We start from the raw sequence: 249,230 nt of genomic DNA, 5'->3' as shown, positions 1-249,230 counted from the left end.
AGCAATCAGTTTTGTTGGTAGAACTTAGTTTTCTATAACTTTATGCCAGTTATCTATTTCTACTGTTTTCTGCTTATGTAAGCAGACTTCATAATGAATTGCATATCAAATGTGATGGGTTTTGAGCTTCTTTGGTTCTTTTTCCAGTAAGTACAGACTCCAGGAGTCTGTTTGTGAGATAGGCGACACAGGAGAAGTTTGCCATGTACTGTTAAGCACAGACCAAGAAGAATGTATGTAGTAACAATTAAGTTATATCTTAGGAAAGAACAATATGTGATTGCTGTTGCCAAGGGGTTTCAGCATAACTAGGGATAGCAGCTTCAAGATTGTTTTCGCTGTGTAGACTCAGTGCGTGACCTCGAGTAAATCACTCTTTAGCTCAATCTTTTAATCTTTTAAGATACGGTATCTCCCCGTCTCTTCAGAAGGCAGGAAGGATTAGTTAGTTCATACTGAAGTTCTCTTCTATAGGTCCGGGGTGTTCTATTAGGAATTAAGAACGGAGAAAGCCCTGGTTAGAGGTTTTTCAGTGGACGTTTCCGTGCCCTCACAAAAGCGGTCACTGGCGCAGATCGTGGCCAGTGGCAATTACGTAGTTGTTTTAAAAGCTATTCAAAAGCCATCCGTGCGATGCCAATTGTGTTGAAATTAGTTCACTGAAGAACATGGCCACCGAGAACTCGCTGTTTGTAAGGAGAGCAAACTTAGACCAACTACGATCCCGTGCTACGTCCTGTAGCCAGCGGTGACAGCGAGGCTGCGACAGGCCCTGCCACACGAGGTCATGGCATCCTCAGTTCTCGTTGCGGAGCTCCCTGCAAGAGCAGTAGCGTTTGAACACTGAATGGCTTTGGAGAAGCTAAAGCATGAAGACGTCACTTCCTTGCTTTGCCATTAAACTGATTAATAAATACTCCAGTGAATGAGGTAAATCTTGGTCTCTGGAGGGAGGGGAATGAAGTGAGCCTGGTTAGATTAAGTGGAAGACTAGAAAAGGCAGGGCTAATGGGAGGGATTTTGACACCAGAAGGTCTTCATGCAGCCACCAGCTGTTTCTGTTCCGTGAGCGAACATTAGCCTGTGGATGACGCTAATCCTGGTGTGGCTGGGTGACAGCGATATTCAAGCACTGAACTGTCAGGCCTGACTGCAGATAGTGAGAAGTACTAATGTATTTTGTGCTTTTCTCTCCAATTTCTAAGTTGTCGCAACTTGTCTTTCAATAGCTACTAAACCCATGATCCTGTACGAGTATTAACAGACTTGTTCAAGCCAAACTGTCAATAGTCTGCAGCCTACTGGAGGACGTGGCTTCCGCCTCTGCTGCAGCTGGGCGTCTTTGGTTTTCTAGTCCTCTTTTCTGAGCGGTTCTCCCATGTTAGCCAGCCTGATTGCTGGGACTGTTCCTGCTTCCTCCTGGCTTTAGCAGTGTCTGCGCGTGTGCCGACTGTGCTCTTTCGTTCCTAGTTCTGTTCAGGTTTGCCTCGGCTGGTCTCCTGAAAGGCCAGCTCTTGCTGTCTGGTGAGATCCCGCCGCACGGCTGGCTTTGTCCCCTGCGTGGGGCTGGCTGGTGGCCTTCACCCGGAGCCCCTGAGCTGTGGACCGTGGCCCCAGGTCATTGACTGTGTTGTCACGGCAGCGCGCTGGGCTGCCCGTGTCCTGCCTGTGCTGCGCTGGGAACACCCGCTGGCACAGAGAAACAGCGTTTTGCGTTTCAGATATCCGGTCCTGATCCGCTCCGCTGCTTGTCTCATGAGGATTGACTGCAATGGTCCAGCACAGTTGCGTAGGTGCTCCATGTGTCCTTGACCCTGTCAACAGTCTCTCTGCCAGCTCTGCGTTGTTGTCTCGGGGAAAGGCATCCTGTGGTTGAAGCGAGGCCCGTGTCAGCGGCGTCTCTTGCAGCGTGCTGTGGCCACAGTCTGACACCGCCTGGTAGGATGCTGGAGCTTTTAGGGCCTGTTTTGCCTGCCATTGGTGATGCAGTGCACTTGAAGCATTCTGGTTTCGGAGTGGTGGGCTTGCCGTGTGTTGTGACACAGGAACGCAACTGTTCTGTGGGGCTGAGCAGTTCTGTGCCTTGGAGAGGTTACTGAGATTCCTTGAGACTGGGAGCCCTCCTTTCCTCAGGCACTCTCTGTTTTCAGCTGGCCTTGCGCTACTGTACATTCACTCCAAATTGATTTCTTTAGTGTCTAGTTTGTGCCCCTCCTGTTCCTACACGTTCAGGTGTGGAGTACATTGATCTTGCAGTTTGAGGTCTTAGCTGCCAAGATACTCCATCCTTGGTGAACGTCAGCGTGACTTATGCACACGCCTGTTCCTCAGAGGATGCTTGTGGTGTGATGGATCACGGTCCTGCTGCGTGTGGCTTCCTGTCCTGTTCAGCCTGTCAGTATGGACACCACTGGCCTTTGGTGATGCTAAGATGCTTTGGCGTACACCCCACAAGTTCTTTGTATCTGCTAAGTGTTCCAATTATGTTGCACACTTAAACTTGTGTGGGACAGCCAGAATCTTGCTCATGTTTGTAGTTATTTAGCTCATGTAAGTATTGGGTTCTTGTGAGATCTTTTAATGACACATAGTTAGTCTGTGCATCCAGTGGGGCTGATAGAATTTGTCTGTGCCAGAGGTGAGTCATTACTCTTTCTGCCTTAAAACTGCCTTTTTTTCCCAGGGCAGTTCACGCAGGATACACTCCAAGTGATAATGCAGCTAAGTTTGATGTGTTATTGATCATGTGCACTTGCCCGTTGCTCTCGGAGGTGGACATCTCCAGCATCTGGGTGCACTTCTGACTCTAGATACTGCTGTTAAGGTTGCTCTGGGACTGCCTTTCCAGCGCGGCTGGAGTGTGCTGGCGGTGGGTCAGGAGGCATTGCTGAAAAGGCAGCGGCTCTGCGCCTGCTTGTTGCGGAGCATGGGCTGAACGTCTCCACGCCTGTTCTGTGTCTGTCCAAGTCCCTCTGCAGAACCATCCTTTGCTACTTCTTGTCAGTAATCTTCTCTGTCTGTGCAGTTGTTGTGCTGCCTTTGAGAGGTTTTTTTGGTTTTGCTTTAATCCGCTTGTCCATAGGACTGGAGTATAACCTGTTTATTCTTCTGCGTCTGTCGTGTTGCTACCTTTGGACTGAACCCTTTGCATTTCACTTAACAACAGCGTGTGTGTCGGATGGTGGTACCTGCGCCGCTCTGTCATCTCCCCTGCTGAGCTCCCGCGGTCCGAGCCCGTGTACTTACGCTAAATTACTGCCCGGTACCATACTGACCCGTCTTGGGTAGCTGGACTTTAGAATCTCGGGGGGCATTTCTGTGCAGGACGAGGTCACTGCGTCTGTCACACAGTGTTTCTTGCTGGCTGGCGCAGTATGTCCATTGAATGGTCTGGTCTTTGGCTAGGGAGTACTTAAAGTCTTGAAATTAGATGTAGATATCAGAATTCTCAGCCTCTTCATGTAAGTACCAATTTCCACTTCTGATTCTTGATTTCGGGGTGTTACGTTTTGGGGATTTTTGTTGGTTAGTATGTTCTACTCTAAATCTTCAGTCTGCCTGTAAGGGAGCATTGTGTTCATTGGATGAGGTCAGTCATTTGATGGTTTTTCAAGCATTACTCCATGCAGAAGTGTCTCATAGATGTATTTTTTTCCTTTTGTTTGCTTTGGAAGAAGGCTTTGTTTATTCTGTTCTTCCCTCCTGTGGCCGACTCGGCATATGGATTTCTAGGCAAGAAAGCCTAGCAGCTAATGTTACTGGCACGGTTTTGTTGCAACATCCTGCCTTCCTGCTGTATCGCTAGAAAACAGTTGTTACACATACCATTAACTTAATGAGCTGCCAGTGTATTTCACTTATAATACACTGGATAACGTGGTAGGACTCTATAAATGGAACCGGCTTTTCTTATTTACCAGAAAACCTCGACTGCAGCACACCCACACAAATGAAAAAGCTGGGCGTTAGACGATGTGCATCTTTCGTGTGCTTTTGCACGGACGCTGTCAGTTTGGGAGCTGGCGTGACCCCCAGCGGAACCCTCATCCTTGGTTTTTAGCGCTCTACCTGTGTTACCATTTGCGAGACCACAGTACTGTTTAAACGGTGGCTGTGCAGGTTTGGTTTTGTTTTCATCTTTCAGGGGACTGTGGACCGTTGGTAAGATCAGCCTTCGTCTGCAATGAGAGCAGAGCGTTAGCATTTGTTAGCATTTGGAAGTGTAGCTGTGGCTGCTGGCAGTGTGTGGTCTGCATTGCGTTGTGAGCTGACCCGGCAGCACCTGCAGGACTGCCCCACGGGGATTGTCTGGATTTGTAACCCTTTAACTGCTGTGTGATGGGCTGGGAGGATGGCAAGAGCTGCGGAGGATTTCTTAGCAGTTTTTTAAAGAGAGGGAGTTGAGACAGATGGTAAGGGAAAGAAATTTTGTTATGAACCTTGACATAATTAACGTGTAGGTATGCCTGAAATGAAAAGTAAGATGTAAACTGATAATGAATGGTGAGAGTGTAACTTCTTCCCTGAATGAGGCAGAACCCCAGCAGGAACCAGGAACCAGGATGCGGTCTCTGTAAAAAATGCTCGATGCTCCAAAAAGATGCACATCTCAGAAATGCAAAACGGGAAATAGTCGCATGGGAGTTATCAAATGATACGGAAAAAGGTGACTGCACTTAAGAGTTCTACTAATACGATTTCTCCAAGCTTTTCTCTCTGGCAATGGAGACAGAATACAAATGGAAGAGCCCTGGAAGAGGAGAAGCCACTTCAAAAGGCAGCGTAGTCAGCCCCGCTAGCAGGAGGTGCGGGTAGCACCCGTCGTCAGGTACTGTCCGTCTTACCCGCGAGTGAGCGGGAGCGGCCGGATGCCGTACGCATGGTGACAGTGCCTGCTGCTGCCTCGGGGAACGGGGAAGGTGGGCAGCCTGTGAGGTGAGGAATAACTTCTAGGTCGAGAGTTTTGGTGCAGCAGAAGCCGGGTGGGTGATGCGTAAAGACTGGTGACCGTGGAACAAGAAGGATGGAGCGAGGGAAATATTACAGCAAAGAAGAGGCAAACAAAGCCTTTAGTGTGTGTAATTGGCTATCGCTAAGGATAAATCAGAAAACAAATTAGCTCAGGCTGAAGATAAATAAGCTGGCAGGAGAAACATGGGAAGTTTAGAATATTTTGTGATTAATCCAATTTTGCCCTGATGCATTTTAAGTCTAGACACTTTCCATGGTATTCAGTGTATACTCTTTAATTGTGCTAGGCCAAGTATTTTATGTATTGATTTTGATGTAAAAATCCGTAGACGTAGGAAGATGAGTGGTGTACTGATATCACAGAGACCGACAAAGGAGGCTCGCTGAGGTGCTGCAGTTTGGTCCCCGAGCTGGGGAGGCAGACACGTGTTGGGAGGGATAGAGTCAGGTGGCAGAGCTGGTTCTCTGCTGATTGATACGGCTTCTGTCGTCGTGCTTGTCTGGCAGGCTGTGGGACAGAACGAGGTGCCCTGGACTAGATCTTTGGCTCGTGTTCATTATTGAAGCCTCATTTCAGAAAAGTTTCACAGGAATCCAAGTGACGAACAGGTCATAAATGGAGATGGAGAGGAGAGGCTTTCTATCCTTACAGAAATAAGTGTGTTCTGCTCCGGGGAGGTGGGGTATTTGTGGGCTGGCTTTGAGGTAGGCTGTTGCTCAGGGGAGCCCATTAAGATCCCTGTAGCACGCACAGTCCATCCAGAGCCTTGGGAGAAGAGACCGGCGGCTCGCGCACAGCGGTGGGGCTGGCGGGGCTGTGCCGTCAGCGTCAGACGCCGCGTTCGCCTCCGCGGCAGCCGCTGTGTTGTGGACATTGTTTGTGCCAAACGGCTGCGTTTCATCAGCTCGCCTCTGCTTTGCACAAGTGATGAGGCGGAGAATCGCATCCACAGGATGCTGGGGTTTTTGTCCTTCGGCGGCCAAAACGAAGGTTGTTAGCTTTTTAGAGAGGCCCGTGATGGCTGGCATATTCGCAGCTTGTGGACCGGCAGTTCTTAGCACCGATTTAGGCCACGTACAGCTTTTTACCAGTGCGATCTTACGCTTTTATGGAACAAATGTCAGCTTGCTTGTTCTGTTACTTTTGGAGATCCTTTGGCCCTTGGCCTCAGGAGTCTGCGCTCTGTGTCTTGGTGTTGCAGACCATTGTGACTGGGTTGGCTGTTTCGGGGGGGAGGAGCTAGTTGTGTCAGAAGTGACAGAATGCATAGATATTTTTATTGTGCATGTGGAAAATTGTATGACTCTTAAACTAGAAATGGGGAAAGTAAATAATTTAGGAACATGTTATTTTAGTGCACTGAAGGTGTTCTGAGGAGCAGTGAAGCGGTGCAGTCAAGTAAGCAAGTGTAGCATCTCCATACTACCTATACAAATCACCAGTCAAACTTGCATTATGCTAGTTAAGAGATGTTTCATATGTTTGTTAAGGGACTATGATATTTTATTACAGCAACAAAGCTGAGCTTGAAAAATGGTTTTTAAACCTACATCAAGTTTTTTTTGAAACTTAAATTCAGGAGTTACTAAGTTTGCCATTGCTAATGTGACAGTACATGACAAATAGCAGTAGTGCTGCCCCTTAGAGAGAACGGAGAGAGCATGGAGTGGATTGTTCATTGCTCGACCTTGGCCGTCGGAGAGGGGAACAGAATCCTTTTTGAACTTACTTGGACTGTTGCTTTGGACTGGGCTGAATTCCTCACTTGAAAGGACTGAGCGAGGAGTGGGAATGGGCAGTGACCTGAATAAAGCAGAGCACGTCACGTAACACGCTGAATGAGAGAGTCAAGCAGAGACTAAACTAAGTGGGTTTATAGATGTTAGAAGGAAATTGATGGAATTTTACTTCCAGGTTTGGAAGTCCAATTGTGAAAGGCCTGGTGAGTGGTGAGGTTCTTTGTTGTTGCTAAAGAAGAGGTGCATAAAAAATGAGCTGCTTTTCTGTACAAACAAGTGGGACGTGCCACTTAAAGACAGGCCTGAAGAGAGATTGCAGTGTTTGAGTTTACGTGCCGTACCCCACAGAAGGCACCGGGGACGGTGCGGTTTAGGTGGTCCCGGCCCTGCGCAGCTGGAACGACCGGTGCCGCCGGCCCGTCCCCGGAGCGACGGCCCGAGCGCGGGCACGCGCTGGGCGCAGCTCCGCATGGCCGGCACCGCGGAGCCGCCGGGGGAAGACGGCCCGAGCACGGGCACGCGCTGGGCGCAGCTCCGCATGGCCGGCACCGCGGAGCCGCCGGGGAGAATCAGGAGTGTGAATCCCCAGAGGAGCTGTAATACCCTTGCTCTGCTCCCTCCTCTCTCTGCCTGTGTACAAAGTTTGTGTGCCCTGGGCCGCTGACCAAGGGAGGTGTTGGGTGTTTTGCTCCTCGTGGGTGGCGGCCGATGGGGCTAAGGAGACCTGCTGTGGGTGTACGGTGGCGATGGTATCAGTTCCGTGTCTGGATGCTGGAGATGAGGGGACAACGCTGCCACTAAAGGGTTATGAAAGCAGGAAGAAGCAGTTTTAAAGGGACTGAATGCTCCAGTGGTGGTAGGGTCAGATGTGTACACCCTGGTACAGTTACAGAGTAAGAGCTGCCTTGGAGAGCATCTGCGGGTTAATTTTTTTTCCTCTGCCAAATAAACATAGATGACAGAATGCAGATGACCATTACAAAGCGGCAGGCCCTTTTGTCCCGTGTCTTTTGCTGGCACAGTTATTTTGGTTACAACAACGTGTGGGTTCAGGTTTTGCCTGGGGAGCCTGCAGTACCAGGGGCGCGTTTTTCCCAGGCGGGGCCGCGCTCGCCCGCCCGCGCGCTGGCGCCGCTCCGGGTGCCGATGGCTGCGCCGGGCTCAGCGCTGCGCAGAGCTGGCTGCTGGAGCTCTGTCTCAGCCGAAGCACGTGTGGGGTGAGGAGGAAGGTTGGGGTGTTTGTTGGCATGCAGCATGTTGTCAAAGAGGAACCCATCACGTTACTGTGTGTGTTTTGTTTGGTGGTGTGTTTAGTCTTGTTGTTGTTATTAATAGCATCTCTCAGTTAGGAGAACGAGCTCAGAAAGTACTCAGAGAAGTGTGATTTTGGGCGCCAAACCTGGTAGCTGTTGAGAGCCTCTCTCTGTCTCATGACTGCAGCTTGGTGGGATGGAAGGGGAACCGCTCTGCAGTCCAGCTGGACGCGTCTGACCGCAAACTTCACATGGTTTGCCTGGGATGCAGATAGGCGGATGAGCTGTCTGTAAATGTTTAATGACAGGGGTCACGGTGGAGGTTTGCTCTGACAGTCATACCATATGAGGTGTTTGTATCGTGCTTTGGGTACGAGCTCTGTGGTTTTTTCTTTTTTCCTTCTTTGTATTTTACTTGTCCCAGGTTTGAGAAGAAGTGTATTCGGTTTTTAAAAGCCCCTGGTGGTAGATGGAGGCATGAGATGTTTAACATAAAGCACAGCTTCTTGAAGAGAACATTTGTCCAAACTTCCCTTTAGTGAGAAAGTTGATTTTTGAGGTTTTTCTGTTTCTCAGCAGATTGTGTTCCAGCAGTGACCTCGTGAGGGGCAGAACCGGGCTATGGCTGCCTTTGAAAAAGGTTACTTTAGGATGGTAGAACCAGGATTTTTAAGATAATAAGATGAAAGATATACTGCAAATGTAAATAATGTGGAGACAAATGGCCTTTGTTTCTGAGAATGCATTGCTGCAGTGTTTGCAGATCCCTGTCCGTCAGAGCTCTTTGCTCAGACGCTCTGCGGCGAGGACTGGCTATGGACAGGCGGTACTGAGGTTGACGAGGCGGTTGTGACGGGTGACCAGCCCCTTCCAGCCGTTCGCAGCAATGCCGGCAGTAAATGGTTTATCGCTGTTCGTCTTTGTCTAAAGCTGAATGCTGTGCGAGTTAGGTAACAAGCTCAGAGGCAGTAGAGCTTGTAGTATATAAGGTTGTATTTTTTCTAGGAACTTAAAAGTAGCTTTGCTGAACTGTAGATTTCTTTTGATAGAACAGTCTCCATCGAAAGAGTCGCTAATTATATTTTGGCCTAATCAGAGAATGGCTTGAGTGAACTAATATGTGCTTGTAGCACAGAGTTTGCTATTTGCAAAGAATTGTATCATATCTGTTAGGAAGTTAACATTTTCCTTGTCTTTTTTGTTTTGAAGGGGACCTGCAGCCTTTGTGATCTTTTCTGCAACTCTATCCTCCTGAATCCTTCAGCTTTTTCTTCATTTTCTGTTACTTGATGGCTTTGCTTGACATCTTCATGGAATTTGGCCTTCTGGGATCAAGGTGGTTATGTCTCAGTATTTGACAGTCTCAGGTGGGAACTCTGCCAAGGGACACACCGAGCACTTCTTGATAAAGCTTTTTCTTCTTTTTGTTTGCCACAGATAACGTGGTGTAATCGTGACGGGGCAGTTCCCCATCAGCTCGAGTAGAGGTTGGGTACCAGCTCGGGCTGTAGCAAAAAGAGCTACATTCTCATTACGTTTACTTGAGATTTGGTGGCAGCTTGTGTTGGGTTTGTTTTCCAGAATGATTTGGGAAAGCTGGTGTTTTTTTTTTCTCCCGGTCCAGGAACAATTGCTCGTTCTTTCCCGTCAGTGCAGCTGCTGGTTGGATGTAGGCAAAGATTTCTCAGCCTTCAGAAGCCGACAGTATTCTTTCCTTGCTGAGAGCCCACTAGCACTCTCCTTACCATCTTAGAAGAAAAAATCAGCCTTTGTTAACGTGGTTCTTTTCATTGTTTTCTTGCCCTGCACCTAACCTAGTGCAGTCCAGGACCATCCTTTGCTCTTGCTGGAGGACTTTGTGTGATGGGATCTAACTCCGTGTGCCTTTGTCATCGGGGATGTCATCTATTTTGCCGAGTTCTGCGTGGGCTTTAGAAGGAGGTGTTGGGTGCTGAAGTGTTGCTGGGAGAAGTGCTCCTGCAGCGTCGAGCACAGCGTGCAGCCAGCCAGTGACTCCAGCGGGGTTATTGCTCTGTAACCACACACAACATAGTTACTGCTCGGTAATCGTAACACCTAATTATGGTTTCAGTTTTTGCGGTCGTATAGTTCCCTTTCCTGTAATGTCTTAGTACGTGGGCATTGGCTTTTGGTTTTGTTATGCAGAAGGATTCTCTGAATGTTCTGTGCTGTGAAAGTCTGGCCCGTCTGTGTGGGTCCTGGCCAGCTGAGGACCAGCGGGTGTCAGTGCACGCGTGCTGAGAGCCGCCCCGACGTCTGCGCTGCCGCTGCCACGTGTGCGGGCAGGTGCGCCCGCGGCTCTGCTGCCACTGCTGGGGAGAAAATACCTTCTATTGAGACAGCTTCACCTCGTCGCTTCGCAGCTGCAGTAACTGGGGTACCCACCTCGTAGCAAAGCATGGCTGTGCACCCAGGGCATTGCAGCACAGGAGGTGACTGAAGTGAAGAGCCGTTCCAAGGTTGTTCAGAGCTTTGGGGCTTACCAGGCAGAGTTTGAGCTGTCCCAAGGTGAGAAGGAAAGATGGAAAGAAGCGAGGCTGTTTATCCCAGCCCCGCGTGTTGAAAGCCTCAGAGCTCAGTGTCTGTTACAGGGTGGCTAACCGAGGGAACTGCGGAGGGGAAGGTTGTGCCCAGGGCTCTTCGCAGCTCACCTCCACTCCTGTTGGGGCTGCCAATTTCTTAATTTACTTGCTATGTGAATAGATTGCCAAGCTGCGGAGCTGCATATGTTCCTGTTTGGCCAGTCCTAACCTAAGATGAAAATCTTCCATGTGTTTTTGAATGCCAGGCTAGTTTGCTGCTAGTTTCCATGGTAGTGCTTTCCATTGTGGTTCTCCGGTGAGCTGCAGTGGTTTACGCGATCTCTTTGGTGCAAAGAGAGCACTGCAGTACTGGTTCAAGGCTCACCTCCTCCTTTCTCCCCTGCTGTGTACGCTGTAAGGCTTCCTGCACGGGACACGGAGCAGGCGAGGTGCCCGGAGCCTGCCAGGCCGCCCGCGCCGCTGTGGTGCAGGAGCAGGGAGCTGGGTAAGGCAGCGGCATGGGCAAGCCCGGCAGTAACTCCGAAGCCAGAAGATAGCTCTGTGTTTTGCTCGGTGTAAGCAAGCGTTGGAGACGCGTGGCAGACGGGCCCTACAGCCAGGCCCTGCGTGGCGAGGGTGCTGAGCAGGGGACAGGGTGCTGGCTCTACGGCCGGGGGCAGCGCGGTCATGGCGTGCTCCTGAAGATGGGTCTGATCCTTCCGAGAACTGTCCTTGCTCTGCAGCTCCTGGATTTCCCGGGTTTGGCCACAGGTTGAACAGTTTTGGTTGTGTGCATGTGTGTTGTGGTGGGTTTTGTTGTTCTAATTGGCTCCTGCAGCCTTAGGCCTCTATTGAGCATTCACTTTTCACTTTTTCCACTGAGTGTGGAATTTAGGGGTAGACTATTCTTTTTAGGAACAGACTGGCTAATCTGATGCCAAAATAATCTTGGTATCCCTGGTCACTGTTGAAGTTGTAGTGGCACAAAGCACCTGATACCTCCTTCTCCTTGAGAGTCCCTCACACCTTTCCTACTTGTGAAGAAAGGAGGGGAGAGCATTTGCTTTTTAAGCAAGGACAGGTAGGAGCAGAAGCCCTGTGCTGATCATAGAGTAACGAAATAATCACCTTAATTAAGTCCTACAGTTGCTTGTCTTGGCCACGCAGAGAACACGGCCGTGTTGTTGCTCTGTGGTAGGCTGGCCTGGTGTCCTGGTGGGAATCCACCTTCGGCAGAGCCCCGGGGCCTGCGCAGCTCATGGAGAGGGTTTGCAGCTGAAGCCTGGCTGGAACGGGCTGCTGACAGTATCGCCTGGCCACTAACAGTCCTTCTCTTTGCTGCAGTTCGGCCCTGGGCCCTTTCAGAGGCCCCTGGGCACAAGATAAATGATTTCTTTTGTTTGTCATAGGCACCTGTACAGCTCCTGCTATGGCTGGCAGTACCCGAGACTCTTGCAATCCTCCAGTGTATGGTGCTGTAAATCTGGAAGGTGACTTATTCCAGAAGTAACCAAGAGCAAGCAGGAAGGCGTCCAAGGTAAAGGAGGAAGCCTGCAGCCGTGGCTGTGGCGGTTTCTTTCTGAGCGGTCCGCAGCCAGATGTGTGCTTCAGCCGTGCACACAGCTTGATTCTGGGCTGGGCACTCGGGCTTGCGGTTATCTGACAGGAAGAGAGGAGAAACGAATTGGTTCACAGACGTCCTCCAGCGTGCCGAGGACGAGGCTGTGGGCTGAGCCAGCGTGCCCGGCGCTGCAGGCGGGTGGGAAGAGCTCGAGGAAAGACTCTGGGGCTGTGCCGTGCCCGAGTAATGCCACAGGACAAAAGGAAAAGGGCTTCCTGCAGAGTGTAAAATGTGGTGGTAACAGTGGGACACTGTCCATGCTACTGTTGAAAACAGGCTTTAGCTCAGAGACCTGTCAGCATTTGATTACAGCTGACTTGTAAAAGAACATTTTATTATTAAATCTGCGCTTACCTTTGCAGACTCAGGAATGCTGAGTGCTTGAGTTTGTTGCAGAGGCAATTAAGCACCTAAAACCCTTTAGAGGGATCCCCATCATGCCAGTTCTTTCCAAAGTAAGGGTGTACAGTGTTTATTCCTGCTTTCTATACAACTGTCATTGTGGGGGGGGTGGTGGTGCCTTTTTTCTTTTTTTTTAATTTTCTGTTTTTTTTACAATGGTCCTTTGGTTCAACTAACGAAAGCTGGGCTCTCTTGTTCTGCTGCCACAGCCCTGTGACTGTTGCCTTGCAAGGCACCTGGGAGAATTTAGTCTGTGATCTTCCTTGGACGCGTTGTTACATCACCCATGAAAAGACTGGGAGATAACCCTTTGCCCTGGGTAAATGATAGAAAGCAGAGCAGCATAAGCAAGCTGGAATAACTGTTTCGCAAAAACAATGCGTGGGCCGGCTAGGGAGAGGGCTGGGTAAGCCCGGGGGCAGTTTACCTCTCGGGCAAAGGAGGTGTCCACCGATCGAGTCCAGCCTTTGAGACTGAAATTCCCAGAAGCTCAGCCTGGTTCTGCTTAAGCCCCGGTGGCCTCCGGGGGGCTGTGTCGTGAGTTGGAAGCAGGGAGAGCTCCTCAAGTTAAGCTGCTGTTTCAAGTTTCCCTTGGTGCTATGGTTCCAGGTGACAGCTGAGGTGAGCCGTGCTCTCCTCACGCTCTGTGACTGCCGCGGGAACAGAGACCTGCAGACGTGTGCCGGGCATTCACTGAGGTGTGGGAGGCTGACGCGTGAGCCTGGTGAGTGCCGAGTGCCGTGGGGCTCGTGGTCTGCGAGGGGCACGGGCTGCTCAGCGCTGTGCGGGCAGAGGCCTCGGGGCTGGCAGGGCAGCCCGCGCGTTCTGCTTCAGCTCCGTACCTGGCACAGCCGGGCAGCTTCGTACAGCGGAGCCCAGCGTGCCGCCTGTGCATTAATCCCACCTGAAAATCGGGGTGTTTGTCTTGAAATGAGAGTCCTGCAGTGTGCTCTGTGGTCTGAAGCACTTTGGGACCAGCAGATGGGAAATTACCCATTTGAAGTGCGTTTTGACTCTTTCAGCTTTTTATCTCGTAAGCAATGTGAAAGTTGCCTTGGTCATCAAGAGGTTTCTGACCAGGGGCCCCCAGTGCAGAAGGGAGCGGCTGACACCTCAGTACTGATGGAAGCTGGCTGATTTGCTTTTTGTTAACTTCGTTTCTAGTTGTTTATGAGTGTACATTTTAACACGGGCTTAGATTTGTAAGTGCTGGATTGTGTAATACTTGGAGCCGTGCAATCAAGTAATATGAGGAGATGCCTCACGTTGCATGATTTGCTTTTTTTAAATATAAACAACTGTTAATGCATAGATTCACTTAAATTATAGTATTTTTTCCCTGAAACTTGTTGTTTGCACACTATTTAACAACAATACTGCTGAGCAGCCCCACTACCGACTACAGGTGGCTCACAAGCATTTGACTACATAGCCTGATTATTTCTTGGAGAACATGGAACACCGCTGTCCCAGGTTCATATGCAGCGCTCCCTGCCAGATTCTTGCTTGGAGACTGCTGATAGCACGAGAGACAATACGTAGTACAAGGGGTATCTGTAGAAGGCAGTTGCAATGGTGTCTAGAAACAAGAGGCTCCTAACATTTCAGAAGTGACCATCATCTGTGGTGACCTGTGTTGTTGGGGCTTGTCCCCTTCAGACATGAAGTCTCACTTATTTGGGGAAATAAACTACCCGATTGAAACCAGGGAGGTGAAGTCCCTTGGTGTTCCCGAGAAGCGCGTGGCAGCCTGGCAGGGTGTGCACCCTTTGGAGAGGTGCGGGGAGCTCGCAGCTCCCAAAGCCTTGAATGAAGAAGGGGCCGCTGGGTGGGGCTCTTGTCTTGTGCTTGGCCAGCATGGAAACCGGTTGCTTAAGAGACAGGACTTGGACTGTTAAGGAATTCCACAGGAACACTAGCAATTTTTAAAGTTAAGGAGTCAGGGATTCAAGACTGAGAAGCATGGTGGTGATGTGTAATAAAATGATATCATTTTTTGAGACATTTATGTCTTCTGGCTAAGAAGGGAAGTTGCAGTAGCCTGGCTAGTCTTGAGCTTTTGGGTGATCAAACGGGAAAGCAACACCACCAATCTGGATAAGAGCCCCAGCTCTGAGCGGCACTAGGGGAGGGTTTGCTTTAAACAGATGTCTTGGAGCTTTCACTAAGTTTTACATTTTTATTTCAAATAAGCTGCTCACCTGAAAAACAGAAAAGTGATGAGGAGTTGAAAGGAAAGGAGAAGTCAGCAGTCGCTTTAGGAAGACAGCTTATCCCAGAGAACACGAGTGAGCCTGCGTATCCACGCATCGCAGGAGGGAGTCTACACAGACTTGTCTGGAGGTAAGGAGTCCTAAATCCAAAAGGAAAGCTACATGTGTGTGCAGTCGATGGAGTTACTGAGGTCCAAATTGCAGTTTGAGCGTCAGACCTGCTGAGGCAAACATTGTTGGGGTCGGGGATCACACAGAGTCGGGGTTCAACGCAACGAGACCAGGCTGTTCTGTTTGGCGCTGGGTGGTGGTTTGAAGCTGTGTCCTGAAGGAAAGTGTTTTTTAGCAGAAAGGTTTCAAAACTGAGTTTGCTCTAGGGTTGTGTCAAAGATGTTGATCAAGAGGGGTTTTCAATGCGATTGGTTCTTTTGAGTACCGTTGTTTTCACGCACACAATCTCAGGTGTTTTAAGAGGTCTGTGCTTTTGTCCTCTCTAGAAGTGAAGAAGGGAAGACTCAAAACCTATTCATGTTTACAAAAAAGAAAAAGAGGCCAAGTGTAATGTTTGACTTGACCTTTGGGCTTCCTTGAACTTCGACAGGCCACTTTATATCATTTTTATCTGCCTTTTGCCACGTGTTTAAAATAGTGTCATTGCTAGTTGCCTACCTGGTAAATCGGTAAAATGAAATAGTGTTTGTGATGTACTGTACAAGTTTAAGGCATGGAGTTCTGTCAGAGGAAAATACTAGAATTAGCTTCCAGATTCCAGTTTAAGTAACCTGTGTGTCACTTCAGAAAGGAACCATTTCCTCCTTCATTTTCTTGCTGTTCTCATTAAAAGAAATGTCTGTGCATATATGCCTACCTACGTGAATGTGCCCTGTTCCATCAACGCTTTCAGCAAAGTTACAGGGTACTGACTGTTGTGGCCTCCGAGCCGTGAACTCACGTTGAAGCATGAACTGGTGTAAGGACTGAATCGCCTCCTCTTCCCTGCCCCGTTTGCACTCACTACCTGCACATGCATCCCAAGAGCGTTTGTGGAGGGTGAGACGACAGAGGGTTAAGCGTTGGCTGCAGGACCTGGGGGCGAGCTCCTTGCCCGAGATCACGCTGCAGAGGCTGCGGCCCTTCCAGCGCTTCGCTTTCTCAGCAAAAGCTGTTGAGGACGTCATTCGTGGCTGTTCTGCCTCCTGGCATTCAGGGCAGAGCAAACTCTGCCTTTTCGGCTCACAGTCTGGCATTGCTGTTAAAAATGCCTGACTCTGACTACTCGAAGCTTTCCGTGTTCATGTCTGTGCAAAGATTTAGGAAAGTTAGAAGCTAGTGAGAGCCAGAGGGTTGATAACATAACTGCAGCTGGACGAGTAGATGGTGCCAGGGGTCACTCTTGGTGCTTTTTACAGCGTGCTACTGCCTGTTTTGCCTGCATGGTGGCGTTTGGACCAAACGCGGCTCATTCCTCTGCAAGAGGGCAGTGCTTAGTGGTACGAGCAGTATCGTTGTGTTATTTATTGCCTAAGTTTTGTGTTCTCTGTTCTCAGATGAGAAACTCGGGCTATGTGTGGTGTTGTCACTATGCTTTTTGTGACCTTGCAAATAGTCAGCATGTCTAACTACAAGAGAGCGCCTTGAATTTGCTGTGGGAGCACATATGAAGTATGGTGTGTTCGGAGTAGCAGCGGGATGGTAAAGATTCTACTCAGCCAAGCAGAAATACTGATTTCACATGAGGGCAGGTTCAACTATATAGCTATGAGCTCGTTGTGGCTTCTGGTGACAGAATTTCAAGTTGTCTCACATTTAGCTGGCGCCTGAAAGATAACGCTGAGCAAGGAAAGCAGCCAGAGTTCATCAGGATACGCGGTGATGGGCCACGCGTTTCTGTCTCCCGTCTGGGCAGGGGGTGTCCGTGCTGTACAGAGCAGCCTCCCAGAGCCACGCGGTCGCTGCCGTGGGGGTGGAGAGGTGCTGCTGCTGCGGTGGTGAGGAGCTGAAGGAGGATGTGGGTCACATTCGTTGAAAGTTCTGGATCGCATATGGCTTATGGCATGATGCTGCTGGAAAAGTCGACAGCGCTTCAGGTTTAGTCATGCCCTGTGCTTATTATAGCTCCGTTGTGGGATTCCAACAGCTTGCCAGCTGCGAGCAGCTCTCAAGCGCCGCGGCTCCTGCGGCAGAGCACTGTGCCTCGCGGGGCAGAGCTGCTGCCGGTGCCGCGCGGGCAGAGCTGGTGCGCGGACGGACGACACGCTGGGCCCGGGAGGTGAGGCGCTTGCCAGGCACGTGTCCACACACCTGGTGGCTGCACAGAACAAGTGTTTCTCTACCTGAGTCCTGGGCTTGCCCAAAGGAGTAAACGCCTGGGGAAAGCATGACTAGAAATAACATAGCTGGGAGTCTAACTCTGCGATGCTTCGGTGCGTAGGAGAGTCCTCGGGAAGGTTAATGCAGGTGTTTTTGCAGCGTAAGCTGTGTGCAGGAAAGCTCTTTGCACAAATTCCTGCTTGCTTGCTGAGCTCTGACTGCAAGAGGAGCTGATAGAAAGCATTAGAAAGCTCTCCAGGGAACGAGCAGCAGGATGCGCTTGGAAGGAGGAAGCACGAGGCTGAAGCTTGGCTTTCAGCAGCAGTTTCTTCTGATAGGAAATTACAGCCCAAAACGTAGACAAGAAATGTAGAAATACAATGGTGAAAGTAATGTTTCAATGCTAACAGCTAGTTTTGCTTTCTATGTTTAAATCTGTCCAGAGCTAACTTGGAATTTACTTACATGATGAAGACATCATAATTGCCTATTTGGAGAATGAGACTTGCATTTGATCATCAGTTTAATTCTACTGATGTAAGCGTCATGCAGAGTATTCTCACCAAACTGTTAGAATTTCCTAGTAATTGTGTTAATTTATGGCCAGCTGCATTTCAGAATGATCTCCTTCTTATATGGTATTTAGTGACTCTAATTTGTTTTCTAGCATTTTAGTAGATAAACTCCCAAACCTGGCAGTATGAAATCTGTCTTCCTTGCACAATATCATAAAACCCCATTAAAACTCAAAGAAACCTGTAACTAAGTGATAATTTTGATTTATTAGCTTGGAGTAGTTACAAACTCTTCGTGTCTTAATGCTGATAATGTTTGTCATTAAATGAAGCTGCTGGCACATAGGTATGGCAGACCTGTAATAAGTGCAAAGCCCCTTAATGTTTAGGTCCTCATTTACATTCTGTTCAACATTTAACACATCCGTTAGCACTATTAAGCTGAAAATAAAGCAGATCCGGGAATACAGCTTAAAATAAGTCTGGGAAACTCCATTCGTTACAGAAAATGGAAATGAGGTTCTAAGACAACACAAACCATCTCGGCGTTACCTTACACCATTTGATTCATCAGCAGGCACTTCACACAGCTTGAAATGGCTGAGACCAGAACAACCCGAACTGTGTCTGGCTGGGCCACCCCCTGTCCCCGTCGCCTGCCAGCCCGGCTGGGCCACCCCCTGTCCCCCTCGCCTGCCAGCCCGGCTGGGCCACCCCCCGTCCCCCTCGCCTGCCAGCCCGGCTGGGCCACCCCCTGTCCCCCTCGCCTGCCAGGCCGGCTGGGCCACCCCCTGTCCCCCTCGCCTGCCAGCCCGGCTGGGCCACCCCCTGTCCCCCTCGCCTGCCAGGCCGGCTGGGCCACCCCCTGTCCCCCTCGCCTGCCAGGCCGGCTGGGCCACCCCCTGTCCCCCTCGCCTGCCAGGCCGGCTGGGCCACCCCCTGTCCCCCTCGCCTGCCAGCCCGGCTGGGCCACCCCCTGTCCCCCTCGCCTGCCAGCCCGGCTGGGCCACCCCCTGTCCCCCGGGGCCACCTGGGCCGGGTGGTGGCCTTGGCGCTGGCCGTGGTGCTGAAGGGCGGCGGTGGCAACTGGTTCAGCCATCTTCTCCCACTGGGAGGACCTGGGAGATGGGGCAGCTGGCTGGGTGTGGTGGGTATCCATCCTGGAGTCATCTTGGAAGGAACCTCTTGGTCTGCCTGCGATGCCTTTGCCAAGGATCGTAGGTCCTTGAATAAAGGTTTCAAATGGAGTGTGGTTTATCAAACAGTGATGCATTCCCGGGGGTCTCATTTAAACGTGCTGAAGGTTTGGAACGTAGGTGGTGGTTATTCTTGCCGTGTAGAAAAATAGGTATCTGAAAGACTTTTGGAGCAGATGTGTAATTGCTTACTTGCTTGGAAAATGTGTGCATTAAGAGTTGGTTTGGGAGTTTAGAGTGAAGTCTCTTCATGGGAGGGACAATGCGACCAATATATCCTTAGCACTGGAACTGCATTTCTGTCCCCAAGTTTTTACCTGCTTGCAGTGGAGAAGAAAATTTGTCTTATTTCCACGTATGTATTGGTTTGAAGGACTGAATGTGTTCAGGATGACAGTGAAGTGGAAAGGGGTGTTCCCGATGTGTTAAATGTTTCTAGGGTTTAGGATTCCACACCTGTAGATTGTGATGATGCTGGCCTAGCTGACAGTACTAACAGTGGTATTTTCGGATCCTTCATCTTTTGTCTTCTCCAGTGAGTCAGCACCTATTGTTGTTTAAAGAAACATAACATGAAACACCTTAAAAGGGCTGATCCCTACAACAATAAACAATTAAAAGGAAAAACTGAATCCTTGCTCCAGTAGAAAATCAAAGCCAAATTAAACTTCCAAGGAACACCATTTTGTGATGTCCTTGATAACAGTAATAACAATAAAGGTCACGAGAGCTCTGTCATCCTGAGACGTGCTCCTGCTTGCTCAGAAAGTGGATCCTGCTGAGTCTCAGATCAGGTACATCTGATAACAGAGATGGAACAGCCATGTTTATTTCTGGAATGTGTCAGAGAAGCTTTTTCTGATCGTTTCCCTTCTATAAAAGCCAGGTATTTATTTACGTGGTCCGAGTCTCAATAGCTTCTCCCATAAACTGGAGTTAATGTAGCTGAACACTTAGTACCTTTGCTTCCGCTGTTGTGTGCTGATGGCACGGGATCTTGGGGAGGAGGGCGGGAGGGGAACGGGGTGCTCCCGATCGAAGGCTCAGGCTGTTCCCAAAGCACAGCTTGTTCCTGCCCCCCCTGCACTGCTGCGGGAGCGGGGAGCGGGCCCTGGGAACCCGCTGCTCCTCCCTCGGCGCGCTCGGGGGGCGCAGCGCGCCTTTGGGGACGTTCCTTTGCAGGCCTCTTCCGTACCTTACGAGGAACTGAATCAGAAATATTGGTGTCGTGAAATGTCGTTTTGGGAGGATGTTGCGTGTTATATCACGATGGTGCAGTGGACGTAGAAGTCTGTCACACTGTTTTTTAAATGGTGAGAAGTACGGGTTTTGCTGTGCCTGCCGATCCCTACTGAAGAAAACAAACCAAATCAAGGATCTCATTAATAGCCTTAAGCTGTGAAGAGATTGTGCACTGAAAACACGAAGCAAGAATCACCCTCCCTGCTTCCGTTACCTTTGCATTTTTTTAAACTGCTACTTCTCATGTGTGTAGAGCTCTGCTGGTGTCACAGGTTAGCGGTGCTGTGCTCATGAGAACAATTCGCGGCAGGTTCTGAAAGGGCTTGACGCTGGTACCATCCCTGTACCCGTGGTGGGGTGCTGCCGCGCAGGCGGTAATGCGCTGTAATTGCCGGTCTTTGTGTCGCGGCTGCACGTACGTGGTGGTGCTGTAGTGTTTATCAAATCATCTGGGGACAGCACAGATTCTTTATGTTTTCCTGCAGAACTTCTGCAGTCTTTGTTTGACCATGGTGTTCTTTATGGCTCTGTAGGCTCAGAGGAGCTTTTCTGAATCCAAATGTGAAGGGTTTTGGTCTGCCTTTTACGAATGCGCAGTGGAATGTGGTGAGCACGTTTGGATTTTACTTGGTGTGGTTGCCATGTAGTGTCTTCTGTTCCCACTCTTCAGTTTTGTAAATGGTATTGCATGACCATCATAGATGAAATTCTATGGGTTGCAATGCTTGTGACACATTCTTTTTGCTTCCTGGTATTCAGGAAAGCCAGTGAACTCGAAATAAATAATGTTCAACTGCTCTAATTTTAGCGTAAAATTAAGTGAACTTGTTGGCTGGCATTATTGTTCTAAAGAGAGTAACGCTACCCAGGAGACCAGCAGGACTCATAGACGTGTCCTGTTGGAGCAGGTTCACACAAAATTCACCATCAACTGTTGTCCGTTGCTGTGATACAATCAGAGATGATCAGATGGTGGGTAAACATTGCGTAACTCACCAAAGAGATCAAGTAACCTGTATAGGTAAGGGATGGCAGCAGTTGTGGCATTGCAGAGAGCTCAGGCTGGAGAACGTGCTCAGAAATGCCTTGTGCTGGGGGCAAAACCGAGGCAGGTAACCTGACAGTGGAGGAAAAGAGGACAACAAAGCATTAAAGCTGCCTGTGCAGGAAGGAATAGACATCCTAGTTAAAACAGTGGCAGAAGTTCTTGTAGGCATATCTATGCATGGCGCTTTTTTGTTTTATCCCATGGTATCTTAGAAGGATTTGATCTTCTTCCCCCACAAAGGAGTCTGGAGAGCTTCCTCAGGAAGTATTTATGGGATATTTTTTATTAGTATTCAGAATAATTTTTCTTAGTTTATTCCATCTTGTGTTTAGTCAGGTGCTTCTTCCTCTTAAGGTGACCACTCTCTCTGTGCGGACTGCTCTTCATGATGTGAATTTTTCACTGTGCCAGAGCAGCCACTTAGCAGTAGAGTTATCTTCATTTCCCGAATCACCTCATTCTCCTGACAGTTGTTTGGTTCTTTCATGTATTGATGCAGATTTATTACGTCCATTCTTGTCTTCCCTTAGCAGAAGATCAAACAGAAGATAAGCAGCCGTGCTCCCTGGTTGCCTAACTGTTCTCATTCTTCCTCCAGCCGCACCTCGCTGCATCCCACGCTGTGAATGGATCAGCCTGGTGCTGTGTCCTCGGGGTCAGCACATGGGGAGGCTGGCAGGCTGACCCAGGAGGGGGGACAGGCTGATAAATCACCACGGGGAACGTCTTGCCGCGCAAACTCAAGTAAGAGGGAGTCCTCTACACTCTTTGGTCGATTAGTAAGAAAAGGGTTGGGCAGGTTTTTCAACCTGGTGCTTCCCTGAGTTAGCAAAGAATTTCAAGTGATTTTGGTAGAAGTGAATTCCCCCACTCAGAATTTCACTCAGGCTCTGCCAGGTCGGGTTCGGAGATAATGTGTATTGAATGGAGTTAAACTTCACTGCTTTTCAGTACAGGAAGGAGGAGAGAGATCTCTTAAAAAAACCTGCAGAGACCAGTTTAGAGCTCTCGTTTCTGGTGACCTTTCGATAATGCACAGCAGGACTGAAAGCAGCAGTGGTCAGGTACCCGGGATTCAGGAAAATGAAACCTATTTTCCGAAGCTGGGTAACTTCAGCCAGTCACGTTTATGGCATGTAACACTTTACAGCGTCCTGGTGGCAGTGCCACAAGTGTGACAACTGGGTGCCAGCTCAGAAGGGAAGAAGCCTTTTGGATGTCTTTGCATCACAGCTGAATTCCCCTGTGTTTTGAGTTTTGGCATCTTTAGTTGATTACTCATGCTCAAGTGTGAGAAGGAATAGTACAGAGGTCATTAAAATAGTTTTAAAGTAGATCCTGCAGCAACTCCTGCAAAAATTTTAAAGAGACAAAATCTACAGGACCAACAAGGACAGAGTGAAGCTTTGTACCTGTAGCTACAGGGGAAGAGAAAACAAAGGTAGAAAACAGTAATTACTTGGTGTAGAGCAGCGCAGGAGTGCGATATGGATGGGACACACAGAGGACTGGAGATGGCTAATGGTGCACAGGAGGTGCCGTTTCTGTCCAGCTCTTCCTGCATAGTCCCAGAGGTCCATGTGCTGAGGTGAGTGCCGCCTCTGCCGTCCCCTGCATGCGCGGCTTTCGGCGCTGGGCCGGGCTGGAGGACGGCGGCCGGGCCGGAGGATGGAGGACGGCGGCCGGGCTGGAGGACGGCAGCTGGGCAGGAGGATGGAGGACGGCGGCCGGGCCGGAGGACGGCAGCTGGGCAGGAGGATGGAGGACGGCGGCCGGGCCGGAGGACGGCAGCTGGGCAGGAGGATGGAGGACGGCGGCCGGGCCGGAGGACGGCAGCTGGGCAGGAGGATGGAGGACGGCGGCCGGGCCGGAGGACGGCAGCTGGGCAGGAGGACGGCAGCTGGGCAGGAGGATGGAGGACGGCAGCTGGGCAGGAGGATGGAGGACGGCGGCCGGGCCGGAGGATGGAGGACGGCGGCCGGGCCGGAGGACGGCAGCTGGGCAGGAGGACGGCGGGCAGCGTGCTGGCGGCACACGGCCTCACGTTGCACTGCCCGCCGGTAACCTGAGACCTGGAAGCGGAGGAAGGCGATGCGGCGATATTATACCAGAGCCAGTGCGGTGAGGACAGCTCATTGCTATAAATACAAGCTGCAGATGCCTGACCCTAATGGGAACTCGAGCAGTCCCCGTAGTCCGTAAGGGATTCTGGTTGTTTCTGAAGGGCTGGGAGAAGTCTCTCCTTTGGCAAGCACAACCTGTGACTTGGAGTCTCAATCTTCTTCTCGTGTCCATTTCTTTGAATACCATTTTCCCTCCTTTCCTCACCAGTACCTGCTTTCTCTTCTCCCAGCTGCTTCCTTCGGGCCTTTTTCGCTGCGGGGGTGGGAACCGGTCGGGGTGTCTGAGTCATCTCCAAAGCCTAACTGTGTGTCCTGTCACTTCGAGCTACTGTCTCTGATGGTGACGGGTCCTCCTTAGAGCTTTTGGCGCTCCTTACCCTAATACTGACCAAAAATCAGATGAATGAAATATGTTCAGCAAGTGCATGGTACGAGTCTTCAGACTTGTAGACTAGGGTATGTATAAACTAGTAATTTTATAACATATGCATGTAATAGTGCATTTTAAAGAGATTCTCAATGCTCCCTCAACACTCAGCAATGACAACAGATGAACAGATAATTTTTTCCTTCCTGGAAGATCTCTAAGAGGACGAGAGAGAGGCACTGGTGGGGTGTCTTGCGAGGCTGTGAGGCAGAGCGGGTGTGCCGGCACCCCGGCCGCGGTGGCTGTGCCGCAGCCCTGGGCCCTGGGCACAGAGCGGGTGTGCCGGCACCCCGGCCGTGGTGGCTGTGCTGCAGCCCTGGGCACAGAGCGGGTGAGCCGGCACCCTGGCCGCGGTGGCTGTACCGCAGCCCTGGGCACAGAGCGGGTGTGCCGGCACCCCGGCCGCGGTGGCTGTGCCGCAGCCCTGGGCACAGAGCGGGTGTGCTGGCACCCCGGCCGCGGTGGCTGTGCCGCAGCCCTGGGCCCTGGGCACAGAGCGGGTGTGCTGGCACCCCGGCCGCGGTGGCTGTGCCGCAGCCCTGGGCACAGAGCGGGTGTGCTGGCACCCCGGCCGCGGTGGCTGTGCCGCAGCCCTGGGCACAGAGCGGGTGTGCCGGCACCCCGGCCGCGGTGGCTGTGCCGCAGCCCTGGGCACAGAGCGGGTGTGCTGGCACCCCGGCCGCGGTGGCTGTGCCGCAGCCCTGGGCCCTGGGCACAGAGCGGGTGTGCTGGCACCCCGGCCGCGGTGGCTGTGCCGCAGCCCTGGGCACAGAGCGGGTGTGCTGGCACCCCGGCCGCGGTGGCTGTGCCGCAGCCCTGGGCACAGAGCGGGTGTGCCGGCACCCCGGCCGCGGTGGCTGTGCCGCAGCCCTGGGCACAGAGCGGGTGTGCTGGCACCCCGGCCGCGGTGGCTGTGCCGCAGCCCTGGGCACAGAGCGGGTGTGCCGGCACCCCGGCCGCGGTGGCTGTGCCGCAGCCCTGGGCACAGAGCGGGTGTGCTGGCACCCCGGCCGCGGTGGCTGTGCCGCAGCCCTGGGCCCTGGGCACAGAGCGGGTGTGCTGGCACCCCGGCCGCGGTGGCTGTGCCGCAGCCCTGGGCACAGAGCGGGTGTGCTGGCACCCCGGCCGCGGTGGCTGTGCCGCAGCCCTGGGCACAGAGCGGGTGTGCCGGCACCCCGGCCGCGGTGGCTGTGCCGCAGCCCTGGGCACAGAGCGGGTGTGCTGGCACCCCGGCCGCGGTGGCTGTGCCGCAGCCCTGGGCACAGAGCGGGTGTGCCGGCACCCCGGCCGCGGTGGCTGTGCCGCAGCCCTGGGCACAGAGCGGGTGTGCTGGCACCCCGGCCGCGGTGGCTGTGCCGCAGCCCTGGGCCCTGGGCACAGAGCGGGTGTGCTGGCACCCCGGCCGCGGTGGCTGTGCCGCAGCCCTGGGCCCTGGGCACAGCAGGACAGGGCCTGTGTGTCCCGCGTGGCCAAGCGGCTCTGCAGAGGAATTGGCTTTCACTTAACCTTTTTACCTCCTCCTGCCATTTATCTTTAAAGACACAGCTCAGGCCTTCAGTGCCAGTGTGCTCCGGTGTGTCCTCTTACTCATCTGAAAGCTCTGCTAGCTGTAGAAGACAGAAATGTACATTTTAACACGCGGCTAAAAATAGCCTTTTTTGTTTTAAAGCGCTCTCCTCTACCTGGTATTAATTTCCATGGAGCTGAAGAATTTTAAGTTCTCTTGGTTTCTGTGATGGCAGCACGCTGAGTTTGGAATATTAGTGCTTCCCAGCAGAGTTTTAGTGACATTGGCAGTAAGTTGTTTCCAACACACTGAAATCCTTACAAACTGTTGTCTCTTCAAGCAGATGTAACTACTGAGTACTCTGCCGTGGTGTTCCTCTGTGTTTTCTCGTTCTTCTTCTTTTTGTATGTTTGAATTGAACACGATTCAGTTCTTTACTAGGTGTTCTTGGACTGATAGCAATATTGCTTTGGCTTTCTTCCTAAGTAAAAGTTAACGTGAGGGTGCCGCGGCTTTCCAAAGGGAAAAAATAAAACAGAATAACCCAACAGACTATAGTTGTCAGGCTGTGGTTACGAGTGCAGGTCTATCAGACCTGTGTGTTAGCAGATAATTTGGCAGTGCCAGCTTGTTCTGGAGCAGGCGTGCAAACGCAGCCGTGTTTCTGTCCCATGCAGCAGAGTGTGTTGGAGCGCTGGCAGCTGGGCTGGCTGCAGGGAGCAGGTGACATCTCGGCGGCCAGGAACACGGGTCCGTGAAATGCTGGAGAGTCGCGTTGGTAGGGTGAGCTTGTGCCCCCTGGAGCTTTGTGCTGTGCCATGTGCCACAACACTTCCCAAAATGCTGGTTTGGCACTACAGCTCCTATTCCTGGTTCGCTCTAGGTTGACAAGTTTAACAGTTTGCTTGGAGAGCTTCAAGCAGGGTGATGCAGTGATGGTGTTCAGAGAAAGCTCCTTGGAGGAAGGGCATGCACGTTAACAGCTGCGTTAGATCTGACGTACACGTAAGGACCCTGTTAAAATGTGTTAGGCAAGTAGGCTTTGGGAGATGAGAGGTACTTCTGGGTGGCTGTGGCTGCGCATCCAGGCTTGAGGAGGAGCTGCAAAGACTCTGACATGTATGGCGACTGGCGTAACAAACGGCAGAAATGAGAAAATAAAAGGATTAGGAGCGTCTGCAAACTAGAGAAACAGCAAAGCTACCAGCATGACGAAGTGGTGAGCCGGTGATGGGCTTGGAGATAGACAGAGTGAGCTGCGAGGCTGAGAGGGAGGCTGCTGGGCGCCGGCTGCTGTCTGAGGGACACCAGTGCTGCCAGCTCCAAAGCCGTCTCCTCTTTGGCTCTGCCCTGCTCAGGGGAGCCGCGTGTTGAGTGCCTTGGTAAGTGAAGGGCCTTTTAATCACAGTGTTCAAACCTGTTCTGTGTTTCTCTTCCTGTACAAACTATCCGTTGGTTAACGTCTTGGGGCAAAAACGGCCAAAGTTTTCTGCACTGCACAGTTAACATGCTGCTCTGAATGTTACTGCTATCGCTTGTTACCACTCTTTGAAGCAAAAACTTCTAAAAACGTTTAAAACTTGATTCCTTCTGTCTCTCAAAAGTCCTAGCAAAAAGGAAAGAAAGAGAGAGAGAGGAAAAGTGTTGTGAAGAGTTAATTATGGAACAAAAATCTCTTCTCAGGCTTAGCTGGAGGCTAATAATGAGTTCCTATTGCCCGGAGGTATGTCGGGATATACTGGACAAGAAAGCAGTCAGGGCACTAGAGTGGGGCTCAGGGTGGTTTTGTTGTACCCGTGTTGCAGATGGCAGATAAGTAGATCAGTTCCTCTTTATACCTTCATGTGTAAGTCACAGATGACAGCACCTTCTCCATGTGCCTGTTCCACTCAGATACTAAACGTTTTGGAGCAGGGGCTGTCTCTGAATCGGTCTTTGTACGGCACAGCAGGGTCTCAGTCAGAGCAGGATGCTGCCAAGTCCAGTGCAGAATATCCAGATCCCGTAGTCAAAGCTGTCGTTACCACAGCTACGCTTGCTACAACAACTTCAAAAAAAGACGTGATCCCAGCTCATTAATGCTGGGGATGAAATAATTTCCAGAAGGCTTGCAGTGTCAAAGATGGAGGGGAGAATGGATTTCCCTGGGGACAGCTTTTGGGTTTTGTATTTGATCTCGTACGCTTGCCTTGAGAAGGAAGGCAAATGTGCTCTGTTCGCTTGTCTACCTGGAGAAGTCACTGCCGAGTAAGGTACGTGATGCGTTTAGGCAGAACTGGAAGTCGGGTGTACTCGGGTTCTGAGAGACTCAGCTGCGGGGAGTTAGAAAGTATGATCCATCCTAGCATCTGTGACACAAGTTTCATGGGGGCACACCTCACTTCTTGGGTGAGTAGTAAAGCCCTTGCTTTTGGGTACAGAGCCACGATGAGGATGCAATTAGGAGCAAGTGACGTGATGTAAGGGAGGAGCACTGAACCCCAAGGGTGCCAAGGTCTTCGGTGCTTACTGGGGACATCAAGAAACGGGGGCTCTTCACTTGCTCCTTGGTTGTGAAGCCTCCTCCTGCTCTTCTCCTGGATGGACAGCAGCGTGCCCAAGCGTCAGGCGTTAGCGGGGCGGCAGGGCTGCTGCGGCCTGGCTGCTGCAGGAGCTGGGCGGCGGGGCGGCGGTCGGCACTGCGGCGGTCGGCGCTGCTTCCTCCCTCAGCCGCCGGGCCGGCACGCGCGGGGCGCCTGGCTTCGCGTCCCAGCTCTGCGTCTTTCTCTCCTTTCTTTTCTTCGGTGGCAGGTACGACCTGGCCTTCGTCCAGAGCTGGACATGGCTCTTGCTGCTCAGCACAGCTACACTGGTCATTGTTTCTGGCTGTGTTTGCATTCTGTGGTTCAAGGCAGGAGTATGGGTTGGGGCTTAGAAGTAAGTTTAGTTGCTTGTTACGGGACTGTGATTCCAGGAGAAGCAGATGAGGGAAGGGATTAAATGAGGTGAGTGGGATGAAGGGTCAGGAGAGATGGTGCTGCAGTCAGCCCCAAGATGGGAAGCTTGGACCACAGACAGATAGCTGACTCGTATTAGTTACAGCGTCACTAGGTGAAGGGCTCAGCTTACACCCAGATACGTGCAAGGTGAATTGTAGTAGTGGGATACTTGTATTGGATCTGGACCCCACGCCCTGTTTCCTGGCAGCAGAGAGGTTAAGCCTGGCGGTGTTGCCCCTGCTTTTGTGCTCGCCCCGATGCTGGCTGGCATCCCGCTCTTGTCTGGCCCTGGTGGCTTTAACCGAGGCGCTCCCGCAGTCCATTGGTCAAATGAAGCAAAATGTCACAGGGGGGAACTATTTTGATCCCTTTCACTGGGGGGGCAGAGGGAGGGATAAAGGGGGCCGTAGTAAATGTCATAACAGACCTGAGGTTTAGAAAGCGTTGCTCCAGGCGTGGACGATGTTTGCAGGGCTCTGTCTCTCTCCGTGAGCCGGGTCGAATGTGGAAGGAGCTGCTGCGAACCGCCGTGTCTGGTCCTGCGCAGGGAGGCCGATGGAACAGGTGGTGCTGTGGACAGACTGGAGGTGGGTCTGGCAGGGCGGGCGGGCCGAGGGGCGCGGTCCCTCGAGATGCACCGGCCTCCGCTGGAACCCCGACGCTGCCTTTTCCTGCTGCTGCAAACCGCTGTTTCACGGAGGTTCCGCTGTTGTTACGGGACAGGAGGAGGGAAAATCTCTCAGGTGTGACGTGTTTTGCACCAGGTTCTGTTATTGTAGTGCAGGAGGGTTTTCTAGGAGCGGGAGGGTCCTCAGAAAGCGAGCTCTGGGGACTTCCTGAGCGGCTGTGAGATCCTGTGTCTTGCCTTTGAAAGGGTACGGATGTCCAGTGGGGACCTGTCCACTTTGCCCCATGTTATCGCTTGCTTGATGGATGCGATGTGGGTGATTACAGAGTGATTTCATGAAAACTGGTTTTATCCCGCGTGTGATCTGTCTAGCCTAGGCTAGCGCATTATAGTTACTTCTTGGATAACATCAGCATTGTGGTTTGTTGTCAGTGGCAAATGCTCTTGCTGAGCCAACTTTTTCATCTGTTTAAATCGTTAAGATAAATGGCATAACATCTCCCTGGCACGCTGCGATAGCGAGATAAACTGTGTTCGGTGTTAGGAAAAGAAAGGTTGTATGTTTGCCTGTATCTCTCGGAAACAGTTGAATGTTTTTAGGCCTTAATCTGCAGCCATAACTACCCGGCTACAACCTGCAATTATTAACTGGGAGCAGAGCCAGTAAGTGCTGCAGAGCTGGAACTGGTGTCTGAGAACCGTGCAAAACAAAGCTGGGGAGCGAAGCAGCACAAGGAGTTGTTGTGAAAACCGCGTGTACAAGAAGCCGTGGGAGACGGAGGAGGACAGGGGCTGCATGTCAGTGTCCGTGTGTGTCAGACCTAGTTACAACAGAAAGATGTGGAATAAGTGTCCTTGAGTCATTCCCTTCTCCGTATTGGAAAGCTTGCTAATCATGTCGTCACAAAGCATTTGCATGCTGAAGATGTGCAACTTGATAACGCGTTGTAAGTGTGACAATGATAAGGGCATGTCTAAACACACAGCACATCTTGTCTTCTCCTGTGGAAAACGTTTACATGTAAAAGCAGAGTTTAGGTTTTGTCAGCCAGAGTAGTAGATGATGATAGTAAGAGCTGATGCCTCTAGTAAAGTTGATTTCTTGTAAAAAGTGAATAGCTGGTTTGTGCAAACGTATGGGTGAGAGGAAAAACGTAGGGAGTCTGTTGCTATCTCTGCAAGAGTACTGTAACTTGCTAGTACAAGAAGGTGAGTGACTCTGCTAAATGCGAGTCGGTGTGGAGCCAGGTGACGAAGGAAGCAGCCGATGGTTAGTTTTCGATTGGAGAAGCAGCCGATGGTTAGTTTTCGATTGGAGAAGCAGCCGATGGTTAGTTTTCGATTGGAGAAGCAGCCGATGGTTAGTTTTCGATTGGAGAAGCAGCCGATGGTTAGTTTTCGATTGGAGAAGCCCCACTGGGTGCTGAGCACCAGCCAGCACTCCCCATCCCCTGCTTGCATCCTGCAGCGCGGCTCGAGGACCTGCCTTGAGCCAGACCTCTGGGCAGACCCGCCGCAGCTCAAGGCCCGTGTCTCCGGGGACGCCGCTCGTGGAGCAGCGAGTTGCTCAGGGCGCGTGGCGCTGCAGCCCAGGTGAGGAGCCAGAGGCACAAAGCTGGCCTCTGGCCAGGGGCATTTCTTCTTGCCGTTCTTCCTCCTTTCGTTTTCTTTCCCCACCCCAAAGCATGGGAATGTAGTAATTGCATTTTGACCCAGTTTCCAAAATCACTGTAGCATAGGCTTAGAAAGGGAAAAGAAAAAAAGGAACATAAGAATGAAAACCAGCCATGAGCTCGTAGCAGTGGGGCAGGAATGTGAGCACGCTGTTAGAAGTATGCGCTAACAGGCTCGTGGAACAACTGCTGTCCTGCGTGTTTTTACGGGGAAAAAAAGTAATTGCATTTACAGTTTTTGATATTTGATCCCTGCTATGCAAACCATATAAGATTGAGCTCGGGTTGTCTTCAGATGAAGTGCTCTAAGCATAGGTGCTTGTGTAAAGTGCTTGGATTTTCAAAACTTGGCCGAAGATCCATGGCAGCCTTTCTTGTGGTTATTTCTGGCACCTCTGGCTGCCAGTTGGAACGTGGGGCTAGAGATATGTGTGGAAGTGGAAAGGAATGGGTGTGAGTGCTTGTGTGGAGTAGGAGCCTTTTAATAGAAACAGGCTTGATTTAAGATGGGGTTTTGAAATTGCTCGAGCAAAGACTTGGGGAGCAGATGTAAGTATGAAATCCAAACCCATTTCCTCATTCCTGCTATTAATACAAGGGGGGGAAGTGGTCCTTTGAAGTGATTTCAAACGCCAATTAATTGCCCTTGGAATCTCCCTGTCAGTTCGCTAAGAAGTCTTGGTGTGAGGAGGAAGCTGGAATGAAAGGGCAGGGAAGTGGAAAGACAAGGCCAGAAGACGCTGTCCCGAGCGAGGGGAACACGCGGTGCTCCGACGGCGCTGCACTGGCGCTCGCTGCCTCTGCTCCCCGGGCTCGGGGCTGCCCTGGCCCGGCGACGGGCCCTGCTCCTTTTGGGCGCGAGGGGCAGGGGGAGCAGGCTGCGCTGCCAGCAGAGCGTACCCACAGGTTTCCTGACCGGGTGGCGGGGCCGCTCAGCACAAATGTTGTTCCCCTGCCTTCCTGGGGGAACAGTCAGCTCGGAACTTGGTGTTGTCTTTGCTCTCGTTTTGGTTCGCGGGCCCTTCTCTGGCGTGGGCTGCCCCTGGGCTCCGTGTGCGCGGGTTGTCTGGTGGGCTGTGTCAGGAGGGGTCCCACCAGCACGTGTTCCAGGTGGATTTGTTTCTGCATTTCTGCGTGGTGTTCTGCAGTGCGACCCCTCTCCCTTCGGGGTTCTCACCATAATATACTCCAAGTGCCAATACATTTTGGGGGAAAAAGGGTTGAGTGAATGCCGCTTGGAGGGTATCGGTAATGCCTGGAATAGTTGCACCGCAGGCCCAGGAATACCAGGGCGCTTGGGTGTGTGTTGGGCTGCAGCTGCTGCGGAGGAGAAACCGGGGATGCCAGGGCACTGGGCTGTGTTTTCCCCACCAAAGGAAGGCTGGAAGGGAAGACAAAAATGATGTGCTGGAAGGCAACTGCAGACGGGAGCTCGGTAAGAAAATGCTCTGTTCTCAGAGGAAGAGCTTCTCGGTGCCTTGATGTCCTCTCCACGGTGGGGAAGGAGAGCGGCGTTTAGGTGGGACCGTGAGTGTGGGGAGGAAATGCCGGTGAGAAGTTCAAGGCTCTAAGAGATGGAGATGATCTCTCTGTGTTTGCAGGAATAAAATGACGTGTGCGATTCTCCAAAGGAAATATTTTATTCTGGTCTTGTATAAGCACAAAATGAAAGCTTGCCCTCTGACAGCGTTACTGTTTTCTTAAAATGCTCCACCAGAACACGCGGTCCCTTCGTATCTGTCAATACTCTGTCATGCCCTGAGTCCCGTAAAGCACACAGAACAGAATGTTGTCTCAAGACAGTCATCTCCTGTTGCTACATAAATGTTGAGGTGAAGCCTGAGTTTATTAGTTTTTAAGGCAGAAGATATTGTTTCTGCACATTTTTACTTCATACAGTGCCTTAATTTCTATTAGTCTTAAGCTGATATGCCTTGGAATTTATTTTGCTTACTGGAAATTGGTAGAAGTTGAGTCCAATTGCATACTTGGTCTCTTTTTGTACGTGGGGGCCTGGTCGCCTAAGCTGTTCTTGCAGATGAGAGGTTCTGACGCGCTCGGGCTCCACTGTCTCTCCATACTGGTTCTCGCAGGCTCCCGGCAGTCCTTGCCCTTGCACTTTGCACCAGTTGTCTCCTTCCCATGGAGAGCAGGCGGGTTTGCTCTGCCGTGGGCTGTTGGCTGCATCCTTCGCAGGGGCTGCGGCTGGAGGAACACCAGAGCTGTTCAGTGGGCAGGTCCGTGGGTAGACCTCTCCTCCGTGCAGTTCTGTGAACTCACTGGTGGGCCCCGTAAAGCGCTTGGCTGTTGCCGAACAATGGTCAGGGTTGGTCGGGGCGGTTTTCATACCTGAGGGCATCTCTCCAAAGCTCTTGGGACGGAGGGCGCTGCCTTTGGGTGATCGCAGGCCTGGTCGCCTCTCGGTTTGGGAGGGGTCCGTGCGCTGGCGCTGCACACGGCTGCTCCTCGCCTGCCCAGGCTGGGAGGGACTGCCAGAGCCGCCGCTCTGCCGCTGTCCCCTTCCAGTATCCCCTTCATGGCTGTGGAGCGGCCGTCCGGCCAGCAGCGTTCCTTGTGTTGTGCTTCTCCTCGCATCGTCCCTGCGTGTGGTGAAGCGGCGTCTGCTCAGAGGAGGCCTCCAGCAGCGCCGCTCGCTCCTGCAGCGTTGTGGCGAGGAGGGGCAGCTGCTGGTAGTGTTTCTCTTGTCAGGACTGCTCCGTTGCAAAGGTGCTTGGCACCTGAACTTGTTGTGGGGGTGCTGTCTGCAGTGGGAACAAAGGGACCATGGCTTGCCCAGGGGGACAGGGCAAACCCTTTGCTGGTAACGCTTGTGGCTGTGTCCGTTGCGATTGTGTGTGATCTCCAACTGAACAAGAGCAAGGGCTTTCTAGGAGCAGTTGGGGTTTTGTTTGGTGGTGGTTGTTTGGAGTGTTTTGGCCCTGTTTTGGCTTGGGCAGCACATTGCTCCAGTTTCACTTTCACTCTGCTTTTGTCCCTAAGACACTTTGCTCTTCAGACCGTCCTAAGGGGCAAAGACCTTTTGGGGTTACGTGTGCTGCTGGGGAACTGTTGTTTGTTGTGAGATAGTCTCTTTCTTTTGGAATTGCCCCAAACATAGTTTAAAAATCATTATGTCCTCAAAGCTTTATTTCTAGAACACCAGTTTCTGGCTAAATATGATCTGCCCATGTTTGGTTTTCAATGTTTTGTTTAGGATATTATGTAAACTATAGAAACAGCAAGAGATGTGAAAATCTAAAGTAGTGAATGATAATGCTGCTTAATTATTTGGAAAGAAAAGCAAACTTTTCTGTTGACCCACAACAGACCATGGGACAACACACTGAAGCCTTTCCTGGGGGGAAAAAAGGTGAACAAACCTTTGGTGTGTAGCTTTAGAAATTGTATTCCACATGAAAATGACCTGGAGTTTAGAAATGAAATGACAGAAGGGAAAATATGATGGAGTCTCTGAAGGTTTATTGCAAGCACCCGTTGTTCCTGTGCAGCCTTTTTCTGCACATGAAAAGAGGTGTCCCCCCCAGGGCAAAACAGGCAGCGCTTGGAAAGCCAATCAATGGAACAGCTGCTGCTCACTGCCAATAAACAGTACGTATTAGTGAAAATAGGAGACGGTTACAGGCAAAGAGCTGAGGCGAACTGAGAAAAGAAGACTTTTAGATGATTATCTGTTGTTCAAATTGGCTCAGTAAGGGAAAAACAACGTTCAAAGAGCAATAACCCAAACAGTATTGGCTATAATTTAATGGCTAATTGTCTGGAGCGAGGTAATACAGATCTCCATGGACTTTACTAGATGGTTTCTTGTTTTGGTAGTTTTATAGCTTTTTTTGCAAATATCTGTCCCAAGATAACGCCTGAGAAGGACAACCAGGTGCACTTGTGGTGGGATTAGAGAGTTTTGTCGTTTATCAATATCGCACCCGTATCTTGACTTCGTGGTTGCTGAGATGACAAACGTGCTTACCCAAGGCATTTCCTATAAATACGCAGTCTGTGCTTGTGGTGTCTGAGCAGCTTTGTTCAGCCTGGTCGGGTGAAGCCACGCGCGAAGCCTTGGCGGTGGCGAGCCGCGGCTCGGGGCGCTGGCCTGGCGAAGACGGCACTTCCAGCGGGCGGATTGCACAACCCACTCGCGCTCTGCTGTGCCGTGCGGTGTTTTGGGTGTTCTGCTGCTGCCATTTGGTGTCTCCAGAGCCCTGTGGAGACGTGCGCAGAGCATTTCATCTTGATGGAGGCTGTCAGATAGAGGACACTTTTGGAAGAAGACGTTAATGTCTGATCTGGGGTGTCAGCAGCCGGAGAGCTGTTAGATCATGACAAGTCATGATTCTTGGTGACCTGAGTGCAAAGAGGGAATAAAATGTGAGAGCTACACAAGTGGTGTTTGTGGCTGCCCTTAGAAATCGGTGCTATTGGATGAACCCAACTGTAGTACTAAGGAATTTAGTGGAGGAATTTGTTGCATTGAGGTCAACAGCTAGAACGAGCTGCATAACTCTGTCTTTTTAAAACAAAACAACCCCAAAAACCCTCTAAACCAGAGGTCCTTGAGTAGCCATGGTCAAGGATTGGGTCCTGAAAATATGCAGGCTTGATTTTGTTGATATAAAGAGGATTCCTTGGATGCACAAGTGTTTTCAGGGTTGAGCCTGCTTTTGGAAGTGATGACTTGGCACTGACCATTTTTCAACAAAGGAAAAAGATATAAAAAGAATCTGAGACAAGCATGACTGTGGTCTCTGCGCACCTAGTTCTTTCTGTTGAAATAGCTTTATCCTCTGAAACTTCCTGACTTAGACAGAATTACTCCCGGCCTAATCCAGTGCAAATATTTTATCCCTCAGTAGTCTGCACAGACCCCTGGAAATGCAGGAGCTGCCAGTTTCCATCTCGTTCAGTGTCGCCTGTGACAGTGCTGTGGTCAGCAGGAGCGGCTTCCGAGGAGCCCACCAGAAACGCTGCGAGATGTATTTATGGAATAACCGGCCAGCGGCGCACTTTCACCCTGCCCCTTCGGCTGAGCGTGTGTGCTTATTCTGTAATCCTTACGATCTCAACTTGGGCTGCTCTCTTTAGCCGTACGCTTGCCCAATGCTGTCGCTAACAGGACCTCGTGGGACGCCGCAGGAACGGCGCGCGCTGGCCGAGAAGCGGAGCGTGGCGGGAGTGTGAGGCAAGGTCTGCAGGGTCTGCTGGCGCGGGCGCCCGTGCCGCGCCTCTGTTCCCCCGGGCACGCACCCCTGGAGCCAGGGACTCCAGGACAGCCAGAGACTTCCCCAAAGCTGTGTCTCGGCACGTGTTCTGTGAGTGGAGGGTTAGCGGGCTTTGGGTCCTGAGTGACGAGCTGATCTCTGTACATTACATCAAACAGAAAAATACTGGAAGTGACTGGATAATTTTTTTAAGAGGGAATATGTGGGCCCAAGTGTGTATGTCACGCCAAAGTGCATGTATGCGGCATGTTGGACAAGTCGACTCCTGCTGATGGTTGTTATTTTGTCGGTCACAATGACAGGACTGCCAGGTCACGTCACTTAGGCATTTTCTGTATGCGAGGTTCACTGGCTGTCGAACTTGGCTGAGATAACTGCCCTGGCTCTTGGTTTAAGGACTCCTGGAAACGATTTTGGTAGGGTTTTAGATCGTGATATGCAGTGATGGTATGTTTAAAGACAGACTTGAAATCGTGCATCCTAATGTAAAAACATTTATTAGGTGGAAAATTAAATGCATAGGTTTAGGATGACAGTGGTTTGAGTTAGAATGAATTGTGAGCAAATGGGATCGGCATGGGAGTTATTTAGATTGGTTACTGAAGTAGCGAGCTAAGAGCCAGCTGCTGAGGAGCATCCAAGAGATGCTTTCACTGCGGAATCCGAACACTTGGGAGGGATCCCGGAGCCCCCATTAGTTGTCAAAGTGGCAAGAAGCAACAGCAATTTTCTGAAGGAGCTCGTATGTTTTCCTTCAAGAGCTTCCCAGTTAATTTATAAATACAAGTGAAGTTGAAAGTATGAACTAACCAGAACGTCATTAAACCATGAAGAGAATAGTCCTTGATTCTGAGCATTGCGTACCTCTTTGGAAGAGGGGTAGGTGTGTAGTTATCTGGGTTAGTTGGCTGTACCAAGCTTCTCAACTGATTTAGTGCTCTGCTTTTACGGGGACTGCCTTTAGTTCAAATGAAATATAGCTCTAAGCGATGAAAGTCATTGCTGCGCTGTCAGTGTCACACTGGAAACCCACCAGTTATTTAACAACAGGGACTTAAGGCATGTGATTTATTAAAGGAAGCAGAGGAGCCCAACTCCTGACCAATTTTGTCCAGACTACAGCTCTGCGATGTTTCCCGAGCGCAGTCGAAGAGCCGAGGGGCCAGCAGCCTGCAGGCGGTTCCCTGTCGGGGCGCTGGGGGCGCGGGGTGGCGGCAGAGGGGAGGGGGCTCCGCGGGACGTCCCTGCTGCCGCGCTGTCCCTCCCGTCTGCAGGCGCTACGCTTTCTGCTGCTGCTCCTTTTTTGTGCCTGTGTCAAGGATTGCACGTTATTGTTCCCTAATACAGAATTTGGCCGGGTGACAGACGTGGAGCTTGGCAGTTGAGGAGTAGCTGAAGAGGCAGTTGCCATGTGGGTAACCCTAAACCTTGCTGAAGAAGTGGAGCTTTTCCTCCGCAGACCTGCATACAATAGTCGCCTTTGTTCCCCCAGGCATCCATGTCCTTTCTCTGGATGGGCTGCTGCTCTGCCATGGTCCTTGTGAGCTGTTCGCAGAGTCCTGTTGTTTGAAGGTATTTTGTGCATCTTGTGACCCTGACCCGGACAGTCAAGCTGGGCACAAGAGCCGCAGCCTGCTGAGCAGGGGGTGCGTGTTGGTGCCAGTGCTCTCCTTGGATACCGGTCTGGAAAGAGCTCTGGAAGGGCGGGTGGTGGCAGGAGCGGAGTGTGTGTGAGAAATGGGAACTAAGCTACACCTGTGGACAGCAATGACTGTCCTGTAAACAGCTGGTGACAGGTGAGCCTTGTCATGCAAGAAGACGAGGAGGAGCACCACCTGAGCTATTATTTCCACACAAAATTATAATGAACTGATGTTTTCTGTGCTTTTCCTGTTTTTTTGTTGGTTTTTCTTGCTCTGTAGTGTTCTGTTTTGTCACAGGTGGTACCGCTGTTGTGTTTGCACAAGCGGGGCTTCTGCTGCGGGAGCGCGATGCGCTGCGTGCGGGACGCGCTCTGCGCTGAGCCGGGGCTCCTGCTGCGGGAGCGCGATGTGCTGCGTGCGGGACGCGCTCTGCGCTGAGCCGGGGCTCCTGCTGCGGGAGCGCGATGCGCTGCGTGCGGGACGCGCTCTGCGCTGAGCCGTCCCTCCGCATCCCGCTGGAAACATCCATGCTGGGCACGTCCTGGGCTGCGGAGCAGGGGAGCGGGGAAGCACCGTTTGCATGTGGCGGCTGGAGAGGGAGCTATAAAAAGCCGGCCCGCGAGTGCAGACCTGACGGAAAAAGGAGGTGACTCGGCGGCTGGGGAGCGCGCCCTCAGCCCCGCGGTGTGGCGGGCCGGGCCGGTGCGGCTCCCGCGGGGACACCTGGCAAACCTCCGCGGGCCCCCTCTCGTCCCTCGCCGCCCGGGAGCCGCCGGCCGTGTCTCCCGTGGCACCGGCCCCCGGGGCACCTGCCCCGGCGGGGCGCGGGGCGGCCGGTGCCGGGCAGCGGGGCGGGGCCAGCGGGCGAGCCCGGAGCCCCAGCAGCCCCGGCCCCCGCAGGCTCCTCCTCCGCTCTCCCCGCCCCGGGGCCCCGTGACGCCGAGCGGCGGCCGAGCTCCCGGGGAGGGGAGCGGGGGCTGGGATGGGACGGGATGGGAGCGGGCGAGGGGACGTCCGAGCCTGCGGGCGGCTTTAAATGCGGGCCGGGGCGGGCGCCGCCAGCAGAGCCGCTCCTGGCTGCCGCCGCCCGGCCGTGGGGGCTGCTGGCGGGCGCTGCGCTCCCCCGGGCAGACCGGCGCCAGCGGGTAGCGAGGCAGGCAGGCGAGGGTGCGCGCATACACAGATATATAGACAGATAAACAGGTGTATATACATTGTGCGGGCGGGCAGCCATGCCCCGCACCGCCTGCTGAAGCCGCCGCGCCCAGCCCGCTGCTCCCCGGCTGCCCCACAGCCCCAGCCCGCTGCTCCCCGGCTGCCCCGCAGCCCCCGCCCGCCGCCAAGCTGGAGGAACGCCGCAAGCCCGAGCCCCGGAGGTGAGCGGGCCGGGGGGCCGGGGAGCGGGAGGGTCAGCGGGGCCCCGAGACACCTGCCCGGCCGCCCGCCGGTGCCTTCGGCTCCTTCCCGGGTGCTCTGCTGAGCATCCGCCGCGCTCTGCCCGCGTCCCGGCCGGGCCGGCGGTCGAGCCGCTCCGCCTGGCGCGGCGGCCGCGGGGTGAAGTGCCGCCAGCTTTCGCGGGGAAGTACATTTCCCGCCCCCCCGCCTCGATTTTCTTTCATACAGCTTAAAAATAGAGCTTGTCCCGATAAGCGTCCTTATCTGGTGCTTGGTGGTAACTTTAAAAACGCTTCACCGAGTTTGAAAAGTTTTTGTATGGTTTCAATTTATCTTCAGTTTAGTAAATTGTCAGCAGCACCCGGTTCGAGGAAATTCTATTTCCTCTCGAGTTGTTAATGTTCCACCTGGTAGTGGCCGCATGGGGATATTTTCCCAGCTGAGACGAGCTCCTCGCCTTTTGTGTTCCCTGTTGTGAGCTTCCTGCTCCGCGCTGCAGCCCGGAGCGAGCGTGGAAACGGGAGTTAATCAGCCTTTGTTCGCATACCGGTGTGTTTCTTCTTTTAAGACAACGTTAATAATTGATGGATTTCCCCATCGTTAGAAGCGCATCCCTGTAGTTCTCGTATTCGGGAGGCTTTCCCGGTACTGCACGGCTGAAGGAGGCGCCGGCTTTGTGCTTCCACTGGCTGCCCGAGCGCCGTTCGAGCCGCGGGCGCTCTGTGCGCGGCGGGCGCTCTGTGCGCGGCGGGCGCTCTGTGCGCGGCGGGCGCTCTGTGCGCGGCGGGCGCTCTGTGCGCGGCGGGCGCTCTGTGCGCGGCGGGCGCTCTGTGCGCGGCGGGCGCTCTGTGCGCGGCGGGCGCTCTGTGCGCGGCGGGCGCTCTGTGCGCGGCGGGCGCTCTGTGCGCGGCGGGCGCTCTGTGCGCGGCGGGCGCTCCGCGCGGCCCCGGCAGCGCGGGCAGGGGCGCGGGGCGCGGGCGGGGACGGCCCCGGGGCACGACCCGCGGAGCAGCTCCGCGGAAGAGCGGCTCACGGCACACAGGCACTCGCGCTTTTGTTTGGGGAGGTGCAGTTTGCGTCTAAAAATGTGCTCAGGCTGCTCGCTGCGTAGCGGCTGAAGCTACATAGCCGCTGGTTAGTCCCAAAATGTACATATTCTGTTTTTTTTTTTTTTTCTTTTTGAAAGGAAGAAACTTGGCTCGCAGGGTTTAAGAAAATGTGAAGAGCTGCATATTGTGTGTGGGAATAGAATTTGCTACTTAGTAATTGCAGATGTGATAGTCAGCAGAAATACGCCAGGTTCTTATTTTGGTTGATAATAAGAAGGCAATTTTTTGAGCATTGAAAGTGAGGTACAGGGATGCCCCCTGCCCCAAGAAAAACAAACCAACCTGACCCAAACCCCACGGTTAAGGCTCTGAAACCCCAGCACCTGTTTTGTGATAGACTTAATTTTGTTGTAGTACTTAGCACTCATATGCAGAATGATTAAATGTGATTGTTTGTGTCTGTGCGTGTGCTTGTTCCCATGCTTGTGTGTGTGTGAACTAACTCACTGGTAATAGTCTGTGTCCTTGTCTGTCATTCAGTGCTGAAGTGAGTGCTGAAAGACCTTTCCTAGGGACTTGGACGTCTCGGAAGAGGTTAGAGTTCGGTTTTGCAAGGCTTTGTTTGAGCTGCTGATGTTAGTCCTCAGGAACTTCACCTGCCTATGAGTGTCAGTATCCTCCGAAGGGCAAGCGTTAGTACAGTGTGCAGTGATGCTGCTCTGTGATTCCCCCTCACCCCGTCCACTGCGAGTGTGGGTAAAACCGTGCCAGTTGTGCTCCCTTCCTGCCGAGCGTGAGTTTCACGTGTAAAAGCGGTGGCTGCACTTGAGGGCAGAGGCTGCTCCAGGCTGCGTTTCCCGGGGCTCAGGGGCTCGCGGTGGCGGGTGGCCCAGGAGCCGCGGCTCGGGGCGCTGCCGCAGGCGGCTCGGGGCGCTGCCGCAGGCGGCTCGGGGCGCTGCAGTGGTGCCTCGGTGCGCTGCAGTGGTGCCTCGGTGCGCTGCAGTGGTGCCTCGGTGCGCTGCAGTGGTACCTCGGGGCGCTGCAGTGGCGCCTCGGGGCGCTGCAGTGGCGCCTCGGGGCGCTGCAGTGGCGCCTCGGGGCGCTGCCGCGGGCCGCGGGGGAGACACCTCGCAGCAGGGCCCAGCAGCTTGTTTCTGCAACTCGTAACTCTGAAGATCTTTCTTTTAAACTTGCATGCTGTCATTTTAGATCTTGAAACTTGTCTGCAGCCATAAAACACCCTCAGGTAATAGTGTTGTACGGAGGTATTCCTCACAATAAGTTGTTCAAGGGAGTTCTATAGGGGAACTTTTAAAATGGAAGCTTTCACGGCCCTACTGTCAGTGCAGGGCAAACGCTTCAGTTCCTGATGTCTTACGTTGATAAGAGAAGGCTGAACTGGTGCACAAAGCGCAGTTCAGAGAAGAATATCCCTGTGAGAAGGGAAAATCCGTAACTCCTTTTGTTTTCTGATCTGCCTTCTTACGAGAGAGGGCGCCTTGCTCGGTGCACAGTGTTCTTGCACAAGTATTCTTCAGCAGCGGCGGAGAAGCCGTTGGGTTTGTCTGAAGGATTTTTAGCAGCCACCTTGAAAGCCCATGATAAACAAGCTGTAAGGAGTTTTGGGCAAGGTTGTGAATGAAAATTGCAGTGTGGAAGGGTAAAGAGAAGACCTGTGTTTATTTTTATGCCGCTAAGTTTGCAAACAGGTTCAGGTAGCAAATGTTTTCTTGGAGATTGTGCTCAGCCAGGGAGCACCCGTCGCCAAGGCAGGTGCTGGTGAGGTACCGCTGTGTGAAAGTGCTCGTTCTTGGGTTCAGAACGGGGTGCTCCCGTGTGCCTACTGTGGTCTGTTAGTGTGCATTTACCACTCATCTGATTTTTAAAAATACCCCATTTTTTTTTCTCTTGCTGCACTGGGGAGTACGTGTCCCTATCAAAAATAGCAAAGCTTTTACTGGTTGCACTCTAATTCCTTCTAACAGGCTGAGCACACTGGAGGACTTCAGGCGGGGTTTAAAGGCGCCTCGTTGGAAACGGGGTGCGCAGGGCTGGCACTGCTGCGGGATCAGCTTGTCTCTTCCGCGGCCCTGGTAGAAGCGCCTCGCTGGCTTTGTGAGATGGCATCCTTGTCATGCTCCAGTGACCTGCCTCGCACGTATTTTCTGTGTGCATTAGACTTGGGGTTGGAACGCTTTCTTTGAGCAAATTAAAAAGGTTCTGGTAACTACTATCATGTTCTCTGGTTCTAAGTCAATTAGCTGCTTCCAGCTTCTAATCCATTTAGAGGGCTCAAAGGGAGTGCTCTTCAGCAACGCGGTAATAGCAGGTTCCAGTTCGTATTGCTGACGAGCGTGTCTCCGTGCCGTGCTACCTCGGGGAAGGAGAGCTGCTCTTTGTGCTCCTGTGAACAACAGAACCCGAGTGGGGAGGCAGATGTCTTTCTCCTCAGTGTGTTTCACTGTGTGGCTTGCAATGAAAATACAGTAATAAAATAATGGAGGTTGCGGTGAAGTCCCCCTGCCCTTCAAAGCAATGCTTCCTCCCCCTGCCCTTGAACTTTGAGTTGCCGTAGCATCTCATTTCTACTCAGTCTGCTCAGAATTGTGTGCAGTTTGTGGCAGGAATGTTTTTTATTGCTCTTGGACGGTGCTGGGGACAATTATGGCACCCATAATTGGGTGATGAAACAGTGCGTGGCTTAAGCGAAAAGCTACAGAAGAGGGGAGCTGCTTGGCTCCGTGTGCGCGGCAGCGGCCGCAGCCCCGCTGGGGCGAGCTGAGCGCCGTCCCGCTGGCCCGTGACTCAGGGTGGACCAGCGGCTCCAGGAGCGACCCGCGGCTGTCAGGTCAGAGCTTGCACGGAGATGGAGCTCGAAGATACTGTGGAGTTCACTGTTGAGCTTTGAAGATCGCTGTATGACATGAGTTATGATGAAGATACCTCCTATGAGTTGAAAGCATTTAGTAGAGGACCATGTACCTGTTGACTTGGACCAGTCTAGGTGAATGTTGCCTGGGAGCCCACCAGCCTTTTGGGGGCTGGGAGGGTGCACGTTGTCCCTTGGCTCTGCAGTGACCAATTGTTTGTCCTCTGGATTTTTAATTGCCTGATTACATTAACTGAGAAGAAGAGACAGAAGCATCTTGGAATTACTCTCTCACAATTATTTGTTTTTCAAATAAGTAACTTTCAAAGTTAACACAGTTATCATTGAGGAGAATTTGCATTAGTTTTATGGGGGGAACAGCAGAGAACTGGAGAAACCTCCATGTCGGTTCTTGGCGTGGAGCCGTGTTTGTTTTGGGAGCGCGGACCTGATGAATGATATCATGTTCCTCGCCTTGTAGACCAGGTACAGTCCATAGTGAGTGTTTTGCCCGAGTTCCAGAGGGGAAAAGCCAGAGACGGAAACAAATTGTGTTTCTTCATGAACTGGAGCAGGCCTGGCCATAACGGCTCCTTTTAGACGTGTTCCAAGGACTCTGTTATCTTCACTTCCATTAGCTCCAGAACTCTTTGCTGCTGTTTTCCTTTGCAGTGGTTCTGAACTGTGGTAGTTCTGGTCCGTTTGAGCGTTGGTGTCCGGCAGTGGGTGTTGGGGACGTGCCGGGCTATGGACACCGGGAACCGTGTCCGGAAAGCTGTGCTAAGCCGTGCTGGGAATGGTACCTGGTGTCCGGCGGTGGGTGTTGGGGACGTGCCGGGCTACGGACACCGGGAACCGTGTCCGGAAAGCCGTGCTCGCAGCTCTGGCCGTGCTGGGAATGGTACCTGGTGTCCGGCGGTGGGTGTTGGGACGTGCCGGGCTATGGGCACCGGGAACCGTGTCCGGAAAGCCGTGCTCGCAGCTCTGGCCGTGCTGGGAATGGTACCTGGTGTCCGGCAGTGGGTGCTGGGGACGTGCCGGGCTATGGGCACCGGGAACCGTGTCCGGAAAGCCGTGCTCGCAGCTCTGGCCGTGCTGGGAATGGTACCTGGTGTCCGGTGGTGGGTGCTGGGGACGTGCCGGGCTATGGGCACCGGGAACCGTGTCCGGAAAGCCGTGTTCGCAGCTCTGGCCATGCTGGGAATGTACTCTGGGGGTCTGACTTGTGCAAGGTGGCTGCTGCTGACCTGTGGGATTGGTGAAGCCGCCCAGAATCCCATGTGATCTCTCCCCAGTACAGATTGGATTTGTTTTTATTATTTTTTACTCTATTTTACAAGTTATCCTGGAGAGCTGCTCTTACATCAGAAATCCTGGTGGGTTTGCATGTGCAACTTTTTTTTCCCCCCACTTCAAACTGACTCCTCTGGTATATTGTATCTTTTTGTGCTACTGCTTTCTGACCAGAACGTGCGGATTCCTTGATTTTGATGGTTGTGCTGATGTATAATCCTGAGTCAGAGACGGTAACTGGAGTCCTGCATGGCAAGTAATTGTTTTTACTGAAGTTTTCATGGTCTGTCTACTTTGGTAAGTGCAGAAACAGAATTTGCCCATCTTTTTCAACAGTAGCAATTTGAAGAATACAGCATTTCTGCTCTCAGGTATTTTATGCTTTTACTTAGTTTTAATCAGTTACTGAAGGCTGACTGATACCAGTCTCTAATTTCAACTCTTAACCTTGAACAGAGGGTTGCAAAAGTTAACTGTTTTTATTGTACTTGTGACTATATAACGCTTCAGATACGTTGTCAACCCTTACACGTAAGTGTAAAGATCTTTCAAGGTTGCCAAATATGACTCTGTTTAGAATGAGATTGGGCAATAGTTGCTCAGTAGCTCAAGGAAAATTAGCGTTTGACTGTATTAAAGCAGCTTTGTTGCCCTGGAGTTTAATGCAAGTGTATTTCTCATATATGGGAATTGCACAGGCAAGTTTTTTTAGGTCTCATAGTTGGCAAAATCTGTGCTCATGAAGTGGGTGTCAGCCAAAGTCTCGTTGAATTTGAATCGTGTGATATCATTTCCACAAGGGACAGTCCCCGCATTCAGCGGACGGGCAGCGCAGGCAGAGAACAGTAGCTCTGTTCAGCGGCCCCGCCTCGGTGTCTTTCTAGGCAGAAACAATAATTGCCATGAAAAAATAGATGGGCGCTTGTTCTGCTGTGTGGCAGCGAAGCCTGGTTGCGAAGCCTGGTTCCAAAGCCTCAGTGGCACGGCAGGGCCGCGGGGAAGTGCCCTGCGGTAATTCCGCGTGAATTCTCTCCAGCTCGTGATCTGGTAGGCTGGTGTTTGTGAGCAATAAAAGCAGTTTGAGGAGCCGTGCCCTGGGTGAAGCGCTGAGTGGAAGCGCTGTGGAAGCGCTGTGGAAGTGGTGCCAGATCCTTGGCCATGCTGGTGACGGGTGGGCTCCAGATGCCCTGAGATGGATGGAGCTGGAGGGCAGGAAGCATCTGCGTCAGTGCGTAAAGCTCGGAAATGCGGAGCTGTGCCATCTGAGTGTGACATGGTTTACACTGCCGCTGGGTACAGCGGGCCCTGACTCTGGAACCTTTGTTACCATTCATGGGATGGTGATTTCTGTGGGGCTTTTCCTTATTCCCGCAAAGCACTGGAGCGCTGGTGACCTGCGGCCCTGAAGCGGTTGAACCATTGAGCCGTGCTGGCTGAGCCTGGTGTGAGCAGCTCCGCCGGTACGAACGGGAGAGGGTGGACTGAGATAGCACCAGTGGAGCATTGATCGAACGGGGGCCCCGGGGTGCCGGAACAAAGTCTGGATTGCAAACGCAAGCTGCTGGTGGGGTGGGGTTGGAAATCAGTTGAGGACCAGTGCAAAGTCTTCAGTGCATCTTTGATAGGGCTCGGGGTGGTGGAGAGGTGGCGTTCGGAGCCAGAGTTCACCCGCAGCCCATCAGATCACACTGCTCCTTTTGCTGGATGTCCTGAAGAGACAGGTGTTGTTAGCAGAGTGTTAAGTACAAATGCTTTCCACATCAGAGGGGGTGTGTGTCTCCGGTGTGTTACCGCCACGTACATCACCGGAATGTGCCTGGAAAGAAAAGATGGTTATTGCTTAAGAGCAGGTACATCTTCTACAGGAATGTGATATATGCAAACGTTTTCCCATAATTGTGTAAAAATGCTTTTCTCACCCAGGAAAAAATAGCATTTGGCGTTTTCTGCCTTTTTGTGAATGGTAATTAACCATTTTATATATCACAAAGCTGTGGTTGGGACTGTAGAAGGAAAGTGTCTCCCACAGCTTAGGCCCCGGTGTCACACGAGCTCCAACGCTTTCCGCGCCCCTCGGGTGGTACCTTTACACCCAGCCCTGCCCGGAGAAGTGGGTTTTCACACCTGCTGGAGTAAAGCTCGGTCCTGAATACGCTCTCATGTCAGACACAGAATGCTTTTGGTCAATTTGGTAGAAGAAAAGGTGAGTATGTGCCCTTCTTTATGTTTTGAATTTGGAAAATGCCTTCTTTGACCAGTGTATTCATCTGCCTGGTGCTAGGCTTGGCTTAACATGGATAGCTTGTCAAAGTGTAGAAAGAATTGAAGTTTTGTGAAACACTCAAACTGGAAATAGATCCATTCCAAAAGAGAGAGTGCTCTTTTACATGCTGTGCTGTGTGGATGGAAATGTAAGATCCATTTGAAGTAAATTTAGCGAAGGCTGGAGTACAGAACGACGGCCGAGTGCCCGGTGGAGTTCGGTAGGTGGCTGTGTGGCCGGGGTACGTGACTGCCGGCACAGAGGGCGGCTGTCCAAGCGCTGCGCAAGGACAGATCTGTCCCGTCCGGGGCTCTCTTTGTCCCCGCCGTGTCACGGTTCCTCCCGAAGCGCAGGTCTGCGAGTGGCTTAGGTGACGCGATGGCTCCGAGCTTGGCTGGCGGGAAGCCCTGTGCTGTGCACCAGGAGCATCCTTGCAGTAAGCCTGCTCAAAGCCCGGCCCGTGGCTTCTGCTGGTGAACTCGCTTGTACGGCTGGCCTGGCTGGTGTCCAGTGGCGAGAAGGAAAAGCTGGCTCTGCTGGGCTTTGTGGTACGTCTTGAGTTTTCCATCGTAGAGGAGCTGCGAAGCTCATCCTGCGCGCCTGCCCGCGTGGGAGCGGAGAGCAGGCCGGGGCGCGGGCTGAGCTGCTCGCCCTGGGCTCCAGGAGAGTATCGCGACCATCGTGCGGTGGGTTAACCGGGACAGGCACTCGGACCGAGGAATTCAACAGTGAAACGGCAGGAATTACTGCAAAAGGGAGAACTCCGTAGTTTGTCCGTTCTGTTTGGATCGCCCATCTTTCCTCTTTGCCAGAAAAGAAATGTATAATTTCTGTTGAAAGACAATGTGCTGCGGAACAGCTCCATGGAGATCCCAGCTGTATCTTACAGTGTCAGAATCCTCTCCAGACGCTGAATAAAGGGTGATCATGGCTCCAGCTTTTAAAATAATTACTGAAATTAAAGATCAAGCTTAGAAGAGCCCAGAGCCAATGCAGTTCAGTGAACATTAGGTATACAACTTAATTTATTAAAAAGCCTTGCAAAACCCACTTACGTTCATTGTGCTCAAAATATATCTCATGGCAAGTAACCTGAATGTCCCCCGAAGCTTCAGCGGCACAGAAATGTGGGAGCGCTTGAGGTTTCTGTGAACTCCGAAAGTTTCTGTAGGTATTTTTCTATAAATCAAGCTATCTTTCTTGAACCTGTTTCTGCCTTTTTAATTCTAAATGATGAATAAGACACCTTTGCGTTAAGTATTCCTCATACCGTAATGCTTAGTGTTACAAACAGCTCAGTGTTTCCTGGGGAGGCTTGAGTCGTAGCTCACTGAAGGTAACCACTGTTCTTCACGTCAGGTCACGACACTTCGGGATATGACCCTTAATGTGAAATTCTCAGTAATGTCTGTGAAGTCTTGAGCTGCGCTATCAGCCCAGCTTCTCTGGCTCTGTTCCCGGACCACTCGTTCTACTGAGTAATAAAAAAATGCAAGATAATGGGTGCAGATAACCGGGGTTTGATATTCCTGTAGACTCTTTTCCTTGTACCTTTAAGCAGCCCTGTTGCAATGAGGTGCTGGGCACAAAGCAGTTCTTTGTTCGCAGGTGTCTCTGAGAAACGTGTGATGGCAGGAGGGTTTGCCAGGGGGGTTCAGTGACCGGCGCTGCGCTTAACCAGGTGCCTGCTGCTCACGGGCAGGCGTCTGGGACCAGGTCACAGGCACTGCCTTTATCTCCTTTGCTTATTGCCAAAAGAACAAAAGAGAGTTTTGTATCCGAATTCTGTTGAAGGTTAGCTGGAGCGGGGCACGGGTGCACCCTCTATGGGTTGGAGGTTTCTAGGCGAAGACGGCCGGTGAGGTTTGCGCGCAGACTGCTCTAGGCACGGGGCGTTCCTGTCGAGCCGGGATGGATCGGAACCTCGGACAGGCCAGGTCATCCAGGCTGCTCAACTCTCTCATCTCTGACGTCTCACTCTCCTTTTTTTATCAGGAGGCCAGTAAACCATTTTGTTGGATTTGCCAGCCTGAAAAAGAGTATAAAAGTCACTTTAGCCTTCCGTATTTCTATGAGTACATGTTAGCAAAGCAAAAAGTTTTTGGTCCTGGTTTAAAAAGCTGTTTCCCTGACGTTTCTTCCCAAAGAACGTCTGCCTTCGGGTTTTTAAGCAGCTGCATGTGAAAAAGAGGACGAAAGCAGAACAGCAGGTGATCGAGATGAACAAGTGAGCCTGGCCCGTTATGCTTTAGACCAGATCGTGTCATCCAGTCCGGGCCTGTTAACCTGTGTAGGCTGAGTCTGGAACACCGCACACTAATACCAATGCTCTGCTTAAAATCAACCTACATGTGCATCACGTGGAGTGTGTTCACATTAATTTTGGCTCCTTGATACGGTCCTGAGTTTATGGTTGATAAAGCAGAAGTAGAAACTCTTACCTTCTCTTCCTGAACTCTGTAAAGTAAGAGAATGAGGGAACCATGAAATATTTTTGCCTGTCGTGCTCGTGGTGCAGTGCCAGGGCTCGAACGCTTTATCCAGGGGCTGTTTGGCAGGGGCCTGGGAAGCGTGTCCAGGAGAGCGCGGGGGCTCGTGTGCGGGGCTGGTCCCGCGGTGCCGCTGCGGGCAGACGGGCCGGGCGCCGGCACGCGAGGGAGCTCGTCCTGGTGCAAGTCTGGAGCGCGGTACGGGTGCTACGGGGTCAGAGGAGCCGAGTCGCCTTTCTTTGCTAAAGGAACATTCAAATGCACTCATTTTTTAGGCTGTCTCTATCTAGAAGAAAAACTGTTTTCGAAGTCCGTTCCTAGAGCAGATGAGGTTTTTCAGACAACATCTGAAAGAAGTACCTGTGCTATAGTAATATTGTCTTTTCCAGAAACCTGCTTGGTCTTCTGGACAAGCTGATTGGTCGTGACACCAGTTTTCAGGCTACCATGGAGGACCCAGGACCTCTGCGGCAGTGCTGCTGGTGGGCATGGCCGCGCGGCTGCCGCTCGGCATGGCCAGGCTGCTGCCGGTGGGCATGGCCAGGCTGCTGCCGGTGGGCATGGCCGCGCGGCTGCCAGTGGGCATGGCCAGGCTGCTGCCGGTGGGCATGGCCAGGCTGCTGCCGGTGGGCATGGCCGCGCGGCTGCTGCTCGGCATGGCCAGGCTGCTGCCGGTGGGCATGGCCGCGCGGCTGCCGGTGGGCATGGCCAGGCTGCTGCCGGTGGGCATGGCCGCGCGGCTGCCAGGCTTTGCCGTGGCAGTGGGTCACCATAAAGGAGCTCGTAAGAAGCCAGAAACTGCTTTTCAGCTGTGGTTATGGTTTTGTTCTCAGTCTTGTTTTGGGCTCATTATGAGTAAGTCTGTTTGGGCTGCCCTTGGATGGATGTTGTCTAGAGGACAGTCTTGTTAAAACTTGGGAGCTGCCTGCTCAGCAGTTGAGTTATGTGCTTTTGGCTGTGGTTGGAAGATACAGTAAATTCAGCTTTAGGGCACTTAGAACCAAATTAAGAGCGTGACTTTCCCATGAAGCAAAACGCCAATCCAGTAGCAAACTGATGGTGCTGGTGAAGTGAGTTGAACATTTCTAAATGGGTTGACCTTATGCAGGATCACGCGTTGTCTGCTTATACCAATCTGCTTTTATGCTGTGTCATGTTCCTTCTGTGGAAGTTGGTGTCCTGGTGGCAAAATAACCCATATCGCTTTGTTCAGTGACTAATGCAGCATAACCACAGCAAATCAGGTGTCCCTGCGCGGTCTGGGCCAGACTTTTATTAATGGCTAATTGATAGGCTACAGGTCCGAGTTTAAAGATCACGGGCTTGGTCTGCTGTGCGCTGGTCCCTGTGTAGAAGTCAAGGCAGTGGACGGGTCACTGCGATGTGTCGCTCTCATGGCTCTATCAGCCGAGCTCTGCTGTGACGCAGGTAGTCGTGACACACCGTAATCCCTGGACTGTCTTTTGTCCCAATGGCCCTTGGTACCCCATGACTGTGACTTTCTTTGTCTGATAATATTGGCAAAAGCGCGTAGGTACCTGCCCATCTGATACCACGACATCAAATCTTGAGTTGTAGAAAGGTTTCTCTGCGTGTAAGCGTAATTCTGATTAGCGATAGCTGGGAATCGATCACGCCTGGTTCTGTCCCAACAGCCTGAAGAAGGCAGCTCCCAGAAGGCACCATACGGGGTGCTTTGAAAGATGGACCTGCCTTGAGGCTGGGTCCATCTTTGCAAAGTGCCCCTAGACTGCTGTCCTTGAGCGGGGTCGTGCATCTGCTGTGGCGGCGCACAGAGGAGTTGTCGCTCGCAGTCCCGCTTCTGCCGAGCGATCTGGCGGGTGTCGTTGGGAGGGACCCGGCTCCTCGGGGTGCTGGGCTCGGGTGCTCGGCGCCCTGCAGAGGCGCTGCGGCTGACCTCAGGGAGGGAGGACATCCTTCTGTGTTTCAGTTCATTCTCAGATGGCTTTAAAATAACTTTGGTTTGCATTGCGCTCTGCTCTTCTTTCTGGAAATACTGTTTCTTCATCTTCAGTACACTTGCATCGGTTTGTGTTTCTGTGTGGGCTTTTTTTCCCTTGTTCGGTTTTGTCTTTTTTCCACCCCATTGCAGTTGGTGAAGGCAAACAGGGCACTTAGGTTGAAAATTGGCTGTTTGCTTTTCTGGCTATCAGGTCTGCATTAGTTCTGATTGACTGTTATTAAATTAGCATTTTATGCGTGCACTGGGAGCGCTGCCAGTGCCCTTCTCCAGCAGCAGTTCTGCCTCATCCCCGGGGCACAGGCGCTATAACGTTTCTGAACAGGCGCTCGGGGCCGCTCGAGCGCGGGTGAGGTTACCCGGGGCGCTCCCGCCTCTGGCAGCCGCTGGTTTGCTTTGCCAGGCTCGTTTGGGGAGAGGTTTTCATTCCTCCACCTGGGTTATGTGTGCGCGCTGGTGTTTGGATTTGGTGACACTGCCGCTGTCTGTTCTACAGCTGCGAGCTCTGAGCACACTCCTTTTGATGTGCTCTCTGATGTTTTCACGTCCCTTCTTTTGATTAACTTGTCTAACTTGTAGAAATGACATAATCTAACTGGGACTTTTATCTAGTGACAGTTAAAAGTTTTCAGAGATTGACGCCCCCTCTTTTTTGTTTTTCTTTCGCAAGGCCTCTGCTCTTTAGCCCTCAAGCACACCCCGGCGCGGTGCGGTTCCTCGCCGCGCGCTCTGCAGGCTCGCCCGTCGCTGCAGCGCACGCGGCTCCCGGCGATGGGCGCGCTCCGAGCTCCGTGCGGCTCCGGTTTGCCGCATGGCTCTGTATAAGGTTGAGAGTTGAAGCAGATTACTGACATCATCCTTGTTAAAAATATCCTTTCTGCTCTATCCTTTCTGAAACCGGCAGATCACGAAACCGCTTATCACTTCAGAACGCCGAGAGTTGGATCAGAAATGCTGTGACCGCACTCCGTGAAGTGCTGAAAGTGCATCAGCTCCCTTGGCTGCTTCAGACGTGGCCAAGACGTTTTGTCCAGCCCGGCTTTGGGCCTGGCGGGGCCAAGCTCTGCCAGCTGCGCTTTGTGCTGCACCACCGCCTGTGGGTCGGGCCCGGCAGGGCGGTCGTGGCGCTGCTCCAGAGGTTTGTGCTGCTTCTAGAATGACTTGGGGAGGTCATGGGGAGGAAAACGTGCAGTTCTAGGAGCTGTGGATTTGACAGTATGAAGCCTGAAGGCAGGGAAAGAGCTCCAGGCTATAATTGCAGAAGTGAAATGATGTTGTAGACTGGTCTGGTGCATTTAGTGTACGGGGGGTTACTGTGATGGAGAAGAGACTTCCCCCAAAACAGTCCCACGGGAGGAGGAGCGCAGGAGCTGCTCGCTGGGCAGCGGGGTTGAAAGGGCTTGGTTGTTAAAACCAGGTCTGGGTTTAATGGTGGCGCTGGCTGTGCTGCCCCACCCCGCATTGTACACACCTGCCTGTTCTCGTGCTACATGGGAACAGGACTTAAACCCAGGAACTGCCGTTTCACATCACCTTTTGCTTTGAAAAGGCAGCCGGGTAGGGCCCAGACCCGCCTTGACATCCTCGTCTATAGGTAGGAAACACTGTGTCGGGTCCGTTCGATCCATACTCTGTGAGGGCAATATTCAGCAGATGCTGGAAAGGTTTCCTGTAGCTGCTGTTGCATTGTCTAGGTTTATGTATCTGTGTATATTTATACGTAAGCGTGTGCAGATCCCTTCTCTATTTGATATTTTTACAGTCTGCACCCATTTTAAAGTTGTGTGCTGAGCTGATGTAAAATAGATGCTTGTAATATTGTGGGTGGTGCTCAGTCCTTGGTACCTGATCTTAGGACACAATGCGTTTAGGCACAGGTTTCTTTAGGAGAGCTCTTACATGAGGCTTGAACAAAGAGCAGCTGCTTTATAAAACGAGGTGGTTTTTCAATGGACGTGGGTTTGGCTGCAGAGCACGGGTGCTCACGTGGAGCAGCGCTCTGGAGCAGTTTCCCCCAAGGCTTGCGCAGCCTCGAGTCGTGCACTCTCTTATACCTCCGTTGCACGCTGCCTCCTTTTCCAGCGAGGCAGAGCTGGCGGGCGCTGGCCCCGCTGGCCCCGCGCTCGGCGCGCTGCCCTCCCGCCACCCTCCCCTTCGGAGCCGCTGCGAAGAACTTGCCAGCCCTGGTTTTCCAAGCAGATGATCTGAAGCAGGTGGGGAGCTTTAAAAACCTCCTTGTGCCAAAATTGATCTCTGTTCTTGTTTTCTATTAGTATGCAAAACTGAAAAAAATATTTAGGGATAGGCAATTGCATGTGCAAAAACGTATTTGAGTTAAAAGTTGCCTGTAAGGCATGAAACTACAGCAAAAATATTGCAGGATGTGACATTGTCATGTTTATAAACGGCAAAAAAAACCCAGATCCTGCAGGCTGTTTCGAAATAATTATTTTTAGGAAAAATCCGCTACTGCTTGTGGGTTGAAAGCCTGACAGCATTCTGCCCCTAGAGAACACTTTGTGATGTGTATTTCATGCTCTGCGGAAGCGGCTGGTTGGTGTCAGCCTGGGACAGGTTTGTTCGTAACGTTTGCAGTGAGGAGTCTGTTCTTCCCGCGGGGCCGGCCGTGGAGCTCCCGGCTGAGCGCGATCCTGGGCTCCTCGTCCTGGGCTCCGCAGCCGCGGTGACGCAGCCAGGCAGGAGGGAGCCGGCCCAGCGCCGCGGGGAGCGCGGCTCCGGCTGGCTCTGCGCAGCTCCCCGCTCCGCGGCCCAATGGAAACAGCCGCGCACCTGACTTGTGTCATTTTATGGTAGGTCATCTAAGCATAAGAAAACAGTGGCTTCTGTTGCTCCACCTGTCCCAGGTCCAGTGCCAGTCTCCTCCTTGTCCCTCCTGACAGCTCCCTCTGTTGTGACGATGTTGCTTTCTTGTTTGTGCCTATGAAAGGACTTTTCTTGCCGACACTGCGAGAGCTAAACGGGCCAACCTCTCCACTTTGTAAAGCCCAGATTCTTTGTGAACCAAAGAGAAGCTGCTTCTATTTCATTTACTCCTTTTTTTTTTTTTTTAGGAGTAGTTATTTAATTTCTGAAATGTATCCAAGTTAGAGAGTTCTTCTGAAGTTGTCGGACATCTAAATTGAAATCTAAACGATATAACTTACTTTGTGAAAATGAATGTGACCGAGTGTGAGGGTGGTTTCTGCAGAGCGCTCTCGGGGGCTTCACCTGTGAGCCGATACTGAGTCCTGTGTTCCAGACAGCGAGAGCTTCTGACAACAACATTCAGTCAACAACTGGACTCGTGTTCAAATCCTCTAATGGGGCTTAATTCCAGTCCCTGAGAACCTCTCTAGAGTTGAATATTTCACATGACAGTGGGGTAACTTCACTGAGAATTTATTAAAAAACAAGACCTATGTAAGTTGCCCCCCAGCTTTAAAAAATGTCTCATTAATACTAACCCTGCTTTTTGTAATGCAAATAGCAGGCACAGCGTTACGGACGCGTGGGCTGCATTTTCCTGAGCGAAACCCACGTAACTGGGCCATTCCAGGCAAACAGCCCGTATTGAGCGTGGTACACCTGACGCTGCCCCATGGACCAGAGGTACCCGGGGCCTTGTTCTGTGCTTTCTCTAGGTCTTCATAACCTGCTGACAGGGCAGATAGCGAATCGAATGAGCGGGCGGCACTGTGAAGGTGTGGAAAACGCCGTCTGAAATCACGGTGCGGAGGCAGCCTCGCAGAAATGCGGTTTCTGAGGGACAACGAGGCACTGAGTGGAGAATATGTCTATTTAAATGCTTTATTCTCACGAACATACTGAGCATGAGGGTGGTTTTAAGAGAGGTGGAAAAGCGGCACGCTCCGTGGAAAGCGGCCTCGCAGCTGTTTGGAGGAGCGTGTTCCCTGCCGCGGTGCAGGGTGGGCACGGCTGCAGCTGCGCGGCGGCCCCGCACGGCGCTTGGCCCGGGCTGTGTGCTGCGGAAAGCTCGCTGCGCTGGCCAGGCGTGTCCCAACGCTGACCTGGGTGGGCTTCCCCTAGGGACCTCGAGGCGGGAAGCCAGGGAGCGTGGCCTCCGTGATTTACGTGGGCTGTTGAGGGGCACACGTGCCCCGTGTTCTGCTCTTCCTTTCTCCGAAGCCCCTTTAACAAGCGTCAGGTAACGAAAGGCTTATGTCGCCATCACGCTTGAGAGGCACGAGAACCTTGGAGCTGTCACACACCCTTTGAAAAGGCGAGTAATCCAGAACGTGCGGTTGCTTGCACGTTGGTAGTAAGATGGTAAACTTGCAAAGCTTCCTCCTTTTTGCACTGGAGCACGCACGAATGATCTGGAACCGTGTCGCGTGCGTCGTGGTCCAACACGTGCTGGCGTGTCCTAGGGAACTAGAAAACGAGTCAGGGCTGCAAAAAGCAAAGCACAGCCCAAAGAAATGGTCAGCGCTCCAGCCTTTTCCCCCGGGCCCCGCACTGTCAGAGAGAAGGCGCTTCTGCAGCTGGCGTGCGTTCACAGGTTGTAGTCCGGTATTTTCCGTCGGTGTCTCTCGGTCCTGCCCAGCAGATGGCCGGCGTTGCTCTGGAGGGGGGAAACCGTGTTCTCCGTCCAGACACGAGTGCTGGGAGGGCAGAGCTGCGCTGGGGCTTCCCGCGTCGCGCCGCCCGGCTCGCTGTGCGCAGCAGCCACCTGGGGATCGCTGCCCTGGCCAGAGTCGTTTCAAAAACCAGGTTTATGCTTGGATGTGAAAACATTGTCATGCCAGTTATTCCTGCAGAAAGCAGAGGCTTCTGTCCTTCTCTGCTCCTGGTGACTGCGCAGTTTTGCTGAGAAAGCACGTAAGAAAATGCTGTTTTAGAGCTGACAGGAGGAAACGCATCCAAGATAAATTTGGCAATGTGTTCTAAAAGTGCATCAACCAGACCGTGCTGAGTATAGTCAGAAGCTCATTTTTCTGTGTGATAGAGCCCATATGCAATTGTGTGGGAAAAACAAGATGCGTGAAGCCTGCAAAGAGGAAATGGTCATATTAGGACTGCAGCGGCTGCTCCCCGAAGCTGCTGACACCCTCTGTACCCTGGGTATTGCAGAAGGGTTGCTCTTCAGACTTGGCTTTCACATGGGCTGTGCATTATGCTGTCCGTTTCAGTTACAGAGCTGGCTCCGGTTTGCGTGTGTTTGGGGTTTTTTTGTTTTTTTATTCTTTGTTCAGTCCAGAGTTTGGAGTTTCTTCCTGATTGCAAAAGGCGTTTGAAATGGGCAGAATCGTAAAGGCTTATCAGCAGGTAATAGCTCTTGCTTCTCACTCCCCAGCTCTGTTATGTGTTTATTCACTTGAGCAAGTTGTATCTCTGTGCAACAGCTCGCGTTGCCACATGAGCCATTCTGCTTTATTTATGCCAAACACTGCTTTCGCTCTTCTCCTGCCATAAATGACGGAGCTATAAAAAGCGCTGGTGTCGACGCTGTCGGCGGGAGCCCCGGGAGGTGGCAGCACTCGGTCTGCCCGCCGCCCTGCCGCAGGCCCTGGGCCCGGACAGCCACCCGCGGTGCCGGCTGCTGCGCTCCGCTTAGGGACGGCGCTGCGCCCCGCTTAGGGACGGCGCTGCGCTCTGCTGCGTCCCGCTTAGGGACGGCGCTGCGCCCCGCTTAGGGACGGCGCTGCGCTCTGCTGCGTCCGCTTAGGGACGGCGCTACGCCCCGCTTAGGGATGGCGCTGCGCTCTGCTGTGTCCGCTTAGGGATGGCGCTGCGCTCTGCTGCGCCCCGCTTAGGGACGACGCTGCGCCCCGCTTAGGGACGACGCTGCGCCCCGCTTAGGGACGGCGCTGCGCCCCGCTTAGGGACGGCGCTGCGCTCTGCTGCGCCCCGCTTTGGGACGGCGCTGCGCCCCGCTTTGGGACGGCGCTGCGCCCCGCTTTGGGACGGCGCTGCGCTCTGCTGCGCTCTGCTTAGGGACGGCGCTGCGCTCCGCTTAGGGACGGCGCTGCGCTCTGCTGCGCTCCGCTTAGGGACGGTGCTGCGCTCCGCTTAGGGACGACGCTGCGCTCCGCTTTGGGACGGCGCTGCGCTCTGCTGCGCCCCGCTTAGGGACGACGCTGCGCTCCGCTTAGGGACGGCGCTGCGCTCTGCTGCGCTCCGCTTAGGGACGGCGCTGCACTCCGCTTAGGGACGACGCTGCGCCCCGCTTAGGGACGGCGCTGCGCCCCGCTTAGGGACGGCGCTGCGCTCCGCTTAGGGACGGCGCTGCGCTCTGCTGCGCCCCGCTTCGGGACGACGCTGCGCTCCGCTTAGGGACGGCGCTGCGCTCTGCTGCGCCCCGCTTAGGGACGACGCTGCGCTCCGCTTAGGGACGGCGCTGCGCTCTGCTGCGCTCCGCTTAGGGACGGCGCTGCACTCCGCTTAGGGACGACGCTGCGCCCCGCTTAGGGACGGCGCTGCGCCCCGCTTAGGGACGGCGCTGCGCTCTGCTGCGCCCCGCTTCGGGACGACGCTGCGCCCCGCTTAGGGACGGCGCTGCGCTCTGCTGCGCCCCGCTTTGGGACGGCGCTGCGCCCCGCTTTGGGACGGCGCTGCGCTCTGCTGCGCTCTGCTTAGGGACGGCGCTGCGCTCCGCTTAGGGACGGCGCTGCGCTCTGCTGCGCTCCGCTTAGGGACGGTGCTGCGCTCCGCTTAGGGACGACGCTGCGCTCCGCTTTGGGACGGCGCTGCGCTCTGCTGCGCCCCGCTTAGGGACGACGCTGCGCTCCGCTTAGGGACGGCGCTGCGCTCTGCTGCGCTCCGCTTCGGGACGGCGCTGCGCTCCGCTTCGGGACGGCGCCGCGCTCCACTTAGGTACGGTGCCGCGCTCCGCCGCGCTCCGCTTCGGGACGGCGCTGCGCTCCGCTTCGGGACGGCGCTGCAGCGAGGACCCTGAAGGAGGAACTTAAAACGCGAGGAGCGAGACAGACCCTCAGACCAGCGTAGCGAGGGAGAAAGAGACAAGGAGATTAAGTTGGTTTTGTGTGGTGTTTTGCTTTGTTTAGTTTTTGTAACCTACCACAAATAATTTGGTCCCGAATCACAGCAGTTTCCTTCGGAAACTAAATGAGGTTTGTTCTGCCAATGTTCATAAATGCTGTTCCCTCAAAAGTTATCCAGAGCTGAGGGGCAGATCTGCTTTCTTATTTATTAGCTTGTGCTCTGCTTGTTCCGGAATAGCTGGATAATAGACTTTTCATCTTCTTTCCTGCTTTGTGCTAATTAATTTCCTTCACTTTTGCCCACCTCATAGGGTTTTTCTCTCAGCTGTGCAGTCTGTGACCCGTTAGTGTTATCGGGTCGTGCTGTCGAGCGGCGGCAGTGCTGTGTGAGCCATCTGCGGCCGGCGCTGGGTCCCGTGCTGCGGTGGGTCGGCCACGTGTGGCTCCCGTTAAAATCCCATTGACACCTACTGTCACTCCTGCAAATGCTGGGTAGAGATCTAATTGTCTACCCGGGGAGGCCAATTACCCAGGCAGCTCTTATTTTTCACTTATGTTCAGTCGGGGTACATGACTTGCTCAGATCTGGACCCTGAAAATAGAAACTCTATTTTTTTAATTGTTTTTTTAGGTTTGTTTCTAAAAGCTTGCAGAATAGCAGTAATGAGGATGTGGGTCTAGGTAAAAAGTGTCTCAGTGTCTTAAGCTTTTGCATCGCTCGAAGGAGCTAGTGAAACAAGCTTAAACTAAGTCACATTTTTGTTCAGAGGCCTTGAAAACATTTCGGCCCTCTCACACGTGTGCCCAGCGTGTGCCTTTCTCCTTTTCTCGCTGCGGTGCTTCACCGACAGCACTGTGCCAGTTTTCCCCTGAAGACCTAAGTGAAGATTTCCCTGTTGCTTCTTGTGATTTATTATTTTGCTTTTAATTTCTACAACTCACATTTCATGTTATTTGAAAAATCGCAGGGGGCTGAAATATTTGCCCTGTGCAAAATTCATAAAGGATGTTTCTTGCTCGATTTTGGCCCCAAGAAATCCTGCAGTAATCTGAGAAGGGCAGAAAAGCCCAAGTCAAGGGAGGTGGCGCTTGGGAGTCTAATCACTAACTCCTGCGGATTAGAGCGGGGCGCCGTGCCAAGGCCACCAGAGCTCTATTCCTGGCCCTCTAAACCCTGCAGCTCCTTCGGATCCGCTCTGCGCACATTTCGGGGAAAGCGTCAGCCTTGCGGTGTGTCGTAAGCGGTTTCCCGACCCTCTGCGCTGGGAAGCGCAGCTCTTCAGTGTGATAACCTGGTCCAAGGGAGCCAAGTGCCCTTAGTATAACAGGCAAAAGGCTTGACAGAGCTGTAAATGGAACGTTACTGCGATTTTTGCCTCGCGCGGCTTGGCTAAGTGTGTGCTGGAAGCGTGGGGTCCCGCAGCGCGGCGCTGCTGTGGGTGCTGGGCGGCGCAGGGGCAGCTGTGGCTGGGGCTGCGGAGGGCGCTGCGGCGCGGGGTGCAGGGTGCGCTGGGCTCTGGAGGGTGCCGGCAGCACCCAGCTCCCGTCTGACGGTCGGGGCTCCCGCAGTGGGCAGTTTGAGCAAAGGTTTTCCGGGGTGGGTGGCACCCGGTGGATTTTCAGCACCGCGTTCCTCGCAGGCAGTGGAAGTTGCATCTGCCACAAAGCAGGTGCTTGTGCAGGAGCTGTGGGCTGCACAGCTGTGGTTGCACACGTGCAGGTGTGCTGAGGGGCCCGAATGTGCTGGTGCGCAGGGAACAGAGGCAAATGCCAGGGCATGTCGTGTGCGAAACTGTAAGGACAGACTTGACGGAGTAATGAAACGCGTGCGGTTTGTGTTTGGTCTGGAAATCCAGCCCCATCTGTTCCAGATGTTTTTAGTTGTGCTCGTAGCAAGCAGCTACTGTGCTGCTTTGGGGGGAATAAAAAGAATTAAAAACTGGGGTGTGCCTTCACGACGATGGCAAACAGGCAGGAGCAGCCGTGAAGTACATTCCCTTTTGTTGCCTTAGAGCAGATGCATAAATAGCCTTGAATAATTTAATGAAGAACTTGTGCTTTCGGGGAAGGCTCCCGTGTGCATGGCTGAGTACTGGCTTTGTGAGCTTTGCTGGCAGAAGTATCACACGTTACCCGCTCACACAGGGCAGCGGCTGCTTGTCCAATGGTACCGTCCGTAAGGCTCGAGTCCGTTCTTCACACGGTCGGTCTCCAGGTCCCCTGCAGACAGCGTGGGCAGGACCAGCCTGCGTGAAGGAGAGGTGGCTGGGTTGGAAATGTCTGAGCTGGACCTAACTTAGTCAGGAGCTTACACTCATGGGTTTCTTCTGGGTGTGGAGCTGTAGTGTTTGCTGCCTTCCAACAGTCCAAATGAAAAACATTTATTTCTGTATGGTGAGTTAGTGGTTGTGAATGTGACCTGGTTTTGCTTTGTTCTTTCTTATCTGAAGTATCTCAGACTCATTCATGGGAGCTGAGCTGCGGACGGGGAGCCAAGGATGGGCCGGTGGCGTGTCAGCGGAGGAGAGCTCGGCCAGGGCGGGAGCGCGGTTACTGCTGTGAGCAAGTGAGGGCTCTGGTACCTGCTTTTGTGGCCAAATCCTTCTTTGTGTTGGGCTGTGTTTGTCCCTGTTCCATCTGGGGAACGTAAGGAAAAGGTATCGGGTTTTGCTCATTACCCGCACTTGCCTGCAACAAGCAGCAAATGTGAGCTTAGCCTCTAAGCGATACGAAAGATTATTTAATACAGCTAGATTTTTTTCTCTGTTATTTTACTAATTTTGTATTTGCTTGTCCGAAGTGTATTTGCAGATGGACCCTTGGGAAGCGCCCAGGGTCTTGTTTTGTGTGTGGAATCCAGCAGCAGGGGCTCCAGGCAGTGCCGCGGCAGGACTGACGGACACGGAGAATGGGGAGGCTCCTCTACACAGAGGAGCGGATAAGAGGTGGAGGGAAAGAAGGCGACTACTAAAGTCCGTCCCCAAAAGGATGAATGAGTGGGTGACACATATAAATGACTGCTGTGATGGTCTGACTTAACTGTAGCTCGGTCTCCGGATAATCCTCGTATGTCAGATTTCTGTAAGGCCAACATGTGACACAAAGCTTGCCTCTCAACAGGACAGACAAGTGTGCTTTGCTGGAATTAAGAGCCCGGCTAAAGCCTGGGCTCCCACTGAGCGCTGATTCGAACGCGTGTGTGTGTGTTTGTGTGTGCTCGTGTACGTGGCTCCGCGGCCGAGGTCTTGCAGGAGAACTTGAAAGGGAAACTGGAAGTCCCCAAGCTCTGGGCTGCTGCACAGGCAGTCCCAGCCTCGCCTCTGTGCGTTACGGCCTCTTCCGAGGGGAAATAAAGAAGGAAAAACGAGGAGGGGGGAAAAGGAAACAGGAAAAAAGCTAGCTGGGATTACCTTTGTCACACCTGTCACCACCGATGTCCTGTCAAGGTTAGAGCTGGAGCTGCGTGAGGCCGGCTGAGAGCAGCGCCGCTGGAGAGGAGCTCTATGAAGGAGCGGCAGGCGCCGGACGGAGAGCGGGAGAGCCCCGGGAACATGCACAGCAGCCTGCGCGTTAGCCTGCCCGGGAGCTGGGCCGGGTCCAGCAGCTCGCTGCAGGAGAAGGCTGAGCATTCCTTTTTTCTCTTCTATTACTATAGGATGGAGGACGAGGCGGTACTGGATAGAGGGGCTTCCTTCCTTAAACACGTGTGCGACGAAGAAGAGGTGGAAGGTAAGAGCCCGTGGGCTGCTGGGGAGAGAGGGCATGGTCACGGCCGGTGTGTGAGCGCAGCTGGGCAGCAGGGCGAAGGGCACCTCTGCTGTGCTGGGTGATTCCTAAAGCTCACCCAAACACCCTAAGCTTAACTGGGCTGAAACCGACTTTTAAAATGTAAAGAAATCCTCTTTTCAATTCAGGAGTGAATGTTGTGTGCTGCTGGCACACGTTTCCACTTCCCGCAAAATCCTGTTTGTGTTGCCGTGCTTGGATAGGGGCTGTGAAATATCAGGGCTATTTGTTTTTCTTTAGCATCTGAAAGTTTCCCGTGTGTCTCGGTGACCCTTGCACGTCACCAGCACCCCGAAGCGCTGGAGCACGGTGGCAGGTGTCGCAGATGGAGCAGTGAACTAGAAAGGCCGGCAGAATTTGTGGTGTCGGGGTGGGCGTGAGGCAGGAGTGGACGTTCTCCTGGGTTATCCTGGTAGCTGAGCAGGCAGAAAGCTGGGGCTTTCCCCATGGAAGAGGAGCTTTTGACCAGAGTGACCCGTTTCCTTAGTTCTTAGGAGAAGAGTGGATTCCTTTGCAAGTGTTTTGATTTTTTTCCTCTTGCTAAAAATATTGTGAAATCCCAAAGATTAAAGGAATTTAAAGGAGTTTAGGTATTTAAGGTTGGTTGTGGGAAATTACTGAGCTGATAGGAATGAAATATTTGCAGCAGATATTTGTGGTTTTTGTTGTATGGGAATCAGTTGACCATGGGCTTGATAAAGCAGTGGGGAAGGGGGAGAGGCCGGTAGGTGCGTCCTGCGCCTGGCAGGGAAGGGAGCCAGCGTGCCTGCGCACAGCGCTGGCCTTCCCTGCGGCTCTGGGAGCTATTTTATGCCTGTATTTGCAAACACACACCTGTGGCTTTTCGGTTTGCAATGTTTCCGAAGGTGTAGGGTTACCACCCTGCCATGGTCACCGCTAATGGACAGTAGAGGATCAAGCGGTATGAAAGAAAATAATCTCCAGAAGGTGGATGTGAGCACCTCCAGCAAATCAGAGCAGCCGTTTCCAGGAAACAGCCTGTGCTTTCTTCCCCTCTTGTGTGAAGCAATCTGTGCTCGGGAGCTAAAAATCACGGTTTGGGGTTTAATGAGGCCATTTGCTGCCTGCAGCGTCAGGATGACGGGTTTTGTATCAGCCCTTTGCTTGGAGAATAATTGGTACTTTGGCATAGCAAAAACATTTGAGAGGGGAGAGAAGGGAGAGAGTTTATTGTATTTTACTGTCCAAAACCTTGCCACGTGCTGTTGTGGTGCCTGTGGCCCGTATGTAGCACCCCAGGAATATGATAGAGATTGTTGTTTGTGAAGAACATTGCGGGGCTGTCCTTTTAAACTGCCGTGGCGCCTGCCGTGCGTTCAGAGCGCACCTGCGAATCTGGGGCACGGCACCGCGCAGGTCAGCGCTCAGAGCCTGGGCACTCGCAGGAGATCTGGTTTGTCCTAAGGCAGATGGTGTGTGTCCTCAGCTACATCTCACGCCACTCACATAGGTATATGAGCCCTGTGTATAAGTAAAGTGAATGTATGTGTGTATCTAATATACACGCACCCCACGTACAGTCACAGTCTGCATCTATAGAAGGAATTGCAGAATCAGAGATGGTTTGTGTTGGAGGGACGTTCCCAGCTCCCCAGTGCCCCCCCTGCCATGACAGGGCCATCGTCACCAGCTCAGGGTGCTCAGAGCCCCGTCCAGCCTGGCCTGGGATGTCTCAGGGATGGTTCATCCACCAGCTCTCTGGGTACCTGGGCCAGGCTCTACAACTATCCTCTTTCAGTTCAATATCCAATGGAAGGGCTGAAATATCAGGTTGAAGACTTTAGATTGACACTCGGTGCAGACGCTTTTGAAGCATCTTTGCTGGATTTCTGCGCAGCAGGTGCGGGTTCCAAGGGGGGGGCATGTGTCTGGAGACCTGGAGGCGTTGGCTCTGGAGCACTCTCCATTCCTTCAGCCGCTTCGGTGGTGTGGTTAGAAATTGCATTTCAAAGAAGCTTGTAGTAGTTACGTCCTCTGCAGAAACAGGTACCAGCAAGTGGGAATTGTTAGCTCTAGCTGTATTTTATTTTTCTTATACTTTGTATTTTCAGCCTGCTTTCATGAGGAAACAACATACTTACCATAGGGCCGTTTGCTTCTCTTGCCTCTTCTCTCTCTCCCAGTAATTCTTTTCACCCAGCAGTTAATTTTGATCAGCTTTCTCAGGCAGGCTGTTTAGAGCTATTAATTTCACCAAACTTGTAGGGGAAAAAAACAGAGGAGAGAGGAGAGATGGTTTCCTTTTCCCTCTGCTGGGGAAAGGACAATTGTGGCCGTGGTGAGGAGGGAGCTGGCCGTGCAGGTTTGGGGAGTGAAACACCCCCTGTGAACCATGCTGACCGCTTAGGAAGCAGGCTGCTCTGGTGGCTGGTGTGCCTGCTTGGTGTGACATCGAGACGGAACTTTGCAGGTCCCTATGTCCCTGTGAACCATGCTGACCGCTTAGGAAGCAGGCTGCTCTGGTGGCTGCTCAGTCTGCTTGGCGTGACATGGAGATGGAATTTTGCAGTTGTCCACCTTTGTGTATTCCTTGCGAGAAGGGAGGCGCAGCGTGATGTTCTGTTAGTAGCTGATAAGCTCACGTTGTGTGTGTGGGATGGAGACAGGACTCTCAGTTACCACCTTGATGGCTACTCTGATTTTCTAGGGGTGTGGGGGAGAGGGAAGGATTTGGCTTTTTGCGGACAGGGCAAAGCAGCGTTCCTGGTCCGCAGGATGCTGAGACACTTTCAGCGTGGGGCACCTGGCGGTCGTGCCCTCGCTGAGTAAACGTGACGTTAACAGAAACCGTGCGTACCTGACCAAAGTATGTCCTTTGGCTTCGTGCCAGAGATGGTTCAGTGCTTCGCTCAGGTGGCACCTCAGCCTGTCCTGCGCTGGAGTGTGCTGCTATTTATTAGTGATATCAGCTGTTGACACCCAAAACCGCTTCTGTTCGGTGTTTTCCCCACGTGTCTGTGTGAGCGAGGGGCACGGCTGAGCACCAAGAGCTGCTTTGCGCCAGCTCCGGTGTGGCGCAGGAGAGTCCCAGGAGCGGGGCTCGGTGAGACGAGGGACCCGCCTGCGTGGGGCTCGGGGGGGGCAGGACAGCGAGTGCGAAAGTGCGGGCTCGGCTGGGCAGAAAGGAAGAGGCGCTGCCCCGAGCTGAACCTCCTGTGCGAGAAAACCGTTCCCATTCATCCAGAGCACTGCACGTTCCTTTCCTTGGCGGTAATGACATACTGCTGCAATGCCACTGTTAGGAGTGCTGGTATGTGTGACATAAACAGATTACTTAATAACCGATTTTGCAAGAGGGGAAAAGTAAAGCTCCACCTTATCCTTTGAGATAAGGTATTCCTGCTCCCGCGTCACTTCCTCGGCCGGAGGCCGCGGTTCCGCCCGCGGCCCCTCGCGGGCAGGGAACGGGCGCGGGGCCTTCAAATCAGTTTACAAGGCAAGGTATCTAGATTATCTCTTAGATAGCACCGTTGTAGCAAAGACTTCAGGAAAAAAATTCCGTTACAGTGGAAACTTATTAGTAGATCCTGTTATCTTTATGGGTTTTACTATCTAGAGAGCTGAAAACAAGGATTTTGTAACAGCTTTCAGTGACTGCTTTCTCCATTGTAATGGACTGTTCCCCACACTGGGCTGCTCCTTGCTTTCTATTCTTGACCCTGTTATGTCATTACGGTTGGGTAGAAAGCTGTGTGATGCCATAAGCCTGAGATTATTACCTGATGGTTGGATCAATGAGGAGAGAGGTTGAAAGGGCAAAGATAACTGCAAACCTTTATTAACAGCAAGCAGAAGGGAGGAGAGATGCACTGTATTTGCCCATTTACTGGTTCTCTTTTTCTCGTCCCCTGGTTTTTGATCACTGGCTTTAGGTAGACCCTCTCCAAAAGAACAGGAGACCTGTTTCCTCTCACAGTTTTTGATTGCTACTGAAGTAAATGTGATTAAAATGTTTATCAGGTAAAATCTCAGCGCAGAGGGTGCTTCATTAGTTTTCATTGGCCCCTCTAATTTACATGTGGAGCTAGAGTAGGCTGGTGTTTGCTTTGGTGCCACTGAGTCACCTTGCTCCTGCGGGAGCAGAGGGATGGGGCCGCTGGTCCGGTGTCTGTCTGCACGGCAGAGCCAAGGGTGCCTCGGGCGCCTCGGGATCAGAGGTTGCAGATGAGGTTCTCCCCAGCTTTAGTTCTCCGTGACGCTTTGCGGGGTACCGAAATGTGCCGTTATCTGGTTTGTCGGTCTAGTGCTGTGACTTGGCTGAAGACTTTGGATGATGCGGTAAATCCCTATGGCAAAGTGGAGAGCGGGTTTTGTCTGTGTGGATTAATTAAGTCAGTAGCATAAATGCTGTGAGGTCTGTGAAATACAAGTCACTCACGGAGTGGTATGTACAGAAAGTTTTGTCATTAAGATGGTATTAGTTTTTAGTCATTTATTAGCTCAGTGCTGGTAAATCTGGGAGCAGGGTTACTGTTGGCAGTGTCCAGCAGGGATCGGGTTTTCCCATCATTGCGTGGGGTGCCGTTCTGGTCGTTTCGTCTCTCGGGGGGCAGTTGACAGGGATCAGCATTGGCTTTGCGAGGGTGCTCGGGCTGCGTGAGAAAAACAGCAGTCCAAGTTCAAACGGTGATAAACTAACTGTACATAGGGTACTGTTAAGTCGGCTGTGCACGCAGGAGAAATCAAGAAAATGTTGTAAGAACAGCTGAGCCAATATATGATGTGGTTTGCCTGTTGCGAAGGAAAGGTGTTTTCTTTTGCACGGATGCTGCGAGTGTAAGGTACATGGCAGCGAAGGAAGGTTCCATACCGTCCTGACAGTGCCTGGCTTTCTTCCATCTTCGATAGCTTTAGAAACAGTCAGCTTCTGACCTGGTGATGGCATGTTCTGCTGAGGGCCATCCAGAGCAGGACGGCCACCTCACATTACACACCTCTACCCTTCAGCCTTTGATGGGAGCTGCTTCAGCGGGTGGGTGTTTGCAGTGCCTGGGCCGTCCTGGCGCTGCTGGTCCTGCACTTGGGCAGGCGCCCAGGGGAGAGGCGTCTGTTCCCTTGGTGCTCTCAGGATAACCGCTCCACAAAAGCCGCTTGCAAAGGCCTCTTTCGTCCTGGGTTTGTCCTCTTATGGGCCATTTAAACTGGTCTGACTCTCTTTTTCCAGCCATTGTAGATACCTTCCTCTGCCCAAGAGCTCTTTTTAAGGTACGATGATACTTGATATGGCAGTTCAGGATGGAGATTGAAGATACAGCCTTTCTTCAGACTTTGGATGTGAGCCTTAGGTGTGCTCATTACCCTTCCCGATTTTTTTCTCTCTGTGACACATGTAAAGTTAAACAGGGTGACGCTGGCCGTCCCTGGTGCTGGGGAGCTCCAGTCACAGCTGTAAAATGTGTGGTGCAAGTGTTTGATCTCTTTGGCTGCATTTAGCAAACTGTGCTGCCAGGTTTCTCAGAGCCACGTTCCGTGCTGTACGCGAGGGCACGGGGACTCGGGACGCCTGTCAGAGCCGTGGTGGAGGGGAATGGCAGAACCCGCTTGGCAGACAGGTGCAGCCCCGAGGCCGGAGGCGCCTGGCGCCGGGCTGGGCTGCAGGGCGGGCACGGCCTCGGAGCGGGAGCACAGCAGTGTCCTGCTCTTATCTGCGCACCAAAGCGAGCAGAGCTGGCCTTAATCTGGAACGCGATGCTGTTTGTACAGCGTGGTAGGATAGGTGCAGCCTTTACACTAGCTCAGTCACCGCCTCAGCCGTCGCGAAGGGCTGTCCCCTCCTTTCCGTTGGGCGATATTCCTGATCGGGTTGCACAACACTGTGGGAACTTGCAGAGCAGTAGAAGGGGCCGAGGCGGGAGGGAGGGAGCCTCGGCCGTTCCTCGGGGGGAGCGCCGTGCTGCGGAGGGGCGTCGGGAGGCCTCGGGTGAGCACGGCCCTGTACGGCTCCGCCACGCTCCCTGCCCCAGGAGCTCGGCCTCTGGTCACCGCGGCTCCCGCCGCAATCCGCCGTGCGTAAGCACGCCGTGGCCTCGGTGTTCAAAGGGCAGCCTTGGAGCCAAGGTTCAGTCCCAGCAGGGCTGTGCTGCCCCGTGGCGCGGCGCTGCGGGGTCGGGTGGTGACGAGGGCCGCTCTGCCGTGCCTGGCGCTTGGCAAACCCACGGGAAGGGATGGACGTTTGGTTGGTCCCTGCTGGCACGTTGCACCTGTATACCTTGTTTCTGCTGCTGACCTGGGTCAGACGTTGGCTGCTTGTTCTTCAGGTGTTGGACAACATGCTGCTACTCCATGTGTTCGTTGGTGGTCCCCAGGAGTTCAGGCGTTAAAAAGACACAGCGTTTATGTCGAGAGTTTAGAGTGCAAAGCCTTTCTGTGCCCAGGCCAGCGGCCTCCGCAGCAGGCTGCAGGTACGGCGTCTCCGCAGCTGGGAAAGCCAAGGCTTTGCTGGCTTCGGAGGGCGGTCGGAAACCCACCTGCATGTAAGAACTTCGTAGAGCCAAGTACAGCTCGGTATTCGTTTGGTCTGCCTTGGGAATTAATGAGGTGACAATTTTTGCTCAGACGGGCTGTTTTGGGCTTTAGCCATTTCAGTGGTGATTTGGGGCATTCTGAAAGGGGACATGATTTAAAGGATCTGTGGTCCGTGCTCGAGGCAGATGTCCGAAAGTCCAAAGGCGCTGTGCTTCCAAACAGCTTGGCCTCAAACGTAAAAGCAGCAGCCCAGCACAGCTCCCCCTGCCCTGTTCCCACAGCCATGCTTCTAGAATTCGTCTGTCTTTCCGTGGGATCCAATCAGTGCCGGCCAGATTAGATCAGATCACAGCCAGACAGGTTTGGTGGCTCCTGTAACCTCACCCAGCCCAAAGAAGAGAGAAAGAAAAGCAGCTTATGTGGTTGTGGGTAAGAGTCACGCAGTGGCTTATGTAAAGCTCCGCGCCAGTACCCCGGACGCGTTTATTGTTCTGCATGAACGCTGTCCACCTGTGAATTCACGGACAGCTTCCCTGTGCTTTCCTCTCATGGAGCGGTACCTCTCAACAGCCGTCATCATGTATCTCCCTGGCTCCATGGCCTGTTCTGATCCTTGCCTAGCAATGCAGGAGGTTTTGGTGAGTTCGCTCCTTCCGAATGAACAGGGTCCAGAAAACAAATGAAGATTCATTGTATTTTTCCACGCTGTGTTGCTGTTGAGGTTCCTGGCCCCGCGAGCTCTGTGGGAGGGTCCCGCTGCGGGCGCAGCGCTCGTCCCCGCTGCGGCCCCTCAGCGCCCGCGGGCGCAGGCCGGGCACCGCGGGGAGGACGGCTGGGACGCTGCCCACGGCTCACCGCAGGGTTCTGAGGTGGGAGCCTTTGGGAGACCGCACAGGTCACCTTTACACAAAGATTAGAGTCATCTTTTGAAGATACTAGAAGCCTGATGTTATAACATTTAAAAAACAATCTCTGATTTACATGCTGTCTTCCCTCAGAGTGCTCAGTTCCACACGCCTTGTAGTGACTTCAGTAAAGAACTGAATATTGAGGGGAAGCACAGTAATACAAACACGTTAAATGATCTTTCCACAAGTTCCCTCCTCGATTAAGTAACTGCATCTTGGTTGTTGATGCTGGGTCCTCTCTTGAATACTTTGATCCCAGCCATGGATTCGTGGTCCTTCACAGAGCCGACAGAACTGTTGTTTGCAGTCTCGTCCCGTCCCGTTTCACCTGTCCGCGGCGTGGCCGCCGGGGTTTGTGTCTCCTGCAGCCTGCGTTCTCTTTTGCCCTGTACTGCATCTCCCTGGTTGCAGGCTGTTCTCGTGATGGCCTTTGTTAGGTTGTGAACCCCTGCCCAACCTTACGTTGTCCTTCCACAAGTCTTCGGTGCCATCCCTCAAAGGTCCGTCACCTGCTGGGTTCACACTGACCCTTTTCTTGAGCTGTCTGCCACATACCACAGAGTAATTAGTTTATGGCATGTTACTATTGTTTTAAAGGCCTTTATGCCTGAAGAGCTTTCCCGATCTCAGTTTTTTCAGCTACGTGGTTATGGATTTAGGGTACTTTTTTCCAGTCTTTTCCATACAGACAGGATTTCCTCTGCTGTCCCCGCGGGTCTCAGCCGGTGCCCGGTGTCCAGCTCTGGGCATGCCCTGCTCCTGCTGCTCCGGGCAGTCTGCGCTCGGGCCCTTCCACGACCTGTGGTTCCCTTTGTGGGAGCCTCCTGCCTGAACATCCCCTCCTAAGACATACACGCGTGTTTCTGCACTAATAAAATCATTCCTGTGACACAGAGAGCCGCGTCTGTTCCAGTTGTGTAGGCTGCCCTCTCTTTGTAGGGAAACGCCTTTTTTGTGGTCCTGCCGCTCGATGGAGTTATTTTGCTGGGGGGAACAGAGGTGATTTGGATCCGATTTCTCTCTTCACTGGTACGTTAGTTTGTTCAGATTACAACCAGATCACAAGCAATGAAGTGCTCCATGAAACCTTCTGCTGTTTAGCTAATCAGTAAGCTTCGCCTTGCCTGGAAGAGCAGTGACTTGGTGATGAGGGTGTTCTGAGCAGCCTGTGGGGACGGAGTGGTGCGCCCAGCAGTTCGCCTGCTCAGCGTGTCTGGAGGATGGCTATGGCTTTTTCTTTCCGGTTCCAGTATCTGTGTTCGGATGCATTAATGGCAATAGCACTTGGTGCTTACAGTGTACCAGAGGAAACAATGTGTTCTTTGTTTCCAATGCATGAGCCAGCCACGCTCACTGACAGCTCTTGTGAATTTCATCCTACCCAGAATTTAGACCCTTACAATGCATCTTGAAGACATTCTGGTTGGTTTGTTGTTTCTGTAGCTCGTGTTTTCATCTGTGTGGCAATGAACGCTCTTTGGGATGGCTGCGGGAAGCCTTGGGTGCACCGCGGTGGCTGCAGGAGGGGCCGCAGCGGCTCTGCTGCCGGCGCTCGCCGCTCTCCGGAGCAGGTGTCACACGGGCCGCGTGTCCGTCCCGCACCCGCGTGGGTGTGCGGGGCGACAGCGAGTCGGGGTCCCGGAGTCGGTCGGGCTGGGGGAGCCCCCGTGTGCTGCTCTGCGAGGTGTTTGGCACCTGTGACGCCTCTGGAGTCAGGTGAAGGCCCTGGGCACGTGACAGGGTGGCCTTTTGTTCTTAGTTCTTGAGCTGATTTGAAACTAAGCAGGGCTTAGTTTGGGGCTTGCTTAGTGCTACTTTTATTATCTCCCCTTTAAAATGGATCATCCCTGTGATTTATTTGTCCTTCTGGGTTACCAGTCATTTATTTCTTCAGATTCTCACACAAAATGAGATCTACCATTTGGCTGCCACCCCAGTTTGGTAAGCAACCCCCAGAAGCTGCGCTAGACTCAGCCTGGTCGCGGCGGTGCGCTGGGACGCCGGCCCTTGTCAGCCGTCGGACACGGTGTGCCGCGCGGTGTCCCGCCGTCCCCCGTCCCCTGTCGGCCGTCGGACACGGTGTGCCGCGCGGTGTCCCGCTGACCCCGTCCCTTGTCGGCCGTCGGACACGGTGTGCCGCGCGGTGTCCCGCCATCCCCCGTCCCTTGTCGGCCGTCGGACACGGTGTGCCGCGCGGTGTCCCGCCGTCCCCCGTCCCTTGTCGGCCGTCGGACACGGTGTGCCGCGCGGTGTCCCGCCATCCCCCGTCCCTTGTCGGCCGTTGGACACGGTGTGCCGCGCGGTGTCCCGCCATCCCCGTCCCTTGTCGGCCGTCGGACACGGTGTGCCGCGCGGTGTCCCGCCGCCCCCGTTGGACACGGTGTGCCGCGCGGTGTCCCGCCATCCCCGTCCCTTGTCGGCCGTCGGACACGGTGTGCCGCGCCGTGTCCCGCCGTCCCCCGTTGGACACGGTGTGCCGCGCGGTGTCCCGCCGCCCCCGTTGGACACGGTGTGCCGCGCGGTGTCCCGCGGACCCCGTCCCTGTGGCTGCGGGTTCCTGGAGCTCAGGCACGGCTACGGAGCGAGTTTCCGTACAGGTGTTCTAGCACCTCATTAGCAGCAGGAGTGAAAGCCACACGCTCTAAGAATGTGTGAGAAGCCACATAAATAACAAAAGCTTGCCCGCCCCGGGGTGTGCTGTGTTTCAGTTCCATCCAGGTGTGAGACTGATTGCTTGGCTGGGAAAACAGGCAGAGAAGGGCACAACTTGACCTGTTTCTGCGTTACAATAGACCAGCTGTGCCCCAGACGTGGCCTGAAACACCGGTGCCGCTGCTGTCTGAGCGCCTGGGTAACACGGTGCGGGACAGGAGAGCCCGGAGCACGCAGAGCACGGGTTGGCTGTGCAGACACGTCCGTCGCGACCGCAGGAGCCTGTCCAAGCCTGATTGGGTTTTATGTGACTCTCCCTTGAAAAGAAAAGTAAGAGCCAGGTGAAAACTGCTAATACTCAGCTCGTTTTTCTCTGCTTCATAAATTTTTAATGTTAGGTTTTGATCTTGTTTCCTTCTAAGGTGCCAGTCTGGGATTCTTTATGGTTCACCCTGACCCGGTGCTAAGCCTCAGCAGCCCTGGCCGTGTGGAAGGGGTTCCTTCTCGGACACCATGCACTGGGCCGGCTTTGGGGCTCTTCTCTCCAAATGACCAAGTCTGGCTTTTGCTCAGCCAAAGCCGTTCCGCTGTCACTGCTTGTTTAGGGGAGTCAGTGTTTAGAAATGAAGAGTGTGTCATAAATAAGTGATCTCTTTCTGCTTGTTTGTTTGCCTGTAGATAGTCTGGAGTGAAAGAACTTGAGTCTTGCACAGTGTCAGGCTCAAAGCCTGCACTTGGTCCTGCACTAAGATTGCAGAAAGCTGTGGGCTCAGCTCAGTGTCTAGGCTAAGGCAGAGACCTCAGCCACAGAAGTTATCACCACAGTTAGGTGATCTAATAATATCTGCTGATTGTTTTGAGTTATTTTTTCCTTCTCTCGTGCTAAGGCCCTGGTTTCAGGTTGTGTTTCCTGTAACACAGGTTTGCTGGTAGGATCCTGCGCTGGGATTACTGCTGTGGCCCCGATGCCGTGTTGCATGTAGGTGTTGAGATATGCAATACAAAGGGCTTTGGGTAAAGGCCCTTGTTGCAGGATGGAGCTCCCCAGAACCACCCCAATTCCCATGTGTACAGAGTAGCTCCCCTGCCCCAGCACGCTGGTGCGGGCACAGCCCCGCTCTGCGTGCACGGCCTGACCCGGGGCGCCAGCCGGGCCGTGCCGGGCCGAGACGGGGCAGCAGACGCGTGCGGGGAGCGCTGCATTCGCACAGCTTGGAGCTGGTGATGCACCAGTGGGTTTTTACAAGTGAGACTGGTTCAAGGAGTTTCCTGTGCCCAAACTCTACATTGGACTCTGAATCGTGAGCTGCTATTCTTTAATATCTTAATAAAGCAAAAGACGTTACTTGAACCCAGGTTTTTCCAGGGGAAATACAGCTTTGCGATGCTGACTGCTCCTTGTTCTGTTAGCGAACGATGGGACGGTTCTGCTCTGCGCTGGGCGCGCGGTCGGGTGTTCCCTGCGTGCGGAAGCGGCCGCGGTAGCGGTGGCTGCGGCGGGTGCGGAGGAGGCAGAACCAGCGCTGCCCTCGGAACAGAAGGTGCCGCTTTCCCCGCAGGTCTCGCTCGGCGTCTGACCTCTGGGATCTTACGGTCTTGTGAAATACATGCCTCTGGTCAACCAAAACAGCTCTAAAAGTTAATGAGGTGCACACGCAGGCCAGTAGTTTCCCTGGGGACAGCGGGAAGGAGATGGGATTAGCAGGAGGAGTTTCGCACTTGGCTCTGCTCTTCCCGTCCTCCACCAAACTGCAGGATAGCAGTGTGGTGCATGTGGTGTTAAATTTATCAGGCATTACCATTAGTAGTAAATGGTTCTCATGGGAAAGGCTCTGTTACCTCAGCAAGTAGGAAATGTCTCAGAAACCCGGTACATTGAGAGTACGTGTCAATTGTTTCCTTCCAGGCGCTTTGGGAAGGGAGCCTAGAAGTTTATCTCAGCGTTTACAACAATCTAAACAGATGCCGAGCACTTCAAGTACTCAGAAAAGGAAAATGCCTTGCTCGGCTTCCCTGAACAGGCTGGGAGGGGGGAGGACAAAAAGCAGCGTTAAGTCAGTCTCTTCCTTGCAGAGCAGGGAGAAAAGCAGCTAAGTAATGCAGACGTTTGCCCGTGTATATACAACTTAGTTTTACATTACCAAAATCTGTACTGTGCACACGTGGTCAAAAGATTAAAGAGATTGTCCAGTATGTTGGCAGCATATTGAAGTATTAAGACTACAGGCTTACTATGATGTGTTTCTGCTATCAAGCTGACCACAGAATGAAAGTGATTCGAAGGAGGACGTAGTTTTAATACAGATACTGGAACCAGCCCGTCCTTTCACATCTGGTTTTGGGTGTGATCCCGGCTGTGTGCCGGACCCCGTGCGCAGCTGGGATCTCCCGTCTCTGTCCCTGCCCGCGCTTGTGCCATGTGCCGCGCTAGAGCCGCTGTTCCCGCGCTGGAGGGGCTCTCCCGGTCTGCTGTGGCACGGGCAGTCCTGCTGCAGCTGTGGCCCGCGCCGCTCCGTGTCCCGCTGCAGGTACGAGGAAAGGTGTTTATCCCAAGCCAGGAGGAGTGTGGGAAGCCCTGAAAATAAAACATTTCTGATAGAAGTCCTCAAAAAGACATAACAGTTGACGAACGTGGTTGGAGTGCTTTAGTTTGACAGGATAGTCTCTATGAAAGGGAAAAAGCATACGTGGTGTTTACAGTGAGCATGTGAAACTTGCCGCTTGCTCTTTTATTATTTTGCCAAGTGCCAAATAGGGTCCAGAGAAGGGCCACAGGTATGATCAAAGACGACCAGACTGGGAGGCCGCCATGTGAGGGAAGGGCCAGAGAAACGGGCTTGTGGGGACAAGCAAGGAGGGCCCAGGGGACACCTCGTCCCCATGGTCCAGTGTTTGAAGGGTGGCCACCAAGAGCATGGACGCTCCCTTTCTTCAAGTGGAAAAGACAAGGGGCAATGGGTACAAGTCACTCCTGGGGAGATTACCATGGGACACAGGAGGAAAATGTTCCCAATGAGAACCATCAGCCATTGGAACGATGGCCCCGGGGAAGGGGGACACTGGTACGACTCATCAGGACGGGGTGCGGGGCCAGCTTGTCCAGACCGTGGTTTTGCCAAGAAGGTTGGACCAGGTGATCCCTGAGGTGCCTTCGGACCTGGTATTGTTATTTTTATGAAGTACTTAGAAATTTGCAGTAACTGACGTTGGAAGTCCTTTCTCATGTGCTGTGTTATAATAATACCCTAATGGTACTTTGACACTCACAGACAATGGATTTCCAAAGTCAAGGGATGTACATTTGGTTGCTCTAAGCTCTCTGGCTAAGCTGGATCAGTTTGCGCAAGGGTAGGTGTTAAATCCAAGCAATGGATTTGGTAAAACAAATGGAAAAAGTAATGCAGGAAGTTTTTGAGGAGCAATGTGTCCTGTACTGCAAAACTAGTATGATGGCCTTCTGTGGTTTTTGTTACTATTATTTTTAAATGAGTCGCAAGGACAGAAAATGATCAGTGAGTCTGCACTGACATACACTCTCAGAAATGATTGTAAAAAATACCTTTCCAAATGGTAGCTAAAGAGCTCCTAGCTTGCATTTGGAGACAAGAAACATAGCACTAATTAATGTTAGCTTGATGAGGAAAGATACTTTGCTTGCCTGTTTATTTGAATTAAATGCAACATGAACTGTGCTGGCCAGTGATGGATAAAACACACACAATCAAAGTTAATATTCCCCGTGTTTGTGTTCTGCAGGTCACCACACTATTTACATTGGGGTCCATGTGCCGAAGAGCTATAGGAGAAGGAGGCGCCACAGGAGACGACCCGGGCACAAAGAAAAGAAAGAGAAAGATAAAATCTCTGAGAACTACTCTGACAAATCAGACGTAGAAAACGCGGATGAGACGAGCAGCAGCATCCTTAAACCTCTCAGTAAGTACGGTGTCGCTTGTTGCTCCCCACCGTGCTCTGTTGTCCTGTGATGTGCTCCTGGTCTGGTGATGGGGGACGCTGGGTCGGCAGGAACAGGCAGCGCGTGTTGCAGGGTCAGAGCCGTGGTGGCCGCGCTGCCTTGGACGAGGCACAGGCTGGGCAGACATTTCATCCCCGTATCACCCGGGTTTGCTCCTGAGTTAATGCCGGCCAGGAACAGGCCACGTTTTTAACAGGAAGTTGATGGTGTGTGTAGAAAGATAGCAAAGAAACACGACGACTCTCTAGAAATCAAGCACCCCGTGGTTTCAGCTACCGCAGAAACAGCCTCACGGGAGCAGGGTGGTGAGAAGCACCAACCCACTGCTATAGGCTGCGGCAAATATACCCGCTTGGGATTTGGCTTCGTTGTATCAGTAACTTCTGGTGCTAATAAGACTTTTCCCATCAGTAATCAATCAGTTCCAAGCTTTGCAAACAAAAAAAAGGAATAAAAGTAGCATTACTTGGTGTTTCATTACCTGTAGGGGTTGAATATCTAAATTCAGTAGGCAAATGAGGTCTGGTTTGATGCCTTGTGCGTATGTTCCTACTGAACGTGTTACGCAGAGGAGGCAGCTGTTACCGGAGCAGCTGTCCGGCAGCACGGTGCGGCACGGTCCTGCAGCCCCGCTCCCCTCGCTCCGTTCTGTTGCCCACGAGCTGGTGCTGAAGTCTGGGGGGTGGCTGCTTAAACACAACTGGGGGGAGACTGTGACAGCCTGCTAAAATGGGAACGTGCCAACGTTGAATATGGGAGAACAGCCCGGCATATGATATATAATAACTCAGATTATTAAGGCTAATTCCACACGGTTGGGCTTGTTTGTAATTGGGGAAAACACTTCCTGTACTCGAGAGAGGAGCGAGCAGGAGCCCCACGACCTGATCTTCGGCTGGAGAAACAGGTGAATGTTTCGTTTGCAGTTTGCTGGCGTAGTTGCCGCGTGTGCAGACAGCGCCCGGAGCGCCCGTGCCGCAGCCCCGTTGCGCTCAGCGGGCGGGGGTGTCGCAGCGTGGCTCTGCACACCCCAGCGGCCCACAGCGCCCATTTGTGCTTCGTCACTGGGGTTCTCGGAATGTGCCAAGGAAGTTTTATTGTCAGCGCTCAGAAACCAGGAGATAGTTTTACACCGAAGGACATCATTACCTGTCTTCAAGAACTCTAGGTATTTTATGTTTAATATTTGCATTTACGTCTCTGTCACCAGGTCTGTAGAAACGTCCTGTTGGCATCGGGATGTATCGATATCCTAGGGGAGTCGTTACCTTGGGCTAATTGTGCCCGTGCTTGAAAACACATTTTTCCATCAGGTTTTATCTTTTGCCTTTCATTTTGTTTGTTGTTGTTTCTGTTTCGTGTCACTTGAAAAGAGTGAATGGTATTTTTTTCCTCCATTGTTCCTGCAGTTCAGTGTGTGCTCGTGTGCTCTTGATCTGCATGTAAACGTGTGCAGCCTTTTCACTTCTCCCTGTCTGAGAATTTTCCCACAGTCTCCTCCACCCTGACCTCTTGGCACCTGGTATTTTTGGAATGAGTTTGCTTAAATACCACACAATATTCCAGGTGTCCCATGCATCAGCATTAATGCTACATGGTATGCAACTTCTTCTGTACTGTTCACCGTCTCAGGTATCCAGATACCTTACCAGGGCCTTGCAGGGACTTGCTGCTTCGCTCTGGTGGCCAGATCTTTTTACGAGCTGGCAGTTAATTTAGAACGCTGTAAGGGATCGGGGTGGTTCAGATTACTGTCTTGAATTTCCAAACATTAAATTACATGTTGCCTCATCTCCCCAGGATTTTTCCCATCTGAAACCCCTGTCTTCATAGCTTACCTGAATGATTTGTTTTCTGTTCTTTTCTTGGCGTCCCAACAACCCTTTTCCTCTAGTCCCGCACATGTGGTAGTGCCAGACTTCCTTCAGAAATTCCTGGCAGTCTGCTTTTGCCATTCTCCGTCTTTTTAAATGGCTGCATTTCCATGTGGTTTTCTGTCTGCTGGCTGGTTGCTGCTCTGGGACAGCAGCTGGACAGTCGGGCGGTGGCAGCTCTGCGGGCGTGAGGGCGGTGCTGGGTCTGCGCGGCCGACACGTGCGGTGAAGGCGGTTCTGGGTCTGCGTGGCCGACACGTGCGGTGAAGGCGGTTCTGGGTCTGCGTGGCCGATGTGTGCGGTGAAGGCGGTTCTGGGTCTGCGTGGCCGATGTGTGCGGTGAAGGCGGTTCTGGGTCTGCGTGGCCGACGCGTGCGGTGAAGGCGGTTCTGGGTCTGCGCGGCCGGTGCATGCGGTGAAGGCGGTTCTGGGTCTGCGTGGCCAACGCGTGCGGTGAAGGCGTTTGCTGTGGAGCAGGGAGCGAGTTGTTAAACGGAGCAAACGTGGCTGGGAAGGAGGGAGGGAGCGCTGGATCTTGCTTTTCTTCTTGGAATGGAGGAGAATAACAGAAACTGAGCAAGAAGTGAAACACAGAGCGCGGGGAGAGCAAGGCCTGAGTGTCGAGCCTTATTCTGACACGCGTGCGGTGGTGTTGCTCCGCGGGACGGCGGCGCGGGCTGCGTCTGTCAGAGCAGGGCAGGCCCTGCGCCGGGGGCCGCGCCGTCTGCTGCGGGCGGGAGGTCCGGCCGCAGCTCAGCACCCTTCTCGTGGGGGGACCCAGGAATAGAAGGGCGAGGGTGTTGCCGACCCAGGATTAAGGGCTGTCGGGACAGCTGCGTTAATGACCTTTGCATAACGCCGCTTCGCGTGGCGCCGCCTGCGCCGGGGCCGCGCTTGCCGCTGCAGAGCTGCCGCATCCACGCACGATGTGTCAGAGGCTGAGGTTTGATGGACACCGTGAATATAACGTGTGGGGCACTTTCCAGTGAGGCTTCGGAGAAGGCAGTAGATGTATCGAAGATGATAAATGAAGTGCTGTTCATGGAGCTGTTGATGGGATGAAGGAACTGAACTGAAAGACATTTCAGTCATTTCCTTAGAACTGGAAGACTTTGATAAGTACTGGTTTTTTTAAACCATGTTTTAAAGTAAGCAAAACCCAATTTTAAATGAAGAAAACCCAAAACATCTTGAGGAAATGTACAATGTGTCTTATTCTATACAATCCAGAATTTTTGTTGCTCCTTCTCTTTGACTGGTTGCAATTAGGAACTTGGCCAAGTATTAGACACTGTCAGTTCAGCTTGTATATAATCCACAGTTTATTTCGTCGTCGTATATAAGGACAAGCATATAAAGTTTGATTTGCAAAATTTTTAGTAATGTAATTGTTCAAGTAGTTCCTAGAAGTTTAGGAAACTACTTGATTGTCCCTGTTATACTGAGAACTTTGTTTTACTGAGTAGAAAGCTTAAGCTCCTTCTGTTTCTTAATGTGTCCCTGAGGACTGTGAAGGCTAAACCTCGGTGTCTTAACTGAAGATGCTTCCTCAGCTCCTTTGGTGAAAACTCTGCAATCAGATTTCGACCCCATCTGGATTTGACTCACCAGCCCAAGCTGCCTGTCCCACAAGAAAGTAACCTGATGGAACACGTCTGTGGATGCAGGCAAGACAGCAGACAGGTCTGTGAGTGCAAGCCTTGCCTCTGAAGGGTTTGTTCAGCTCAACACTGACCTGGTTGTGCTTGTGGATTTGGGAACTGATGCAGTCTGGAAATGTCAACAGTTTTTTTTCTAATCTGGGCCCAGTTCAGTCAAACAAGCCAAGCTCTGTGAGTTTATAAACAGCCTTCAGCTCTCCCATGTGGAGAGAGGTGTGGAAATGGAACCTGTACGGATGCGTTTTATCCCCAGTCGAGCGTTGCTGCGGAAGACGCCTCCTCCCGAAGTGCAGATGGGGTGTCCTGGATAAGCTGAGGAGGCATCAGCCGCTCCTCTGGGAGCCTGCGGGGCCGGGCAGCCCCGTGCTCGGGCAGCCCCGTGCTCGGGCAGCCCCGTGCTCGGGCAGCTCTGTTCTCGCGCAGCCCCGTTCTCGGGCAGGGCTCAGGCAGGGCTCGGGCAGCCCTGTGCTCGGGCAGCCCCGTTCTCGGGCAGGGCTCAGGCAGGGCTCGGGCAGCCCTGTTCTCGGGCAGCCCCGTTCTCGGGCAGGGCTCGGGCACTGCTGCCTGCAGCGCGGGTGCCTTCAGCTGCAGGCTGTTAGGAACCCATGTTCAGATGAAGCACCTTCTTTCTAAAGCATGTCCTTTAACCAGCCTGGCACTGCTTTGCAGTTACGACCAGTAAGAGGGAAGCGTTTTTTAGCAGTGGTTATTCTGCTCCAACCGGGAAGCTGGCAATCTAGTGGCTTGCTTTTTTTTTGGAGGGATTACTGCATGACTAGTAAGTGGGCTTACCTGCCTTTTCTTACCTGCCTAAAACACACCTAAGGGTTGGAAAATCAAGTTTTATGCTGTCAGAACACTGCAGAAGGGGACGAGTAGCATATCGAGAGACAACGGGTCAAATGTGCTTTTCAGAGGGAATGCTTAGTGATTTCTGTGGTGCACATGGTGGGAGCATTGACCTGTTTGAATTTGGGCATATCCAGTTGGTCCGTGCTGGCCAATCCGTTCCGAGGGTGGAGGAAGGACAGCGGACAGAGCAGAGGGCTGGGGGAGGGAGGCCCAGAGGCTCGTCAGCCGGCACGCAGAGGGTCAGACCTGCGCCTGCCTGCTCAGCGCAGCTGCTCGCTTGTCTCGGTGTGAGCGCAAGCTGCAGTTTGCTCTTACTTCCAAGGGAGGAACAAGGAAGGCAGATAGAAGGTGGTTCTTCAGGACAAGCTGAGATCTGAACCCATTTCCCTCTTCTTCATTCCTTGTTACAGATGTGTGGAGATCTTCCCATCAGGAAGCGCATCGCTGCTTCATCTGGGAAGGGTTTCTTGTTGTCTGATTGCCCTCCAAGTTAATTTGGCTCAGGTCCCCGGCTCAAGCTCTGAACTCTGTCTCTCGCGAGCACTGCGGCAGCAGGCAGCGCGCAGACGTGGTGCTGATGAACGCAGCCATACGAGGTGCCTGCGCTCCTGCAGAACCCGCGTGGGTTGTCCTTGTCCTGGCCCAGCTCTGTGCCCCTGGACACACAGCGTGTGTGGAACGCACATCTCAAGGAAACTCGAATCTCTGTTGTGGAACTCTGGTAGCGCTAGCTGCCGATAAACATCCTCAAACCTTGTTTCCAGGGAGTTAACCAGAGACATGGCTTTTGAATTTTCTTTCTGGTTAAAGTGCAGGGGTGGGAAGGCGTGGGCACGGCGCTCGTGTGCTCCGCGCCCCTCTGCTGCGCTCGGGCGGCTGGCGGAGCCGAGGGGCGGCCGAGGGGCGGCCGCGAGCCTGCGGCGCAGCCCGGGGAGGAACGCCATAGCCAACTGTGCGGCAGCATCTTACGTTCTTGAGGTCTTTCTCCTCCGAATCAGAGCCACTTGGGCTGCCTGACTTCAGCCTCTCTGCGTGTTTCATTTTTAACGTTACCGGAGGTGGGATTAAGAAGGAATTTACTTTGCAGGGACAGTAAGCTGCATGCTGCCGTGACTCTTTGGCTGTAAACACAGGCTGTCTTCATCCTCATCCTTGCAGCAGCGTGGTTTTTGGGGGTGGGCTGGAGCCGGTGCGGCCGTGGCTGCAGCGCCTGCGGCGGGGCCGGGCAGCCGTGGTCGGACGGCTCAGAGCGCGGCGCAGGCAGCCTCTGTCACCGCGGCATCCCTGGCACGGGTTAACAAGTCCAGCTTAAAACGCAGCTTTCTCTCACAAGCAAGTTCTGTGCAATCTGGGGCTAGGAAAGCTGGAACTTGAGCAGAATCCTGCTTAATTGAAGCCTGCTGTCACTTTGGGTATGTATGCTAAGGCTTGGCTGCTGAATACAGGCATTTCAGTAGTTCTCAGTAGGATGTTTTCTGTGCAGAGAGCTGTAATTATCTTTAAGAGACTGTCTGAACCCGACACATCCTGTAACATCAGTTGGCACCAATTTTTTTGGAAAGTGATTAATCTATGCTTGGTTTATTGAGATGCCTAGGGATATAAAAGACTTTGTGGTGAGCAGTCTTGTAGCATGAATTCACCACGCTGATTGGTTTAGTGGAGGCTTTTTCATTTTCAATCCAAGTACAACAGTTTGTCTATTGGTTCTGGTGGATGCGGGACACGCTGAAGGTGATGACATTAGTATCCATAGTTTCCTTTACATTATGGTTAGCTTTTTGCAAAACCAATAGGGTGCTTTTTTGGCCCTTTCGGGTTCTTCAGGTCTTCTAGTGGGGCTGTAAGTGCCCAGATAAGAGGGTGGTGCTGTGCGTGTACAGAGCATTTTCTAACACCTGTCTGTCCAGTACGTTGAGATGTACGTCTGCCCCTTTGCTCAATACGAGCGCTTCTGGACAGCTTGCCTACACAGGGCCTGAAGTAACGTTTCGCATCTACCATGTGAAAGGGAGCACTGAATTATGTGAATCAGTCTCGTAAATGCAGTAGGTGAAATACCCAGAGCAAGCGTGGCAAGGGAGCAGGAGCCTGCCCTGGGACAGCCCTGCCCTGGCGTCCCGGGAGCGCCGCGTGGGAGCTGGGGAACAGGGGCGGGCTCCGGAACCAAGACGCGGCTCTGTTCGAAACCACCCGTGGAAAGAACAGCCTGAGCCCACCGGCGTGGAAGCCCTTCCCTTTCTGGCCTGGACCGCGATCCGTTGGACACACGCGGTGCGCGGCGGGTTCCTGCGGCGGGGCCCTGCGGCTCCAGCACGCGCGGCGGGTTCCTGCGGCGGGGCCCTGCGGCTCCGGCGGGTTCCTGTGGCAGGGCTCCGCGGGGTTCCTGTGGCGGGGTTCCTGTGGCAGGGCTCCGGCGGGTTCCTGTGGCAGGGCTCCGCGGGGTTCCTGTGGCGGGGTTCCTGTGGCAGGGCTCCGGCGGGTTCCTGTGGCGGGCTCCGCGGCTCCAGCACGCGCGGCCTGGGCTCGGAGCGGGAAGCGCGCTGCGTGGGGTCGCTGCAGCCCCGGCACGGGCTCGGCCAGCGCGCCCGCCTGCAGCCGGGCCGCGGGCTGGTGCCAGAATACCTGTGCCCGCAACGCGCACAGAGCTGCTCCTGCTTGTCCCACCGCTGAGCCCCAGGTACTTATTTGCTTTTACCTTTCTTAAACGTGTATTTGCGATCTCTTTGCCTGTTCTTAAACCGTCTTCCTACATGTCTGTCTGCAGTCTGATTTGCTATGAGGTTTCTGGTATTGGGTCCCACCTCAGAGTCCCTGCGCTGCAGGAACAGATCCTGTATCGTGGAGCATGTCCCAGTTGATTTCCAGTGAGGAGTGGAACTTGCCTGTCCAACTGTGGAACAGCCCGTTCTTAATGAGATAAATATCCCTGTTGATTTAATTCTAAACATTAGTTGTGTCTCCTGAAAGTTCATTAAACTAGTGGCTATAAATAGCAAGAGACAGCTACAGGATTGAAATAAATGTAACTACTTAGCAGAGCAGATGCAGCAGGGTTGGACGGCATGCCAAGAGCCCTCTTGCTATCAGTGTGGCTGCATTTTCAGCAATCTAATTTCTTTTCTGGCTCTTAAAGACACGGGATGGGATTTTCCGAAAGCTTTTAGCTTTAGCTCAGCACACTAAGAGCAGCGACAGGCCGGTGTTGGAGCCTTTGGGTGATGCTGGCAGCTAAACGCAGCGCGGCGTGGTGGTCCCGGTTCGCCCGGGGGGGGCGCGGGGGCCCGGCGCGGTGGTCCCGGTTCGCCCGGCGGCACAGGGGCCCGGCGCGGTGGTCCTGGTTTGGCCGGGGGCCCGGCGCGGTGGTCCCGGTTTGCCCGGGGGCCCGGCGCGGTGGTCCCGGTCCGCCCGGCGGCGCGGGGGCCCGGCGCGGTGGTCCCGGTCCGCCCGGCGGCGCGGGGGCCCGGCGCGGTGGTCCCGGTCCGCCCGGCGGCGCGGGGGCCCGGCGCGGTGGTCCCGGTCCGCCCTGCGGCGCGGGGGCCCGGCGCGGTGGTCCCGGTTCGCCCGGCGGCGCGGGGGCCCGGCGCGGTGGTCCCGGTTTGGCCGGGGGCCCGGCGCGGTGGTCCCGGTCCGCCCGGCGGCGCGGGGGCCCGGCGCGGTGGTCCCGGTTCGCCCGGCGGCGCGGGGGCCCGGCGCGGTGGTCCTGGGTGGCGGTGCCAGCGGGTGAGCTGCGTTTGGGGAGCTGGGGGGAGTGAGGGGCTGCTCTGTGTTCGGCTTTCCTGGGTGAGCAAACAGTGCTGTCTTTACCACTGCTCTTTCCTGCACCCCCCTGCTTTATGTTTTCCTTTTTTCCTCTTTCAGTATGTTTTCTAAATAATTGCTGAAGTGCATTTTTAATATTTTGTTCTGACATGGACCAAAACTCTTACATCTTTGCCAGCTTTCATTCCCTGCTTCTGACAGCTGAGAAATGGGTGTTTCTTTTCTGGTGCAGCCTGGGTTTGAGTGGGTGTGTTAAAGCGATGAAGGGCAGGGCTGACCTGTTCCTCCCTCACAAGGTGTGCGCCGAGGCTGCCACGCACACTGGCACAAAGTGATTTTTCTTGGCAGTGCCGGTTGTTGAGGTAAATAGCGAGTGCCTGTGATGCAGCAGTTTGGTTCGTATAGCGGTCGTGCTTCTCCGTCTAGGGTGGTTTCTGAAGCTGTTCTGAGAGCAGGGGCTGGGAGAGGAGGCGGCGTCGCAGTGAGTTACAGGCGGGTTACGGGGCGTCACCCGCGTGCCCGTGGCAGGACCCGCGCGCTGTTCGGGCGCCACGCGGTGTCCGCGCTTTGCCGCCCGCTGCCCCGCGTGCCCGTGGCAGGACCCGCGCGCTGTTCGGGCGCCACGCGCTGTCCGCGCTTCGCCGCCCGCTGCCCCGCGTGCCCGCAGCCAGGCCCTCAGCCTGGCCTTGAAAGCTTCGGAGGGACAGTTATGTCAGGGATCTCGTGCGAGTGAAAACAGATCTCATCCTAATCTAACAGTGTTTCCTGCCTCATCCTGTCCGGTCGGCAGCCTTGGTGGCCACAGCTTTGCATCTCCCGCTGGCCAGGCCTTGGCCGAGCGGCTCCTGCCCAGGTCAAGACCCAGGCTGCTGCCCCCTCCTCTATCGGCTGTCCTCTGCGGTGACAGCTGGGGCTCTCCCCACCTGCTGCTGCTCTGTCCTGGGGTCCAAGGACAAGAGGCCCAAACCCAAGGAAATAGGAACTCCGTCTGCTTATTTGGATTCCTTTGTTCCCGAGCGCTGCGAGCGGCTGGGGCCGAGGGCTCTGTGCCCATGGCCGTGAGCACACAGGTCCTTTCCTGACTCAAAGTCTGACTGGCCTCCAACATCTTTCTCTATTCCCCAATATCATAACTCTTTTTCTTTTCCAGCAGCAATTCTTTAATTTATTTCCACGTATCCCCAGCCCCTGAAGCGCCATGGACGTGTCTGGGGGGAAAGGGTGATTGTGCAGCCACACCAGCAAGGCCAGCCAGGCCCTCGCGATTGCGAGGGCTTCCTGCGCAGAAATGTGCGGCAGGGACTGAAATGTCATACTCACAGCTTTCCGATCGGTTGTCTGTGGCGTTTCAGACAGCAGTCACAGCGGCTGGTGTTCTTGTCGCCTTTGACTGTGCCAAGGCTGGTAGGCACTGTACTAGAGTTTGCCAGCTTATGAAACTTTATGGAAGTGATTTAGGACTGTGTCGCGTAGGATTTAGAAAGCATCTTGTGTTTCTAGGATTTGCTTTGGTTCAGATGCGGTCAGACTGGTGCTGAAAAGTGGTTTGAGCTTGAAGAAGGTAAAGTATTCAGCACTGTAGCGTGCCTTTGGGAACCATCGCCAACACCTGGGCCTGCAATAACACAATAGACAGGGGAGAATTTTGCACCGACGCAGAGAGCAGGGCAGCAGCGTCGAGACCTGCGTTCTGCCCTCGGCATTGCCGCACGTGTGCGGAACGAGCAGCCGCTGCGGCGGGAGGAGAGACAGCGAGCGTGGTCGCTTCGCTCTCGAGAGAAAGGGTGGTGTGCTTTGGGCAAGGATTGCTCATGGGGGTGGTGCGTTTAAAGGCAGCGTCATCTCTTCAGACGTTTTTTTAAAACCTGCCTCCACTGTTTTCATTGTTTAAAAACCAAACGACCAAAATTGCACTGGTATTGACACCAATACAGAGCTGTTAATCAGTTCTGCTCATGTCATTGTCACCCTGAAGTAGTCAAAATTCATGACCTGAATGAAAAAAATGACTTAGAATATGCAGCATATGAAGCAGCAGAGTGGTGTTGAGTGAGCGTGCCCGGTGGTTTTCTCACCCGATGCCGCCGCGCTCCGGACTTGTACGTTTTCTCTGCAAACTGAAGAACCGATACAAATACATTTTGTTTAAGTGAAAGTTCAGATTCTTCTGTAGCTTTACCTTCTTCTTGAGAGGAGAGTTAAAACTTGTTAACCACATCAGGTTAATACCGAACTAATTGTTGTGAAGTTCGAGATAAAATTATAAGAACTGACCATTGTGCACTTGTTAAACGTGGACTGCGTGGGAGAGAGAAAATGACCTGCAAAATGACGTGATGAATCAGTCCCAAAATAGCTTCGTTCTGAGGTAGGTATGAGTGATACAAAGCGTTTTAATTCACTGGTCTCTTCTACCTTGATGAACTGCGTGTTTGCCTGCAGCTTTCCACGTAAGACGTTCTCGATTAGGAATGGTCTTGGGTGCTTTTTTCTTTACCAGGCAGTTTTTATTAGGAATGGTGACACAATTTATCGTGCTCGATGTAGAGGAAAAGAATTCCAAGAAACTTTACTTTGGGTTTAAAACCAGAGGGTGAATAGGGGTCTACTTTGGGGATTCGAAGTGGTTCTTCATCTCGAAACCTGAGTTTTTAGGTACCAGAAGTGGCGCTCCTGGGGAGTTTTGCGCGGTGTGTTCGCCGCTCTGACACGGTGTGTGATTCGCGTGTTAGGTGGACACAGCAGAAAGGAGGGGAAGACCTGTAACTGGAGCTCCCTGTGCTAATCCTGTCTCCAACTGATAGCATGTGCCGCTATAATTACCTAAGCCACCGTAATTCTTCGCCTAATTCTGCTCTCTGTGTTCACGTGAAACTGCTAAGGGACAGAAAAGTCTAAAGAATTTACCATGTGGGGAAAAAAAAAATCTCATTTAGAAGCATTTTGATTTTGAGCTGGAGCTGTTTCCATAGCTGAGAAGGGCTGATTGCAGAGGGGATGGTTGGTACCGTGAAGCTGCCCTCCTGGATTAAACGCGATGCAAATCCGTTGGACAGTGTGGGAATGAGCCGTCCCAAAGCTCTGGGGTCCCGGCTGTCTTTACGTAAGCAGGAGTTTGAAGTTCTTCAAAATGTAAATAGTGGACCTGTCCATTGAGCCTGGTACATGCTTCAGAATTCCCCACGTGTCTCCTACACGACATTTACACAGTGATTTTTCTGACTCACTTTTACCAGGAAGCGTCCCTTGGTTCCAATGAGGCTCAGTCTTCCTGATCAACAGGCGAACTGGTCGGCAGCGCTGTGATGTTGCTCTGTGTGTTTATTTTGTAGGTGTATATAGCGCAGATGCTGCTTGCAGTTGGGTGGCAGGCACTGTACTTACAGGGAGAGGAGAAGTTGCCATCGTTGAGATCCGTGCTAACTGGGTGGAAATGCTGTATATTAGATGTTCTCTGCTGTCACTGTTCAGCCGTTATCGAACAACCAGGGACATCAGAAATGGGGCTGTGAGCTGGAAAGAACTCTGGATTGCTGCGGAGCAGGGCGAGCGCGCGGGGCTGCTGCGGAGCGGGGCGAGCGGAATGGGGCTGCTGCGGAGCGGGGCGAGCGGAATGGGGCTGCTGCGGAGCGGGGCGAGCGGAATGGGGCTGCTGCGGAGCGGGGCGAGCGGAATGGGGCTGCTGCGGAGCGGGGCGAGCGGAATGGGGCTGCTGCGGAGCGGGGCGAGCGCGCGGGGCTGCTGCGGAGCGGGGCGAGCGGAATGGGGCTGCTGCGGAGCGGGGCGAGCGCGCGGGGCTGCTGCGGAGCGGGGCGAGCGGAATGGGGCTGCTGCGGAGCGGGGCGAGCGGAATGGGGCTGCTGCGGAGCGGGGCGAGCGCGCGGGGCTGCTGCGGAGCGGCCGTCGAGCGCCAGTCCTCGCTGCGCCCGGCCCTGCGCGTCCCCCTTCCGTCTCCTCAGAGCTGGCACAGGTAGTGCACGTGAATGTTGGTTGCACAAGGAAGCTGATAGGGAATTAGATGATTAAGAAATGTGTGGAGGGAGAACCAGAGATCTTGAGGCCAAAAACCTGTTTTACTCAGTTGCTGGTGGGTTGGTATGAAAAAATTGGAGTGTTATTAAAAAGAAAAAGTAAATCAATCATATCCAGAATACTCTGCTGATAGCGGAGGTCTCCCTACAGAATATCAGTCCAGCCTGTGCTTTGCTGGAACTCTGGATTGCATAAAAATGAACCCTGAAATAAATAGGTTTCTGCCACCAAAAGAAACCCAACCAAAACCTTTTATCTCCTTGGAAATGCTTTTGAGGAGATAACTTCTCCTCGGGTCGAGTCTCCTGCAGCTGTGGGTCTTGTCCAAGCACCACTCCTGCGTTTCGCTGTCAGGGTTGCTTTGGGATGGTGAATGTGCTTTGAGGCTTCCATTGCGTTAGAGCAGGTGCTGTGTTGTGAGTGTGTTTGTGCCTGAAGAAACAAGGACTTACCGAGAGGCAAGAACTGCCTTTCTGTTATCCCTCTTTGACTTTCGGAGAAGCCAAGATGAACTGTTTCGTCTGTGACCTGAAGGGCTGGAAGCCCAAGAGCCACCACCAAGGGAAGTGGAAATTTAATGACATTGAAATTCCAATGTCATAAACCTCAAAAATAAACAAGGTAGGGTGGAAACAGCCTCAGCCCTGGTACATTAATCGCTGCAAACAATTTCCTTTCTTCTTGGCTAGCATCAGCCATTGTCCAGAAAAATGGCATGTTAATTAAAAGTAATCTACGTGATACCTGAAACAAAAGCTCTGAGAGCTGTGGTGTATTCTGCTCATCTTAGAATCCTGATCCAGCCTCTGGTCAAGATGGGAGAGCGTTTGGATTTATTTGCTGATTTCTCACCCACTGGCTGAACTTCAGTTCTATGAAGTGCATCAGATGGATGTGTAGGGAAGAGCTGGGTGTGCCTGTACTTGTCAGATTTATGTCTGTAAAAGCACAGCTCACTTTAGGTGCGTTTTGCCTCTTGGTTTGTATGCTCATTGGAAGAGTAGCGTAGACCTCAGCAGTTAGATGGAAATAAAGTATGCATACATCGGCAAAGCCTTTCCTTGTGTTGGTAAAGACACATACGAATGGACTAGTCTCAGCCTGAATGTGGTGTCGGGCTCGTGTTCAGTTCTCACGTCCAACTCGAGACCTTGATATTTAAATATAGCAATGGGACTGGGTTCATCCAGCTGAGGAGGGGTGTTCGACGTAGCTCTGAGCTGTGGCTCCGTAATGCCCTGTGAATTACACGAGTGCGCGTGAGGGATATTTAGAGCAGCCTGATCAGTGGAGACCTCCAGCAGTCACTCTGCTGTGTTCATGCTCCAAAGCGGTTTCATGCCGGTATGACTTACTGGGCTTGGATTTCAGGCTCTGATTAATAACTCGGCTGCTCCGTGTTGGGGCAGCGTGGGAGGTTTTTGCTGGGTGAGGTGCCTGTCCTTATTTCGCACTTGCCTTCTGCCGGGAGCCTGCGGCTGTGAAACCCGCGCTCCTGCTTGCCTGGAGCCACGCGATTTCCCTGGTTTACAAGTGGGGCTGGTGGCAGGATGCTGGGACGTGGAAGCACAGCAGAAAACATCAGTGTCAACACCTGTGTGCACGCAGGAGGCAAGAACCGCGCTGTGCGTTCAGCCGCAGGAGCCGCCCGTCGCGGTAGAAGCACCGTGGGGTTTAGTTTTGGTTTAGCTTTGTGTTTAAAAAGGATAAGTAGCTCTTACAATGTGAATCATCAGTGAGGAAAAAGGGCACACACTAAAAACCACCACTCACAGAAAAGAGCAAGCAGGAAGGACTTGCTGTAGGCAGGGAAGCTTAGTGTGCCTGGCTTGTTGTGCTGAGGTCAGAAAAGCTGTACAGAAAACAGAAATTGTGGCTATCAAGACGTTTACCAGAAGTCTCGCGCCACATCCGAGCAGAGATGGGTGTCACACAGCCTGGGGGAGGCTGAATGAAGGTTTTGCCGTGACCAGATGAGCGGGTCTCTCTCCGCGATCTCCAGGGAGCGAAGGCTGATGAGCCGCTGTGAATTCCGACGGGTGGGCTTGGAGAGTCTGCGGTGGGCAGCGCTGGGGCACGTGTCCTCTGCTGCACCTCGGTTTGCCCGGAAAGGGCTGAACGGGATGCGTGAAGCACCTATAACATCTCAGTAAGAGGATGGTGGTTGTGTCCTGCGGGAGCGGTTTGGTTTCAGAGTCCAACGCTTCATGGTCACTGTGGTCCGTGGATGGTGGTGAGGCTGGGTCGTCACCACCGTGTGGAACGAATGAGCTCGGGGGCGGCAAATGATGGATCCACAGAGCTGCAGCCGCTGTGTGGGGGAAGTGACCTGGTGGGGTGGGTCTGCTCCTCATGAGGAAATGGGCGCCAAACTGCGCGGTTTCAGGTCCATGAAGGCAATGGAACCTTTGAGACTGGAAAAGAGTTCCGTGGATAGGGGAGGCTTTTGGTGTGTGACTTTGGCCATTTGGCTCTTGGACCACGTTGCGAAGCGGTGGGCACTGTGTGTCCGCGCAGCTCCGCTGGGAGCAGAGGAGCCCTCGCTGCCCTCGGCGCGCAGCCTGGTGCTGAGCGCGGCGCTCAGCCGGCACCGCCGCCCTCGGCGCACAGCCTGGCGCTGAGCGCGGTGCTCAGCCGGCACCGCCGCCCTCGGCGCACAGCCTGGTGCTGAGTGCGGCGCTCAGCCGGCGCCGCCGCCCTCGGTGCGCAGCCTGGTGCTGAGCGCGGCGCGCAGCCTGGCGCTGAGCGCGGTGCTCAGCCGGCGCCGCCGCCCTCGGCGCGCAGCCTGGTGCTGAGCGCGGTGCTCAGCCCGCGCCGCCGCCCTCGGTGCGCAGCCTGGTGCTGAGTGCGGCGCTCAGCCGGCGCCGCCGCCCTCGGCACGCAGCCTGGTGCTGAGCGCGGTGCTCAGCCGGCGCCGCCGCCCTGCGTGTCTGGAGAGCGGGTCTGACCCCGGCTGCGGGCCTCGCTCTGCTCGGTTTCCCTTTATCTGTCTGGAGCTGGGTCTGCCTGCTTGGTATATCATGGTTTTCTTGTTCCAGCCTGTTTCTGTGTAAATTGCCAAGGAAACTTCAGAAGGATGAGTCTGTAGAAAAAAGAACCGTAGTCAAGTGACTTCATTCCAGCATGCATTTCATCGTGGGAATAAGAACTCGCTCTGCAGAAAGAAAATGCTCACCACCGAACAGTGTCAACTTACTTAACAGCAACAATTGTTCCTTTGGCAATGTCTGGCTAAAGCTCTAGGGAGATTAGTCTAGGCTTTGCATTAAAGCTGGGCTAAAACATACCCTGCATTCCTAGTGACAGAAAAGTGGTGCCATCCAGAAGAGGTGTTTCATGTCTGTATCAAGAAATGGGGATCATTTGCGGATGGACTCTCTCAGATAAATGACTGTTATGTCTTACAGAATCACATTTGCTAATTGGAGGTGAAGGAACCAGTGATGTAACCACAAGATATGCAGATTTAAATTATTGATGTGGATTTTTAGAGTGATACTGCCAGCCGTGTAGTTGAGACCCGGGGCTCGCGCTCGTGGCTGCTCCCTGGAGCCGTGTTCGAGCCTGCTGCAGCGCCTGGCAGCTCCGCGGAGCGTGTCCCGCGGGCGGCCCTGCGGCACGGGCTGAGAACCAGGGAGGTCCTGCCGAACAGCAGCGTGTCTTGGGATCTGTGCAGATCAACAGTGCTCTAGTCTTTTTACCAAAAGCAGTCTGGTTTGCCTTCCAAACATGTCAGCGTGACTTTTATTCGGTGATCAAAAGCAAAGATTTCTGATTCTTTTACCTGGTCTACTTAAAATGTATATGTAAAACAGGCAGTATTTTTAAATTGCTTGCCTTCAAAATGAGATTGCTCTCTGTCTTGTGGGTTCCTTAATGCTTTGGCAATGAATTAAGAGGCTTCCAGGTGCAGACAAACCTACATTTGGGGTTAAGTGTGTGCTGGTTTGGACTGCTGGACCTTTTGTTAGGGGAAGAGAGCCAGCGTCCCAGTGTCATCCTCTGTGAGGGTTCGGTCTCGCTCGGCCGTGCGGGTCGGCGGGAGCTGAGCGGCACAGGGACAGGAGCCGGCACGCCTGGCAGCGCAGGGGAGCAGCGCGGGCAGGAGGAGCTGTGGCGGCGACAGCACCGAGCAGCAACTGGAACCTAAAGCGTATGTTTAGCCTGGGTGTTTTCAAGCAGATTTAAATCCGTATTTAAAGCTGTTGATGCGCCGTGCCGGTCACTGATATAAATAGCTTTGTGAAGTGAAGCTGCTCGTTCCTGTGGGGAGGCCGGGAGCAGGCTGGGTTTCAGGGAGTGCTTTGGGTGCTGCGAGGGGCACAGCTTGGCCAGGTCACAGTTTGTGGGATCCATTCCTGCTGGCCTTTCGCCTTGTCTTTAGCTCGCCTTCCACTCACCACAGGCTTTTCGAACCAGCGTTCGTTTGCAGTGCCCTCGTGTTCCCTGTGGAAGCGGTAGATGTGGATTGTAGTCCAGAACCGCTGCCTGCAGGATGTAAAGCATTTCTCACACTTCTGGAGGGCAAGGTGCTTTTTAATTGCTGGAGGGTTAAATATGAAGCTAATGAAGACAGCAACTGGGTAAGGTTTGCTAATGAAGAAGGTTGTGTTACCAGGCTTTTGCACAGTGTGGTGGTTCAGTTGCCAGAGCAAACCAGATATTAGCAACCTGCCTCCTCGTTAGTTCCTCCCTGCGGAGGACTGGAACGCTGTTAACAGCCCACACTGGTACCGTCTGTGCGGAGTGTTGGTTCCAGGACACCCGTATTGCACAACAGCTGGGGCTGCAGCCTCCCGACCCGAGTTTGGCAGCGTTTGGGTAGCTGCGAATGTGTTCTCTTTCCCTTCGTTTTCAGAAAGTAGATATGATACCTGTTATCACTCTCAAGGGTGAGGGTTTTTGCCCTTCTGGAGAAGAGAATATAGACAGTTTGCAGTAAAAAATAGTCCGGTGGATCCATTTCTTACATTTCCCAAAGCGCCACCGTGCGCCAGGAGCGGACCTTCCTCTGGTGGCTTAGTCCTCGCCCCGTGGCTCGTTCCGGATGCTCTGGAAGACTCTCGATGGCCCTCAAGTGCTATCGAGTGTTATTTTGGGGTTGGGACAGTAGTTCGCTCGATCTCTTTACATCTACAGCTCATCAAAGATTTGTAACACGACTCTCTTCAATACTTTCCCGTGACCAATCTCATAGTTTGTCGTTTGTTTACATAATTGCATAATCTTTTAAAAATGGAAAAATACTAGGATATTTGCTTCATCATGCCACAGCGGTTATTTTTTAATGTCTAAAAACCTGTTGATCAAAGGTCCAATGTTTACAGCCATTTCTGCCAAGGAATTTGGCACCGAAGTGAGCAGGGCAGAGAACTGGGAGCTGTAGTGCTTTGGGGAAGAACCTGTTCATTCCTGTTGTCAAAAGGGAATGTCTTGGCTTTAATCGAAGTGCTTTGAAGATCCGGAGCGCTGTCAAAACGTGCAGTACCGTTAGCGTGCACGTGTGGGGATCCGCGCGGATCGCTGTGGCTGTTTGTGGACGGCAGGAGCGCTGCGGAGCGCTTGTCTGACGTGTGAACGCTCCGTCGATACCTGCTTGTATTGGCTCTTGACTTTTGAACACTCGGTAATGAGTATTTTACAACAACCTTTGGATTGTGAAGCCAAGACTGACCAGAAAAGGCATTTGTATTTCTTTTCATCCGTTGGCTTGGAATGGAGAAGCATAGTGTTTACTTGTGGCTTATTTGGGAGTTTGGAGACTTGGGAAGTTGATTTTGGTTTTGTCTGAACCTCCCGGTCTCAGGCACCTCATGGAGCCACTCAGTTGGATTTGTCCGGGGTTTCAGGTGGGAAGGGGCCAAGGGAGGCGCTGCGGGTGGGTCCCTGCGCGGGGCGGTGGTGGCGGTGTAGCGACTGCAGCTGCGGTCACCTGTCAGTGCCTTCAGCAGGAGTTACGCTGTTGTTGTCACTCGATCCTGTGGTGGAACCGCTGGGGCAGAAATCACTACATTTCTGCTTTTTCACTAGCGTTAGCAGATGTTGCATTTTAATGACCTAAGTTTTCTTTCTCGTGAAATATTTATTAGCAAATACAGCTTTTTGAAGGGTTTAGAGCTCCTTCTGGTTACCACAGCAAGCGATTTTTTTTTTAAGCCCTGTTTGATGAGAATAACATTTATGAACTGTTTTGTACATTTAAAAATGGCAACTGCTTAAGTCTGAGATCACAGTATCTGTAGCCACAGGCCTCCCCTTTGATTGTCTTCTTCAATTTTGCATCTTCTTTTTGACTGTGGGACTCTGTGGGTCAGGCTCCTGGTATTTACTGCAGGCGGTTGCACTCGCTGCCTGTACTTGTCCAGGGTGTTTGGAAGCGGTGGTGCCGCCGTGGCTTTCTGCAAGCGTTTTAGCTCGGCGCTGTGGAGGAAATGGGAAGACGGCCGGTTTTTGCCTGGCCAGCTTCCCTGTGGACAGGCCGAGTGCAGGAGCTCTGCCGCCGCTGCCTCGTTCGCAGAGGCTGGGCATGGGGACGCTGCTGCCACCAGAGCTGCAGGGCGCGGGAGAGACCTGGGACAAGTTTTAGGAGAGTTTGAGACTTCTGTCTTGGTGCAGGACAGCATTAGGTGATATTGGTGCACTGTCAGGTGCCCTCGATGTACCAGTGGTGGTGCCTGTGAAAGAACGTCCAAGAGGGTTGTTGGAGAGGGGTGCCGGTAGCTGCTCCTGCTCCCCGTCACCGCGGTTCCTGCGGTGACCCCTGCTGTGACACCAGCGCCTCGGGGACCGGGCAGGGGAGGGGCGGGTACCCAGGGCGGTTCGGAGGAGCCACCAGAGCGGGCGGTTGTGCCGGAGGGTCCAGGGCGAGGCAGATCCCGCTGGCCAGGGGACACGGCGGCTCAGCCGCGGGCCAGCGCTTCGCTCCGCAAACCGTGTGCTGGAGACAGAATCCTGACACTGGTGTTTCTGAGCTGGGGAAGTGTCCCAGAAGGGAGCCAGCACGCCTGCTTGTTTGAACGCTTGTCTGACAGGTTATCTGCCTGCTTGTTTGAACGCTTATCTGACAGGTTATCTGCCTGCTCCAGGTTTTGCACTGAGTGGTATTTCTTCAAAACAAAACAAAACATAACAAGGACGTATCTATGGAAAGCAAGGAAGTTGGAACGGTGAATCCTCTTTCAGAGCTTCTCTCAAGACCAAAGCACATCAGTGCGGGGGGAGCTGTGTTCTCTGCTCCACCTGGCACCCGAAGTCAGACTGGTCCTGGTTTTCCAAGACCCGCGTGTGGGTTTAGCTGCAGGCACACGAGCTGAACCAGCTTCACGTACGCGCTTCCCAGGCAGCTGCAGTTAGTTCCCATGCTGCTCCGATGGCCGTATGCGTTTTGCCCTGGTCTGGGTTCTGCTGTTAGGCAGTCATTTGCAGAATGCAGTTCTGGGCTTTAGTTTTTTCTTCCTCTTTTCCTTTGTTGTGGCAGTGGTTTTTAGTACATTTGCAAGCCCTTCGGCGGGAGGGAAGTGTTCATCGCAGGAAGAAAGGGAAGGACTGTTCCTGGAGCATTCCAGCTGTGTTCTTGGGGAGGGGCTGGAGGTGAGACCAGTTTTCCGGCTCATTCCAGAGCAGCTCCGCGGGGATCTCTGGCGTTGGGCTGTTGAAGCGGGTAGCTCTCCTAAGCCCATTCCGAGCCGAGCGTGCTGTTGCTGTAGGTGTGATGCTCTTGCGGTCAGTGACGCGTTCGTTCTTAAGCCGACCGGGATGAGCTGGGCAGTGCCAGAGGGATCCGGTGGCCTCCCCGCGTGCTGGGGCCACGGGGTCCCTCGCACGTGGGGCCGGTGATTCCGAACTGTCCTTGTCCAGCTCATGGAGAGGTCGGTGCAGCTCGGCCGAGGCTGCAGAGGTGCTGACACTGGCAGGAGCTGCTCGTTAAAGGCCATGTAGCCAAGACACCACTTGCATCGGAAAAGAAGGCGCTCTGTTCTGGGAAGCCCACGGCTTGAGAAACATCAGGTCACTGCTTAACTTGCTGTAAAAATATCCTTCTGCAGTGAGATCCTGTTTGACATTTCTACAAGCAGTGTGGGTTTGGTGCCCTTCATTTAGGAAGGACAGATTTTTACATAGCAAGAGGAAGAGTAAGTGTTTTGCAAGAAATATTCTGCTTCCTCCCAAGGTCACATATTTTATTTCAGTTATGCAAAACATGCTTAAAATGGGAATCTCCAGTGGAGGGCAGCTTTCAAATGCAGAAATCTTAGCAAAGCAGTCCTTGAGGTTTATTGCTCACAATTTCCTGTCTCTTTGGGGCATATATAACATTCGCGTTTTGAAGAAAATCCTTTTTTATCTTGATCAGGTCCTCCTCTGCCCGTGAACCTGCAGCAAACTGAACCATTCCCGTGATGCTGCTCACAGACATTTGATTTCCCCTCAAAATCAAGCAGAAGAACCTGGGTTGTGGTTGAGGGCAGAGCTCTCTGACAGAGCCTGGCCGCTTCGCTGTGGCTTCCTGACTGCCACAAAGTCAAGAAACACCTGGAAAACGGCTTATGACATTTTTCTGCGTGTTCCTTTATTTAATGCGTTTGATAGTTACATGTGGCAAATAGTCCCTGGCCGTTTCTCCCGAAGGTGCTTGTCTGCGCGGTGGGCTGGGATAGCGCGGAGGGCAGAGCGGTCGTGTTGCAGCCCAGGTACAGCAGGTAATGCACAGCGGGTCACTGCAAGGGTTCTTTCTTTATTTCTCTCTCTCTCTCTCTCTCTCTCTCTCCCCTCTGTTTTTCTGAAGTTGCTGCTGCATGAAATCCGTTTACTGCAAACTCAGGGAAGACAACAGATTGTTGTTACATGAGCACAAATGCTGTTCTCAGTTTGACTGCACATATGCCAAGGTTTCAGAATTAGAACTTCTAACTCTTCTCTTAAAACCCGAAGGCAGTGAAGACTTGGTAAGGTTTCCTTTGCAAGTGCTGTTGCAAGGGTCTGCCCGCTTGTTTGTGGCACCAAACAGCTGTTCTGCCTCTTACGTCCTCGGCTTGCTCTGAAATAAACGAAGGCCCCCAAGAGATCCGTGCTCTTTCTCTGAGGCGTCCCTGGTGCGAGTGGCAGGCCGGCGTGGGGGCTCCTGGCGGCGGTGTCGGTGACACGTCGCGGGGCTCCTGGCCCGGTCCCTGGCGCGAGCGGCAGGCCGGCGCGGGGGCTCCTGGTGGCGGTGTCGGTGACACGTCGCGGCGCTCCTGGCCCGGTCCCTGGCGCGAGCGGCAGGCCGGCGCGGGGGCTCCTGGCGGCGGTGTCGGTGACACGTCGCGGCGCTCCTGGCCCGGTCCCTGGCGCGAGCGGCAGGCCGGCGCGGGGGCTCCTGGTGGCGGTGTCGGTGACACGTCGCGGCGCTCCTGGCCCGGTCCCTGGCGCGGTTCGCGCAGCACTCGGTTGAGGAGGACGGGGACGCGAGGAGGTCCCGCTCTGTGCAGCAGCCGGGTTCTCACGCAGCTTCAGGCAGGCGCTGGACTGGGGGCAGGGGAGGAATTGATTTCCCTGAAAACCAACTGCATATTTCTTAAGATGATTTCCCCATCTCTTTTTAAAAGTTCAGTAGGTTTTATCCAAGGTATTGTTTTGTTCTCACATAACCCCTTCTCTGTGTGTGTCTGCATTCACGAGCAGCACTGTTATAATTCTACAATCCGAAGTGGACGAGGTGAATCCAGAGTGTCCTGGCGTGTGTTGCGCGTTCCCAGTGAATTCCTTCCCCGCCGCCTCTGGCCTGCGGGTTTGTTCCTTCTGTGGTGGCTGGGGCAGCGGTTCTTTGTTCCTGGGGCCATGGAAATGGGCATCTTGCTCTGAAGAAACTAAATCAGTGGTCTGAGTATGAGAGAGTTCATCAGGGAGCATGCTTTGCCTTAGAAATGAAAAAACCCTGTGTCATCAGAGGTTTGAACCGGCTAGTAGGAAGCTTTAATTTAAATAATGGATCTTAATCTGGCTATATACTTCTCATGATTTCCTAAAGGAAAGTTGGTTCTCAACTATTGATTTGATGTTAATATTTCTTTCACACTGGATCATTCCATTTTGCAGCCAAGTCTCACTTATATATACTTGGTTTAATTCTATAATGTAACCTACAGTTATTCAGCATCTTAGTTTTTGTGCATTATAAAGTAGTAACCAATTTGTTTTTTATTTACTGGAGGCAGAACACGAACACGTAAGCGTAGGCATCTCTGCGCGGCTGTGGGCATAAGATATAGGCTTTTGTACGTGGCCTTTATGGTCACCAGCGATGGAGTCACTGGCAGTGAACTGTGGCACTGGCAGCACCTGACTTATTAGCAGCTATTGGCAAGAGTTAAGCGAGGATCACTATTCGAAAGGTGAATTGGTAAGATCATTCAAAGCTTAACAAGTAGCCTGTATGCACATTAGATATGTTTTAGAAGCAATTTCTGCTTAGGCACGTTAAAATCAGTCGGTGCTGTTGTCAGTGTACAGAACCGCAGCTGTGCCGAAGCCGTGAGGGGGCTGGAAGGGACCGCCGGTTTGTGTTCGGATGAGGGACAGTCACCGCGTTGAGAACAGGAGCTGGGTTTGCTTCCTTTAGCCTCCGCGTTCATCAGCGCAACGGCTGCAGCGAAGAGCCCGGCCTGCGCGCTTCCGCGGGACACGGCCGGGAGGCGTTTCTCGCAGGTGGAGAGCCGCGGGCGCCGGGGTCCGCCCTGGGCGCCGGGGTCCGCCCTGGGCGGTGTGCTGGGGTCCGCCCTGGGCGGTGTGCCGGGGTCTGCCCTGGGCACCAGGGTCTGCCCTGGGCGGTGTGCCGGGGTCTGCCCTGGGCGGTGTGCCGGGGTCCGCCCTGGGCGGTGTGCCGGGGTCTGCCCTGGGCACTGGGGTCTGCCCTGGGCGGTGTGCCGGGGTCTGCCCTGGGCACTGGGGTCTGCCCTGGGCGGTGTGCCGGGGTCTGCCCTGGGCACTGGGGTCTGCCCTGGGCGGTGTGCCGGGGTCTGCTCTGGGCGGTGTGCTGGGGTCCGCCCTGGGCGCTGGGGTCTGCTCCGCCCGGGGTGCCGGGGTCTGCTCCGCCCGGGGTGCGAGGGTCCGCCCTGGGCGCCGGGGTCTGCTCTGGGCGGTGTGCTGGGGTCCGCCCTGGGCACTGGGGTCTGCCCTTGGCGGTGTGCTGGGGTCCGCCCTGGGCACTGGGGTCTGCCCTTGGCGGTGTGCCGGGGTCTGCCCTTGGCGGTGTGCTGGGGTCCGCCCTGGGCACTGGGGTCTGCTCTGGGCGGTGTGCCGGGGTCTGCTCTGGGCGGTGTGCCGGGGTCCGCCCGGGGTGCCGGGGTCTGCTCCGCCCGGGGTGCCGGGGTCTGCTCCGCCCGGGGTGCCGGGGTCCGCCCTGGGCGCCGGGGTCTGCTCTGGGTGGCGTGCTGGCTGTGACACGGGACATGTGCCACCCCGGTGTCCCCACACGACATGCTGTGACAGGAGGGCACGTGTGCGGCGTTGGGTGACCCGGGGCTGCTGCCACTGTCCACGGGCAGAGTCCCTATTAATAGAGCCAAGAACCACATGTTCTGCTGTTACGTGAGTGCCGCCTCCAGAGATTATGGGGGACGGGGTTTCGAGGTATCGGGAAAGCAGCTCCAGGGATGTGCGTGTTTGCACGACAGCTGGCATTTCTAGTACCAGAGTCTTGTAGTTGTCTGTAAGCTAGAAGGCACGTTAACCTGAAAACACATGTGGATGTGGTGGAGAGAGTTTGCCAGTACAAGCTGATTAAACTCATTCTGGGTGGCGCAGAGCTTGTGTGTGCACTTGGTGTGTAGCTGCTACTTCTCGGTGTTTTGTTAAACTGCTGGTTTGAGGACTTGCTGATACTGGCCTAGGACATGAAAGACAGAACCAGCGCATCAGAAGTTGTTTCCCGTGGACGGTGCTGTGCTGCCCGTACCGGTGTGTTTGTGACTGCGGTGCGAGTCACTGGCCAAGCTGCTTACCTGCTCCGCACTTCCAGGGATGCTGTAGTGCCAAAAGGTCCAACAGAAAGGTTGCAAGAGATCTGGTTTTAAGCATTTCTTCCTGATAATGCTTTATTACTGCTGTAGGGTAGAACAAGTGCATGCGAGCAGTCTCATCTGCGTTGACTTTTGAAGCCACTGCTGATGACTTTTCGAAGGTCGTGTCATCAGTTCACGGTGTGCTTCAGCTTGTGTGGTGTGTATTTCAGAGCGAGTCAAAAAATTTGTGAAGGGCGTGGTTTGCAGTTTCCTTCCCCAAAAGTCGCATGATGTGTGGCTTTGGGGTGTAAAGCAAGCTGAGCGACAGCAGTCACTTTCAAGCTGTTTGGGACTCGGACAGTTGAGGGCAGAACATAAATGCTGTCGTAATTACCAGTAGGTACGTCAATATTGCTGTGAATCTTCAGACGTTACCGTTGTTTCCAAAGGGCTGCCATAGCACACAGGTTTCAGTGTTGGTTATGGCTTGGTTCATTGTTTCCCTCAGTTATTTTTGTTAGCTCATTAGACTGAATTGTTTCCAGCTCGCTCCTGTTAGTGTAGTCTTGAGTATACGATCAAACGTTTTGCAGCTGTGCCTCACAGGTGAGTTGGCATTGGGTGCCTGATGGTTGCTGGTTGCCATAAGTAGCACCTGCTGGTTTGGGCGTCCTCTGCGCTCCCTGCTGCGGTTGTTCGTGCTGCTCGGTCAGGCAGGTCTCCAAACGCGCAGCATGCGGGCGCTGCCAACTGCCGCTGCGGTTCTCTCCTGTACGGGATGGCTGCTGCTGGGGGTACCTGCTGCTGGGGGTACCTGCTGCTGGGGGTACCTGCTGCTGGGGGTACCTGCTGCTGGGGGTACCTGCTGCTGGGGGTACCTGCTGCTGGGGGTACCTGCTGCTGGGGGTACCTGCTGCTGGGGGTACCTGCAGGGCCATCGGGGACAAGCTCAACAGCACCACAAAGTCATAGCAAAGGTAACCTGAGTTTTGAAGTATTTGCTTACATCACTGTCTTTGGGTGTAAACTAATTCCATCGTAGCTGCCTATGCAGTAAACATAACACTGAACCAATTTCTTAACTCTTTTCTTACAGTTGTGTGATAGCACATAGACAGTTAAAAGAGAGAGTCTAAGGACCTGACTGCTTTCAGTTGCCTGTGTCTTTGCCAAAATGTAACCGTCAGGACTGGAATTTTCCATTTAGGTATCTACAGAGAGCTCACATTTCTTCTGGGGAAGGGGAGGACCAAGGAGAGGAGGGGTGAATTTCTGTTTAAAGTTCTGTAAGGGGTTTCACAGAGCCCAGCTGAAGTAATTTCTGGTGGTCCTGGTGTCTGGAACTGGGTCGTGCCCGTGCCCAACGTCAGGCGGCGGCTGCTCTGCCGTCCTGCGCGGGGCTGCGCCCGGGCGCTGCGCGGCCTGCCTGCGGGACGGGGCGTTCGGTTCCGCCCAGGCGCTGCACGGCCTGCCTGCGGGACGGGGCGTTCGGTTCCGCCCGGGCGCTGCGCGGCCTGCCTGCGGGACGGGGCGTTCGGTTCCGCCCGGGCGCTGCGCGGCCTGCCTGCGGGACGGGGCGTTCGGTTCCGCCCGGGCGCTGCGCGGCCTGCCTGCGGGACGGGGCGTTCGGTTCCGCGGGGGCTGCGCGGCCTGCCTGCGGGACGGGGCGTTCGGTTCTGCTGGGGCTGCGCGGCCTGCCTGCGGGACGGGGCGTTCGGTTCCACCCAGGCGCTGCACGGCCTGCCTGCGGGACGGGGCGTTCGGTTCCACCCGGGCGCTGCACGGCCTGCCTGCGGGACGGGGCGTTCGGTTCCGCGGGCGCTGCGCGGCCTGCCTGCGGGACGGGGCGTTCGGTTCTGCGGGGGCTGCACGGCCTGCCTGCGGGACGGGGCATTCGGTTCTGCGGGGGCTGCACGGCCTGCCTGCGGGACGGGGCATTCGGTTCTGCGGGGGCTGCACGGCCTGCCTGCGGGACGGGGCGTTCGGTTCTGCGGGGGCTGCACGGCCTGCCTGCGGGACGGGGCGTTCGGTTCTGCGGGGGCTGCACGGCCTGCCTGCGGGACGGGGCGTTCGGTTCTGCGGGGGCTGCACGGCCTGCCTGCGGGACGGGGCATTCGGTTCTGCGGGGGCTGCACGGCCTGCCTGCGGGACGGGGCGTTCGGTTCCGCGGGCGCTGCGCGGCCTGCCTGCGGGACGGGGCGTTCGGTTCCGCGGGGGCTGCACGGCCTGCCTGCGGGACGGGGCGTTCGGTTCTGCTGGGGCTGCGCGGCCTGCCTGCGGGACGGGGCGTTCGGTTCCACCCAGGCGCTGCACGGCCTGCCTGCGGGACGGGGCGTTCGGTTCCGCGGGGGCTGCGCCCGGGCGGAACCGAAAGGCCCCATCCCGCAGGCAGGCCGCGCAGCGCCCGGGCGCAGCCCCCGCAGAACCCAGGCTCCTCAGGGGCTCTCCGCCTGCCCTGGGAACGATCGGCCTGCTTCCGCAGTCCTGATTCTGTCCGGGCACGGGAGAGATGGTACTGTCCGTGAGAGCAAACAGTGAAGCGGGAAGTGGTGGAATTCCCTCTGCTGCAAATGTTCAAAATGTGGCTTGCTAGGGCCCTGGGTGCCTGATCCGCGGCCCTGCTTTCCACACCAGGTTGGAACCCAGCATTTCCAGACGTTTCTTCCAGCCTTGGCTCATCTGTGATCCTGTGATCCAGATGAGAACCTGGAAGAGAAGGATCAGATGAGTGGCTTATGGCAGCGATGCTGTTGTTCTGAACAATGAGAAGTGCTTCCTTGTTCAAGTGGCTGTGCTATGTTAGATGTATTTTTTCCCCAAAGATTGTAGCCTCTTAATTCTGTGCCCTAGGGAGGATTCTCTGAAATGCATATATTCCCTTCGGTCTCACATTGTATTGCAGTAGCTGGGTTCTGGGTGTCTGCTTTGTCACAAAGTGTAAACGTTTCCAGTTAGGAACTTGTTTTGTGCCAGAACTCCGTGGATGGATAGGCTATCTGTAGTATTCGTTGGTTTAAGAGGTGGAATGTTGGTATCCCTGACAGCATGTTTTTCAAGGTGAATGGTGCCAGTTCTAGCACGAGGAGGGGTTTTCAACACACGGCTTTGGCTCTTCGTACGCTGTGATTTCAGGGAGGCAGAAATCGGTCAACACTGACAGCTCTTCAGAACTCTAACCGAATCTGCTTGTGGGCTGTGGTTTACATACCGACGCTGTCTGCACATGAAAGGTCTTTGGCCAGCATGGCTAGAACACAGTTTCTGAGTAGCAGGTGAGAACTTTAAGTCAAGTTATTGGAAAAAAAGACAAGCTTTTGTTGTTGCAGACAGCCCTGCAGGTCTCTTGATCGTCGCGTGAGCTGATGTGCTGGCTGAGGAGCTGTTGTTGTGGACGGGGCAGCGTGTGCTCTGGAGGACTTGCCTTCTGACGATGGTGACTGCGCAGGGTTTGGCTTCGTCCTGCCCGGGCAGTCGCGTTGCTTGAGCTGAACCCGTTTGCTGCTCTTGCTGCGGGAGCAAAGCGCGTGCGCCAGGCGCCGGCAGCGCCGCTTGGTCCCGCGGGTTCATCAGCCTGGGCAGGAGGAGGCTGCCTGGGTGTCCTGCAGAGGTTATGGACAGCGGGACATTGTCTTTCAGTGACATCCCATCCATTCACATCTTTGCCGTCGCAGGTATTACCCACCTGAGCAATGTGTCGGTTATCGTCTTTATTCCAACACCTTCAGCTTTTCCCTCGGCCACCGTCTGATCTGGAGTGTAAAGCTTGTACAGCTGCTCTACCTGTAGCGACCCTTTGCAAAGGCCAGTGCAGGCTGTTACAGCAAACCTCCCGTGTCACTGGCAGTAAGCGTGGCTCTCGTTGCCGTCTGGCTGAGCAGCGCGTCCAGCCCGTTCGCTCCCCTCGCAGCGCTTTGCCCTGCCCTGGCTCCCGTGGGAAGGCCCCGCGCAGGGGTGGCAGGGCTGGGCACGGGGAACCAGCTGATGGGCTAGTGCTGCAGGTCTTGCCCAAAATGCTCTTTTCTTCTCTATCGTCACAGCTATAATCTCGTTAATCCCCCAAGTCTAAACCTGTGACTTCCCAGAGGACCTGAAGCCTTTTGTTGATTTTGATTTACAGCCTTATTATAGACAAATTAATGGACATGAGTGACAGCATGCCAACAAGAGACAAGAAGAAAATGAGTAATTAACATATATTGGGTATTACTGATTGCTTTTATGATTATCTGGATTTTAAGGTATTAGCTGGAAAAATAACTCCTAATCCCTTATTAAAGATAAAAGGCAAGTCATTAAAAGCAGAAGGTTGTTTTCCGTCCTGAGAAGCACTGGAAATATGTCTTGGCTCAAGCAGCAAAGGAACCTTGGAACCTGTAATTCCGAGTTCCTCAGCTCAGCTGCTCTCGGCGAGGGAATTTCTGAAGTTTTCCATGTGCTGGGGGGTGGAGGGGGAAGCGAGACAAAGCGACCCTTGTCACATGAGCTGAGTGCTTGGCGCCGGGTCCTTTGGGAATCGGTATTAACTGCGCTCCGAGCTCACCTCGCGCGGGAACGCTTGTAGCCGGAGCTGCTGGGCGTTCGCCCTGGACTGGGCGCTGCTGTCGGCAGCGCCTGCCGCCGCATCCCGGCCGGTCTCTGCCCGCGCCGCCGCGGTCCCGTGTGGGTTTGTGGCGGCTCTCCAGCCCGCGTCTGTAGAGCCGTTGGTCCGAGCACAGCCCTGACCCCCGCGGGCAGGGGAGCGAGTGGCTGCAGCCCTGGGGGAAAAGAGCCTCAGATCTCAAACGGCTCACACCTCCGTGTTGCGGTTGTTAAACCCACCCGGCGTGTGCGTCTTCCTGGGGTCAGCAGGAACGCAGCAGCACCCCTTGCTGAGTTACGGTAATTAACGATTTGCAGAAACGCCACACGCACTGAGACTTTCTTAATAATCAAGTGTGGTTTTGAAAAAAAACAACACAAGTAGATTCCTTATTTCTGGACAATTTAATTTGAGAAGCGGTAAGGCTACAGGGTTTTTAAGTTTAATTCCCGTATTTTAACAGTTTGATGTTTCAGCACATCGTATTTAAAATGCAGCAGAACCAATTACAAAGAAATGAAGCATTTGGCAACTCTAAGGAGATCAGTACCTGTAAAGAGATTTTCATTGGAAGAAATGTTGTTTTGATGAAACAGGTTTTTGAAAACACTGCTCATGTCTGGTTCGCCCTTTCCATCCCACTTGTTGGAAAGATTGTCATTAATACCTCGCTGATTTGTTGTCTGTCTCTCCCCCTGTTTAAGTCCCGAACGCCCCTAACGCTCGCTGTGTGCCCGTGCTCTTGCAGACGGACGCCGCCTTTCCGAGCTGGGTCTGCAGCAACTCCCGTCTAGATGTATCCGATACAAGTCACCTCAGTTTTGAATGAGGCTGTCCTTGCAAGAAATGCATGTTTTGTCCAAAGCCAAGCCTGCAGTCAGGTTGGCTGAGCTGCTGGTGTGCGTGTCTGCGCAGGCTCCAGAAGGCTCTGCGGTGGGCTCCTGGGCGCAGTGTTTGTGACGGCTCCGTGTCACTGAGGGCTGGGGGAGCTGGGCGCTGGATGAGGAGCAGCACGGGAACACTTTGCATGGAAAAGGCAGCACATACTTTTTTCAAGATGGATGCAATTTTTTGCAGATATTTCTAATATACAAATTGGCTTTTTTGTTACTGTAGTTTCTGATCTCAGCTTCCAGACCATTGTGCCAAACAGATCATTGAAAACAGCGTGGGGTTTCCAGTCTCTGTTCATTACTAAGTTGTTCTGAAAACCTGGCAGGGTGCTCACGTTTGGGCAGCAGATGTGATAACCGGAGTGGAGATCAGATATATGTGGAGATCACTAATGGAATAGAGCAAATTGGGTTGGAAGGCACCTATGGAGGTCATATGGTCCAAACTCTGCTCAAAGCGGGGCCAGCTTCGTAATTAAGTTATTAATGTTGGTTCTAAGTTAGGATGGCGTGTCCAGAGCACTCTTTCGTTACCGATTGTTGTGTTTTTCTCACAAATCGTTCTGATCTCTTTGGATGCATCTCAGCTGATGGCGCTCGGAGCGGGGAATGCTGAGGTGTCCTGGGGCTCCCTTGAGCACGTGTGGCGCAGAACAGTTCTCACCCAGCACAGTGCGAGGTGTGGCCTGGCTGTGCTCCCATCCAGGAACGGGGCGATTTGGGTGCTGGACTTGGCCCGTGTGGGCACAGCCCAGGAAACATCCTTGTGTTCCTTGCTCCACTCGTGTTTAAAAACGTCGAGCGTCCCGTCCCTGTTATGTTATTCGTGCCAAGCACAAGGAATTGCATCTTTTCTCCTCCTTCAGCTCCAGTTTTGTGTTTGTGTCGCTCGCACCTGCCGAGAGCCGCTGGATCCTCCTCGCGGGCAGAGCCAGGAGGGCCCGGCGCCGGGAACGCGTGTTCGCCCGCGGGTGCCGGCTGTGGGGCTCAGCGGTCCTTGGTCCTTAGGAAGGTCAATGCTTATGCAAAAATCACCCTGTGCATTTTGCTCATTACAAGAAGTCGTTCTGTTCAGTCCAAGCCATCCTCAAACTGACCTCCTGCTTGTTTTTTCCTCCCAACTGTCTAATAATTAACAAGCTACTTAATGCACAACAAAAGACCAATTAACCCTACAGCATTTAGTGAACTACATGTAAATTAGTTGTAAAATGTTGCTGTAAACATTAAATGTTAGGCAATTACATAACACAATAATTGCTACAGTTGCATTTAGGAGCTTAAAAGAAAGAAAAAAACCTGCTTAAGTAGCAGTTTGTTCTGAGAACTCTGGTAATGGTTTTGTTTTCAACCACAGCGGCGCTGGCCCGTGAGTCCTGGCAGGCCGTGGCAGCACAGGTTTGCTCCGCTGCGGCAGAGCGGGGCACGCTCACCTTGCGCCCCTGGAGCCGCGGCGGGCGCAGGCCGTGGCAGCGCAGGTTTGCTCCGCTGCGGCAGAGCGGGGCACGCTCACCTTGCGCCCCTGGAGCCGCGGCGGGCGCAGGCCGTGGCAGCGCAGGTTTGCTCCGCTGCGGCAGAGCGGGGCACGCTCACCTTGCGCACCGTGCAGCCGCGGCGGGCGCAGGCCGTGGCAGCGCAGGTTTGCTCTGCTGTGGCAGAGCGGGGGCACGCTCACCTTGCGCCCCTGGAGCCGCGGCGGGCGCAGGCCGTGGCAGCGCAGGTTTGCTCTGCTGTGGCAGAGCGGGGGCACGCTCACCTTGCGCCCCTGGAGCCGCGGCGGGCGCAGGCCGTGGCAGCGCAGGTTTGCCGCTCCGCTGTGGCAGAGCGGGGGCACGCTCACCTTGCGCACCGTGCAGCCGCGGCGGGCGCAGGCCGTGGCAGCGCAGGTTTGCTCCGCTGCGGCAGAGCGGGGGCACGCTCACCTTGCGCCCCTGGAGCCGCGGCGGGCGCAGCGCGGCCAGAGACCCGCGGGGCAGCGCCCGCACTCTGGAAACTGTAGGAGATCAGGTGCATTAATCGGGTTCTCTGTGGTGCGGTAGGTGGTGCCCCATGGTGCTGAGTCAGCTGGGTACTAATTCGTGGCGTTTTCATGGATTGATTATTCGTTCTTTAGTTTCAGGCCGTATGGAATGTTCCAGAGCTCACTAAAACCTTGGGGCCGGACAGGCTCCGGTTGGGTGTGAGCACAAGGGTCCCGGACACCCACTGCTCTTGAGCCCACCTCCATCTGTTCTCCTTTCCGCAGATGCTGTCGCGTCCCGGCTGCCCCACACGCTGGCCTTTGCCAAAGCTCCGGTGTCCTTCCGCTCAGCTGTGTGGTGAGGTCACACCAGAGGCCCAGTGTGCACAAACCTCAGCTGTGTGGTGAGGGTCACACCAGAGGCTGGCTCAGTGTGCACAAACCTCAGCTGTGTGGTGAGGTCACACCAGAGGCTCCGTGTGCACAAACCTCAGCTGTGTGGTGAGGTCACACCAGAGGCTCAGTGTGCACAAACCTCAGCTGTGTGGTGAGGTCACACCAGAGGCTGGTCGCTGTGCCGCAAAACCTCTAATCCTCTTAATTGGCTCGCTCCGAGGTGGTCCCGTTCACCCACCTGCTCTCAGGCTCCTGCTGCTGCTGGTCTTCAGTAATTCATTTTCCTTTTACGTCTCATGTACTTACTGTTCGGGTTTTGATCGAACCTTCCTTCATGTTTGCTAGCTTTGTCTTGGCACAGCCTTGCACTGGACCACGATGTTCTTAAATGGTACGGCCAAGTGGGGCTTTGCCACCTTTGCATATCTGTGCTTCCTTACTGATTGGAGGCCTCTCTTGCTTTGGTAAAGTCTGTCTTTTGTGGCTCGCTTTGCATTCCATGAGCAGTCTCCAAATGCGTCTCAAGACACCAAAGTTTTCACTTTTCAGTGAAAAAGAAGTTTGTTTTGTTTGGAGCAGCTGTCTCCCTCCTTCCCTCGGTCTTGGCACTATCCCTTTCCTGAGCGTATTGATCTTAATTACGGGCACTGACAGCCGCCCTGTGCTTCGTTTTGCTGTATTGGATAATGGTCTATTATTTTTCTTGCACACAATTTCACTGCTATAGATCCTATTTGTATTCCTTGCCCAGAAGTGGGAATATGTTATATTTGATTGATGTAATTACAGGAATACAGTTGAAACAGTGCAGGTGCCTTCCGGTGCAGGTGAGTTCTTAGCAGATCCCCTGAGGTCACTGCTGGCCCGGGCTGTTCTCGAGCACTCTGAGCAGCTCCGGCCCCGCGGGGCCGCCAGGGCAGGGTCCGTGTCGCCCGCCGTCGTCGCTCGTGAGCACGTCTCTGGCCTTCTCTGGGTTTTATGTTTGCTTGTTACAAACTTCTGTTATCTCGTTTCCCTTTCTCTAGTGTTTGTGTTTGCTGTTGACATTTGCTGCACTGCCTGCTGTGTGACCCCTGCCGGCTTACCTGCCCTTGCTCTGGCTGATGAGAGATCTGCCATTTGGGAGCTTATCTGAAATGGATCAGAATAGGTACCTGCATGCACCTCTCGTTGGTACCTCTACCTATGCAGCCTTTAAAGCTCGCCGTGCTGGTGGTACCAACCTGCTGAGTTGTTCTTCGATGGAGGGATGCGTTTGCAGGTCTCGCTGTGTCTGGGTTCTCTCCCAGGGTACTGGGGTCCACGGGAAGGTGCAGATCTTGCTCTTGAACCAACAAGCCTGTTTTTTTCAGCATAATCATGTTTTGTGGAGGTTTAGTGCAGATGCAGGAGATGGCGGTGAGTTTGTGAAGCTGAGAGCACGAAGGAGGCAGCAGCTTGAACTCTACGTGCCGTTGCAAGGGGAAACCGGTGAAGAGCAAGAGCTGCCAAAATGTCACCGGGCTTTAGAGAACCAGCTCAATCAGGAGTTTCTTTCTGGGAAGCCGGTTGGAGGAGAGTGCTGCTGGCAGCTCGGAGCCCAGAGCTAATGGTGGTTAATTTTTAAAGGCAGGAATGAAACCGGTGGTTGTGTTTGTATCTCAGTAGGGTCTTTCTACTACTGAAATGCCATTGCAAAAGTTGTTTTCTGAATTGTTCTGACTCAGAAAATGCCCTCAGAGAGGTGGTTTATCCACCAAAAGCTTTGCTTTGCCACGCTGCTATCAGACAGTGACCATTGCATCAGGGCGGTCATAACGTCTGCAGCGATGCCAGGTGAGGGAGTGCCGAGGATGGGCTTTTGTCAGCATTTGGAGTACGGTCAGTGCGGTCACCTGAAGCGCAGGTCTGAAGAGATGGATCTACTTGATCTAACGTGCTTTGCTGCAGGCAGGAAGTATGAGGAAAACCAACGTTAAACGTGAAAGCAGCTGGTTTTGTAGCTGCTCTGTCAGGTGCTCTCCAAGTCAACGAAAGCATTGTCTGAATTTCACAGCAGCTCTGTAGTTTTTTAGATAAGTTGCTGCTAACCTTTATGAGCCAGAAGGGCAGTTTGTCCCTGAATGAAGCTTTTCAGGTGACAGACAAAAAGAAAAGCTGAGCCTTTTTGAAGCACACGTTAGTGCTCATGGCACGGAGCTGTGTCTGTGTGAGAACAGCCAGCGCGATTCAGTCCTGGAGAGAGGTGACACACGTTAGTGCTGTAGCACGGAGCTGTGTCTGTGTGAGAACAGCCAGCGCGATTCAGTCCTGGAGAAGGGTGACACACGTTAGTGCTGTAGCACGGAGCTGTGTCTGTGTGAGAACAGCCAGTGCGATTCAGTCCTGGAGAAGGGTGACACACGTTGGTGCTGTAGCACGGAGCTGTGTCTGTGTGAGAACAGCCAGCGCGATTCAGTCCTGGAGAGAGGTGACACACGTTAGTGCTGTAGCACGGAGCTGTGTCTGTGTGAGAACAGCCAGCGCGATTCAGTCCTGGAGAAGGGTGACACACGTTAGTGCTGTAGCACGGAGCTGTGTCTGTGTGAGAACAGCCAGCGCGATTCAGTCCTGGAGAGAGGTGACACACGTTAGTGCTCGTGGCACGGAGCTGTGTCTGTGTGAGAACAGCCAGCGCGATTCAGTCCTGGAGAGAGGTGACACACGTTAGTGCTGTAGCACGGAGCTGTGTCTGTGTGAGAACAGCCAGCGCGATTCAGTCCTGGAGAGAGGTGGTGCCTTCCATGTTACAACTGTGCAAAACAAACCCCGCAGGCGGGACCTGGCCGTCGATAGCCCTGTCGCAAATAATGGTCCTGTGTGTGCAGAGCAATGGAAAAGCCAGGCCTAACTCCCTCCTTCCCCTCCTCCAGCGGCGGTTCGCGCTCTCGAGGCTGGTGGGAGCCTGGGGTGTCCCTCCCATACACCGAGTTTGGAGCGGGCCCATGATTGTGAGGAAATAACAACGTGCGGGACCCTCTCAGCACGTGTTGCTCTCCTGCACCCCATGGTCTCCTGCAGTGACTCTGAGGAATAACGGGGCTCTTTTCTCTCCGTGCCCAAAGCGGACGAGGTGTCTGTCTGGTAACATTTAAAATGGAGGGGGCAGAATGAAAAGAGTTGAAAGCAATAAGTGTTGGATGCCAGAGAAGTTGAATGCTTCTTGAAATGCTGCCTGGCAACCGAGGTGGGCTCCGTTTCAGCCAGAGACGCTGCCTGGAAACCGCACGGGACGAAGGGCTCTGCGCTGGCTATAGAACGTGAGACTCCTCTGGTGCTCCTGCCCGTCGTCCTTCCTCCGCGGGTCCGTCGTGTGTCGAGCCCTCGCTGAAGAATTCAAAGTGCTGAAACGGTCAGAGCTGATGTGGAGATTGATTGGAGGGGACAAATAGACAAGGATGAGACCCTGCTTGTGGGAAGAGCTTAATAGGCATAAAACTGTCTATTGCAGCCGGAGGGCTGGTTTCAAAATGCACAGAGGGAAGTTTCTCCTGTCACTGCATGGAAGCTTAAATTCAGAAAAAGAACCCAGAGTTGTTATGGCTGTGTCCTTAAAAATGTCACTGTGTTCTTACCATTAACTGGGAGAGGGGGTACAGGTAGGTGATCGGTGATAAACTAAAACATGAATTAGTAGTTTGGCTGGAGGGCTCGTAGCCGATACAAGGAAATGATGGTTCTTAGGGACTGCATCACATCAAAATAGCTTTAAAATTGTCTTTGGGGAGCCACGTTACAGTGTTGAGAAGGACAACGGGACCTTTCTCTGCTCTCCAGAGAACAGCAGTTTTCTCCTGTGCTGACTTACATGAGCAGTCACTTGGTGCCCACGTTGTGCGGCTGATGCCAGTGGAAATTGAGGGGAGTTGCGCCTCATCACGTCAATCGACGTGATTGAGATGATGAAGGTACCAGAGTAAGACCGCAGCAGGATTCCGGAGAGCTGAACAGCACACGTCTCTGCAGCCCCACTGTGAAAGCCGTACTGCTTTAAAATGGGAAACAGAAACGCCAAAGAAAACGCTGAGAAATAGGGGGCAGCTTTAGAGCTTTGTTATACACGACAGCCACCGTGCTGCTGGGTGACTGTGCTGGGGACGCGGATCCTCGCCGAGGCCGAGGGAGCCGTGGCGCCGGCAGCGCCCGCGCCGGCCTGGCGGGAGCGCGGAGCAGCCGGAGGAGCGCCCGGCTCCTGCGAGGTGCTGCTTTGTCTCTGTTAAAGTCCATTTGGCAACTGCACAGTAATAGCTCCTTAAAAATGTGCTGCAGTAGCAGTTTTGCACAACTTTAAGTGAGATGGCTGACCTCCAGGACTAGTCAGAAAATAGCGCTGTGGCCCGTGTTTCTAACCGGCTGCTTGTTATGGGGTTTCTGTCATGCCAGTGTGTGTTACAGGCGCGGGCTGGAGCGCCGCGGCACGGGCTGGCTCTTCCGTGAAAATAAGTGTAAAAGGCATCGCTGCCACCCGTATAATGAAAAACAGCACTTGGTGAATCTGGAAAGTTCTAAAAATTAAGTGTTTTCTCATTTTTCTAGCAGTTGGGAGGCTATTGGAGAATCGTGTGACACATGTACACCTGAAATGAGACTCAGGTCGTTGATATATTAAATATTCAGTCTGGCTGGACTTGCTAATCAGATAGCGGTGGGAGGCTATCAATAATGCATTGCGTTTGGAATGCACAGCTGCCTCTGCTCCTGACGCCTCTCATAGATACTGTTATTATTGTCTACACCTGAAGAACAGAGGTGATTTTGAAGACAGTTATTGGCAGTTAAAATGGAATGATGTTGGGGAAAGTTCACAATCAGACACGAGGTTTCGGACGCGGTGATCTGTCTACCATAATTGTGCATTTGGAATTAGCTGTGGCGTTTTGTTGCTGTTGTTTTTTGGTTGGTTGGTTGTTTTCGAGGCAGTGCCTTTTCTGTTACAGCTGACTGGCTCTTTCATTCGGTGATGCTGGTTTTGTTTGAAAGGTTGCTGGGCCGATTGTCCACACCGCTCACTGGTCCACGTGAGCCGTCTGCTGTAACTGAGTTGATTTGAGACATTTTTGGAAGAAGGGTCTTTTTTCTGCCCCTGTATCTCCAAGGAATGTTTCAGTAAAATACCTGTAGATAATGCTTGTCTATGTTGTCACAGCAGCCTTGAAAACGAAAGGAGCTGGGAATGCTCAGCAGATCGTTATGTAAGAGCTGCAGTTCTTCTGGCACTTGAGAGAACATGCTGTTAGTAAGCATTTGTCTAATACTGAAGATTTTTTGCAGATCAAAGACTTAATATACGCCACATGTTGCAGAGGAGCCTACAGTGGAACATGTACAATCATGCAGTACAATAATCCAGCAAACAGCTGGTTGTTCAGGAGGCAGCCGAGGCTGGGAAGGTCGCGCCCAAGGGATGGGGCTGTGTGCTTCCAGACGGCCGGGCAGCTTGGCCGGCGTCCCCTGGCTCCGCAGCCGTGGCCGGGCGGGGCGGCGCGGGGGGACGGGGCGGCGCGGGCGCCCCGCGGCTGCGGGCTCTGATCTGCTGCTGCCAGCGCGGGGCCGGAGCAGTCGCCTCTGTGGGCCTGTGCTCGCTCAGGGAGCTTCACCTGCAGGGCTGGTCGGCCACAGGTGGGCTTTTCGAGACTCCTGGTCTCGGGTGTGAGGCCACTTGTGTTGGTTGTTCAAGGGAGCTCATAAAACTGCGACCGTGGCAGCCGTGACCACCTGCACTTAGACGGCCCTCTGAGGTCTCATGTCACACGCTCGCTTTCAAATCTTCCTGCTTTTGACTCAGAAATTATTGTCTGCAATTGTTGCCGATCTGAGTAGCTGAGCTAGCTCTTGCTTGTATTAATCAAGCCAGGTAGATGCAGAGCAACGATCCTGCTGCAGAATCAAGGTGGCGTGAATCCTGTTGTTATCAGGGTGCGTTGCTGTGGTCCGGGTTCCTGCTGTGGTGGGGGTGGCGGGCAGGGAGCCTGTGGCTGCAGTCAAGTTGTACAAAGTGACAATCAAAATCAGAGCAAATCGCAATACTTTTCCTGTTCTCCTGGCCTTAGGAGCAGTTTTTGCACTGTCTTTGTGTCTGCAGAGCTCTGCCCTCGTGTTTCGTTTTTTGCTATGTGCAAGGCATGACTCCAAGCTAGAAAAGGGTTGTGCTGTTGGTGGGATTAGGATGGTCGAACTGCCTGGTTTGCTGCTCTCCTCAGTAACGCTGCCCGAGCGTGGGATTTTGCCATCCCAGTGGAAATTCACCCCCAGCGGTGCCTTGAATTGTGTGTAAAAATGCTCACACTTTGGGGCTTGTCTATGCACGAATGGCCAGGAAAGGTATAAATCATAAGGGAAGTGTTTATGCTGCATAAGGTCTTGTATAGACATTGGCACACAATTAAAATTGCTTCATGTAATTGATTCATTTTGGAAGCAAAGTCACCTGAACTAGAAAGAAAACACTTCAAATCTGATAAAAGTGTCTGCACAACTCCACCAACTCACTCCAACTTCACGTGGGTTTGAACCCGGTTTTGACTGACTCAGGACAGCCCCAGAAATTAATGGGAATACGATCGTGTCCTGTTGAAATCAGTGTGTTTGGAAAGCACATTTGTTACAAATAACCTTGAATGGTAATGTTACCACAGGCTTTGAGTCAGGATTCACGCCAAGTCTCTTGAGGATTATTGTAGCTGTTAAAGGACCTGAAGGAAAGGAGAACTGTGTGTTAAACCTCTGTGGCCTTGAGTGGAGGAGCAGTTGTCTGCGGTGCAGGTCCCAGGGTTTTCAGAGGTGCCACCGGTAACAGCAACCTGAAAAACACAGGGCGGGAAAAAACATGGAGTTCGATTTGAGAAGAGGGTGGTTTAGTTGTGCATCACCCCAAACAAGTCCGCCCCGATCCCCGCGTTCCAGGCCAGCCTCGGCCACCGCGGGAGCCGGGCGCCGCCGTCTGCCCGCGGCTGCGCTGCAGGAGGTGACCGGGGACAGCGAGGTGCCACCGAGGCCGGGGACAGCGAGGTGCCACCGGGGCCCGGGGACAGCGAGGTGCCACCGGGGCCCAGGGACAGCGAGGTGCCACCGGGGCCGGGGACAGCGAGGTGCCACCGAGGCCGGGGACAGCGAGGTGCCACCGGGGCCCGGGGACAGCGAGGTGCCACCGGGGCCCGGGGACAGCGAGGTGCCACCGGGGCCGGGGACAGCGAGGTGCCACCGAGGCCGGGGACAGCGAGGTGCCACCGCGGCCCGGGGACAGCGAGGTGCCACCGGGGCCCGGGGACAGCGAGGTGCCACCGGGGCCCGGGGACAGCGAGGTGCCACCGCGGCCCGGGGACAGCGAGGTGCCACCGGGGCCGGGGACAGCGAGGTGCCACCGAGGCCGGGGACAGCGAGGTGCCACCGAGGCCGGGGACAGCGAGGTGCCACCGGGGCCCGGGGACAGCGAGGTGCCACCGGGGCCCGGGGACAGCGAGGTGCCACCGGGGCCCGGGGACAGCGAGGTGCCACCGAGGCCGGGGACAGCGAGGTGCCACCGGGGCCCGGGGACAGCGAGGTGCCACCGGGGCCGGGGACAGCGAGGTGCCACCGGGGCCCAGGGACAGCGAGGTGCCACCGGGGCCCAGGGACAGCGAGGTGCCACCGGGGCCGGGGACAGCGAGGTGCCACCGGGGCCCAGGGACAGCGAGGTGCCACCGGGGCCCAGGGACAGCGAGGTGCCACCGCAGCCCGGGGACAGCGAGGTGCCACCGAGGCCGGGGACAGCGAGGTGCCACCGGGCCCGGGGACAGCGAGGTGCCACCGGGGCCCGGGGACAGCGAGGTGCCGCCACCGGGTCTGGGGACAGCGAGGTGCCACCGGGGCCCGGGGACAGCGAGGTGCCACCGGGCCCGGGCAGCGCCCGCGTCCCCGCCGCGCTCGCGGGGGCCTGGAGCTCGACGTGGCTGACGGGAGCTGGTCGCGCTGCAATCGCGTCTCTCCCTGTTTCTGAGCTGCCGGAGATCTCTCTGTGTTGATGGAGATTGATTTTGCCTTTGGGAACCCGAGGGGATAAGTTGTACTTGTAATTGGCCTGAACTGAACTGCGGGAAACTGCTGATGTGTCCATTCTCTTTGCAAGTGATGTGTTTTATAAGCAGCTTCGTGGACCACTTGTGGCTGAACCTAAGAGCAGGAAAGGCTGGGGGGTAAGAGGTGTCATTTATGGGTGGCAATACCTGTGTTTAAATGTTGCGCTCGAGCATTTTACCATAGACAATACCTTAATTCCTCTCCACCCAGGGAAAATTACAGTGCTAGCTACATGAATCTGTTACTTCTGTCTGTTGATCATCAGGTTGTTTCTTGAACGAGACAGCAAGGAAAATAAGGTTAAAAAGGCGTTAGCGGCAGCGGATCCTGCCGTCAGTGCTGCTGGTTCCAGCAGCCCCGGGCGGGCTGGGGCGCAGAGGCCGGGGCGGGCTGGGGCGCAAAGGCCGGGGCGGGCTGGGGCGCAGAGGCCGGGGTGATGGCCGAGGCCGGGGCGATGGCCGAGGCTGGGGCGCAGAGGCCGGGGTGATGGCCGAGGCCGGGGCGGGCTGGGGCGCAGAGGCCGGGGTGATGGCCGAGGCCGGGGCGGGCTGGGGCGCAGAGGCCGGGGGGTCTGCAGGGTCCAGTTTTAAGCCTGAGACTCAGCTGTGGCTCTGTACTTAGCACACAGTGTTCGCTCAGGAGATTAAGATGAAAATATGTTCTCCTTGCTAAAGAGAGCACATAAACAACCCGTAAACGGCCCATTAACCTACAAAATTTGCAGTAAAGAGCATGTGGTAAAGCGAGCCATAGGAGACCTGTGACCCAGCAAATGCCTTAATTGGATTTTGAACCTTATCGTCTGTGCTAAATGCAACTAATAGGAAATTAGTAAAAACGAAAGAATACGTGAAAGAAGGGGAGACCTGAGATGCACATCCCGGTTTGGTGGAGCATTTCTGTAATTCCTGTCCTGACACACTTCAGCGAGCAAAATATTGAGGGTGGTGATTGTGGAATGGTTGTGTTACAGGCTCGGGTATCAGAGTAACACATCCATGTAATAGAGCCTGCTTGAAAATGACTGGAAACAGGTGATTTTCCCATGAGCTGTACCGCTGCCTTGAGCAGCTCCAGCGGCTCTGCGGTCACTCGGGCGGGCTGCTCGAGGCGCCCCGCCTGCTGTGCTCCAAGCTGCTTTTTGAAGTCACAGGACGTGCATTTATTGCGTTTCTGCTGTGAAACCACCAAACGCCTGGAGAATGGCAGGCAGTTAGTAGCGGTGCTTTTCAACTAAATTTAAACAAATTAAGTAAAGCCGCAGCAGTAGATCATAGAAGTTTGCAGGCTCATGCAGTGAGCTGTTTTGTGTTCCTTTCTGTGTGATGGGTTGTGTAGGGGACACATGTCTGTGTCCATGTCCAAAGCGTTACTGCAACAGAACTAAGTGCTGTTGTGTTATGCACGATCCACTGCGACAGTGGCATTTAACGCCTTAGCTGACTCTCTGGCTCCTGTTTTAATAGGTATTTTGTATCTGTGCGCCCAGGGCGGGGTTCCGGCCCGCGGCCGGTGTGTCGGAGCAGAGCTGCGGGTTCGGGCTCAGACGCTGCCCGGGAGGCGCTTCAGCCAGCTGGGCTGTGTTGGGCACCGGAGCTGGAACCTCCTGGTGCTCGGGTGCCTTGGTTTAAGCACTAAATCCTGGCACCAGCGGCTGAGCGGGGTTGACTGTGTAAGGCTGAGCTCAAGTGTTATGCCTAATTGCACTTCTGGAATAGGATAATCTTAATTATTTACTCTAATGTTTGTTTTCAGCATGTTTTAGATGCAGATTTTTAGTCCAAATTGCTTTTAGAAGTGCAAGGACAGAAAACCCCACAAACAACCAACCAAACAAAAATCCCAGTACATTTTTATTGAATTATTACTGTTAATAGAAATAGAAATACATTTTATATTATGATATAATGAATTTACATCAACTTTTGCTTAACAGCCTAAGATGAAAGCTGTGAAAGCATCTTAAAAAACAATAACAGGAAGGTATGAGAGGGCACGTTTCTTATTGGTTCTTTTTCTCACATTCCAAAAGGAGACTTTGTTTACCCTGGAAAAATCAGCGGTGATTGGACACCTGGTGTAATTAATTACTTTGCAACAGACAGCTGATGTTTAGGAAGGAAATGAGTTTTTAGCAGAGCTGTTCAAAGTTCAGTGTGCCGTGTGACGGTGACGACCGCGGCAGACGGGTGTCTGTCCGACGGGTGTCTGTCCGACGGGTGTCTGTCCGACGGGTGTCTGTCCGACGGGTGTCTGTCCGAGCGCCCCCGCGCTCCGGCTCCCGGGATCTGCACAGCCGCGGGCTCGCTTCTTGGATGTTCAGTCACCTGTGTTTCCTAACCAGGGAGGGCTTTCTGCTCATTTCACTTGAGCTAATAATGCAAACGGACGTGGCGTGTGCCATCCAAAGAGCCCATGTTGAACATAGTTTCTTGGGCAGCCTTTTCCTGATGGGAACAGTTGTTGTTTGTCAGTGCATTGGTGCCTGACTAAATGCATTGGGTTGCATTCTTCATGTATAGATGACCCAACCTTTCTGTTAAATATTCCTGTGTTTTCCAGCAGTGGGTCTGGGAGGGTTTCAGCCTGCCTGGGCAGGCCAATGGCAGCCGAGCCTTGGGGACAGGGAGGGGACAGCAGCCATGGGATGCTGTCGCAGCAAGCCCCAAGAGAGTTTGGCTCAAACTGGTTTTACGTCATATAAAAAAGGGGGCGAAGGATCCCAGGTGATCAGAGTACGAAAGGTCCTTGGGCACGCACCATAGAGCATATTGGTTTTGATCTTGATAGCGCTTTTTTTTTTACAAGGGCTGCAAATTGCTGTCAGATAGGGCTGTAGGAAGAGCCGAGCTTTCTTGAACTTTACTCCCAGCTTGAACTTTTCAGGAGTGAGTGAGAGGCGAGGAAGGGGAGAGAGGGAGGCAGACGCACCCTCGCGCCCCTCTGTCCGCAGCAACTAGGATGTCAGGTGGAGAGGAGAGCCTGGAGAAGCAGCCGAATGGCTTTGGGGAGACGGGCAGGGAGCGCAGCCGCACGTCCCTGGTCATCTCGCAGGCTCTTAACCGCAGTATTTTCACCTCTGCAGTCTCCCCCGCTGCCGAACGCATCCGCTTCATCCTCGGAGAGGAAGATGACAGCCCCGCGCCCCCTCAGCTCTTCACGGAGCTGGATGAGCTCCTGGCCGTCGATGGACAAGAGATGGAGTGGAAGGAGACCGCAAGGTGAGTTGGTTTTCCTTCACCCTGCGAGGGAAGGGAAGCTGCACAGGGTTCCTGTGGGAAATTACTTCTTAATATTCAGCAGAGGCAGTTTCTGTGCTACGGGACAGCTTGAGGAAACTCACAGAAAGGAGCCCGTGAAGTTGGAATTATCTTCCTGCTGTGAACCGGAGTGTTTGTTTAAATATCCCTTTAAAGCAAAAGCTAGAAAAAATGGAGTGCCAAATGTATTTGAAAATGTTGCCTTTGGAGACCTAACAGATTCATGGGCTTTTTGGTGCTTTGCAAAGAATGACAATATCTTGGCCAGAACTGTTGGAAATTGGTGCCTGAATAAAGCTTCTGCAAATGTATTAAACCTACTTCAGTTCTGTTGCCCAGAAGACCTGACTCCCCCCCCAGCACACGTTGGAAGGCTTTGACCGTCTCTCTCGTATTGAGTTACTGATGAGATTAATTTTAAATAGGCAAAAAAAACGAAAGGTTTTTTTCTTTAGAGTGTTATTCAAGGGGTGTTTTGGATTGGGTCGCTCGCATTGAATTTTGGTCCTCTCCCTGTTTCCTTCATGGTGCTGTTTTAGGACTGGCATGGTTTTTGACCTAGTTGACCTCTTTTAGATGTAGTTTATTTTTGAACAAATCCAAAAGAGCCTTTGGATTGGAGTCATGATCTAAAGGCTGCTGTTTAGCCCTTAAACCTTATAAAATGGTAACTTTTTTTATATAATGGAAATGTTTTTCTTGGCTCGCGTTAAAAGGTGAACCCCTAGTTACGGTGTGGTTGCTGCGAAGGCTGACACACGGCACTGGAGAGAGACGCTGGCCCCGGCGGAGCGCGGCGGGGCTTCGCTGCCCCGTCCCCAGTCCGCTCTTCACCCGGGGCTCTTCGTTTCCTTTCTTGTGCCTGGGCTAAGCTCTTTCCCCACCTTCCAGCCCTAAGGGCACCTACTGTGTTGGTAGTTAGCCCGCGTTGTTTGGTTACCATAATCTTCTTTACCTGCGATTTAATGAACCGCTCCACCACCTACCCCTTTACCCCCTTATCTTTATTTTTACTCCTTGGTCACTTGGAGAGCCTATTTAAAGACTTTTCACCTTTTACTCTTTAACTTCTGACTTATTGGTCATCCTTTTCTCCCTTTATTGCTGTTCTGCCCTCTTATCATTTGTCTGGTATTTGCATTTTGTCATCTGTACTGCTCACCTCTGCTTTTTGCAGCCAGTTACGCTTTCCTCTGCCCATGTGTCGACCTTTGAGAAGGCTTGCTGAACTCTAGTTTGTTAAAGCTTTGGCACAGTTCAGACCTTCGTGGTGTGTTTCTTCTCACGCAGTCTCTTTGGTTTCCCCTTTGCAGTACGAGCATTAGCAAGCTTTGTTTTCCTCCAGCTCACCAGTGTCAGCCGTCAGAAGAAAGATGCCCCGCGTCCTGTGCGACGGGTCACAGAGCGCTGCTGGTTCTCGGGAGCGTTTGTCACGAGCCCTCCGCTCCGGCATTGAGGAAGCTCCTAGCGGGGTGTGCTTACGCGCTTTGTGCTGCCGCGTGGCTGTAGAGAAGAAGGGAGGTTTTCTTCTCCTCTGGCAGATGCTTCTGGTTTTGTGCGTTTCCACAGATTTTTGGTAGAAGTGCTAGATGGAGCTGCATATGTAATTCTCTCTCTTTAAATAGCTGGTAGATGTCACAGAAAATTTCTTACAGGAACCTTAAAGCTGCTGATTTAAAGATGTTTTCAGAGGGGACCTTTAGTTGCCCATCTTGGTTCCGGGTTCATGTCGGTTGAGCCGTGTGCGCTGCAGCCGCTGTGCGAACAGGCAGCGGTTGTCACCTGCGCGTGGTGACAGTTCTGATGGTAGGTGAGACCAGCCCGTGACCCGGGCTGGATCGTGACCATGGACCTTGGCGTGGTCCCGTTCCCTGTTAGCACATGGTGCTGTCAGGACACGGCCAACAATAAAGGGCCACTTGGAAAAAACATCTTCAGTGTAGACCAACTTTCTCCCAGCAAAGCCCTGTAAATACGGTGGAAAGAGAGCAGTAAAAGGGAAGGTTTACTGCCGTTAAAGGGTAACCTAGAGATTTGGGTCACTGGGTGGTTCATTTTGTTGGTGCTTGTCGTTATTTCACCTGGTGCGGATGGACAAGTTCTTGCACTAGCATGGGAATATTGGCGTTTCAGCAATAGTTACGGGATACAGAGCAAACCAGCAATGCGAGAAGACCTGAAGCAGCTTGAGGGCACCGGTCTGTGCCGAGGTTCGGTACAGAACACCTGCAGCCATGATGTGCACACCATAGTGGGGATCATCATTCTGCGAGACGAGGATGGTAGAAAGGTCACGAGATGACAGTGGAAAGGAATGAAAGGATGGTGGGCAGGTGTTTTTTAAATCTTCCATTGGGGTCATCTTCATGTGAACTCTGTCAGACAGTGCATTTACACCCTCCAGCCCTGTGCACATTGTAGGGCTTTGGGCTCGCTTGCTAAACCTTAACAGGCTGCAGCTACCTGATGATAATTTTATTGTGGCATCGTTACCTTCTGGTAGGTCAGTTATGACACTGTTGCCCCAAGGGTGAGTCTTCCCGTGATCTGTGATCCCAGAGCCACATTTGCTCCCCAGGGGACACGTTTGGCCCCCGGGAGGTGGAAGAGGCCATCTTCGCTTCAGCTGGGACTCGTTCTTGTCACCATAGGCGTCAGCTACAAGTGAAGTGGCACACCAAATCGATTCCATTGGACTCAAAACGAAGATTTCTGCTTGCCTGTAAGCCTCTGTTTGCCTTGCGTGCTTGCTGGCAGCTGGAGTAGTTAATGAGGTGAAGCGGAGAACAGTAACTAAAAAACCATAAAGGACAAGACGCTAATTAGATGTATAGAAGGCCACTTGGACAGCTTAGCTTAACTACATACTGCAGGTTTGTGTGCAAGGTGGTTTTCCATTGGGACTTCAGAATGAAATGTCTGGATGGGCTTGAACTCTGCCGAGGAGAGGAGTTATTCCAGGAACCGTGCTGAGTCCAGCAGGGGATAGTTCAGACAGGCTTGCAAGTCAAAATTAGGTTTACTGTGTTTGTGTTGTGCATTATAGTCAGAAAAGTAAACAGAAAGCAAATATTGATAATCCTGAATAGTACACCTTCACTGAAAGAGAAACCTCTGATTTGCAGCCTTTATGTTGTTGTTACAGGCTAAACTGCATCTCAGCGGCACGTTTGCGTACAGAACATATATCCTGTGAAATTCACAGATTTGCAGCTGCCCAAGTCCCTTGGGTGTCTGGGAAACACCTACGTGTCTGCACTAAAGAGAACCTTATTATTCTGAGACCAAATTCAGTTCTTTAGCTTGGGTTTAAAAAAAATAGTGTAAAAAGAGTTTATTGCAATTGAAAAATGTAATTGATGAGTCCTCCAGTAACACATTTTTCAGGCTTAAATATAATTTCACTTGTTGTTAATAATAGTCCTTAGAACCAATTAATGAAATAACCGCCTTACCTTTACACACGTGGTTTTTGTTTTAATAATCCCCTTACATTAGTCACTGGAATTTTAATTTTCCACATATATTGAAATAGTATCTCAAACTGGATTAAAAGGTGCTTCGACTTTGCAATTAGATGATATTAAAACCGCCCTTTGTGGGCACCCCGAGCTTTCAGCAGCGCCGCGCTGGGCGCCGCGGTGCCGGCGCAAGGGCTGAGGTGCTGCTCCTCCCGTTCGGGGCGGTTTCCTGCCCCGCGTCCCGCAGAGGAGCAGTTTGCTCTGCACACCCTGGGGTGCCGGGGGAGCCCCCTCGGGTTCAACCTCCCGCTCGCAGCTGCCAGGACACGGGCGTAGGGCTTAGCGGTGCAAAGAGTGCTTTGCCCAGGACGGGATTCAACCTTTGCTCTAATCTTCAACTAGACAGGAGCCTTCTGGGCTTTTTCAGACATCCTTGGTTAAATCATTAATGGTCAGAGAGCGGAGGGAAACAACGAACCCCTTAATTAGTGTCTTCTCCTTGGGCGTCTCGCTCCTGCTAAGAACGTGTCGGGTTTGTTGGGATGTGCTTCTCCCCTTCGCCTCGTGCGGCCTGTTGCTCTTGGGCGGTGTTACTCAGTGCTGCTGCCTGTTGTCAAGGCTGCTGAGCTGTGGCAGTGGCTGAAGTTGTCAGATGTTATGGCCTGGATTTGAATACGGGAAAGCAAGTCATGCTTCCAGAAGTGCTGATTTATTGTAATTTTGTTTTTTAAGTTTTGGAGCTGTGGTGCTCAGCGCTTCTCCTGGCCAGGTGCTTGAGATGAGTTGCGAAGGGTGAATGCAGTGGCCTGACTGTCCCTCCCTGGGCTCCGGTGGCGCATCGGTCGAGCCGTTGCGCTGGGTTTGGTGCAGTGTCAGGTTAGACCCGGTTGTGCAAACTGCGGGGGGAACTCCCAAGTCTCAGCTGACTCGGTGAGACCACCTGTGTACTCTTGGCCTGGAGCAAACATCAGGTAAGCTGTGTTAGTTTAAGTCTAGGTGAAAGGTATTAAAGATAACACGTTTTACTTGACATTCGCAATAGTTTACAGGCAGGTGGAGCATTATTGCCGCTCAGCTGACACATGCCAGTTTGTTAAGCCTTTGCAACTTGATCATGGATTTGTGGCTGCGGGAAAATGCGTGTGCTTGACCTTGTCGATAGCCGTGATGGTTCAGCTGTCTTGCTTCTTTCAGAGACGTGTCTGGAAGGAGCCACCAAGTTTAATGTGGTCTTGTTGCTCTGCCCTCTCGTAGGTGGATAAAGTTTGAGGAGAAGGTAGAACAAGGTGGGGAGCGATGGAGTAAACCTCACGTGGCCACGTTGTCCCTGCACAGCTTGTTTGAGTTGAGGACATGCATAGAGAAGGGGTCCATAATGCTGGATATGGAGGCCTCTTCTCTCCCGCAGGTGGTGGGTAAGTAAAGCTGCCTTGGTTCTTTCCCGCGACTCTTCCCTGCCACTTTTTGATAACCCTGATGACAGTTTCACTGATGGTTTCAATGAAAAAGTGCTGCTTGTTCATTAAAAGGGGAAAATAAAGAAGTAATCCTCCAAGGAATAACAGGAAAAGCTGGAAAGGACCTGGGGAAGGATAAGAGGTAAATGAAAGGAGTTCTTCTCAATTCAGGAAGATGAGCAGAAGAATTGACTTGAATGATGATCACACTTACTCCTAACTGTTTTTTTGGCGATTATATAGAATCATTTGGATCCTGAAGTAGATATCCTAAGTTATATCTGATATCCTAAGATACCACTACATGTGTGTGAGCACAATAGCGTACGCTGCCTTAGTTAATGTTTATGGTCAGAAACACACCATTTTACAAGGCCACCTCTTCCAGGACAGTGCCGCCTGCCTGGTGCGGTTTCTGGCCGCGCGGTTGGACCGCGGCTGGTTTTGGGGAGGTCGGGGGCGCTGGGAGCAGGTGGGTGGCGTTGGGCACGGGGAGCTCCCCGCCAGCAGCGGGGATGAGCAGCAGTCACAGGACCGGCTGGTGCCTCGCTCTGCCGAATGGGATGGCCCTTTATTTGTGGCCAAAATAGCCGTGGCCTGGAGTGACGCTTAGTGACATCGCTGAGATCTGTACCGTGTTCCTGGTGATGTGTGAGAAGACATAAAAAACAAATGTTCAACGTGAGCCGTCCAGTGGAGGTACCTTCAAACAGTACGCTGGGTTTAGAAGCCATTATGTGAAGAGGTGAAGAAAAAATGAAATACAAACCCCTCAGAACTTGGAGATTTGAATCATAATCTCCAGAGGCAGGCTCAGCATTGTCCTGGCTGTGGTTACCAAGTGACGAGTATTGCACTAGTTTGTAAGAGTTCAAGGTACAAAAGCTGCCTCTGATGTTGTCTTCAGAGTTTTAAGCTTAGTTTTGTAGGTGCTTAGGGTGATATTTATCTTTCTGTATTTTTGTATCCCTGTGTGCAGGTGCACAACTTTACAAAACCTTTTTTCTTTTTAATATTCTGAAGTTTTATGCTGAAGCTGAACATACCAGAGGAGATAGTGTCTCATGCCAGTGGTCCAAAACTTTAATCTTCAGATATTAAGTTTCTTTCTGAAGGCACTTGAAGGTGTTGCCTTCAGTATCTTCCCTCAACCACCCCAGTCAAACCTAATTGCTGGGAGACTATAGAATAGTAGCACTTTGCAAAAATGAAGCTTGTGCCACACATTTGTGTCACCGTACCTACCTGCACCTAATCACGCTTTGCTGGCTTAGGGTGGAAGAGCTGGGCATTTGTTCCTGGTGATTTGAGGAGGCGTTAATTCCTGGGCAGCGTATAGGAGACGACTGTCTGACTCACCGAGTTAGCAAATGTGATGCATGTTCTGCCTCCGTTGTCCCATAACTTTTATTATTAGCACAAATAAAAGTTACTGGTAGACAAATAAGAGCTGCCACTTTCCCCTGGGGGACAGCATCTTAACTGATGAAATCAAGTGAGCAACCTAATGTGAGATTCAATGCACAACAGAGATTCTTGATAGATCTGGCTACCGTTTTTTGGGACAGAGGAACAGAGAGGAGGGAACCGATGGGAAGCGAGCAGTCTTTGCAGCGACTTGGAAGATTATTTTTTCTGATGACACAGTTGAAAGCAAAGCCACTTAATATGTCATGTGAAAATGGGAGCAAATTCTGCCTTTTGTAGTTACTGTCATTTTACTTGAGTTCTGAGAGTGAATGATTTAATTAGTTACTCATCTCCAGGACATTTTTCTGTGGTATAAGATTAGGTTCTATATGGGGCCTGTGAGGTGAACTGGGTCCTCGTTGAACCTCAGAAGTTTTGCCGTGTTATTTTTGAAGCGTACTGGAACCTGTGGTGCAGTTGGAGCTTCGTCACAGAAACTCAGGGCAGATTCCTTCTCCGAACTAAGAGCCGGCTTGTCCTGGGTGCAGTTGGTTTGAAATACGCTCCATGGCGTGTGTGGAGAGAACAGAAGGGAGTCTCGGGGCAAGAGGTGCGTGTTGGTGGCTGGTGGGTCTTGCTGGATGGGAACGCATTCCGTTTCAAAGGAAATGGCTGAAAGAAAGAGATTCCCATTAACAATAAAATGGCCAAGTCCAGTGGTAGTTTTGAGATGGGAAGGAAAATTTTCAGAAAGGTAGGGTGAAAATCACCCATCTCTCTCCCCCTGCTCTCCCTCGATGTAGCTGAGTTTTGTGCTTAGTGATTAATGTGTCTCTTTTCTCCCTCTCCCCTTGCCTTGTGTGCAACAGAAATGATCGTCGACAATCAGATCGAGACGGGGCTTTTGAAATTAGAGCTGAAGGACAAAGTCACCTACACGCTGCTCAGGAAGCACCGGCACCAGACCAAGAAGTCCAACCTGCGCTCTCTGGCTGACATTGGAAAGACCGTCTCCAGTGCAAGTAGGATGTTTTCCAACCCCGATAATGGTAATGCAGAGGCTAACTGGCTATAGCCTTCCGTTCTAAAGCAACCCACCAACCCTGCCCGCCGAAAACTAACTTTGTGGCCATGACGACGCTTTTCTAACCCGCGATTACTGTAGCGAGACCCCGTGCTGATGGCACATCGGTGGGCTCTGGAGGCTGCTTCTGCCGTGGCACGTTGCTCTAACCGTAAATATCTTCACTGGACGGAGTGGCAGGGCAGGGGCAGGCTGCAGGCAGGGCAGGGGCAGGCTGCAGGCAGGGCAGGGGCAGGCTGCAGGCAGGGCAGGGGCAGGCTGCAGGCAGGGCAGGGGCAGGCTGCAGGCAGGGCAGGGGCAGGGAACAGGCAGGGCAGGGGCAGGCTGCGGGCAGGGCAGGGGCAGGCTGCGGGCAGGGCAGGGGCAGGCTGCGGGCAGGGCAGGGGCAGGGAACGGGCAGGCTGCGGGCAGGGCAGGGGCAGGGAACGGGCAGGCTGCGGGCAGGGCAGGGGCAGGGAACGGGCAGGCTGCGGGCAGGGCAGGGGCAGGCTGCGGGCAGGGAACGGGCAGGCTGCAGGCAGGGAACGGGCAGGCTGCAGGCAGGGCAGGGGCAGGGAACAGGCAGGGCAGAGGCAGGGCAGGGGCAGGGAACGGGCAGGCTGCGGGCAGGGAACGGGCAGGAACGGGCAGGCTGCGGGCAGGGGCAGGCTGCGGGCAGGAACAGGCAGGGAACAGACAGGGGCAAGGGCAGAGCAGCAATCCAGCAGCTGGCAGGGAGGAGATGAAGTGGGAACAGTAGGAAAGAGATTTACAAAAAAATCCTAAACAGGCCTGAACCTAAAAGGCTGATCACCTGACACATTTGTGCGGAGGTGAAGCTTTCGTACGTGTTCCATTTCTGTAACAGGTAGTGTCAGTGGCACTCTTAATCAAAAATTACATGATAGTGGCATCTAGCTTGCATTTTATTGCCATACAATCATTGTCCAGTGTGGGTAAAGCCGATTTCCATCTTGCTTATTCATCCTCACATTGTTTGGTGGTGTGTTGTGAATATGTCTGTCCCTCTGTCTAACAGTGGCTGGCTAACGTAGTGCCGTGTTTGTAGCCGTGTGGTAACACCGCGTGTGCCGTGGCTGCAGGCAGCTGTAGAGGCCTTGGCAGTGGCTCCGCGCTTACCCAGACATGGACGCTGGCAATGTTCTTACTAGCAGTAATCCAAAAAGAGCAGGTTGAAGCCTGCTGTCGTGTCTCGGGGTTCTGTAAGCTGTCTCATGCTGCTGTATGGAAGTACAACTAAAAGTTGCTATTTTAAAATATCTAGAAATGAAAGCAAGCAGAGAAATTGTTCTTCCTGCTGCATGTAAGGCCTCTTAGCTTTCTGTGTTCTGCCTCTAAAACTCACCCTAACATTTCTGCCTAACCTGTTTTCACACTTGATTAATGTTTCCTATTTTTTTATCATCCTTTGCTTTTGCAACAGGTGTATATGTGCATGTAAAGAATATTTGTTGTTCTTGATGATATATCTTTTTGTGGTTGAGTGCCTTGATCACACAGTGTTTGAATGAATAGGACGAAGGAGCAGTACCGTGAATCAAGGGACCGTCCTGGGTGTGCAGTTTGTTGGTGAATACCCCTGCGGGAGCCCAGTTTGGAGAGCACTGGAGACATCCCGGTCCTGGGAAGGCCCGATGAGGTTGAGGGCACGGTGCTGAAGATGCGGGCGCCTCTTCCAGAGAGCACCGTGCAGCCAGGGGAAAGCTCTCTCGGGCATCTCCATTTCCCATTAGCCTCAGGAATCAAACTTGTAGGTTCCTCAGGTTTTTGCCCTCGAATCAGCCAGGCACTTCAGGTTTTCGGAGGATGTCCCAGTCATGGCACCCAGCAAATAACTCATGTTTGTTGTCACTTGGAATCACGAAATCGTGTCCTGCCCAGCACATGTTGTGGGCTTCCCCCATCTCCTCCCTGGCCTCCCACAAGCTCCCCGCTTTGTGTGGGAGGCCACCGTGGGGAAAACGTATGAGCACTATTTGCGGTGGTGTCTGTAGGTATCTGTTGTCGCCTCCGTGGCTGCTTCTCGTCCTGGCCCTTCGGAGGAGATGAGCAGGCTTGCTCTGAGATGTGGGAGGCAAAGCCTAAGCCAGACCCGTGTTCAGCACGTGTCGCTGGGGTGCTGCGGCCGAGCCCTCGGTGCTGGGCTCCAGGGAGCCCCTGCGTGTCAGGAGTGCCTGTGTCTGGGCCATGGCGCACTTCCTCCTGTCTCGTGGGTGAACCAGCAGTCAAACCAGTGGTCTGTTCTCAATATGTGTCTCAGTGAGTTCCTGGGGTGTAGAAATGTGAAGGAGCCTTTAGGACTGAGTGCACAGCATTGCTGTGGTCGGTGCCTCCTTCGGCCAAGATGCCAGGCTAGCCACAGGGTTTCTAATGTGCTCTGTTTACAAGGAACATCCACCTTCCACCTCTGTCTTGTGTCTGTTTTTACTGAACTCTGCTGGTAACAGCCTCCTCTTTTTCAACAGCTGGTGAATGTCAAATTCTTCTTTTCTGCACTTAAAGTCACTCCTTGAGGAGCCATCAAAACCTCTGGGTGTTCAAGGCAAATTAAAATGTACTTAAGAGGTTTGAAGGTAAATCATACACAGTGCATTATTTAACTATCCCGTGGATGCTAAGCCCTGTCTCTTGGCTGTACGGAGCCAGACAGTCAGGGCTGCTTAACGAGAAAATAATAGCGTGCTCATCCTGGGGGGATGATGCTGACAGAGGCCATTCATCTCATGTTCTCGCTGCTTGTTTTTCGTGGCTAAGGGCACCCTTGCCTCGGGCCCTGGGTGACTTTTGCTCGTTTGAAGGTGCTGTGCAGGTCCTGATTGTCCAGGAACTCTGTCCTGGCTCTGCTTAGCGCCGGCTGACATTCAGCCGCTCCTTCCGTGGTGTTTTGCCTCTGTTTCCCCACCTGGGATGTTTCTGTGTTATGAGAATACATAATGCATTATGTTCCATGGCAGCTCAAGTGCTGTGAGACTTAAGGAGGGAGAAACTTTTATACAAAGGGAAATACTTCATGAATAGTTGTTGCTGTTATTTATTATTTACACTTTAATGAACAAGTGACTCCAGAATGTATTTGATCGAGGTATACCGTACTCCCTGGAGTTCAATGAGTGCCTCTCATGTGCTTCTAAAGGCAGAGTTTGTCCTTTAGAGAGATGAAACTTTAATGAGGCCGCAGGAGTGCAGCTGTCTCTCAACAGGGCTGATCCCCGTAATTAAAGTGCCATCAGCCCCAAGCGCTTATAGATCTCCCTGGAGTGTTTTTTCCAGGTAGGTATTTCCTTTCGGTGTCTGCCTTTCATTTCGGCATCGGGGACTTTGATGCAATATTCATGTTGCAGGCAGGTTAACGAGAGCAGCAGCCCCGGGACACGAGACTCGCGCATTGCTGACTCGTCGCCCTCAGAATGAGTTTACGGGCCAGTATATTTAGGGAGCAGCTTGGCGTTCTGCTCCACAGACCTTTACTGCCCTTGTTAAAAGGGGTGACTCTCATCTTTAGTTTAAGATTTAACCGTAGTTTAACCATAGCTTTTTTTAGTTTAACCGTAAAGCACGCAGGTGTAAATTAGAAAGCACCCTGCTAATGTACTGTACAGAGTTATTGTGTGTTCATGAAGGGTCGTTAATGAAACGAACCCCACTGAAGCTGAACCAGACCCTGCTGTAGGTTATGTATAAGAATATTATGCAACTTCCCAGCTCTTACTGGGCAAGCACAACTGATTTGGAACTTACGATTTCGATAAGTACCTAATTGTATTAGATTACTTTCAATAACATTTCTTTAGGAAACACTTTACCATCATATCATGAGCATGGATTCTGCCCGTGATTTTCCTTCATTATTTTTTCAAGGAAGTTAGACTTAAAACCCAGTTTAAATAATGACGATTTTCTTCCAGCATATTCGTGTGAAATCTGGAAATAACCCCTGGCCGTGGTGCTCAGAGATATTTAGGTGCCTGTATCTCACTTAGCTCAGAGAGCTTCAGTAAGTAGGTCTTAGGGACTCTAAAGTTTTCTATACCTTTCTTAGTTTCATTATAAACTCCTGTTCTGGTATTATGTTTAATCATAATTGAAGCTTTTGAATGTGTCTGAGGATACTCTCTTTGCATAAAGCAGGAAAAAAGGTAAAGAAGCAGGAGCTGCTAACACTTATGCCGGGAAAACGCGTGCGTTTTCACCCGGTGGCGGATCTCTCTGTAAAGCAGCCCGGTACGCGGCGGTTGCCGTTGTGTCCGTCTCCGGCGCTGCTGCGCCAGGGGGGCCGTGAAAGGGCCGTGAAAGGGCTGTCGGAGCGCGGCAGCCCCAGCGCCCGGCTGCTCAGCTCCCGGGATGGCCGCAGCTTCCCCCGCTCTGCCGCTCCTGCTCCTCTTGGAGACTGACACCGACAGCAATCTGATTGGCACAAACACCCGACTTTTAAGCGGCCAAGGTGTGCACCGAATGGTTTTTACTCATCGCTCTGTCATAAAGATTGATATTTGAATCACGTTTCTGGGAGGATGTTTTCTCAGAAATGTTTTTGCTCCTGGGAAAGAAATTGTGCAGAAGATGGCAATTTCTTGTGTGACACAGGATGGAGGAGGACAAATCAAAGCACTGCTTTGCTGTCTGTTCAACAGGGAAAAGATGATTATCAAACAGCCAAGCAGACGAAGCTGTACCACGCAACTGCTGGAAGTTCCCTTACAAAGACGCAGCCCTTCTTGTTTCTTTTAGTGGTGAAAGGTTGTGAGCTGGATGGAATGTTCAACCGGGACGTTTCAGTTGAACTCCTGCAGGGTTCTCTGGCCATTTCTGTGTCTTGTCTCGTGACCTGGCTCTCCAAGAGAGTCCTTGGTGCCCTTTCCTGGCGCGGGGTGCGGGGTTCGGGTGCGGGCGGTGTGTGCGCGAGGCTCCGCAGCGCCCTGGCGCCGCCCTGCCCGCAGCGCCCCGGTGCCGCCCGGGCTGCAGCGCCCCGGTGCCGCCCGGGCTGCAGCGCCGCCCTGCCCGCAGCGCCCCGGTGCCGCCCGGGCTGCAGCGCCGCCCTGCCCGCAGCGCCCCGGTGCCGCCCGGGCTGCAGCGCCGCCCTGCCCACAGCGCCCCGGTGCCGCCCGGGCTGCAGCGCCGCCCTGCCCGCAGCGCCCCGGTGCCGCCCGGGCTGCAGCGCCGCCCTGCCCGCAGCGCCCCGGTGCCGCCCGGGCTGCAGCGCCGCCCTGCCCGCAGCGCCCCGGTGCCGCCCGGGCTGCGGCGCCGCCCTGCCCGCAGCGCCTCTCCACGCGAGAGCCGCGCTCGCCCTTCCTGCTGCAGCTGTCTGAGGGCTCTCTAATCAGTGTTCACCTGTGCTTTGGTTATAATATTTGCTCTGCATTACTTCTGCTATTTTTTGTTTAAAAGCCTCTTCCCTGCCGGTGTTTTGTATAATGTAACACCTGTGAGAGCCCGTGGCAAAGGCGTTGAAGAGAAGCAGTCAAATCATAGCAAACCCGAGCTATCAGAGGCTGCAGAAAACAGCGATGCGTGGGCGTTTGACCCTCACAACCAATGGCATGCCACCCGTCACCTGAGGCTGTTTGTCTTCGCTGTGCTGCCGGGAGGGTTTGGGAGCAGCCGGGACAGGGCGGCGCTGGGGCTGCCTGCAGCTCGTGCCTGGCGCACCCACACTTCACAACTTTCTCCTCTGTGGGTTTTATTCTACGTTAGAGTTCAGCTTGGTTCAGTTGCGGTGTTTTTGTACAAATGGCATCCTCAGTCCCTTAGGAGAGTTGATTGATGTGTCAGCTGGATAATAACAGCACAGGAGCAGAGTAGTTTTAAGTCAGAAATGAGACATTTTCAAGAGATTTCCGAAGAAACCCAGCAGTGCATTTAGCTGTTTGCGTTGTTTGAAGCATTGCAGAATAAGGTTTGCGTTTCCAGCCTTAACTGTTGGTATATACATAGTTGGGATGCTCAAAATTGGCTCCTACAGGGAAGTGACCTGAGTAACTGACTGAAGCTCCACGTGTCTGCTGTTCTTACTGGCTGCACCGCAACTCGGGAGCGCTCAGCACCGCCAGAACTGCAGCTGCCTTGTCCAGTTGCTGGAAATCCTCTCCTAATCTGCTTGAATTCGAGACACCAGGGATGAAAAACCAGTTCCAGACCTGCCAACTGAGTGCTGAGAGGTGGATGTTGTGTTGTGCTCCAAATGAACAGACTTAACCACTTTAGTCACCGACGTGTGCACAAAGGTGCACGTGTGTGTGTAACTGTGCGTGTTCAGACACTCTTATCTCCCAGCTGGCTTGCTTGTGCAATTGCTGGAGCTTTTCTTTCTTTGTCTTTAATTCTCTGTTTTGCTCTCGCCTCCGCTCCGCCCCGGCCGTGAAGCGCGCAGCCCGCTGGAGAGCTCGCTGCCCTGCCTCGCCACGCGCTCGCCGCGCCACGACGCCCCGCTGCCGCGCAGCCCCAGCCTGGGCTGGATCAGTAAGTGCGGGCGGGACGGGGCGGGGGCCGGAGGACACGGGGGGGCGGCGCCGGCCCGGCCCGTAGCTCACGCCCGCCGGTCTCGTTAGCGCCTGCTGCCGCGTTGGCGGGGCAGAGGGCACGCGCGTTCTCGGTGGAGCGGCTGCTGCTCTGGAGGCCCATGGTACCCCTGGGCTCCTTTTCACTCTGCTTTGCGTTTTTCTTCTCACGCCTGTCCCTTCAGGCAGCAGTCTCCTAAGCCATCAAGTGACATTTCATGTGTTGAAATACCCTTTGGCTTTATGAATTTTGCCACCAATGCAGTATTATAAATGCAACGAGCTTAAATATGTTAATTTCCATAGAAATGAAATGCGAAAATAGGCTCCCTTTGTCTCGCAGCCAGCAGGCCCCGCCGGCTTTATCTCAGTGAGGGGCTGGACGCGTCTCACACTGCGCTTCTCTCTTACTGTCCTTTGTAAGATGTTCCTTGTTGGGAGCGCCAGGGGTGCAGCTCATTGCACCGACGGCACAGGGATGCTCTTCGCAGGCCACAGCAGTGCACAGGAATCTGAATTTCAGTATTCGCTCTGAAGGATGATTATCGAGCCTTTTAGTACAAAGAGGTAATAACGTGGAGGGGTTTGGACTGACTGCCTGGCTTCTTGCACCAGTCCCTGTGTGAGCACAGCCAAAGAGACACTGTGTTGGCCAGAGAGACTGTAATTTGAATTAGGCCTCAATTGAGAAATTACCCTTAGTTAGCAAACTGTGTAAGGGTGGACATCATGTGCTAAAGTCTCTGGCTGAGGTCTCAGCAGCAGAAACTTTTTACTCCCTGGTTTGTTGAAGGCATAGAGCACCTATAGACTAGGCGTCTGGTTTCCTTCTGCTCCCGTGTTCCCCTCTGGTCAGAGAAGCCACTCATCTGAGGATTCCCCAGGTCTTCAGGGCTTTTTTCCCCTCTGAGGTCTTTCTCGGGAGGGGTGTTGCTAGGCTTACCACAGAGACCCACATCACCTTGTGTCACTGTGGTCTCCAGATCGTTCCGTCTGCTGCACAGAGTCGCTCTGACAAGCTGGCCTGTCATGCAGGCATTAACAACTGACTGTTGGACCTGTCTTTCCTGGCTCTGGGTCTCCACAGAGCACAACCATGACGAACCTGAGTTAGAAGGCTGAACTGACTTGGGCCACTGTGACCACAGAGCCAAATGGCTTTTGAGCCAATGCTGGACAAGTTGCATCTTGCATTTCTAGCAGCATCTCTCTGTTACTGCCTTGGCTTGGCAGCCAAGATGCACACAGGGATTTGGGGAAGAGTCTAAATGCAAGCTGAGACACTGGCAAGTTCCTTAGGTCAGCAGAGCTGGTGAGAAGACAGTGCTTGTGGTTTCCAGCCTGTGTTCTAGGCATTGTCAGAGTCCGGACTGAGCGGGACTAGTCTGAACCTGAAGGCTTTGTAAAGCGTCTCCAAAAGATGAGCTGCACAGGCACCGAACTTCAGGGGAAAAAAATCACATTGCGTGCTCTGGAGGTTTTGGCTGTCAGCATTAAGTGTAAAATTTGTTGCAAGGAGATGGAGATACGAATCCTCTTAGCCTGAGAGCTGTCTTTAGGTTGGGATTATGAGACGCTTTCTACCTCCGCAGAACAAAGAGTATTTTTAACTTTGCGGTGCTCAGATCTCTTAAGGCAAGGCCAGTCTGGTGGCGGAAAGCGGGGTGAACGAGGCCCGTGAGCCGTGCAGGAGGCTGGAGCTGCGGCCGAGCTGCTCACGGCTCCGGGAGGGGCTGGTCTCGCCAAGCCGTGCGGGGATGGCTCTGTGCTCCTGCTCAGGTCCCCTGGGAGCTTTGCTGCTGGCCGAAATGAGCCTGTTATATTGTTCCTGTTAAATATGACTGTTGTACAGGCAGCTTCTTTAGAGAAGATACCCGAGCGGCGCTGACTTGCCAGTTAGGGATTTACGAGCAGGAGGGGAACGTTCCTCGTCCAGAGGGCTTTAGCTGTGACACAAGGAGCTTCCTGAGAGCCCTTTGCCCAGAGAAGCCCTTTGCTTCTTGCCGTACGGAGTTTTGTCTGAGATTTCTCCCTCGTAGGCTCCATACACGTCTTTGCTCACCCCGTAATGCTGCTGCAGCCGTGATGGGTCAGCATATTCAAGTGGTGTCTGTAGGGCAGTGTGGTACCTGGATTAAAGCAGCAGCTACCACTGGAAAAGGCAAACAAGCTTTTTGGCACGTTGGTCTGTCCGAGTATGCAATAAAAATGGGAAACCTCAAGCCAAGGATGCCTGGAGAAGAGCTGCCGTGGGTTTGCTGTGGCTATGTTGATCGGGGTGGGGGAAAGAGGCTGCTAGCGAGTTGTGATAAAGTCGTTAGCTGCTTTCTCGTGAAAGAAGGGCTCTTAGCTCCTGAGGATCATTTGTAAGTCTTGGACCTCTAATAAACAAAGCAAACAAATGTCATAACCTGGAACAATCCTGTGTATGAAAGACCGCCGGCATTCCCATCTCTGGAGGCCTTGCAGTTTCTCCAGGTCCATTTAACTCTGCTGAAGACCTGTTTAATTCCTCTCGGTTGCACTCAGGTGAACCCACAGAAACTTTGAGTCACCCAGCTGTGCGACACCAATTATCAGTGTGAACCAGCTTTGCGTTTTGCAGAAACTGCTTCCCTCCGGCTGTATTGGATTGTATTGGCTCGGGTTTGCAAAGCAGCCATGTGTATCTCTGCATCACTTGGTCACTTTAATCTACGGGTACATTATATACTTGTCCAAGGTTTCCCAGAATTGGCAGCCTTTGCAACCTTTAAAAGATAATTAATTGCACCATACAAGAAAAATGAGCCCTAGGTTTCAATAATTTGCTTCAGGTTTACAATAACTCAGGTTTATTTGGGGGTTCTTTTGTCCAGCTTTGCTTTTTACCAAGTACAAATAGTTATTAAACATTTCTGTCACGGAAGGATTTCCGAACAAAGTGGTGTGTGAGCTGTGTAACAGACACAGCGTACATAGCAGGCCTGATGGCTTTTTCCTTTGTGTTGAAGTGTTTGTCTGCTATCTACAGAGTCACATCAAACGTTCAGTCAAAACTTGTAGGCATTTCTAAGTCTGGCTTCCTAGTAATTGATTAGGAGAATGGTTACTAAAACATGGAGCTGAAACCAGTCTGCCAAGTGGCATTTCTCACTCTATGAGTGAATGTGTTGGTAAAAACTTGGCAGAGACAGGTGAGGTCTTAAAAGTGCCTCGCAGTAACAGCCAGAGAGGAAAGGCTGGAGATCCCCGTTCATAAGATCTCACTGTCTTCGGCTGTCGCCGTGTGGACGCTCTGAAGTAGCGGCAGCACCCAGCAGTTACACTGTGATTCCAGGGGCTCGGGAGGGAAAACGCTCGGAGTCTGTTTGCACAGACACTGAACGTGTTGTGAAGAAAACCCAGCTCTGACAGTCCAGATCGTTTTCTTGCTATTCCCGTCCTTACGCAGATCTGTTGTAGAGCTTGTTTGCACTGGGAGCTGATGAACGCTGGAAACTTGGACTTGAATTTCAGTGTGAATAGCAGAGCATAAGTCGTCTCTAAACACAGCCTGCGTTGGGAAAGGCCTCAGTGCCGTTACTTTTGGAGCGTTTTCTGTCTTTGCGGTTACACGCGTGGTCAGAAGTGGTGCTAACGGCTCCTGTTGCTCTGTGCTGGCTCCTGCGGGAGCGGGTGGGAAGGGACGGGCATTTCGGAGCGGTTCAACACCGCGTGCTGGCTGCTGTGCTTTTCAGTGCCGCTTCCGCCCCACAACTCTCCTTCCAAAAATTGAGATCTGCTTTTCTTCTCTGTGAGAATGACTGTTCCTGGTTTCTCCAGTTCAAAGGCTTGTGGTGGCATTGTAAAACTGAATTCTTGAATCATGGGGCTTTTCCCCCAAGTTGTTAAGAACCATTTTCCAAAGTTCTGTCTGTGAACATACAAATAGGTAGGAAGAGCAGTGAATAAGAGAGCGAGCAGCTGCTTGGTGGCTGGTTTGCGGTGCTTGAGCGCCAGCGTGTCAGGTTTACAGGTGAGCAGTGGGTGTTTGGAGGAGGAACGGAACTGCTGCAGCCCTTTGGTTTTCTTCACCCCTAGAGTATCCAGGGTCAGGAATCGGTGACTTTTAGCCAATCAAGTCGGTGCACACGTTGTTTTAATCGGTGAAATCAGTAAGGTTCATAGGTTTAGTTAAGGAGATTACTTGAAGAAAGCAGTGCCTGACGTTCGCTGGCTGTTTGGCAGGACCGGGAGCTGCCAGCCGCCCTGGCTGTGTGAGCTGCGCAGCTCGGGGCGCTGGGGCCTGCGGTGGAAACGCGCGCGGGAGCCGCCACGGGGCCCCGCGGCCCTGCTGAGGGCCAGGCCTGTACCCCGGTCCTGGCTGCCCCAGCAGCAGCCGCCCCACAGGAGGCCCTTAGGCGGGAGGAGGCGTTAGCGTCTCTCCGTGCCACGTGCCACGGGAAGTCACGGAAAGCAGCCTGTCAGGGTCTTTGTTCCCCACGTCAGCCTCCCTGGTGCACGGAAGGGTGTCCCTGTAGCCTGAGCCTCTGTGTTCTTCTGACTGGGCCCGGACAGGTGCTTTAATTGGTGTTGACGTTGTTCTTACAGGCAGCCCAGCCATGGCTCACAGAAACCTGACTTCCACCAGCCTGAATGACATCTCTGACAAGCCTGAGAAGGACCAGGTAAGCTGCAGATTCAGACCTCGCTTGGTCGTGTGTGTGGTTAGGAGCTGGATGTTGGGGGAAGAGACTTTGCACCATGAAACCGCAGCAGAAGAAGAGGTCGAACAAGGTGAGTAGAGTATTTCCGAGTCTCGTGATTGAATTTTCTGTGTCTTAAGCACCAGCCCTTGGAAGAAGCAGGTTAAACTCTGACTAGGCCTGAAGCAAGAGACACCATCTGCATGGGAGCGGGAACACATCTCCATTCTCCATGAGAATGGAGTGGGGAATTGCCAGATACCGAGAGGATTCCCATCCTCCTCCTGCTGACAAGAGGGTTTTCGGGGGTTCCAGCAAGGGCCCCCTGCACAGGGCACGTGTTGAGGGCAGGAGCATTTAAGGGAATGTGTCCCTGCTGCAGCAGCTGGTGTAAGAGAAGGTGTTCTTGAGTCAGCATCCCCGGAGGGCTTGAACAGGCGCGGAGATGAGGTGCTCTTAGGGACATGGGTCGGTGACAGGGTTGGGTTAACAATTGGACTCGATGATCTCGAGGGTCTCTTCCAACCAAAGCGATTCTGTCATTCCGTGTTACCTCACCTGGTGCAGCTGTGCTGAAAGGGAACCGTGGCGGAACAGCTTCAAGGTGAAGATGAGTGATGAAGTTAAAATTGGCCTTTAGTGCCCACAGAACCGAGCTCTTTCTTACAAGTGTCCCTGAATTTGACTGATTTCTTAGGCTAGGGCGATGTTTTTGGAGTACGCCATGTGGCTTGCTTTGTGTTCTCATCCTTTCCGAGTTTCGGAGTCTGAGGGATAAGAGTGAGTGTACTTGAACTCTCAGGAAACTGTTGGCTGAGCAAGGTCTCTGTGCAAATTCAAAAAGCCTTTGTGTTGATTCAAAAAGTGGGTTATTCTCAAAGCATGACTGTTTCTTTTGGAGGGTTTTTTAACATCTTCCAGCGTTCCGTAGTGCCATGGTTATTCTGAATGCAAATGAGAGCCACTTTAGAAAACGGTGTGGGTAGCTCAGTAACGCTGGTGAGCTGAGAATGGCTCTAGTCCCTGGAACAGTGGCTGGTTACAACCTTCTGGAAGCGCAGCTCTGCCGTAAAGGGGCACAGCAACATAATCCATGTAGAAAAGGGAGTTCAGAGTGATTAAATATTTTAAATATGTATTTAGACAAATAAAAATAGTTCTCTGTGGAAGGGGGCGGGAGGGAGTGTGGTTTGCGTTGACCTCGGTGTCATCTGGAGTTGCAGCATACATCTGTCTTGGCTGGCTGTTTGGCAAAATACCCATTTCTTTTAACACATGCAGCCACACCTGAGGAACGAGTAGGGTTGTAAAATAGCTTATATCATTGGGTAGACTGCTGTGTTTTACATTTTTAATCACATTGTAATTGGGGTCTTAGGGACAGGCTGGCAGAAAAGCAGGTCTGAATGTTGCAGCAGGTGTCAGCAGTACAAACAGCCCCAGTCACCCCTTCTGCTGTCTCTGGGCATGTAAAATTGAGTATAAAAATAGGTGTTTTGGCAGTGCCAATAGTGAGTTCTGTTAGCAAATCCAGTTTGGAAGGGCACTCCAAAGTTTCTAGCTTTCAATGTAAATAATGCCCGACTGTTTATAGCAAAAACCGTTACTTGAAAACTACAGAGCTCCAAAAAGCTGCTTAATTAATTAGCCCGTGTCCTGCCGATGAACTTTGCACAATGGAACCCTTGTACTGCACGCTTTTCGAAGCCAGCCTGAGAAAACCACCTTGGATCTCAGTTCTTGTTACTGATTGACTGAAACTTGTGTCTCGATGAAGTTTGCAAAATTGTGATGATGCCGGGCGAGTTTCCTGAGCGGAGCTCAGCGCTGTGTACGGGAGACGAAGCAATAACGCATGGTGGGATGGCAACAGAAGCTGGAAGGAGAACAGATTTTCTTGCCTGGACAGCGGAGTGACTGGCTATCGTTATTTGGGTATCCCATCTGGAAGCCTGGCGATTGACGAGGCCATATAGTGAAATACAGATTTGCTGCAGGAAGGAGCTGTTCCATGTTTTCCTTCTTTGCGTGAGCAGCCAGCCTGGCTCTGAGCTGCGACAGGCTGCTCTCAGCTTACACGCCTTGCTTGGAGCGGGGCTGGGCCCCGAGCTTGTTAATCAGTCGCTGGTTTTGCAAAGGTAAAGGAGACAGGCTTTGTACAGACCTCTACATACCTTAGTAACTTTTCTGCCCACCTACATCCTTATTTTCTGTTCTGCAACCTTCAATACTAACTGGAATGATCCGGTCAACAATGTAATGACATTATAAGCAGAATACTCCTCTAATCTGTGTTTCAGTAGGTTCTTATTGAGCGGAATTGGTAAAATTCAGATAGAGCTTCTGGATGATCTCTCTTCAAACTGTGAAACGTGCTCTTCAGAAAATGTTTTGCCTTTTATTTCTTTCTGTCTCTCCCTTGACCAGAGCAGTGCTGGTGGCCAGCGCTTTGTAGGTGCAGCGTGACCTCAGGCCCTGCCTTTATTTAGCCCAGCAGCGTGGGGTTTGTGATGGTCACCTGCGTGCGAGGAGGGGACGCGGGGCCGTGCCCCGGAGCAGCTCTTGCCCTGTGCGGCCCTGCAGCGGGAGCGGGACCCTCACCCCGCAGCAGCTGCAGCGTTCGCAAGCAGCCGTCCTGTCCAGCGTTTTTAGCGTACCTGCGGGTCTTACCCGGCTGCCAGCCTCCACCCTCGGTGATCTTTGACTTCCTCCATCCCGAGACGCTCTGTCTGCTTAGCAACAGTTCCCTTGCATACTGTGGAACAGCCAGCTGGTCCTGAGCATCACCCTCTGGCTTCCCTGCTCCTTTCCCCTGTGTGTTGTAAGGTCCTGGCTGAAAGCTGCTGTCTCTCGTCGTAGGACCCTGGTGTGTCTTTGCAGGGTTTGTTTGGGGTCATTCTCCGAGGGAGCTGAAGCAGGAGCAGACCTCGGCACGCTGTGGTTGCCTCACCACTCGTGGGTCGTTTGCCTGGCGTGCGGACCTGCCGGGGCCAGGTTCTGTGCAGGTCCTGTGCAGGTGCGGGGCAGTACTGAGACGAGTGTTACTGCAGGCACTCGAGTTTACTAAGTGGGGGCTATGACTCTCAAAAGTGCTGAATTGTTCCATTTATTTCCATGTTCCTGACAACTGGGGATTTCCAAGGATGGACTCAGGGTAGAGGGAACACAACCAGGCCAGAAAAGGGCAGGGGACGCTCAGGACGGGGGAAGCTCTCTGCGGGAGAGTGGAATGTGCTGGTGTGTTATCTAACGCACTCGCCCGCTTCTGTCTCCTCGTGGAGTGGCAGTGCTTGGCCGGTCACCCCGGCAAGGCTGCTTTCAGCTGGCTTGGGCTTGGGTTTGTTTTCTAGATAATCCGTGAAGGGAGCAGCAAGCAGCTGGGATGTCAGCTACAACGGCAGAAGCCCAGATGGGTTCCTCCACACAGACACTTCTCTATGTCCAGCCTGTTCTGAGCTGATGTTTCAGTCCCTGCAGAGCTGGAGTTGCGGAGTCGGTTCAGGTTGCAGGTGGGCCACTTGCCTCTTGGCCAGTTGCCTGGCTGTCTGCAGCAGCCCTCCTGACACAGACGCTTCTGTTAAGAGGTTTAAGCTCAGACGGGCGCACTTGTGCCTTCACAGGTCCGTGCCATGGCAGCACCGGGGTGAGGTGGGCGCTTCTGGCGCAGCGGGACGGAGAGGTGTTGAACCTGCTCGGGACCAGCTGAGGGCACGGCACTGGAGGGTCCTGGAGAGCACTGGACGTGCTTTGGTGCTCCCCGAGATCTGTGAGAGGCTCCTCCCTGGGGGTGCCCTCCGTGAGGTTTGCAAGGACCGATGGACGGTTCTGTCGGTCCCGCAGAACGCGTGCGGAGATAGCGGGTAAGCTGCTGGTTTTCGAGGCAGACGCGTGCTGGAGGAGGTGGCAGCTGGGTCGGCCTCCTCCGGGGACAGGAGCAGTGAGCGATCGGGGCGGTGAGCAGCGGCCCTCAGCGCGCCCGGGACCGGGGCACCGATGCTGAGCGGCGGGTCTCGGCTTCAGGACGCAGATGCGGGACCTGGTGAGACGTCCCCGTCAGCTCAGGGGCTTTCTTGCTGAGCGCAGAGATGAGCTGGAAGATAGAACGGAGGAGAGCCACACAGAGAGAAGGTATTTACAGTGGTCTCGGACACAGCGACAGCAGGTGGTAATAATGAGATGTGGGTTTATAAAAGTCATAGACAGCACTCAGATTTACCCATGCTAAGCTTTGTGAGGTTGGTTCCTCTACCCTTAGGGAAGGGCTGGGTTTTATGCTTTCTTTGGATTTACTTTGATCTTGCATTTGTTTTGTTTTTTCTCATACCCTTTGCCTTCTTAATACACTTTTCAGAGTTAATCTTCTTACAGGGTAACCATTAAGCTCTTTTCACAAAGAAAATGAACTTAGGATCCCTCTTGGGAAAGGGCAGAGAACCCTCAGCTCTTTCCAAAGGACCAGCCGTGATGGTGCTGCCCGTTCCGTGAACGCCGGAGCAAAGAGGGTCCGAGCTCGGGGCTCTGCAGCCGACCCACTGTCCTGCAGCACGAGTTAAGACGTGTGCTTGGCTTGTTCTTCAGTAATTTTAGGATCATTGTACTATTTTTTGCTGTCATTTTGTCCTCTAAAACCAGTTCCAATGTACTGTTATTCGCTTCTGTATTCCGTCTTTCCCCATTGACATGAAGTCTTTATCGGCGTGTGATAAGCAGTTATATTAGTGGCTTTAGTGGAGAGATTGCTTCATGGCAAATTGTGGGGTTAGAGTATGTCCACTGGCTTTGTGTGATTCTCTTCCTTGTGTTTGAGACTGGATGAAGAAGGGTTTGCCGTTGTCCCGTGGCTGAACAAGAGGCTCGAGTCCTGGCTCCGGCCGTGGCTCTGCCGCTCTGAGCACCCGCACGGCTCCGCGCGGCCGAGACGGGGCTGTGGCTGCTGCGCTTGGATGGTTTGCATGGAGCGGCTCTTCTGTGCCGTAAGAATGGCAGCTCCGTCCCTTGTGCCGTGGTAGAGATTGCAGCAGAGCCTGGGTCAGCACCCGGAGAGTCTTTCAGACGCTGACTCAAACCGCTCTGATGATCAATAGATTCAGTAAAGGCCACCGAATTTTGACTTTGCTGGTTTTTTGCTGTGGGCTTCCTTGACATTTTGGCAGTTTACAGGATCATTAGGGAAGAGGAGGTGTGCTCTCTTTCGTTGTATTTGTGTTGGCAGAACACTTCTTCTGAGACAGCGATGTGGAGAAGGGATTTGCCTTCATTTGTCTTATTTATGAGGCGTTGGCTGCCGTTAATGTCCTGGTCATTTGCAGCTGGACAGACGAGCAGAGGCAGCGGCCCTCTGGACGATTTCTCTGTCTTTTCTGTTTTCCCAGTAACGAAGCGGCGCCTGAGCCGCTGCTCTCGCCAGGCTCGGTCGCGCCGCGCAGCAGCGGCGCTGCAGCCGTGTCGGCACGACCAGGGCTTCCCAGGCACGGGATTCCTCCAGCTCCTGAAAGCCACACGAGTTACTCACTAAACACCATATTGAATGGTATGAAACTGAAAGACTTAATTAAGGTTCCTTGAGCTGTGAAAAAAGCACAGCCTCCTGCTTTAGCCGAATCTGGCCTACAGAAGAGGTGGGTCTAGAAGAAGCAGGTGCTTCGGATGGGCTCTGCAGCAAACCTGGACATGTCCACATGTGTATACATTTCCACAGCTTGTTTGGGTCGGGCTGGCTGGTTCCTGGCGCTTTTCCTGCTGCGCTGAGCTTGCCCGTACACGGTCCAAGAGTTTGCATTAGCCTGCTGCAGGAAAAGGGACAGGCATGTTGAAAATGCATGGTAAAAATTCAGCTTAGATAAATTTAAAGTGGTCATCTTCATGCCTTAAATTGTTAAACCAGATATACTTAGAAAGGATCGAACACATCTGCTTTTTTACAAGTGTCTTTGCCAGGTTGCACATCTATATATTTAATGCAAATAAGCTTTTCTGCTACGGTTATGTCTCTGAGCCACTTGCTAGCTCTGATTGCTCGTCTGAGCTCCGGCCAGCTCACAGCAGCTCTTTGTCCGAGCGGGTTCCCGAGGCGGGTGCGGAGGAGCAGCGCGGTGCAGCTGCCGCGGCAGCGTCCGCACCGCGCCTGCCCCGCCGCCGGCGCCAGCGCACGCTCCAGGCTGGTGCTGTGTGTTAAAGGCGCTCCTTCCTCAGCTCAAGGAGCATCCTTTCTCTGCTTGAGCGACCTTTTGGAGAGCACAAGGTTTTAATCCTCTTTGCAGTACTCAGGGGTCGGGTTGCTGTGGATGGCGTTACAGCACAGCTTGGGAGTTAGCTTCTACATCGGGTTTAATCATTTGAGAATAGTTTGAAATTATTTTTGCAGCTCAAAGGTCAGAGCTTTGTCTGTGAATGAAGGTTAATTGAAGAGTGGAGTGCAGCCTCGAGCAGCCCTGGTTGCTGTGCCGCGAGCGGACCGCGGGCAGTCCGTGTTCCCAACGCTGAGAGCGTTTCTGTTCCTGTCCTGGGAGAAATCCTTCGGTTGGGCTTTGTGACAGTGTCCTTGGCAGCTCCCAATGGCCGAACCACTGTGACTTCTCTGATGCTCAGGCTGTGGAATGAAGAGGGCAGTTAAAGAAATACAACCTGTTTTATCAGAGACCTGTTGCCACTGAACTGATGCAGTAGCAGGTAGAAAATGTATGTCGGTATAGGGGAAGTTAACTGACCTGGTGTTATCACATATGCAAGGGCTTGTATATGGGACAAAGAACAGCTCTGAATGAATATGGTCAGTCAGAGAGAGGCACAAACCTCTTCTTATTTGTTGTGCTGTGTGCACTGTTTATTCCAAATGGTGTTTCCATATCAACGGGGAATCCCTGGCAAAGCCAGCTCGAAAGCCAGAAAAGAAACTGGCCTTGTTGAGAGGAGCGCTCCTGCCGTTCCTGGGGCCCATGGGCAGGGTGCTGAGGGCTCCCGCTGCGGGGAGCGAGGTCCGGTGGTGAATGGTGGGAGTGACTGCCTGCTTCTCCTGTTGGAACAAGGTCTCCTCGTCCCTGCGTCACAAGCAGAGATCCCCAGGTCCTGGGGCTGTCAGCCTGGGTGACCTACTTTCACTCCATGGAGCTGAAATGAAAGTGACTTGTCTTCCCACCCAGCTCGCTGCCACTTTTCTGAAGGAAAGGAGATGTTTCTAGGAAGTTTAGTTAACTGGAATTTCATTTACTTCGGCCTTTTTTCTGGATGCAGAGGGCAGTTCTGCGTGCGAGGTTTCTCCCCGCACAGTATCAGCGTTCCTGGGCGGTGAGTTCCGTGCGCAGCCCAAGTGCAGAGCGCTGAAGGTTTCCCTTTAGGTGAGGACAGCTCACGGGAAGGCTGTCACGAGCATGCATCTGAACAGACGGGAGAACAGAGCTGGAGAGGCAGATTGAAATTCCTGGGGGAATTAGCCTTTCTCAAGTACAGGAACACCATGTGTTTGTGCTCAAGTGTGGGAACCCCACGAGAATCATAGAACCAGATCCCCCGTGCTTGGCTGCGACGTAACAGGAGTTTGGGGGCCTGGATCCCTTCTCCCCAGATCAGGGAGCGTGAAGCCTTCCGTTACACCAAGCACCGCGAGTGCAGCTAGGCTGTGACGGCGATCTGCACGATCAGGCCTTACCCTAACTGCTGGGTTTTGCCGTTTGCCGCGTTCAGCGGTTTGGTTTCCGCCGCGGCCGTGCCGTGCCCGCCGGGCTTCTGGCGGCACCGGGAGCCAGCGGGAGCTGCAGCCCGCGGCAGAGCCGGCGCCCGGCCGCCCCGCCCTGGCTGGTGTTACCACTGCGGTGTTGAAGGACGATGGATGTGGTGAAGGCAGAAACGGCATGTGGCAGGGTGAAGAGGACGGGCTTGGGATGGACTCTGCTGGACACATTAAATATAATCTAGGGGTCTTCGGCTTGGAAACAGGGGCTTGGGGAAGAGGAGGGAGATTTCTAAAGTGATGAAGGGCGTGATGGAGAAGAGGAGGAGTGGAAGATTTTCCCTGCTGGATCGGGATAACCCCGGTAGCTTTGCTTTTCCAAGCCTGGAAACCACAAGCTTGGTTTTTGCCAGATAGACGGCATTCTCAATTTTTCATGCGGTGGTGTTTGCTTTGGTCGCTTTGTTCCGCTGACGACAGCAATTAAACGCTGCCAATGGGAAGGGGAATTCAAGGTCACACCTCAGATCCTTCACGGCTACGGGGTGGCGGGTTATGAAATAAGTATCTTTTCATAGCTTCCTTAGGTGGAATGGATGAGGGGTTCGTTATGATTTTGGTTTGTTAATATTGTTGCTGGAGGGATGAGACAGGGATTATTAGTTTTGTAGCGTAGCTGTGTAATGCTGTTAGGCCCAGTCTGCTGTTTGTCCCTTTGCTGGGCACACGGGGCTCCCCGGCTGCGGACGGCGGGCGCTGTCGGGTGGGCGCAGCGCGGACAGCCCATCGAGGCGCCTGCTCTGCCCGTGGCACAACGGCTCACACAGCTCGGCAGCTCACGCCTCGCCGATGCGTTTTCTTCTGTCCCTGCCCTTCTTTCTCATAGGCTGGTTTTTCAAGCAAGACGTAGCTGCAGAAGCTTTACCTTGAGGTACAACAGGTGTAAGGTGGCATGTGAGTGTGTAGCTGTGTCCCGTTAACGCGGCTGGCACTCAGAAGCCAGCGGGACGGTGGGTGGGGGGTGGCAGCGCAGCCAGCGGTGGCAGCGCCGGGCGCACCCAGGCGTCCGTGCAGAGGTCGCCATTGCTGCTGTCCTGCTGCAGAGCTCGGTCCCCAAAGAGCAGCTCATTTCAGGCTTTCACTGCCCTGTACCCTCACGTTCAAAGGAGACCGTTCCCGGGCAGGTGGGTGTTTTACCCGAACTTCAGCTCACGCAGCCAGAGGCTTTAGTCGGGGAACAACCAGGTTTTTCCGAAGATCAGCGCCTGCATGTTCCTTGCAGGCTGTTTAGCAAAGCCTGGAGCGTCATTACAGTAATGTGACTAGCTGAAGGGCTTCTCTGGTTTTAATTTTAGTGCTGCATCATGGGTTTCTGGTTAGCTTTGGTTTCTGATGCTTTAGCTAATGACTCATTTAATGGAGTTTCACTTGCCTTGGGTGTTCTCTTGCCTTGGACAAGCTCACAAATTGCTTTGCACAGTTTGCCGGGGTCACAGGCAGGAGCCACGTGTGTCTTTTCCAGATGCTCCCTTTCGCGCTCCTGGTTTTTGGGCAGCTGTGCGCTTGGTTGTGCCGCCATTTCTTCTGCAGGGGCCGCGGCGTTGGGAGGACGAGGCCGCGAGGTCTGCGGCACAGAGACGTGACCGAGAGCAAACCGGAGGCGCAATGAAAGCAGCGTGTGCTTCAGAATCGCTTTCGTTCCCGATAAGTCTCAAGTGTCTGATGATAATAACGGTGTTAAAATACATTTAGGGAGACTGTGATTTTCAGGTTGCCGTGCCTTTTCACAAGTACCGTGTTGGAGATCTGTGGCCTTTAACGTAACATTAGAGGTCAGGTTGGGATGATGCTTGGTTTAGCAGAGAGCCGGGCAAGTGAAGCGGGCGCTTGCACCGCGTGGCCTCGCCCCCGCTTCGCCTCCCTCCGTGTTCTCGGGGGCTGCTGAGGACTCGAATCCTGCTGAAGCTTCTTCAGGGAATGGTTCAGGATGGACTGTAAGTGCTGGCTGCACCTTTCCCATCACCTGCCTGATAAATGATTCAAGAAAATGTTGAGTGGTGCTGCAAAACTCATTTGGAGGAGAAGAAAACCCCACAGTGTAATGGTTATCTCTTGAAAATCAGTCATGCGTTTTGATGTGCTGGACGGAGGGGCCGGTACCCTCAGCCTCAGGAGCCGATCGGCCGCGGGACGTGAGGAACCTGCTTGTTGGTTCTGGTTCGGGAAGGCACGTGGGGCTGGGCGAATACAGGCTTGTTCAGCAAAGCTGAACGTTATTGCAGAGTTGCCACCTTCCTGGTGTCATTTATTCCCGGTTTCCCCCAAAGATGCTGTTCATGTACTAGTAGAGCTTTTCCAGGCTTCCTCCACAGGCCTCCTTGATGCTTATTTAATACATTCTCTGGTGGAAATCCTGACTGAAGCATATAGGAATAGGATTGTTCCAGCGTTTTTTTTCCTGCTGCATCAATAATTCATGCTTTTCCATGAGACTTTTTTCCATTTTTGGAGTTCCTCAAGTCGCCCGGCAAAGCTCAGCACAGCGCTCGTTGTGGATTCATAGCCCAGCTTCACGTCACCCGCTTTGTGCTCCTGGCAGGACATCCCCCCTCGCCATTCACTCTCAGCCAGAAAACGCCGAGCATCTCCAGAGATCACCCAGGGCGACGGGGAGGTTTGGGAACCCACCGAGGGCAGCATTTTCAAAAGCCTTCAGCTTCCAATGAATGCTGCTGCTGAAGTTAAAGACAAAGCCGTCTCGGATCCGGGCACGCTCGGAAGCCCCTCCGGGCTGCGAGGCCGCGGGCCGGGTGCCGGGCCAGCCGGGGACTTCAGCAGCCTGGGATGACGATGGGGACAGTGGTGGCCCCCAGGAGCGTGGCCAAGGCTGTGGGAGCCTTGCTGGGCTGCTTGACCTAATTAATAATTCAGGGGAAAGGCAAAGAAAAATTTGAGACCTCTTAAGCTTACAGTTACTATTAATTTTGTTTCACAGATAATAATTAAAGCCACACATCAGAACATGTTTATTAGCTTCTCATAAGCCAGTTGCCATTTTGAATGAACCGTGGGCTGAGTCCTTTCACCTGTTACATTCATCTAATGCTGAGCGTATAAAAAGAGAAGGCTGTGTTTATTCCTGCAGCTCCCTGGAGGATGCTCAGAGTGCCCCAAGCTATTCCATGTCTGTGACTGTGACAGTCAAGTAGCAACTGCCTCATCTGCAAAAGGCAGCAATCGAAAAAGATATTTCTGTCCATTTCCTGTGTTTCTAGGAGTGCTGTTTTTGTCGTGGTGCTCCTTTTTCGAGTCCGAAAAGGGCTCCGTGCGTGTCCTGGAGCCGGGGGAGCTCTGTCTGGATCAGAGGCTCTGGGGTTGTTTCCGCTCCGCTGTGACAGGCTGTCGTGGTGACGCGATGGTGACACGGGGCTGGAGGAGGTAGGAGAGGATGCGTATACACCACGTTTACAGCCACAGTTCGCAGTGGGCTTGCCACGAGGAAGGGTTAAACTGCAGATATGGTGGAAATACGTATATTGCTATGTGCTTTTCTTGCTCATCAGGCAGCAAAAACTGATAGGAGAGTCTGTTAAATACTTAATTTTTTTAATATGACACAATATAGTAAATAACTACATTGTTTTGCTTTGAGATACCACCTTTTATTAAAATAAAAAACAAAGTGGTGGTGTTTTTCAAAGGCACTGAAATGTAGAGCTGAAGTACGAGCAAGCCTGAGGGTGAGCGGTGCGTTTGCACCGGTGTTTGCGCACGGCGGCTTCGCAGCTCCTTTTGTCGTGTTTCTGGCGCAGCCGTTGTCATTGTTAATGAGGAAGAAGTCATTAAGGAAAAGAACAAGGCTAGAAAGGCATCCTGGGAATCACAGGTCGAAATAACCTGGGTAAGAAAATGAGATTGCCAGAGCAATCAGAAAGTGACTTTTTGGTGTCTTAGGTGAATTTCTTTTACTACAAAATATTTGCTGAACTGTGTATGTACTTCATATACCGTTATCTGTATTTACGTGGTTGCATTTCAGAAGAACCCGTCCTGTGCCCAGGCCAGGTCTCTCAAAGCAGCCTCTGCCACGCTCGATTTCGGGTTTTCTCTCGCGGCCGGTCTGCCCGTCGTTCTCCGGAAGCGTCGTGGTTGAAAGTGAGGGCAGAACACTTAGGGACTCGCTGATACTTTGAAACGGGCTTTTTTTCTCCGGTAACTTCCGTGCTAAGGTCGAGTTTGGGAGCAGCGGGGTGCCGGCCGAGCTGCATGAGGCGCAAGGATATTTAACTGTTCTGTTGAGGAGGTGGAAAAACCACCTGGGAAAGGGGCAAAAGCAGCTGGCACAGTCGCTCCCATCGGCTTTGCCTTTCCTGGTGTTACCGACCGGCTGTGTAAAACACGGGTCAATTTTAAAAAGTGCCCTTACCCTCAACTACCACACATAGTTCTGTTGCTGTTTTGTGAAATACTTGAGTTAAGGGTAGATGTGATTGTACTTCAGAGAAATAGTTGTGTTGGTTGTACGCATGTGCACATACACACGTATATATACACGTACGCAGCCCTCCTCCTTGGCGTGCGGAATGCCAGGAGCCTCATCGAGAGGGGGGATCGTTAACACAGGGTGCTTGTCTGGAGGGGGTTCCTGTGCCACCCAGCCCTTCCTGGCTCAGGACCCACACACAGACCGGTGGGCTCACACAACCACCCTCTTCCTCGCTTTCCCTCCTTCCCAGCGGGCTTCTCCATCCCTGCCCGGGCTTTTATTTTCTTCGTGGATGCCCCTTCTTGGTTCACCTCTTCCCAAGGCTTTCTCATCCTCTCATACACCGGCGAGGTGAGGGATGCAGCAGCCGCCGGCACCATTCTGCAGGAGGAGTGAGAGCAGTGTTTCTCCTGGCCAGGAGGTCTCTGGTGGTGGCACGGTGTCCCCTGTCCCCTCGGCCGCATGCTCTGGCCGTGGCAGCCCCCGGGGAGAGCCGAGGGCTCGGGCGGTGACGTGGGAAGCGGCAACGAGCCCGTCTCTCACCGGGGCTGCTGCTCAGGCCTGGTGTGGTTTCAAAACCAGCAGGGCTGCTGCTGTTGCCCAGCGACTCCTCGTGTGCTGGCCTGCACAGGCAGTGGGAACAATGGCTCTGGACAACCTCGAGCAAATTTTAGATGAGGGCAGAAGCTACGGGCATAGGAAATGTACTCCTCAAAGCTTGTGCTAAGCTCAGTGTTTCCTTTGGAACTTGCAAAGACGCGCACCCGGTGAGAAGCAGCCGCTCCTGGCGGGCTCTGCTGGAGGACGGCGCTCAGCGCTGGCTTCCTCGGGCTGGCGTGGCTGCAGCGGCAGCCGCGGGTCCTGGAGTGGCGCTTTCCCTTGTGAAAAGCGCCTGTCCTCGCTGTGCAGGCAGCGAGTCGGTGCAGGGCTTCCTCCTGGAACCCTGCCCGGGTGGACTCACCTCCCTCCGTGCTGTGCACCTTTTTCTCCCCAAAATAACACCCTTATTTCAGGGCCGTAGGTGGAAACCGCAGCTTCGAGAGGTGTAGTCTTCTCAACGTCGTCTTGGCTCCAAGCACCATTATTGCCATTGTTCCTCTGAGAATGATCTTCTTAGCATTTGTATCTCAGTAGACTCTGTGGGGATGATACATATTGGACAAAAATAGGCTCAGGTTGATATATTATGACCAAGGAGGAAATGCGGGTGAAAACGGGCTAAGTTTTGTTGCACGTTCCCTGTCTGCATACCTAACAAGATGTAATTTTCCTCTTCCCACTGACGCAGCTGAAGAATAAGTTCATGAAGAAGTTGCCCCGCGATGCCGAGGCCTCCAACGTGCTGGTGGGGGAGGTGGATTTCCTGGAGAGCCCGTTCATCGCCTTCGTGCGGCTGCAGCAGGCGGTCATGCTGGGCGCGCTCACCGAGGTCCCCGTGCCCACCCGGTAAGCGCGCAGCCCCTGCGCGGGAGCGAGATCGGGAGGTTCCGTAACAGAAAGCACCGGGCCAAAAGGAGATGCTCTCCGTGGCTTTCCATTGTGTTACTTGCACAGCAGTCACGTGTTTTTTCAGGATTATTGGTTTTAAAGTAACAAAACTCATGGTAGCTGCTTAACCGTATTCAGGTTCTGAATTTGGCTATAAGTTATAAGCTGTGAAATCCACAAACACACTAACTTTATGACTCAGTGGTAGAGAGCGCTATCAATGTGAAATTGAACTCCTGGGGTTTTTTACCTGCACCTTGTTTCCTCCCCCAGCGCACAGGGTACGTACCGCAGATTTCCTCGGCACGTTTTTGCAGGACATACTGTTCCTCTTAAAATCTCCCGTTAGGCAAAGGGTGCAATTCTGGCCCTGCTGGCAGAGGGGCAGTCACTCAGATGAACTTGGGGATAGAATTCTGTCGTGCTGGTTGCGCTCTATGTTGCTTTGTAATTCATAACGGTCCCGAGGAAAACGTCATATGAATATTTTATTTATTGTGACTCGTGTTGCAAATTAATCTACAGTCTCACAAGTATTAACATATCTTATGTTTGTAAATACTTGAATTCACTGCTTGAATATGCATAGCTGCCTGTACAGTGAGTGTATATATCTACCAGAATAGAAAAGCTGAAGTCTTGTTTAAATTCTTAGTAATATTACCCTTAGTTATCCAGTTGCATATTGTTTATTGTGTAACATAGTAGAGCAAAATTATCGCTATAGCTGTCCAGAGCGTGTGCTGTATGCGAGCATTATGTAGTAGTATTAGATGTAGTAATGTATAAATATCTTTGTTTCATACACATGCGCAGACCCGACCCCCGGTAAGAACTGCACAAATTCTGCTCTTGGTGTCGCCTCAGAGCGGATTTGCCTTGGAGTTCCAGTTGTGCCTTTCACATCACCGATGTGCATATCTAAGGCTGTGTCAATTAATTTGCTGTAAGAAGGGATGTAGTACCCCAATAGAAGTCCGTGGCTAGCGCATTACTAATACTGGCATGAATCACAGCCGTTGTATGGAAGGAAAGTTGCATGGCTGTTATAACCTGTACCGCACTTGCATGCACAAAACAAAGGAAAAAATGGTCTAGTTTTGCCATTAGTTTAATTGCCTTTAGTAATGCAGCAGTGTCTGTATATTTGAGTTACTTTAAGTGACTCCCATCAATAACCATGTCAACAACTGTGTGCACACACTCGGGTATTCTGTTTGGAGCATGGGGAGATAAAAGTGGCTTAGCTGTATAGAAGTTTATTCTTCATTCCTCAGCATTACTGGGCTCCGTGTGCCTCACTATTTCAGCCTTTAAGTCTAAGGCCACTGACTCTTTTTCTAAACATGGTTCCGAATGCTTTTCAGCAGACGTAAAATTAAATATTGTTTGTTTTGGTAGAGGGAGCCAGGAAGTAACATCTAGGATTGCTGAACAACCTCATTACTCAGTAGCATTAATCAAGACAATATGTCCTTCCGCGCCAACATTTTTTTCCAGGAAATAGTATTATCCATTTGCCGTCCTCCAAACCAAATGCGAGCCGTAATCAGAGCAGGGAGGCTCATTAGATTGCTTTTGTGAGTAATGAAGAGCCATTTGCAGTGGCTGCATCCTGCGAAATTCGATCACGGAAATCCCGGCGGGGCCGGGCGGGCGATGATGGAACATCTCTCTGCTCAGCGCTGGGTCTTGGCCATCTCACGTGGCAAATGTTCCTGGCGTGGACCTGCCCTTAGTGACCCGCGGGCTCCACAAGATGCTGGAGCCTTGGCGTGTCCACCCTCTGTCCCTGGGGGCTTCTCCTTTTGTTTCGTTAGATGATGAAGTTCCCGGTAAACTCATCCAGACCACGCTGGCGGAGCTCGGAACCCCCTGGGGTTCTAGGCGAGCGCGAGGTGCCGTTCCAGTGCTGCGGGCTGCTTCAGGGGCAGCGTGCTCCATGCGTCTGGAGTAGCAGCAGCGTGACCCGCGTCTGTCGGTGTTTAGCGAGCAGGTTGTTTTCCTGTGGGCAGGCGGGGGATTAAACACCCAGGTTTCGGCACACGGTCTGTACCGTGGAGGAGAGGTGGCCTTCGCGTGGCCACCTGTTCCTGCGGTGACGTTGCTGCAGGAACATTTGCACAGCCGTTCAGTTTGTGTTTCCGACGTGCTACGTTAGTTAAGACATCTCGTGCTCTTTAGCAGCTACAGATATACTGAGTGCTTCCCAGGAACCACGGAACTGCCTTGACCTGAAGAGGTGATGGTCACAGGGCTTGTCAGATCAGTGGCAGGAAGATGGGGAAGGCCCGTCCAGGAGGCTGGAAGAAGATGAGAAGGGAGAAAGTGTTCCCAGCCATAGCACTGTGTCACACGGCTTTCATAGGATCACAGGACGGTTTGTGTTGGAGGGACGTTCCCAGCTCCCCATTTCCCCCCTGCCATGACAGGGACATCGTCACCAGCTCAGGGTGCTCAGAGCCCCGTCCAGCCTGGCCTGGGATGTCTCAGGGATGGTTCATCCACCCCCTCTCTGGGTACCTGGGCCAGGCTCTCACCACCCTCAGGGCAACAATTCCTTCCTCATGTCCGGCCTGAATCTCCCTCCTTTAGTTTAAACCATCACCCCTTGTCCTGTCTTGATGTTTCGCTCTTCAAGGCACTAACCCAGCAGGGTTTGCAGGCAAAGGGCAGCAGTAGCTTCTGTTAGACCAGCTGATAATCAGTATATCAGCTGTAACCATTAGCTGGACAGGTCAGAAATTGCCACAGTCTTGTCATGTAGAGCAAATATGACACCAAGCCCTGCAGAGGTGAAAGGCTCGTGATATCTCCAGTCCCTGCCCGCTTCTTGGTTTATTCATGTTGACCTAGTGCTGTAGAAAGAAGGATTATTGTGTGCATAAGGTAGACAGTATTCAACACATAGACTTACAGTTAAATAGGTTACTTATTTCTGCTATTTCTTTCCCCTCCACACATTCTTTGGCTTGGATTTCTCTTGTAAGTTATAGAATTTTGGACGCTTTGTAGAAATAAGATTTCCTGTGTCGAAATGACTCTTTTATGGATTCATAAATTTTATATGTATTTTTCTGTTTACGCTTCCTTGCTGAGTATTTTAATATTTCCTTTACTTAAAAGCAAATTTTTACTTAAAAGCAACCTGAAAGATCTTATGAACGTTCCAGGAGAAGTTTCTCAGCAGGATGTTTCCATACAGCCCCAGTAACAAAAACTGGGGACCCGAAACAGCATCGGGAGATCCCAGCCTTTCTCTGTGTCGTGTTTTCTTTTCACTTCATCAGATTGAAAACATCTTTAAGGGCTTTGGTTTTCTCGTATTGAATTTAATTCCACGGTGCTATGAAATCCTCGTTCTGGCAAGAACTTGGTTACTGTCCTTGCACCATGGCTGTGGTATGGCTGCTTCTCCTCTGGACAATGCAATAGATGCAGCTCTTTATTTCATAAAAGAAATGTGCAATTATGTGTTCTGGTCTGCTGCATTAATGTAATGTTGATGGGAAAAAAGAAAAGATGAAGACTAAGCAAGGGAAAGATGTTTTTGGAGATAAGCTGTACGGACTTGCAGAGTCTAATATGTAGTGCTGGGAAATTGCCTGTGTCTACAAGTCTCAAATGAAATGAGGTAACTTGCCCAAAGGTCACTTAGGAAGTTTGTATCAGAACCAGGAGTCGACTTCTCTTCGCTTGCCTCCTAACCTCAGCTTTTAACTGCAAAGGCATCTTTTCTTCTTGGTAGGTGAGGATGAAACGTGCGTCCTGATCATTGACTGTAGCCTGGAGATGGTTTCCAGGGCTGCGTCCTTCAGCAGCATTGCCAGCACGAGGACCGGCGCTGGCAAACGGGAGCTCTGGCAGCCACGGTCTGTCTGTTGGGGTGCTGGACGCCCTGCGAGACGCCTGCGGTGTTGGGGCATTGCCCAAAACTGGAAAGATCTCCTGTGTGAAACAGAAGGAAGGACCAAAGGCTCCACTGTGTCCTTCGGTTACTGCAGTCTCAGGTTGTACTCGTTTCATCAGACGAGCGAGCCTCAGATTCTGCTGGGAAAGAGCATCATGAGGGCGTTCTCCCAGCCCTCGAGTCCATCAGCATGTGTCTCCATTGGGAATGCTGGATGACCTGCAGCCATCACACATGGTGTCCCACAGCAGGAGGACTGTTTCCCCCGCCCCTCCCCAAAACCCCAGTGTTTTCTTTGGGACCTTGCTGAGTTTTCCATCATGCAGGTGCCTTTAACCCTTATGGAGCTGCTGCTCTTGCTTTCTGCACGTCTGGGAGCAGGCTGCTGAGCAGGCTGAACTGCCATCGTGTTTTAGTTGCCCTTCCTTTCTGTTTTTTCCTGTGTGTGTGAGGGGCCTTGTCTCGCATTGGTGGTCAGCCTGCCGAGAGACCCTGGTGAAGCTTGTCTTGGCCTCCGGCAGTCTTCACTACAGCCCGTACCCCACAGGGGATTTGATATCCATGGGCATGACGGATTTCTAGCAGGATGTCCCAAATGGATGGAAAACATGAGTTCTACACTGGCTTTAGAGCCTGTGTTATATTCACTCCCCACCTTCTTGGAGTGCTTTTCATGGGATTCGATGGAGATTTCTAGCCAGATGTCTCACAGCATACAAAGCTTTGTCGCTTCCTGAGCAAACCGGGTGGAAGTTGTGTCCCCGACTCCGAGTGACCTCGTGCCAAGGTGCAGAGTTGTGTCCCCCTATAGCGGTTGTTGGGTTTGGTCTCTGGGCTTGTGCACAGTACTGCTACGGTGCTTCCTTCAGGTCTTTCAGGTGCATTGGCTGGGTCTGCAGCACGATGGCTGGTGCAGATTTGTCCACTGGGCACTGCAGTTACTCATCTGTGAGAGTTTATTCTTGCTGGGTTTGGTGGCGTGGTCCGTATATCAGAAGGTGAGTTGTGCATAGTCGGTGAAGGGTGAAGCCTGCAGCAGTGACAGGAGGAATAGTGCTTTAGGTGAAACAAGGTGAGGCACTGGGGCTCTGGCTCATCGTCAGCTTGGAAACAGAGGATTTGGGGTGCTCTGAGTACGCTGGCATGCACAGTTTGAGACCAGGGGCCCTGTCGGTGAACTGGTGCCCAGAGCGTTCCGCAGAAACTCTGCATTCTGCAGACGATTTCCGAGAGGCTTGGAGCCGAGCAGTGCGAGGTGGAACCTCGCGTTCTCTGCCTCGGGGCATCCGCAGCAATGTACGTATCGGAAGGGGACATCTGACAGCCCGGCGTGTGTTGTGTGCAGCACAGAGGAATTGCGAGGGGCTTTCCGCTGAAGAGGAGAGTGTGCCAGAGCCGCAGGCTTTCTTACCTGGAAGTGTTGGTAACTAAACAAAGTTAAATGCATGCAAACATCATCTAGTCCAAACTGCTGAAATGCACTGAATTTTTGTATGTTTATAATATTTGTTACTTTAAACGGTCTCGTTCTGCATGCTGAAGGCAATTCTGAGCTGGGCCAGGCAGGACACAGGATTTAGAAAGTGTCACAAACCTACTTGTTTCTAAGAACGTTTTAGTAGATGCAGGAGCAGTCGGGTGCTCGTCCGTTGGAACGAGCCAGCTGATGTGAATGTTTCAGATGGTTGTGAAAATGCCTCGTTCCCCTGGAAAGCCGGGAGAATGCCAGACAGCAACTTCTGCAGTCATGGACCTTTTTTAAATCCATATATTTGGATAATTTGCATCCTAGAGTTTTCTAAAGAGTTGGCCACGGCACAGTTTCTCTTGAGTGTTGTTTCATAGTGATTGGTGAAACACAGGGAAGGTTCCAGGAGGAAGGAGGAGAGCAAAGGGCATGACCTAGGCCCGTATGGCTTAGTCGCCTCGGTGTGACCCTTACGTAAAACACAAGCCTCATGAAGAACTTGATTAGAAAGTGTTGCAGTTAGTAATGGCAATTAATATATATTTATGGGTCCTGTCCTACTAACTTCGTGCATTTTTTTTTAATAGGGCTCTAGATTTTTTTAAATAGTAAATATTTATACTTGTTTGGATAGAATACACTATATGAGACATTTGACTTAGTATCTCATGATATTTTGATTTAGGAAGCTAAAGTAACGTGTAATAGAATGCCTGTAAGAGCAGAAGTACTTCTGGTGAGGCGTCACAGCTCTAAACCCTGCTCTGTTCCACGTTTCGTCAGCAGCTTCTGCGAAGGTGCGTAGTTAACGTGGCAGAGGTTGAGGAATGGCAGCGGGTGTCTGTGCTGAACCTGCCCCGGGCAGCTGCTCCCCGGCGCGGGCAGAGCCAGCTCGGGCTGTCCGGTGCCGCTGCGGGGGGGCTGGCGCAGGTAGCCCCGAATCCCGGGTTCCCTGGAGCGGTGTTCTCTGCGGCCGCCGCGGCAGCAATCCCAGCTCTGCGTCACCCCGCCGCGTTTCCTGAGACTGCCCATTGTCCGTACCTGAAGTCCTGTCCCGGACCGGGTGATCCCGGCTTTGTTTTCTCAGGAAAGCAGGCTCACGTGAAGTTCCTGAGTAGCAAAAGGTTATTCCATCTACGCATTTGCACTGACAGAACTGCCTGCTCTTGGACCGTTTCCCTGAGGAAGACTCTGATTCATCAGGGGAGGGTCACAGAAATGGTCCTCAAGTGACTGAAAAGAGGAGAAAAGCCTAAATGTCTTAACCTAACTGGCAGATGTCTAAGGGTGACTGGGTCGATACGGGAGGATGTTGGAAGGAACGGAATTATCAAGGGTTCCTCAGTGTAGCTGTGAGAGACAATCAGAATTTGTGACTGCAAGATGAAGCAAACATAATTTACACTGGAAGTAACGCAAGCAGTTTTAGATGAGATGACTTACCAAAGGTTATTGAGTGCTTATGTTCAATTACTGACGGAAAAGTCCGGCTGTACTTGGAAAAAAGCGTCATTTGGGAAGCTTTAAAGTTGTTTTGAGCAGCTATTAGTGTTTCTGTTTGAAACACACGCTGATACGGGGTTTGCTGGAAATTACCCGAATAATTTCCAGTCTTGACTAAATTAGGTGAGATGGAGAAGTTGGTCTCCTACCCTGTGACGTCTTTGGCTGGTGATTGCAAGGGTGAGTTGGTGTGTGAGTGACAGACCTGCACCCCAGGGTCACTCGTTGAAGTGCAGCGCAGGGCGCACGCGTGGAACGGCGCGTCTGGCCGGTGTGGGCTGCGCTGGGGCCCCCGCGGCGCTGTGCGGGACTGCCAGCAGAACCAACAGGGCCGGCGGGGCTGTGCGGGACTGCCAGCAGAACCAACAGGGCCGGCGGCGCTGTGCGGGGCTGCCAGCAGAACCAACAGGGCCGGCGGTGTGTCGCTGTGCGGGACTGCCAGCAGAACCACCAGGGCCGGCGGTGCGGCGCTGTGCGGGACTGCCAGCAGAACCACCAGGGCCGGCGGTGCGGCGCTGTGCGGGACTGCCAGCAGAACCACCAGGGCCGGCGGTGCGGCGCTGTGCGGGACTGCCAGCAGAACCAACAGGGCCGGCGGTGCGGCGCTGTGTGGGGCTGCCAGCAGAACCAACAGGGCCGGCGGGGCTGTGCGGGACTGCCAGCAGAACCAACAGGGCCGGCAGGGCTGTGCGGGACTGCCAGCAGAACCAACAGGGCCGGCGGTGCGGCGCTGTGTGGGGCTGCCAGCAGAACCAACAGGGCCGGCGGGGCTGTGCGGGACTGCCAGCAGAACCAACAGGGCCGGCGGTGTGTCGCTGTGCGGGACTGCCAGCAGAACCAACAGGGCCGGCGGTGTGTCGCTGTGCGGGGCTGCCAGCAGAACCAACAGGGCCGGCGGTGTGTCGCTGTGCGGGACTGCCAGCAGAACCAACAGGGCCGGCGGTGTGTCGCTGTGCGGGACTGCCAGCAGAACCAACAGGGCTGGCGGCGCTGTGCGGGACTGCCAGCAGAACCAACAGGGCCGGCGGTGCGGCGCTGTGCGGGACTGCCAGCAGAACCAACAGGGCCGGCGGTGTGTCGCTGTGCGGGACTGCCAGCAGAACCAACAGGGCCGGCGGTGCGGCGCTGTGCGGGGCTGCCAGCAGAACCAACAGGGCCGGCGGTGTGTCGCTGTGCGGGGCTGCCAGCAGAACCAACAGGGCCGGCTGGCCAGGCAGAGATGAGCACGGGACAGGTGCGTTTCCACAGCCTTTTTTCTGGGACAGATGTGACAGAGGATTGACTGGAAACTTGTGTTTCGGCAGGTGCGCTGCAGGTCCTGCGCGAGTGAGTAGCTGTCAGCTTGGTACCCCTCTTACAGCATTAAATCAGCTTGAAAGTAAGAGTATTTCTGCAAGAGGTAACAGGGTTTACCACTGCAGCACAGATACCCTGGGCTTGCATATGAAACTTGGTTTAGCCGCTGGGAGTGTCAAAGATAAGGCTTAGATACTTCTTCTAATGAGTGCCAGTTAAGAGGTTTGAAAACCCAGAGGCCTTTCACCAGCTTCCCACTCCTCTGGCACAACTGCCAGACAACTTTATTGGCAAAAGCATCCTTTGTTCCACATAGAGCCTTTTCCTTTGAGGAATCTCATTAGAACATATTGTCATGTGAACTGTGGCTGGTAGGAAGGACTGTGTGGGCAAGTCCTGATACATCGCACGTTGAGACTGACAAAAGCAAGGGCACAAAAGACAAAGAACAGTGATTTCCTGTCTCTAAAGGTTTCATATAATGGTATTTTTGAAACTGATTATCAGTGACTTGCATATAGTTGCTGACCAAAGAGATCGTGTAAGAAATTAACTCCTACTGCCCTGCAGATTTAGTCCCCACCTCTGGTGGTGCCTTCCAGAGCAATAGGTTTACAACTGCAGAACCAAGTTTCAGACTTAACAATTAAGCTGCGACTATGAAGCCATCAGACGGGATTACAGGTCTCTGGTATGGATTGTCAGTCAGAGCAGAAGTTCAGGGCATACAAGTTGGGCTTAATTATTCATCGCTAAAGCCCTGTTTCAGATTAGTGGTTTCCCTTCTCTTGTGGGTTACCGCTCTGCGTGCTGAAGTGTAACAGAGATGTCAGTCCCAGCAGATCGTTAATAAACACATAGAGTGCTGTCTGATAGCTTGGGGAGTGATGTGGAATATGGTGAGCAACGTGGATATTTCATAGCATCTTGTCTCTTCACTCTTATCTCATCCCTCCTTTGAGCAGAGGGTACTCAGGTCAGAGGGTGTCACTGCCCTGGGATGTGACACACATGTTTTATACACGGATTGAACAGCCACAAGGAGCCAGGAACATTGGATTAAAGACAACACCATGGAGGTGGACGGGCTTTCTGTGGTGCGCAGGGCATGGATTCTCCACAGCTCCGCTCTTCCAGGTCTGGGCATGAGAAGAACGTCCTTCTTTCACCTGGTCCTGGAGCCTGGTTGTGCATGATGGATGCTGGATGACAGCGGCTCGTGTGTACGGCTGCAGTAGCCTTTGGCCTTTTGGCACAAAAACTCTGAGTAGTGTCTTGCTTATTGGAATAAGCATGATGGGCAGCAGGTGTCACCTGTATTCCCAGGTTAGCTGGAGTGGTGCATACCTTGTTATTCAGGAGTAAATGCATTGGATGTGAAATTTGTACAAGTCTTGCGTTCAGTGTCTGCTCTGGATGCCAGGTCTGGCTATCAGGGTTCGAGGGGAGGTGATGCTTCTGAAAACCAGCATAGGGTATAACTGCTGCTCGTGCGACTGCTGGTGTTTCAGGTGCTGCTTCCCGGGGTGTGCAGTGGATTGCAATGGAGGAGTTTCGCCATGCGTGTGCTCCTCGGGGTTCAGACAGATGCCGTCCGGGGTGCTCTCCGCCAGCCTCCACGGTTGCTCACAGCAGTGGGAGATCTCACCTTCCACAGCGGTGAGACTGAGCAGCCCCTGGCAACCTCTGCATCTCTAAGGGACAAAACGTTTCTTTTTCAAAGCTGAATTTCTGTCCAGGTCTTCTATAAGGAATTAGCAGTCCGTTTTGCTATCCTGAATGGGAACAATCTGTTTGTTTTGTCAGATTTCTCTTCATCCTGCTGGGACCTAAGGGCAAAGCCAAGTCCTACCATGAGATCGGCCGAGCCATCGCCACTCTGATGTCAGACGAGGTGGGTGTCTTGACGTCTCCGGTGTGAAATGGGTTCTCCCAGGTTCCAGTTCATCAGCTGGTGTCGATGGCCTTTCCTCCAGTGTGGTGGACTGGAACAACCACGTGGGTGGGATGCACATGCAGATGAAATATCCACGTCATCTCTTAGTTCCATCTGTTTCTGTAATTATTTAATCTGCCTTCATGCACGACTATAGAAAGTTTTTGTCCATCGTGTGTCTATATCATGTGTATATTATATGTGTGATTTCCCTGCTAGCAGTCCCTCTCTCAGAATGACGTTGCACTAATCCTGTCGCGGTGTGTGTCTCGTGTCACGCTCCGCGGTGGCAGTAACGCGCAGCCACGCTCCAGGCAGTTACCGCAGAAATGGCTGAACCCAGGCGTAGCTCTGTGCGTCGCGCTGTATCCCAGACATCCTAATTCAGGCTGTGTTTATATGTTATCTATTAGTAGCTAGCAATTAGTCGCTAATCACACACCTCAATGAGATGGTAACTTTACTTTCCGTATTCATTTACAGCCTCTTTCTCCCAGTGCCCTTGGGCTCTGTGCATCTGGGGCTGAGTTATGTTGTGCTGTTTCTTGCTTTCTCCTCAAGTTTTCCTGTTCCTGTACCGTTCCCTCAGTGACCCCTCGCCTGGCCTCGGCTCCTCTGGGTTCCGTCACCCCGCTGCTTGGAGCCCTGCTGCGTTTTCCGCAGCCCAGCGCCCTTCCCACCGCTGCCTGTTGTTTCTGAGTCTCGCGTGCTGATCTGCCCTCACACCAAGCACTCCAGGAGATTTCCCTGAAATTCAGCGTTAGTGCTCTTTTTCCTCTGTTCTCTCATTTGCCCTTCCTCACTGAGAGTAGGTCTTTCAGTAGAACTAGTTTGAGCTTTTTGAGTAAATGTTGTCGTTGTTCCTGTGTCACAGGGTTGAAAGCTAACCTGTATTTTGATAGACTGAAGTAGGTAGGAAAAGAGGACTGACACTTTTTTGTGGCTTTGTAAAAGTGTTTTCTCAAAGTATAATTGAAACTCCCTATTTATAGGAAAACTTGTTTTGGTTGAATGAAATGGATAATTGCTTTGGTAATATTTTTAATAAAGATTAGAAGTCCATGTTTTGCAAAAAATTAGAAATGCCTGCAGGAAAACAGTATCATTAAACCACCAACCAAGGGAAAGGGCTTTCCTGAGCTCCACACACCCTTGTGCCAGGTGTCCTGTTACTTGTTTGATAACAAACAAGTTGTTTTGGTGGAATAAAACTCGGGAGCTGCCTCTGGAGTCTGGGCTACAGGAAACACGAACCTTTTCTCCAGGGAGTTTCTCTTGCTCACAGGTGTTCCATGACATCGCCTATAAAGCCAAGGACCGGCAGGACCTGATCGCTGGCATCGATGAGTTTCTGGATGAAGTCATTGTGCTCCCCCCCGGGGAATGGGATCCCGCCATTCGGATAGAGCCCCCCAAGTCTCTCCCATCATCGGACAAAAGGTACCAGCGGTGCACGGCAGGTGTAGCTCCGTGAGGAAGGGCGGTGTGCTTCGGTTCTGGAGGGGTGACGAGAAGAGCTGCTGCTGTGGGTGCGTCACGTTATTGAGCAGCTGCAGACTGACCTGCATCTGTCTGTCTCCATTTGGAAAGTACTAGAAATATTTTTGCGTCTGTTTTTATAGCTGGAGGGAGGTTGCTCTTGCACTTCTGTGCCCTTTAACATGGTGTTGTAGGCACATGATAACATATATATGGTTATCCAGACTCTTTTTGGGGTTCTGCTTGGTCTTTTTAACATGCAGCGTGGCAATCTGGCTGCTGGCAGGTCAACCTTCTAGTCTCCTTTCAACAGCATGGCTTTAGGGGAGGCTGTGTAACACTTTTCTGGAGGAGCTGTACGTGGGCTGTGTTGTGTGGAGCCATCAGGCAATGCACTGACCCTCGGCTTGCTTTCTTGCCTAGGAAAAACATGTACTCTGGTGGAGAGAATCTACAGATGAATGGCGATACGCCTCATGATGGAGGACACGGCGGAGGGGGCCACGGGGACTGCGAAGAACTGCAGCGGACGGGCAGGTCAGTGTCCTGTACCTGCTGCGATCCAGCCAAGGGGCAGCGCTTCCTTCCAGAACCGTTTTGGCCCGTCCACTTTCCATCTCAACACACTGTTTGTATAGGCTGAGCTGTCCCCCCAGAGCGTGTCCTGTGGGCCTTAGTGCCCAGCCTGGGACTGTCAGAAGGGTTCTGAATGTCCAGCCTCGGCAAATTACAAAGCATCTTAAACGAGGCGCTCAAAAACGCCTCAAGGCCAAGGTGGAGGTGTTGGCTGTTGAAAGTCAGTGTACCTGTCAAGTTAGATCGGAAGGGATGTGAATGTAGCAGGCAAAGCTACGTTTTCCATTCCGATCACTGGAAGTGCTTTAGCCAAAGCAGAGACGTCCTGTTTTCCAGACATTCCTGTTGTAGTTGAATTGCACAGATGAGGAGTTTTATGGGATAGAAATAGAGAAGGTGCCAAGGCCCCAGGCCTCACTCTGCTGTGTTGCACTATTTGGGTGCCATGCAGAAGTCCACCAGCGTGGGAATGCAGTTCACGTGGCCATAAAACAGGTTTTTGTGGGGGTATTGTGCCTTCCCTCCCACTCTGTAGCTTTTTTTGGGTCTAGTAGAATATCTAAATCCCAGGAGAGAAGTCCGACCGTGCGCTGACACTGACACGCGGGTGTGACGAGGCGGGTCCCACGCCCGGGCGCGGGGCCGGGACCGCGTGTGCCCAGCGCCCCGCAGAGCGGAGCGTCCGGCAGCCTCGGCCGCCGCCAACCGCGCGCGGGAAACGGAGCCGCAAGAGAAAGGGGGTTGTGCTGGCAGTGTCGGAGCCGCACGGCGCTGATAAGAGTTGAACTGTGTCTTGTCTGTGACCGTGCAAAAAGAGTATGTCTGCAAGTGGAGCTCTCTTGTTCTCCAGGATGATTTCACTTAATTGTGTTTTGACTTCAGGTTCTTTTTCTGGGTAACAGTTTGAAGCATTTTTCCATTTAGCAGATTCTTTGGCTCACTCAACCATTGCGTCTGCCATGTGGAGAAATTTAGGCAGGGATTTAGATGAGAGGTAGTGTATTTTATTACATCAACCAATATAGTTGGGAGAAAAAAAAGACCAGTTTCCTGAACTGCAAACTTTGGTGATCTGTGTCAGCAGAAGAAGAACTTGTGTCTCTTCCCAGGTGTATCACATGTTCAAGATATTATCTGATATTATCTTTCTTTACAGCATTTCTCAGCGATATCCCTGGACCATCGCAGCTGCAGTAAGACTATTATGTAATGTGATGATCTCACTCTTTTCAGATAATGCTTCATTTCTGGAAATGTTTCTGATTACTTATCATGGTGACTTTCACTGTAAAGCATTCTGCACAGGTCTTCTCTTGCTTGTCTTTTCAGATTCTGTGGTGGCTTAATCAAAGATATAAAGAGGAAAGCACCGTTCTTCGCCAGTGACTTCTACGATGCTTTAAATATTCAAGCCCTTTCAGCCATTCTTTTCATCTACTTGGCCACAGTGACCAACGCCATCACCTTTGGAGGTTTGCTTGGTGATGCTACAGAAAACATGCAGGTTAGCAATTGCTTTCAGAAGCAACAAAATAAGTCATTGGCCTTTCGCTGTCGACAGTCACATAGACGGGTGTTTGGCCACAGACAAAGCTTGAATTCTGGGTACAGCTAGTGTAGGTCTCCTGTGTTTCCACTGGAAGCTGGCTTGTTTCCTTTGCAAAACTGTGAGCAGTTACCTGGAATGGTGTTTGAAAGGTGCCAGGCAGCAGGGAAGGTCCTTGCTCCTTCAGTATGGAGAGGTTCCTTTGGTCTGCTCTTGCTGTTCGTGTTCTTGGACCATTTCAGTCCAATTAAATTTACTAAGTCTGCTTCAGATTTTCTGTGGCATCACAGCATAACGCTGTATCCTCTGCATAAGTCTTAAGATCCCTGCACTTCTCCCTCTCTGATGGAAAGAAGATCCTAAGATTCGCAGGAAAGCAAGTGAATTTGGAGACGTGACACGGGAGAAAAACGTAAGTTCTTTAGAAAGGTGGTTTTTCCGACCAGTGGAAGGTCAGATCCTGGGAAGCACGTTGCAAATCCGGAGACAGGCTGGATCAGCGGTAAAGGCAGAAGTAGGGGCTTCAAGACATGACTCAGTTTTAGATGAAGCCTGTGAAGAAGGGATTCTCTACTAACGCTGCTGTAGGTTATTCGTGTTTGACTGGAGCAGAATTATGCTCTAGCAGTGTGCTCTAGATTTCCTTTGTTGTTCTGAATAGGAAGAAAACGTAGGAGGTTGTATTCAGACAGATTCAGTGCAGCCACGTTGAATGGCAGAACAATAATTAAGCTCATAGTGACAATGACTTCTTTATTCATTTACGCAGGTTTAATGAAAGCAAACACAGAAAAGGCGGGCACATAGCTAGAGCTCTCCGCGTCCCTATCATAAATTACAGGCTAGAGTAAGTCAGTGGCTTGGTGGAGTGCCGAACTTCCCTCTCCCCTGTGCAGATCTGATTTACCTCTTCCGAAACCAGCTCTGCAGTAGTCACAAACATTTCCTCTCCATCTTAGTTTTTTTTAAGAAGCACCTTGCATTTCGAGAGCTTGGAAATGTGTCGCTCCTGTGACCAGCGCTGGAACTCCTGCTGCATTAGGCAGTGACGGTCCTGTGGCTTGCGCTTGGTTGTGCCGTTAGAGCCAGACACGTGCCTTTGCTGTCTTTAGTTTTGGCTGCTGGACCCACAGCCCCTGCCCCGCACGGGGAGGAGGTTCCTGCCTTTGGACCTCATGAAACTCCTCTATAATTATACCTGAGACCTGAGTCCTGCCAAAATCTTTATCCCTCGCTTCTCAGCGGTTTGTTCTCAGTGCGGATGGATTTGGGGGTGCAGCCGGAGATGAGGGCTGGCAGCACGGGGGGGTCTGTGGATGCGCTCCCCGGCTGCTCGCTCCTTGTAGCCATTTTACATGAAATGTCACTTCACAAAAGTGGAGCAAATGCAGGAAAATCGAGTCGCTAGAAAAACCCAGTGCCTCCAGTCAGTTCGTAACATGGCCCAGCACAGGACACTGCTGTCTGTTATTTTCTAATCTGTGCGCTTCAGCATTTACTTGCTTCTCACACACAACAACCACTTGAATTTCTGGGGTTTTATTTACATACCAATTTAAAATTGAAGCACCAACAGTTTTTTTCTGAACAATTCAGCAGTGGATCAGAGGCTTAGGGAGTTTGGGCACAACTGGCTTTTCTTTTGCCGCGTCCCTTCAGCAATCCTTTACTCACTGCCCGTGTTTGAAAAGGCCTCAGTTCCCTTGGCTGGTGCAGGAGCCTGGAGAGGTTTTGACTGGTAGTTTTCAAGAGAAGAGGGAAAGGGTGAGTTCTTCATGCTCAGGTGCCTCCATATCACTGGAGAAGGATTGGTGCGTTCCGAGGCGCCCAGTTCAGGCTGTTCTTCCAGGTTCATGTCAAGTGTTGCCCAGAGCCTTGTGCGTTCCTGCCCTGGATGGAGTTGGGGAGCACGGGGTCCTGTAAGACCTCCAAGAGCACAGGCTGCCCTGAGTCTCTGTGCTCGGAAGAGCAAGGGGAGGAGAGGAACTTGGTCCTCACAGGAAAAAATAAAATTGGGGGTTACCACATCAGAGTTTCTACTGCTTGTTTCCTGTAAACAGTTGTGTGACTGCCACCGGGTCAGGAGCTCAAGCCCACCGTGCCGTGCTGCCTGCCCTGCGCGGCCTGGCGCGGCCGCCGCTCCATAAAGCTCACCTCCGAGCTGTGAGTTTCCGAGAAAAGACACTATTCGTAGCTGCAGACCCATGGAAGAATGCAGGGAAAGAGGTTCCAGATGCGCTGGCTGCGAGGGCCCGGGGCGAGCAACGCGGGAGGAGCGCAGGGGGTCAGCTGTGCCCGGCAGCGACTGTCCCGTCCTCAGGGACCCGAGGGCAGCCAGGCACAGGTTTGGCGCTGCCATCGCGCCCCCACAACCGCTGCGCGGGTCCGCGGGCGCTGCTCCCCGCGAGGCGCGGCTGTTAGCGACGGGCGTCACCACAGGGCGCCAGGGATGTCACCGCCTGCCAAGTAACAATGGTTTTTGTCAGCTCCACAGCAGCTTGTTTAGATTGACGAGCGGCTGAACATGTGTCAGGAACAGGCAGCTTATGAACCTTCCTTACCTCTTGCTTCTCTGCGCAGCTGCCGTACTGATGCTTTCATCACCCAGCAATAGCAGTGCTTGGCCACCAGGATTTTGAGAACAAGTTTGTGGCCAGAAAAATGGTTTATGATTACTTTAAAGAAAATTTTCCTAGTAATTTAGTAGATTAAAAAGATATATACTCTGCTCTACTGTCACGTGGTTTGACATATGACGGTATGAACGTACTTTCCTCAGCGTAAACAGTAACTTGCGTCTTTCCAAGAAAGACACAAAACTTAAGTTTGGTTTCTTCGTGTTACCCCCGATAAGTCGGGAAAAGTGCAGCCCCAGCCCTGCAGTTTGTCACGGGTGGGAAGGAGATTCTGCCCGTTTACTCGCCATTAGCTGCTGGTTGCGCAGCCCGTGCAGCGTGGATGAGGCCGCACAGCCGCACCGGAGCCCGTCACCGCTGCTCGGGGCGGCCCTGGCTCCTGGGGAGGGTGACGCTGGCCACCGCACATCTGGCGCACGAGAAAATGATGCTCTCGTTCCTTTAAAACTCAGTCAAGTGTAAACAGATTAGCTTATGTAAGAGCAAATGAGGTATGGCGAAACTAATTATGCCGTTTTTGTTTTATTGGCAAGAAAATATGCCATTTATATTGCATCTGTGTTTGGCACTTTAACAGTAGATACTGTCCAGCTGTAGTTTACATGGAAATCCAGGAGTCCATCAAGCACGATCTTTTGTCATTCTCCAGTGAAGCTGTTTTGCCACACAAGCTGAGGGTAATTATAGTGCCCAAGGTGTGGGAGATCCTCAGGGAGCTCTCAACTCCTTCAAGTGCTCTTTGAAAACACTCTCTTCACCTTGTCTAACGTAAAACACAGCGTGGTGGTACTAAACTCTGGGCTGCAGAAGTAACTGGGAGGGTTGCTGCTTATCCCGAGCAGCTGTGAGCGGGTGGGATGAGCACACCTCGGTGTGCCGCTGCGGGAGAGGGCAGGAGACGTTCTGCACTTAGCCGTGGACATACCAGCATACAGCTGGTGGCTGCTGATGTAACTACTCATTTTCTTGCAAAAGTGCACATAGAAGGGTTATTGGAAGGAACCAACGTCTCTCCTGTGTCCACCGCAGGGCGTGTTGGAGAGCTTTCTGGGCACGGCAGTCACCGGAGCGATATTTTGCCTTTTCGCTGGCCAGCCACTCACAATTTTGAGCAGCACAGGACCTGTCCTTGTCTTTGAACGGCTTCTCTTTAATTTCAGCAGGTAAGTGGAAGAGGGAGGAAGGGAAAGAATGTCTGGCACTAATCACATCCCGGCTAGGGAATGAGGTGGCTAGCTGGGAAGAGGGGATTTAGCACGTGAAATGAAGTGTCTGTGTGTTCCTTGTCAAGACTGCAGTGCGATCACCTCTGGGATTTCCACAGACACGCGTGTCCCGCAGCGCTGCCTGGGGTGGGTGCCTGTTCCATTGCGGCCTCTTGGAAACTCTTAGCCAGGTCTGTCCCCAGCTGCTGTGTATTGCCCAGAGAAGCAAAGGAAGAATCCAGATCTTGGTGGTTACACTGACAAAATCCTGCAGGTCTCAAGGTTACCAAGAATTTGTCCTTTAATCAGTGTGCTTTTGAAATAGTTGTTAGTTATAGAAGTACCTGTGATAGAAACAGCTGTCAATTTCTGTTTGTCCCCTGCATTCTTCAGTGGAGCTTTGCTGCCTGAAATGCTCTTGGTTTGGTTTGGTTTTCTTCACTGGTGTGCAGAAGCTTCGCTCCCTCCCCACCACGCTGACGTGGATGCAGTGATGGCAGCTGAGACCCGGAGCTAAAGGGAGCCCATTTTATTAGGTGTTCTCAGTCATGCCCGTAACTGCAACGCTGACAAAATATAATGAGCGTCGCTAAGGGATCAGCATATTCGTTGATGATGTTACGTTTATATTAATTGATGATTCTTCATGCAGGACTACTAATACATTGGATGGTGTTTTGGAAGGAGATCACTGAGGTTATACAGAGACCACCCCAAATCACATGCGGTCCTCCCTTCCCCCGCCAGGGAGTGTCCACAGCTTTGTAGGCTGTGAACGTCCTGTATTTCAGTGCACAAAACCAGGAGCCTTTGGACTGACTGTGTTCTTTCAGAAGCAGTTGGCTGTGATGAGGAGCAGCTCTTTGCCCGTTTGTGGTTATTTTTAGGAAAGGTCTATTGAATTATTAAGCTGAACGTGGCTGTGGGTTGCAATGAGGCAGGAGACATGGTGTACGTTTGGTTGTTTAATTGTATCTCCTTCCTCACTATATATAGTCTCTGTGGGTAGGTACTCAGAAATAATTGAGAGCACATAATCATGTCTTTGCCTGCATGTTGCAGAGGTCCCTTGGGGCACAGAGCTTCTCCTGGGCAGACAGGGTGTTCTTATGTGACCACACATACACAGCGCTGCACTGGACTCTTCTGCCGTGAGAGGATTTTGTTTGGTTACTTAACTCACTTTGTAATATTGCAGCAGCTCTTCCCCTGACCGCAAGGATGGAGGCTAAAAAAGTGGCTAGAAAATGAGACTAGGCCAGGGAGGGTAGCGGACGCTTCGGGCTGGTGAGAGCACCGCAGCAGGGCGGGATGGGGACACCGTGCTTTTCTTTCTTCAATCGGGATCAATGAATACGGTCAGGAATAAACGTGCTGTAGCTGCTTGCATGTGGCAGGCAGGGCAGAGCCCAGGTACAGCGCCCGGGAGGGAAACAGCAAGGCAGAAAAACACTTTCTGCGGTTTCGAGAGGGAGGAGGTTGGGTTTGTTAACCCGAGGAGGAGGTGGTGGGGATGAAAGCTGTTGTCCTAGCGGCCTGCTGGAGCAGAATGGCAGGGCTTTTCGAGGGAGTCTTTCTCACAAGGAAATTGGAATCAAATACCGTGATTGTTCAGTAATGCGTTTGTGGTTGTTCATATTCACAACCCCCTGTTCCCTACTGAGAGCAAAATTAGAAAGACTTCCCATCTACAGATTCATTTAAAGACCCGGGTCTGCCCAGCGCCCCTGGTGAGCCAAGGCTGGGTTTCCGAGCGGGGGCGGTGCGAGCGCGGCCCTGGGCTCTGGGACAGCAGGACCCCAGCCCCCCTTCCTCCAGCGAGACCGGGCTGCCAGGCGAGGTTCCCTTCCAGAGACCCCGCAAAGAAAATGGATCACGTTCAAACTGCTTAGCCCGTTCAGTTCTGTATGTGAAATGGCCTGTGCTGTCTTGTTTGCTCTGTGAGCTTCACAAGTCCTGCGGGAGTTGGAGGGGTGAAAAAGAAATACATATTTTAAAACGTTCTGAACTCGTCCAGTGGTGTGCAGTCAGGATGGCATCCGGGCTTCTGCCAGCCGTGTCCCCCTTGTCAGTCAGATGAACGGCAGCTCCTTCCCTCAGGGCACCGACTCCACATGTTTCCAAGAGCTCTCACTTCGGTCTTTCATTTGCTGGGGTTTTCTTTATTATTTTTTTCATCTTTTTCTAAACCATCACTTTGTTTCTTTCTTGCTCCTCGCCCCTCTTGTAGGTCGGACTCTGGGTGGGAGAGGACCACGGGGCTCTGCTTCCCTCGTTCGGGCACTCTTTTCTCCTCTGCTCTGCCGTTTCACCCCATGCACTAGGAAGTCACCTCGAGCCCTGCCATTTCGCGGGATTTCTGGTATTTGGTTTCTGCAGATAGTGCGGTATGGAGACATGGAAGTGCAGGCTCCTCAGTGTGTGCCTTGGCAGGAAATGGCTTTGCTGAAGGAGTTTTGTAAACTGTGGTTACATCTTGAGCTGCTGGCAAGCTGTCTGTGTTGAGGACAGCTGGATGTTTGATCCTTTACAGCTCTGGGCATGTTTGCCAAGGAGGATTTTTACTGGGAAGCCTAGAAAGAGCTTGAGTTAATTGGTAATGTTTATTAGTGGAGGCGTAAGCAAGACTGATCTTTTCTGCCACCTCGACTATTAAACTGCACCGTGTACATCAATGGAGTCGGCTGCCTGAAAACAGAGCTCGGCACTTGGGAACGCTCTCATTGAGTCTAAGTTAGGTCCCAGAAGCTGTGTTTTCACCACTGTGTGCTGTGAAGTCATGATCCTGTCTGGATTTACCTAACCCCCAGTCTTTTCCCTTCCTGCTGCCCCTCTCTGGTTGCAGAGACAATGACTTCGACTACCTGGAGTTTCGGCTCTGGATCGGCCTTTGGTCAGCCTTCCAGTGTCTCATTCTCGTGGCTACCGACGCCAGCTTCCTGGTCAAGTACTTCACCCGCTTCACCGAAGAAGGTTTTTCCTCCCTTATTAGCTTCATCTTCATTTACGACGCTTTTAAGAAGATGATCAAGCTGGCAGATCATTACCCGATCAACTCCGAGTTCAAGGTGGACTATATCACGCGTTACTCTTGTGCCTGTGAACCATCAGATCCAGGTAAGAGAATGTTTTATTAGCTCTCTGGTTTGCAGGTAGGAGATGGTATTTGCTTCCTTGCTCTATTGTGCTGGGCCCCAGATAATACATGGGTAGATTAATCCTTCTGTATCAGTTTTCTGCAGATATCCTTTCTTAGCCTCATTTTGAAGCTGGGGGGTGAATTTCACCCAAAGTGCCAACTGGAATGTCTTTCTAGCCAGACGTTCTGGGACTCCTCATGTGAGCGTTGTGGCGAGTAGAGAAGCTGTGTCTGTCCCTTGTCTCCTTGCACCCCCGTGGCCGTTCGTTCCGAACAGCGTTCCTCTGAGGAGTCGGTGAAGGGGCAGAAGTGGTGGCGAGGTCACTGCGGTGGTCCTTAGGTCACTCCTGGTATCCGATGGTGCCATTTTGTCAGGCGCTGGAACCAGGTTTGTTCAGGGTGTTGCCAAACGTGGGAGGTTTTGCCCCTCCTGGCTGTGTGTGTGAGCGGAAAAGCACCAACAATTCCAGCAGCTCAGCCTATCGCTGGAGCGTGGGCTGCGCCGCAAGCGTAGCCAGAGTGTCTGTAGATCTGGCAACGCAACCGGGAACAAGAGGTTACAAAACCCAAATACAAACAGAAGAATGCTGGCTCGTACCAGTGGGGAAGCTGTGGCCACTCCTAGGACCCTTCAAACAATGGGCACTGAGTAAGAAACTTGGTTTGTGCTCAAAGTAAACTTGAGGTTATCTCAACATACCTGTCAAACAGGAAAAGCTTCTGGTTGCTGCTGGCCATCTCTGTGCAGGAGGTGTCGGGAACTGGATCCATAGGAACCGTGTGCGTATGTTCGTTATTAAATGTAGGATCTCTGCAAGCACTGGGATGTTGGTCCAGGTCTGTCTTCGTTTGAACAGCAGGGTGTTTTCTCTTGAGGAAACTCTGAGGAGTTGGTACAATGGGGTTTGGTCTCTGATGTCTCTCTTCAACGAGGCAATGCCAAAATTAAAGTCTCCACTTCCCATGTAAACGCCCGGAGGCGCGACCTTACCACACAGGGCGAACTCAGCGGCACGGCTGGAATGCGCAGGGAAACCGAGCGTCTGGCAGAGGCCCACACGGTTTTTCGTAAGAGATTTATGCCTGGAAGTACAAGCCGGTCTTTACCTTTGTTAGCACGTGGGGGAGGATTAGCAGGTGTGGTTTGATAAAGTTCACAAACCCTCAATGCCATGGTTCTCTTTTCACCTGATTTGCCTCTTACCCGGATGTTTGTTTTGGAGGGTAAAGATGACCTTACCATTATCATCTCCAAATCTTTCTTCCTTGGTTTTTCAAATAGCATTGAACAAACCTGGAGTAGGAGGAGTGACCAGGCAGCGCTGCAGGTGCTGACAGCAATCTGTCCGGGTGGCCCTTGGGGACAGGGCGCCAGCCACACCAGCCGCGAGTCCGCGGCACCTCGGGCATGAAGCCTCGGGAGCTGCCCAAGTTGGGCGAGAAGCTTTGTAAGAGCAAACTGTCTGGGAATGGACAGCTGACAGTGACTCCCTATTGAAACTCAGTCCAGGACAAGCTCAGAAAATAATTTGGGACTCGTGTGTGCAAAGGTGGTGCCAGGGTTACGGAGTTCGCAGAGCAAGTGGCACAAGCTGCGTCCTCTGCCTGTTCTCATCACTTGCTTGGTGGCGTCTCCTTCCACGGTGGATTTCATGCACAATAGCAAGGAATTTTCCAGAGGAACAAGTGGCCTATTTGCTGCTGGCGTGTTGGTCTCGACGCTGACGGTTTGGCCTTTCACAGGTCTGAAATACACTGACGCATGCATGTGTCTGCATAGCTGCGTGTCTGCGTAAGCCCAGACAGCATCCATCAGCAAAAGGCAGCACAGATTTAATTCTTGCTCCTTAAGTAAACAGGTTTCCACATCAGCTGCTCATCACGGCTGCAGAGGAAATTTTTTCTCTTACCATCCGACAGTAAATCAGAAGAAAGTAGCAAACAGCAGCCAGGACAGCCTGAGCTGAGCGCTTCACGGGAGGGCTCTGCAGCTGCTCTCGGTGGGCTCGTTTTTAAAGGTGGTGCGTCGCTCTGTGGACACGGTTGTGGCCACGCGGTCAGAGCCAGTCTGTAACATTTTGCCCGCAAAGCGTCAGCGGCCTCCCTCTCCACATCCTGCGGTGTTAAAAGCCGTGTATGATATTTGCTTCCCGCTCAACATGGTGCGAGTGGCCGGGGGCTCGGGGAGCGGATGGATTTTGTCCCGGGAGCTGGGGTTGCTCTTTGTCCTTCAGCTCTGGCTGAACGCGCGCAGGAGGACGGCACAGCGTCAGACAAGTGAGGAGTTCTGAGCTCAACCCCAGGAAAGCCGAAATCCCAGCAGCATAGGGACTGTCTTTGCAACAAGGCTGAAGACTACCAAGTCTTGCTGCGGAAGGTTTTGTGAGCAGATACCAAGAGACCGTTAGGACATCAGTTATTCTTTATGCTCGTATTTCCTCCTGAAACTCTGCACGCCTTCTCCCGTGCATAGGGAAATGGAATAAAAAGGCAAATGGCAGATGAGCAGAGGTGGTTTCCTGGTTCTAGGAAACAAAGCGTAATGCAGTAGCAAGTGCTTTCTTTGCAGTGGCTTTCCTGCAGCGCAGGGGTGTCTGTTGCCGCTGCGGTGTTGTTAGCGGTGGTGGATAAGCTCTTGGGGTTGTCCTGGGGCGGGTGCTTTTTAGCAAGTGTTTTATGATTGATGCTGTAGACTAAGTGTGAAACAATACTTCAGACTCACTTTAGTTGAGCAAAGAGATTGCAAACGGATTTATGGGTTTGTTTTTTTTTTTTTTAGAAAGATGGAGTAACAAATAATAGTTGCAATTTGTTTTCCTTCCTCTTGCACTGTGCTCACGCTATTTCTTCTTCTGTCCTCTCTTGCAGTTAATAGTTCATTATTTAACAGGACACCGGTGCCGTCAGCCGATGAGCTGTTCCATCCCTCGACAGACATGGTAAGTGCCCTTTGCAAGGGCTCTGAGTGTCCCGTGTTTCTGCTGAGCCGTGCCAATAGATCAATAATCGATCACATGAAGAAGATCTTCACTCTGAAATTCCCCCGTTGCCCCTGACATGGGGAAAATCTGAAGCTGCCCCTTTTGGCATGCTCACTTGGTCCTCCAAGGATTTCTCAGAGGATATGGACTACTGTGCACACCATTTGATAATGTGAGTTACTTGCTAGTAGCGGCAGCCTGATCTGTGTGTGTTGGCAGGATGCAAGCGTTTCTCCTGGGGGATCAGTTAGATCCTTGTGTCCAGGACTGTAACAGTAGGCATGCTGTGGCCAGTCCTTCCTTGGGAAGGTCCTGGTTCCGTGACCTTCTGCAGCTTTTCCGCAGGTCACTCCGGTGGTGAGCTTTGGGTGATGAGGAAAAGGAAAATAGCGCTCGATGAGGTCAGATAGGTTTGCGTTTTGTGCACCTCATGTGCCCTTTGCTGCTCCCCGTTTCCTCGCTGCCCACCTCTGTTGTCGGGCTGCGGTCCCTCGGCAAAGGCTGTCAGGGCAAATAACGCCCAGGGAAGCGATGAGCAGCCCCAGGCTCTGATGCAGTGCCAGCCGTCAGGAGAAAAGTGCCCCTACCACTTGTGTTTCCTTAACAAGAACAACTCCTGGTGGGCCCTGCGGGGTCAGCATTTGATTGCCCATCTCGGGAGTGGGGGAGGCACGTGTAAGAGGAAGGCAAAGAACTGAACCGAGGCCTGGAGACAAGAAAACAACCCAACAGGTTGCATTTCCAGGCTGTTCTTTCTTGGAACAGTAATCTCAGCCCTTCTCCCCCAAAGCCCTTCTTCCCTAGAATCCAGATTATGGAGGTGCGGGAAGGTGAAGAGACACTTGCACAGGCTCTGCTCCGCCACAGGCATTAGGGAACAGAGGATCGTCTGCCATGTCCTGTGCGGCTCTGGGTTGCACAAAGAGAGTTTAAATCCGAACAGAGCCTCCCTATCTGGCCATTGCAATCAGCATCATTAGTAGTGAAGTACGCATTTCAGAAAAGAAGTGATTAAAGGGAATTCAAAAGCAGGTTCTTAATTGTGAGGATCATGGGGAAGAGACCCTCAGCTCTTGCTGAAATCAGTGGAAATAATTGTATATTTGGGTGTCGCATTGAGCGCAGGCAGGGGAGCGGGGCCGCAGGGCTTTTCTGCAGCTCGGGGCACGTTACCAGCTTGGCAGAGAGCGGCTCTGCCACCGGGCTCCTGCAGCATCCTGGGGACGGACGGCTGCGGGGGCCAAACTGAACCTCGGCATCCTTCTGACAAATGGAGGGGATTTTGGTAACCCCAGTTGTGTGGAGCAGCACAACCAAGATGGAATGTTTACAGTATGTGCGAGCTCAAGCCTTGTTTCCAGAAAGGGCAGGGAGGGGAGATCTTCTGCTGTGGAAACAGTGCTGGTCTTGTTGGGAGAGAAGCAGGTTTGGCTTTGGTGTTGCTGGCAGTGGTCGAGCAGTGGGGAGTGGATGTAGAGGTGGTCTCGGGCCACTCCAGCTTCGACGTGAGGTTTCCAACAGCCCCCGTCCACTGGAGGAAATGCAGAGCGTGTCAGGCAGACCACGGCAGAGGTCGTGAGGTCTGTGTTCTTTCCGAGGCCCAGACTGTCCTCAGCGCCCAAGTAATGCCATCCCCGGGTTAAAACCTGTTCCATCTGCGCACAAGCAGAGGGGTTTTAGCCTCTCCTCCACGCCTCCCTTTGCCTCCCTGTGTTTTTCCTGGTGCTCTGTCCCTGTTTGGTCATAGCCTGAGCAGCATTGACGTGAGCAGCGCTTCATGGAAATGCTCTCCTCTTTTCTGCAGTACAACACCACCTTTGACTGGTCATCTCTGACAAAGAAGGAGTGCTTGAAATACGGAGGACGACCTGTGGGCAACAGCTGTGACTATGTCCCTGACATCACCCTCATGTCGTTCATCCTCTTTTTTGGCACTTACACCTGCTCCATGGCCCTGAAGAAATTCAAGACCAGTCGCTATTTTCCAACCACTGTAAGTATGTCTTTTCACCCTAGCAGGCTCTTTTCTTTACTCTTTCAGAGTGTTAAGGTAAGCCTTCCTTTTGGTAAAGCTGTCATACAGATGGGGACAAACACTTTGCAGGGAGAACAGATTGCCTTTGTAGAGATAAAAGCATGGTACTGGTTAACCAAGGGAGTTATGTCCTGGGATTGTTTGGCTTTCACTCTTTCAGTGTTTCTGGAGGGCACAGGTAAGGCAGCAAAAGAGCCAAAATGAGCCCCGATCTGTCATGGGGATGTGACGTTGATTTTAGAAGTGCTGAAAGCAACAGTTCTGAGCTGAGACCTGCAATAATGTAGTTTATCAGCCTTAAGAATCACAAGAGTCCTTCAGGCCTTCTACCTGGCCATTTTCCACGTGATATACCATGCTGACGCTGGGGCAGAATACGTGACCGTTTGACAGAAATCAAAGGACTAAAAGGGACTCTTAATCATTAGGGCAGAAGTCTGCCTGCTTACAGCCAGAGAAAGTATTTGGAGAGGACAGAAGAAACCTTTTGCTTTGTCAGTGAGTGAATGTGAATAAGTGAGCTGTCTGTGTAGAAGGAGAAGAGAGACACATCTTTCATGTTACCATGTAGTATGTGAAATAGTCAGAAATCAATGCAAAAATGTTGAACTCTGGTACAGTGCACATCTGGCCTGCCTGTTACAGTGGGGACCTAAAGCAGAAATTCCCTTCGTCTCTGAGGATCAGCTGTGAAATAGAGATGATCTGAGAAACTGCTGCATTGATCTGAACAAGGTTTTGCTCAGACTTACAGCCACCTTATGTGAATCTTGTGGGTGCAGCTGCCTGGTTTTTCTCCCCAGCCCAAGCTGCCGTGACACGAGTGGGAGCTGGTGGTTTCTGTGTGTAACAGAGCCGTGTTTCTCCCCAGTACCTGCCCCTCCGGTTTTTGGCATTCTGACATGCAGGGATTTATTCCCTGTGGATGTTTACTGTCCTGCTGCGTTACAATTGAACCTCTATTATTTTTAATAAAAAGGAAACAAATTCCATCCAGGCTGGAATGCAGCTCAATTTACCTTGTAACCACGTGAACCCGAGAAATCTGGAAGGAACAACAGCACCGAAGAGATCACAGAGTTACAGACAAGCACAGTGGGTCCTGCCCTGCCGAGTTTCAGGGACTGACAGTTCTGGGCCCCTCGCGCCAAGAAAGGCCTTGAAGTGCCGGAGCGAGTGGAGAGAAGGGAACGGGGCTGGTGAGGGGCTGGAGCACAAGTGTGATGGAGCGGCTGAGGGACCGGGGGGGTCAGCTGGAGAACAGGAGCTGAGGGGAGACCTTCTGATCTCTGAACTGCCTGAAAGGAGCTTGGAGCCAGGGGGGTCGGGCTCTGCTCCCCAGGAACAAGCGCCAGGAGCTGAGGAAACGGCCTCAAGTTGCGCCAGGGGAGGTTGAGGTTGGATCTGGGAACAGTTTCTTCCCCAAAGGGCTGTGGGGCATTGAACAGGCTGCCCAGGGCAGTGCTGGAGTCACCATCCCTGGAGGGGTTGAACAGTCGGAGATGAGGTTCTCAGGGACGTGAGTTAGTGGTGAACTTGACAGTGTTAGGTTAATGGTTGGGATCAGTGATCTGAAGGGTCTTTTTGAACCTAAAGGATTTTGTGATTCTAATTTTCTAAAGGGAAGTTCATTACTATTTTCATTGTCAGGTGTGTAATAGCAGATCTTTCCCTTCCTTTTTTTTTTTTTTTTTTGATCTACATTGCAAAATCAGTCGTATTAAAAGAATGGAGTTTGGGGATAACACAGCATTTTTTTAGTAAAGCCACTTACCTTAGGAATCCTGCGATAACACAAGAAGCTCGACTTTTGTCAGAGAAACCATCTCTGTCCCTGCATAGAAAAACACGAGTATGTGAACCCTAAAGAATCAGAGATCAGAAGGCAAACAGAGGTAGACAATATTTTACATGTCTAAAAAAAGTCACTACTGTTTTAGATTCATTTCTAAATGTTCAATATCTGTTTATACTGGATGCTGATCCTGAACAGTCTCCTAAGGCGCTGCTGCTGGTCTCCACACGAGTGGCTGTTGGCTGCTGTCGGGTGTAATCTCAGTGAGGCTGCCTTGAAGAACTCAGAGGGGAGTTTCTTACAAAAGCAGTTTTCTTCTTCCTGAGACTTGTTTTCATACCTCCATTTAGGCTTAATTGCTTGGCTTTCAGACCGCGCAGTAAAGTACCAAGGCACATTTAGGAAAATGGCATCGGCCGTTACAATGTGCACCTTTGTTTCTACAAAAGAATAGATTATTGGCTTGTATTGCTACCAAGCGCAAGGCTGGAGCATCACAGAGAAATTAAAGCTTGGGTGAAATGGTGTTTTATAATGCTAATGACTTATGGCATTGACTTCTGTTTCAGGCCCGGAAGCTCATCAGTGATTTTGCCATTATCTTGTCCATTTTGATTTTCTGTGGAATAGATGCCCTGGTAGGTGTGGACACACCAAAACTAATTGTGCCAAGTGAATTCAAGGTACGTTGTTGTCAGCTTGTTTTGTGGTCTTTGGAATAGGTTCCCTTTTCCACCCATGTGGCTCGTATCAAATGACTTGCCATTGAAACAGGAAAGTAGTCAGCTGTCTGGAAAGGACCGTTTGATTCAGATTATACCCTTTTTATTAGCAACATCTTGGTTGGCTGATGTGTCTCCTAGAATCTGCTTCCATGCGTTGAACACAGACCCAGCTTCTCCCCGCTCCTTTGGGTGGCGCAGGCTCGGGCATCCAGGGCTCACGAGCTGCGCTGCGTCCTCAGCCACCCCAGGGACACGTTTCCTCCTTCAGGTCCGTGGAAGCACTTCAGAGAAGCTGCTCAGGCATGCTTAGCCACGAGCCTCTCCTTCTGACCTTGCTGCCATCGTCTTGCAAAAGCTAGGCCTTCATAAGCAATGCCTAATCTTTAAGAACCTTTTATTGCTGTGTACGGGAAGGATGAAGTTGTCACAAACCTCTCCCTGTAGCCATTCAATGGAAGTAGTAGTATATTCAGAGTGTCCTCTCTCCTGTGTTGTGGCTCTAATGCAGCCTTTCCTTTCTTTGCCCTTCAAAGCCAACCAGTCCCGAGAGGGGCTGGTTCATCCCGCCTTTCGGGGGGAACCCGTGGTGGGTGTACCTGGCAGCAGCCATCCCTGCCCTGCTGGTGACTATCCTCATCTTCATGGACCAGCAAATCACGGCCGTCATCGTCAACAGGAAGGAGCACAAGCTCAAGGTGGGTGCGCTTCGCGCCTTGCACACGTTTCCCAGTGCTAACTTATGTGCCACCTCAGAAACGTCATTGCTGGTGTTTGATGACTGTTTATTTTGTTGACTAAGGCAGAGGTTTTGACAGGAAGGCCATTGATTCGTTTTAAAATCTCAAGCGTTGTGCAAACAGCATTTGCCTTTCTCCTCAAGCAAGAGCCCGGTGGAGGGCCAATTTGCAATGTCTCATTCGGGAAGCACTTAACTAATTTTGATTGGCTTCACCATCGTGCGGCCTGAAGTGTCCCCGCACCGAGCAGCTTTGGGACCGCTCCTCCCTTTTCCTTCACAGACAGGCCCCACGCCAGGGGCAGATGGATGTCACAAAGCAGCCAGCTGCCCCTTCCCTTCTGGAAAGGGCTTAGACCTGTCGCATCCCACCTGCTGCTCAAAGACGTGGCTATAGCCAGAGGAAATTAGAGCAGCCTTCACTGGAGGGGTGGAACTTTTGTTTAAAGCCCCTTTCATGTCAGCGTAAAACCAAGTTTCTTAAAATCTTTACAATATTTTGATCCTTCCTCACAAGAACTTCATTCTCCAAGTGTAAACATTGAAGAAGGACAAAGGAGACTTTTATTACTTGTAAATATAGGCTAGTCAAAAATTCTCCTGTAAAGAATACTGATCTAAACGATGTCTAGCTGCCTTCCTAACCTTGCTGCCCCTCCAACTCTATTCGTGGTGGTAGTGCTGGTCTACCTTAGGAGAGGGCTAGATGAACATTGTTCCAGAATCCACCAGCCCTGACCCCAGAGGTGTCATTTGCTGTGCTAATTCTGCCAGACTCTGCCATTTGAAGAATTAGAAAAGTAACGAGGGTGTGCGTCTAACCATAAATGTGAAGTTCTGTGCTTGTCTGCTTGTCCATCTGGCATGCTCTGCTTTTCCAGGAGATGAGAAATCATTCAACTAAACACAGAAACTGGCAAGAAAAGTTGATGTCTGTCATTCCCAGTGTTTGCTTGTATAAATATAAATGTTGTCCACTATGTCCAGCAAATACATATACATATTACCAAAACTGATAATTCCTTTAAAAGAGATCCCTAGGCCTGACGTTAAGGAACACCTAGGAAGGATAGGATGTCTTCCAGTGAGGATGCTTGGCAGACATTATTTGTGATGTTTTCTTATCTGGAATACGATCACACAATCCCAGAATGTGAGGAGTTGGAAGGGCCCTGGAAAGCTCATCCAGTGCAATCCCCCCATGGAGCAGGAACACCCAGCTGAGGTTACACAGGAAGGTGTCCAGGCGGGTTGGAATGTCTGCAGAGAAGGAGACTCCACAACCCCCTGGGCAGCCTGGGCCAGGCTCTGCCACCCTCACCGGGAACAGGTTTCTTCTCATATTTAAGTGGAACCTTTTGTGTTCCAGTTTGAACCCATTGCCCCTTGTCCTGTCAGTGGTTGTCACCCAGAAGAGCCTGGCTCCATCCTCCTGACACTCCCCCTTTCCATCTTGATCCCCATGAATGAGTCCCCCCTCAGTCTCCTCTTGTCCAGCTCCAGAGCCCCAGCTCCCTCAGCCTTTCCTCACACGGGAGATGCTCCACTCCCTGCAGCATCTTGGTGGCTGCGCTGGACTCTCTCCAGCCGTTCCCTGTCCTGCTGGAACTTGTGGTGCTTCTGAATGGCTGTTCTCCTCACAGACTCTAGTTCTGTGGTTCACAAGAGAAGCTAGTCCCCACCTCAAGTCCAGCTAACTCAAACCTCTCCTCCAGCATCAAAGGACTCATCTCATTTTCCTCCCACCACCTTTGTCCTTCAATGACCCGGGCCTATCCCCTATCGTCTACTGCTGTTTTTAAGGCAAGTTGCTTTGTGATTGTGGTCAGCTTTCTTCCTGCACTTCTGTCATACCATCTAAGGACCATAACAGGTACAAAGAGCCGGGTGGGCAGGTTTGTGTGCCCTGAACCCTGGCATTAGGCTGTGTTTTATGGTTGACTAATGACATCCTGTGCATCCTCTTCTGTCACCACGTCAGGAAGGGAGAGGAGGAAGGCTAACTGTGATGTAGGAGCCCAGGGAACGGCAGAAGATGTGCCAGGGAGGGTCAGTGGGACATGAGGAAAAGGTTCTTCCCCCAGAGGTGCTGGACACTGAACAGGCTCCCCAGGGAGGTGTCACGGCCCAACCTGACAGTGTTCAAGAAGAGACTGGACAACGTCCTCAGACACATGGGGTGAACTGTGGGGTGTCCTGTGCAGGGACAGGAGCTGGACTTGATGATCCTTATGGGTCCCTTCCAGCTCAGGATGTTCTGTGATTCTATTCTATGAAATGAATGGATGTGCCTGGACCTGCAGTGGGTGCCCGCTTTTGGGAGCTGAGGCTTGCTGTGGGGAGAAGCCGTGTGCCTGGATGGACCTCCTGTCCCAGGAGCTCTGCTTTAGCCTGAGCCGTGACCTGATTTTATTTTGGACAACACGGCGTGATTGCGTCCAAGCCAGAAGTCTCTCTCGCCTTATCACAGCGGGCAAAGTTTCTGTAGGTCTGACCAGCCCTGGCGACTGCTGGTGGTGTGAGACGGTCGCCGGCAGACGTTCCAGCGCCCCGCAGAGCGGGGCCGCTGTGTGTCGCGCCGCCCCGAGCAGGCCCGGCCCTCGTGGGCTGGCGGGCGCTCCGCAGCGGGTTTTGGGGTGTCAGCTTATGGCAGGACCCCACTTGTGATGGATGTGGCCAGAGGTGGCCCGGGTGGGCCAGCTGTGCTGGCTTTGCCGTGCTGTGAAAGACAGGCAATAAGCTGAAGGCATTTGGTACATACCGAGGGCATAGCCACAATTGGATGTTATTTAAAGACCATTTTTATATCCGCTGACATATAACAGCCTAGGATGTAGTAATGTTTTTAAAATAAACTTTCCAGACTGGTGCTATGCAGTTTTTCATGCCTGTAGGGTTTTTCCTTTCCCGGCATAGTCAGTTCTGTTGAAAAATATTAAATTCCTGTGAACGCAGACTCTCCCTTCCTGCTAACGGGGCACATTTCAGGTGGTCCAGCCCCTGAGAGGAGAGACTGGCTTGAGACACGGGTGATGCAGGGTCATTATTTAGATACCTGCACCACCAGTCGTATGGAGAGCTGTTGGAAATGTTCCTCTTGTGTGAATGGAGCTTTTGCTTGAAAAAGAGGGTGATGTTTCAGTTTGTGTGGTCGCTGCGGGCGTTAGACACAGATATGTGATTTGAGACCGTACCTGGAGGAGAATGTCAGGGTGGCAGGGAGTGGGAGAGGTTTGCTGTGTGCAGGAGCGAGTTCTCTGTCCTTCCCCGTGAAGAAGAGGCCCCTCATCTCTCAGCTTACAGACATGAACGTGCTTATGCTATCAACACCAGGCGTACTTCTGTCAGTGACACACTATAAACACTCCAGCAAAGTACTGTTTAATATTAAAAAAATGATTTCCTGCTTCCTTTGTTATGGTTGTGAGCACATGCTCTTGTTTAACTGGGGGTCTCAACTGCGATCCTGCCCCTCTGCACCACAAAGCCCCTCTGCACATGGGATGCACTGCAGCCAAACCAAAGGTTGTTTTCCCTGCTCGTGCCCCGCGAAAGCGTCGGCAGGCGCGATGGAGGGACCGTCCCCGCTGCCCGCGGCCAAGGTGAGCGCACACGGGTTAGGGAAACAACGAGCCCATTCAAGATGAGCTGGGCTGCTTTCCCTCCAGGGTCACCAAGTAGGTCCAGATCACTTGTTCTTTCCAATAAAATCAAATAGAACAGGGTTAAAAAAGGTTAATCATCTTTAAAATAGCAAACCTTAGGGATTTCTCTGGTATTTTTCTGAAGATCCCTTTCACTGGTGGCCCTCTTGTTTTCTTCAATTCTCTTGGCACTCGTAGCTGGTGGATTTCCTGTGCTAGTTCACGAAGGGATTTGGCAAACAGGAGATCGGAGGGCTCAAAGGGGCAAGGAACGAGGGCAGCCTTCTCCCGTGGATGGGCTGTGAGCCCATCAGCTGTCCTTGTTGGTCCCCCAGGACAGCAGGGGTGGGCGTTGAGGAAAGTGCCCCCAGCACCAGGCACGGCTGGCACGGCTCAGAACGTTTGCAAATCAAAACCGTGAGATTTTTAAATCTCAGCTGTGATGCTGGGCTTGCATCAGTGGGGCAGCACTAGAGTCGGTGAAGGCTGGGAGTGAATCAGTGTGCCCGGCAGGCTCTCTGAAATGCCCACACACCAACGCACAGCGTGGGGAACAAGCGGGAGGAGTCAGAAAGCTGTGTTAGGGCAGGAGATGATGACCTGGTGGCAATGACGGAGGCATGGTGGGACAGCACACGTGGCTGGAATGTGGCCGTGGATGGCTGTGGCCTTGTCAGGAAAGACAGGCCGGCCAGGCGAGGTGAGAGCAGCTGCAGTGTATTGAGTGCTGTCCAGGCACGGTGAGGAGCGAGCTGAGGGTCTGGGGGTGAGAGTTAAGGGGCGGGCTGGCAGGGGGGGGGGTGTGTATATAAAAATATGTAGAGAGGTATATAATGAAAGCTTGATTATAGTGTTTACAAGGTATGAAGTGTATCTCACCAGAAGTTTTTTGGTGAATGTGGTGCTCTGGTTGTGTCCAACACACACTCTGCTGTGTCGGGTAACTCTGTAAAGAGCTATTTGATGGGTCACAGGGCTTGGCTTGTACCACTGCACCTCCCAGGACTATGGAGTATACGCAAGGTGCTTGGTCTTTCCCCAAACTGCTTGCGAATCTGCTGCGCTTTTATTGCACGCTGTTGTTTTGAGAGCTTGCCGAAATCGTATCATTTCCTTGTTTTCCCCGTGGAGACAGGTAGTTCATACTTTAAGGAGCAACATCTCCTACTCTGCTGTTCCTTAAGACAATTTCTGTTGGCCAGAAGATACTGTAGAAGGAACTGGTGTTTACGTGGTGCACCTCAGCCAGAGCCCTGGCTGCTCCGGGGGTGTTTAGAATAGTTAAACTGAAGGTTGTCTTGTCTCCCTTCACAGAAAGGTGCTGGATATCATCTGGATTTGTTCTGGGTGGCCATTCTGATGATTATATGCTCCTTTATGGGTCTGCCCTGGTATGTTGCTGCTACCGTCATCTCCATTGCTCATATTGACAGCTTGAAGATGGAGACAGAAACTTCAGCCCCTGGAGAACAGCCCAAGTTTTTGGGAGTGAGGTATGTCAAGCCAGAGGGGCCTTAGCTGCTTTGTTTGCCTGCGAAGATCCGTTTGCGCTGTGATGGCTTTGCTTTGAGCAGAACACGTGCAGAGGGCACAGCTCTGAAATTTGCAGTAAATCTGCAGATCAGCTGTGTTTCTTTACAGCTTTTTTTTTGTCAGCAGAGATATAACCAGTTAGAAGTTTATCTGGCATAGCCCTTCTGCAAATTCCTTTTCTTGATAAGGAAGAAAACTGGTCTGCTGCATGCGCGCCCGTGGATGGGGAGAGCCGGGCCGACGTGTGGGGAAAGCGAGGAGAAGGAAGGAAACTTTGCACCCGAATTCGGAACTTGTTCTGTGTCTGCTTAGGGCGCGTGCGCTCGAGCCGCCCCTGAGCGCACAAGGCTTTATGGAGCCAGTTCAGTGCCTGCAAAGGCGTCGTGGAGAATTTCCTGCTGATTCATTTGTATTTCCAGACCTGGCTGTGAGATTGAGCAGAGCAGCTCTCTGGCAGTTCCGTGGACAAATCCCCATGTAACTCCTCAAAAGTTCATTCAGCCAGATTAGACACAGTTTTCCAATGTCGAGAAAAGGAAATACATAATAAGTTTACCTGTGATTGATGGAATTTAGACAGGCATTGATTAGCAAACGTAACGGTAAAAAATTTAAACTTGTCATGCCTGGAGCAGTCAATTTGACCTACAAAAGTATTTTTTTCTGTATTGGGTTGCCTTAATTAAGCGGTTTTAAGTACTCTGAAAGGGAATAAAACCAGAAGGAAAGCTGAAGGCGCAGTGCTAACCCAGTGCTTGTGTTGCAGGGAGCAGAGGGTGACGGGATTCATCGTGTTCGTTCTGACCGGCGTGTCCGTCTTCATGGCTCCCATCCTCCAGGTAGGCACGGCCCCTCCGCGCCTCCCGCGCGGGCTGGGGCGCCGCGGCGGGCTGGCTTCGTGCTGCTGAGGAGCGAATCGCTGACGTGTGGAAAAGGAGATCAGTGAGAATTACCGATGCTGTTCTGTAATTTTATGGATGCTTAAATACAAACTTTTTGGAAGGAAAAAGTAAGACACCCTTGTAGTGTGCTGGATAGTCATAGTGACACAGTTCAGGGCCGGTGGTTTTGGGGGCTGTGATTTTTTTCGTTTTAAGATTTTTCTTCCATGTTTGCACAAAGTTAAGTTTTCTTTTATCTTGCACTCTTGTGGTTCTGCTGTGCCTGTGTTTTATGGAACCATATTGTAACTAAACCTTGAGAACCTGCTGGTGACGCAATGGCAGGATGTTTGGCAACGCAGCAGAGTTGATGTGTGGAAGACACAGGCTAACAGATGAATACGTAGTCAAGAAAAGTACATCTGCATTTGCTTGTGTGGGCTTGCACGTCTCAACACACGCACAAGAGTTGGGTCCGCGCACTCATACACAAACCCGAGCGTTCCTGTGCTGGATCTGTCCCTGTGTGCTGAGCTGCTGAGAGCCGCAGGAGCGCAGCTTTGCAGCACCAGCTCTCGGGACACGTTCACTCCCGGGGCTCCTGGCAGCCAAAATGGGCTTTGCTTGTGTCCTCTGGAGGAAGCTGTTGAGTGCAGAGAGGGGAGCGTTCCTGCACCCCGAGCCGGGCCGGGCCTGTCGGAGGGGTTTCTGGGGGAGTGGTGCAGCCTGCGCTTATCTCCGTTTCTCACCCGTCCTGAAGCCTGGCTGTTTCTGGAGGAGAAAACAAATACTGCAGACGCCGATCCCGTTGGCATAGTGGGGAGCCCAGTCCCTGCGGTGTGCATTAATCATCGTAGCCGTGTTTTCAGCATCTCTTATGTGTACCTGAAGAAAAACCTTTATTTGGTGCTTGCTCGCGGGCTGCGTGCGTGCCCACGTCCACGAGAGAGAATCCGCAGTGTTGACACCAACGAGCAGAGCCTACAGCTGAGGGTATTAGTCCGTGTGTAGGGTTTTGGCCAGAAGTCCTTGGGACCGCTCCGTTGCCGTGGCGGAGCCGTGCCTGCCCGCGCCTCGGGGCCCCGGCAGCTGGCCCAGCGCTCTTGGAAAGAGCCAGCACGACGGGCAGGTTTCCATTCGTTTTGCCTGGGTCCTCCTGAAGTAGCACGTCTCTTATCGCTCAGGAGCAACGTGCAGCTCAGCACTGTGGAAAACACGTTTCTGGAGGAAGAAGTGCAATGAAATGTGACTTCTGAATCTCTTGATTTTTTTTCTTGTGAATTTAGCCCAGGCTCTGGGCAGCTGGGCTGCTGATGTACCGTTCGGTCTAGGTAGGCAGCTCTTTCCCAAGACCTGAAGTTTGTCGGCACATAACCACAGAGAAAGGCATCCTTAGCGTATCGTGGAATAAAAAACATGAGAGGTTGCTTGTGTGTTCCCTGTGGAGGATCCTGCCTTTTCCAGGGACAGCGATTCCAGTGGTGTCCAACAGGAGATGTCAGCTGCAGAAATCCATCTCCATGGCTCCACAGATTGATGGTGTGAGCAGAAGATGTCAAAACAGCGACACACGGACTTAGCCAGTGGCACTGTCCGTCATGACTGTGGCAGAAACCGGAGAAGGGTTTCTGGAGGAGGCAGACAAGTTTTTGGCAGGCAGAGCAATAATGTTGCCTGTGTATAAAATGGAGAAAGTGGCTTTAAAAAAGTTGGTGCGTTCCTACTCTTGATTTCTAAGGTTGTTTTTGCAGCTAGCAAAGTTTTGTGTCCTGGTAACCGTTTCTTCCTCTGCAGAAATTGGCATTTCCGTGCCCTTAATTTAATGCCTGCTCGTAATTAATTCTGTTTGTTAGTTCCATGTGCCCTTTCCTTGCAAGATCCCTCTTGTGTTCCTCTGGGGTCTGTTATTTCCCCTGCCATTGTTTTCGTCAGCGATTGGCGCGGGCGGGCGCGGAGGATGAGCCCGAGGACGAGCCCGCATGCTCCCCCGCGCGCCCGCCGGAGCCCCGGCACACCGCAGGGCCTCCGGCACACCGCAGGGCCTCCGGCACACCGCAGGGCCTCCGGCACACCGCAGCGCCCCCGGCACACCGCAGGGCCTCCGGCACACCGCAGGGCCTCCGGCACACCGCAGCGCCTCCGGCACACCGCAGCGCCTCCGGCACACCGCAGGGCCTCCGGCACACCGCAGCGCCTCCGGCACACCGCAGCGCCAGGGCTGCTCCGCTGGGCACGCTGCCGGCCACCAGGGCTTGTCCTGCCAGCGACGAACTGGACGCTAATAATCACCAATGCAGTAAAACGGGCAAGCCACGCAGTAACCCCATCTCTGGTTTTTGTAGGGTTTGTGGTGTTTGTGCTGGTTCCGAACAACAACGATCATTCTGCTGCGTTGTGGCAGATCTCCACAGAAGCATTCCTCACCCCGCTGGGACAGTGGCAGGCGCTTTCCGATAAATCCGTTGTAATTCTGCTGGCTAGCAGCAGGTTTGCTCCGAGTGCCTGAGCCGGCAGCCCCAGAGTCAGGGAATAGTCTGCCAAAAGAAAATCTTCCAAAATGAAAGTGCTGCTTGCTGCTCTGCAGGATAATTAATGTACTGAAGTTTCACCTAGAGATGATTTACAGGATTAATTAATGTGGAATGATGAAATAATATTTGGACGCTTTTCTTTTTTTTAAAAAAAGCAGAAAGAAGTAGAAGGGGAGGGGATGAGAGCAATGTAACTGAACTAGAGAGCTGACCTCTGAAAACTGCCTACCCAGCTTGCCAGAGGAGATCTTGTCTTGTCTCATCTAATCCCCTGGATCCAGCGAGGGCTTCGAGTCCCTTGGACATCCAGAGACAGCTGAGCTGCTCCCCGTCCCTCCGCTCTCGGTGCGTGATGATAGCAGGGGGCTGAAGCTGCAGAAAAACACCTGGCTTTTAATGTGAAATACCAAAGCAGCTCTTTCAGGGAAGGAAATAAAGCCAATAGAAGGATAAATTAGAAACTGAGAAGCTCACAGGTGCTGATGGGCAATGAGACTTGTGTGAGGGAAGGGAAAAATGTAGGTGGAGAAACTTTGGTCAGCATTATGGCCAGGGACCAGTGACTTTGGTGCTTGTGTACGCCGGGTGAAATTTGCGTGAAATTCAGGATGGAAGCCTCAAAGGACGTGTGTGGCACTGTGTTTCCCACCTAGTAAACTATCGATAGTGTGGCAGGGAATAGGGAAAACACTGAGAAACCGCTGTGTTCCTTGGCTCCTGGGTGAGCTCCACGCGCAGGTCGGGAGCAGGCGTGCTGGTGCTGGCGCCGGTGCCGGGCCCGGGCTGCTCGGCGCTGCCGTTGCGTGGCCGCGGCCGTCACTGCAGCGCGGCACAGGCTGCGCCCTCCCCGGCTGCGGCGCCCGCACAAAGGGCTGATCAGCTCCCGCGGGTCGCGGCCGTTGCAGGGCCGCAGCCGTCACTGCGCTGCGGTGCTCCCGGGCTGCGGCGCCCGCACAACGGGCTGATCAGCTCCCGCGGGTGCTCTGTGTCCCCGCGCTCCCGTTCGCGTCACGCCGGGCTGGCTGCACGGTTTGTTGTTTGGCTGGGGAACGCTTCCCCCTCTTGGCAACTGCGCTTTGTGCTGCAGGTCGGAGGGCCAGATACTCGTCTGGGGAGCACACGTGTTGTTCCCGTGCGCTGCAGTCCCTGCCTTTGAGCCTCCCTCCCCTCGGAGGGCAGGTGTCCCCAGTTACACGAGCAGTGATGGAGGAATGGGCAGCTCTGTGCACTGGAGGGAGCAGAAGCTGATGTTTAAAAAGGCAGTTCCTGGCATTAAATAGTGTAGCTCACGGTCCAGTATTTGTGAATAGCTATGGATTAGTGTCAGTGAAAGACTGAGCAGTCAGATTTGGTCAGCGTGGCTGCCATTGCTTAGCTGGGACTGAGGAGCCTCTCCGGACGCGTTTCCTCAGCTCACCGAGTCGGACGTACCACAGCATCGTACTGCCTTTTCTTGTTCTTACTTTCTGATTCTCCTCTTAGCAGGACAACAGGTGAAGAGCAGTCTGAAGCTTCTGGGAATAGTGGTTTACCCTGCCTGTTCTCTGTTTGCTAACTGGCCCTGGCTGGCTCCGCTCCATTTGTCTCCTGGAGAGGCGTCCAAGTCCCAGAGAACCGAGGGAGCCCAGGGCTTGTTTGGCCCTGCCCTGCTCTTCAGCCACCCAGCCATAGCGCAAGTGTTCTTGCAGCTCTTGAAACACTGCAGAAGGTTTATTTGCTTTATCACTCTGCATTATCCACTCGTGGGTGCAATTTGAGTTTATTGCAGGTTGGGGATTGTGCCAGCCCAGTGTTAACAAGCGTATTGTGTATGGGAAGGTTATTCACTGGGTTTCTTTGCTCTTCCCCCCACAGTTCATTCCCATGCCGGTGCTCTACGGCGTGTTCCTCTACATGGGTGTTGCTTCCCTCAACGGTGTGCAGGTGAGTCCCCGAACGCCCGGGAGCGACCTTCTCCAGAAGGTGGCCATCGTGAGCCAGTGCGGGGCTTCGCAGCCTCCAGCCTCTCCCTTCTCCTTCGCCGCCTCTGCTTCCTTCCCGAGGAGAGGGTAGCGACTCTTCCCAAATATTGCCGAACACCAAGGGGAGCGATCTGCTCAGCAGCCCTGTGGGCGCTGGGGGCTGCTTTGTGAAGACCTGGAGTCCATCTTTTCCCCCCGCTCAGCGATCCTGAGGCCAGCGTATTTTGGCACAGGCCCCGTGTTTGTTCGCGGGTGGTTCGGGTCCTTTGCTGGGATGTCTGTCGCAGACTGAAGGAAAACAAGGGAAGATGACTTACGGTGGCAGCGGCGCTGTTCGGCAGTGTTAACGAGCGGGAACATTGGTGTTTGCCAGGGGCGGGAAGCCAAGCCCCCTTTCTTTGTCATTGAGGAAATATTACGTAAGGAGCCTTTCTCACAGCACAGTATCTTTAATTTGCCCTAGGAAGCTGGAAGTGTTTTTGTTGCTTTTCTGGCACCCTATTAATTGTGGCCTTTCTTTTTAGCGCTTGGTCGTGCTCTAATGGGAAAAGACTCGCTGTTTTGTGAGCACCATGAGAATTTACTTGGGTATTTTATAAAGCGGCCCTGACTCTGATTCACTCGTTGGGGATGAATGTGGCTGCAGCAGCGGGCAGCCAGCCCGCGCTGGGCAGGGACAGCGAGGGGATTGTAGTGCTCGCCCGGGGTCCGTCCTGCTGGAGATCTCCCCTGCTTCCTGGCCCAGGCGGTCAGGGAGCTGGGCAGCTTGTTTTCCCCTGACCAAGGATGTTTTTCACTCCATGAGAAACCCTGGTTTTGGTTTAACTCCAAGTCCATCCAGTCCAGCATGGGGCAAGGGACGCTGCCTGAAAAGCTGCCTGTCTTCCTCCCGCTTTGGTCGGTGCTTTTCTGTTCTCTGGTGATGCGATGTCTGCCCTCACCTCTGCTGACCTCTGCTCCCAATTTATTTGGAAAAAAAGCATTGTTTTTAAATGCTGAATGTCCTTCCTTTGGTATCAACGGGGCTGGGGAGGGCGGCAGAGGTGGCCCAGAGCTTGAGGCTGGCCGCTGTTTGGGAATTCACCTTGTTTGTTCTGGTCTTGGGGTGATGCTGTGTGCTTCCTTCACGAGAAAATTCCCCACAGCAGATCAGGCTCTTTCTTTCAAAGCCAGCAGAATGACTTATACCAATAGCTTAGTTTCTTGGTTTACACACGCAGAGTCTTGCTTCTTAAAATAAAGGCACCTTAAGGCCTTGCCTCGAGAGATGCTTCGCTCCTGTGTCTCCGTTCAGGTGCCAGGTGCAGTGTAGACTGAGGACTTCCATTTCAGACGCTGAGTTAGTGTGTTTAGCCCACCCTGCGTGAGGCACAGGTCAGTCGGGACAGAGTAACTGTGATGGGTTTTCTGTCAGACTTCCTTTATGAAAGGAAAGCAAGCTGATTCAAGGTCGCGCTTCTTCGTTCAACAATGCTTTTGTATCTGTCTTTTGTGTATCCTGGGTTTCATCTCCATGTCCTGTTTCTTTTCCTCCTCAGTTTATGGATCGGCTGAAGCTGCTCTTGATGCCTCTGAAACACCAGCCCGACTTCATCTACCTACGCCACGTCCCGCTGCGCAGGGTGCACCTCTTCACCTTCCTGCAGGTGCTGTGCCTGGCCCTCCTCTGGATCCTCAAGTCCACCGTGGCTGCCATCATCTTCCCGGTCATGGTAGGTGACGTTCTCCTTCGCCTTCCCCACGCCGCAGACCTCCCACAAACGGCCACATCCCTCACAACACTGACAACGTGGCCGTGGCGCTGTTACGGAAATCCTGTGGAGGAAAACAAACCTGGAAAGTTGATTTTTTTCTAGAAAGGTGTACATAATTTTTGACAGTTCTGGCTGCCACGGTCAGGTTTGCTGTGTTTGCTGTTTTCTCCTTGAGCTGCACGGATGAATGAGAGGTGCATGCTTTTCTTTTTTAATCCACACTAATTACTGTACAGAAAACGTCCCCCTTGCTTTTAAGAACACAAATCACCAAAACCAGAATGAGGCTCACTGCTAAGGGCACATCAGATGGGTGGAGGTTATTAGCTAAAGCAAGAGAAAAAAACGAATGTCTTTTTCCTTAAACTTGAGTAAAAAGACAACAGGGTTGTTTCATAAGGTTTCACTTCTGAGGATGCTGTATAGGTTTGTAGGATGCGTGTCCTCTTTCTAATAATGCGTTTCAGAGTCGCGTTGAACTTATTTTGGTGTTGAATGATAAAATGTTCATCACATTTAATGGTGCAAACCGAGGGAAGGTGCAGTCCAGATGTAGCTGCATCTGGTGACAAAACCTCAGCTGTTTACCCTGGCGAACTTGTTTGTAGGAAAAGCACTTTTAGTACTGACGTAATTCATAATGGGTTAATCGCAGGCACCTACATGGCATCTTTCCTCCACCTGAGTCATTTCTGACTGTAATTATGTCTTAAGTTGCACAAGTCAAAGTTTGAGATCCATTCCTAGGAATCATTTGTGCCATTGATCATCGTTGCTCAGCACAAACTCTTCATCTTAGAGGCAGTTTCTTACTAGCCAAGTAGAGCTGTCCGTCTGTCGGCGTCCCCGTTGGTCAGGCGTAGCTGTGACCTGGGTGTGTGTCTGAGGGTCGTGATAAACCCGGTGTAGATAGAAACACTTACTTTGGGCACGTCCCTTGTTTTTCTCCCAGCGCCTTCAATGCAGTCCCAGAAAAAGCTTTTCCTCCACTTTCACAGTAAAGCTTACTCTGCAAACTCTGAGGATGCAGTTTGGCCCTTGTCTAATTTGTAAAGAGTTCTTACATCTGGGAAAACGGTGAGAAAAAAGTAAAGAGAATTTCTGGCACTGATGTTGTGAACCTGGGTATGTGGACTGAATCCAAAAAGAGATGCAAATACACATCTTTTGTCTCTTCAGTTCGTTATTTTGCCTGATGCCTGGGAGTTGGATGTTAGAGGTGTCCTTTGTCTCTACAGGACCAGTTAGTGATTACATACTTTCGGTTTTTTGTACATTACTCCTGTTTATTCTGACACAAAATAGTCCCAGTTCAGATTTTCAATTTGATGGAAATATCCTGGGTGTTCACCTTGTTCTGCATATGTTAATTCACAACCAGAATTAAAGCGTTTGGGTCCAGATATCATCAACAGGAATGTCCGGAGTGTCCACAGTTGGAGAGGGACCAGACTGACAGTCCCGCTCTGCCGTTGCAGATCCTGGCCCTGGTGGCAGTCAGAAAAGCCATGGACTACCTCTTCTCACAGCATGACCTGAGCTTCCTCGACGACGTCATTCCAGAAAAGGACAAGAAAAAGAAAGAGGACGAGAAGAAGAAGAAAAAGAAGAAGGGCAGTGTGGACAGTGACAATGACGATGTAAGGACCTTTCTGCTCTCGTCAAATGGCTTGTTTCTAGCTAGTTAATGCTGGGTGATGGTCCGTGTCCTCTCCAGCTCTGGGCAGGCGTTTTCCAGCCTCTTTTGAAGCCAACCCCCTCGGTCTTTTGCTGCTACAGCAAACTGGCCCCATCCAAAACTTCTTTTTGCGTTGCCTTCCCTTTTCCAGACGCCACGAGCCTGCGGTAGGTGGTACTCGCACTGCCGAGAAAGAAATCGCACTTTCCACGAGCACTAGGTACCTGCTGAGATGTCACACCCTGCTAGAATGCCTTCTGTCACCCTGCCCTGTCGTCTTTCCCTCGTCCTCCTTTCTCTCCCCCATCATCGTCTTTTATATTTTAGGAGGAGAATGGTTTTCACGAGGAGCTGTGTTACTTCTCAGTGTATTCTGGGTTTCTTTTTTGCCTCTCTTTCTTAATTGCTTGTTTTAAAAACACAAAAAGATGTGACTTGTCGTATCGCAGGGAAGACTGTTTGTGGTTGATAATGCTCATGACCGTAACATTTTAAAAGCATATGTGCCCTTCTGCAGGGTACTCTCTGGTCCTACCTCAGGTTGCAGCATGTCCTAAAATAGCGACTAGACCAGACCCACATGCCTTAGAATATTATACTTTTTGCTGTATATATAATATGCAGAAATATAGTCCTGCTGCCTTTCAACATTCTCCTGCCCAGGCCTGACCTGAACTCAAATCCTATAAATTGCAGTGATGTGCTAAATCTATAGCAGTTGACATAGTAAGTGTGAACTGCCTTCGGAGAGCTGTCTGCTTCAGTCAGTGCTGCCTTTTGCTCCAGCTGGATGACAATGTGAAAAAGGAGCTGGGCTTTACTGATTTTAGGCTACATGGAAAGGACTGAGCACAGTGTCGCTTGTTCTGCTTGTCTGTCTGTCCAGGGTTAACCAAGAAAGGCTTTTCCTGTGAGGCAGACAGAGGTAAGATCACCTGGAACTGGGGAAAAAGGAAACAAAACCCCACATTTCAACATGGCTGGGAGAAGAAAGGCAGCAGGACCGGTCAGGCGGCCCTTTCTCGAGCACCCACGCCCTGGTCACGGACCTGCAGCGACCGTGTTTTGGCCGCTGCTCTGGTTCAGTCTGGCAGAACAGTAGCAACACGAGTTGCTGGTCCATTTGCTCCAAGGCTTACCTAGAATCACAGAATCATTTTGGTTGCAAGAGACGCTCAAGATCATCGAGTCCAACCATTAACCCAGCCCTGGCACTAACCCATGATACCTCTGCACATCCATGTTAGCGGAAACAACGTCCAGCTGTGCAGATGAGAAAAAACAGAAAGGTCTTTCTCTGAAGAATCCATGCTGTATGAAGTAGAGCACGTACACCGCAAGACACAAAGCCAGGACTTTCCTGGGTGAGAGTGCAGGGATGTAGGTTGTAGCCCAGATCCATGCCTTAGTAGATCAGGCTGAATCCCGGCTCAGAGGAATTAACTCTTATTTCAGACAGCAGACTCCCCTTTCCCGTCATTCCCCCAGCACCTGGGAGGCCGAGGCCAAGGCTTTCCTTCCGCAGGTACCTTTGTACAAAAACAAAATGCCCCACTAGCAAATAGTCAACGATGTTTTGACTCCATCCCTCCCGCCTGACTGGTTTGAATCCAGCAGCGTTATGTCCTAAGCCACGACTCCTGTATCTCTGCTGTGTTTTAAGCTACTGCTTCTCTTCTCAGGCTTTTAATGAATTTCAGGTACAGTACTTGATCTAACGGGTAAGAGAATTTCTGCAAAATGTCGGTTCTTAACTCATCCTGGTTTGTTTTCAGCACTTGCTTTTACCAGCTTCCTGAACGTGAAGCGCTGGGCATTGCTGGTTTGATCACTTTGCCCCCTTCCCTTCCAGAAACGCGCCGCGCAGCCGGGGCCGCGGGGCCGGCGGGCAGGACGCGGTGGCGGTGCAGCCAGGAGCGCCGCTGGGCGGTGCTGGGGCAGGCCAGCCTGGCAAAGCCCGGCCTTAGCGCTAGGCAGGGCTCGCTTAAAGCTCTCACCGGGGGCTCGCCAGCCAGCAGGGGCAGCGATGCAGGACCTGCGGAGATTTTCTATAGGCCCACCAGTTCTCCCTCCGGCTTGTCTTTATGAAGTATGAATTAATGCAACCAGTTGCTGCATTTGCCTAATGAAAAATCAAGTTTCCTCTCAGATTTTATGTCCAAAATAAATGGTCCAAGAAAGGCCAGACAATTTATATTCATGGCCTGGTATATTTAATTTAAAAGGTGGCAGCGGGATGTGATAGTCTCTTCCTCCGTTTGGGGCATTTTGACCAGCTGCGGGTACTTTCCGTGTCTCTGTTCTTTTTACATGGTGGGATGTAAATGTGACATGAGCGTCAGAGCTGCTGTTGCACAGATCCGTCACGTTCATTTATTAGCCCTGCGGCGGTGATACATTGGAGGGGTTACCCATGTCTTGTGCTCTGCTTAACACAGAGTCCCAAACGGATTTTGGGGTGGTTTTATTGCCTATGTGGTTTTCTACTGAATCTTCTTTATTTAAGCTGTGCTTATCCCTCAGCCGCATAAAAGTACTTCTGAGGAAACATTTTGCTGTTGGAATATGAAACATTGCTCTGGTTATGTCAAAAAATAATGAGAAATAAGTAAGGGTGGTGCAGCCGAGCGCCGCTGTGCCGAGCGGGCGGTGCGGTGAGCGGAGCAGAGCAGCGGGCGGGGGGGCGGAGGGGAAGGGGCAGCTCACCCAGATCGCTCCTCCAGTGAAGGACGAGGGGAGCGGGGGAGCCACTGCGAATCGGCAGGAACCCGGCTGGACCGGGCTTGCTTTTTCCCTACATCTTTTTCGCATTCCTACAGAAGCTAAATGAAGGATAATTTCAATTTGTAGGAGACAATAAGAGAGAGAGCAGTGAACATATTCTAAGACGTTTTGCACGTTTCTTTCACAGTCTGACTGCCCCTACCCAGAAAAAGTCCCAAGTATTAAAATACCAATGGACATCATGGAGCAGGAACCTTTCCTAAGTGATAGCAAACCTGCCGACAGTGAGTAGAACCAACCTCTTGCATGCCTGCTTGACTCTGACTTACAGTACAAATAGAAATACATATATATATATATTTATATATATTTTTTTTAGAGCATTGATTTTAAAAAAAGCTTTCCTATTACTTGAGAAGTACTTGTTCTTGTTTTCCTCTTTTTTAATTACCCAGGCTTCTGATTTATGACAAATAATGGTTTTGTGGGTTTTTTCTTGGCTTGTTACAAAATAGATGTTGTTCCTTCTGGTGCCTCCAGCCTAAACGCCTTTATCCAGCTGCTAACGGGTCTCTGGTCGCTCCCCCTCTCCTCTCTCTTTTCCCATTTCGTGTGAGCTGCGCTGATGCCGTGGTTTATTTTTCCCTGGAGCCTGGCGTTCTGGATTTGCAGCATGTCTACACTGCGTTGCTGTCCCGTTATGTTCGTCTCCTTAGGTGCCAAGCAGTTGCACAAATCAGTGCTTTAAAGAGTAATTAAGTGTGTCATTAATCAGCATTGCACATTAAGCTGACAAGCAGTGATCAGTTGACCATTAACATATTTCCCTTCTTAGGTGATTTGCTTTTGTGCTTCTCTGTTTCTTTTTAATTTCTTGACATTAATATCCATAATTGTTTATTGTAACCTTCATTTTCAGTAGTTTTCACTTCTCGTGTTATAGTCTTTTAAGAGAGGAATTGGGATTAACGATTGACCTGAATTTTTTGGCTTTTGCTCTGTTTTTTCAAATGCTGTGAGCAGCGTGTCCCATCTGGAGACGAATACGCTGCCTCGTCCTCCCACAGGAGGGGACGGTACTAACTCGGTGCTGCGGCGATGCTGCCGCCGAGATTTTTAGGAACATAGTTTAGATCCCTAAACTATAATTTAAGTACTGGCGTTTAAGTCCCTTGGCTTTTGGGTGCATTTAGATATATTTGACAATCCTAGGCTGGTTTCTGCCGTTTGTAGATACAGGAACACTTAGAGGCTGGCACTATGAAACAAAGCCGGAGAGAAAGAAGAGATTCCCTTGCTATTTAGATATTCTCGGTGTTTTACTGATGAGGAAACGGAGTGAAGTCAACCTCAGATAACCACACAAATCCTCCTCATTTTTGTGTGAAAATCCCCTGATGTGCTAGAAACAAATTACATCCTAGATGCTGTTACATGGGTTTTTGTGGTCAGGTGCGTAGTTTCCAATGTCCCTAAGGCCGAATAATTAGAAATTAAGTTAATTCTTGTGCCACGAGCCCGTTGGAATGCCCTTTCAGACAGCACGGGGTAGGTCACCCATGAGCTGAGCAGTACCTTCTTGGCATATTTGTACATTTCAGAAATTGATTTGCTGTCTTTTATTTAGAAACATGGCAAAAAAGAAAACAGGCTCCTTTACTAGAAAAAGTAGCTGGAATCTGCTCTGCAATTCCAAGTAAATTCATAATAATGGTACTACCATCCCGTACTTAAACATATTTTGCATGTGCTGAGTGCTCGCAAACACCGGAGCAGCCGAGGCAGAGGTGGATTCCAACCCAGCTGTTTCTTGATCCGAACACCAAATAGATTTTTCAGTCCCGAGCTTTTCTTCAGCAGTAGCTAGAGCAGGGTTGTGTGACTAACAACAGAACAGCACGTGGCCACACGGGGCCCGGGGGGCGAGTGGTCGCGGGCAGCGGGCTGCCTGCTCCCACGCCACGGCTGGGACTGAGGAGCACGGGTCACTGGGGAGGTGGATGGAAGGTAAGTGTCCTAAAGGTGGTGAAACTCTTGGGAAAAGAGTCTTTTTGGTCCCGTTGGCAGTTCAAGGGTTTTTATCTCAAAGGAGACATGTAAATTCGGTCTTTTTATGTACAAGCTGTGAAATTCGTCTGACAGGCAGTCAGCATTAGAAAGTGTTGCCCAATACATCAGAATTTGCTGGGGAAACCGAGGCTTGAGATGCCATCAGTGCTGCGGGCAGTGACCAACAGGGCTTTGTTCCCTCCCCAACAGGAGAAAAATCACCAACATTCCTTGAACGCCATACGTCGTGCTGATACGATTCCTTTCCTTCAGTCATACGCCATGCCAAGGTAAGAACCCATAATATATATGTATAAATTATATATAAAATTTGTAATGATTCCTCTAAAGCATCTCAGCTACCCCTCAGTATACCAAAGGTCAATGGGGCGAAGTTGCTGTCCCCCTATAGGAAACTTCCAGGGCGCTTGGGGAGAATTCCCTGCGTGCCAGATTCACCAGCATGGCCTTGGGAGGGGCGTGGGGAGCCCGTGGACACCGCGGTGTTCCACCAGCTCCACTAGTGGTGTCTTTTTTGGGGTGGAAAGCAGAAGAAAGATGTGGAACGACTGTAAGGAGTCTAGAAAACACATCTACAGGGGAAAAATAAATGAATTGGGATTGTTCAACCTTTAAAAAGAACAAAAGAGATAGTAAGAGAAAATTACTATTACAGTTACCTTGGGTCCTGTAACAGGGTGTTGCAAGAAGGAAGTAATCTGGTTTCCCATATCCGTGGTAGTTAATAGAGTAAATAACGACTTTAAATTGCAGCAAGGGAGAGTTTACTAAAAACGCATGAGAGCTGCGCTGTGGCTCAGCGGCTCGGGGCCCCGGGGGCCGCACAGCGCCGGGTCTGGGCTGGCGTGGCCTCTGCAGTGTCGAGCACGTATCTACACGTCCGGGTGCCAGACAGTGTGTGAAATTCATCTCCGTGGGTGCAACCAGGGTACTTCCGAGACAGTCAATGAGTGTGGCTGCAGCTTGGCGTGAAGCACAAGTGCTGGATACGTGGAGCACCTCGGTCAATGAGGGGCTGGTTTTTCTCTCGCGGGCTGTAGATTTGGGGAATTGCTCCCTGGGGGCTGGGCCAGCAGAATGCCCACGGGCACAGCGGGCGCTGTCGGGAGTCACGAGGACGGCGCCCACCCTCACCTTGTCTCCCTTCTCTTCGCAGCCCTCCACGAACTCCAGTCAAAGTTGTGCCTCAAATTAGAATAGAACTTGAGCCTGAAGACAATGCTTTTTTCTGGAGGAGCAAGGGAACAGAAACTACTTTGTAATTTGTCTGTCTGTTCAATCTTTTCTGGGATTTTTATTTTTTTGTCACTAGCCGAATGTTAAAACGCTGTAATGCTCTCTCTTCCCACCGGCATAGGTAAGCGCGGCATCGCCCGCTGCCCTCGGCACCGCTCCGCCGCGCTCTCCCCACCCGTCCTTCCGCGCTGACCAACGCTCGTCTTTGCCTTCTCTGCCGCTTCTCTTTCGTTGTCAAGCAGGGGGCAGAGGTGTTAAGGATGTAATGTAGGACCTGTGGGAGATGTCAGAGGAGCTGGCGTCACCGTAGTTATGTAACTGTGTGTTTGTTTGTCTGAACAAAACTGACCTCCAGGCTAATGCAACGTCTTTCTTACACTGCTCAAAGATGCTGAAAGTGCTGCTAATACTAATTTGCTCTTAAAGCCTGTACTTGTAGTTAACACGAGAAGGAAAAGGAAAAGGTACTTCACTCCCAGCAAAGACAAACTGTTTCCATCGTTGTAGCATGTGTGTTGAAATGTCCCTTTCCTATGCAATTTTTTTTAAAGAAACACTTTAATGGACTTAATCTGTCAGGTACATGGAAGAGTGTTATTTTCCTAGATTATTTTGTTTAAATTATGGGGGCCTAACCTACAACTTTTTTTTTGTCAATTTTTTTAACCTTTTTTTTAATTACTGTAAAGAAGAAATGAATTTTTCCTGCAGCAGGAAACATATAGTTATGAGTAGTTCTACCTCTTATTTCTAGACGCCAGGCTTTCTGTAAAAATGTATTGTACAATATATAATGTGATTTTTACAAGAAAAACAAACCAGAACAAACACCACCACACCACAATCTCCAGGACACGGCACAGGGCTGGATCAGTTTGATTAGCACCTTCTGCTCTGAAGCGTCTGTTCTCCTTAGGGTTATGGACGTTTGGTTTTCGTTGGTTGGTTTTTTTATAAATAATCTAGCGTTGCTGTGAAGGAGACAGATTGTAACTTAAATCTCTTGCAGTCTAGGAAGAGTCTTAAATGTAATGGTGGTGAGCAAAGCACTGACCGGCTAAGGATGTCAGTGGACAGATGCTGATTGTATTCACGTCGATCTGCTATGTGGCATAGTTAGAATTCTCTCTCGTGACACGTCCGTGTGTGCACGTCTGTGTGTGTAGCGGCGAGAAGCCCCGTGTGCGGTGCAGGCACACGAGGGCCCCGCTGCGGAGGGAGCCGCGGTGACCCGGGGTGTCCATCCCGGCGCCGGAGCGGCCAGGCTCACAAATCAGATCTCTTTACCATCATCCGCAGGATTTACCCTAAATCTTGAGTGCTCAGCACTAGGCCTGTTGTCCGTGCAAGGTCAGTACCAAGCAGGCTGGGCATGGCCATGCACAGGCTTTTAGTTTTATACCAGATGAGCTAAACTCACCCTGTGAGACGTGATTTTCTTTCTGCAGCACGTACACATTACGTACTGGTCTGTGCATATAAACATGCATCGGGGAAATTGGGCTTCACCAAGACATTGCTTTGATGGGGCATGAGGATTACGTGTAAAACACTGTAAAGGCTTCAGAAAAAAAGAGGGGGGAAAAAATAAAAGTCCAGCTGTAAGGGCTAATTCCCCAACGGGGAAAATTTCCCCCAAGCACCGGCACCTTGCCGCAGCTTCCGATGTTGCAAAACCAAAGTCTGTGTTGATTAAGAAAACAGAATTTCTTGATGTACTGAGACCTTATATGACAAATTCAGCATCTACTCACTACTAACAGCCCTATCAGCAACTGGAGCTGCAGAACAGGTTGTTCTTTTTGTTCCCTGGCGTACTGTAGAAGCTCCTGCCCACTCACTACAGTGCGCAGGTTTAAAGATGGGCAGGTAGTTTGAGTCTGATCTCCTGCAAGCGGTCACTGCTGCGTAAAGATGGAGTTGAAGAGGCACCTACACAGCACCCACACGTGCACACACGTCCCTACATTCCCCAGTGACTCGTTACCGAGGGATCTCAATCTCTGCATACACAAAACGTGCGTGGACTGGAAGCGTGAACGCGGTGATCGGCACCGGAGCGAGCGCGGCTTCTCCTCTCTGCTGCCCTCGGGGATCGGCATCCTGGGAACACGGCCCTAAACGCTTGGGAAAGGCTGGGACAGCATGAGAAATGACCAGAAGAGGCTCTGTGATCCCGTCTGCGAGCCGAGGACAGATCACCTGCAAGTGCAATGCCAACGTAAAGGGTTTCCGCTCCTCGGTGAGCATCAGCCCCTGACTGCCCAAGGGAGACCGACTCGCCTGTCACCTGGGGAGTACACGAGAGCCTTTTAGGTTTTGTCCTGAGCTTTTATTTGTAGGAATCCAAATAACTGACAAAGGAGAGGTCACAACAGGTGAACAGGGAGAGCGGGCTGTTCTGCGGGAGCGCCGGCCGGGGTCCTGCGGCTCCGTGCGCTGTCACCTGCTGATTCGTCTCCACAAAATGAGGTCTTCCACTTTCAACCATGGTAAATGTACTTGAAATGTATTGACTGCTGATCTAGACCTTTCTCTCTTTATTTTTTTCGTTTAACCTGAGCGAGCTGTGGTACAGAGGCTAGTGTTGCTGAGGTGACGGGACAAAGGTTTCGGTAGCTTTTTATGGAAAAATGCAGAACGCTGGGGACAGGAGCTGGAATTCTTTCCTTTCCTGGCCCCTGACAATAGTGCTTCATTGGTGGCTGTGTCTCCTTTTTTGGTTTTTCCTTTAAAATTACAAAAAAGCCGCAGACAACGCAAAGATGTTAAGCAGGATCTCTGCTGGCATCAGAGAGCGGGCAGGGAGAGGGGCTGGAGTCACCGCAGGGAGAGTTTCACTGCACTTAGAGCTTTGAGAAAACTCACGCTCATTTTGAACCAGAATTGGGTATTCTGGGGCAGGCGCTTCTGGGAATGTGTGTGGACTCTGAAATCAGGGGAAGGTGTAGAGAAATGATCCTGGTCCCTGCGGCGCGGTGGCCCTGCCCTGCGGCCCGGCTCGCTCGTCCCTGCCCTGCGGCCCGGCTCACTGGTCCCCGTGACCCGGCTCGCTGGTCCCTGCGGCGCGGTGGCCCTGCCCTGCGGCCCGGCTCGCTGGTCCCCGTGACCCGGCTCGCTCGTCCCTGCGGCCGAGGCTTCTTTGCATCCATTACTGGGTTTTTTAATCAACACGCACTTTCAGATAGTTTTATTATTGTTTTTAATTCTCTTGAGTCTCTCTTTGCTTTGGAGGAAAGAATTAAAAAATAGTGTAAAATGAGTGGATCAAGATGGTGGAACAAAAAGGAAAAAAAGCAGAAACATTTCAATATATTAAAATGATTTTTTTTCCCGGTAATATAAAACGTGAAATTCCTTATAACATTATAGTATTTTACAGTTTTATGGAGCTTTCTATTGTGACTTTTATGGAATCAAAAGATGAAGATGATGAGATATTTTAGCATTTCTATTTTTCAAAATTAAATGTATACTGAAAATAAAGTAACTTTATGCATTTATGGGAGAGTGTGTGTGTTTGTTTTCCCTGGTTAGTCGTGTTTGGATTAAGATTCTGTATGGCTGTTGTGTAATTGCCGTTCAAGGGGAACGCGCGGCAGCTCCGTGAACAGACGCAGGGAAGGCGTTCGGGGAGCTCGGGAGGATGTGCGGGTAGAAAGGGGGTTTTCATGGTAGAAGTGCCCTCTCCCGAGGTAAGATATTGAAGCGTTTTGGGGAGTGAGGTACGATTGTTCATGAATAAAGGTGGGCAAGCCGTGCCGGTGACAGAAATGGGTTCTTTTGAGCCAAGTTCATGGTGAAGAACCCGGGCCGTGTGCTGCGGTTGCGATGGTGGCGCCGGAGCGGCCGCAGGCGTCTCACCCGTCCCGCCGGGCCGGCTCCGGTCAGGCAGCACCAAGCTCCGCGCTCTTAGCCTGGCACCAAAACCCCCTTATTGTCCACGTCTTTCCCATCTTGTCAGAGCGGAAAGTGTTTTGTGGGGGACGCTCAGACCGGACATTTTGGGGACTCTGCTACATTTTGAGTAGCTACTTCTTGGCCAGGGTAACAGGATTGTCACCTGTGGAAATTACTCAACCTGTTGCAGCTGCTGAAGCCCCAGGGCTTGGGCTGGGTAGCATGAAATTCACCTGTGGGCGGCTCCTCTCGCCCTTAAATTGCTGCCCCTCCGCCCCCCCACCCCTCCCCTGGCTGGGAGATTCTGCTGAGCTTTGAGTGTCAGGCTGGAGGAAAACCCTTGCGGCTCCTTTTGGGAACACACCGCACACAGCACAGGAGAGAAGTAAAGGTATGAGCCTGGGTGCTCGGGCTGGGTGGTGGGTGCGGGCGGCCGGGAGGGCGGCCGTGGCCTTGGGGCTGGGGGAGTCCCTGGGAAAGCGAGCAGCCCAGCGGTTCTCCGGGGCAGGGGCACGGCGAGCAGGCAAACGCAGCGCTTTCAACCCTTTTGAAATGTTGGTATGGATTTAGTCATTGATTTTTTTAAATCCAAAGAAAAGGACAGAGGTTGGTCACCTTACTCATTTCTGTACTTGGTTAACATGTTCTCCAGCAGTAAATCCCTCGCCCAGGTGCCGGGCGCCTGGCAGGGAGGTGGAAAGAGCCGTGTGTGGCGCTGCAGGCAAGCCATGGCAGCTTTGGGGAGTTCTTTCCCATTTTTAGGAAACCCTACCCTGCTGTTTGTCAATTAATTAACACTTGCGCACTTTGATCCCTGCAGGACCCCGGGAGCCCCTCGCACGGACCGTCATTATCAGAAAGGTAAATGCCAGGAGCTGCTCTATCAGGTGGCTTTAGTGTCCGGAGCAGTTTATGGGACACCTTTCCCATAGCAGCTTTTCCCTGGTTGGAAACTATTACCAGTGTTGCTCCCACCATGCTGCTGCACCTGCAATGTATTGCTGCTTAATTATTGCTGCAACAGCTCTGCAATTAGTGCGAAGAGCCGTTTTGCAGCTCGAGACAGCTGTGGTGGGGAGCGGCATCTGCCTTGCAGAAGTTTTTGAGGTGGGAGGGGAGGTTTATCCATTTTAGTTGCATTGCCTGATGCGTCCTCACCGCTATCCGACTTCGCAAGGTGCTGTGCAGGAAGGTGCTGGGGGTGAGGATTGCCAGTCCGATTTGCATCCTTGTGTTCTGGTGATCAGCAGATAGCCAGGGCTTGGCTTGTTCTTCCAAATGTTTCAAAATGAGGAAACGAGTTATAGAGCTGCTAAGAAAAACTCAGGAGGCAAAACCAGCCTGTGCCGAGGCTGCGCACAGCGGCTGCGGCAGCTCCGAGGGCAGGAGGAGGGAGACCGGTAAACACATTGAAAAAACAAACAACAAACCAAAACCCACAGCGCGGTGGAGGGTGGAAAATGGCAGCAGTTTCTGGCCGGGTTGGCAGAGGGCTGGATGGGGAACATCTCGGGGTGCTTTGCTTTGCTGGATGGGAACGTCTCGGGGTGCTTTGCTTTGCTGGATGGGAGCGTCTCGGGGTGCTTGGCTGGATGGGAACGTCTTGGGGTGCTTTGCTTTGCTGGATGGGAACGTCTCGGGGTGCTTGGCTGGATGGGAATGTCTCGGGGTGCTTTGCTTTGCTGGATGGGAGCGTCTCGGGGTGCTTGGCTGGATGGGAACGTCTTGGGGTGCTTGGCTGGATGGGGAACGTCTCGGGGTGCTTGGCTGGATGGGAACGTCTCGGGGTGCTTGGCTGGATGGGAATGTCTCGGGGTGCTTTGCTTTGCTGGATGGGGAACATCGTGGGTGTGCTTGGCTGGATGGGGAATGCCTCGGGTGCTTTGCTGTCCAGGTCCCTGCCCACAGGTTGCTCTGGCCCCCCAGGCCTTCTCAGAAGTCAGCCAGTTTTAATAAGAACAGTTGTTTTGTTCTGTGTTTCCCTGCGCGAGCGGTGACAGCCGCGGCGGCTTTGCGGCCGTGGGCGCGTTTGCCCGCGCATCCTGCGCGTCCCGCCGCGCCTGCGCCGGCCCCGGGGGTTCCCTGGTGAGTGTTCTGTTCTTTGCCCCGTGCGCTGCCGTGGTAGCTCCTCCTTCCCAAAAAGGTGGGAGCTCCCAGGCAAGGTTCCGGTGCAAAGCAAGTGGACGTGTCCTGTGCACCGGGCTGCGGTGGAAAGAGCTGCTGGCTCCGTGGGGAGGGTCTGGAGGTATTTTGGAGAAGTGGCCCATTTCTAAAATGAAGTCCTTAATAATGGATGCAATATCTTTAATGGCACGGTGTGATCACTTGTCTAATTAGTTGGCAGGGAGGAAGGTGTGGCAGAATTAGGTTTTCCCGTACGTAATTAAGGGTGGCGGGAGCCCAACACCAGTGCCGATAACCGCGGAGGGCAGAGCGCGTGTTACGGCCCCGAGCCCGCGCCGGGTCAGCAGCGTTTCTCACAGGCTTTAGGATGGGGATCCGTGGGGCACGGGGGTTTCTGCGGGTCAGCCGCGTCCCAGGTGCTCTTCGCTCGGGACGAAAAGCCCCACCAGTCCCTGGACCAGCATGTGGGCAGACACGAGGCGTTTCTGTCCTTGTGTTCTGTGCATGTCGAGTCTGCCTGTGGTCCCAGAAGATAAGCCAGGGGGTTGCTTTTTGTCTCTGTTTTAGCTGTTCTTTCCCGCTTGGTTTGGGGTGCAGGGCTTGGGAAGGGTTGCTCTCAGGCGAGACAGTAGCAAACATCTAAACAAAACTATGCCCTTTGACTTCACCTTCTGACAAGGCTTAATTCTTTGCTAAGCTCCTGCAAGCCAGAAGGATGGGACATCACAGCAGAAAGTGATGCCTGCTCCAAACTCCAGAAAATACTTTGTGTGCAGAGCAAATCCCGTGCCGAAGTTTTGAGCCGTGAGCTGGAGGGGGTTACGACACACCTGGGTGCTGAAACTGAAGAGTTTCTCTTGCCCAGTAACACACTCCTTGCTCAAAAAATAGAAGATATCTTATTTTTCCGCTTGAAAATGCAGTCTATATCTGAGTGTGGCCTCGTGATATTTCTAGCGGGGTTCTGGGGTCTCGGGGACCCCAAAGCATGGGGCTTGCACTGTCCTTAGGTAAAGTTTACTAGCAAAGATAACCGTGGCCAGAGAGAGGGTGGAGAGAACACTCCATGTGTACGTTTTTCCCGATTTTAAGGGTTTCTGTCACCTCAGAGCAGGGGCTCTTTCCGGAGATGAGGCTGCCGGTGTCACAGCTGCCAGGGACTGTGCCAGGGGACCGGCGGTGGCCAGTGGCCCGGCTGCCGTCCCTGCGTCCTTCACACCAGAGCCAGGCAAGTCCACCCTGTGTCTGCCATCCTGGGGAAAATGAGCAGAGACCTGGAGGCTGCTGGTGCTCTCCGGTGCAGAGTGACCCGAGTGAACGTGGGGTTGCTGCTCGTTTTCAGCACGTACCCCGTTCAAGCTTATATAGATTAATTTCCACTCAAACATCAGAGGTTTTAGCTACACAGGCTTGTGCCGGGATGGACGTGCTGGGAGGAGGAAATAGAGGCGAAGCTGCCCTGGTGTGGGACGCGAGGCGCCAGCCCCGCCGCCGGGCGGCCCGCGGGGCTGCGGTGCGACGGACCTGCCTCCGAAACGCGCGTGTTGTGGCGGGCGGTGGATGTGCCCTTTGCAATCCGTGCAGAATTTCTGGACGAAACCAGCCTGCTGCGGGAGCAGCTGTGCCGTGAGACGTGGCTTTTCGCTGCTTTGTGACCAGCAGTGTTGCGTGGGTGACATTGAGTTTGCTTTATCCTGCGTCACATTTGGGGCTTTTTTCCTTTTTTCTTTTCTCTTAAGATCCCCTGCTCGTCCCAACCCAGCCCTTCGGGGCGCTGCCCAGACAGCCAGCGCCTGGGGGTGCAGGGTTATTGCCAGGAGCACCCCCAGTGCCAAAGAGCCGTTCATTGCGGGTGATCAGCGTTGGTTGTGCCCCTTGGTAGCTGCGGTGCTCCTGGCAGAGCCTTGTCCCCCCTGGAGCTGCTTCCCGAGCTGGGTCTGGTGACTGCAAAGTCATTACTCTGGGTTCTTGATTAGTTTTAACATCAGCTCACCCCAATTCTGTGCATTGTTCCTCTGCCTCTTGCAGAGTTTCCCCTTTCGGAGGGAGTCCCTCTGCCCTGTTGGTAAGAAAATTGCACCTTCTGTATCCATTTATTTCATTTGTTGTTTTGGAGCAGATCTGAATTCGGATGCCGTCTGTACAGTAATTTCCTTAGACCATCGCTCCCATCACCTGGGTTTTCTCGCTGGAGCGCCGACTGTTTCAGTTTCTGGTCTGTCTTTGCTGGAGCTGCCCAGGCTCGGGGGCCTCGGGGGGTTTTGCTTTGCCTGGCACCACAGAAGCTGGTAGTGGAAAAAGTCGAGAGGCTTCACCATCCCTTTCTAATACCACGGGTTTGGTGCCAGGGCTGCAGAATTTGATCTCAGGACAGCTTTCTGTCGCTTTCCAGGAGGACGGGCGCCATCTGCTGAGCACCGTCCCTGCGGGCTGGGTGGCTGGCTGGGCGCCTCTCCCGGGCACCCGAAGCGGCGGGTGCTGGCGGGGCTCAGCTCCCCCACCCTGGGCGCACAGGAGGGCTGGGGGGGTCCGCACTGTCAGGGGTGCTGGGTTTGGGGCGGGGGGCAGTGAAGTCAGGGTGCACTGCTACCACACCGGTGCGCAGAGGTCCCACCTCGGGTGAATATCCAAATACCCGCAGAGAGCATCCTCTTTGTGGTCACTCGGTGCGTGGTTTGGGTTTTGTTTGGTTAGTTGTTCAGACAGTTCCCAGGATGAGTGCTGGCACCCCCTCGTCCTGCCTGCAGAGCCGGGGCTGCGCCCCTTCCCAGCCCACCCCAGGGGTGCCCCAGCCCCATGCTTGTCCCCCTCCATCCTCCCCACCCTGCCCCAGTGGGATGAAGCAAAAACCCTTTCCAGCAGCAACGGGGGTGCTTGTTTCAGGCTTTATTGCAGCTGCAGGCATACGTGGGTGCTGTTGCCGCTGGGCAGGCGGGAGACACGAGCTCAGTGGCACCTTCCTCTCGCGGTGCGAGGCAGAGCAGCCGTCCGCCAGTGCCCTCGGCGCTCCTTCCACGTCCCGCAGAGCTCAGCCCGGGCGGGTGGCCGGGACCCTTTCCCCGAGCCGCCCCCTCCATCCCTGCCCCACCGGAGGGGCGCTGCCGGCCCCCGCCGTGCCAGGGCCCCGGCCGCTCGCCTCGGGCGCTCACACCAGCAGGCAGGAGCCGCCCTTGCACGTGTTGCCCAGCGCCACGCTCACCTGCAAGAGAGGGGAAGGAGCCGGGGGGCACGGGTTTGCCGTGGGCACGGGTTTGCCATGGGCACGGCACGGCAAGGAGGGGCGGGGACTTTACCTTGGAGGTGCAGTAGTGGGGGGGCGAGGTGGCGGGGCAGCAGGTGGAGGCGAACTCTGCTCGCTGCTCCACCAGCAGCCCCAGCTGCTCGGGGCTGGCGTCCGGCGCCGTCCGCATCAAGCTCTCCCGCAGCCTGCGGTGTGGGGCGCGGGGGCTTTAGCGCGGACCCAGGGACGTGAAATCCCCAGGCCATGTTTTGCGGGGGCGGGATGACACATGAGAGCAAGGCTGGGCACCACGCAAGGGATTTGTGGTGTGTTTCCCTGTACTCCGCTATTTAGCCTTTGAGGGAGACCTTGCTCAAAACAGTCAGCGGGCGACTCTGCATCTCTCCCAGCAGATGCTCTGTTTGTGTATCCCTTGCGTTGGCTAAATTTGGATTGTAGCTGCCGATGCACAGCCACAGAGGGGCGGTTCTGGGGGGAAAAGTCTTACTTCTTCTTGAAGTCGAGGAAGTTTAGCTTGTTGTACTCCCCGCAGAGCTGGTTGGCCTTTTCCAGGAAGGGAGGCAGCTCTCCATCCATCTGCTGACGCTGCATGGCAGAGGAAGATGGCTCTAACCACGGACAAAGCCTGTGCGGAGGGGTTTGGGGACGGAGAGCCGGTCACCTTGCTGTCGAGGCAGGCGGGGACATCCGTGGCGGAGCAGCACTCCCTGATGACCTGCTCGGCGGCGTCGTACAGCTTGCCGAGGAAGACGTCGGGGACGCTGGTGTGCCTCCGCCCCAGCTCGAACAGGTACCTGCGGTGGAGCGGGGAAAACGAGGCACCGGACAGGTTTTTATAGTAATTATTGCAATTATTACTATAATATATATTATATAATATTTCATAATAACGTAATTATTATAATAATTTTTCTGATAATAAAACCAGATAACCAAGACCAGGGAAGTGCGCCGGCTGCGGCGGTGCCGCCGGGGCCTCACCTCTTGACGTGGCGGGCCCCGTCCTCCCCGCACAGCTGCTCGTTTGTCGGCTTCGGCGGCTCCGGCAGCGCGGGGGAAGGTGCGGGTTGCAGGGCGGAGATGCAGAAGTAGTTGCTGATGACGTTTTTCCCCTGGCAGCAGTCAGCCAGTCTCTCGTCTCGGGCGGACAGCACGCTGCAGATTTTGGTGGTGTGCTCTGATAACTGCGTGAAGGGGGGGAGAGGGTGCGTGGGGTGAGGCTGTGGACCCTTTTTCAGAGGACAGGGGGTCCTGCCACCCCCTCCCCAGGATAGGATTCACTTCCTGTGCCCCTGCTGTGACTCTGGAGGTGTTTTTTAGGGTTGGATCCTGGCTCTCCTACCTTCTTCTGCATGCAGTCCTCAGCCACCGAGTCACAGCACTGGGAAAACACCTCAGCAGCGTCTTCTGCCAGAGGGAAGAGGTCCTCAAACGAAGCGCCGGGCGTCTTCTGTGCGAGCATGGCCAGGTAGCTGGGCAGGCACAGGTGAACAAGGGGCTCGGGAGCTCAGCTCCTCCCTTGCCCTATTACCAGGTCAGAGCGGGGATTTTGCCAGGTAGCGTGCAGGAGGGACGCGATGAGGACTCACAGGGCTGCCTTTGCATCTCTGCTGTATGCAGAGAATTCCTATGGGATGCTACAGCCAGCTTGTTTTTATATCTTAGTTAAAAATCGGCTTTGTGAACGCTTCCTGCGTGATGCATCCACAGCTTGAAATAGGAAAGATCTCCCAGCCCAAGCCATGGTAAAGGAGAGAAAAGGCCATTTTCCCCTTTTACCTGAAGGTGACTTTGTCCTTCCCGTATGCCATGAAGCGGGAGCAAACTCGGTTTGACATCAGGGTGAGGAGGGAGAGGTTTTTCCTCGCCAGTTTCTGCCGCGGAAGGAAGGCGCAGGTGTCCTCCCAGGGGAACGCAGGCGTTGTGCCCCCAGCTCCCCCGGAGCCGTCGGCGCGCCGCTCACCCCGCTTCCCACACAGCGGGGACCGGGACGAGCCCGGCGGCCCCGAGGGACCTCACCTCCTTCAGGAAGCAGACAGTGGGCGCGGGGGAGATGCAGCAGGTGGAGACCATGGAGAGGAAGGTCCTGGTGGAGCCCAGGAGCACTGGCAGGGGTGCCTGGCTGTAGCTGCTCGCGTATTCGTACAGAAACCTGCAGCAGAGGTGGGTTGGAGAGAGCCAGTGCCGCTGGACCAGGTGCTGGGGTGCAGGAGAGGTGGGGTTTGGGGGGGTCAGGGCTGTGCTGGGTTTGTGAGCCCTCTCCAGGCGTCTCCCTGTGCTGCCAGCTTAGTGCACCAAGCCATGGAGCGGGCTGACAGCACCGCTCGTCCCTTATTGCTCTCTACAACTGTATGGAAGGAGGTTGTAGCATGGAGGGTGTTGGTCTCTTCTGCCAAGTAACAAGTGGCAGGATGAGAGGAAATGGCCGCAAGTTGCGCCAGGGGAGGTTTATATTGGATATTAGGAAAAAATTCTTCACAGAAGGGCCTGTCGGGCATTGGAACAGGCTGCCCAGGGCGGTGGTGGAGCCACCATCCCTGGAGGGGTCGGACGGACTTGTAGAAGTGGTGCTTAGGGACATGGCTTAGTGCCACTGTTGGGGTAATGGTTGGACTCAGGGGTCTTGAGGGTCTCTTCCAACCAAAATGATGATTCTGTGATTTGGTAAAATCCTGTCCTTGGGGTCTGTGCAAATGCAGGATATCCCCATCTTTCATTCCAATGCACTGGTAGCCCCACGACTGAGCTGTCCATGGGTGCCGAGAGCCGTGGCAGTGATTGCGCTGCGCGGGAGAGGTTTGCTCGGTGGGTACCCAGACGCCGCCAGTACTGGCATGCACCCAGGCTTGGCACGGTGTTGTCACAGAGAGGCTGGAGTAGAGAAGGGACCTCTAGAGACCGTCTAGTCCAACCCCCTGCTAAAGCAGGTTCGCCAGAGCCGATCACACAGTTGCGTCCAGGCGGGTTTGAATGTCTCCAGAGAATGTCTCCACAACCTCTCTGGGCAGCCTGGTCCAGGCTCTGGCACCCCCAAGGTAAACAAGTTTCTCCTTGAAACCTCCTGTGTTTCAGTCTGTGCCCGTTGCCCCTCACCCTGTCATGGGGCACCACTGAACAGAGTCTGGCCCATCCTCTTGACACCCACCCTTGAGATATTTATAACTGTTGATAAGAGCCCTCTGAGCTTCTCTTCTCCAGCTGAACAGCCCCAGCTCTCTCTGTCTCTCCTCATAAGAAAGATGCTCCAGACCCCTCAGCATCTTTGTAGCCTGCCGCTGTACTCTCCTGTAATTCCTTATCCTTCTTAAACTGGGGAGCCCAGAACTGGACACAGCGTTATCAGTGACACCGAGTGCTGTCCCCAGCCCGGCTTACCTGTCCGCAAAGTCCTTGGGGTCCTTCCTGAAGGCCTGGCAGATCTCCTCGTTGGAGGGCTGGAGGTACCTGGGCACGGGCTGGGGCGGGTGCCGCAGGGCGGCCAGACACAGCTTGCGCTCCAGCCCCTCGTGGGCGCAGCACGCGGCCGTGCCGGGGTGGGCCGGGAAGGGCGACCGGCCGCTGCAGGATTTGGCTGACAGCGCCGAGGACTGTGGGGAGGGAAGGAGGTTACGTGCCGGGGCCGTGCTGTGTGCGCGTCCCCTCCCCGCCTTGGTTTTGGGGTCCAGTGTCCGGTTTGGGTCAGCCTCACCCCAGCGTCGTAGCAGGAGGGGTCGGTGCCTTCGGCACAGCAGGTTTCGGCCAGAGAGACGATTTCACGGACGAGGTGGTTGATCTCCTCGAAGGTGGCATTGGAGTATTTCCTGCTGTTGGCAATGATGGTCCTGGTAGTGTGAGGAAGGAGGCAATGAGCCCAGGGAATTGTAGAATCACAGAATAGTTTGGCTTGGAAGGCATTTCCAGAGCTCATCTAGTCCAACCCCCCTGCCACGAGCAGGGACGTCTTCAACCGGATCAGGTTGCTCTCTCAAAGCGAAAACCACACCACAGCATCGTTCTGTTAAAATGAGGTTTAAGGGCGTCAGCTGGAGCGGAGCGGCTGCGAGAAGCAGCAGCGTGTCCTGGGCAGCGGCCGCAGAGCCCGCGGGTCTGCCCGGCTGCCCTTCCCAGGCACCAGCTCTGCTGCGGCTTCTCCTTGTTCAGGCGCCTAATTGGTGTTGAGGACTCCAACCGCAAAGCAGACTTTTCTCCTGTGGACAGGCCTGTTAAGAGCACTTGGGGTCCTCATTTGCAGGGAGTGCAAATGTTCCCCTTTCTAAGATAACTTTTGTTTACTTTTTTTTGGTCTTGACTTTTGCACAGAGCATCCTGGGAAGGCAAATACAGCAGGAGGTACCTACAGGGTTCGGAATTGGTCCTTCCCCAGGGTCTTGAACTCCTGGCAGACTTTGTCCCGGACATAAGCCCTACCTGTAAGAGCAGAAAGAGGAGGATTTGCGGCTCGGCTTGCTCAGGCGCAGCTGGCGGGGCCCGGGGAGCGGGGGCCGCGCTGGGGTGTTGTGCTGGGTTTCCCCACACCTGCTGGCTTTTCCCTGTTTCCCGGGAGAGCCAATTTGTGTTCCCAGTGTTACAGCTCGGGCTGGTTCAGGTCGGGCAGGCCTACTAGAAGGGGTAGGAAAATGGGGTAGCAAATTGGCAACCCAACAAAAGCCACTAAACCAGCACTGTTTTGCTTAATTGAGTCTACTGTGGAAAATAACTTGCATCTTTCTCTTTTTGCCAGGGAAAATGATCTTTTATGGACCAGCCAGTTCTCACTGGTCCCCTATTTTGCTCTCGCTTTCCACTTCTCTCCTGGGCAGCAGCAGCGTGGGAATAAGGGTCGCAACACCACCATAAGCCATGGTCGAAATGCCGACAGGCTCTCCCTTTATTCACTGCAGAGGTGCTGTTGTTGTTGTTTGCTTTGTTTTGTTTCAATGCAGTGGCTTCTTTTCTCAAGGCAGACTCGTTGCAGTCCCGGGGAGGTGCTGGTGCTGTGCTGAAAACCAGCAGAGGCTGCTGCTGCGCTGCGGGTGCTGCAGGAGCATCTGCCACCTGAGCTGCTGCTCCAGCTCTGCAGCCAGAGCGGGGGCGCGGAGGAAAAAACCCTATGGCTACAGGTAAAACATCAGGCGCGTTCCCCCTTGTCCAAATGCATATTTTTGTGAGTTTGAAACAAGCACTGTTGGTTTTTTTGGGAGGGTTTTCAGACTGTAGCGGCTGGGAGGCCTGTGGAGATGTGACTGTGGTGCTCAGGACATCCCCAGCGGCTCTTTCATCCCAGGGAAAACACTATTTATTTTTGCTGCAGACCACGTTGGTTAGACTTTGGTACAGGCAGGGTAGATACTGATACCAGTATTTACTGGTATCGCGTTGCGGAACAGGGTTGTTTCCCAAAACCGCGGGGTTATATGCTGCCAGGCCAGCCAAAGGTCACGTTGCTTCTGGACGCGGCTCTGAGCAAACTGAGCTGGGCGAAGGTGTCCCTGCTCCGAGCAGGGGTAGACTGGGTGACCTCTGAAGTCACTTCCAACCCAAACTGTTCCATGATCTATGATTGCTTTGATGGGAAAGAAAGAATAAGGGGGCTTCTGCAAGGCAGTTGCACCAGGGAAAAGGGGGAAGCCACGGTAAAAGGTAATTTGCTTTCCTCAGAGGACCAGAGCCTGTTAGTCCTGCTTTAATTGCCACCATGTTGCATGTCTTTTCATTTTCATAAAGCAGTATGGGAGAAATAAGTTTGAGAGGTTCTTTTGGCAGGTGGAGGATTCCCTGTGGGGCTGTGAGGGAAACATGAGGTTGCACAGAACGTTTTTAGATGAAGGGTGGCTTTTACAGTGGGATAGTGCTTCTGAAGGGGGTCATAAAATCTCATTTTCCCTTGAAAATGTAATAAATCAGGCCCTGCCACACCGTCCTCTTCTCCTCTCTGCACCCCCAACCACAGTCCAGCCTCTTCCCCTCCCCGCTCCTCCAGCATCACCAGAAAGGGGCGTCCCGGGTACCGAAATGTCACCCCACGCCTCCGCTTTTCCCTTTCTCGTTCCTGCCCAGCAGTTTGGCAGTGGGCTGAGAAGTGGGGAGGGGGCTGGGAGCTGACACACCCCGACCTCGTACCCTCATCTCCAGGGCAGAGCAAAGGCCCGTTCACTTGGCTGTGGGGTGGAAAACCCCATTTTGAGTTTACTGACATTACCGTGTGTGGTGCCGTGGGCCCCATTTGGTAATTAGTGATACCGTGCGGCGCTGTGTCTGTCAGAACCGGGCCTCGGGAGGGACGCCGCGATAACGCCCTTACCTCGGTGCTCGGCGCGCGCGGCGGCCAGGAGCAGCAGCAGCAGGGTGACGGCCGCCCTCATGGTGCGGCGGGTTCTCCTCCTGCCTCCAAAAAACCGTGCTGGGAGACCCCTCTCGGCATTTATATGAAGGAACTGCCGATTGCCAGATGAATGATTAATCCCGGCGGCGGGGCAGAGGGCGAGCATCCTTGGCCTGCCTGCCGTTGTCTGGGTGCCGGAGCCTCCAAAGTCAGCCCGATTTTAATCATTAACCTGGCAAAACGGGAATGCATTGCGTTGGGAGCTCGGGCAGGGTTTTTCTGCCTTTGATGGGTTTAATGTGAATGGCGAGAGGAGGTGGGCTGGGGGCCGCGTCGCCGTGCATCACGCGGTGTCACGTCGCGTGTGCTGGGCGAGAAATGGTCCTCGCGGCCCGTGCGAGGGAGCGGGCGGCACTGCGGGTGCCGTTCGGTGCACACGCGCCAAACGCCCTGTGGTGGCCACCGGGAGGTGATTAGGTGGGGACAGCCGAGCACCGTGACCGTGTGGCACCAGCGCAGGGTCAGGGTGACTCCCACCCGAAATGACCCGTGGCTGGGTGTCGAGCACACGTGTGCCCCAAGGTTTGCTGCTTTCTGAGAGCGTAGGTTGCTTTTTTCCCCCCTCATTAGGCTGATGGGGGGATCTCTGGAGCCCCATAGGACCTGCAGCAGGAGGGGCAGTGGGTGCTGGTGAGATACCAGGCTGATGCTTGGGGAAAAAGGACCACGGAGCCACCAGGGTCAGCAGCAGCTTATTTATTCAGCCTTAGAAAGACAGACAGCAGGCATCACAGACAGAATCCGGTGCTTGGGGAAAAAGGACCACGGAGCCACCAGGGTCAGCAGCAGCTTATTTATTCAGCCTTAGAAAGACAGACAGCAGGCATCACAGACAGAATCCGCTGCAAAATAAACACCCAGTGAATACTGCCCTGGGTTAGCGCTGTTTGCTGAAGCGACCGGCTCCTCTCCGGTGGCTTCATGTGTGTGGACAGACAGGTGCTGCCCTGAGGATCACGACGAGAGCAACCAAATCTCAGACATCCTCTTTTTTTCTACCTGGGTGAGGGTATGGAGAGTTTCGCAGCTGTCTGGGGCAAGTGCTGCTGTGTCTGGCTGCTGCTGGTCCTGGGCCGCGCTCCCGAGCTGGCAGTGCTGGGGCTGTTTCTGGGGAACAGTCCTTCAATAGTCGTGGTCTGGAGATGGCTCTGGGTGAACAAAAGGGATGACTGGGACCCAATGCGTGTCCAAAGATGTGGGAGAGTGCATTTTTTCACTTTACTGCAACTAAAGGTGCTTTTCCACGGTGAGCAGCCCCCACCGAGGTGAACGTGCCCGCTGAGGTGCTATTCAGGCCAGGAATTATTTTCTTAGACTTGGAGAATAACATCAGAAACGGTGGCATAATGTGGATACTCCAGAGGATTCGGGGCCGTTAGAAATCAGGTATGATTACAGTGGGCTTGTGGAAATAAACATAGATAATGGCCTATTTGGCTATAAACACAGATATTCGGTCTCTTTTGTGACTCCCCTCTGGGAGTCAACCTGTAATTTCTCAGCAATGCACTGCTGAATCGCCACCTATTCAGCCTATTTTCAGCAAAAACCTGGGTATCCGTTCAACTAAATTGAAGATAATTGCTTGTAAAAAAACTCTGCAAATCAGGAGATGCTTAATGGCTCATCAGCCGTTGAAGTGGGATGTGAAAAATGGTGTCTTGCTAGGCTGGAAACAGCCGGTCCTTCTCCACGAGGTAGGATATGTATGTAAGATATATATGTAAGTTACCTGATATATAAGATTTCCCCTCTCTCCAGTCTCCTCTTTGCAGCAGGTGAATGTAATGAAGAATTAAGAGAGGGGGAAATCAAACCAACACTGAGAAATGTGTCAGAAAATATCCAAGCATTGACATAAATACCTTACGTAACACAAAATTCTTTGTGTTTGCCAGGACAGTGGTTCTGCTTCTTGTCCCCATCTGGCAGCAGCTCAGGTCGTCCTCACCCTGGCTCACAGTACGCAGGATTTTGGAGGTACTATTTGGCTGGCTGTCCCATTGCTCACCCCAGTTTCGTGCTCCCCAGTGCCATTTAGGATGGCACCCACCGAAGGTGCCTGCTGGGGCCAAACCATTCGGCGTTCCCGGTGGCTTTCTCTGCCGTTCACGCAGCTTTTGCTGTCGTTTCTCCCCTTGCCCCAGGTGGCTGACCACGGTTTTGGCATCGGCAGATCCGATTTGTGGGTTCTTGTTTACCCTCCTCCGGAGCTGCTGAGCTCCCGTGGCTCTTCGCAGAGGTCCCTGCCCGGCCCGCACAAACGTCCCGGGGGTCACCGTGCCTCGGTGCGCCCCCCAGCCCTTTGAACCGCTTGCACAACATCCCTCGTCAGGCATAATAATTGATCAGGCCCTGGGTTCAGTCCCTGCAGCGTGCGCACCCCTGTTGGTGCGGTGTTCGTGCCAATCCGTGCATCTGGGTCTTGTTCCCCAAAAAACATCTCGCGCATGTAGGAATCAGAATTGATGAAATCCCACACCAGGATGTTGAACGCAGGGAGAATAAGCAGCATTAAATTCTGATAGGATGCTTGATAGGACAAGGGGTGATGGTTTAAACTAAAGGAGGGAGATTCAGGCCGGACATGAGGAAGGAATTGTTGCCCTGAGGGTGGTGAGAGCCTGGCCCAGGTACCCAGAGAGGCGGTGGATGAACCATCCCTGAGACATCCCAGGCCAGGCTGGACGGGGCTCTGAGCACCCTGAGCTGGTGACGATGTCCCTGTCATGGCAGGGGGGGCACTGGGGAGCTGGGAACGTCCCTCCAACACAAACCATCCTGTGATTCAAAATGTAGGCTGTTACCAGGGGAAGCTTAACTTCAGAAAGTACCTTAGTGGGTTTTACGTCTTCAGGTTAAATTCCTGCTATGTTCCATCTGCAGCTGTCGGGTTTGGTCTCTGGCTGTGGGAGGAGAATGCAGCGGCACCTGCAAGCACATCAGATGAGCCCAAAAAGTGCCAAGGAGGGTCCCCGAGCCATCCCGTGCTCCTGGAAGAGCAGGTCCCTGAAACTAGACAGAGGTGGTGCTGGGAACGGGAAGAAATCAAGCTGAAATTATCACTACTGCTTCTATTTGGGGACTGTGCTGCTGAGAGAGAAACAGGTATGGAGGGGTGGAAATCCAGCTGTTGTGCTGTGCCCTGGCACCCTGGCACTGTGGCCCCACTGCCTTTTAAATCAGATGTTCCCCTTTTAAACTAGATACTCTGGGTTGAAGGCAGAGTTTAAAAGACAGAAAATGGAACAAGGTGCACAAGGGGCAGCTAGGCATCTCACAGATCTTTCTTTGCCCCAAAACAAGTTGGTCCATCAATCCAGGCAAAACCACAGTACAGCAGATTTACGCGTGTGTGCACCAGTGGGACGAGTGCCAGCTATTCACTGGATTTACTGCTGCCAAGTTGAAACATGCTGAAAATGTAATTATGGGAGGACACTTGCAGATGCAGGTGTGATGGAAGCAGGTGCTCAGTCACATTTTCCTGGCCCTTTTTGTTCGCTCCTCGGGTCCCTGTTGCGGAAGTGACGCCAGCCGAGGCCGCCGTGCTGCTCCCCAGCAGCGTGGGCCGCGCCAGCCCCGCGTCCTCCAGCAGCGGCTCACGGGGACCGGATCCCGCGGCCACTGGCCCGCGGCAGCGTCCCTGAGCTGCACACGCCGCTGTGTGCCGCTCAGGACAGGATGTGTGGGCGTATCTAAGGCTGCAGGACTCGGTCCGGCCTCTGGGCGCCAGCAGCCCCGGAGCCGTGGCGGCTGCACCGCGTGCTGGTTTGCCCACCATGGCCACTTTTGCTGGGCACGTGTACACAGGCTGGGGAGAGAAAAGTGTCGTTTTTCTGTATTGAATCCAGCTGTGGGAGTGAATGGCACCTCTGCTTTTGGGTTTTGCAGGCTCCTTTTTAAGATTCACCTTTTTGTAGATGGTAATAATCTATGTGGTGATTTGGTTCTGGAAGCAGCAGTGAGAGGGGCAGCTCTTTTCCTGACAGAAATGTTGAAGTACAAGTCAGGACCTTAAAAACAAATAAGAGGAAGCTAAAGAAGCTGGTGTGATGGGAATGGATAGCTAATAGTATTTTCTGGTGAGTCCCTTAATGTTCCTGGCCTGATGCTGGTCTGTCATCAAGTAACAGCTTTGTTTGAAAATGCTTTCTGAATGGTTGAAAGCACAAATTAGAGACGAGCGGACAAACGGTGTGGTGAGGTTCACCTTCCTGAGGGAAGGGAGAGGAGTGCAGCTTCTGGAGCGTGAGAAGATGTGAGGTCACCTCAGACAACCCGCTTGGGAGTAGCTCTGTGACAGGGATGTAAGAACATTGATATCTTGGTTGGTACCTTAATAGTTGTTGGTTGGTTTTGGGTTTTTTTTACTTTAAGCTCTCAAAATAACAATGGAATAGCATTTGTGTAGCATTTGAAAACCACTTAGCAAGATAAATGATATAATTCTATCTTTTATCCTGCTTTCTGCTTCTCTCAGTGACATCCTTAAGCACTAAGGCTAAAGTCACCAATGTCTGTGTAATTAGAGCCTTGTCTGTGTGCAGCTGGGTAATTCACTAGATGCCTCAAGGAATGATCTATGGAGGGATGTGAATTCCAGGTGGGTGCTGCAGACCCGTTGGTCACCGAAAGCTGGACTAATAGCCCTTCCCGTCTTCCTGACCTGGCTGGAAATCAGAGCTGTTCTGGTAAGCACAAGTTGGTGGGGGACAGGGGTCGAAAGTGAATCTGGAGATCATTTCGCAGTAGCTTAGGTAACCTGTGCTTGAACTACCTCTAACTCCGTTGTCTCAGCAGCTTTTCCTTAAGGTTTTTATGAACTTGGAAACATTCAGGCCCAAATATAGATGAAGAAATATGTTCACAGACTTCAGGTAGAGATTCTTTGACTTGGATTTCCAAGTTATAGAACAATAATTCGAGGCTTTTATCCTCAAGTAGAGCAGTACAAGAAAATGAATCAATGGCATTTAGGCTAATGAGGTTGCTTAATGTGTGTGAACTAGAAGCATTTAGGAGCAATGTACCTGGGCCTCTGAGATACTTCCAAGGGAGCTCTCTGTGCTGAGCTTTGTCAGGTTGAATGGGCCTCGAAGGTGTTCTCTCTCCTGCAAATACTGAAGTTACAGTCTTTGTAGGTGATTTACACCCGCCCCCTCCAAACAACAGACTTGAGATCCTACAAAAAATACACTACAAAAGCCATTTTTCATCCTTTATTTTACAATTTTTTACTCCTATTTATTTCTTTTTATCACATTTATTTCTTATATCACAGGATTAACAAGAGAAGCAACCAGAAAGGGGAATAAATGGAATCTGACTGAAAATACATACTTTGGCCATTTGGGTAGGAACCGGTTGTCGTTCAAAATGTCCGGGCAGAAGCAACATGAGCACAGCCACATGAAGACCCAGGAACCAGTGAGTTCAGTTCAAATATTCAGACTGTTTCTCTGATATTTGACTTAATGAGAATTAAGGAGTAAGAGATTGATGAGTTCCAGGAACAGGCTTACGCTTTAGAGGAGAAGCTGAAAGAGTAATATCAAGGACCCATTGCTGAACAAAGAGAAATTTATTTTAAATCAAGAAACTAGTTTATTGGATTAGTTTTGCTTTTACTGGAGGACTTATTGATAAATCACTTTAGCAGGTATTTTGGTCTACAGGTGCTTGAACCCCAGGAGGAGCATTCGCTCAGGGCACTGCAAGCTTTGTGATTTCCTCCTCTCTCCAGCTCTACAGTTCAGCTGGATGCTACAAACAGCGGTGATATTTTCATTGTCTGATATCAGAAGAATATTGTAGGTATTCACAAGTTGCCTTACATGCCATAACATGACAGTAAGTATTGTTCAAGCGACCCTGTTTCAGCCATTCTGAGAAATTCACGGAAGCAAATGAATGAATGTTCTCTTCTTCATCAGTGAGCATCAGGAGAAATTGTATCCAAGTCAATAATTGTGGTTTTCTTTTTCTCTAACGTCGCAGTCCCATTTCAGCCGTGTCTTTGCTCCAGTGCGGTTCAGGAGCAGAGTGGGTCATCACTGACTGCGGGGCGGTTGCACCTTCTTTAAGCTGCTAACACAGGAGGATGAATTTGGCTTTCTGCTCACATCACACATTCAGATACTGGGCAAGTTGTGTATCTCCTTCAAAAAAGAAACATTGTCAAGGGGCTGACAGAGCGAGAGTTTCACAACACAACAGATGAACTCGGCTAGGCTTAAATCATTTTGGTAGTTTGTAGCATGTTTCACTCAATCCCATCATTGCAGGCCTCTTCTAGCTCCTCCATTATCAAATCCTGCTGGTTATTCACCCAATTTCCTTTCTTAACTGTCTTCCCTTTCTCCTCAGCGTTTTGAGAAGCTTGATCCTGGGGTGTCTGGTTGCCAGCTGGCAAAACGCCATTGCCGTGGCCTTGCTGAGAGCAGGGGTGCCTGTGAGCCGCCTCCCGGGAGCAGAGCTGGAGCTTAAAGGCGGCCTGGAAGCCCCGGCGAAAGTTCTCGTTAAAGAAACCGTAGATGATGGGGTTGACACTGCTATTGAAAAAGGCCAGCCAGTGAGCAAAGGGATAGATATAGATGTGGATGATCTGCAACTGGACATCTGAAAGGTTGGCATAGTCGGAAAGCATCATCAGAGTCCACAAGGGAAGCCAGGAGAGGGTGAAAAGCAAAGCCACAATGATGAGCATTTTGATTACTTTTTGTTTCTTCTTTGACGTGCTGTGCCGTTGCTCCTGGCTGTGCTTTCCCACCACGGACATCGTGGTGTTGAAGAGAGCAATGCTTATCCTGGTGTACATGATAACAATGAGCGACAGGGGGGCCAGATAGATGTTCGCAAAGAGAACCGTTGTGTAGATCTTTCTCATTCCCGGGTCAGGCCAGTCCTCTCGGCACCAGTATACGGGCCGGGTTTCGTTCCCATGGCCAAGGATCACCCTGAAATGCTTCTCTTCTTGTACCTGCAGCATGATGGCAGAAGGACACATGATTGCGATGGCCAGAATCCAGATGATGGCTATGATGATGACTGCAGTTGAAATGGTCAGCTTCTGCTTGAGCGGATGAACGATGCAGCGAAACCTGCAGCAAAGATACCCGGCGACATATGTACAGAAGCTGTTTAAGGAACGCTTACTCAAACAGGCAAGCATACGTTCACTTCTTCAATTGCATACTTTTTAAAAAATGTAGATGGAATCACCTCCCCATCCTGCATAAACCAGTGGAGTTGGACTTTGCTGCCCCATTTAAGAGCTGTGTTGGTAACCACAATCTAAAAGAAGTCACTTTTTTTGTTGATATTTCCTCATTTTTATCTATTTCCATATGAGCCTGCTGCTGCTACTTCATTTAACCCAAGCAGGTACCACTGTCTTTGCTATCTAGGGTGATAGCCAGGGAACAGACCAATTTCAGGCAGCCAGGTTTAGCCAGGCTGTCACATCTTTAAGGAATACCAGTGGAGGAGCAAGTTGCTGTGGCTGCTTTTTAGACCCAGGTACATTTTATTTTGCTTAATAGGCCTAGGAGCAAAATATATCTAATCTCTTACAGTGTTGTATGGATTAATGAACTGGCCTCAACAGGGAGATTAAAGTGACAGTTTACGATCTTAGCCTCATCTGAGGGGAGACCCCGCTCTCTACAGCCACCTGAAAGGAGGTTGTAGCGAGGTGGGGGTTGGTCTCTTCTCACAAGGAACAGGACAAGAGGAAATGACCTCGAGTTAAACCAGGGGAGGTTTAAATTTGATATTAGGAAGAATTTCTTCCCAGGAAGGATTGTCAGGCATTGGAACAGGCTGCCCAGGGCAGTGGTGGAGACATCGTCCCTGGAGGGGTTTAAAAGACATGTAGGTGTGGTGCTTAGGGACATGGGTTAGTGGTGGAGTTGGCAGTGTTGGGTTAGCGGTTGGACTCTGATCTTAAAGGTCTTTTCCAACCTAAACGATTCAATGATTCTACCATCTTACCTGTCTACGGCAATAGCAACCAGAGTGAAGACAGAGGCAGAGACAGAAATTCCTTGGACCATCCCACTCATCTTGCAAACCAGGCTCCCAAACGGCCATCCTGGAAGGAAACAGGCAATTGAAATTGCTGCTGTCTCACTGTAGCAGTATGCTTATTCCCCAGAGAGGAGATTTCTACCCCAAACTAATATATTTCTTTTGTTCTGTCAGGCCATAGCCGGGGTTAGGGAGACAGAGGCTATATAAAAAATACTTCACCAAATTTGTCCGTTGAGTTTCTGATGTTCCAAAACAAACAGCAGAGCAAACATTTGCGGTTTGACATTCTGTTCAAATGGGATCTCAAGACAAGAAAGCGAAATGACCCATACTGTTGATTATTCTCTGCATCTGGCTCACAGCATCCACCGAGTCTTCCTGAACAAATAACCCTGTACTGGGAGAATCCCTTCTTCAAGATGGGCAGTGTGGAGATTGGCAAGGACAGCCCCAGGCAGAAGGTGGGTTAGGGGCTTGTCTTCCTCGCCTCTGCTGCCAGTGACTCGAAATAACTCCAGAGCCCCTTCAGAAATCACAGTGTGCAGGTGAGGCTGGTGATGACTTGGTTTAAGGTGATCTTTAGGCTGCTGCTTTGTCTGTCACCGCACATGTTGAATAGCCAAGGCTGATTGCAATACTCCCCTGAGTGTCCCTCAATGCCCCGGCACCTCCAAGCTCCCTCTCTGCTGAGAGGGCTGCCAGGGTGCCTAAACTCTGCTAACCAGTGTGGGAGCGATACCTGGGAGAGGTTTTGCCCCTTGCCCTCCGAATTTGCCCCAAGCTTTCTCAAAGAAGCTGGTTTCTCTATTTCAGGGACAGAGTTAAGGAGTGATTGGTGTTATCACTGTCGCTTGCACCCCTCTGTCAGGGTCCCCAGGGAGGCCAGCGCTCCGAAACACAGGCCAGTCCCCCTCGAGCTCTTGCTGCCAGCCAGCCTACCTGCAATGATGTTGTCCAGGAGCGTGGTGGGCATGCAGAAGATTCCCACCAGTAAATCGCTGACGGCCAGGTTTAAGATGAAGAGGTTTGTAACCGTACGCATGCGTTTACTCCTCAGAACAATAAAGCAAACCACTCCGTTGCCAACCATGCAGAGCAGGAAGATGAGGAGATAGGAGACGATGAAGACAGCTGCCACCGAGGGCTGATGGAGGTAGAAGTCCACATAGGAGACGTTGCCTTCTAGGTAGAGGTACCTGTATGTCCTATTATAATTCAGCACATGAGGCCAGTCAAATGAAGAGTTTGAGTCCATTTTCTTGGTGTTGTGATGTGCCTTAAAAGATATTTTTAAAAAGGTCATTTTAGAATGCTTGAGATGGATCTGGTGAAATGCCGCTAGTTTGGATACACATATGCAAAGCTTATGTATACTCGCCCCTCCGTGGCTTAGTGTAACAGGCCATGTTCTGAGCCTCCCCAGACAGGAAAAGCAACAAGTACCGTTAGTTTGATTTTTATGACACAGGTGCACCAAAGTGACCAGTAAGACTGCTGAAGGTTTTCTTCCTTCTGCGGGCTCTGTAGGTTAAGTCTTTCCTTCCCCAAAGGAGAGGAAAAGCAGACAGGATGTTATCTGGTTTATTGGGTTGTGTCAAGTAAACAAATCAACAACTTGAACAGCTTATTTTGAGAAAAATAATCAGAGTTCTTGAGAAATCATTTACTCAACAGCTTGAGTAATCTGGCACTTAAGCAACAGTAAGATTTCTGAGCCGTGAAAAACAGTGATTAAATTAAAGCTTTAAGTGGCACAAACCTTCTGCCTGTATGCATCCAAATCCAGTCCCATTTCACTGAAAATGAAATATTTTTGAGCACAGTTGATTTTACTTCCCTTCTTAAAAACTGCATAGATGAGAAGAACCTGCAAATATGAAGGACTACACTGCGTTTTAAACATGCTGAAGTACAGGAGAGCCGGATTAATTTCCCACCTCTGCTACTGAATTCCCATGTGATCTTGGGCAACTCGTAATCTCTCCATGTTTTGGTTTTCCTACGATAAAATGTGAGCAATTCTTTTCCCACATGGTTTATTTACACTATAAAGTAAATTTTCCCATTTTATATTTTATAAGATTATTGCTGGCAAAAACTAGTAGCTTTTTTGAAGAGTCTTTTTTCTTAAGTCTGAACTTTCTCTGTATTATATCTTCTATTTCAAGCTACAGGTATCTATGCTTTCTGTGTTGCAGTAGCAGTGCTTTTGCTGGTGTCATGATTTGAAGGTGAGGAGTACAAGACTTTTTATTAGACCACCTCATGGGGCTGAAACAATTACTTTAAGGTGGGTGTGGAATTGTGTGTCCCAAACTTACTGCCAAATTCGACTGATCGAGATTAGTTTTGTAGGCCACGATCTATTTTCTTGCCCCATGGAACCTATAGTTACGTGAGGCGCTGCACCAAAACTCTAAATCAAATGTTAACTGTGACAATCTTTTAACACGTATATGATACAACTCACACAGAAATGGTACCAGCCACCCTAACGGGCCGACACCGGCATCTTGACATTTACAGCTCACACCAGATCACTTACGAGCAGCATTCTATTTTTTTTTCACATTTATTTTATCTGCCAGATGGAGACTTTGAAACCCAGGTAAAGGGAGCGGGTGATGCTGGTGCTGCCAACAAGAGGGCTTTTGGATAACACTTGATGAAAACGGGCTTGGAGGCTGTATTTCTGTAACAGGCATATGTATATAGATACCTAAAGAGGCTGGGGGTGCAGGAGTTCCTAAATTAAAAGAACAGCAAAATTAATTGGTGACAAAAGGCACCAAAGTAATGTATGGGTGCAAGTGCCTTTAGGATGCTTACAAACTCCCTAGCATTAATGGAATTTAAATTAAGGCACAAGTGTCTAAATCCTGATGAGCTTGCATGTGAGGAAAGTGCCAGTTCCCTTTCTTTCCCTGTGAAAGGAACCTTGGTATGGGCCGTTTCTGTGCCGCCGAGGTTTCATCTGCCTCCTCAGAACCTGACGACTAGGCATGTGCTGGTTTTCCTGTGTCTGTGGAGTCATGAGGGTGACATTCTGTTGTCACTCTGCAGAGGGCAGCCCTCTCCCCAGGGAAAGAATACTGAGGCTTGGGTACCAACGCTAAAAGGATGGTGCTTTTTCTTCCTTCTTGCTGGGTTTCACTGAAAGAACAACAGTTAACTCCAAAGTGTCAGGAAATATTTAACATTCAGACTTGTTTCACATGGACCAAAAGATGTTCCATATTCAGATACAAAGCCTCTTGTCAACAACTGTGACCCCTTGGGAACGAACCAGTTCATCGCATGCTGCAGCGACCATCTTGGTCAAGAAATCAGTTTCTGGCACAGTGCTATTTGTAGTTACTTTTGCTTTTTCTGAGAGACAGCAAAAAATAAGATGTAAACATTAACAACTTGTGAATACATTTAACTTTCCAGTTAGTTATAGCTTTATTCGGCATGACTGTAGATGAGGGTAGCAGCAAAAAATCACTGAATCTCTAAGAATATTTTAAAAGTAAGTACCAAGGTCTCTAGTTCACCTTCTGTCTCTGCCTGTTGTTCCCTGATATATTTACTCACACCTAATTCCTGGGAAAGCACTGCTGCTTTTCTATGTTATGCTTGTCAATGAAATCCAGTAACATCAAAATCTCTGGAAGTGTTTTGGTTCCAGGTAGCGAGCGCAGTAAAAAAGATTGATTCTGGTCTGGCTGCAGCGGGGGACGGGCAGAGCAACGGAACAAATCGTGTTCTGCGGCCTTCTACCTTTGCAGAAATTGGCAGCAGTGCAATGTTTGTAGTGAGTCTGTATTTTCACATATTCATTACAATGCCTGCATGTTAAGATAGGTGGACAAGAATCTGAAACCTCTCACAAAAAAAACTGTTTTAACAAAGCACGAATTACAAGATAACTGTGTAATAGTTGTATATTCTCTTTGGCTGTCCTTATGGAGAAAGCCTGCTTATTTTTATTGTTTTTAGAATAATTGAAAATATTTTATGTGGAAGGTATTACCCGCCAATTGCTTTAACTAGTCAGAGATCAGTCAACTGCCGTGGAAAGCAATTTAATGCCAATTTTCTTATTCACTCGAGAAAGCTGATGCGTTTGCATACAAACATGCCTGAGATGAAGAGTTTTGGTAGAATTCAAATACACATATTTGACAATGGTCGTTTACGCTGTTACTTTAATCACATACCCGGAGCTGTGCTCCGTAAGCCACATGAGATGGGATTTACAAAGCACAGCGTTTCTCGTGCTCCCTTTGGGCCCGTGACAAGACACAGGTTTATTGTTGCTCACTTTCCTTGTCTTCCCCCGGCAGCTTCTCCGGGTGGTGCCGGGGCCGTTTGGAGCAGCCTTGCTGTCCCCGAGCCTCTTGCCCTGGGAGGGGCGGTGAGGTGTGTGGCTGCGCTGGCTGAGCCCCAGATCCGGCACGAGCCCTTGAGCACACTGGTGTTCTCTCTGCTGCTCCGAGTCGCTTTTGAGGCTGCCAGCCAATGGTGTAAATCAGGTTAGAACTGCGAGGGCTCCTGAGTTCAAGTCTTCTCCTCCTGATGGCTGGTGGTGAAAGCGAGCGAGGAGCTTGGTAACAGCAAGAAATGGAGCAGATGGTGCCAGTAAGCTGACACTCGTTGCATGTTTGGAGCAAACAAAGCAAAGGATGGAGCTGCCCTGGACTAATGGCTGTGTTTCAGACAGTAAATGTGGCTGTGCAAGGCAATGGGAGTTGCTCTCCGTGCAGAGTCAGTGCAAGACTTGTTCCCCTGGTAGGTCTCCCATATGGTTTTCAAAGTTTTGGCGAAGAGTAGCAATACACCCAATCCCACGACTTCAGGAAAAGTCAGGCCCTTTACCCCTTCTCATCTTCTAACAAAAGCGAATATGTATTGGGCTCCTTTGTTTTGACTTCTGTGAGGTTCCACCTGAATTAATGTTCTCTAATGTCTCTCTGCAAATGGGTCAGCCACAATTTTTTAATAATAATAATTATTATTAATAAATGAATACTAATTTTCTTCTGTAATCCCTTCCTTCCCAGAGTGGTGCTCTAAGAAACACACTCCGGCTTGGGGCAGACGGCTGTTGGCTCGTGCTGCCTCCCGGCGGGTGGCGCTGGGAACCGGGACCTGCGCAGCCCCGCGGGTGACAGGGGACTCTCCTTCCTCGCCTCGTGGATACGGAGGCTTTTTACAAGTACGAATTGTTATGCAGGTAGTATGATGTGTCGCTTTGGTCCCAGGAGTACAAACCACTGTGGGACACTCCTGTGCAATGGCAGTGTTCTATTGAATTAATTACTTATAATTATCTTTGTTAAAAAAAACGGAAATTATTTCTTATCGCACTAAAAGCAGAAGGCATAATTTTTTTCCTTTTTCTTTGGATATACACTCTTAGATTTTCTTTCTCTTTCTAACAATGTATTGTAGAGCGACAGCCTGCAATCTTTTCACTAATGAATTCTGGAATAGTTTTTGTTCGTAACTGACAAACAATGCGTTGCTAACAGCCTCAAGGCAAAAGTTGGAGCTGTGTCCGTTTGTCTTAGGTAGTCTGATCACAGTTGCACTAATGAAATTTTCACATCCTTGTGGCTCTAGCAAACACAGTGAATTTGTGGTTTATACCGTAGCTTAAAGGAAATGGAAAAGATACATGAATTTTTATGAAATTGAAGCTGAGGTGGAAAAGGATTGGCTGGAAGAAGAAATGAAGGCGCAGCGCCTTCATTGTGTCAAAACACAAGTTTTGGCAAGGCACTTGACAGCTAAAACAGACAGTGATGAATAATCCAGAGAGGCCTAGAAAACAGAAACACAAGTCATCTGAGAAAAGGGAAAAAATAATGCCATGCATAAATATTACAAGATGAAAAATGAAAGCAATTTGCTTTCCTATGGCCATTTGATAAGGTCATGTCCTTCTGCTTCATTTAATACACCAGTGGAAAATAAATCTGCAAAGAAGTAAAGCAGGAGCGGCAGCTAGTGGAAAACTGCCCAGTCCCACACACTGGGTTTTCAAATACACTACGCTCATACACCCTTGAAATTCCTGTAACAGCACCCATATCCAAAAACGCAATATGAAATCTCATAGCGTAACCAGGGCGATCTCATGCCACTTGGTATGGGAAATTAATTGTCCATTTTTACAATAGCAGTTCAAGGTAATTATGAAGTGAGTGCAATTCTTTTTATGTGGGCTACATGGGTGAAATCCGGTCATCACTGGAGCCAGCCAGCGCTGCTTCACCTCGTGTACAGCCGCCTGCTTTCGTTAGTTTGATTTCTGTGTGTGTGAAATCTCATTGCAGAATCCTTGAGGCTTTAGAAGCTGAAACAAAGATAAGGAACCTTGAGACATATAAAGAACAGAAGCACATCGTCATGGAAAAGGAAAATATAATGCGGTAAGTGCTAAAAAATGTGTTCTTCCCTTGTTCTACACTCTATACTCAGTGATGGGTCAAGTACAGAAATGTCCTGGAGACCCTGGAAAATGATAGCATCTCTGTTCTGCTGAGAAGTTAGAAAATCTTGCTTGTAAAATGCAGCCACTGAAGGATGGTGAAAAAAGCAGGACCTCGTTCTGGAAGTGTAATAAATAGAGATAAGGAAGAGACCAACGCATCGATTTTCCTATGACTCAGTGGATCAGAAAAAGCTATTGACAGAGAATACCAAAATGTTCTTGCTTTAAAAAATGTAAATGGGTCAACTATGAACATTTCCAACTCAGCGAAGTGCAACTAGCAGCTATTTTTAAGAATTTAGGAGGGCATGTAAAATAGTGTGAGAAAGGGAAGTGCTCACAAGTGACCTTTGCCTTAAAGTAATGTTTTTGGAGGAAATAACAGCAAGGAAACTGGCCCAATTGCCAGCCGGGCACTTTGGCTGCAGGAAACCATTTCCTAAGGAAACCAGCCTAAAACCAAAATGCAATTCAACAGGGACACGTGCCCAGCATCGCGCAGAGAGGCAGGAGCAGACAGGGCACCAGGAGCTGGGGTTTGCACGAGTTACCAGCTGGACCTGAGACAACAGCAGCAAAACAGACAGAAAACCACAGGCACCCTGTAGCACGTGAGCAGGACAATAGTGTACAGAAATACCTCCCTGCTGTTCGGTACTCAGGACTCATTTAAATCGTTGCATTTGGTTCTGGTCGGTTTAATTCATCACAGATTTCAATCAAGCGGAGGACGTCACAGGAAAGACAAGAGGGCTCAAACATGTGGCTACAGGGAAACAGTGTAAGATAAGGGATCATTTCATCTGAAAAGGCGAAGTGTGGCAATATGTTCTTCCATTTTGCTATGAATTTCAGAAGTGCTTTATCATAGTGTCGTACCTTTCTGCAGGTTGGACATGAAGGACTGCAGCTCCTTGCAAGCACGGCTCGTTGTTCCTTTCCCTCCCAGAGGAAAACCAAGGCTTCAGCAGCAGCCGAGCGCCGAGTGCAGGCGGAGGCTCGAGCGTGGGACGGGCCGAGAGCAGAAACCTCCAACTAACCAGAGCGGCTGGGTTTGCCCAGGTGAACGCCGCAGGACCGAGAGCCTTCTTCCCAGGTCGAGACTTCATTAAAGAATGGAGTTCCATGCTGCTTGGAATTGTTTTAAGGTATGTTTTAACTTTATTTTGCACTTCGTGTCGATTTCCCCCATAAGCAGAAATGTTTAATGTTTGTAATAGGAGATTTGAGTTGCTAATTACAAACTCTGAGGATACTTATTAATAAAGGTAGTAGAACTCACTCTTAAAGTGAACATTTTATTTACCTTTTCACCCATCACGATTTTGATATTTTTCATTAAATACTTAGGCATGTCTTATGTCAAAGCAAGCACACAGTAAAAATAGAAAGTTGCAATATTTTTTTTTCTTACTGACTCTTATTTCCATGAAGAAAAACAACTATACACTGAGAAGGAAACTTCTCATTTTTAAATTCCAGGGAGATGTCTCAATCTTGAGGTTGCACACAGAGCTCTTATGAATGGACTTAAACTGTTCATCCTCCCCAACAGTGATTTATCCGGGTAGTCTGAGCTAAGACCAAAGAAAGCATTTTGTCGGAGTACTTTTTAAAAAGATCTTGAACTTCTTCCTATCCTGTCTAGTTATAACGAAGAATGCTGTCAGTAGGATTGCTGTCATAAAAGACGTAGTTGCAGATGACTCATCCACTTAGCTAGGATTATAAAGCATTTTGCTGAAAAGACCAATCTCAAATGTAAATCAAAAGATGCTAATGGCAGGTAAGACATTCACAGCAAGTTTGTTACATTTGTCTAAAATATATATAATTTTTATCACCCTGCTTTGGTTTTCTGACATTGAAATAACACTACACCGTTTTCAGGTCAAACATTGATTTTATTACCACATCAAATAAGGAAGAGTAAAGCTGAAAATTTAGTATGGCAAAACCTCGCTATTGCTGAGTATTTTCTGCCATTTGGTGTTAGTTGCCCTTAAGGTGCCAGTGTATGAATTTTATCCTTTCAAGCACATTCATGATTCCTACCAATTTGCTCAGAAACGTTCAAGACCTGAAGTCTGCCGTTTGGCTAACAGCTGAGTACAGCGTGGAAGTTTGTCCGTTCCTCGTTTTGCCCTTTGGTCCATCGCAAAGCTGCAGGACACGCCGAGGAGGAGAACAGAGGGGTATAAACAGACACAGTGACAGCCTTTTCACATGAGACAGGTCCCTGGTTACCTAACATTTTGGTAGCAAAGGAACCCAGAAAAAATGTTTTCTGAATGCACGTTTTATTATAATAGCTGTAATATAACACACACAAATTATCAGAGAATTAGAGCTTAGGCTGCTTACCTGTTGCTTCTTTTTATACACCTATTGTTTTGCTTAGTGCTTAGTCACCTTTAAGCTTCCGAATTTAAAGTTTTTGTATATGATGTGTCACAGGCTGTTTTAAATTTCAACTAAAATCTCAGCCAACTGTTCCCTGAAACAAGATTAAAGGAACATTTCTGCACACAGGCACACTTATCCAGCCACTTTATTGAGGAGGCTAGCGAGTCATAAGTTTTTTAGTTCCCTTACACTTGGAAATGGCTTTTTGTCTTCTTCACAAGAATTCCCCTAAGACCACTGACAACCCAAGTCTCAGTGCTATGCAGCTGTTAGTGGCCTTTTTGCTCCTGGAATCTAAGGGAGTCTTTGCAGCGTTAGTCCTCTCAGCCAGCACCAGGTTAGGAAACAAGGCTGGTGCTGCCAGCGATGCCAGAGCACAGGGCAGAGCAGACGGCGGGGAAAGGGCGCGACGCATCCAGCACAGGGCTTGGCCTGGACACCAGAGCGGGATTAATGTAAGGCCCAAGCCTCAAACTGATTGTTGCTGAGTCAGAAACCCCCACACACACAAGAGGACAGGCATTTGAAGTTGCACAATACCTGGTGGAGAGATACTGTAATTCTTACTGAGGCTAATCATGTTCTTGGCCCTTTGACTTAGTGTTATACTGGAAACACAAGGACTCTCCGAAATATCCTTTTGTAAGTTGGGACGCTTTAGCTGGCGCTTAGGATACTTTCAAGGGCAGTAATACTTTGTGTGTGTACCCTTGAGAGCCTTCACCCACCACCACATAGTCTAGCACTATTATAAGGAGTATTTGGCTTGATACAACGAGGGAATGGATGTTGTACAAGGCAGGACTGCGCAGAAAGAAAAACAAACTCACTCTGCCTTGCCTGTGCTATTTAGACGCGCATTCAGCAGGGAAGTGATGAGATTCTCATTAAGTGGGTCGTTGTGGCTGAGAAGTAAAACATAAAAGAAAGCACTGTAGGAAAAAAAAGTCAATACAGCAAGAGCAGTGTTCTCCCTCTTCAATACCCACACAGCTACCAGGACCAGCAGCGCTGGCTGTGTTTTGGAAGTAGGCTTGCAATCCTGACAGATGTCTGTCTTCTCCTTAGCTGACATTGGCTGATCACACATATCCACTGCTTCTGTGAGCCAGACACTGAGCATGACCTTTTTGGTATCCTCTGCTACTCCTGCATAACTTGCTTGTATTTGTCCATTTTTATCAATACATTAATTCAGAATGGGAAACAAGTCCCTAGTTGAGAAGCTTTAGAGTTCAGCTCTTCTAATGAAGTTGTTTGGAGATCTAAGCTGTAAGTAGCAGCTTCCCATCCATCACGGGAAATTGGCCAGGGACCCCAGTAAAGGTCTGAAGTGGTCCAAGCTTTTTTCACTGGAGAGATACTCCAGTGAGCACTTAGCAGTAAGTGCTTTGGGTTAAGCTCTGGGAACAGTTAAATGATCAGGCTGGGCTATGTCGAGCACTAAATTGCCCCCTAATGGGCCGTGATCCTTCTAAATTGCCACCTTCCAGCACAGCAGCTGATTTTTACCATCCCCAGTGCTTCAATATTGGCTAGATTGTAGGCACAAAGCTGAATCATCTGATATGTGTGCACATGAGTCACTCCTTGTCAGAGCAGTCAGATAAAGATGGACAAAGTAATTGGGGGACTAGGTAAAGGAAGGAAGTAATTGTCATAGTTTAGGGAGGAGAACCGTTTCCCAGTAGAGAATAAAATTAGAAGAAAAAACCCAAACAATTTAGAGGCACACCAGTCACGTTGCAAGCTAATTCACCAGGCGGATAGAAGCAGTTGTCGAAATGATGTAGTCGGTGCCCCCCCTATGGAAGGATGTTCAGGATCCCGTAGTCATGTCAGGGTGAGCGACTAGAACTCAGCCCAGGCTACGCTGACACCTTATCAGTCCATACAGGAACAACATGGACATGGTGGTTTTCAGTCCGCTGCAGGCTGCCGCGAGCCACGCTCCATTGTGTCCTCTGCAGGAAGCCTCGAGGAAACAATCGAGTGCTTTCTCGTGAAGCACACAAGTAAAGGACGTTCCATTCCGTGACATGGGGTGATGCTGGTGGGAAGATAGGGGCCTAAGCATGTAATTAAACAGGTTAACACACTTTCCCACCTTCCATGGCTGTCAGCTGCTCTGGGTGGCTGAAGAGCCAGCACTGCCTTCCAGGCAAACCCCAGGCACAGCTGGTAGCACTGCACGTCCATCAGGTCCCAGACCAGACTGTGAGAGTGCTCCCGGATCAAACACAGGCACGACTGGAACGGGGCTTCTGTTCTGGCAGTAACACCGCAGTCTGTCATTTTAAGTCTTAATTCATGTTATTTTGTGCCCAAGTTGAAGGTATATTTTAAGGTAAGTAGAGAAGCTGCTGCCCACATGGGTACTGCTGTGTGAACAAGGATAATAAAATCCATGCCAGCAGAACGGGAGCTGGAAATCAAAAGGGAGATAGAGGTCATTGCAGCCATCCCTCCCCAGAGAGTTCAGCGTTAAAAACTCAGGACTATTAAGAGGTTTCTCGCACTATGGCAAACTGAGAGGAAAGCAAGCATTAAGAAATAAAAGAAAAACTCTGTGCAAGCATGATTTAAGAGAACTACATTTGAGAAATAGTTGTGACAGCTTCCTGAGGTGCAGTGCTCAGCCAGGCATCAAAACACTAACATTTCAAACCAAACAGGACAGCATCTTTTCTGAAATTGAAAGCTTGGACAATAGTATTGTCAATATTTATGACATCACCTCCTGCATGGCTTTTTGAACATTATAAACATTATAAAAAGAAAGCCTGGGAAAATATATGGGTTAAGAACTGGCTGGAGGGCCGGGCCCAGAGAGTGCTGGTGAATGGGGCTGCATCTCGCTGGCGGCCAGTCACTAGTGGTGTTCCCCAGGGGTCGGTGTTGGGTCCAGTCCTATTTAACATCTTTATTGACGATTTAGATGAAGGGATTGAGACCATCATCAGCAAATTTGCTGATGACACCAAGTTGGGAGGGAGTGTCGACCTGCTGGAAGGCAGGAGGGCTCTGCAGAGGGATCTGGACAGACTGGAAAAATGGGCTGATTCCAATGGGATGAAGTTCAACAAGGCCAAGTGCCGGGTGCTGCACTTTGGTCACAACAACCCCCTGCAGCGCTACAGACTGGGCACAGAGTGGCTGGAGAGCAGTCAGACAGAAAGGGACCTGGGGGGACTAATTGACAGGAAGCTCAACATGAGCCATCAGTGTGCCCAGGTGGCCAAGAAGGCCAATGGTATCCTGTCCTGTATCAAAAATAGCGTGGTCAGCAGGACAAGGGAAGTGATCCTTCCCCTGTGCTCTGCATTGGGGAGGCCACCCCTGGAGTATTGTGTTCAGTTCTGGGCCCCTCAGTTCAGGAAAGACATTGAGGTGCTGGAGCGAGTCCAGAGAAGAGCAACAAGACTGGTGAAGGGACTTGAGCATAAGACCTATGGGGAGAGGCTGAGGGAGCTGGGGTTGTTTAGTCTAGAGAAGAGGAGGCTTAGAGGTGACCTCATCACTCTCTATAACTACCTGAAGGGCAGTTCTAGCCAGGTGGGGATTGGTCTCTTCTCCCAGGCAGTTAGCAATAGGACAAGGGGGCATGGGCTTAAACTCTGCCAGGGGAAATTTAGGCTGGATATTAGAAAGAAATTCTTTACAGAGAGAGTGGTCAGGCATTGGAATGGCTGCCCAGGGAGGTGGTGGACTCGCCGTCCCTGGAGGTTTTTAAACTCAGATTGGACATGGCACTTAGTGCCATGATCTAATAAACGGACTAGAGTTGGACCAAGGGTTGGACTCGATGATCTCTGAGGTCTTTTCCAACCCAGTCGATTCTGTGATTCTGTGGTTCTGTGATTTGATTTTCAATTTATCTTACCCAGAAAATTGGTTTCTGTCTAGAATTATTGAAGTGGAATGAAGAATTTCTGTTGTTCCCAGCGTCTTTTTGAATCTATTTAGTACCGAAACTTCAGTCTACTGCCTCAGCAACTTGTTTTTCATTATCCACTGGGCAATTAACACCACTCAAATACTAAGCATTACCCGGATAACATTGATAGGTGCCTCTAACAGACATCAGAAATTTATCCTATTCCCATCATACTGAGAGGTTAGATCTCAGTACCCTGTGGGGTTCCAGCTGCTGAGCTGCGGGTGGGTTTGTGTCCAAACACAGGCTGTTCCCCAGGTCATCCCTGTCCCTTGCCTGTGTTTTTGTCCAGGAACACTGCATCCTTTCAGGGATGAAGGGGAAACCAGCGTGCAGCACCAGTCTCTTGGATGAACCCGGCAGTGGCCTAAGTTGTCCTTTGTCGTCTCCTCTTTCCTGATGATCCCTTTTGTCACTGAATAGCATTGAGCATTATTTCACCATGTTACCACAGCTCCTGAGACCTCAAGTGAAAAGAGCTACTGGAAACTACCACTGCACGCAGCTATTGCAAGTTAACCATGCATATACATTTCAGCTCTATAAAGGTTTGTTCTGTTTTGCACCTGCACTCTGAGGTCTCCATCACGATTAACCTGACTTCACATGTTCAGTCAAGCTCTCTGCACTCCCCTAAAACTAATTCCGTTCAACGAGTGACAGCGGAAACTGAAGCGTGCCACAATTGCTCCTGGCATTACTTGCTTCTGTAATCAAAGCAGCTTATGCTAAAAAGCGTGGTAATTTGATGAGCCATTAAACTTTATCAGTTTGATTATGTGCATTAAATAACAACTTTCATCAGCCGTATCATAATGCTGCTACCAGCAAGTTGCTCTAACCGTCTAGGTTTATTCACCGGTAGCCAACAGCAAAACAAGCACCCTCGAACCGTGTTGACCAGGGTCATTTGTTAGCTAGTAGCATTTTAGCAAAACTCTCAGCCTCAGGATTTTAGGCTTCAGTTTTGGTGACAGTTAAAAACACCAAACAGTACAGGAACTCTTCTAAATGGAGAGTTAATGATTTCCTTCAAAGAGAGATGACTGCTTTTCTGTCATTGCAGTATGCTTGTTGCTTTTCATTTTTTACATCAGAAAGCTAGAATTAGACAATGAGAGGTCGGGCCGAAAAGTTAAAAAAACTTACCCTTAGATTCTAATGCCATGGGAAATTTTAGTTTACCAAATCATCTCTCATATTATAGAAGTAGATAATCACCTTTCCTGTTTTCAGGGCATCAGTGCATCAAACACTGGCATGAGCTACTACCAGCTGTTAAAGCTCCATATAAGCAACGCAATGGTCGCTGCTTACGCATGAAGTGCTGCCTTTAGTTTGCAGGAGTTGAGGCTGCTCAGCAGGTCAGGGTCTCAAAGCACAGATGTCCTGTTAGACTCAACATACACCGAGTTCACTGTGCGGGTACCTCAGTCCTGTAAGCAGTGACAGCCGGTGCAAACACTCCTGAGCTGTTTCTGCAGTGAGAACAGCTGTACCACAGGCACCCTCATCTAATGAGGAGCGGCAAGTTTGGGTCAGTTTTTACATAACAGCTATACATTAGCTTGGTGAGGTCAGATCACCCTGCTGCTGAAACCCTTGACGCGGCTCAATTGACTCAATTGACTTGCAGCTTTGTACCCGTCGTCCTGGCCCTCCTGCACAGAACTGCGCGAGCGCCTTGGCCCTCCGCGCTCTCGCGCAGTTTTATCAAGATTCTCACTGAAAAGGAGATTAACAGCAACACAAAACAGGATTTATGATGTGCAATAGGCATAAGGTAAAATAAACTGATCGCTGCTCTGCGTCAAACAGCAGGGTCTGAAAGTATGTTTTCCTTGCTAAGATTTTCTTTTTGAGAAAAGCAGCAGCACAGGTGTCATTCCTTTGGTTTGAGATGCAATTAGGTATCTGGAAGGTGACAAGTCTCAAGAGATAGTTCTCCCTTGCAGAGAATTATATATTCAATTCATTCCCCTTTCTCCACCAAATTACTTGGAACTGATCCCACTGCATTTTATGCTCTGCAGCCCCCAACCATGGTTCCAATTTAAATAACAAAGTGCTATTCTTCTGTACAGTCAACGGTATTTAAAGCTCCAGATAATTTACTGTTACTGGAGGTAGTTTGCTACCGATATAAAAACCAAATAACAGCATGTAAAACTTAGTCATCGAGGAAAAGCAAATTACTGAGTCACCCCTTGGAGAGCCATTCCGATTAAAAGGAATAGTTCACTGGACTAAAAGGGGTTGTCCTTGACATAAAACATCCCATATGTATCTATAATGAGTTTTCATGTTGATTCCCTTTAAAATAACATTTATGTTGAGATTAAAATCTCTTTCGTACACCTGTGTATATTTGGTGTTTGATCTGAACACAGAAAAATAGTATGGACTGTAGTATGGACTCACTCTGAAATACTGTTATGAGCATTTCAGCACCTTCATTCACAGCAAAATTAAATATCTTTGATTCCAGGCATGCAATTTCCCCTCTCAGCAGAGCAACTGTCTCAACTAGCAGCATTTGACAACTGTCCCTTGAAACATTATTTTAGTTTTTTAAAATCGGCAGCTATTTGTAGTCAACCAGGAAAAAGTAAAGCACATTACAGAGACGTCTGTACTCACCGCTCTTCATCGGGGGGAAGAGGCTTCTCTTCCTAAAAACCTGGAGCTGCGCGCAGGGCTGGAGCCGCCAGCACGTTTGGATGGGCACTTCAGGCGCTGTTCTCCCGTCACACGGTGGTCCCTGCGGGGGGAGAAGGGTTGTCAAGCGCGTCCCCCCGCCCCCCCAGCTTTTAAACCACAAAGCCACTTGCGTCAGAAGCATCTGACTTTGCACACACACAAACCTGTTGCAAACAAAGCACCTGCAGCTTTACCTCCTCTCCCAGCTACAGCAGAGAGGGGGAATAGCCCAACCCAAGTTAAAAGCAGCTCCCCCCACCCTGCACAGGATCCCCTGCTCACAGGGGCCAGAGCTCCACAGCAGCTGGGCAGGAATGGACCTGCCAGCTCCTGCTTGGCAGGTAAGAGGGACAGGAAGGAAGAGGGGCCAGGGGAGCAGCCCAAAGCCTGGCAGACAACCCTGGGGCTACAGGGCTGCGACCTGCAGCCACCCCTATCCTGGGGTGGAGGAGGGTCCCAGCTTGGACATCAGGGCTGTATTTCTTGCATGTTTCATTGCAGTACCTCTCCCTTCTGCTCTTTTCAAGGTATCCCTTTGCCTTAAGAAGCTGTGGCATCCCCAGGTGCCAGCCCTCTACTCCAGCACACACAGCGTGACGGCGGGAGGCGCAGCAGCGCTGAGAGCGCTCCCCAGCACCGGCGCAGCTCACAGGCTCCCGTGCTGCGTGCTGAGCTCCGGCATGTAAATCAAGAAGCTTTTAAATCGGCAGCAGGGAGCAGGAAAAAAAATCCTTCATGTGACCCAGGTTAAACTAGCTGGCCCTTGTACCTGGGGTAGTAGTTTTTGCCTTACCTCTTTTTGCCTCTGCAAAATCCAATGCCCGCCAAGACCCCGTAAATAAAGTTGTTAATACTCATCCCACTGTGATCGCTACGCACTTTTTTCCTCCTGAAAAGTTTAAAAGGTAGATGAAGGGAATACCAGGAAGGCTAAGGAATGCTGCAGACCCAGCTTGTGTGCCTGCATCCAGAACAAGAAAACAAGCCCTGGGACTGTGACTGGAACAGAAGAGCTCTGCTGTGCACCCTGGCTTTTCCGGGGCTCCGTGCAGTGCTGCTCCATGGGTGCAGGCTACAAAACAGCCCTTTGGTCTGGGCTAGGCTCAAACAGAAAACAGAAATCCCTGCTAGAGATCGGGAATTCTGTTATAATGCTTTAATGACATTGAGCATTTCTAGCTGTAAACAGGAAACCAAGAACATTATTCAATCTTAATTTTTTTTCTTACTTCTAATAGCTGTTAAAAAAAAAAAGTCACATACTGCTACTAATTTAAGGAATGCAGACACGTTACAATAAAAGTAGAAGACAAAAAAACTGTAACATGATGACAGCATGAAAACAGTTCCCCCCAGTTGTGCATGGTCCTACAGTAACTAATCAGGAACCAAAGGCAGTCCAATGACATCACCCAAACAAAAATGGAAGGAAAAATATTCACACAAACAGAAAACAAACAAACAAAACACAAATGTCAACATTAGCAAGAAAACAGAGGCTTCACAGCACTGCCAGCACTGAACTGAGGAACAAGCCCCTGCCCTGAGCTGAAGTGTAGAACTGGGGCCAATGGGGAAGGGGGTGTGGGTGGTGGAGGCACCAGGTGAGGCCGTCGGGGTGATGGGGACCTGGCAGGGTGCTCTGAACACTTCTGTCAGCAACTGAGACCAAGCCCCGCCACCTCCACTGGCCTCTCCAGGGCCACCTCCACGGCCACCTCCACTGTCCTCTCCAGGGCCACCTCCACGGCCACCTCCACTGTCCTCTCCAGGGCCGCCTCCACTGCCACCTCCACTGTCCTCTCCAGGGCCACCTCCACGGCCACCTCCACTGTCCTCTCCAGGGCCACCTCCACGGCCACCTCCACTGTCCTCTCCAGGGCCGCCTCCACTGCCACCTCCACTGTCCTCTCCACGGCCACCTCCACTGTCCTCTCCAGGGCCACCTCCACTGCCACCTCCACTGTCCTCTCCAGGGCCGCCTCCACTGCCACCTCCACTGTCCTCTCCACGGCCACCTCCACTGCTGGCTTCCCAGCAGGGCACAGCAGACATGAGCTGTCAGCATACTTTGGAGTGAAGGGTGAGGCAGAAACATCTCAATTTTGGACATGCCCAGGTGTGCGTTCTGCAGTGAGGCATCGTGAGAGCATGCAGTGAGAAATGTGTGTGACACCTGTGCTGTCAACAGTTGCCCTACACACAGTGGTCTTTGTGGTTCGTTTCATTAGATCTGTGTGGGGAGTTTGGTCTATGAACTGAACGTTTACTACCTAATTTGCCAACTTTCCTTCAAACCAATCCACAACAGCTGTAATTAGAAAGACCCATTTAGAATAACATGTGGGGACAGACAGACAGACAGACAAGGGAGAAACTGTTTTGGTTTTCCAGATCCCAGGCCCATCCCAAGTACATTAAGTGCAGGTATCAGGCTGTCACGGTTTGTGGCAGCAGCACAGATGGCCTCAGCAGAAGTGGGAAGGTCTGTGTGGGTTCTGCATGGGCACAGGAACATCAGCCTCACACTTAGATTAGGTATTTATATTTCGTTATGCACCTCAGAATGCATTGTGAGGCCTGAAACAGTCCCTGGCCTGATGAAGCAAAAAATCCTTGAAATTTGAAAAACCTCATTCAAAAGAAGCCTTTTCTGCCCAGAAAGAAAAAACCAAAGTGCGACGTCCCTGTTCAGCTGGAGGTGTTTGGAAGCGCTGCCTCCGTGTGTGTGCGTGTGCTGAGATGTGCTGCTGCACGGAGCACGGGGCTCGCAACCAGCAGGGCAGGACTCAGGGTTGTGTCCTGGGGCTCATGTATCGACAGTGTGACCGTTTGCTTTTCCTCAGAATGGCTAATGAAGGGTCGATGCATCGTGGGGGTATCTTGTGCTCCAATTTATTCTCCAAATATAAAAGTGTTCTGGGTGTTAAAGGGAGTTACTGTGCAGGAGATGAATTGTGCTTGGGGCTGCAGTTATAGATTCGGGTTTGTTCTTGTAGGGCCTGGAGCACGCTGCGACCTTGCTGGTGCGTGGGATGTCATTGTAGATGCCTGCAGTAGCCTCATAAGATAACGATCCCTCTCCTCTGGATATCAGAGTGATCATTCCCAAAACGTCTACAGCTCAGGGCCAGTGCTTTTGGTTCTGTGTTCAAATAACAGACAGGGGGATATGTGTGAGTTGCAGCTCACCTGCTTTCTATCTGCCCTGGCATCTATAAGGGGCAGTTACCTGTCCACTCAATCATAGTGTCACAGGCGCACGTGCCATCGTTATGTACTGTGTCAGGCAGGTAAGACAATAAAAACGGTATCAAACTTCACACTGAGCTGAGCGTAAGCCCGTGATTTAAGTCACAGCCGTGATTTGTGGCTGTTAAGTCTGGGAGCTCATCAGTAAGAAATACCAGGGAATAAGGAAGCTCTGGGTTTATTAACCCAAGGAGAGTAAGAGTGAGTTAGTAACTCGGTGGGTTCTTAGGACAGCATGACATGAAGTATTTCTGATGGAGGTGGTGGGTTTTGCAAGTTGCCTAGAGTATTACAAAGCCTTCACCTGGAATAGCCTGTATTTGTCAAAGCCTGTGCACTCAGGAAAGGTTAATTTAGAACGTATTCATAGAGATGCTGCTGCAGGACTGGAAGGGGACGCCCGTTGCCGGAGAGAAGCGGCAAAGGGCTCCCTGTTGTGTATCCCGCACAGCGCACGCTGGCGGAGGGTGTCGTCTTCCCGTGTTCTTGACCCTCAGAAGTAAATACCAGGAAACAAAGCCAACGTGTTTAGCTCTGAGAAAGTATTGATACACCCATTGTGTATAAGCTGGCAAAGAGCAAATTCAGGTAGATAATTAGAAAGCTTTTTCATGGGAAAAACATAAGCACAAAATATAAGCAAAAAGCACTTTTAAGTTGGCATTTTTTCAGCTTGTGGACAGGAAATGCTCCCTGGTGAACTCTGAAGCCTCAGTGGAGCCAGTGAGGTTCCTGGGCAGCCATCCTGACGTGGTGAGACTCGCTGGGTGTGAGTAAATGCGCCCTGACCCGTGCAGGCAAGTTACGGGTAAGCACCGGAAAAGGTGTCTTAAATGACATTTCAAACCCCAGAACAGACAGCTTTTGCACTTCTTGCTCTCCTTCCTCCCACTGCAATATAACTGCCCTTTCTCTCCGTCTTTTATTAGAGTTTAAAAGGAATCTATTTTTGGCTGCAGTAATTTTCTGTAGCCAGTGACAGCAGCTGTAACTGGAGCTTTATTCCAAGTCAGGTGGCTTGGGAGGAAAATGGTCCTGGGATTAATTGGCTGGTGCCTGGGGAACACAGACTTTGTAAGGGGGGCAGGAAAAGGAGGAAGCATTGCGTCTAGAAACCCCGTTCAGAGGCTGGGGCGGGCCCGGCGGGGCAGGGGGACGTGTTTGGGAGGTGAGAAACAGCAGAGGAGCTGGATCGGAGACACTTGAGACACTCAGCATTTTACATCATTACCCAGATTTGACATTATGCCGGACAGCCTTAAAAACTGTGTTTTAGGTACAGGGAGACTACAGCAGAGGTGCAGGTGAGTCCTGGATGCTTCTAAGCACCTTTATACACATTGCACCTCAAAAACCCAGCCACGTTCGGTCCGAACAGACAGGGACGTCAGGTAGAATGCGTTTTAGGCATGCAGTAATTTCTCACTATGGAAGGTGTTTTACTGACTTGCTGTGGCTTAGAAGGGAATGGCCGCTTACAAAGCTGAAGCCTGTACAATTGCGAAGGGAAACTTGGGTTCCTGTCCATGCTTAACCTCACTTGCGGCAGACTGACACCGATCTGTAGATCGTTTCGTTTATCTGATTTCTCTTATTTGCAGGATGCTCACATCCATCTCTGGGGACATGTACCTCATTCTCCCTCAGCAAAGGTGACTCCTCTGTATTCCTTTCTGCTGCTGCGCTGTTGCTTGTGGGCAACGGTTGCTCGGTTTTCACCAAAACTAACAGCAATTTGGTTCCGGGCAGCGCTGACATGACTTTCCCCCCGTGCCTCATTTTCTCTCCCAGTCTCGCTGGCTGCCCTGTCGCCCTGTGACAGGTGCGGGCAGCGCCGTGTAGCAGCTGCCTGGGGCGTTATCAATGCTCTGGTGTGTCTTTGGTCCTGCTACCCAATAAAGCCGCTTTCTCCCGACAGCTGGCTCTGCTGAGACAAGTGGAAGCTCGAGTCTGCTCTGCTCTTCGCTCCCGAGCCTTTCGGAGCCTCACGTTGTGTCTGTGCGTCCCTCCCGCTGCTGTACGTTACTCCTTCGGTGAGCTGTGCGTGTGGAAGGGTGGCACCCAGAAGCGATCTGTCTGCTGCGTCTCCTTGCAACAATCTCGGAGGTCCCTCCAGCAGGCAGGCGTTAACTACAGGCTGTCCGGTTGGACACACTAATCTTTACTCTGGTTTTGTGTTTATTAATGAGAAGTTAGACTCTGTTAGGAAGAGGATTTGCCTGTGCCGGGCCAGTTCTAGGGGATGCCAAGAGCCGCTGTCCTTGTCATTTCACAGGAAAAGGGGCTCAGCGCTGGTCCGATGAGGACTGCTCTCATTTGCCACCTGCCTTTCTACTGCAAAATCAGAGAATCAAGGAGCCAAAGGGCCTGTTTGGTGCGGCACACCAGGGCTCTGCCAGCCCAGGGCAGCAGGAATTGCCTGGGGCCACTGCTGCCCGTGTTGGCCCCCCCAGGTTGGGGCTTTGGGGATACCTCTGTGCTGGGTCTCTTTGGTGGCATTAACACGGTTTTGGTGCCATTTTTGTGGTCTCTGTGTAGTGCAACTACTGCTTGATTTGCTAAGGTCCAAAACTGTGACATTTTATCTTGGTTGCTCTGGACTGTCCCCATTTCCAGCCTTGGACAGGCAAGCTTGGTTTTGACTGCACAGACGGGGTGTTCTCTGGACAGACACCAGGGCATGGTCTTGGCATCCAGAACCACAGACAGGGTTACTGATTTACTGTCATTTCCCAGGCTTCTGTGAAGAGGGGACACAGAGACACTCCTTACTGCGCTAATCATGGTGGGTTATGGGAGGCACATGAAGACCCACCAAGAGCTGGAGGCACCTAATGGGCTCCACCTGTGTGGGAACTGGGTTTCCAGTTTCTCTGGTTCTTAGTTTCAGCTGTTGGCACTTTATTTGGAGGGTGCTTTCTGTTTCCCTCTCCCCACCCTGGTATGCTCAGCAGCTGCAGCGGGTGCCTGCAGGAATGGGGCCGGGGGGTCACGCTGCTTCTGGGGGCCGAGGGTCTGGGTCAGAACTGCTGCAGCCTTGGTTCAGGTCACCCAGACAAGAACAGCCTGTCTGCTTGACTTTGCTTGGTGGAAACTGAGGGCTGTTCATGGGGGATGAAGGACAGTCCCAGACAAGCGAGGTAACACCAGCATCCCAGCCCCTCCAGTGCAGCTCGAAACGCCTCCGGAGTCAGCTGGTGTCACAGAGAGGTGACTCCAGTGAGGCAGACCCCAGGGCACCTGGACCGACAGACGAGCAGCAAGGAAGCTGCAGAAACAGAGTTGCTCGGCAAAGTGTGTCTGTGGTGAGCGATGGGTAGTGTGGGTGCCAGGCATTAGTCACACTGTGTGGTACCTGAGCATTTGAAGTGAGTAAGAGCCCTGGGTGAAGCCGTATTCGGGGTGCCCTGATTTGGCTGGGATGCCTCACGAGCATGAATGAATCTTTATTCTGGGGATTGTGTACTTTGCGTTCCAGCCCCTCTCCTCGCTTGGCCTAGGCCACGTGTGAATGGGTTGGTAGGAGCTGTTCCCGTTCCGGACCGGGGACCCCAGCCCTGGTGCTCGGTTCCTGCTCCTCTCTGGGCTGGCCTGTGGGGCAGCTGCCGGCGAGTGCTCTGTTTGCTTCTACCCTCTGCTGTGGGACCCCCCCATGGGTCCCTGGCTGGGACCCGGTGACTGTACAGGTGGGTTTTGGCACTAAACCTTTTGGGTCCCCTTTTACAGGGGTGCAGCTGCAGCTCAGCCTTTGGGGCTGGGAGTCCCTGGTGGTTCCTGGGAGAGAAGGGGACCCAGCAGGGCATTGGGACTGGGGGTCCCTAGGCATGGGGGGCTCCCCAGGCATCCCTCTGTGGGGCATTTGGGGGTGCCTCTGGGCTTTGTGTGAATCCGTTGTTTAACGTCAAATCTTCTGTTTTTAGTTCAAAACATGCTGCAGTGGAAGCAGAGGCCGCTTCAGGGATCTGCACCAGCTGGAGTGGCCACATCACTGACGCGGTGACACCGCCCTGGCCAGGCTCGGGTGACAGCCGGTGCTGCAGCGGGGAGCAGCCGCGGGGCCGTGCCGAGGCTGGCGAGGCTCGTCCCGGTGCTGCAGCGGGGAGCAGCCGCGGGGCCGTGCCGAGGCTGGCGAGGCTCGTCCCGGTGCTGCAGCGGGGAGCAGCCGCGGGGCTGTGCCGAGGCTGGCGAGGCTCGTCCCGGCGCCCAGCGGGGAGCAGCCGCGGGGCCGTGCCGAGGCTGGCGAGGCTCGTCCCGGTGCCGGGCGGGGAGCAGCCGCGGGGCCGTGCCGAGGCTGGTGGGCTCGTCCCGGTGCTGCAGCGGGGAGCAGCCGCGGGGCCGTGCCGAGGCTGGTGGGCTCGTCCCGGCGCCGGGCGGGGAGCAGCCGCGGGGCTGTGCCGAGGCTGGCGAGGCTCGTCCCGGCGCCCAGCGGGGAGCAGCCGCGGGGCCGTGCCGAGGCTGGCGAGGCTCGTCCCGGCGCCGGGCGGGGAGCAGCCGCGGGGCCGTGCCGAGGCTGGTGGGCTCGTCCCGGTGCTGCAGCGGGGAGCAGCCGCGGGGCCGTGCCGAGGCTGGCGAGGCTCGTCCCGGCGCCGGGCGGGGAGCAGCCGCGGGGCCGTGCCGAGGCTGGCGAGGCTCGTCCCGGCGCCCAGCGGGGAGCAGCCGCGGGGCCGTGCCGAGGCTGGCGGGCTCGTCCCGGCGCCCAGCGGGGAGCAGCCGCGGGGCCGTGCCGAGGCTGGTGGGCTCGTCCCGGCGCCGGGCGGGGAGCAGCCGCGGGGCCGTGCCGAGGCTGGTGGGCTCGTCCCGGCGCCGGGCGGGGAGCAGCCGCGGGGCCGTGCCGAGGCTGGCGGGCTCGTCCCGGCGCCCAGCGGGGAGCACGGCCCGGGCGGCGGGCTCCGGTGGACGCCGGCGGGACGACGTGCCCGGGGGTGTCCCGGGCCCGGGCTGTGGTCCCTGGGGGCTCGGGCAGTTGGGAGCTTGGAGAGCAGGACTGCGCTCGGGGCACGTGGGCTGCACCCCTGTCCTGCTGCTCCCGTCCCCAGCAGGGCTCCCCAGAAGGAGGGGTCCCAGTGCCCGTGTGGCAGCACTGGTAGGTGCTTGTTCCAATGAGCTTGGCCTTTGGCCAGATTGAAAATCAATCACTGTCATAACTTCCATATGAATATGAACTGTTGTAATTGTACATGAATAAAAATGAACTAATTATCCAATAACTAGCTTGGTGTTTGTATGGTACTTGACTAAAAAGGGGGGAGAATACTTTTCATGCCTGAAACAAACTTGAACACTTAATTTGGCCTGGTGCGCGCTGGCATCCCAAGATGTGGGGGCAAACACCTATGTCTGACCTTGTGTGACAAGACAGCAGCTTTAGTGAGTTAAAAATCAAATAAAATGTACTTTACTAAATGTGTTTACCTTGCTGTAGGGACAGGTAACTATAGGGCAGCTACGAGTGCTACTGCAGGCATGTGAACTGCTCTGCTTGGGGGGGTGTTGGAAACACTTGGGCAAACAGAAAAAGGGCTTTGTGCAATGTAATGCAGCGATGCAGTGGGAACAAACTGAGCTGAACCATCCCACAGGCCCCAGCCATGAGGACGTGCTGGTACTGAAGGCAGCCTCTGCACAGCCACTGCGAGTGAAGGGGATTTAATCTAGTTTTTCCCGGGGTAGGCCCTCTTTTTAGGGGTTGGGGCGTGCAGGTATGTAAATGGCATTGCTATTATGAGCTGCCCCTTGGGGCTGTTTCCCTTGCTTGGGGTGATAGTGTCACTCGTGGTGCCCTAGCATGACCGGGGCTGATGATGTGGGTGGGGGAGCAGGTGAGTGACAGATGTGACGTGAGAGTCCCCCTGAAAAAAGTGGACCCTGATGTGGGGACCCCAATTCCCAATTTTTTCCGCCGCAATTTGGGGCTGATTTCCCCAAATGGGGACTTTCCCCCGCAGGCCTGTGCATACAGAGCACCGGACACCAAGAATACCCCGAACACCCCGAATCTGGGTCTGCGAAAGGGGAAAACATAAACAAGAAAACTTGGGGCTACTGGGAAAGCGACATCCTCCTGGATGTGTGCAGCCGGAAAGCAAAATGAACCACATTTTCATGAGCTAAAGCAAACCATGTTGTGAAAAAGTGCCAAAACCTCTCAAAATAAGATATATTGGAAAAGTTAAAAAAAAAAAAAAAAAAAATCATCTGCATTACGGACAGACACGGACAGACACACCGCCCCCCTCGTGGGGCAAATACGGAGTGGAACTGCAGCAGGTGCAGGGGCGTTGCCGGGCATGCTCTGGTGTGGAGCCTCTGTCGTGGGTTGGTTCTTCAGCGCAGACGCTGTTGCGGGTTGTCCCGGGTGACTCGTCTGCTGTGGTGGTCCCGGGTGGACCCCCCCCCACCCCGCCCCGGTGCGGGTCACCCCCGCACGCGTCCCGTCCCCGCCGTGCACTTTCTGCTTGCACAGCCTTCCTCGTGTCTCCGCCTCTCCCCAAACGGTTGTCTCCAAACGTATCCTGCATGGGTATTTTTTTTTCTCCCCTGAGACGTGTCCCCACTCCCCCCTTCTCTCCCCTCCAGCCCCCCATTCCGCGGTGTACTCACACAGCCCCTCTGCCTGTGGACCGCGGGGCACCTGCCCGCCCCCTCCCTCCCACAGTCTCCCCCGTCACTCTGTCCTCTCCACTCGCTTCTCTGCTGTCCCATGGCAATTGTGTTCACTGGGATTTTTATTTGTACCTTGCCATTATTTCAATTTCTGCCCCTGCCATTTCGTTTTCGGCGCTGCCGCCCAGTGGCCGAGTTGGGGTACTGCAAGCGCGGCAGCACGCAGGCACAGCCTCGCTCCTCGAACACGCTCCGTGCTGCCGCTCGGTGGCGGAAATGCGGTACTGCAGTACAGAAAGCA

At 52.2% G+C, this 249,230-nt stretch overlaps 3 protein-coding genes and 1 long non-coding RNA gene across 14 annotated transcripts; 2 read left to right on the top strand and 2 right to left on the bottom strand.

The window, feature by feature from the left end:
- The first annotated feature begins 38,534 nt into the window (after positions 1–38,534).
- On the top strand, positions 38,535–221,320 carry SLC4A4 (solute carrier family 4 member 4). 8 transcript variants are annotated; one of them, XR_014184010.1, is made up of 28 exons: positions 38,535–38,646; positions 61,227–61,300; positions 75,160–75,339; positions 118,525–118,660; positions 123,415–123,575; positions 125,897–126,076; positions 137,178–137,254; positions 150,713–150,870; positions 160,896–160,983; positions 162,311–162,465; positions 162,928–163,041; positions 164,410–164,584; positions 168,292–168,425; positions 171,313–171,584; positions 174,475–174,545; positions 176,392–176,580; positions 178,987–179,100; positions 179,676–179,837; positions 184,837–185,015; positions 185,822–185,894; positions 190,322–190,390; positions 191,967–192,140; positions 193,661–193,822; positions 196,772–196,868; positions 198,844–198,923; positions 220,067–220,210; positions 220,801–220,946; positions 221,195–221,320. XR_014184010.1 is itself a non-coding variant. In XM_082052103.1 (26 exons), exons 2-25 carry the CDS (start codon positions 61,228–61,230, stop codon positions 198,885–198,887), a joined length of 3,237 nt encoding a protein of 1,078 aa, XP_081908229.1. In that variant the 5' UTR covers positions 38,535–38,646; position 61,227; the 3' UTR covers positions 198,888–198,923; positions 217,415–217,487. The 8 variants fall into 8 exon arrangements, 5 of the variants coding, with proteins under 5 accessions (XP_081908229.1, XP_081908228.1, XP_081908230.1 ...); XR_014184011.1 differs by having other exon boundaries at positions 221,179–221,253; XR_014184009.1 differs by lacking the exon at positions 220,067–220,210.
- Positions 208,793–215,622, bottom strand: GC (GC vitamin D binding protein; the record flags this gene model as incomplete). The annotated part of the gene is made up of 12 exons (XM_082052106.1): positions 208,793–209,113; positions 209,208–209,340; positions 209,643–209,740; positions 209,817–209,949; positions 210,137–210,339; positions 210,498–210,627; positions 210,935–211,029; positions 211,175–211,307; positions 212,531–212,742; positions 212,844–212,976; positions 213,493–213,562; positions 215,436–215,622. 12 exons carry the CDS (start codon positions 215,620–215,622, stop codon positions 209,060–209,062), a joined length of 1,581 nt encoding a protein of 526 aa, XP_081908232.1. The 3' UTR covers positions 208,793–209,059.
- Positions 221,321–221,771: 451 nt separating the features above from the next.
- On the bottom strand, positions 221,772–224,970 carry NPFFR2 (neuropeptide FF receptor 2). The gene is made up of 3 exons (XM_082052113.1): positions 224,490–224,970; positions 223,512–223,611; positions 221,772–222,619 (listed from the first exon to the last, which is right to left on the bottom strand). The coding sequence occupies exons 1-3, from the start codon at positions 224,851–224,853 to the stop codon at positions 221,782–221,784; spliced, it is 1,302 nt and encodes a 433-aa protein (XP_081908239.1). The 5' UTR covers positions 224,854–224,970; the 3' UTR covers positions 221,772–221,781.
- On the top strand, positions 222,063–246,130 carry LOC309439477. Of its 4 annotated transcripts, XR_014184012.1 has the most exons (10): positions 222,063–222,144; positions 222,505–222,682; positions 223,913–224,095; positions 224,608–224,742; positions 225,407–225,561; positions 225,749–227,346; positions 227,879–229,969; positions 230,921–231,179; positions 244,245–244,359; positions 245,805–246,130. It is a non-coding gene; the product is annotated as an uncharacterized lncRNA (long non-coding RNA). The 4 variants fall into 4 exon arrangements; XR_014184013.1 differs by lacking the exons at positions 244,245–244,359; positions 245,805–246,130 and adding an exon at positions 239,602–239,923 and having other exon boundaries at positions 225,749–225,840; positions 228,596–229,969; XR_014184014.1 differs by lacking the exons at positions 244,245–244,359; positions 245,805–246,130 and adding an exon at positions 239,602–239,923.
- The last annotated feature ends 3,100 nt before the right edge of the window (positions 246,131–249,230 follow it).

The sequence above is a fragment of the Streptopelia decaocto genome, assembly GCF_964273445.1.
Source record: "Streptopelia decaocto genome assembly, chromosome: 4".
In the NCBI taxonomy this organism is placed as follows: domain Eukaryota; kingdom Metazoa; phylum Chordata; class Aves; order Columbiformes; family Columbidae; genus Streptopelia; species Streptopelia decaocto.
The sequence above is the reverse complement of the archived record's forward strand: the minus strand, read 5'-3'. Positions and strand labels throughout refer to the sequence as shown.

Coding starts and splice junctions, on each gene's coding strand:
- NPFFR2 (XM_082052113.1), bottom strand. CDS start 224,853: ATGACCTTTTTAAAAATATCTTTTAAGGCACATCACAACACCAAGAAA. Junction 223,612..224,489: donor CCTGGACAACATCATTGCAG/GTAGGCTGGCTG, acceptor GTTTCCTTCCAG/GATGGCCGTTTGGGAGCCTG. Junction 222,620..223,511: donor GTTGCTATTGCCGTAGACAG/GTAAGATGGTAG, acceptor TCTTTGCTGCAG/GTTTCGCTGCATCGTTCATC.
- SLC4A4 (XM_082052103.1), top strand. CDS start 61,228: ATGGAGGACGAGGCGGTACTGGATAGAGGGGCTTCCTTCCTTAAACAC. Junction 163,042..164,409: donor GAACTGCAGCGGACGGGCAG/GTCAGTGTCCTG, acceptor TTGTCTTTTCAG/ATTCTGTGGTGGCTTAATCA. Junction 193,823..196,771: donor TGGACAGTGACAATGACGAT/GTAAGGACCTTT, acceptor TTTCTTTCACAG/TCTGACTGCCCCTACCCAGA.